The 273860-nt window shown below is 44.6% G+C and overlaps 2 protein-coding genes across 24 annotated transcripts; both read left to right on the top strand.

The window, feature by feature from the left end:
* Positions 1-97307: 97307 nt before the first annotated feature.
* PUM1 (pumilio RNA binding family member 1) lies at positions 97308-220310 on the top strand. 23 transcript variants are annotated; one of them, XM_080656135.1, is made up of 22 exons: positions 97308-97420; positions 101805-102178; positions 124577-124645; positions 147645-147750; positions 148710-148888; positions 158271-158437; positions 160400-160670; positions 170588-170681; positions 171873-171974; positions 176366-176517; positions 182567-182705; positions 184215-184358; positions 185478-185774; positions 186830-187066; positions 199080-199347; positions 200718-200847; positions 202876-203010; positions 207750-207887; positions 210572-210697; positions 211971-212092; positions 215798-215990; positions 219729-220310. In XM_080656135.1, the coding sequence occupies exons 2-22, from the start codon at positions 101816-101818 to the stop codon at positions 219858-219860; spliced, it is 3564 nt and encodes a 1187-aa protein (XP_080512261.1). In that variant the 5' UTR covers positions 97308-97420; positions 101805-101815; the 3' UTR covers positions 219861-220310. The 23 variants fall into 23 exon arrangements, with proteins under 23 accessions (XP_080512261.1, XP_080512253.1, XP_080512262.1 ...); XM_080656127.1 differs by having other exon boundaries at positions 171858-171974; XM_080656136.1 differs by having other exon boundaries at positions 147642-147750; positions 202876-203004.
* A 13114-nt stretch (positions 220311-233424) lies between these two features.
* On the top strand, positions 233425-269641 carry SDC3 (syndecan 3). Its single transcript, XM_080654226.1, has 5 exons — positions 233425-233696; positions 261597-261714; positions 262560-263176; positions 264615-264906; positions 265803-269641. The coding sequence occupies exons 1-5, from the start codon at positions 233556-233558 to the stop codon at positions 265967-265969; spliced, it is 1335 nt and encodes a 444-aa protein (XP_080510352.1). The 5' UTR covers positions 233425-233555; the 3' UTR covers positions 265970-269641.
* The last annotated feature ends 4219 nt before the right edge of the window (positions 269642-273860 follow it).

The raw sequence follows: 273860 nt of genomic DNA, 5'->3' as shown, positions 1-273860 counted from the left end.
TCTTAATACAAATGTATTATCTGACGGAAGTTCAACATGGATGTCACGGGACTAAAGTCAAGATTTCTTTCTGGAGGCTCTAGGGCAGAATCAATTTCCTTGCCTTTTGTAGATCTAGAGGCTGCTTCATTTTTATTTTCTGACATATATTTTTATTGATTTCAGAGAGGGAGAGAGAGATAGAAACATCAATGATGAGAGAATCATTGATCGGCTGCCTCCTGCACGCCCCCCACTGGGGATTGAGCCCCAAACCCAGGCATGTGCCCTGACCAGGAATTGAACCATGACCTCCTGGTTCATAGATCGACGTTCAACCACAGAACCACGCTGGCCTGGCGAGGCTGCCTCATTTCTTGGTTCTCGGCCACTCTTCCTCCATCCTCAAAGCCAGCAGTGTGGCATCTCTCTGACCCTTCTTCTTCTATCACCTCTAACCACAGCCAGGAAAGGCTCTCCACTTTTAAAAGTTTAAAAATAATAATTTTTTTTTATTGATATCAGAGAGGAAGGGAGTGAGAGAAAGAGATAGAAACATCAATGATGAGAGAGAATCATTGATTGGCTGCCTTCTGCATACCCCCTACTAGGGACCGAGCCTGAAACCCAGGCATGTGCCCTGACCTGGAATGGAACTGTGACCTCCTGGTTCATTAGGTTGCCACTCAACCATTAAGCTATACCGGCTGGGCAAAGCTCTCCACTTTCCAAGTCTTGAATCGTTACATTGGGCCCACCCACATAGTCCAGGAAAATCTCCCCTTCTCAAAGCCCTTAATCACACCTGCAAAAGTCCTTTTAAAAAAAAAAAAAGATTTTGATTGATTGTGTTTTTTTTTTGAGGGGGGGGGGCATCGATCTGCCACTCCACCCATTTATGTGTTCATTGGTTGATTCCTGTTTGTTCTCTGACTGGGGATTGAGCCTGCAACCTTGGTGCATCAGGACAATGCTCCAACCAACCAAGCCACCTGGCCAAGGCTGCAAAAATCCCTTTTGCCATGCAGCACATTCACAGGCTCCAGGGATTAGAATGTGGACAGCTTTGGGAACCATTATTCTGCCTTCCACAGGGAAGTTGTATCCAGGTTATAGCCCTGAGTGCCAAACCAGGTGCATCAGACATGGTGGCTTCTGCAGGATTTTGAAGGAAGCTACCAATTAGAGCTGTCCTGCAGAGAGAACCCGTGGGGCTGGAGAGGTGGGTTGGAGGAGAGCAGGAAGCAGTGTTCTTTTGGGAAGAGGCCTAGGGTTTCTCAGTTCCCTGTGTAAGTGTATCATTGGGGATATGTGTGTGACCATGAACTCTGTGTAACCTTGGGAGGCTAGTTCAAATGCAGAAGTCAGGCATACCTGGGTCCAAATGTATCACTCTGGCCCTGGCTGGTTTGTCTCAGTGGATACAGTGTCGGCCTGTGGACTGAAGGGCCCCGGGGTCGATTCCAGTTAAGGAAGGGCACATGGTCGGGTTTCGGGCTGGATCCCCAGTAGGGGGCGTGCAGAAGGCAGCCTATCAATGATTCGCATCATTGATTTTCTATCTCTCCCTCTCTGAAATCAATAAAAATATATATTTTTTTAAAAGTATGACTCTGGAAACCACCAAGCTGGTCTTCCCACCAAACCCAGTGAAACTCCCCGGCTCCTGCCACCCTGGGGCCATCTCCCAGCAACCTCTGCCTGTGAGAATAATCCAGATAAGACAGACCATCTTCAACAACTGCTCAGTCATAAAAGTGCCCAAGGCATTCTGTGAAGCAACCGAATATAAATTCTCAAAGGTGGATTTGACAAGCACAATAGTCTACTGAGATTTATAGACATACTAGTGTTTTCTTCAATATGTTGAAATTGGGTCTTGGAATTTCCAAAAGATTAGAAATGAGGGAGGGCCTGATGCCAAGGCCTCATTGCTTTACATGATTCATTATTGCCCAGGCTACTGGCCCAGGCAGTGTTTCTCAAACTTGCATATAAGAGTCCCTTAAAATCCAGATTTCTGAGCCTGATCCAAGACACTGAACCCAACCTCTGGGCAACAATAGGAATCTGGTTTGTTGGTTTGTTTTTGTCTTTACAAATGTCCCCAGGTGATGTAGGTTTGGGAAATCTCAGCCCAGGGAAAGAGGCATGCAAACATTTTTTAATCTTCCTTTAAGCCAGTGTCATGGAGGCCCCACCAAATTAAGCCTGTCAGCTCCTTCAGATCAGAGCTAGATTTCAGTTATTTCCCCGAAGCCCACTTTCAGTTATAATTTTTTTAATGGGTTAGGCATTTCAAAGGCTGTGATCAACTCTTGAACTTAAACATTGACATAACTTCACCATAAATTAGTGTGGGCAAAAGCAGGACCATGCTCTGCCTTTCCCTCTCGGCCTCAGTCACTTGGAGGAGGGGAGTGCAGCTCCAATTTGCCCCCAGGCCACCTGAGCTGGGGGCCACCCCCTGCCCCAAGCCTGGGTTCCAGTGACTCAGCAGTTCCCCTCTCAGCAGGCCCTGGAATCAGACTGGGCAGGCCCGGGCAGACCGGAGCTGCAGAACGCCCAGTGCTGGTTGTCCAATACCTGATTCTACTTCCTCTGCCCCTGCCACCCAGGACCTGGTTAACTCCTCCCACCTCTGGCCTTGGTGCCTTCAGTGGTGAAATCAGAGGGCTGAACTTTGCATGATGACTTCTTTCCGGCTGACATTTTGAGAAAAGGCCTCTCAACCCTAATGTACTTGGGGGTGTCTCTTTGAAATACAGATTCCTGAGCCACACTCACCAGGTTCTAATTCATTGGGACCAAGCACCTGAATTAATCCTTCAAATATTTATTAAGCACCTACTATGCACCAAGAATTGGGGATACAACAGTGAACAAGACAGAAAGTAATCCCTACTCTCAGGAGGATAGCTATTGGGAGGAAACAAATAAACCAGCAAAATCTATGATATATCAAGCTAAGTGTCAGAGAGCAAAACAGGGCAGGGAAGGGAGTGACGGATAAGGATTTATTCCAGTTTTCAATTGGACTTCAGGTCAGGAAGTTCTCATGGAGAAGAATTTTTGATAAAAGACCTAAAGAAGGTTAGGTAGAAAGCACATGAAACAGCAAGTGCACAGGCCCTGAGGTGGGCACGTGCCAGTGTGGAAAGGGCAGAGTGGTAGGAGGTAAAGTCAGAGATGGGGAGTGGGGAGGCATGTCAGACACTATTGGCCTTAAAGGACTTCATAAGGGCTTTAGCTTTTAATCTGAAAGACTAAAAGGAGGAATAGGACCCAGTGCTGGGGAAAATCCCTTTGGATACTGTGTGGAGAATAGACGTAGGAAGTCCAGGCTGACAGAGGGAGAGAGACCAGGTTGGATGCCACCAAGAAATCCAGATGAGAGATGCTGGTGGTTCAGGCAGGGTGGCAGCAGTGGAGGACGTGAGAAATAGCGAGATTCCAATCTATTTTATGGGTAGGGCCGACGGGGTTTTCTGGTAGATTGGATGTGGGATGTGAGTGAAAGAAAAGAACCAAAGAGAACACCCCCCACCCCCAAGCTTTTTGGCCTGAGATCATAGAAGGATGGAGCTGCCCGCAAAGTTGGGACGACAACCGTAGGAGCCACTAAAGCTGGGGAGAGGTTGTCATTTATCCAAAGCTACACAGCTGGTGAGCAACAGTCCGTGTTTCAACCCAGCCACTCTGACCCCGAGCTGGTTCTCCAGCCACTGGACACACTGCCTCCTGGAAATGTCTACGCCCAGCCAAGATTGAGAGCCACGGCTCCAGGACTTGGACAACTCTATTAGTTTTCTTGCCACATAACAAACGACCATAAAACTTAGCCTCTGAAACAAAATCAACAAATATCGTCTCCGTTTCTGTGGGTCAGACATTTGGGAACAGCTTAGCTGGGTGGTGCTGGCCGGGGTCTCTCAGGAGCTTGCCAGGGCTGCAGATAGATGGAGGCTTGGCTGGGCTGGAGATGCCACTTCCAAGGTTGCTTCAGCAAATGCTGCCGAAAGGAAGCCTGAGGTCCTTTTGGCAGAGATCTTCTCACTGGGGTGCTTGACTAGACTCATAACATGGTAGCCAGCCTGCCCCAGACCAAGTGATGAGAGAGAGGGAGGGAGAGGAAGACTAGAAAGACCGAGTCTCAGAAGCCACACACCTCACTTCCACCACGTTCTGTTCGTTAGGAGTGAGTCACTAAGTCCAATCCACGCCGAAAGGGTTAGCAGTTCATCTCTCACTATTAGAGGGAGGATTGTCAAAGAATTTGTGAACACACTTTATTTTATTTTATTGTTTTAATATGTTTTATTGATTTTTTACAGAGAGGAAGGGAGAGGGATAGAGAGCTAGAATCATTGATGAGAGAGAAACATCAATCAGCTGCCTCCTGCACACCCCCTACTGGAGATGTGCCCACAACCAAGGTACATGCCCTTGACCGGAATCGAACCTGGAACTTTTCAGTCCGCAGGCCGACACTCTAGCCACTGAGCCAAACCAGTTATGTCTGTGGACACACTTTAAAACCCCTATAGGGACTCTGATTGTTGTTCTAATACTCATGTTATTTTATTTATTTATTTATTTTAAATGCATTTTTATTGATTTTTAGAGAAAGAGAGGAAGGGTGAGGGAGAGATAGAAACATCGATAAGAGAGGAACATCATCGATCAGCTGCCTCCTGCACGCCCCCTACTGGGGATCAAGCTCGCAACTCCAGCATATGCCCTGACTGGGAATTGAACCAAGGACCTCTTGGTTTCTGGGTTAACGCTCAACTGCTGAGCCACACCAGCCGGGCAATACTCATGTTATTTTAAAGAAACCAAACAGGTTCTCAGAAGAAATGTCAGTTTCCTTCCCTCCACTCTTCCTTATGACCTTCTGGATTCAAAGGCTCAAAACTTGGAACGCTGGGGAAAGCAGATCTGATGCTGTTCATTGGAGAGTGCAGTGCCTGGGACATGGTAGACACTTGATAAACATTTGTGGAAGAAGCCTGCTGGAGGGCTTCATATAATCAGACCCAGAGTTCATTCCATGGATGTTTATTGCTGCTTCCACATGTCTGTGTTCTGGTGCTGGGGTGCAAATATAGATCTGACCCAGTGGGGCGGGGCGGTGGGGGGAGGACTCAGACTGCATAGGGAAGAAATTTAATACAAAAGTTTTTTTCTTAACGTATTTTTATTGATTTAAGGAAGGAAGGGAAAGAGAGATAGAAACATCGATGATGAGAGAGAATCTTTATTGGCTGCTTCCTGCACACCCCCCACTGGGGATCGAGCCTGTGACCCGGGCATGTGCTCTTGGCTGGAATCGAACCTGGGATCCTTCAGTCTGCAGGCCGACGCTCTATCCACTGAGCAAAACCAGCTAGGGCTAACACAAAAGTTTTTAATGATAGAATAGATACTATAATGGCAGTATGATCCCAGGATGAGGTGGAGAATCATGGTGGGCGCAGAAGAGGACAATCAAGGGAGGCTTCATAGAGGAGGGGGCACATGAACTGAGACTTGAAGAATAAAGAGGAGTTATTTGGAGACATGTGCAGAGAGAACAGCATTCTAAGCAAGAAAAAATAATAAAAACAACAACAGAAAGCAGCTTGTTCAAGAGCATGGAAGTATGACAGAGACTAACATGTTTGCGGGATTTCATGTTTAGAAGGAACCTTGCTATTATTTAATGGAAACTGCATTGCTGCTTGCATCGCCTAATAATAGTAATGGCCAACTTTCTCAGGATGCCTGCCACCTGCCAGGCACTGTGCTAAGCAATATAGGTGGATTGTCAGATTGTCCACTTGCACAAGTGACACTGAACATACCACCTCTCTGGCAAGAACAGAGCTGTGGGTTGTGTCACACACACTCCAGACCTGAAGGAGCCACCAGCCTAATTAAAGCAAGGCGTCAATAGAAAGATAGGCCCGACCTTGTGTTCCAAGCCAGCAAGCACTGAGTGAGTATCAATCCAATACCATTTGCCCAAACGGCTCTGGTTAGCGGCAGCACATCAGTGATCAGTAACCTGTTAGGACAGATGGTGGCTGTAGGGGCCACCAGAAGGAGCACCTCTCCCAGGTGGGGCCTCAGGGCAGGCCTCCTGGAGTGGCCCAGGGGGCAGGCATGGAGCTCTCTGGAACAGAGTTTCTCCAACAGCATGATTTCGTTTTGCATTAGATAATTCCTTGTGTGGGGGGCTGTCCTGTGCACTGCACGATGTTCAGCAGCATCCCTGGGCTCTACCCACAAGATGTGCCCCACCTCCAGGAGTGACAACCGAAAATGTCTCCAGCCCTGGCTGGTTTGGCTCAGTGGATAGAGTGTCAGCCTGCGGACTGAAGGGTCCCAGGTTCGATTCCGGTCAAGGGCATATGCCTGGGTTGTGGGCTCAATTCACAGTGGGGGTTGTGCAGGAGGCAGCCAATCAATGATGCTCTCTCATCATTGATGTTTCTATCATCTCTCTCCCTCTCACTCACTTCCTCTCTGAAATCCATAAAAATATTTTAAAAAAAGAAAATGTCTCCAGGCATTGCCAAATGTCCCTGAGGAGCAACATCAGCCCCAGTGAGAATCACTGTTCTACACAGAGGCAACTAAGTAAAGTCAGCCCTAACCGGTTTGGCTCGGTGGATAGAGCATCGGCCTGCGGACTCAAGGGTCCCAGGTTCGATTCCGGTCAAGGGCATGTACCATGGTTGCGGGCACATACCCAGTAGGGAGTGTGCAGGAGGCAGCTGATCGATGTTTCTCTCTCATCAATGTTTCTAACTCTCTATCCCTCTCCCTTCCTCTCTGTAAAAAATCAATAAAATATGTTTTAAAAAAATAAGTAAAGTCATCAAGGGGGATGAGGGAGACTATGGGTAAAGCATTTCTCATCTGTAAAATGGCACAACATTTCAAGGTGATCATTAATGAGAATTCTTGTAAAGCACCTGACACATAGGAGGCCCCAATGAATGTTAGTTCCTTTACGAAGAAATACAAGAATGACAGCCCCTGGCCCCAGTCTCACCAAACCACGGGCCACTTCTAAGACGGTGATCTTGTGGCTCCAAACTTGGGCCTCCGTGTCCTCTGCCCATCAAATGGCCTTGGGGTGAAGAGAGGAATCAAACTAGATCCGTGGCTCACAACTTTTAAGATTACCACCTCCATCCAGGTTCCATTTTAGAAAACAGAGCACTGATTAATTATTAATTTGTTTCCTATTTGCCAAGACAGCTGTCCCAGCTGCGTGGGGCAGGACTCGCCACGTGACCTTCTGGAGAGCTGGCAATCCCAGCCCAGAACAGAGACTCTTCTGTCAGCTTATGCAACCTCTCCCCTCTTACACATGGGATGGTCCTCTGGCTTTCAGAAATATCACAGCAGCACAAGGACCTCATTCTGCCATCAGAAACTCCCAAATATCAGATTAAGAATCACAAACAGCCCTAGCCAGTTTGGCTCAGTGGATAGAGTGTCGACCCGCAAACTGAAGGGTCCCAGGTTCGATTATGGTCAAGGGTATGTACCTTGGTTGCAGGTTCCCCGGCCCTGGTTGGGGTCTGTGCAGGAGGCAACCAATTGATGTGTCCCTCTCACATCGATGTTTCTCTCTGTCTCTCCCTCTCCCACTCTCTAAAAATCAATGGAAAAATACCTTTGGGTGAGGATTAACACACACACACACACAAAAGAACCACAAACTGCGGGTGATTTATGAGAAAGCAGGGACTCCCGAGCCCTCAACACCAGCACCACAAGTCCTGTGGCTAAGGTGCTAGGCATGGGCTAAGGGTTTCCCATAAGCCGCTGGCTCGTTCATGGGTATTGTCACTCTTTCATAGACAAGGAAACTGAGTTTCAAACAATGATGTCACCTTCCAAGAACGCTGACTTCCTGACTCTCTCAGGTGAACACCCCTGTATGCGTCTGTGTCCACCTTCTTGATATTCTGGCCTTATGCCCAGGGAGGGTCCTGGCTGTCACAGGGGCCTGGGGGGCCTGATGGGAAGTAAAGCCTGGGGGCCCAGCAGGACCAGTTGCTGCTGACAGGAGGAAAAGAATCAGCACTAAATATTCATGAGTCCTTACAACGTGGCAGACTTACATAACTCTCTTAATCCCCACAGTGACCCTGGAAAGCAGCCGCTGTGTTCCTATTTTATAGATGAGGAAACTGAGGCATAGAGAAATGAAGATTTCACAGGTGATACAGCGGGAAGACAAGGTCTGATTGTTGAGCACCTGGCTGGACCCTTTTCATCAGTGATATCGTTCATCCTCCCCACCATAGCTAGCAGAGATACAGCCACTGTTTTCCCATTGCTGTCCCTTCCTTGTTTTCACAATGTTAGTCTTGCTCTTGAGTATCTCACTCAACTCTTTCCATCAGAACACAGATAACGTGGCTGTCAGAGCGCCACCTGCTGGCTGGTGCAGCATCTGCGAGGCCTCCAGACATCTAGACTGGGAGACCACCCCACCCTGCCAGTCAGCCAGACTCCTTACCCAGGCAACCCTGAGTCCCTGTCCTCCTGAATGCTTGGCCATCCTGTTGCCCAGCCAGCGCCTTCCCTCTCCCTTTCCTTTCTTGGTCTCAGTCTCAGAGAGGTCCTGGGCTCTGGAGTTAGACAGGCCAGGGTTTGTGTCCTGCTCTACCACTTGGCCGAGACTTATAATTCTTCGGAAGCTCAGTAGCTTCATTTGTAGAACGCCTCATAAGGCAGGGTTCTGTGAGAATCACAGGTGGTAGTAAATGTAGAATGTGAAGTGTGAGTTCCTTTCCCCTAGCCTCCAGGTGTTGGTGTGAGGGAGTGGAAAGGGCTGGAGGAGGAGGAATATTTGGACATGGCACTGTGTCCTCTCTGCCTGACTAGCGCCAGAGTGTAATACAGAATGATTAGACTCCAAGCTCTGAACCTCCTTCTCCTTCCCTGGCACCTCACCAGCCGCGCCCTCTCCCCCCCCCCCAAAAAAAAAAAAAAAAAAAAAAGATAACAGCTCCTGAATCACCATGGATAGGGTTAGGGAGTTTCAGGGTCCCAAGAAGAGGGTAGATGGGGATCTGGGGTTGGGAGAAGTTCAATGGGGAGATGGGAGAAGGGGGGATGAGATAGAACAATGGGAGTGACCAGGAAGGTGTTTAATGAGTCATTTTAGGCTGTTAGCCTGCTGCTCCAAGCCTCAATATTCCAATCTGTAAAATGACCTTAATATTATGTGTATCTTTGGGCCATAGAGGTTAAGAGTAAGGGCTTTGGAAATTGTAAAAGCTGTACACAGGGGAAGAACTCATATTTTGCATAGCCTGAGGCCTCCTTGCCAGACCACACCCTGGAGCAGTCTGGAAGGACGTGAGCCTCAGCTCAGATCTCCAGAAGGGAACTATAGAGGCCTCCCTGGCCAGGGGCAGCTCTGGGAGCCACTTAGACTCTCCTGACAGCCCTGCCTCCTGCAGCCTCTGCCTGCCCCCCGGGATGGCAATGGGCAAAGGGCCTGTCTCACCGTCACAGCACTTGGCCCTGAGAACCATCCACCACCTCCTGCCTTCTCTCCACCCTACAACCCACCTCTCTGCAGCCTCTGCCCAGAGGTCCAGGAAGTCTCTCCAAGCACTCCCCATTGCCCAGAGGTGAAAACAGAGCCCCTGGAAAGGAAAGGAATTGTTCCAGGTCTGGGCATGATCATTTCCCTCTCCCCTGTGGCCTGCAAGGACTGACCAGGGGTCTGGACCTTATGGGCCACTACTGCCGGGGTGCACTCGCCCTGTTGGTGCTCCATATGTGTTTGCTGAGTAAGTGAATGAGTGAATGAATTGATGAAGGAGTGAAGACTAGCAGAGTAGGTACTTGGGGTCCTGAAACCTATTTTCATTGAGGATATTGAGGCATAATGAGGCAAAGCGCCCGTTCCCTCCCCAGGTCACATCAGTGACTGGACTCTAAAGTCCTTGTTCTCCCACCTGCAGAGATTCTGCTTCTTTAGCTTCTTTCCCTGGGTCCTGCAGCATTTCATGCCCTCCACGGGCATAGCAAGAACATTGACTAATTCCCTGGGTTTTAGGGGACCTGGACTCCCCATATCTTCCCAACCTCTTCTTCCTGGGAAAGGTATACAAGACCTCCTCCTGGCAGGGAAAACCTAAGTCCCTCCTCCAGGGCTAATCACAGGTGCTGGTGACCACCCACTCAGCCCCATAGGGTCACCACCACCATGACATCATCCAGGGCCTCTAAACCCTCTGACTTGGCCAGGCCACACTCCCATAGGTGAAGCTTTGTTTGCCTCAGGGGCAAATCACTTTCTCTCTCTAAGCCTCAGTTTTACCTATTTAACATGCAGACCCATTATCCATGTGTGTGTGGGGGTTGCACAGGGATTTTTAAAATATATTTTTATTGATTTCAGAGAGGAAGGGAGAGGGAGAGAGAGATAGAAACATCAATGATGAATCATTGATCAGCTGCCTCCTGCATGCTCCCCACTGGGGATCAAGCCCGCAACCTGGGCATGTGCCCTTGACCGAAATTGAACCTGGGACCCTTCAGTCCACAGGCCGACGCTCTATGCACTGAGCGGAAGCAGCCAGAGCTGCACAGGGATTTTAAAGAGCCATGTATCACTGAGCTCAGTTTTTGTGTGCCCTTTCTGCCCCAGGTCATCAGTGTGAGGTAAATCAACACCTTCTCTGTGAGGTCTATGCCATGGACCACCAATGGCCAGCCAGGAAGAGGTGGGACAGCCTGTCCCTCCAGCCACAGCCTTGCCAGGTGCAAATAAGGCTCTCACTGTTTTCCTTTTCCCACCAGAGTATCGCTCACTCGCCTGCCCTCCTGAGTCCTGGTGGTTGCCCAGCATCCTGAGTCTGGCTCCCCAAGGGACTTGTTCCCTCTGTTCCAGTTGTCTATTGCTGCAATAGATAACTTAGTAGGTTAAAGCATTTTAATACATCTCACAATTTTGTGGATCAGGATTTCAGGCAGGGCTCAGCTGGGGCGTTTTGCTCCATATGGGGTCAAGGGGGGGTCTCTTGGCACTGTTTAGTGGATGGCTAGTCTGAGGAAGAGTCCAAGACACCCATGCGGTTTCACTACCATGCCTGGTGCCTTGGTAGCATCAACAATAAGACTGAGCTCAGCTGGACCCCTGATTTCAGATTTAAGTGTTTCTGACACGTTCTAGCTTGTTAATAAAACATTCTACAAAAAGTCTTCTAGGCCTCAGTTTTCTCAGCTGTAACATGGGGTTGATAATATTACCTATTTCTGTGGGTTGTTTTGTGGAATAAACGGAAATGTGTGTATGAAGACAGTTCTTCCTAGCAAGTAGCAAGTACAAAATACATAAGGGCATGACAAGTCTTCCTCTTCATTTCCATTCTCTCAACCCCCTCCAACGACCCTGCGATTCAAGACCCGCCATCATCATTTCACAGAACAGGAAACAGGACCCGAGCGGGGGAAAGACTTGCTCCAGGACTGGCGGGGCCGGCAGGCGGGGCTGCGGAGCGAGCTGCTAACTGGAGCCGCCGGGAGCCAACCGGACACTCAAACTCTGCGACTCCGTCTCACGCCCCTCCCGCTGCACCTCTCCCGCTGCACCCCTCCCCCTCACTCCCCGCCTCGTTCTCCAACTTGGCCCCTCCAGCCTGTTTCCCCCAATAGAATTCCTCCCGAACCCGCCGCTCCCGCCCTTCTCTTCAGGAACTCAGGCCCGCCTTCACCCCCACCCCTTCCCGTTCTCTCCCCGGCTTCGGGGGGGACCCCTTCCCGGCCCCACTGTGTCCTAGGGATCGGGCTCCGCCCTTCACCACCTCTCGCCCCGCCCCCCTCGCGCTGGGCCCCGTCGCTCCCCTCCCCCTCTCCCGACCTGAGCCCCTCCCCGACACCCTCCCCACCCCCACCCCGATCGGACCCGCCCCCAACCCCGCGGACTCTTTGTTCTAGAGCCGACCTGCCGGCAACCTGGGAGCCGCTGAGTCAGCCCAGCGGAGCCAGACCTTGGCGCCCTCCCCCACCCCATTCTCTCTGGAGGCCGGGAAGCTGGCGTCTGGGGAGGTGGGAGGTGCGAGCTTGCCAGCCCAGCCCTTCTTTTGTTCCGAAACATTCCTTTGCTCCAGCCCTCCCACCCTGGAGGAACTGCGGGTACGGTTTCAGGTCTATGTGTCGGGAAAACTACACTACATATGTAGCCCTCTAACCTGGCTCCTGGCAGGTCCTAGTCGTTGGTCTTAAGCAAGTCCTCTGACCTCCCTGAATCTCCGTTTCCTCACTTGTAAAATGGGAGCCAAAATGCTGATATTGTGACACTAAATGCAAGAACACAAATAAAAGCTGCAGGGTGATGAACGTTAGTTCACCCTCCTCCATCATCCCATAAAGACCGAAACCTCACACTCTCCTTCCCTGATCTCTCCGCACACCCACACCCTGGTGAAGGTATCCCGTCGCACATTTACATAAGTATGCAGTCATTTTCCCTGTTCAAATACTTCTTTTAAAAAACTGAAGGTATAATTTTCATTCAACGAAATGCACAGACAGAACTTGAACGTGCAGTTCCATGAGTTTTGACAAATGAAAACACCCCTGTAACTCACACCTCTACCAAGACTTAGAACATTTCCAGAGGCACAGAAAGTTCACGGAGTTCCTTCTCAGCGAATCCCACTCCTATCCCTACCCCTACCCCCACCCCCAACCCCACCCCCACCCCGGGCAACCACTGTTTCCATTTGCCTGTTCTAGAAGTTAATATAAAGTAAAGCATACAATACTTTTATTTTTTAAATATATTTTTATTGATTTTTTTTTTACAGAGAGGAAGGGAGAGGGATAGAGAGTTAGAAACATCGATCAACTGCCTCCTGCACACCCCCCTCTGGGGATGTGCCGGCAACCAAGGTACATGCCCTTGACCGGAATCAAACCTGTGACCCTTCAGTCTGCAGGCCAACGCTCTATCCACTGAGCCAAACCAGTTAGGGCAATACTTTCATTTTTTAAGTCTGGCTTCTTTCATTCAGCATAATCATCTTGCGATTCATCCACATTGTTGTGTGTATTAGCAATTAAAAAAATTGAGTAGTATTTCATTATATAATTATACCGTAGCATGTTTATCCATTTTTCTGCTGATGGACATTTGGGTTGTTTTCAGTTTGGGGCTAGTATTAAGCTATGAACATCCTCACACAAAACATTTTGTGGACATGAGTTTTTATTTCTCTTGGGTAAAGGAGTGGAATTGCTGGGCCATAGGGTAGATCTTTGTTTAATCTATATATATAAAAGCCTAAGCAACCGTTAGACCGGTTGCTATGATGCGCACTGACCACAAGGGGGCAGACGCTCAACACAGGAGCTGCCCCCTGGTGGTCAGTGCACTCCCACAGCAGGAGCACCACTCAGCTGACCAATGGGCACCAGACGCCGGGCTCATGGCTGGCCAGCACAGTTGCAGCAGCACGAGGCTATCCTACAGACACTCCCCCTGCGCACCCCTCCCCGATCCAGACTGGGACCAGGATCGCGACTGGCATCAGAACAGACTGGGCGTGAGCCAGTGACCGCTTCTCGGTCATGGGTGCGCTGGTATCACCCTAGGACAGGCGTGGGAAACCACAGCGGAGTAGCAGCGAACTTACTGAGCGGCCGCCGGGATGAGCGGGAGCAGGGCCTGCCGCTTTGTGCACTACTACATACCTTGGGGGATGTAGGACTATGGGTTTCGGCCCGATCCTCGGAGGCCACGCCAAGGGACCCCACTGGTGCACGAATCCGTGCACCAGGCCTCTAGTTTTATAATAAACTGCCAAGCCCCAGCCAGTTTGGCTCAGTGGATAGAGCATTGGTCTGCGGACTGAGGGGTCCCAGGTTCGATTCCAGTTAGGGGCATATGCCCAGGTTGTGGGGCTCCATCCCCAGTAGGGGGCATGCAGGAGACAGCTGATCAGTGATTCTCTCTCATCATTGATGTTTCTATCTCTCTCTCCCTCTTCCTTCTTATCTGAAATCAATAAAAAATATATTTTTTTAAAAAAAAGGAAAGAAAAGAAACTGCCAAAGAGCTCTCTGAAGTGGTTATACCATTTTACATTCTCCCCAGCTATGTCTGAGAATTCCAGCAGTACCACAGCCTCCTGAGCATTGGGCACTGCCAATCTTTTTACATTAGCCATTCTAATGGGTGTAGTGCATCTCCATATGGCATCACTTTTAAAATAATGAATCAATATTTTTCAAAAAGTGATTACTACTGGAATAAGTACACAATTCTAAAGATACAAAAGATTATTCAATAAAGAAATGGCCCAGGCCACTCAATTTTTCTCCCTAGAAGGTATCAGCTTTTATGAATGGCTTGCATGTCCATATTCTCTTTTACTGTCATTTTTCTCCTAGAATATAAGCCCCAGGAGGAGAAGGACCACCTAGGTATTCACAGCTGTGGTAAGCTCCTCTCCAATGCTAATAAAAGCCCAATAAATATTGTTGCATGAATGCCAAGGCCTGTTCTAGACTCATCATATAACTTATTTATTACATTATTACATTTCAATTCAAGAAAGTAACAGGGTCCCTATGGACGGAGCCTGGAATTGAATGATATTAATAAAAAGTCATTAAATGAATGAATGTTGATAAAGGAGCCCCCCAGGGAGGTTCTTGCAGGCTATGCAAGCTGGGGTTGTTTTGTTTGTGTTGTTTTTTTTGTCCTCAAACACTTCTTATGTCAGGCACTGTCCAAACAGAAAATAGACATTGTCATTTTTGCTGCCCAGCATTACTTCACCCTCTGGGAAAGGATCTCAATGTTTCTCTGGGGAATTGATTTCCTCCACTCATTTGCTCCAGATGAGCACGTGACAAGAGCTTAACCTATCAGATCATCGCAGCCTCTTGGCAACAGTGATTGGTTCAGGGATGTACCCCAGAGCAATTTGGGGCAATGAAAGCCAGCCCTGGACTTGTGTCCAAACTCTTGGGCAAGAGAACTTTCTTTTTCCTACTGGACTTGGAATTGTGAGGATAGGAACCTGGGAGAGAGGAGATCAAGGGAACTGCGTTATAAATGAAGTTAGGGAGCAAACCACAGAGGTGAGTTCCTGGCAAAGGGACCTCCCTCCCCACCCCGAAAAAAGGGAAGAAGGCCAGTGCAGTAGAGTGGGAGAGGAAAGAAGCAGGAGATGAATTCAGGGGGTCAGGCAAAGGCCACTTTTGAGGGGGCCTGGTGGGCCATAGAGAGGGATTTAGATTTTACTCCAAGAAACTAGTGGAAGGTTTTGAACAGAAGAGGCATATGAGCTGATTCACAGTTTTAAAAGATCACTCTCTGTGAGATGATACTGGGAGTGAGGGGTAGAGGTGTAGAAAGAAGGGAACCAATTGGGAGGCTGTTACAGTCATTATGGTGGAAACGATGGTGCTTTGGACTATGGCAGTGGCTGTGGTGAAAAACAGTGATTTAACATGGCTTGTTCGGGAATAGAGCCAGAACAAAAAATAGGCAGAGTCTAGTGAGCTGCTTTTGGTGACATCATTTGAATCCCTAGATTCAGCTATACCTGAAGATATTTCTCCTGGACTTTTATAAATTTTATTTTATTTTTATTTTTATTGATTTCAGAGAGGAAGGGAGAGAGAATTGAGATAGAAACATCAATGATGAGAGGGAATCATTGATCGGCTGCCTCCTGCATCCCCACACTGGGGATCAAGCCCACAACCTAGGCATGTGCCCTTGACCGGAATCGAACCCAGGACCTTTCAGTCCGCATGCCAACGTTATATCCACTGAGCCAAATGGGCTGGGGCTCTCCTGGACTTTTAAGTTGTATGAATCAATTAATTCTTTTTAATTTTTTTAATCCTCACTTGAGGATATTTTTTTCATTGATTTCTAGAGAGATTAGAGGGGAAGAAGGAGGGGAAGAAAGAGAAACAAGACGTGAAAGAGACACATCGATTAGTTGCCTCCCGCACGCACCCCTACTGGGGCTGGGGAACCCGCAACTGAGGTAACAACTGAGGTACCTGCCCTTGACTGGCGGAATCAAACCCACGACCCTTCGGTCTTCTTGTGGACGCTCTAACCATTGAGCAAATTGTCCAGGGTCAATAAATTCTTTTTTATAATTGATTTGGGACTCTGTCGCTTGGAAATGAAATGAGTCTTGGCTTTTGTGCATTCTTTCATTAATTCTCAAAACCAATCAGTTACCACTATTATTAACCCAATTTTGCAGTTGAGAAAATAGGTTTAGAGAGGGAAAGTGAATTGCCCAGGGCCATACAGAGATTAAGTGATGGAAATGGGATACAGACCAAATCGCTCACTACCCCAAAGCCCGTGCGATTAATCCTACAGGGCGCCATGTGACGTTCACATCCAAGCACCACAGTGTTCAGCTAGAGTCCATACCATTCTGAGGAGAGATGCTCTTAGGAGAAAACATTTCCCAGAAGCCCCCGCAGAGCCCTCTCAGGTCCCATTGGACAGAATTGGGTCCTGTGACCATTCTTGAGCCATCAAGGTCAAGGGGATGGAACCGCCATGATTACCTAAATACAACACCTGGGTGTGGAATGGCTATGCGAGGTGGGGACTCACCGCACCACTGCAGACCAGTTAGGTAACAGATGCCAAGGGCCTAGTAGGTGCCCAACTACAAAGAGTTTCCTTCCTGCCCTGGCTGGTTTGGCTCAGTGGATAGAGCGTCGGCCTGCGGACTGAAGGGTCCTGGGTTTGATTCTGGTCAAGGGCACATGTTTGGGCTGCAGGCTCAGTCCCCAGTGTGGGGCATGCAGGAGGCAGCCAATCAATGATTCTCTCTCATCATTTATGTTTCTCTCTCTCTTCCTCTCTGAAACCAATAAAAATATATTAAAAAGAAAATAGTTTTCTTCCTTTTCTGTCTTGGACTGATACTATGGTTAGCTGATGTGTCTGAAGAAGTCAAAATCAGATATCAGTTCCTCCAGAGATACCAAGGTTTTTGATAGAGACCCGGTGAAGGCTCTTTGGTTGGGAAAAAAAACCTGAGCTCCATTCAACCTAGATCAGTGGTCGGCAAACTCATTAGTCAACAGAGCCAAATATCAACAGTACAACAATTGAAATTGCTTTTGAGAGCCAAATTTTTTAAACTTAAACGTCTTCTAATGCCACTTCTTCAAAATGGACTCACCCAGGCCGTGGTATTTTGTGGAAGAGCCACACTCAAGGGGCCAAAGAGCCGCATGTAACTCGCGAGCCTCAGTTTGCCGACCACGGACCTAGATCAAATAAAAGACGGTTGTGGAAAGATTTGAGGAAAGTGCAGGAAGGAGCCCATCTTCACAGGAATCGCTCTACTTCTCTTCAATCGCTGACATTGACCACCATGTTTTCTTCCCTAGACCACCCCAGTCACCGATGCCCACTCAGCCCAGCCCCGAGTGCTCTCTATGCGCACTCACCACACGGCAGCCACAGCGGTCTTATTTTTTTTTAAACAAACATGTTATTTCAGATGAATCGTCTTATACCTAAAATTGTTTTTTTTCCTTTTCATAAACTATAATCTGCATTTTAAAAAATAAGGTTTTGGGGGTTAATCCTCACCCAAAGATATTTTTTCCAGTGATTTTTAGAGATAGTGGAAGGGAGGAAGAAAGGGGAAATGACAGAGAGAGAGAAAAATGTGTGAGAGAAACATCAATTGGAGAGACACATAAATAAATAAATAAATAAATAAATAAATAAATAAATAAACAAACAAATAAATAAATTCTCTCCCTAAGGTGCAGTGTGCATGTGCCCCAACGTGGTCAGGGGTGGAACCTGCAAGCCAGGTACGTGCCCTTGATTGGGAATGGAATCCAAGACCCTCCAGTGCATGGGCCCACGCCTTAACCATTGAGCAACATGGGTCAGGACTATAATCTGCATTTTGTTCCAATGCCCAGGAAGATAAATGCACCAATTGAAGACTTCTATGGAAGGTGCCTTTATCTGAGTTAAATGAGTTGTCAACATTTTCATAATTTTTGGTAGGAGTCTAATTTAGTATCAGGCCTATGGAAGACAATTTGCTAATATCTATTTTTAAAATTTTACTGCATATAACCTTGGATCAAACAGTTCTACAGGGGAGGTGGGGGGGCAATGGGGTGTTAAGCACTCATATATAATACCTTAATCAATAAAGAAAAAAAAACAATTCTACAAATCTGATTTACACATATACTTGTACATGTACACGAGACATATGCAAAGAATGTGCATTGAAGTTTTGTTCATGTGCTGTAGTAAAGAGTAGATATAAAATCTAAAGGTCCCTCAATAAGGTCTCTTCAGCAGTCACTGAAAATAATGAGCATGTCTAAATGTATCGCCATGGTACCATCTCCAAGATGTGAAATAAGAAAAGCGAGAAATGATATGCTGCTATTTGTTTCATTTTCCCTTTTTTAAAAGGAGGTAGGAAACATATAGTCATGCTTGTACGTGCCCAGAAAATCTCTGGAAACAGTTCTAAGGCCAAGCAAAAACATGCAGGGACAGACTATACAATTTTGTCCTGAGTGTTTTCTTCGACCATGTGCAGGCATTACTTACTAAAATTTTTTGTTCGTTTGTTTTGTTAATCCTCACCCGAGGATATTCTCTCCGTTGACCTGTAGAGAGGATGGAAGGGAGGGGTTGAGGCAGAGAGAATCATTGATGTGAGAGAGACGCACCCCGCCCGGGTGTACTGGGTGACATCCCATGTCGTACTTTATAACACACTGTACAGAACACATTTTTTTTTAAATGTTGTAATGGATATTGTTGTTGCTCAATCCAGATTCTCTTGGACCCCTAGATCATTTTTGTGTGCCTTCTCCTGTTTCTGTGCTGGCGATTTAGCTTAGCAATGGCCCACCCTCCAGAGCCTCCTTCAGAAGGCTGCACGCCTCTGCTGGCACTGCTTTGCCCTCCAGAGAGCTGGAAGTACCTGGAATTTAAGTTCCAGCTCTTGCCCACACCCCACCCCCACCCTGTGGGCACGCTTTCGCCAGTGACTGGTCAGAATGGAATGGAAGCCCAGCTCCCTCGCCTCAGATGTCAGACAACTCAGTATTTCCACTCCGGAATTCAGGCAGTTGCTGCTCCCCTCTCAGCATTCTATCTGAAATCACATTCTTGTCTGCCCTTTCCTGTCCTTCCCCCACTCCCTCACCAGTGCCTCCTGCGAGCCTTCTTAATAAATCACCTGTACGCGAAGCTTCATCTTGAGGTCTGCTTCTGGAAAGACCAACCTATTTGTTTATTTGCTTTTTTTTTTTTATTGTTGACACAGATGTCCCCATTTTACCCAGTCTCCCCCACCCCCACTTCCCTCTGGTCATCACCACATTGTTGTCTGTGTCTATGGATATTTACTTTTATTGAAACAGGACTTATTTATTTATTTGTTTGTTTATTTGTTTATTTATTTATTTATTATTCTCACCCGAGGGTATTGTTTTCCATTGATTTAAAGAGAGAGTGGGAGGGAGGGGCGAGGGGAGAGAGAGAGAGAAACATAGACATGAGAGAGACACATTGATTGGTTGCTTCCTGCTGGTGCCCCAACTGGGGCCAGGGCTCAAACCTGCTATCAAGGTACGTGCCCTTGACCAGGAATTGAACCTGAGGCCCTTCAGTCTGTCAGCTGATGCTCCAACCACTGAGCCAAACTGGCCAGGGCTATTGATTTATTTGGTCATTTGTTTAATTAGGCAAGCAATACATTCACTTTCCTGTCACTGTAAAATTAAAACAAACGGAAACTGAGCACAAAGCCATGTTTAAATTCACCGATCCCGAGTCCACTGCTCCCTAAGAGGCCAAACTATGCTATTAATTATGTTGGGTCCTTTCAGACCTCCAACTGCGTGTTTTCACTCAGACTTGTGTTTTGTTTGCTTGTTTTCTCGTAACTGAGATAGCTCTGTGTTTCACTTGGCAACCTGCCTTTTTTCTTTAAGCTTCTGTCTTGAATGTTTTTCCATGTCAGCACATCCAGACCTGCCTCCAGGGTGACCTTCCTAAGCTGCCTGTGACATCATGCTGCTCCCCTGCTTAGGGCCCTTGCAGAAATGCTTCCCACTTGAAAAAATTCAAATAAAATCCAAGTCCCTTACTGCAGCTGCAGGCATGGCCTGACTTGGCCCCATCCCCACTTCTGTCTCATCTCACATTCATCTCTTGCACAGCACACTCCAGCCACACTAGACTCCCCTTAGTCACTTGAATGTACCATACTCTTAATTGCCTCAGGGCCTTGGCATAACCCATTTCTTCTTGTAGAATATTCTCCCCCCTCCCCCTCTTTGCCTAGCTAACTCCTACTTGCCTCTGAAGTCCCAGCAGAAAAGCCCTTCCGAGGCCCCAGGCTGGGTGATGTCATGTCATACTTCTTTAGAGCACACTGTATTTGGGGCACTTGTAAATAATGAATTTGTCTTGTGTAAGTATGCTTCTAATTAATAGATTAAGTACCCACGTGACTATCATTCCATGTCTCTCTCTCCCACTGGATTGCAAGCTCCACAAGAAAAGTTTCTCTTCTGTCTTGTTCATCCACATCCCTAGTGACTAGCACTGTCTGAACAAGGAAGAGGCTCAATAAATGGGAGAAACCAAGATGGCGGCATAGGTAAACACCTGAAATTGCTGCCTCGCACAACCACTTCAAAACTACAACTAAAAGACAAAACGGACATCATCCAGAACCACAGGAAGGCTGGCTGAGTGGAAATTCTACAACTAGAAGGAAAGAGAAAAGCACACTGAGACTCAGAGGAGCTGCGGAAGTAAAGGCAGAGGTACAGACACGTGCGCGCAGAGAGGGCTGGCAACTGAGTATGCGGCTGGCTTTTTCAAGCCGGAGGGAGACACAAGCTCCCGACTGCTCTGAACTCCAGTTCCGGGTGAGACCCTGGGACCCAGACTCATACGGGGAGAAACTGGACTGTCTGGCAGCGGGCAGAACTCGAGGGTGGCTTTTTCTCAGAGGTGCTTGCAGCGATTACCAAGGGACACTGAGACCCGGGGGCCTCTTAGGGCAGGTCTGACAGGAAGCCATTGCTGTTTGCTCTGCCCTGAGACTCCGCCCCATCCAAGCTGTGTGCAGAGGCTTTTGCATATGAATGGCCTGGTCCTTTGAAATCCAAACTTACCTAACAAACTGCAGCTGAGTCAGTGAGACCCAGAACATCCAAAAGAAGGCCCAAGGCCCCGCAGCAGCTTGCATTGCTTCACAGCTGGGCCTCATCTGGGCACCTCCAAAACCCAAACAAAGAAGAGGAATCTACAGATCCCTCTGTAGCTCCTGCTGGGTGGCCTCAGGCAGAGGCTAAATTAGCACCTCCTTGGAGATCCAAGAGCCAGTGTACCCAGGGGTCAGAGTAGGACCATCCAGATTACAACTCCTCAGATCCATAAGGGACACACTCAGGGGGCAGACTCAGTGAGCACCAAAGCCCCACTGAAGCAAGTCTTGTCCCATAAGGGTGTCTCCAGCACAGAAGTTCTCCCATCGTAGACACAGCTGATCCTCACAGCCAATTGGCCTGGAGGTCAATTCCTCCCAGTGATACCAACAACAATCAAGGCTTAACTACAACAAGACTGTGCACACAGCCCACAAAGAGGTGCACCAAGAGTGTCCACCTCAGGTAACTGGGGAGGCTGAGCCACTGGGCCCTATAGGACACCTAGCACACAAAGCCACTCTATCAACTCAGGGAAGCAGCCAAAATGCGGAGACAAAGAAACAGGTCACAAATGAAAGAAATGGAGGAAAGCAAATGACTGGATATAGAGCTCAAAACCACGGTTATAAGGTTTTTCAAGAATTTTCTAGAAAAGACTGATAAATTTAGTGAGACTCTCGAGGATATAAAAAAGAACCAACTAGAAATTAAGCATACACTGACTGAAATTAAAAATAATATACAGAGATCCAATAGTAGACTAGAGGATCGCAAGAATCAAGTCAAAGATTTGAAATACAAAGAAGCAAAAAACACCCAATGAGAAAAGCAAAAAGAAAAAAGAATCCAAAAATATGAAGATAGTGTAAGGAGCCTCTAGGACAACTTCAATTGTACCAACATCAGAATTATGGGAGTGCCAGAAGAAGAGAGAGAGGAAGATATTGAAAACCTACTTGAAGAAATAATGACAGAAAACTTCCCCTACCTGGTGAAAGAAATAGACTTACAAGTCCAGGAAGCACAGAGAACCCCAAACAAAAGGAATCCAAAGAGGACCACACCAAGACACATCGTGATTAAAATGCCAAGAGCAAAAGACAAAGAGAGAATATTAAAAGCAGCAAGAGAAAAACAGTTAGTTACCTACAAGGGAGCACCCATACGACTGTCAGCTGATTTCTCAACAGAAACTATGCAGGCCAGACGGGAGTGGCAAGAAATATTCAAAGTGATGAATAGCAAGAACCTACAACCAAGATTACTCTACCCAGCAAAGCTATCATTCAGAATTGAAGGGCAGATAAAGAGCTTCGCAGATAAGAAAACGCTAAAGGAGTTCATCACCGCCAAACCAGTATTATATGAAATGCTGAAAGGTATTCTTTAAGAAGAGGAAGAAGAACAAAAAGGTAAAGATAAAAACTATGAACAACAAATACATATCTATCAACAAGTGAATCTAAAAATCAAGTGAATAAAAAATCTGATGAACAGAATAATCTGGTGAATATAATAGAATCAGGGGCATAGAAAGGGAGTGGACTGACAATTCTCAGGGGGAAAGGAGTGTGGGGGAAGAGACTAGACAAAAATTGTACACCTATGGATGAGGACAGTGCGGGGGGGGTAAGGGTAGAGGGTGGGGTGGGAACCAGGTGGAGGGGAGCTATGGGGGGAGGGGGGGAAGGAGAAACAATTGTAATAATCTGGACAATAAAGATTTAATTAAAAAAAAAAAAAAAGGCTACTGTAGTATTCCAGGCACGAGTTTATGGTGGAGTTAGTAAGAGTCAGATTCTGGATTTCAGAGAAGAAGGGAGAAAGAAAGAGATAAAAACATCAATGATGAAAGAGAATCATTGATGGACTGCCTCCCACATGCCCCACACTGGGGATCGAGCCTGCAACCTGGGCATGTGCCCTGACCCGAAATCAAACCGTGACCTCCTGGTTCATAGGTTGATGCTCAACTACTGAGCCACACTGACCAGGCTATATTTTGAAGATAAAAGCAATAGAACTTACTGACAGATTGCAAAGAGGTGTAGAAGACAAGAGTCAAGAATGACTCCAGCCTTAGCTGATTTGGCTCAGTGGATAGAGCGTCAGCCTGCGGACCAAAGGGTCCCGGGTTCGATTCCGATCAAAGGTATGTACCTTCATTGCAGGATCCTCCCCGTGCAGGAGGCAACCAATGAATGTGGTTCTCTCACATCAATATTTCTCTGTCTTTCCCTCTCTCTAAAAATCAATGGAAAAATACCCTTGGGTGAGGATTAAAATAAATAAATAAATAATAAATAATAAATAAATAAATAAATAAATAAATAATAAAATGTATGAATTGCTGATTTAAAAAAAGAATGACTCATGCCCTAGCTGGTTTGGCTCAGTCGATAGAGCGTTGGCCTGAGGACTGAAAGGTCCTGAGTTTGATTCCTGTCAAGGGCACGTGCCCAGGTTGCGGGCTCGATCCCCAGTATGGGGCGTGCAAGAGGCAGCCAATCAATGATTCTCTTTCATCGTTGATGTTTCTATCTCTCCCCTCTCCCTTCCTCCCTGAAATTAATAAAAACATATTAAAAAGAATGACTCCAGCCTGGCCGGTGTGGTTCAGTGGTTGAGCGTCGATCTATGAACCAGGAGGTTGATTCCCCATCAGGGCACATGCCTGGGTTGCCAGCTCCATGAGGTGTGCAGGAGGCAGCCGATCAGTGATTCTCTCTCATCATTGATGTTTCTATCTCTCTCCCTCTCCCTTCCTCTCTGAAATTAATAAAAATATATAAAAAGAATGACTCCAAGAGTGACTAGCAGAGAAGACGTGCCCACCTAACTGCCAGAGGACAGAGGGGTGGCTTTGCTGGACTCCAGGTCCAGGCCTCCTGGCTGCATGTCTTGCCCTGGGAACTCATCACATGCACTTGTCCCTCTAATAGCGCCCTCACTCCTCTGCTTTCCGCTTAAGCCAGTTTGAATGGGTGTCTTTTAGGAGCGACTGAAAGACAGTCCCCTGCTGATCCCCTCTCCAGTTCTCATTCCAGTGTCCTGAAACCTCATAATTCTCTATATGCATGTCTGTCTCTACCACTGGACCATGAACTCCCTGAAGGCAGGGGCTTTGTTGTCCATATCTGCCTTCTCAGGAACTAGCACAAGGCCAGGCTGAGAAAAAGTACATTATTACTGCCATTTAATTGAGACAAATTGAGTCAAGTGAAACCTTGGTCTAGAGATTAATGGACTCAGAAATAGAAAACAACCCATGTGCAGAGCACCTCATTCCCACCCCAACCCAAGCAACTCCACTTTTTCTCTTTAATATATTGGACTTCCAAGTGGTTTCCCACTGGGGAGGGAAAAAAAGTTTCTCTGGTTTAAAGAGTTTGGAAAAAAATCACTTTTTATTTCTACTTAAATATGACAGAGTGTACTCCTGCTAAGTAAGTGTTCCTTCTCACTAAAATGAGAAGAAAGGTGATTGAGGGGATTCTAAAGCCCACCAGGTACAGATAATCCTGGCTGGGTATCTCAGTGCGTAGAGCTACACAGCAAGGTTGTGGGTTTGATTCCAGGTCAGGGCACATACAAGAATCAACCAATGAATGCACAAATAAGGGGAACAAGTCTCTCACTCGCTCTCTCCCTTCCTCTCAAAAACCCATCAAGAAATAAAAAAATGTCAATGTCAATGAATAAAACCTTCCTAAAAGACAAGAATAACCTTCAACAAGTCAGGAGAGTAAGAATTATTGATAAGCCTTATTTATTTAACAATAAACTTGTCCCTTGGAAGCTCATGTACTTTAATGTGAAATATCAGAAGTGGTATTCTTATTTTAAACAGAAGAGACTGTCACAGCTTGTAGTACTTAGAGTCATCATTTTTGATAATCTCACTTATGTGGAATTCAGATCCACAGGCAAACATCTACATGCTTTCATGGGGAAGCTTTTTGTACAGATAAGACAAGTATTTCCTGACTCTTCGGTTTCCTAGAAGGAATTCTTGACTCAGAGCTGCACACCTTCCTGTCTGGGCCCTCATCCTCAGACTTACACAATGTTTCCAAATGCCTCATGTGTTTCAAAGTATTCGCTAACACTTTAAATATTGCACCCCCAGTAGATTGTCTTGGAACTTCAGTTGTTTTTTTTGTTTGTTTATTTAAATATATTTTATTGATTTTTTACAGAGAGGAAGGGAGAGGGATAGAGAGTTAGAAACATTGATGAGAGAGAAACATCGATCAGCTGCCTCCTGCACACTCCCCACCAGGTATGTGCCCGCAACCAAGGTACATGCCCTTGACCGGAATCAAACCCGGGACCCTTGAGTCCGCAGGCCGACGCTCAATCCACTGAGCCAAACCAGTTAGGGCATCAGTTGTTGTTGCAGAGATTTCTCTTTGGGGATTCCGACTGATACTCAGGGCTGCAGGGTCATCGCTCTACAATAAAAGCTTTATCTATAATAATAAAAGGGTAATATGCTAATTAGACCAGACGTCACTCCGGACTTCCTTGTGGACGAAGCCGGGGCCGGAGGGAAGCAAGCCTGGGTCCCAGATGCCAGAGGGAAGCCGGTGCCGGCAGCCGGGGGAAGGAAGGCCTACTCTTGCACGAATTTCGTGCATCAGGCCTCTAGTTGTGTATAACAGTTTTCTAGATTGAAGCTAAATCACCTGACACGTCTTCCGATGGTACAGTGTTAGTCTAAGGTGGCACCTTTCCCATTTCCACTGCTTCCAAACGTGGTGCTTCTTTTGGTCCAAAATGCAGTGTTGAATAGCTCCATGTACCAAGCCAGTAATATCAGCACTTGGGCACTTGCGCAAAGGCGTGTTGGTTGTTTGTGTTTTTCGTATTTATTTGAGAGAGAGAGACATCAACTTGTCCCACTTATTTATGTATTCATTGGTTGCTTCTTGTATGTACCCTGACCGGGAATTGAACCCACAACCTTGGTGTATCGGGATGATGCTCTAACTAACTGAGCTACCCAGCAAGGGCCTTGGTTTTGGCTATTAATTATGTGGAGTTGAAAAGCAGCTTCTTGAGCTGGACCCGATACTGTGAAAACCAATCTCATAAAAAGAACTTTGTCCTTGATTTTGCACATGGGGATGCTTTAGGAAGTTCAGACCCTTTTTCTGTGTCAAATGATGTTTTACACACATATAAAACAGCTCGGGAAGTTAAAGTTACGATAATAGAACTTGGAACAGAAGAGTTGGATATAAAGTAATGGGAATGTCACAGAAAGTAGAGCAGAATGACAAAGAGATGGAAAACAGGAGAGAAATTATCAGAAAACTAGAGGGCCTGTCTAGGACCTGAGTTTCAGGAATTGCAGGAAGAACAGAGGAAACAGGAGAGGAAATCCTCAAGAGAAAAACAACAAAAAACTCTGAAGAACTTTTATTATCATCGTGAGGTCCACAAAGTCCCCAGAAAATTAAATGAAACTTGGTCCATGCCAAGTTACATAGGCAGGAAATTTCAGAACAATAGGGACAAAAAGATAAAGTTACAAGATTCCAAAGAGAAAAACAAGCTTTCCATAGTCACACACACACACACACACACACACACACACACACACACAGCCTGGTTGTGATGTTAAATCACAAAGAAAAACAAGCTTTCCATAGTCACACACACACACACACACACACACACACACACACACACACAGCCTGGTTGTGATGTTAAATGTTGAGAGACAAAAGAAATGGACTCTGTTACAATGCAAAAAGCACTATGTGCCAGAATGTACTTTTTTTGGGTGTTCTTTTGTTTTGTCTGCCAAGAACTATACCTCATCTCATTCTTCTGGGAGCAGGTTCTGTTCCTCTCTCCCCTTCATATACCATGTGTTTCAAATGGGTGCTCCCCAGTCTTACAGGCACCCACCTCCCTGGCGGTGTTGTATCTGTCAGAGCTTCCCCTGTGATTGTACAACTCAGGTTAGAGAGAACGACTGCCTTCCTGCTGGGTGGTAAAGATGGGAGATGCTATAGCTGTTGGCCACCATGTCTCTAATCAAGATTTGAAACGGTGGAGTTCAGACAGAGAAGTGGAGAGACTTGGCAATGTCTGAGTCTTTGGATGCAGCTGTCCCTGAGACCAGTGCAAGCTAGACCCTTGCACATTCCATGGTGATGTGAGTCCTCCAAAACAAACAAAAACACACTTGTCTGAGTTGGGGTTCCATCACTCGAAACAAACACTTGTGCCTAATACAGAAAAGTAAGAAGGCGACTATACTTACTTATGTAATCCTATATAATAAAAGCCTTATATGCAAATTGTCCCCTCGGTAGTTAGACCCACTGACCACCAGGGGGCAGCGCAGAACATGGCAGGCATGTGGTGCTGGCAGCAGGCAGCAGTGGAGGCGCTACCAGCCCTGACAAGAGCGGGACCGCAGGACCATGGCAGGATGATGGAGCACGTGAGCAGGCTGCCTAGGTCAAGGTGGATGCTCTGCAGACCTCTGTAGGGGGTGAGGGAGGCGGGCAGGGGGCCCAGCCCCGATCAATCGCCCCACAGGTGGGATGGTGGAGCAGGTGAGGGGGCGGTGCCAGGCCAAGGCGGGGTGCCAGGCAGGGAGACGGGGTTGCAGGGTTGCAGGGCTGCAAGTCTTTGGGCGCTAGCTGGGACCCGATCTCCGCAGGCCTCCCCAAGAGACCCCACCCATGCACAAATTCGTGCACCAGGCCTCTAGTAATTAATAATTATACCTGACACGTATGGAGACTTCCTATGTGCCCAGCAGTGTGCAAATGCTCTTAGTGTAGTACCTCATTCAATCCTTCCAATAGACCCTTGAGGTAGGTCCTATTCTCATCTTCATCAAACAGATGATACCTTGTTCATGCTTTGTCTTCTGCTGAATGCTCTTTCTCCCTAGCTCTGCCTGGCAAAACCCTATTCACCCTCAAGACCCACTCAAAAGTGTCCTGCCCTGCTCCATCATGAACCCCTCTTCCTCAAAGTGGTTTATCTTCTAGCTTCTTCTGTATCCTCATGGCATATGCAAAATATTATGAAATCAAGGGCACAGACTCTGTTAGGGTGAAGTTCAAATCCTAGCTCTGCCATTTACTTGTTTGGACAAGGGTCTGAACACATCTGGACTTCAGTTTCCTCACCTGTAAAGTGGGGTGAACTAGTACTGCCTTATAGGATTATTGTGAGTAATAAATGAGTTAATGCATGCACATAGCACGGTCATAGAATGCTGCCTGCTTTGTAGTGAGCATATAATAAGTATTAACTATTGTGATTTTTAAAAAATATATTTTTATTGATTTCAGAACTGAAGGGAGAGGGAAAGAGAGATAGAAACATCACTGATGAGAGAGAATCATTGATTGGCTGCCTCATGCACACCCTCTACTGGGGATCAAGCCTGAAACCCGGGCATGTGCCCTGAACGGAATCCAGCCTGGGACTTTTCAGTGCACAAGCCGATGCTCTATCCACTGAACCGAACAGGCTAGACAGCTATTGTGATAATTAACATACAATCTTATCCTCAAGCAAGTAGCTTACATTGTAGCCTTAGATTCTTCCTAAGGTGGAAATAACAAGAGCCAGCCTCACAGAGTTGTCATGAGAGTGAACCTGCTTGTTAAGCGCCTGACATGACCCTCAGCACACGGCCAGCAGGTGATGTCACCTGTTTTGAGAGTTTTCACATTGTACTTTCTGTGCTGTGCCCTCCTCTAGGCATTGGCACCTTGTGGGAAGACACCCTATGTAATGATCCAAGGGCTGCTCACTCAAGACTTCTCTCCTTGAGGCCCTGGCTGGGTAGCTCAGTTGGTTTGAGCGTTGTCCAATATGCCAAGGTTGCAGTTCAGTCCCCGTCCGGGCACATACAAGAATCAACCAAAAGCCCTAACCGGTTTGGCTCAGTGGATAGAGCGTCGGCCTGTGGGCTGGAGGGTCCCAGGTTCGATTCCGGTCAAGGGCATGTACCTTGGTTGCGGGCACATCCCCAGTGGCGGGTGTGCAGGAGACAGCTGATCGATGTTTCTCTCTCATCGATGTTTCTAACTCTCTATCCCTCTCCCTCTCTGTAAAAAATCAATAAAATATATTTTAAAAAAAGAATCAACCAATGAATGAATGCAGTAATAAGTGCAACAACAACTCATTGTTTTTCTCTCTCTTTCTCTATCAATCAATAGCTACTGGCTGCATATGAAATACACAGATCTAGTCTCCTTATAAAAAAATGCATGCATATAGCTAAGGCCAAAATCAAGCTGATGCCAACCCTTTCAGAGGCTCCCATGCTATCAGTTTGATGAGTTATTCTTACTGAAGCTTTCAGTGTGTGGGTCCTTTCAGTCTGAAGGCTCATGTCTTTTTCCTACTCTGGAAAAATCCTCACCCTTACTTCTTCAAGTATTACCTCATTGCCATTTGCTCCATTTCAACTCCTGGAATGCTTGTTAGATGCTCTCAGTCTGGCCTCCATTTCTCTTAATTTCTTTCTCTTCCCCTTCCTTTCTTTTCCTTCCTCTCTTTCCCTTCTGGATCAACTTCTTAGTATTATCTTTATTTCCCCCCCCTGAAACTCAATTGTGTTGTAATAGAGCAATAAAGAATGCTTGAGAGCCTACCGACAGTTCATATAACAGGGGTGGGCAAACTTTTTGATTCGAGGGCCACAATGGGTTCTTAAACTGGACCGGAGGGCCGAAACAAAAGCATGGGTGGAGTGTTTGTGTGAACTAATATAAATTCAAAGTAAAGGAGCGGAGGGGAGAGCAAGAGAACCCTCCGCTCTTTCGGCTCCGCGGGCCGGATAGAACAGCCGAACGGGCCGGATCCGGCCTGCGGGCCGTAGTTTGCCCACGGCTGGATACTTCACAACAATGTTGGGAAGCACATGATATTATGTAATATGAACATGTGACAATACAGAAGGTTTCATAAAGAAACAAATGTGAGCCCTGGCCAGTGGCTCAGTTAGTTGAGCATCATCCCATGCACTGAAAGGTCGCTGTTTCAATTCCTGGTCAGGGCACATGCCCAGGTTATGGGTTCAATCCCTGGTCATACGAGAGAGGCAACTGATCTCTCTCTCTCCCTCCCTCCCTCCCTCCCACTTCCTCTCTCTCTAAACATATTTTATTAAAAAGAAACAAATGTTAAAACTAAAATGTAGTTGTAATTCTTTTAAAAGTCTTCTCCAGCCCTGACCGGTTTGGCTCAGTGGATAGAGTGTTGGCCTGCGGACTGAAGGGTCCCAGGTTCGATTCCGGTCAAGGGCATGTACCTTGGTTGTGGGCACATCACCAGTGGGAGGTGTGCAAGAGGCAGCTGATCGATGTTTCTCTCCCATCGATGTTTCTAACTCTCTATCCCTCTCCCTTCCTCTCTGTGAAAAATCAATAAAATATATTTAAAAAATAATAAAATAAAAGTCTTCTCCATTTTGAAAGACCAACAGTGAATTAAAATTTAAAAAATATTGGAGCCCAGCCGGCAGTGGCTCAGTGGTTGAGTGTCGACCTATGAACCAGGAGCTCACAGTTCAATTCCCCATCAGGGCACATGCCCGGGGTTGTGGGCTCAATCCCCAGTGGGGAATGTGTAGGAGACTGCCAATCGATGATTCTCTCTCATCATTGATGTTTCTATCTCTTTCTCCCTCTCCCTTACTCTCTGAAATCAACAAAAGTATTTTTTAAAAATATATATGTGGGGAAATACTTTTCACTAAAAAATTATGAGAACTATTTGCTAGCATTCGTGTTCTAAGTGCCTCAAGTAAAATATTATGAGGTGGAACAATTTTTCAAAGGCAGGTAATAACACTCAGCTTGTGAATGTTAATTTGGTTCAGCCCAAAGTGAAGTAAGGGTGAAAGAGGCCATTTGGATACATAGCCAGTGACCCCTCCATCTCTAGGGCACTGATCCTCACTCCACCCTGCCCCAAGCCTGGCATAAAGGCCTAACCCCTTTGCCTCACTTAAGAATCCTGTACAATAATGACAACACGGCGGCTCAGATTACACTCAGTAGCCCTGAGATGGGAAGGCCCTGAAAGCCCGCCCGTACCAACTGCTTTCCCCAGGAACAAGGATCCTTCCGCAACAAACTAACTTTCTTTCCAAGACCTCCTTAACCTGTGCCACAAGCCATGTGAAACCTGTTTTTTTTTTTTTTTTTTAAATATATTTCTTTATTGATTTCAGAGAGGAAGGGAGAAGGAGAGAGATAGAAACATCAATGATGAGAGAGAATCATTGATCTGCTGCCTCCTGCACACCTCCTACTGGGGATCAGGCCTCAGCACAGGCATGTGCCCTTGGCCGGGATCGAACCCAGGACCCTTCAGTCCGCAGGCTGATGCTCTATCCACTGAGCCAAGCCGGCTAGGGCCCATGTGAAACCTTTTTATTGCTATTCCTGTTTACTAATTACGACTGTAATTTGTGTCAAGAATTTTTTCCCCATCATATGCTCAATGTGCTCCTATTTCCCAACCCCAAAGAATGCTGGCATTACCCAATGCCCTGGGTTACCTTTTGTTTCTTCGATTGTACTTTGGTTTTTTGGCCACCAAAATGCTTTGGGGCAGAAAGAAAAACTGGGAAGTGGGTTGCAACCCACACAGTTCCTTTCCCCCCCCCCCTCACCCCCCCCACTTCTTTTTTTTTTTTTAATATATTTTTTATTGATATTTCATAGAGAGGAAGGGAGAGGGATAGAGAGCCAGAAACATCGATGAGAGAGAAACATCGATCAGCTGCCCCCTGCACACCTCCCACTGGGGATGTGCCCGCAACCAAGGCACATGCCCTTGCCCGGAATCGAACCCGGGACCCTTCAGTCCACAGACCGACGCTCTATCCACTGAGCCAAACCGGTTTCAGCCCCACACACACTTCTTAAGCTGAGTAACTTCTGCTAACACTAGATCTAATTCAGCTCGCCCCTGGAGAAAATTCAAACAACTTGGTTCTTATTCAAGCATTCATATAATGGTGTCAATTTCTAGCATGCAACTCCCGACACACATGTGCTTTCAAAGGAAAAATAAAAGCAAGTAATTTAATTTTTTTTAAATATATTTTTATTGATTTCCAAGAGGAAGGGAATGGGAGAGAGAGATAGAAGCATCAATGATGAGAGGGAATAATCATTGATGGACTGTCTCCTGCATGTCCCACACTGAGGATCAAGCCCGCAACCCAAACATGTGCCCTGACCCAAAATTGAACTCTGACTTCCTACTTCATGGGTAGATGCTCAACCACCTCAGCTGGGCTAAAAGCAAGTCACTTAAAAATAATATTTTCGCCAAAACCGGTTTGGCTCAGTGGATAGAGCGTCGGCCTGCAGACTGGGGGGTCCCGGGTTCGATTCCGGTCAAGGGCGTGTGACTTGGTTGCGGGCACGTCCCCAGTGGGGGGTGTGCAGGAGGCAGCTGGTCGATGTTTCTCTCTCATCGATGTTTCTGACTATCTATCACTCTTCCTTCCTCTCTGTAAAAAATCAATAAAATATATTTAAAAAATAAAAATAAAAAAAAATAATATTTTCCTTCCTGGCTTGTTTGGCTCAGTGGATAGAGTGTCAGCCTGAGGACTGAAGGGTCCTGGGTTCAATTCCGGTCAACAGCACATGCCTGGGTTGCAGGATCAATCCCCAATGGGGGGTGTGCAGGAGGCAGCCAATCAATGATTCTCTCTCATCATTGATATTTCTATCATCTCTCTCTCCCTGTCCATTCCTCTCTGAAATAAATAAGAATATATTAAAAAAATAATAATATTTTCCAACAGACTCAGAGATAGAGAGCAGGCAGACCATTCTGGTTTGGGGTGGTGTTGGAGGGATTGAGCAAAAAAGAAAAAAACAGAGAAAAAACACCGATTAGGCGCCCCCCACCCCAATATTTCAAGCACCCACCATGAAATATTGGGAGAAACACTTTGTAAAGTATGATTGTCTAACAGCATGATGTACACCAGAAATGTAAACTATAATATTAAATGTAAACTGTAATTGAAAAAAATTTAAATACAGTAAAAATTAAAAATAATATTTTCCAATATGTCACTTGATGGATTTTTATAGCAGATTGACCACTGAAAATTCTATCTGGCCCTGGCCCAGTAGCTCAGTTAGAGCATCGTCCCAATAAGTCCATGTTGTAGGTTTGCTCCCTGGTCAGGGCACATATAAGAAGCAACCAATGAAAGTATAAATAAGTGGAACAATAAAGTGATGTCTCTCTCTCTCTCTCTCTCTCTCTCTCTCTCTCTCTCTCCCCCTCTCTCATCAGTTAAAAAAATTATTTAAAAATAAAGAAAATTTTAGCTGGGTTATTTTTGAAACAGATAAACTGAAAGTGTGTTCATCCACAAAATTAAATCAGTCTATGTGGCCAACTTGTTTACACGTTTCTTATTTTAGAGGCAGTAGTTAATTTATATTCTGAAGAATCCAATCTGCAAGGCAAGTAGTTTTTATTCAGAGTTGCGTTTTGTATACATAGAGCACCACACATTGTGTCCTGGAGTAAGAAATGTGTTTTTTTGGCATCAGTCCGTCCCAAAGTCCTGTTAAGATACTTTCCACAAATTAATGTTATGTGATTTTCAAATTACTTTCCCAGAAAAATAGGGAAACACTATAAACACATTATTCTTACAGATAAAAAGAGATAACATTCAATTACTCTTTTATTCTTTATTGTAAAACATTTTTTAAGTTCAGTATAATTAGATGTTTAGACATTTCTATATTACTGGAGGCCTGGTGCACAAAATTTGTGCACAGAGGGGGTTGTCCCTCAGCCCGGGCCTGCCCCCTTTTGCAATCTGGGACCCCTCGGGGGATGTCTGACTGCTGGTTTAGTGGGATTGGGCCTAAACCATCATTTGGACATCCCTCTCACAATCCAGGACCACTGGCTCCTAACTGCTCACCTGCCTGCCTGCCTGATTGCCCCTAACTGCTCCCCTGCCTGCCTGATCACCCCTAACCACCTATGCCTCGGCCCCTGCTGCCACGGCTTCGTCCAGAATGATGTCCGGAAAGTAGTTCAGCTGTCCAGTTTAATTAGCATATTAAGCTTTTATTATTATAGATTTGCTCACCCACAGGAGACAACTAAATGAAAACCGCATTAGAGTCTTTCAAAAGCTAAATCTTTTTTTTTTTTTTCCTTAGGGAGAGTAGGAGAGGAAAAGACAGAGAGAAACATCAATGTGAGCGAAATACATCAATTGGTTGCCTCCTACAGGACCCCCAACCAGGGCCTGTGCTGGGGAGGATCCTGCAACCGAGGTACGTGCCCTTGACCAGAATCGAACCCGGGATCCTTTGGTCCACAGGCCTACACAACACTATCCATTGAGCCAAACCAGCTAGGGCTCAAAAGCTAAATCTTAATATTGAACTCTGTTGCCCATCTTTTGGTATTCAGATTAAAATTCATAGAAATGAAATGGAAACACCACATACAAGAATTTATATCTGTTAGGGTCTTAGGCCAAGTATGACAGGAAAGGGAAGTTCTGCTCATCTTACTAATTACTCATATTCCACCTTGAAGTAACTGCTGCCTTTTCTCTCTTCTCGTTTATATGTGGCACATTTTGGGGGGTAGGAAAGGGTGTAAAAGAGGCCAGATCCTACTGCTTTCTGTTCGAGAGACCTTTTTGAACATTCTTTTTTTCTTCTGTTAATATTGCAGGACAGGTTTCCTTTAGGCTTCGTAAGCCTTTGGTATCTTGGCAACAGTTTCCAGTCAGATCACAGATGCCAATGGGTTGGAGAGGGTCAAATTCAGCATAGCACACAGGGCACTGGCTGAAGGAATCCAGGAAGCAGGAAGGCATTGCTTAATAGACTTCAAAGGCATGCTTGGGTTGATTTACCATGTCTGCTGGATAAACATGGTCCAACAGCCAGCTCTACAGGGTGAGATATTCCAGCGAGTCACATGGCCTGGTTTCAGTATCCCTTGCACAATGAAGGCCTGACTAAACCCTGACTTCCAGGTCTGGCTCCCCCAGCAGGTGGTCTTGGAGCCCTGGCCTGCTGGGAAGAAGTTCGGTGGTGTGTGATGATGCCTGACAACACAGCTCCCTTGCCTAAGCTCAGGACCCCTGTGGTCACTGTGATCAGCAGCTGCCTGGACACTTCCATGTTAGAGAGAGGAATCAGGCCACCTCCAGGCAAGGCCAGAAGGGGGGTTTAGCCTGGCCTGGTGAGCCTGCTCACCTAACATTTCTCTTATCCTCATATCCACTTGTTAATGTGTATGCTTTTCAGAGTCGCTTGTAATGTATAATCATGCTCCTTCCCCCACTTTTTTTTTTCATTTTTATTTTTATTTTTTATTTTTTTAAAATATATTTTACTGATTTTTTACAGAGAGGGAGAGGGAGAGAGAGCCAGAAACATCAATCAGAGAGAAACATCGATCAGCTGCCTCCTGCACACCTCCCACCAGGGAAGTGCCCGCAACCAAGGCACATGCCCTTGACTGGAATCGAACCTGGGACCCTTGAGTCCGCAGGCCGACGCTCTATCCACTGAGCAAAACCGGCCAGGGCTTTTTTTTTCATTTTTAATAGAGGCATCCACAGCTCTACAGATAGATGAGTTTTTGTGTTTTGTTGGTTTTTTTTTCCTGCAAAAAGTTTTATTGTTTCATTTGGTCCCATGCACGGGAGAGGGCTCCAGGGTGGTGAAAAGAATGGCTAATGGTTTCGGGAAGAGGCTCAGGCTTAAGCCAGACACCAGGGGAAGCAGAGGGGCCCCTCAAGGGCCTCTGGGCTCCAAAGGCTCCTAGTGGTGCTTGAGGGTGAGGCTTCCAGAAGAGACACTCGCCCAGCCCAGCCTGGGGGCCGCCGGCCTGCGGAGGTGAGTCAGGTGTTGTTTCACCTCCTCACCCCGGAAGTGGTTCTCTGGGAAGATGCTGAGATGGGGGTCTGCGGGCAGAACCCAGGGCGGCAGCTCCACAGGGCCTGGTTCAGGCTCCTCTCCAAGGCCAGGCGGCTGCCCTGGCGTCCTGAGTTTTGCCCACTCGTCTTGGGAGGCTTCAGCACGTCCTGGAGAATGCGGCCACCTCGCTGGTTTTCCATCTTTAAGCTGCTCAGCGCCCTCACACTTCTCTGCCAACTCGCAGAAGAAGCGGCCACGCCCTCCAGAGCCACATTTTCCCAGTTGATATAGAAGCCCAGAGAGAGGTAGGTGCAGGGGCCCGCAGATGCAGGCTGGCCAGGCGGTTGACGGCAGCCTCCACCTCCCTTGGTGAAGGAATTTGGGAGCTCCTGGTTGTTTGGCAATAAGAAGTTAAGTTTTTTAAAAAGACCACAAAAATGGTGTTGGCTGGTCTCGGAGGCTGCGGATGGCTGAGGTGGTTCCAAAAGTGGTGACTGGAAAAGACATTAGAGGGTAGTCAGAGGCAGATCCGGGCTCGGCTGGTGTGGCTCAGTGGTTGAGCGTGGACCTGTGAAGCAGGAGGTCATGGTTCAATTCCTAGTCAGGGCACATGCCCAGGTTGTGGGCTCAATCCTCAGTGTGGGGCATGCAGGAGGCAGCCAATCAATGATTCTCTCTCATCACTGATGTTTCTCTCTCTCTCTCCCTCTCACTTCCTCTCTGAAATCAATAAAAATATATTAAAAAAAAAAAAAAAAGATCCGGGACCTTTGATGGCATTCCAGTTAGATGAGTTTGTTTTTTAAAATATATTTTTAATGATTTCAGAGAGGAAGGGAGAGATAGAAACATCAATGATGAGAGAGAATCATTGATTGGCTGCCTCCTACATGCCCCCCACTGGGAATCGAGCCTACAACCCAGGTATATGCCCTTGACTGGAATCGAACCTGGGACCCTTTAGTCCACAGGCTGATGCTCTATCCACTGAGCCAAACCAGCTAGGGCAAGATGAGTTTTGACAAAGGCATACCCCCGTAACCATCTCACGGTAAAAAAATATTTACATCACCCTTGAAATGTCCCTCTTGCCCTTCTCTGTCAATCTCCCTGCCTCCATCACAGGCAACCAGTACCTCCCCGATAATAAATCATAGGAAGAGTTTGGTATCTGATTTTTGCACACAGTGTTATATCATAAGCAATTGCTCATGGTAATGTAGGGAAGAAAGTCATATCAACTGATTGGCAAGTACATGGACATTATCTTATTTCTCACAACCACCTTGTCAGGTATCAACATCCCCATTTTACAGGTGAGACCACTGAGGCCCAGATTGGTGAAGCAGCTGAATAGGTAAATTGGGTCATAAGTGGTGGGACTGCTACTGAGAACCAAGGCTATAAGTCTCCCAAGTTTCTGTCCCATTCTGCTCATGTTGCCTCAATAAAATTCCCTACTAGTGACATTTTTTTTTAAAAAAGTGCCAAGGTGTGACAGAGGCAAGAGTTGACCTACAAGGTGTCAGAACCCTGGTAGCATGTCCTCAGAAGGGGCCCAAGTTTACCCTGGGTGGTGGAGTCTGCTCACCTCTGCTCCTGACTGCACACTGTTCAATTTTCAGGTTGATGTTGAGTTGGAAATGAACTAGAAATCAGTCACAGTGAGAGTGTTCACACCAAGGAAATCAACAAATGCTACAAACCAGAGCTATCTGTTCACCCAGTAGCTGGTGGTTGGACAATGACCAGCACACCCCTGGTGACCTCCATCATGCTGAACTCCTCTTCTCTACACAGAATCATGCAGTCAGATAAGCCTGCTTAAACAGTCGAATGAAAAAGGCCCCGGAGATGAGTGTGTTATCTGCGTTTGGTAGTCCACTAGACGAGCGACCTTGAGCAATGAGCTCATTGCTCAGTCGCCGTAAATAAGGGGAGAGGCAAGCCAAAGCATATCAGGTTAGGGTCCTGAGAGCACCTCTAGCTGGGGCTTTCTGATGGTTCCAGGCTGTGTGCAGGGCCAGGCAGGTTTTAATAGTCTCTTCGCTGTTAATAATGTAGAAGGCTGCCTGGTGAGACAGAACTTAATTTTTGGTTTGGCGAGAGAAGCTGCTATTTTTAAATTGCTGATTGCTTCTCAGCCTAGACAGACACAGAAAGTCATTTAGGGGCAGAGCTGTCCAGGGAAGGATTCCTGGAGTGACACGTATTAGTTATGTAAATGTAAGGCTGGTTTGCCTGCTGTGTGTGTGTGTGTGTGTGTGTGTGTGTGTGTGTGTGTGTGTGTGTGATTGTACTCTTTGTGGAGACAGGAGGACGGAAGGAAATTTGCATTCTGGGAATGATCAGATTAGGATCCCAACCCCTTCCCTTCGAGGGTCAGTGTTATTAGACCTCTCTCCAGAGGTCTATTCTCTTTCTGAAATTCCTAGTAGTTAGCTGTTGTTCTTCTGAACTCATCTCTGTCTTTTTCTGCTGAGATTGGAAGTTAATTTAGAAAAATTAGAAAATACAGGCTCTCTTAAATTATCTTTTCTAATTACTTCTTGAGAGTACAAAGAAAAACAATTGGTTTTGTCCTATTTGTCTTGTAGCCATCTCCTTACCAAATTCTCTTGTTAGTCTGGTAGAGAATTGGTTCCCAGGGCTGCCATAACAAATGCCATGACACACTTGGTGGCTTAAAACAGAAATTTTCTCTCCCAGAGTTCTGGAGGCCAGAAGTCCAATAGACATATCTTAAAATATATCTCTATTGAACTCCACTGAACCACGACCCTGCTAGCGGTTCTCAACCTGTGGGTCGCGACCGCTGCTGTAGAGCCTAAGACCATCATAAAACACAGATATTTACATTACGATTCATTAACAGTAGCAAAATTACAGTTATGAAGTAGCAATGAAAATGATTTTGTGGTTGGGGGTCACCACAACATGAGGAACTGTACTAAAGGGTCGCGGTATTGGAAAGGTTGAGAACCGCTGCTGTAGAGGGTGGTCCATCCTGCCCCCTCCAGCTTCTGGTGGCTCCAGGTGTTCCTTGGCTTGGGCTGAATAACTCCAATCTCTGTGTCTTCACATGGCCTTTTCCTCTTCTCTGTCCATCTCTGCTCTGTGTGTCTCTTATAAGGACATTTGTCACTGGATTTAGGGCCTACCCAGATAATCCAGGACGATCTTATCTCAATAGCTTTAACTTAATTACATTTGCAAAGACTCTTTTCCCAAAGAAGCTCGAATTCCGGGCCCCAAGAAGTGGACATATCTTTTTCGGGAGCTACCATTCAACCTACTGCAGGAAGTTTGATGTGGGTTTTTTTTTTCTTCTACTAGAGTTATTGGGTTTTCCTAAGTAAACAAAAATATCATTCAGCATTCATTAATTCAACAGATATTTATTGAACAACTCCTACAGGCCAAGGACTGCTATGGGTGCTGGGAACACATTAATAAACAAAACATAGAAAAATCCTTGACCTTATAGAGCTTACCAGTACATTCTAGTGAGGAGATAGATAATCACAAGAAATAAATACAAAATATATCAGGGGACGATAACTTCTATAAGAAAAATAAAGCAAGCTGAGTGGTAGAGAGTAACTGAAAAGGCTATTTTAAGATATAGCTATTGATTTCAGAGAGAAAGGGAGAAGGAGAGAGAGATAGAAACATCAACGATGAGAGAATCATCAAATGGCTGCCTCCTGCACACCCCCTACTGGGTGTTCCACAACCCAGGCATGTGCCCTGACCGGGAATCGAACTGTGACCTCCTGGTTTATAGGTCAATGCTCAAACCACTGAACCACACCAGCTGGGCTAGAAGTGCTATTTTAGATTCATTGGTTGGGGAAGGCCACTGTGATCAGTTGACATTGAGAAATAATTTGATCATGTGACTCACCCGAAGGACATTCTTGGCAGAGGTAAAGGTCCCAACATGAGCTTGACGTGTTTTGGGGATAAAGAGTTAAGTAGAAAAGTGACAAGTTTTTAAAGTTTGCTCTGAATGCTGAGTGGAGAATAGACTATGGGGCAGGGCAAAGGTGGAAGCACTTGGAGCCAAATTAAATAATCCCGGAGAAAGATGATGGTGGCTTGCATTGATGTGGTGACTATGGGGGTGTAAGAAGTATCCAAAGTAGAGAGATATATAAATATATATTTTTTAGAGGTATGTTTTAAATGTTTTTATTGACCTTCAGAGAGAGAGGAAGTGAGAGGGATAGAGAGATAGAAACATCGATGGGAGAGAACCATTTTCGATAGGCTGCTTCCTGCATACCTCCCCACTGGGGATGGAGTCCACAACCCCAGCATGTACCCTGATGGGGAATCGAACCAGTGACCTCTTGGTTCATGGGTCGATGCTTAACCACTCAGCCACACTAGCTGGGTTAGAGATACATTTTGAAATTTTCTCTCCCAGAGAAAAGACAGAGCTGATAGCATTCTGATGGATTGGAGAATAGAGACACAGGAGGAGAGGAATCAAGATGAATACAATATTTTTGACCTGAACAACTAGATGAATGGAGCTGTCACTGATGAGATAAAGAAAATTGGGAGAGGAGCAGGCTTAGCAAGGAAAATCAAGATATCATTTTGATTAGGTTAAATTTGAGATGCCTATTTGAACTGCCAAGTGAAAAAGTTTGGCCAATAATGGAATTCCTTGTCTGGAGGTCAGGGAAGAGGTCAGAGCTGGTGATATAAATCTGTGGTTGTCAGCACAGAAATGGAATTTAAACCCATGGCTGGATGAAATCACCTAAGAAGAGACGGTAGCTAAGAAGGGGTCCAAGGACTGTGTCATGGGGACCTCCAACATTCAGAGGTTAGAAAAGAAGGGAGGCTTTGTCAAAGAGTACTAAGGAAGAGAAGCCAGAGAAGTAGAAGGACCAAGAGTATGGTGTCCCAGAAGCTAAATGAATAAAGGATGTCTGGGAGGAGGAAGTGATCAACTGGTTCATAGATCTACACTCAACCACTGAGCCACACCATCAGGGCTGTTGAAAATTATTTTTTATATATTTTTTATTGATTTTTTACAGAGAGGAAGGGAGAGGGATAGAGAGTTTGAAACATCAATGAGAGAGAAACATTGATCAGCTGCTTCCTGCACACCTCCTACTGGGGATGTGCCCACAACCAAGGTACATGCCCTTGACCGGAATCGAACCTGGGACCTTTCAGTCCACAGGCCGATGCTCTATTCACTGAGCCAAACCGGTTAGGGCTGAAAATTATTTTGATATAATCTTAGACTTACAGAAAAAATTTAAGAACAGTACAGTACAAGGTATTTCACATACAATTATTGTTTACATTTTGCCCTACATAATTATAATTCTCCCTTTTTCTCTGTCTCTCTCTCTCTAAGTCTTTCTTCACATTAAAACAAAAACACTCTCCTTTATAACCAGAGAACAATGATAAAAATCAGGAACTTTAATATTTGGGTATTATTATTACCTATATACAACCCATATTCAATTATCATTAATTATTGTAGTGATGCCACTTAAAAGTATCTCTTGCCTGCCCTTCTTCCCCTCCACCCCCCAGGTCCAGGATCTAACTCAAGATCATAAACTGCTTTTAATTGTCCTTTTAAAAACCTCCTTTAATCTGAAATGGTTCCTCAGCCTTAATTTGTTTTTCCAACCTTGGCATTTTGGAAGAGTCTAGGCTGTTATCTTGTAGAATGTTCCTCAGATGAACTTGCCTAATGTTTTGTTATGATTAAGCTCAGATTGGGCATTTTTAGCAGGAACATCACAGAAGCGAGCTGTGTCCTTCTCAATACTTAGTACTGCACCTTGATAAACTGTCAGCTATCCCAGTCATGGTGAGCTAACTTTGACTATTCAGTTAAGTTGGTGTCCTCCTAGTTTCTTCACTGCAAAGTTACCATTTTTAAAATTACCATTTTTTTAAATCGTCACTTGAGGACATTTAAAATATATATTTTTTTATTGATTTCAGAGAGGACGAGAGAGGGAGAAATAGAAACATCAATGATGAGAACCCCCCACTGGGGACTGAGCCCACCACCCAGGCATATGCCTTAACCAGGAATCAAACCCCAGGGTTGATGCTCAACCACTGAGCCACATCCCACTTGGCTGAAGACATTTTTTCCATTGATATTTTTAAAGAGAGTGGAGGGGAAGAAAAAGAGAGAAAAACATTGATGTGTGAGAGACACATCAATTGGTTGCCTCCAGCATGCGGCTTGACTAGGCTCAGGATTGAACCAGTAACTATGGTACATGCCCTTGGCCAGGAATCGAACCTGAGACCCTTGATCCTCGGACTGAGGCTCTAACCACTGAGCAACTGGCCAGGGTGACCATTTTTTCAATTTGTAATGAATAAATATTTGTGGGACATTATTTTGAGGCCACTTAAATATTCTGTTCCTCATAAAACAGCTGGCCTCATACTTTTAAAAAATTAATAGAGCTTTGCCTTGACTGGTGTAGCTCAGTGGGCTGAGCATCATCCTAAGTACCAGAAGGTCGCCAGTTCGATTACTGGTCAGGCTTCGGGCTCAATCCCTGGTGCAGGGCATGCAGAAAGCAGCCGATAAATGTTTCTCTTTCCCATCGATGTTTCTCTCTCTCTCTCTCTCTTTCTCTCTCTCTCTCTTTCTCTCTTTCTCTTTTTCTCTCTCTCTCTCTTTCTCTCTCTCTCTCTTTCTCTTCCTCTCCCTTCCTCTCTCTCAAAAAATCAATAAAAACGTATTTCATAATAGTAATAATAACAGAACTTTAAGCACTTTCCGACCTCTTTTTGATGACTGGGGATTCAAATTGTATAGTTATTTTTGGGTCAGGTCTCTGCCGGTCTTCTACATTCTGGGAAATTTTATCACCTTTTATTAAAATTCTCCAAATGCATTTTTAAAAAAGTAAGCAATCATTATAAATGCCAGTAAGTCTTTCTCTGTTCATTTTAACAAGCATGCTAGTGTTGTTTAATGGATTGCAATAACTTCAGATTTCTCTAAGGACACCAATGGGGTCCATTAAATTATCTTTTCACCTCCAAGGCCTTTTTTCTTTTTAATATATTTTATTGATTTTTTTACAGAGAGGAAGGGAGAGGGATAGAGAGCCAGAAACATCGACGAGAGAGAAACATCGATCAGCTGCCTCCTGCACACCTCCCTCTAGTAATGGGCCCACAACCAAGGCACATCCCCCTGACCGGAATCGAACCCGCGACCTTCAGTCCGCAAGCCGACACTCCATCCACAGAGCCAAACCGGTTTCGGCACCTCCAAGGCCTTTTTTTCCTCCTTGGATATCTTGGTCCTCTGCTTTTATGTGGCAGGCTTTCCTCAAATGCTTGGCAAGCCTTGCTGGGTGTGCATTTCTAAGAAGGCGGCAACGCAAAGGCTCTCGGGGACTTGCGAGAACTTGCTGGAGGTTTTCTGACTGGAGTGGGAGGGCCACACGGTGCCAGAGGAGCTCTGAGGAGAGATTTATGTCGGGCAGGAGCTTCCACCCTCACTGTGCTCACTGTCTCCACAGAGTTTGTTTAATTGCTTTAGGGAAGAGCGCTCACATCATAGCCTGCCCCTCTGTGTGATGGAAAGGCGTCTGGGAGGGACATTGAACCTACGTTTACAGCCCAATTCTGACTCCAGCCCTTTATCGCATTCTCACTTCCCTGTCAGGATCATATGAGAATTCTGTGAGAAAAATAGATTCTCTCTCTTCCTGCAGCCTCCTCCTCGCACATTCATATTTGCTGCTTTCTCCAATGTGCTTCATCAGTTAACTCTTTGCCAGCATTTTCCATCATCTTGAAATTTGTTGACTCTAGTTCACTGATAAATGAATCCCCACCCCTTTCTTTAGATGCTGATATATAATTTTTAATCCTCACCCGAGGATACATTTTTCATAGATTCTAGAGAGATAGGAAGGGAGAGAGAGAGAAAGAGTGAGAGAGAAACACCGATTGGCTGCCTACCACATGCACCACCACCAGGAATCGAACTGGCAACTCCTTGGTGCACTGACAATGCCCAATCAAATAAGCCATGCCAGCTAGGGCATTACTTTTCCATTTTATAGGTGAGGGTGTCTATGCAGCAAAAGTGACCCTTTTGAAACATAGCTCTGAAATCCTTAAATATTTTCATGACTTCCTGTTTGATAAAAATCAAAGTTAAGGGCCAAGAGACACGAAAACATGCTCAAAGTCACTAATCATCCCAGAGATGCAAATCAAAGCAACGAGGTGCCATCTCACACCGTCAGAATGGCTGTCATCAACCAATCAACAGAGGACAAGCGCTGGCGAGGAAGTGGGGAAAAAGGAACGCTCGTGCACTGCTGGTGGGAATGCAGACTGGTGCAGCCACTGTGGAAGATAGTTTGGAGTTTCCTCAAAAAGTTAAAAATGGAACTCCCATTTGACCCAGTAATCTCACTTCTAGGACTTTATCCCAAGAAACCAGAAACACCAATCAGAAAGGATATATGCTCCCCTATGTTCATAGCAGCATAATTTACCATAGCTAAGATTTGGAAACAACCTAAGTGCCCATCAGCAGATGAGTGGATTAAAAAACTGTGGTACATCCACACAATGGAATACTATGCTGCTATAAAAAAGAAGGAACTTTTACCATATTGCAACAGCATAGATGGAACTGGAGAGCATTATGCTAAGCCAGTGGTCGGCAAACTCACTAGTCAACAGAGCCAAATATCAACAGTACAACGATTGAAATTTCTTTTGAGAGCCAAATTTTTTAAACTTAAACTTATTCTAATGCCACTTCTTCAAAATAGACTCACCCAGGCCATGGTATTTTGTGGAAGAGCCACACTCAAGGTGCTAAAGAGCCGCATGTGGCTCGCGAGCCACAGTTTGCCGACCACTGTGCTAAGCGAAATAAGCCAGTGGGAGAAAGATAAATACCACATGATCTCACTCATATGTGGGATATAATGATCAACATAAAGTGATGAACAAAAATAGGTCCAGAGACAAGGTGGCACTGAGCAAACCATCCAACCTCTGGGAGAAGGCATGGGGAGGGGGAGGGGCGGTTAGAGATCAACCAAGTACTTGTATGCATGCATATTAGCAGGACAAATGGACACAGACACTGGAGCAGTCAGGGCTTGTCCTCGGGGGTGGAAGTGGCTGGAGGGAGGTTAATGGGGAGGGGGAGGGAGACATGTAACACTTTAAACAACAAAAAGAAAAAAAATCAAAGTTAAGATTCCTTAGCTTCATTTGGAAGACACTAAAATTTTTATTTGTTTGTTTATGAGAGAGAGAAAAACACATCCATCTGTCGTTCCACTTATTTATGCATTCATTGGTTGATTCTTGTATGTGTTCTAACCAGGGATCGAACCTGAAACCTTGGTGAATCGGGATGACTCTTTAAGCCACTGAGCTACTTAATAGCCAGGACTATTAAGACATTTTAACGCCCAGCTCCCTACACCTCTCTCACCTTGTCTTACATTCTTGGCTCCAGCAACACTGAAGTTTTCTCAGTCCCTTCAAACATAATAATTTTGTTCTTAATATTATATATTCTAAATAAAATTCTGGTTTCAAATGCAACTATAAGAGCATTTAACTCTTGGGCAGAATCACCCAATTTACACAATTTGTGTTTCATAGCTTGTACAAACATACATGTTTACTAGAACAATGGAAATGCTGTACCAGACTCAGCTGCTTTTATTTCTCTTCTTGATATGCACACATTCTATCAGCATGGCTTACTGATGAATAACGAAGGAAATGAAATAATAATTACTACTACTTATAATAATGTTAATCTTAATAATAACCACCACTGCTAATAATTCATCATATGAAATAATTACTGATGAATAAGGAATGAAATGAATTTTGAGTTGCCCTATCTCAGAACTAGTGTTTGGTTAATACAGGAAAGTAACATGAGTAAGAAGTGATATGAGAGGGTTCTCCAGCCACTTGTGTTTCTGAGAATGCTACTGTCCTCTTTCTGCTTTTCAAACAGGTTCTGGTTTGAATAGGAGCCATGACCCCTCGGGACTATCAGAGCTCACACTTACTCAGGGGTAGATGTAGCTCACTTTCTTTGCTCTTGCAGTGAGTCCACTAGAATTCTGTGCTCACAGCCTCCTGAACACTGTATGCAAATGAGGGTGGTAATGAATGGCAGTCTCATGGTGCTTATCTGCCCTGCTCATGCACAGGCTCCATCATCCTCTCAGATTTCTTATACAAAACACAAGTTCAAAGACAAAATTATTAAGAATTTCAAAGGGGCGACAGCAGAGCACTGAACCAAGCCTGGGGCCCTTCTGAGGATGGGGTCTCCTGAAACGGCAGAGTTCACACGCCTGAAGTTGCCCCTATCTGGAAGTTCTCCAATTATTGTGTTTTTTTTTAGAATTTGAGGCACTTAGCATCTATTTGTCCCATTTTGGGGTCAAATCTCCAAATCTGGTACACCAGGAATTTTCCAGGCAATTCCTGTTATACTTGTTTGGCAAAATCTGCTGATTGTCCCCTCTTCTCTGATAATAGAATTTCTAATATTCAACTGGGCATAAAGTCTCCTAAGAATAAAGACTACGTTTCCCAGACTTCCTTGCAACTAATGTGGTACATGATGCTCTGGCCAACGGGATGGAGGTGGAAGTATTCTATTCTTAAGAGACTCTTCATAAGAGTCTTAAGTGTCTTAAGTGTGAACTCTTCTTTAGAGACTCTGGGTATCCCTTTCACTTTTTCATTTTTTTCTTAGAGTGTAAAATTGGCTTCTTGCCCTAACCGGTTTGGCTCAGTGGATAGAGCAGCGGCCTGCGGACTGAAGGGTCCCAGGTTCGATTCCAGTCAAGGGCATGGACCTTGGTTGCGGGCACATCCCCAGTAGGGGGTGTGCAGGATGTAGCTGATGGATGTTTCTCTCTCATCGATGTTTCTAACTCTCTATCTCTCTCCCTCCTCTCTGTAAAAAATCAATAAAATATATATTTTTTAAAAACTGGCTTCTTGCATCTTGAGGTTAAGACCACGCACAGTGGGGTCAAAAACAGAGGAAACCTGCGTTCTTACAACAGAATCTGGACCACCGCCCTGACAAAATTGTTTTGGGCTTAGCTGCATTAGCAGCTAAACCTAACCCTAACAGACAACTTTTTTTGTAGTTGTCTTTCCCAATAGACTAAGCTCCATAAGGACAAGACCCTATCAGCCCTAACTGCCCTGTTCACCATTGTATTATAAACATCCAAGACAGTGTCCCACACACTGTGTTTAATAATCGAATAAATGAATAAATGAGGTGAGAAAATTGAGGGCCAGCGGCCACACTGGATACCTGGTAGGAGGCAATTTGATTCCAGGTCTACCTGCCCTCAAGAGTCATGCCCCTAATACTCTACTCCATTGACCAGGCTAACTCTCAGGGCAGCCCTCTTCCCATTTTTCTTGGGCCTGACACTGTTGAATGACTTGCAGTTCCCCCAAACACTTCTTGCTGTTTCATTTCTTTGGGTTTTTGCAAAACTGTTCCTTCTGCCTAGAATGCCTCACCCACCCCTCCCCACCTTGCCTTCTCAGCCTGGTGACCACCAGCACATCTTTCCAAACCCAGCTCATATGTCACCTGTACCTTCCAGGAAGACTTGACCTTTCCTTCCTCTTTGCTCCTACTATACTCTGTACAGATGTCTATCAACCTACAGATAATATTTTACTGTACTACAAATTACAACAGATATGCAGTGTTGTGCTCCAACTATAATCTCTCCATAGGCCAGAGATAGGCTTTATTTATCTCTGAATTCCAAGGACCAGGAACACAATAAGTGGTTGAAATATTTGTTGAATTGCTAGGATCCTGATATAAATTTATAGATAAGAAATTGATCTTAAGAAAATATTAGCCTGGCCTATGTGGCTCAGTGGTTGAGCATTGACCTATGAACCAGGAGGTCACCATTCCCCGTTAGGACACATGCCTGGGTTATGGGCTCGATCCCCAGTGTGGGGCATGCAGGAGGCAGCCAATCAATGATTCCCTCTCATCATTAATGTGTCTATCTCTCCCTCTCCTTCCCTCTCTGAAATCAATCAATCAATATCCTATATAATAAAAGTCCAATATGCTAAGTGTCCAACCAGTCATTCAACCGTTCGACCAGTTGCTATGACGCGCACTGACCACCAGGGAGCAGATGCTCCAATCGGTAGGTTAGCTTGCTACTGGGGTCCAGCGATCATCGGGACTGGGCGAGAAGGGCCGGACACGCCCTGGAGCCCTCCCGCAGTCCCTCCCCAGCCCTGATTGTAGTGCAACGGTGGGGTCCCTCAGCCTAGCGTGCGCCCTCTCACAATCCGGAACCCCTCAGGGGATGTCGGAACGTCAGTTTCGGACTGATCTCTGCAGGCCAGGCCAAGGGACCCCACCGGTGCATGAATCCATGCCCCAGGCCTCTAGTATAAATAAATAAATAATAATAATAATAATAATAAAATATATATATATAATTTTATATTTAAAATTTATATATATATATATATATATATATATATATATATATATATATAATTTTATTTTAAAGACAAGATTAAGGGCTGTTACACAGCCAAATCTAATTGGGGCAAGAATGCAGGTCTCCTGGCCTCAATTTGTGGATCTGTTTGCTAGCACTGCCATAACAAAGCACCACAAAACGGCTGTTTTAAATAACACAAATGCATCGTCTGAGAGTTTTGGAAGCCAGAAGTCTGAGATTACTGTGTCTATAGGGTTGGTTCCTTCTTAGGGCTACGAGGAAGGATTTGGTCTGTGCCTCTTCCCTGGCTCCTGGTGGTTGCAGGCAATCTTTAGGGATACTTGGCTTATGGAGTCAGCACCCCACTCTTTCCTTTGTCCTCGTATGGTGCTCTCCCTGAATGCACACCTGTCTCCAAATTTCCCTAGTGATCTGATTTTAACTTGATTACCTCTGTAAACACCCTAGGTCTAAAGAAGGTCACATTTTGAGGTACTGTGGGTTACATTTTCAACATATGAATTTTAGGAGGACACAATTTAGCCCATAACAGTTTCTTAACTGCAAAATGAAGACCTCTGCCTGGGTGGTTGTTAAGGTCACTTCTGCTTCCCTACGCAGGAAGAGGAAGTGGCTGGCCCAAGGCCACATAAATAGTGGCTGGAGCGGGGATTCCAAACCCTGAGCTTTTAATCCATACAGATTTACGATGCCCAGTTCACGGGAGGGAGCCTTCCTTCATGGGCTCCCTCTGTTCCGGGGTCAGCACTCGGCCATGTCTCTTGTCCTTGCAGCTGTTCTCGGCCTCCTCCCCCACTCATCCTCTGGCGGAGCTTTCTGTGCCATTCCGAGCTGCAGCAGTGAGGCCCTGGGCAGGAGCCCATCAGCTGCCTGTCTGTCCCACCCTCAGACCCAGCAGGGAAACAGTGAAGCCCAGAGCTTCTCCATAAATGCTTGTTTTATGAACGTATGCTGGGCGGGTGAGGCTGGGCTGCTGAAAGCCTCAGACGGAGGATTCCACGGAGAGAGCCACAGTGAAGGGAATTGGTGCCTCACCCCCTATGCCGAGGGCAGGAATCCTCTAGGCCTCTTCCCAACCAGGCACCTGAGCAGTGGACTGGTGAGGACTGAGGACTCATCTGTGTGGGTGGGCCCCTGGCACCCTCACAGACTCCCAAACATCCCAGAGCAATGCTGCCAGAATTATAGGTGTGACCAGGGTCACTACCCATCTCTCAACTTTAATTTTACCATCTGTAAAAATACAGACAAAAATACTTATCTCTTACCATTGTGATAAATAGTTCACAGTCCCTGGGCTCTTCCTAGGCGTCAGGAATTATACTAAACCTGGGGTTGGCAAACTTTTTCAGTGAAGGGCCAGATAGTAAAGATTTTAAGATTTGCAGGCAAAGAGCCAAAATTGAAGCTATCATGTAGGTACTTATATAACATCAGAGAAAGCAAATTTCCACTAATTTTTTAATGGGATTATAAATGTAAAAACTGTTTTCAGCTAATGAGCTGCATAAAAATCCACAGCAGGCCAGATTTGGCCTGTGGGCTGAAATTGGCTGACCCCTGTTCTAAACACATTAAGTGTAATGAATGGCTCAATTAATCTTATTATGAATAGGATGAAGTGTGTGCTATCCTTATCCTTGTTTTAGATGAGGAAACCGAATCCCAGAAAGGTTAAGTAAGTTGCCCCAATTCACACAATTTGAATTGGTGGAGCTAGAATTTGAACCCAGGCAGTTGTTTCTGGAATTTGTAAGCTTAACTCCTTGTTGTCCAACAAACCTAATGCACATGGAGGACTTGGCACTTACCATATATATGCTTATGTATATGATTTCTTCCCTTTCTCCTCTCAGTGGTGCCAGACTAGTAAAAAGATATTTCCAATGCAGGATAGTAAGTACAAATCGAGAGGAGACTTAGGGAGCAAGAGGTCCCCCCGCACTTCCAGTTTCATGCCCCTTACCTCCCCATAATGCTGCGACTCAGGGAGAGCAGATTTTATTATCCCTCTATTCTACAAACCCAAACTGAAAACTCAGAGCGGTGAGGTGACTTGCCCAAGGTCACACAGCAAGTGTATGGCACAGCCAGGATTAGGGCTCCAGTCTCCTGAACTTTGTCTAGGGTGCACCCCCCATCACAATGTCCTTCAGGCTCAGTCCAGGTCTGTGACCTCCTCTGCTGGTGAACACATTATCCAGGACCTGGCCCTGTAGACAACACCACGTGTGAGCCTGGGTTATGCATCAAATCCCCAAATGTTAGAACCTTGGAGAACCAAGAGAAACCATCAGGGGATCCTCCTACTTCCAATATTCCTCTGAGTTCCGGACATTGCTGGCTGCTCCCATTATTCCATTTAATTCCACAAAAGACTTCAAGACCTTTCACTTACTAATCTGTGGGTGTAACAGTAAGTCTCAGTGAAAGGAGCAAAGACTGCTCCTGTCAGTCCTGACTCAACCACTTACCAGCTCTATGACGCTGATCAAGTTGCTGCACCTTTCTGGGTCTTACTTTCCTTAACTGAAAAATGGGATAATAACACCTATCTTAACAACTGTTGGAAGAATCGAAAGTAATATTTGTTTGTTTGCTCTTTTAATCCTCACCCGAGGATATTTTTCCATTGATTTTTAGAGAGAGTGGAAGAGGGAGGGAAAGACAGAGAGAAATATCCATGTGAGAGAAACATCGATTGGTTGCCTCCTGCATGTGCCCTGACCAGGGCCCAGGCCGGGGAGGAGCCTGTAACCAAGGTACGTGCCCTTGACCGGTGCTCAGGCTGACACTCTATCCACTGAGCCAAACCAGCTAGGACCAAAATAATATGTGTATTGTCAAGTTGTTCTCAGTGGTTACCACTAAGGGACAGGATTATGGGGGACAGGAATGTTTTATAGACTCCTATAATTGTAAATCTATATTATAAAAGGCCAGTGGCCGGAACGCCAGAACGCCGGAACGACCGAACGACGGGTCACCAGGAGGTGCATGGAGCACCTCTCGGTCCCTACCCCCAGCCCACGAGCTGCTCGCGGCAGCAGGGTGGGGCTCGTGGCTCATGCAGCACAGCGGGATTCGCAGCTCACGGGGCGCGGCGGCAAGCTACTCACGCATGGCCAGTCTGGGGTCCCGCCAGCGCTGCGGATCTGGGTCTCGCGTGATTTTGCGCGCTGGGCCTCTAGTATTTTATAATAGTCATATATTACTTTGTAGGTAGGAAAGTATGTAGAGATGAATAGGCTAAGTGCATATATTAAGCACTCAATTTACTTGTTTGTTTATATATTTATTCAACAAACATGTAGGGAGCACCTCCTGTCTGCCAGGCTCTAGCTACAAAATGAGTACCTGGATGTGAGCCCTACAGAAGTTCCCAGTGTGACTCACTGGGTGAGGGGGGAATGAAGTGCTGTGTGCAGGTGGCAGGGCCAGTTGGGGAGTGTGAGCCTCTAATTGTCAGTTAAAGGTGATGGAGACATGGGGAAGCAGGCACCCAGAACAAAGAGCAGATTTTATGGATTAGTAGAGCTTGCCGGAGGGCAGACCAGGAAGGTAGTTTCCCACATCGAACTGATTTTTTTGCAGGATTAGAAGGAAAAGAGCTCTTTGTTTGAGGATGGCTCACTGTGTGTCAACCTCTCTAGCAGGAAAGTCAGGGCCATAATATTTAAGCCCCAGCAAGTCATCGTGCTTGGGAGGAACAACTCTCAGAGAGGCTGGACTGTGGCCCAGATGGAGTCCAGCTTCCTCCCAGATTTAAATGCTAAACCTAAAGCCATCAAAGTTCAAAAAGAAAATATGTGAATACGTTTATAATGTGGGTTCAGGAAAGTGTTCCTAACAAACACAAAACCAGAGCCATGATGTAAAAGATTGACTCATTTAATGAGAAAAAAATAAATAAATAAATGTATGTATTGCAAAAGTCCAAAACTAAGTTTTAAAAATGACATATTGGGCCCTAGCTGGTTTGGCTCAGTGCATAGAGCATTGGCCTACAGACTGAAGGGTCCCGGGTTCGATTCTGGTCAAGGGCACATGCCCGGGTTGTGGGCTCGATCCCCAGTAGGAGGCATGCAGAAGGCAGCCAATTAATGATTCTCTCTCATTATTGATGTTTCTCTCTCCCTCTCCCTTCCTCACTAAAATCAATAAAAATATATCTGTATTTAAAAAATGACATATTGGGAGTAACTATTTATAAAATATATGTGATATACACAGTGTAAGCACAGCTCACCTAAAAACAAATGACAATAAAAAATAAAGAAAACAAATAGGCAATGGCTGAAAACAAAAGAAATGGCTGAGAAGGGGGGAGGTCAATGGGAGGAAAAGGAGACATATGTAATACTATATGTAATACTTTAAACAATAAAAAATTAATTAATAACCTGTCAAAATGTTAATGGAAAAGGAATGACTTCATTTGTAAATCATTATTTACCAAAAAAAATTATTTGGATTTCAAAAGTGTTTTGAATAGATGTCTTATATTTGGTTTGTTTAAGAAACAGTGTGTTCCAGAAAGTCTGTGACTAATAAATGAAAAACTAAAACACACACACACAGCCCTAGCTGGTTTGGTTCCGTGGATAGAGCATCGGATTGGAGACTGGAAGGTCCCGGGTTCGATTCCAGTCAAGGGCACATGCTCGGGTTGCAGGCTCGATCCCAAGTAGGGGGCATGCAGGAGGCAGCCAATCAATGATTCTCATTATTGATGTTTCTATCTCTCTCTCTCTCTCTTCCTCTCTGAAATCAATAAAAATATATTTAAAAAAAAACAAAACAAAACACACACACACACACACACACAAAAGAAATGGCTGAGGACATAAAAAGATGTTTAGAACCCCTGCTGTGAAAAGTGGTGAAAAATCCAATGAAAGAATACATTTATTTATATACATTTAAATAAAAATTATATATTTTTAAATTATATATATTTAAGGTATACAATATGATGATTTGCTATACATATTCATAGTGAAGTGATTACTATAGTCAAGCCAATTAACATAATCTCCTCATGTAGTTACTGTTCTTTTTGTGTGTAATTCGTGTACTTGAAATCTACTCTCTTAGCATACATATCCTCACCCAAAGATATATTTTTTTAAATAAATCTTTATTCAGATTATTACAATTATTTCTTCTTTTTCCCCCCATAGCTCCCCTCCACCCAGTTCCCACCCCACCTTCTGCCCATACCCCCCCCACTGTCCTCATCCATAGGTGTATGATTTTTGTCTCTTCATGAACCCCTCATACCCCTTTCCCCCTAAGAATTATCAGTCCACTCCCTTTCTATGCCCCTGATTCTATTATATTCACCAGATTATTCTGTTCCTCAGGTTTTTAATTCACTTGATTTTTAGGTTCACTTGTTGATAGATATGTATTTGTTGTTCATAATTTTTCTCTTTACTTTTTTCTTCTTCCTCTTCTTTAAGAATACCTTTCAGCATTTCATATAATACTGGTTTGGTGGTGATGAACTCCTTCAGCTTTTTCTTATCTGTGAAGCTCTTTATCTGCCCTTCAATTCTGAATGATAGCTTTGCTGGGTAGAGTAATCTTGGTTGTAGGTTCTTGCTATTCATCACATTGAAAATTTCTTGCCACTCCCGTCTGGCCTGCATAGTTTCTGTTGAGAAGTCAGCTGACAGTCGTATGGGTGCTCCCTTGTAGGTAATTAACTGTTTTTCTCTTGCTGCTTTTAATATTCTCTCTTTGTCTTTTGCTCTTGGCATTTTAATTATGATGTGTCTTGGTGTGGTCCTCTTTGGATTCCTTTTGTTTGGGGTTCTGTGGGCTTCCTGGACTTGTAAGTCTATTTCTTTCACCAGGTGGGGGAAGTTTTCGGTCATTATTTCTTCAAATAGGTTTTCAGTATCTTGCTCTCTCTCTTCTTCTGGCACCCCCATAATTCTGATGTTGGTACGCTTGAAGTTGTCCCAGAGTCTTCTTACACTATCTTCGACTTTTTGGATTTTTTTTTTTTTTGCTTTTTGCTTTTTCGGTTGAGTGTTTTTTGCTTCTTTGTATTTCAATTCTTTGACTTGATTTTTGTGTTCCTCTTGTCTATTTTTGGGTCTCTGTATAATATTTTTTATTTCAGTCAGTGTATGTTTAATTTCTAGTTGGTCCTTTTTCATATCTTCGAGGGTCTCGTTATATTTATCGGCCTTTTCTAGGATATTCTTAAAAAGCCTTATAACCGTGGTTTTGAATTCTATATCCAGTCGTTTGTTTTCCTCCATTTCTTTCGTTTGTGATCTGATTCTTTGACGCCGCATTTTCACTGCTTCCCTGAGTTGGTAAGGTAGATTTGTGTGCTAGGTTTCCAATATGGCCCAGTGGGTCTGCCTCCCCAGTTAACCTGAGGTGGACACTCTTGGTGCACCCCTTTGTGGACTGTGTGCACATCCTTGTTGTAATTAAGTCTTTATTGTTGTTGGTATCACTGGGAAGAATTGACCTCCAGGCCAGTTGGCTGTAAGGATCAGCTGTGTCTATGCTGGGAGAAGTTCGGTGCTGGAGACAGCCTTATAGGATTAGACTTGCCAAATTGCAATAGCCTCTGTGCTCAGCTTGGATGGGGTGGAGCCTCAGTCTTGGCTTCCCGTCAGCCTTGACCTTGCGCGCAGGTGCGCGCCTTCAGACCTCTGCCTTCCTGGCTCCCGAGTCTCCGCCCGAGAGTCCAGACTCCCCCCACAAGAGTGTGGGTCTCCAGGGGCTCGCCTGGAACCAGGGTTCAGTGCAGTCAGAACTGGGGCCCAGTGCAGTCAGGAGCCTCCGACTCCCTTCCACTAGGGAAAGCCTGTGGCAACCTCCGCAGCCTTTGTGCGCACTGGCACGCGCGCACCTTCAGTCCTCCGCCTTTCCCAGCTCCCGAGTCTCCGCCCGAGAGTCCAGACTCCCCCCGTAAGAGCGTGGGTCCCCAGGGGCTCGCCCGGAACTGGGGTTCAGTGCAGTCAGAACTGGGGTTCAGTGCGGTCGGGGGCTTCCTTCCCCCTTCAGCCAGAGAAAGTCAGCCAGGCTCTCAGCCGCCCTTCCTCTCTGCGCGCACAAAGCCCCTTTGCCGTACCTGCAATTCTCTGTGAGCTTTTCTCTTTCCTTCTAATTGTAGAATTTTCACTCAGCCAGCTTTCCTGTGGTTCTGGATGGTGTCCGTTCTGTCTTTTAGTTGTAGTTTTGAAATTGTTGTGCGAGGCAGCAGTTTAGGTGTTTACCTATGCCGCCATCTTGGTTTCTCTCCACCCAAAGATATATTTTTTCCCCATTCATTTTTAGAGAGAGTGGAAGAGAGGGAAGGAGGGGGAGAGAGAGAAAAACATCCATGTGAGAGAGACACATTGATAGGTTGCCTCCCTGCACACCCCCAACCAGGGCAAGGATTCTGCAACCCAGGTACTCACCCTTGTCCGGGAGGTGAACCCTCAACCCCTTGGTCCTTGGGCTGACACTCTAACCACTGAGCAAACATTCCAGGGCTCTTAGCATATTTTAGTGATCGATACAGTATTATTTTTTTTTATATTTTATTGATTTTTTTTATTTTTATTTTTTTATTTTTTTACTGAGAGAAAGGGAGAGGGATAGAGAGTTAGAAACACTGATCAGCTGCCTCCTGCACACCCCCAGCTGGGGATGTGCCCACAATCAAGGTATCTGCCCTTGACTGGAATCGAACCTGGGACCCTTCAGTCCGAAGGCCGACACTCTATCCACTGAGCCAAACCAGTCAGGCCATACAGTATTATTATTAAGTATAGTCAGTCATTATGCCAGTACATTAGACCTCTAAACTTAATTCAATTAAAATCTCCCCGTAGAAGTGAGATCATGGTATTTGTCTTTCTCTGTCTGGCTTATTTCATTTAGCATATAGCATAATGTCCTCCGGAATCATCCATGTTGTCACAAATGGCAGGATTTCCTTCTTTCTCATAGCTGAAGAACATCCATTCATCTGTCAGCAGGTACTTGGGCTGTTTCCATATCTTGGCTATTGTGAATGATGCTCCAAAGAACATGGAGTGCAAATATCTCTGAGATTCTGATGTCATTTCCTCTGGATAAGTATTCAGAAGTGGGATTGCTGGATCATCTGGTAGTACTATTTTTTAATTTTTTGAGGAATCTTCATACTGTTTTCCATAATGATGGCGACATTATTTTTAATATATTTTTTATTGATTTTGGAGAGAGAGGAAGGAGAGGAAGAGAGAGGTAGAAACATCCATGATAAGAGAGAATCATGGATGTCCTAAACTGGGAATCGAGCCCACACCCTGGGCATGTGCCCTGACTGGGAATCAAACTATGACCTCCTGGTTCATACGTTGATGCTTCATCACTGAGCCACACCTGCCAGGCAATGGTGAGTTTGAAAATTTTGTTTGAAATATTTATGAGCACATATTAGAATTATAACTTTAAGAAGAATTTAAAAAGCATAAATGTTATCCTATATAATAAAAAGGTAATATGCAAATTGACCCCAATGGGAGAACGACTGGGGAACGACTGGTTGCTATGAAACGCACTGACCACCAGGGGCAGACGCTCAATGCAGGAGTTGCCCCCTGGTGGTCAGTGCACTCCCACAGGGGGAACTCTGCTCTGCCACAAGTGGGCCTGAAGGCTGTGAGCGCAGCGGTGGTGGCGGGAGCCTCTCCCACCTCCTCGGCAGCACTAAGGATGTCCAACTGTAGCTTAGGCCCGCTCCCCCCCCCCCGGGAGCAAGCATAAGCCGTCAGTTGGACATCCCCTGAGGGCTCCCGGGCTGCCAGAGGGATGTCTGACTGCCAGATTAGGCCTGATCTCCTGGGGAGTGGGCCTAAGCCAGCAGATGGACAGCTCCCGAGGGGTCCTGGACTGAGAGAAGGTGCAGGCCAGGGCTGAGGGACCCGCCTGAGTGCACGAATTTTCATGCACCGGGCATCTAGTTTTAAAATAAAAGCACTGAAGAGAAAATTTTAGCTGCTGCCCATATCACCAAGGTCTGCTTTCTATTTTTGTTTGTTTTTTCTCTTCTCCCTTCTTTTCTTTGTTTTTTCTATTCTTCTTCTTCTTGCTTTTAAATCCACTATTATTATTTTAAAATATATTTTTATTGATTTCCGAGAGGAAGGGACAGGGAGAGAGAGAGAAACATCAATGATGAGAGAGAATCATTCATCTGCTGCCTCCTGCACACCCCATACCGGGGATCGAGCTCACAACCTGAGCATGTGCCCTGACCAGGAATCGAACTGTGACCTCCTGGTTCATAGGTCGATGCTCAACCACTGAGCCACTATTATTTTTTTAATAATACTGGCCAGGCTCCACTATTATTTTTTTAAAACTTTTTTTAAGCTCATAAGGACTTTACCATGTTTGTGCAGTGAGGGGCCCTAGAACGTAATGGCGGCAAACTGCTTGGGTTCAAATCCCAACTCTGATTTGATTGATTGATTGATTGATTGATTGATTTAGTGGGAGAGGGCAAGAGAGAGAAAGAGAAGGAGAGATACATCCACTTGCTGTTCCACTTATTTATGCATTCATTGATTGCTTCTGGTATGTTTCTTGTATGTACCCTCACCCGGGATCAAACCCATAACCTTGGCACATCAGGACAATGCTCTAACCAACTGATCTACCCAACCAGAGACTCTAACCCTGCTATGCACTAGCTGTGTGACTTTAGTAGCTTTCTTAACTTTTTTCTCTGTAAAATGATAATAATAGCAACTCCCTTCTAAGGTTGTGGTCAGGATGAAATGAATTAATATGCATCAGGCCTGTAGGGCAGTGCTTGGCACAGTTTTATAAACGAGGAAATGAAGGTAAGCCATAGGGATCCAAGCCCAGGTCCATTGGCGTGGCTCCAGAGCCTGAGCACTCAAAGCCTGCCCTGCCCCCTCGCCACAGCCCTATTTTGGGAGTCCACCTTTGGCTTGGACTCTGGGGCAACCTGGGGAGGTGGAGCTGGGAGAAGTTCCCTTCATGGTCCTTCCTGTGTTTCTTCAGCTGTGAGCACAGCAGTGGTTTCCTTAATTAAGCAGAAGACAGTCTTAGGAAAACTAGAAGCAGATCCTCCGCACTCCAAAATCCTCAGAATTTTTATGCTGGTTGTAAAATTAACTTGTGCAAGACCTAGGAGAGTCTCGGGGTGGTGCGTTTTGTGGGGACTCATTTCCGTCTTGGTCTGAGGATCTGCGTGCAGCTCTTTCTGCTAAGATAGCAGCAAGGGGAGGCAGGCATGGCGGGGACCCCGCAGGTCAGGGCCTGGCCAGCCTCTCCACCCATTAACCGACCCTGCAGGATGGCCTGGCCCAGAGGCAAAGAAGTGAAAGAGAGCTCCCTTTGAAAAGTTGCTTTGAAAATCGTGTTTTTAAAATATTGTCATTGTTTTGCTTCAGAAACATGTTATTAGATGCTTATAGAAAAAGAGCAGATGGAAATTCATTTCTTTTTTTTTAAGTGCCGTCACAGAGGGAATGTGGCAAAGTCCAAGACTGTCTTTGTGCTGCCCCTACATGTGCTGCCCCACCCCCTCACTCCTCCACTCCTCCTTTCCCCACCCCCTCACCAGGTGTGCGGGAGCTCGGGGCCTGGGGGTAAGGCCTGCAGTGAGGTAAGAGGCTGCGGGCCACCTGGTTGAACTGGATCTGCTCCTATTCTTACCCAAAGGCCTTTTCACACCCGGACCTTTCCAGGACCCGGGCTCCTCCCCCACCAGCCTCTTCTTCCTTGTAATTTTGTATAATGATAATGATTTAATTCCTGGGGTTTGTATGTATGCAGAATCTGTGTGTGCATTGGGGGAAGGAGTCTGGCTTCTACTCCACTGAAAATAAAGAATAATAAGCCACAGTCCTTGCTGGTGCAACTCAGTTGGTTGGTTCAAGGGTTCAATTCCCAGTCAGGGCACATACCCAGGTTTCTGGTTTCTGGTTGATGCCTGGTGGATGGGCTTTGGGGAAGCAATTGATCCATGTCTCATCTCTCTCTCTCTCTCTCTCTCTCTCTCTCTCTCTTCCTCTCTCTGTAAAATTCCTATATAACAAAACCCTAATATGCAAATTGACTGAACAGTGGAATGACCAGTCGCTATGACACACACTGACCACCAGGGGGCAGATGCTCAATGCAGAAGCTGCCCCCTGGTTGTCAGTGCGCTCCCACAGGGGGAGCCCCGCTCAGCCAGAAACCAGGCTCACGGCTGACGAGCACCTCCGATGCAGGCAGTGAGGAGCCAGGGGTCCTGGACTGTGAGAGCCCCAGACTGTGAGAGGGATGTCTGACTGCTGGCTTAGGCCTGATCCCCCTAGCAATCGGGCCTAAGCTGGCAGGTAGACATCTCCCAAGGCATCCCAGACTGCAGGAGGACACAGGCCGGGCTGAGGGACCCCACCCCCACCAGTGCACAAATCCGTGCACCAGGCCTCTAGTGAAAATATATCCGCCAGTGAGGATCAAAAAATAAAAAAGACAACTTTGAAAGCAATATTTTATTCGGGTTTTGCTTTTGCTTCAAAAGGTAATACATGCTCTAAACAGCACGAAATGGAAAAAAAAAAAAAAAAAAAAAAAAAAAACAGAATGAAAATGTAACTACTCAGCACACCAGGAGCCAGCCAACCTTGTTGTGAACAGTCGGCTTCTTCTCTTTCAGTTACAGGACACCTGTGATGTTTATTTACCCCTTGGGCTGGGTAGACAGCCCACCTGTCATTGTCACTGCGCACTTGTGTAGTGAAGTGCCCCTCTCTACACCTCCCTCGCTCCAGGGTGGAGAGAGCCTTCGAGTTAATGTCAGGTATGGGAAGGTTCACCCCAGTGGCTGGAGCTAAGGACTGAGCCATGACCAGCGTCAGTTTGTGACTCTGCTAAAGGGAACAATAAGTTGACCAGATTTTATCTGGGCCCCTTGACTCAGTGGAAAGACTCCCAGAGGGCAGAGCAAAGACCCCCTTTTCCTTCAGCTCCCTTAAAATGCACTTATTCACCCACTTGTTAAACATTAATTGACGCCCACCCTGCCAGGTTCTGGGGCCTCTGAGGTGAGAAGCCACAGTCCAGGGCCTTCCAAAAGCTATCAGCTTGCTGGGGACAAGGGAAAAGTAAAAGACAATGTCCCTGGCCCATGTGGCTCAGTTGATTGGAGTGTAGTCCTGCACACCAAAAGGTGGTGGGTTCGATTCCCTGTCCAGGCACATACCCAGGTTGTAGATTCAGTCCCTGGTCAGTGATTAGGGTTAGGGTTTCTCTCTCTCTCTCTCCCTTTCTCTTTCTAAAAATCAATTAACATATATACATATCTCTGATATATATATATATATATATATATATATATATATATATATATATATATATATAAAAGCCTAAGCGACTGTTTGACCGGTTTCAATGATGTGCACTGACCACCAGGGGTCGACACTCAATGCAGGAGCTGCCCTTTGGTGGTCAGTGCACACCCACAGCAAAAGTGCTGCTCAGCTGACCGAGGGGCGCCAGACGCTGGGCTCATGGCTGGCGAGCGCAGCTGCAGAGGCGCAAGCCTTTCCCGCGGACACTGCCCCTGTGTGCCCCTCCCCCATCTGGATCAGGACCGGGATTGGGACTGACTGGGTGCGAGCCTGTGGCTGCTTCTGGATCATGGGCATGCAGGTATCGCCCTAGGACAGGTGCGCGGAGACCGCAACAGAGCGGCGGCAAGCCTATGGAGCTGCGGCGGCAGGCACAGTGGCGCTAGGATGAGCAGGAGTGGGCTCGGGCTCCTCCCCGGCTGCCTGCTGCTTCATGCACTACTACATCCCTCGGGGGATGTCGGACTGCTGGTTTCTGCCCGATCCCCGCAGGCCAGGCTGAGGGACCCCACCGGTGCACGAATTTGTGCACTGGGCCTATAGTATGGTCCTAAGAGACAATGAACGTCACTAAGGGGCACCCCAGGAATGTAGGGAGAGGGAGGTGGGGAAAAAAAGAGAAAGAAGGGCATGTAGCAGAAACCCAGAACGTGTTTGGACCATTTAAAAAATAATATTATAATACCATTTTCATTTGCAAAATACAAAACAAAAAAAAAAGTTATTTTTTAAATCAGACTATGGCAAGTAAAAGAGGAGGAAATCTGGTCTTGCCTTGCTGGCGTGGTTCAGTGGTTGAGTGTCAACCCAGGAACCAAAGGTCACTGGTTCAATTCCCTGTTAGTGCACAAGCCCAGGTTTCACGTTCCATCCCCGATCGATGCTCTCTCACATCAATGTTTTTTTTTTTTTCTCTCTCTCTCTCTCCCTTCTTTTCTCTCTAAAAAATCAATAAAATAAAATAAGAAAGAAATCTGGTCTTGGGGCCCTGGCTGAGTAGGTGAGTTGGTTAGAACATGGTGCATGATCCCTAACTGCTGTTTTTCTTTCACTTAAAAAAAAAAAATCAGTTAATAAAAAATTTGAAAAAATAAATCTGGTCTTGGGGCTATCACAAGTCTTTTCTTATCAGTGATCCCAAATCTGGTGAGGGTGAAAGGGCGCAAGACCTTGCCCCTTTCTAGAGGCCAATCAGGAATGGGTGGGTGTGACCTGTTTTGTTTGGTATTTGAAGGGTGGGGGAGGTCTTCCTGATGAAGAAGCAGAGAGATTCTAGGGGAGAGCTTGGCAACTCTCCCATTTGGCTGCCCCACAGTACATATTCTAGGCTTTGTGGGCCACATAGAGAGCTGGAGGGAGGAGATATTGAGAGGGGCGGTGGCAAGACATGAGGCTGGGAGATTGCCAGGGCTGGCACCTAGGACCCTGAGTCCTTCTGACCTGTGTCCCCAGGGCAATGGGAAGCCACAGAGAGTATTGGCTAGAGTTCCTGGGTTAAAGGCCACAAAATTTCATTCTAACTCTTAAGAAAAAGGACTCTCTCTTCTTTTTAAATATGGGTGTGTTTTTTTAATTTATTTTTTGTTTTTGTGTTAATCCTCACCCAAGGATATTTTTCCATCGATTTTTAGGGAGAGTGGAAGAGAGAGGGAAAGACAGAGAGAAACACTGATGTGAGAGAAACACATAGATTGGTTGCCTATTGCATGAGCCCAGACCAGGGCCTGGGCCAGGGAGGAACCCGCAACCAAGGTACATGCCCTGGACCGGAATCGAACCCGGGACCCTTTGGTCTGCAGGCTGACACTCTATTCACTGAGCAAATCGTCCAGGGCTTTATTGATTTTTTAGAGAGAGAGAGAGATAGAAACATCGATAAGAGAGAAACCTCTTCAATTGGCTGCCTCCTGCATGCCCCCCAGTGGGGATTGAGCCTGCAACCCCAGCATGTGCCCTATCAAGAATTGAACCAGCAACCTCAGTGCACAGGTTGATGTTCAATCACTGAGTCACACCAGTTCGGCAAAAGGCTCTCTTAAAGAGAGCTGAAGGACAAACAACCAGGCCCAGGGGAGAACGAGAGGGGTCACGGCTACAGGAATTTGTGGGCTAGCTCTCTAGGACTAAGGACAGCTTTCTTTATGGGCTCCCACCCTGCCAAGCTTTGCTCTGAGCCCTTCACAGGAATCAGCCTATTTAATCCTCAAGGGGTGAGGCCTTAGTAAGTGTGACCTGTCGTCTGATACCCATTGCACAGGTGAAGGCACCCAGGCCCAGCTATGTGACTTGCCCAAAGTCACACAGTTTAGTGAGTGGTGGAGCTGAAATTCAAATCTAAGCAGTAGGATTCCTGAGCTTACACCTGAAGCCCTACTCCATAAAGCTGAGACCCATAGCAATCGATTCAGCATTACTATGCATCTTCACTCAAGACTAAAATTCCCAGGAGAGAGCAGTGTGGGACTCATACTCACCTATTTGATTTTAGAAAATCACAAGATTTGGGAGTCTTTTTTTTCTTCTTTATTTTATTAAATTTATTGGGGTGACATTGGTTAATAAGATTATATAGGTTTCAAGTATACAATTTCTATGATTCATCATCTATATATTGCATTGTATGCACCACCCCCAAGTCTCATTCAGTCAAGATTTGGGAGTCTTAATACATTAATGTCCCATCAAAATCACTTCCCTCTATATATGAATGCTCCAAGGCTTAAGTTTGTTCTACTTTCTTCTCTATCTACATTAACTCTTTTCCTAATCTCATCCAATTGCATGATTTAAATATCATTTGCATGCCAGCAACATCTCATCTCAAATTTGTCATAAATTTTTTAAAATATGTTTTTATTGATTTCAGGGAGGAAGGTAGAGGGAGAGAGAGATAGAAACATCAATGATGAGAGAGAATCATTGATCGGTGGCCTCCTGCATGCCCCCTCCTGGGGTAGAGCCTGCGACCGAGGCATGTGCCCTTGACCGGAATCGAACCTGGGACCCTTCAGTGCGCAGGCTGATGCTCTATTCACTGAGCCAAACCGGCTAGGGCTCAATCATACATTTTTACAGAATTGTAGTATACCATATTTTTTATAATTCTTCAAATTAGATTTATTATCTGGATTAGAACACTTTAAAAAGGCCATATTCTTTCAGTATCATAAATCTTTTAAAGATGCTATTAGTGGGTCTAGTATAGCAAAATAAAGTAATTTTGAAATTTAGTTTGGGGTTTTGGAAATCACAATAAAATGATTCTTCCTCCTTTTTCTTAGCATTTTCTACATGAGCAATAGCATCAATTGAAATGTCGTTAGGCATCAATAACCTATTTTTCATAAATCTTGCTTCCTTTTTAAAACCAAGAACACCTTAAGGTTGTCATTGTCTTCAAGGGCATTATATATATACTAGAGGCCCAGCGCTCGACTGAAATTGTGCAAAGAGGTGCCCCGCCTCCCACCATGTGATGAGGCACCCCGTGGGGGGCTGGGACCAGTGCCTGACCCGCATAGCGCTGGCTGCCACATTGTGTCCACTGGGTTGGGGGCAGGTGCTCCTGTGTCTTGTGTCTCTGCTCCAGCCTGCCTCCAGCCCCAGCCTCCCCGCAGCTGCTGGGGCTGGGGGCAGCACGCAGTCCCCTCCCACCCATCTGCATGCGCAGCTCCTCCTGAGCGGTCATGATGCCCGACTAATTAGCATATTCCCTGTTTACATATATAGATTAAATTTTGGTTCCTATATGATTTCCTTATAAGATTTTACCTAAATACCATTTCATATTAACGATGAGCAAATACATTTAAAAGCTGAAATTTGCTAGAGTGTACTTGGCATTATAGAATCAATTTCTTTATTAATATAATTAAGAGTTCCTGAAAAGGGCTTTGCCTCTGCCTTTTGAGTTTTCAGTGACATTGCATCCACTTGACTTTCTCATTGTGAATTCAACATTTGAAAATTTGTGTTTAAAAATATATGTTCAAGCCCTGGATGGTTTTCTCAGTGGTTAGAGCATCAACCCTTGGACTGAGGGTTATGGATTCAATTCCGGTCAAGGGCTTGTAACTCGGTTGTAGGCTTGATCCCCACCCCAGTTAGGGCGGGTGCAGTAGGCAACCAATCAATGTGCCTCTCTCACATTGATGTTTCTCTCTGTCTCTCCTCCTCCCTTCTATTCTATCTCAAAATCAATGGGAAAAATATCCTGGGGTGAGGATTAACAACAACAACAATAAAATTGACTGAAATTTTGCTCTATAGTTCTGGAAAATATTTTAAATTCAATGATGTAAAAAAAACTTGTTACCACGAAACTCACTATCAAGTTTAAAGAATACAAAAAACAAAGAAGGAAGATTTCCCTAGAATTATTTGTCAAAGATCTTTTGTTACAACCCATTATAGTTTCCCATGCATTTTTGTTGCATTGTCATATTTCTGGCCCCTTGGGTTATTTTTGTCTAGATTTAGTTTCTGTAAGTAGTCTACTGAGAATGTAAAATCCTTCCCTAGTCGAGTCATCTGCTAAACAAATTGCCCCAAGATGTTCACATATAGATGTATTTGCATTTTGGAAATCAACAAATCTAAAAGAATTGCTATGTCTTCAACATAGCTTGCTCCTGGTGTTGTATTTAAAATAATTGAGTAATGTCTAACATTTCTTATTTTATTTAACAGGATCTTATTCATTGTATCTATAATTTTAATTATTTAATTTTGTCTTTTATTTCCTAAACAATGTGTAATATAATTTGGTGTCAGTGTTTATATTTTGCATAAATGTTCTGAAATAATGGTATCAAATTTTGCTAGGATTCCTGCCAAATAAAAAAACATTTCCCATTATCATACTCATTAACTTTCTTGGATGAGCTTAGCTAGTCCCTGACCAAAAACTAAATCATAAGTATCATATGTTCAAAAACAGCACCCAGTATTTTTTCTCATTTTCACATGGATATATTTTTGGAATTAGATTTCAATGTGGTTGGTGTACATGTCACTTTTTTTATGTTTATTAGAAATATGCAGTAAATGCTGCCAATCTTTGCTTTCATTCTCATTCTAGTGTTGATTTGATTTTTTTATATTTTTGTCTAGACATTACAATGAGACAAAATCTCCTTTGAGATAGAATAAAGTAACCGGGATTTAGTGATTTTTCTTCTCTCTTCAAGAACTATGAGTATTAAGTTTTCTGTCTTGTTATCTGGAAACTTAACATTTCTTCTTAAAAATTTATTTATCTTCCTTCCTTTCTTTCTTTCTTTCTTTTTTTTTTTTTTTTTGCTTTGTTTGTTCCTTGAAAACTTAATATTTCCTCCCTGAGACAGATCATTTTTACCTGAGTTGCCTGTTTAATATAGAAAGCTGTGTGGTCAGGTTTCTGATAGGCAGAAAGTACATTTGGTTTGATGGATTCTTTGTTTTGTTTGTTGTTGTTGCCTCTTCCAGTATTTCTTGAATTCCATCAGTTATGGAGCATCCAAGTCCAAGGTAAACTCAAACCCCGCCCATCAGCCCATCAACCATGTGTTAGTGCTTCGTTCTGCTAAAACTAGTGCCTCTGAAGTGCTTTCTTTTCTCCTGGCAGCCCATCTAATTTTCAAGAAAGTCGGTCATCTGGAGGAGTCTCCATTTGGATGGCCAGTGGAATCAAAATGCTTAAGACAGTGCCTAGATCATTGTAAGCAACTATATCACTCTATCATATTTAAAAAAATTTTTTTAACAGCTTTCTGATTTCTTTTTCCTGGACCTCATGATGTTTTAAACAATGTTTTTCCAAATACCTGGAGAGAAATAATGTCATGGTTTAGTATTTTATATTATTACAGCACTGAATTATTATCGATATTACATGCTAATAACCTGTAACAGTAGTTACTATTTTAAGTAATGAAATCTCCATAGCAACAAATAAATAAACAATTGCTATAATATAATTAGCAGATCATTATATAATAATCTTTAAGTTGTATCTGTGTAATTCCTCGTGGATTTTTTTTTTTAATTATAAGAGACAGTTAATTTAGAAAGTTACAGAGGTAGGAGAAGTGAGCCAGCTCAGCTGCGTAGCTCAGGAAACAAGTCACGGAAGCAAAAGAAGGGTCCTTGGAGCTTGGGAGAGAGAAAGGCAAAGGTAACCCACGTGGGAGAAGAAGGGTGTGGCTGACAGGAAAGGCTGGAGTATGCCCCTGAGAGGGAGAGGGAGCCTTTTGTAGATTTTTAATGGCAGATTCATGCTGGCTATTACACAGTAATTTATGTTATAATGAAAGTACTAGTAAATTTCGTTGGAAACTCAACAATAACCTCCTGGTACAGAAACAGCAGATGGTGTGAATTGTAAGATAAAGTATGTCACATTTGGCCAGGGCAATAATACCAATGGGATTCTTGTTTTTGTTTGTTTGTTTTTTAAGATTATTGCTGATCAATACTGTAATAAAAAAAGCAGCTGTTGTTTAAGTTATTTTCTTTTTTTTTTTTTATATTTTATTGATTTTTTACAGAGAGGAAGGGAGAGGGATAGAGAGTTAGAAACATCGATGAGAGAGAAACATCGATCAGCTGCCTCCTGCACACCCCCCACTGGGGACATGCCCGCAACCAAGGTACATGCCCTTGACCGGAATCGAACCTGGGACCCTTCAGTCCGCAGGCCGACGCTCTACCACTGAGCCAAACCGGTTTTGGCTCTTTTTTTCCTTTTGTGTATTTAAATTATCTTAGATGATATTAGAGTGACAAGGCTTTTTTATTATTGTTAAAGTGAAATGATATAGATTAACTTTGTTAGAGAAAGACACTATTATTATTATTTTAAATTTTGTTTATTGATTCTTCTCTTTTATTTGTTTCATTTGTTGATTTTTAGAGATAGAGGTTTGTTGTTCCACTTATTTATGCATTCATTGGTTAATTCTTATATGTGCCCTGACTGGAGATTGAACCCACAACCTTGGCGTATAGGGATGATGCTCTAAACAACTGAGCTACCTGGCCAGGGCTTAGAAAAGGATACTTTAATATATACTTAAACATTGTTGCAATACAAATAACTATGGAGTCAGGAAAATTATAATAAAATATTGTAAAATTGTTTAAATAGCAAAGATATTGCCCGACCGGTGTGGCTCAGTGGTTGAGCATTGACCTATGAACCAAGGAGTAAGGATTGGATTCCTGGTCAGGACACATGCCTGGGTAGTGCTGGATCCCCAGTGGGGGATGTGCAGGAGGCAGCTGATCAATGATGCTCATCATTGATGTTTTTATCTCTTTTTCCCCTCTTCTTTCCTCTCTGAAATCAATTAAAAAATATATTTTAAAATAGCAAAGATATCTACTATTTGAGTGACACTCCCTTAGAAAGGGTGGTGTTATATAGTGTTCAACCTTAACTACAATAGACAGAGGCTCTGCTATGCAGGTGATCAGATGGAGATGGTGATTAATACCCTGGGAGAGGACACCAATCCCAGATAAGAGGCATTATTTTACCCTAATCCAATGACAATTACTGCCAGGAAAGGTTGAGAGGAGAGATGAGAAGAGGGCTACAGATAGAGCCTCTCTACTCTCATTTTCTTGACATGAAAACTAAGCCCTTTAAGCAACCTGGTCTTTACTCAAGCTTACGCCTCCTGCCTTAGGTTTTTGAAATGCAGCAGCACCATCTTGGCTCATCTATTCTCTGTAAAAGCTTTGAAGATGCTTTTCTTCTACTTTCCTCAAGACCATAATCCAAAGGTATAATGATATATCTTTGGATTGCTTTTCTAGTCTTTCTCCCTATACTGTCTTGTCATTTGTTCATTCATTCATTCAATAAGCACACCAGGTGCTAGACTCTGGAGGTTTGAAGATGGACCAATTACAGTCCCTGGTCTCTGGGCCTAATGGAAGACTCAGGCAGGTGGATTTACAATATTTCGGACCAAGTTCTAAATACTTTACATAGGTTATCTCACTTAATACCTGCCACAAACTCAGTAGTGGATTGGAGGAAAGAATGTGGGTAAAGGAGGTACAATGACCTGAGGTTTCTGGACTGATTGGATGAATCAGAGAGAAGTCTAGTATACTTTTTCTTGGCAACTGGGTAAACAGTGGTGCCACTTACAGTGGTGCCACTTATGGGGATACACAGTAGGTTTGGGGAGGAGTGAGATGATAAGTAAAGGCCCATACAAAGTGGGTTTTCATTATCTTTGGGATATCCATGTGGAAGAGTCTAATAAGCATTTGGTGACTATGAGAGACATCTGTACTAAGCACTTAAATTTGAGCAGAATTAGCATATAAGTTATAGCTGCATAAATAGAATCACCCAAGGAAAGACTGATAAAGAAAAGAGAATCCAAGATTAAAAACATGAATAACAGCAACATAAAAAATCCAGGCTAAATATTCTAAGATTCTTTCAGTTGTAAATAATAGAAAACCAAAGGAAACTGACTTAAGCACAAACAAAACAGAAAGAATTTCTTAACTCAGGAGGAATGGCTTTGGGGAATGGCTAGAACCATGGCCTCTGTCCCCAGCTCACCATATCTTGGCTTCATTTTCCGGAAGACTCTTCCTGCAAGGCAGCAAAGATGACAATAAACAGAGCCAGACTTATATCCTAGCAGTCTAGCAAAGTCCATAGGAAAAACACAGACTTTCTCAACAGTTCCAGCTAAAGTCCTTGGCGTGGTGCTCAATGGTTCGTATTGGATCATTAGAATTTTCCTGAGCCATGACAGTTTGGCCAGGCCAGGGTCATAAGTATACTCCTGTGTTGGGAATGAGGTCTGTGTCATCTGAACCAAGGTGGGTGGAAGGATGGTTCCCACAGGAAAATGGAGCCTCTCTTAGCAACTGAAGGGGGAGTGGAGCTTGCATATGCAAAAGCCACCAATGCCCATTACACAGACAATAGATATACCAGGTAAGCCCAGGAAGGAGGTGAGGAAGGAGTGAGTCCAGGACTAGAAGGTGCACCCCTTGACTCAAGAGGTGGTATCACTGGAAGCAAAGTTTCAAGTAGGCCATAGTGATCAGCATCAAATGAGAGATCAGGGAGAATGAGGACTGAGCCATGTTTACTGGATTTAGCATTGAGAGATTTTTGGTTGGAATGATAAGAGCAAAGCAAGATTTCAATGCCTGAAAAATGAATAAAAGACAAAGATGGGCCCTGGCCAGGTAACTCAGTTGGAGCATCATACAAGAATCAACCAATTAATGCATAAATGAATGGAACAACAAGTCCATGTTTCTCTCTCTCTCTCTCTCTCTCTCTCTCTCTCTCTCTCTCTCATCAATAAAAATTTTTAAAAAATACAAACAAGTAGAATCTTTATGTAGATAACTGTTTCAAGTACTTTTCCTGTGAAGGGGAAAAGAGAGATAAGGCAGTAGCCCATAGGTACAGTCTTGAGCCTGTTGAAAATAAAGAGCTAGGAATAATATTATCATAGCTCTCATTTATTGAGCACTTGCTAAGTGCTGAACATTTTGCTCTATTTGAACATAAGGCTTTGGCCCATGTGTTTTGACTTCAGATGGAGATTTGTTAAAGAAATGGTCTGGAGACAACAGTAGTCTCAAAATCTGCACCCACATGCATGCTTCCCATAGCGACATAGATGAACTTTCTTTGTTCCTGTCTAGAGTCAATCTCTCCTCTGGACATTGCCCAAGGACATTGCTCCAGTGTTCTTCCTCTCTCTCCTGCATCATCAACTTGTGCTCAGTCCTGGATCATTCTCACCAGTTCACATCCTGCTATTTCTCCCATCTTAAGAGAAACTTTCCACCAGTTACAGCTTCTTCGAAGCCAGTCTCTTCCAAGGAGTTGTGTCTGTTCACTACCTCTAACTTCTCTCCTCTCATTCTGTTTTAATCCTACTCTAATCTGATTTTTGTCCCTGGCATTCCACTGAAACTGCTCTGGTGAAGGTCACCGATGACCTCAACTTGGTTAAATTTCGTGGTTACTTTTCGTTGTTCCTCTTGTTTGTCACATATGTCCACTCCTCCTTGATACACTTTCTTCTCTTGGTTTCCAGGATCCCACATCATCTACCTCCATTTTGTGGGTCCTTCCCTTCTCTCAGACCTCTTAATGTAGGAATGCTCCAAGGCTTAGGTTTGTTCTATTTTCTTCTCTATCTACATTTACTCCCTTCTTAATCTCATCCAATCACATAATTTAAATACCACTTGTATGCAAGCAACTTCCAAATTTATATTTCTAGCCCAGACCTCTTCCTTGAGCTCCAGACTTACTTCTCTGTCTAGTCACCGATACGCTTGAATCTGCTAGAATGATGAGTCAACATCTCAAATTTAAAATTCAAACTGAACTCCTAATCTCTCCTTCCCCCACCCCCCCACTTCCTCATCTATAACCTTCTGCAACAAAATGGGCACAACTTTCCAGTACTCAGGCCTCCAAACCCTCAAGTCATCTAAGTTGTAAATCAAGGTTGGGGGTGGAGGGTGGAACAGACAGTGGGAAGGGATAATAATATCTCTTCAGATATTATTAAAAATTGCTAGTGCAAATGATAATAAACAGCAGACCAGCATTAGTCCTTTTTATTATGACTTAAAAATTCTCTGCAGATAAGACGCATGATTTCTTACTCTTTATTGCCTAAACCCAAAGAGACATATCTTATTACCATGACCACCACCTTGGTCTCCTATCTTCTTTTATTCCTCCCTTTTCTCTCACTGCCTCCTACCCACCCCATTCCTTTATTTAGTAAATCCTATTAACTCCACCTTTAAAAAATATCCCAGAATCTAGCCAGGCTAGTGTGGCTCAGTGGTTGAGCACTGATCTATTAAGCAGGAGGTTGTGGTTTGATTCCCACTCCGGGTTTCAGGCTTGATCAGGGCCTGCAGGAGACAGCCAATCAATAATTCTCTCCCATTATTGATATTTCTATTTCTTTCTTCCTCTCTGAAATCAGTAAAACTATACTTTAAAAAAATCCAGAATCCAGCCTCTTCTTACCACCTTCATAGATGCCTCCTGATACTTTTGTCTGAGCCCCCATTTTCTATTTTTCAGGTATACTGTAAACAGCTGCCAGGGAGGTGACTATGCTTCTATCCTTGACCCACTCAATCTATTTCTGACACAATAGCCAGAGTGTTATTTTTTTTAAAATATTTTTATTGATTTCAGAGAGGAAGAGAAAGGAAGAGAGAGATAGAAACATCAATGATGAGAAGGAATCATTGATTGGCTGCCTCCTGCAGGTTGGACCAAGCCCACAACCCAGGCATGTGCCCTAACGGGGAATCAAACTGTGACTTCCTGGTTTATAGGTAGATGCTCAATCACTGAGCCATGCCGGCTAGGCCATATTGTATATTTGGAACCTATATAATTTTATGACCAATACTAGAGGCCTGATGCACGAAATTCATGCACGGGGGGGGGGGGGTGTAGGAGAGGGATGAGGGGGATGTCCCTCAGCCCGGCCTGCAACTTCTTCAATCCAGGACCCCTCGGGGGATGTCCGACTGCCGGTTTATGCCCAATCCCACAAGGATCAGGCATAAGCCGGCAGTCGGACATCCCCCTCGCAATCTGGGACCACTGGTTTCTAACTGCTCACCTGCCTGCCTGCCTGATCGCCCCTAACTGCCCTCCCCTGCTAGCCTGATCGCCCCTAATCACCTCTGCCTCAGCCCCTGCCACGGTGGCTTTGTCTGGAAGGTCATCCGGAAGGATGTCTGGAAGACGTCCAGTCTAATTAGCATATTACCTTTTTATTAGTATAGATAACCCCAATAAATTAAATAAAGGATAAATAAATAAAGAATAAATAAATAAATAAATAAATAAATAAATATCCATTCACAGTGCCTTGTGTACTGAAGCACAGCACTCCACTGAGTGCATCCACCCCATTTCATCTTTTCACTACCCCAGTGTTGGACACCTGGTGGCTAATGATCTCTGTAGCCACAGACAAAGCCATGATAAGCATCCTTCTATGATGTATGGACCCTTGTAAACAATTCTTTGGAATCTAAGATAGGAGTTTGAATTGCTGTATCATAGGATGGGCTTATCCTTAATCTGATCAAATTCAGATATGTTGATCCTTAAAATGGCTTAGGGCCTGAGGGATCCTATATGCCTCTCTCCTGGACAACATTCAAGTTCTTTGGCTTTTTACTTTTTGCTACTGTAGTAGTATGAAGTGGTATCTCATCATGGTTCTAATTTGCATTTTTTCAGATGACTAATATGCCTGAGCATCTCTTCATATGCTTGTTAGCCTTTTGCTTTTCCTTTTCTGTAAATTGCCTGCTTATATATCTGTTGCCAATGTTGATTGGCAGGAATTCTTTGTTTTTTTGAGTCATTATCAGTTCTAGTCATTTCCAGTCATTGTAAATATCTTCTTCCACTGTCTTCTGTCTTTTTATTTTTTATTTTTTTTTTATTGATGAGAGAGAGAGAGATTTGTATTCCACTTATTTATGCATTCGTTGGTTGAATCTTACTTGTGCCTTGACCAGAGATCAAACCCAAAACCTTGGCCAATTGGGAGGACACTCCAACCAACTGAGCTACAGGGCCAAGGCCAGTCTTCTGTCTTTTAACTTTGTCTATTGTATCATGCTTTGAATAGAATTCCTTCATTTTAATGTGATTAAAATAGTTTATGTTTCTAAAGTTTCACTTAAGAAATACTTAGCCCTGCTGGCGTATCCACAAACAATGGATTCAATTCCACATGCCTGGATTCAGTCCCCAGTGTGAGGTGTGCAGGAGGTAGTCAATCAATGATTCTTTCTCATTGATGTTTCCATCTCTCTCTCTCTGAAATCCATAATAATTTTTTTTTAAAAAAGAAATACTTACTCATGCCTAAGTCACAAATATATTCCCCTATTGACTTGAGACTTTTTGCCCTTCACATTTAGGTCTTTACTCCATTTGGGTCTTCTTTTGTATGTAGTGTTAAGTCATCATCATGTTACTGTGAGCCAGTTCTCCCACCTCCACCTACTAAATAAATCATTCATTCCACACTGATTGTGGTGCCACCTTTCTTGTATTTTAAGTTCTCATATGTACACGGATTTTTCTCTAAGCTTCCTATTTTATCCCATTGTGCTCTTTGTTTGTTCTTGAACCATGCTACAATGCATTTTATTCCTGTGGTTTTAGAGTGTGTCTTAACTAACAAGGCTAGTGCCCCGGGGTCTTTACTCAGTCTTTTCAAGGTAGACCTTTCTCTGTGGACCTCTAATTTGGAATTATTATTGAGGTCGCAATTAATTTGGAGACCACTGGGGAGAGTCGGCACCTATATAAATTTTGAGTTATTTCTTCTAAGGCATGTTTTTTCATTTTTTCAGATTATCATCTATCTCAAAAAACAAACAAAACACAGATTATCATTTATCTCCATTACCATGGTCTTAAAGTTTTCTCAGTAGATATCTGCATATTCTTGGTTAATTCTTAAATACATTAAGATTTTGTTGTCATTGTGACATGTTTCTTATTTTTTTTAATTATGCTTTCTAGTCGGTTATTGCTGGTAGAGACAAATTTCATTGATTTTGATAGGTTGCTATTCAGTAATATTGCTGAGCTCTCTAATAGATTCTAATAGTTTTTTTTAATTATTCTGTTGGCTTTTTTTTTTAATATATATTTTTTATTGATTTCAGAGAGGAAGGGAGAGGAAGGGAGAGATAGAAACATCAATGATGAGAGAGAATCATTGTTTGGCTGCCTCCTGCACGCCTCACACTGGGGATCGATCCTGCAACCCAGGCATGTGCTCTGACTGAGATTGAACCGTGACCTCCTGGTTCATGGGTCAACTCTCAGTCACTGAGCCGTACCTGCCAGGCCTGTTGGCTTTTTTAGACAGATGATTATGTTATATGCAGTAGTGATAATTTCATCTTTTTATTTGAATCCTCGCCCCTCTGAAGTCTTTTTTCTTTTCTACGGTATTGGCCAGACCTCCAGTAATATGGTAAACAATAGTGGTGGCCGGACGTCCTAGTTTTGTTCCCGTTCTAAAGGGAACACACTAAGAAGTCTCAATTAAGTGTAATATTTGTGGTTGATTTTTTTTTTTAAAGGTCTTGGGTTTTTTTGTTTTGTTTTTTTTTGTTTTTTGTTTATTTTTTTAATATATTTTCTTGATTGTCCACAGAGAGGAAGGGAGAGAGATAGAGAGCTAGAAACATCGATGAGAGAGAAACATCGATCAGCTGCCTCCTGCACACCCCCCACTGGGGATGTGCCTGCAATGAAGGTACATGCCCTTGACCGGAATCGAACCTGGGACCCTTCAGTCCGCAGGCCGACGCTCTATCCACTGAGCCAAACCAGTCAGGGCGTGGTTGATTTTTGGTATAAAATCTTTACCAAGGTAAGGATGCTCCCTTCTATTCTTAGTTTGCTGAGTTTCAAAAGTACTATAATAATAAGGTAAACTATCTGTTTTTCAACATCTGTTGAAATAATCTGTTATTTCCATCATTAATCTTTTAATACTTAGTATGTATCTATCACAGTTCTAAATATTTTATTATATCATTACATTTAATCTTCACAACAACTCTATGAAATAGGTACTATTATTATACCCACTTTTCAGATGGAGAAACTGAGGCACAGGGAGGTTACTGAAGGTCACTCAGGAAGTGATGGAACATGGGGTATAATAGGCAGCCTGGTTCCAGAGTTCACACTCCTTTTAAAAAAATGTTTTTTTGTTGATTTTTAGAGAGAGAGAAAGGGAGAGGGAAAGAGAGATGGAAATATCATTAGATGAGAGAGAAACACTGATTGGCTGCTTCCTGCACACCCGCTACTAGGGATCTCACCTGCAACATGGGCATGAGCCCTGACTGGGAATCGAACTGGTAACATCTTAGTGCATGGTTCACAATCAACCCTGAACCACACCAGCCCATCCAGAGTCCACACTCTTTACTTTTTAAAAATATTTTTATTGATTTTTTTAGAGAGAGAGGAAGGAAGAGGGAGAGATAGAAATATCAATGATGAGAGAGAATCATTGATTGGTTGCCTCCTGCACACCCCTTACTAGGGATTGAGCCTGCAACCTGGTCATGTGCATTTGACCAGAATCGAACCCTGGACCCTTCAATCTGCAGGCTGATGCTCTATCCACTGAGCCAAACCAGCTAGGGCAAATCCACACTCTTAATTATTACACTAAAGTTTGTGATTTTTTTATTTGGTTAGCTAATATTTATGTGCTTGTACTTCCATTTATAAGTGCAAGTAGTTTTTACTTTATTAGGTTACCTTAAACTTTTTAAAAAATTGAGATATAATTCACATACTGTAATATTCAACATTTTAAAGTACACATTTCAGTGGGTTTTAGTATAATCACAAATCTGTACAACCATCACCACTATCTAATTCCAGATTTTCACCGCCTCAAAGAGAAATCTTGAACCCATGAACAGTTACTCCCCATTCTCCTCTTTGTCCAGCCCCTGGCAACTACTTACCTACTTTCTGTTTCTACGCATTTCCTATTCAACATTTCATATATATGGAATTCTACAATATATGGCTTTCTGTGGCTTCTTCCACTTAGCATTATGTTTTCAAGGTCACCTACATTGAATTTACATTCATTTTTATGGTTAAATCATATTCCGTTTTATGGATATGCCACATTTTGTTTATTCATTAATCAAATGTTGAGCACTTGGGTTTTTTCCACTTTGCGGCTATTAATAATATCTCTATGAACATTTGTGTGTGAGTTTTTGTGTGGATATATGTTTTCAGTTCTCTTGGATATATGTGTACCTAGGGGTGGAATTGATGGTCACTTGGCATGCTATGTTTAATTTTCTGAAGGACTTACCTTTCGGGGGGAGGTCAATGCGGAAAATAAAGAGACATATGTACTACTATTTGTAATACTTTAAACAATTTAAAAAATAAATTAATTTAAAAAAAAGAACTTACCTTTATCCTAGTTTGGACTCAAGATTATACATGTGCTTTCAGTTTCTACTAAAATAGCAAAATGGTATGGGCTGCTGCTTCCTAAATCACCCCTACCCCCACCCCAAGAAACTCAAACTGAAACTGATACAGAAGATAAGGAACCAAAACAACAGGGAGAAAACCCTGGGAAAACTCTTTTTAATTGGTTAGTGCACACACACACACTCATACACACACACACACTCATACACACACATACACACACACACACACTCACATGCAGCTGGAGACAAAGGGTAGCCTGCAGGGCTATGAAAGGATACATTCCTAAGAAGCAGTTTAAATTCTGCCCTTGTACCCCTCCACCATCACCTTGGTTTAGCTGTTCCCTGGCCACTTGCTGCAAAAATCTGGGGTCATGACCCAGACCTGTGACAGTGATCAAATCAAGATAGTGGGGGTGGGGGAGATAGTGGGAAACAGATGGTGCCTAAGTTGCCTTGGGCAATTGACTTATTCACTCCCACTCGTTCCAGTTCTTTTCAGCTTGTTTCTTGGAGGTTTGAAGGTAAAGCCAAAAGGATTTTGTGATGTTCTTTGGTACTAAGACTGGAGCTGACCTTTCTCTCTTCCCCCTTTCCCAAGAAGCATTTCCAGGCACAGGAGTCAATAACCCCAGCAGAATCTGAGCTGACAGGCCAAATTAAGAAGATGTCATACAACTAGAACTACCTCAAAAGAAAACCAACAAATCGATTGCCCATATTGTCAGAAACAGACGTCTTAAAAACAAAAAGCACAAAGATTTAACATAGAAAAATAAATATACTAAAGAGATAAAAAAAAGTATTAACAATATGAAAAATAAACAAGAAATGAAAAAAAAAAGAGCGAAATAAAAATATTAGCCAGGAAAAATATAATAGATGAAATAAAGGACATTATAGATGGGATAAATGGTTGTTAGATATAGCCGAAGGATGAATGATTGGACTTAAGATCAGATTTCAAGAAACCCCCAAGAAGGAAGAAAGGAAGGATAAAGTAAAGAAAAATAGAAAGATATTATGAGACATGGAGGAAGTAGAAGTGCCAACATTTGTAGTTTAGGAATATTAGAGAACAAAATATTTTTAAAGAAAGGACTTTTCAGCATTAAAGGAAAATGAAAGACATCAGTTTGAAAGTGTTCATGAAGTGCCAAAAAGAAAAGATAAAAATAATTCTAGCCCTAGCTTGTTTGGCTCAGTGGATACAGCGTCGGCCTGCAGACTGAAGGGTCCCAGGTTCGATTCCAGTCAAGGGCAAGTGCTTGGGTTGCGGGCTCAATCTTCAGTAGGGGTCATGTAGGAGGCAACTGATCAATGATTCTCTCTCATCATTGATGTTTCTGACTCTCTCTCTCCCTTTCTCTCTGAAATCAATAAAATAATAATAATAATTCTAAATACATTTCAGTAAAATTTAAGAATATCAACCCAAATGAGGAAATTATAAAAGCTTTTAATCAGGAAAACACACACACACACACACACACACACACACAGAATTTCCAAAGGGATAAGAAATAGGATTGAAATTGGACTTTTTGCCCTGGCCAGGTAGTTCAGTTGGTTAGAGCGTCATCCCAATACACTATGGTTGCAGATTTGATCCCTGGTCAGGACACATACAAGAATCAATCAATGCATAAATAAGTGGAACAAAAAATCTCTCTCTCTCTCTCAAATCAATAAATAAAAATTACAAAAAGAAATTGGACTTTTCAAAACTACAATAGAGTTATGCTATATAGTAGTATGGTGGATAAATAGATACAAGGCGACAATGGAATAAATAAGAGTTCAAAGGAAAATATTTTTGAACTATTTAAATTATCACTCAAATGTGAATGTGGAATAATAAAAATAGTTTCAGGCATGCAAAGTATTGCCACGCAAAGACGCACATAGGAAATGTTGTTCTTGGAGAGAATTCAAGGAGAAAAACAAATCCAGGAGATGCTGTAAGAGATAAGAAGTAAAGTTAATAAAAAATGTTGGAAAGGCTTGCTGTAGTCTTAAAACAACAGAACAAAAACAAAACATCTTCTTTTTCCAAAAAAGGAAGAAGAATTATTTTCATAACAACCCAGAATTAAATTTTCAGACAATATCTTTATGATGAGTGTAGTGAGGAGATATCAAGGAACATGAAAACATGCTAAAGTTCTCATCTTATCAGAGGAACAATACAGCTATCAGGTTTAAAAAGAAATAAGGGCCTGGCCAGGTGGCTCAGTGGTTGATCATCGACCTATGAACCAGAAGGTCACGGTTCGATTCCTGGTCGGGGCACATGACCCGGTTGCAGGCTAGATCCCGAGTATGGGGTCTGTAGGAGGCAGCCAATCAATGATTCTCTCTCATTATTGATATTTCTCTCTCTCTCTTTCTCCCCCTTCCTCTCTGAAATCAATACAAATATATTTTTAAAAAAGGTATTTTTAAAAAAAGTGCTCCCTTTAGCAACACGTATACTAAAATTGGAATAATACAGAGAAAATTAGCATTACACCTACGCACGATGACATACAAATTCCTGAAGCATTCCATATTTTATTTATTATTTTTAATATATATATATATTTTTTTAAATATATATTTTATTGCTTTTTTACAGAGAGGAAGGGAGAGGGATAGAGAGTTAGAAATATCAATGAGAGAGAAACATCGATCAGCTGCCTCCTGCACACCTCCCACTGGGGATGTGCCCACAACCAAGGTACATGCCCTTGACTGGAATCGAACCTGGGACCTTTCAGTCCACAGGACGATGCTCTATCCACTGAGCCAAACCAGTTAGGGCTTAATATATATTTTTATTGATTTCAAGAAGGAAGGGAGAGGGAGAGAGAGATAGAAACATCAATGATGATAAACATTGATTGGCTGCCTCCTGCATGCTCCCTACTGGGGATTGAGCCTGCAACTGGGCATGTGCCCTTGACCGGAATTGAACCCGGGACCCTTCAGTCCACAGGCCAACATTCTATCCACTGAGCCAATCCAGCTAGGGTAAGCATTCCATATTTTAAAATAAAATTAATTTAAAAAAGACTTTCAGGTAAATTTTAAATATATTGATATTTTACAGAGAGAGGAAGGGAGAGGGATAGAGAGCCAGAAACATCGATGAGAGAGAAACATCGATCAGCTGCCTCCTGCACACCTCCCACTGGGGATGTGCCCGCAACCAAGGTACATGCCCCTGACCGGAACCGAACCTGGGACCCTCCAGTCCACAGGCTGACGCTCTATCCACTGAGCCAAACCGGTTTCGGCGACTTTCAGGTAAATTTTAACCAAAAGTAAAATTAAATAAAATGTATAGTTATATTTACTAGTATATCAGAAGGAAAATAGACTTTAAGACAAAAAACATTATTGTGGATAATAAGAAATCACTATATAAGAGTAAACATTTCAGTTCACCAAGAAGATATAAAAATCCTAAACATATATGCTCCTAATAAAATAGCTTAAACAAAACCAACATTAATAGAACTGTATGGAGAAGTTGCTAAATCCACTTTCATAAGAGTATTTCATCTTTCCCAAAAAACAAACAAACCCCACATCAGCAAAGTTTAAGATTTGAACAATATGATTAACCAACTCTTCCTAGTGGACTTATGTAGAATTATCAATTCCATCATTAGAGGATTCATGGATTCTTCTCAAGTTCTTTGAACATTTACAAAAATCATATAAGTATTGACGAGGATATGGAGAAATATGAAGTCTCATACACCACTGATGGGAATGTAAAATAATTCACTTTGAAAAATAGTGTGGCGAGCCAAAACCGGTTTGGCTCAGTGGATAGAGCGTCGGCCTGCGGACTCAAGGGTCCCAGGTTCGATTCCGGTCGGGGGCATGTACCTTGGTTGTGGGCACATCCCCAGTGGGGGGCGTGCAGGAGGCAGCTGATCGATGTTTCTCTCTCATCGATGTTTCTAGCTCTCTATCCCTCCTCTCCCTTCCGCTCTGTAAAAAATCAATAAAATATATTAAAAAAAAAAAAAAAAGAAAAATAGTGTGGCGAGAAACCAAGATGGCGGCATAGGTAAACACCTAAACTGCTGCCTCGCACAACAATTTCAAAACTACAACTAAAAGACAGAACGGACACCATCCAGAACCACAGGAAAGCTGGCTGAGTGAAAATTCTACAACTAGAAGGAAAGAGAAAAGCTCACAGAGAATTGGAGGTACGGCAAAGGGGCTTTGTGCACGCAGAGAGGAAGGGCGGCTGAGAGCCTGGCTGACTTTCTCTGGCGGAAGGGGGAAGGAAGCCTCCGACCGCACTGAACCCCAGTTCTGACTGCACTGAACCCCAGTTCCGGGCGAACCCCTGGGGACCCATGCTCTTACGGGGGGAGTCTGGACTCTCGGGCGGAGACTCGAGCTGGGAAAGGCAGAAGTCTGAAGGCGCACGCGGGCCAGTGCGCACAAAGGCTGCGGAGGTTGCCACAGGCTTTCCCTAGTGGAAGGGAGTCAGAGGCTCCTGACGGCACTGAGCCCCAGTTCTGACTTCAGTGAACCCCAGTTCCAGGCGAGCCCCTGGGGACCCACGCTCTTGTGGGGGGAGTCTGGACTCTCAGGCGGAGACTCGAGCTGGGGAAGGCGGAGGACTGAAAGCGCACATGCGCGCAAGGGCAAGGCTGACAGGAAGCCAAGACTGAGACTCCACCCCATCCAAGCTGAGCACAGAGGCTATTGCAATTTGGCAAGTCTAATCCTATAAGGCTGTCTCCAGCACCGAACTTCTCCCAGCATAGACACAGCTGATCCTTACAGCCAACTGGCCCGGAGGTCAATTCTTCCCAGTGATACCAACAACAATAAAGACTTAATTACAACAAGGCTGTACACACAGTCCACAAAGGGGTGCACCAAGAGTGTCCACCTCAGGTTAACTGGGGAGGCAGACCCACTGGGCCACATTGGAAACCTAGCACAAATATCTACCTTACCAACTCAGGGAATCAGTGAAAATGCAGGGTCAAAGAATCAGATCACAAACGAAAGAAATGGAGGAAAACAAACGACTGGATATAGAATTCAAAACCACGGTTATAAGACTTTTTAAGAATATCCTAGAAAAGGCCGATAAATATAACAAGACCCTCGAAGATATGAAAAAGGACCAACTAGAAATTAAACATACACTGACTGAAATAAAAAATATTATACAGAGACCCAGAAACAGAATAGAGGAACACAAGAATCAAGTCAAAGAATTGAAATACAAAGAAGCAAAAAACACTCAACCGAAAAAGCAAAAAGCAAAAAAAAAATCCAAAAAGTTGAAGATAATGTAAGAAGACTCTGGGACAACTTCAAGCGTACCAACATCAGAATTATGGGGGTGCCAGAAGAAGAGAGAGAGCAAGATACTGAAAACCTATTTGAAGAAATAATGACAGAAAACTTCCCCCACCTGGTGAAAGAAATAGACTTACAAGTCCAGGAAGCGCACAGAACCCCAAACAAAAGGAATCCAAAGAGGACCACACCAAGTCACATCATAATTAAAATGCCAAGAGCAAAAGACAAAGAGAGAATCTTAAAAGCAGCAAGAGAAAAACAGTTAATTACCTACAAGGGAGCACCCATATGACTGTCAGCTGACTTCTCAACAGAAACTATGCAGGCCAGACGGGAGTGGCAAGAAATTTTCAATGTGATGAATAGCAAGAACCTACAACCAAGATTACTCTACCCAGCAAAGCTATCATTCAGAATGGAAGGGAAGATAAAGAGCTTCACAGATAAGAAAAAGCTGAAGGAGTTCATCACCACCAAACCAGTATTATATGAAATGCTGAAAGGTATTCTTAAAGAAGAGGAAGAAGAAAAAAGTAAAGATAAAAATTATGCACAACAAATACATATCTATCAACAAGCGAACCTAAAAATCAAGTGAATTAAAAACCTGAGGAACAGAATAATCTGGTGAATATAATAGAATCAGGGGCATAGAAAGGGAGTGGACTGATAATTCTCAGGGGGAAAGGGGTATGGGGGGTTCATGAAGAGAATGGACAAAAATCATACACCTATGGATGAGGACAGTGGGGGGGAGGTAAGGGCGGAAGGTGGGGTGGGAAATGGGTGGAGGGGAGCTATGGGGGGAAAAAGGAGAAATAATTGTAATAATCTGAATAAAGATTTATTTAAAAAAAAAAAAAGTGGGAATCTGCCCAGCCGGTGTGGCTCAGTGGTTGAACATTGACCCATGAACCAAGAGGTCCCTGGTTTGATTCCCAATAAGGGCACATGCCCAGGTTGCAGGCTCCACCCCTGGTAGGGGGCGTGCAGAAGGCCACTGATATATATATATATATATATATATCTTTCATTGATATTTCTATCTCTCCATCCTTCTTCCTTCCTCTCTCTCTGAAATCAATAAAAAATATTTTAAAAATAAGTGGGAACCCATTGCTAGCAATGACAGAGCTAAGGCATGCTTGAATTAGGAGGTAATCTCAGGAAATCAGAGGGATCAGACAGTGGAGCTACTTTGGTTCTTCACAGTATCAGACTCGGTTGGCACCTATATCTCCTCTTGACATCGGAGAGATAAAGCAAACCCATTTGGGCTGAGATTTGGAAGAGTTAAGAGAAGCAGGGACTAGAGAAAGTTCAGGCAGGTAGGAAAAAAAAAGAAAAAAAAATAGTGTGGCAGTTCCCCAAACAAGGAACATAAACCGAGTCACCATATGACTAACCAATGCCATTCCTAGGTATATACTCAGGAGTAATGAAAACATATGTCCTGTGTATAGCAGCACTATTCATATTAACCAAAAGGTGGAAACACGCAAATATCTATGAACAGATCGACAGATGAACAAAATACAATGAAAGAATATTATTTGGCCATAAGAAGGAATAAACTGATACATACTACAATTTGGATAAACCTTTAAAATAATATGCTAAATGAAAGAAGCCAGTCACAAAAGACCACATATTATATGATTCCTATAATATAAAAGTTCTGAATAGAGAAATCTAAAGAGAATAAAGTAGATTAGTGGTTGCTTAGGATTGGGGATGTGGGAAATGGGAGGTTAGGAGGATAACAGCTAAAGGGTACAAGGTTTCTTTGTCAGATGATGAAAACACTATAATTGCTAGTGTTTGCAGATATCTGTAAAGACACTAAAAAGCATTACATTGTACACTTTACATGGGTGAATTATATGTATATGAATTATATCTCAATAGGTAAGTCTCCACATATTTTAAAAATAACTATCATAAGTACACATCACAAAACTATTAAGTTAGAAGTTATTAGTAAAAAAATAAAATAGTTGTATATTTAGAAATTTAAAGAAAAACTTTTAAGTAAGTCATGAGTCAAAGAAGAGATCACATTGAAAATAAACATACATAGAATTTAATTATTTTAAAGATACTACATTTAACATTTGTAGATGCAGAGAAAGTAGAGTCTTAAGGGAAATGTATGGCTTTAAATATTAATATTTAAAAAAAGCTGAAAAATGTTTTTCTTTTTAAAATAAATCTTTATTGTTCAGATTATTACAATTGTTCCTCTCTTTTCCCCCCATAACTCCCCTCCACCCAGTTCCCACCCACCCTCTGCCCTTACCCCCTCCCCCACTGTCCTCATCCATAGGTGTACGATTTTTGTCCAGTCTCTTCCCGCACCCTCCACACCCCTTTCCCCCCGAGAATTGTCAGTCCATTCCCTTTCTATGCCCCTGATTCTATTATATTTACCAGATTATTCTGTTCATCAGATTTTTTATTCACTTGATTTTTAGATTCACTTGTTGATACATATGTATTTGTTGTTCATAATTTTTATCTTTACCTTTTTCTTCTTCTTCCTCTTCTTAAAGAATACCTTTCAGCATTTCATATAATACTGGTTTGGTGGAGATGAACTCCTTTAGCTTTTTCTTATCTGCGAAGGTCTTTATCTGCTCTTCAATTCTGAATGATAGCTTTGCTGGGTAGAGTAATCTTGGTTGTAGGTTCTTGCTATTCATCACTTTGAATATTTCTTGCCACTCCCGTCTGGCCTGCATAGTTTCTGTTGAGAAATCAGCTGACAGTCGTATGGGTGCTCCCTTGTAGGTAACTACTGTTTTTCTCTTGCTGCTTTTATTTTTTATTTTTTTAAATATATTTTATTGATTTTTACAGAGAGGAAGGGAGAGGGATAGAACGTTAGAAACATCGATGAGAGAGAAACATCAACCAGCTGCCTCCTGCACACCCCCCAGTGGGGTTGTGCCCGCAACCAAGGTACATGCCCTTGACTGGAATCGAACCTGGGACCCTTCAGTCCGCAGGCCAACGCTCTATCCACTGAGCCAAATCGGTTAGGGCTCTCTTGCTGCTTTTAATATTCTCTCTTTGTCTTTTGCTCTTGGCATTTTAATTATGATGTGTCTTGGTGTGGTCCTCTTTGGATTCCTTTTGTTTGGGGTTCTGTGCGCTTCCTGGACTTGTAAGTCTATTTCTTTCACCAGGCAGGGGAAGTTTTCTGTCATTATTTCTTTAAATAGGTTTTCAATATCTTGCTCTCTCTCTTCTTCTGGCACCCCCATAATTCGGATGTTGGTACAATTGAAGTTGTCCCAGAGGCTCCTTACACTATCTTCATATTTTTGGATACTTTTTTCTTTTTGCTTTTCTAGTTGGGTGTTTTTTGCTTCTTTGTATTTCACATCTTTGACTTGATTCTTGCGATCCTCTAGCCTGCTGTTGGATCTCTGTATATTATTTTTAATTTCAGTCAGTGTATGCTTAATTTCTAGTTGGTCCTTTTTCATATCCTCGAGGGTCTCACTAAATTTATCAGGCTTTTCTAGGATATTCTTGAAAAACCTTATAACCGTGGTTTTGAACTCTATATCCAGTCGTTTGCTTTCCTCCATTTCTTTCATTTGTGACCTGTTTCTTTGTCTTCGCATTTTGGTTGCTTCCCTGAGTTGATGGAGTGGCTTTGTGTGCTAGGTGTCCTATAGGGCCCAGTGGCTCAGCCTCCCCAGTTACCTGAGGTGGACACTCTTGGTGCACCTCTTTGTGGGCTGTGTGCACAGTCTTTTTTTTTTTTTATATTTTATTGATTTTTTACAGAGAGAAAGGGAGAGGGATAGAGAGCTAGAAACATCGATGAGAGAGAAACATCGATCAGCTGCCTCCTGCACACCTCCCACTGGGGATGTGCCCGCAACCAAGGTACATGCCCTTGACTGGAATCGAACCCGGGACCCTTCAGTCCGCAGGCCGACGCTCTATCCACTGAGCCAAACCGGTTTCGGCTCTGTGTGCACAGTCTTGTTGTAGTTAAGCCTTGATTGTTGTTGGTATCACTGGGAGGAATTGACCTCCAGGCCAATTGGCTGTGAGGATCAGCTGTGTCTATGATGGGAGAACTTCTGTGCTGGAGACACCCTTATGGGACAAGACTTGCTTCAGTGGGGCTTTGGTGCTCACTGAGTCTGCCCCCTGAGTGTGTCCCTTATGGATCTGAGGAGTTGTAATGTGGATGGTCCTACTCTGACCCCTGGGTACACTGGCTCTTGGATCTCCAAGGAGGTGCTAATTTAGCCTCTGCCTGAGGCCACCCAGCAGGAGCTAAGGAGAGATCTGCAGGTTCCTCATCTTTGTTTGGGGTTTGGAGGTGCCCAGATGAGACCCAGCTGTGAAGCAATGTAAGCTGCTGCGGGGCCTTGGGCCTTCTTTTGGATGTTCTGGGTCTCTCTGGCTTAGCTGCAGTTTGTTAGGTAAGTTTAGATTTCAAAGGACCAGGCCATTCATATGCAAAAGCCGGGTCTCAGTGTCCCTTGGTAATCGCTGCAAGCACCCCTGAGAGAAAGCTGCCCTCGAGTTCCACCCGCTGCCAGACAGTCCAGTTTCTCCCCGTATGAGTCTGGGTCCCCAGAGCCTAGCCTGGAACTGGAGTTCAGAGCAGTCGGGAGCTTGTGTCTCCCTGCGGATTGAAAAAACCAGCCACGTACTCAGTTGCCAGCCGTCTCCGCGCGTGAGCCTCTGTACCTCTGCCTTTTACTTCCACAGCTCCTCTGAGTCTCAGTGTGCTTTTCTCTTCCCTTCTAGTTGTAGAATTTCCACTTAGCCAGCCTTCCTGTGGTTCTGGATGATGTCCGTTTTGTCTTTTAGTTGTAGTTTTGAAGTGGTTGTGCGAGGCAGCAAGTTCAGGTGTTTACCTCTGCTGCCATCTTGGTTTCTCCGAAAAGCTGAAAATTAAGGAGCTAAATGTAAAAGAACAAATCAACAGATAAACCCAGAAACACAGACGTAAGAATATAATAACGAAAAAAAAGAATATAATAATCAAAATAATTAAGGGTAGAAATCAATTAAATAGAACCAAAGTCAAAAATTGTGTGCTGCCCTGGCCAGAGTGGCTCAGTTGGTTGAGTGTCATCCGTGCACAGAAAGGTCACTGGTTATATTCCTGATCAGGGCACATGCCCAGGGTTCAGGTGCTGTCCCCAGTCAGGGCTTCTGTTGGAGGCAACTGATTGATATTTATCTCTCACAGCAATGATTCTCTCTCTCTCTTCCCTCCTCTCCCTTCCTCTTTCTCTAAAAAGCAATAAAAACTTATTTTTTAAAAATTGTTTTCTTTTTTATTTTTTCAACCTGAAAGCAATTACTGTTTACTAAATGACCAGGATACAAAAATGATCATGGTAGATACCTTAGTTCATCCTTCTAATAAGACTGTTGATCTGGTCTTTCCTGTTGCCAGCACCTCCCCCTCCTACAAAATAGGTTGTCTTTCTCTTCATTCCACCTGTTGGAGAAAATAACTTGAAGAGTCACAGGAAGTTTCTTCTTTGAAGCATTTTCTAACAGCATAGAGCACATGGATCAGATCCACCATGCAGATGATGCATGAGGGATGATGATCAATGTTTTATGTCAGGGCAATTCGCTTCTTGTTGATTTAGCCATAATTATGCTTGTAGATCAATTCATTAACCTACTTCAAGTTCTGGTACCCCTTCCAAAATATGTTAATTGTTGAGCTTAACAAAGGTGCAATTGAAGATCTGACAGAATAGACACATACTTAATAGGTTTAATGAGAATAAAAAGAGAAGCACAGATAAATATTATATATAAAAAGGGAAACATAGATTTAAAAAATAAAACTATCATAAACTTTATGCCAATTAATTCCAAATTTGTATGAAGTGAACAAATTCCTAGAAAATATAACAACTAAAATTGACTCAAGAAAAAAAAAAGGCAAATAATCTTATAATGATTAAAATTGTACTCTTGAGCATTTATCTCAGAGAAATAAAAATTACATTCACAAAACAAAACACTATACATGATGGTTTGTGGCAGCTCTACTTGTAATTGCCAAAAACTGAAAACAGCTAAAATGTCCTCAATGGTTGAACCTATGGTACATCCATACCACTGAATACTACTTATTCAGCAATGGAAAGGAACAAACTATCCTATCTAATAAAGAGGGAATATGTAAATTGACCGTCACGCCATCACAAAGATGGCAGCGCCCATAGCCACAGATGGTAGCGCCCAGTTCCCTCAGCCCCGCCGGAGTCCCCCAGTCCTTTCAGCCCCGCTGGGGGGGTGGGAAAGGCACGCAGTGTGGCCAGACCCACCCTTAGCCCCCCAGCTGCCCAGGGCTGGCCCAAGGCACAGGCAAGCCTCGGATGTCAGCTGCCCAGCTGATGCCCGAGGCGCAGGCAAGCCTAGAATGTTGGCTGCCCAGCCGCCCAGGGCCGCTCGAGGCTCAAGTAACCCGGGCTGGCTGAGGCTTGTGCTGCCGGCAGTGGCAGCAGCAGAGGTGCCGGCAGTGGCAGCAGCAGAGGTGCCGGCAGTGGCAGCAGCAGAGGTGTGATGGAGGTTACCTTCCACTGATCTCTGGGTTGCCTCCCGCCCCTGAGGGCTCCCGGACTGTGAGAGGGGGCAGGCCGGGCTGAGGAACGCCCCCCTTTTGTGCATGAGTTTTCATGCACCAGGCCTCTAGTCCTTTATAATAAAAGGGTAATATGCAAATAGACCGACCGGCAGAACAACCAAACAACCAATCAAAGCATAATATGCTAATGATATGCTAATGATATGCTAAGGCTGCTCAACCACTTGCTATGATGTGCACTGACCACCAGGGGGCAGATGCTCCAACCATTAGGTTAGCTTGCTGCTGGGGTCCCGGCTGATCAGGACTGAGTGAGATGGGCTGGACATGCCCTAGAGCCCTTCCACAGTCCCTCCTGGGCCCAGTTGTGCACCGGTGGGGTAACTCAGCCTGGCCTGCACCTGCTCACAACCCGGGACCCCTCGGGGGATGCCGGAGAGCCGGTTTCAGCCCAATCCCACAGGCCACTCCCCTTAGGCTCATGGCTGGTGAGCATTGCTGTGGCAACCTGAGCCTCTCCTGATCGGGACTGACCAGGGGGAGTCCACTGCAGGCACAGTGTGGCCGGGATGAGCGGGAGCGGCAGGTAGGAGCTGCAGGTGGCGTTGGACTGTGGGTTTCGGCTCGATCCCTGCAGGCCACCCAGAGGGACCCCACCCATGCACGAATTCGTGCACTGGGCCTCTAGTTGATACATAAAATAGTTGAATGAAAAAACAAAAAACAAAAACTAATCTTGAAAGGTGGCATACTGTATGATTCCATTTCTATAACATCCTTGAGTTAACAAAATTACAGAACGAATTAATGATTGCCAGATATTAGAAATGGGGAGGTAGTTATGGCTATCAAGGGTAGTAGGAGGGAGCCTTGTGGTGATGGAACAGTCCTGTATCTTGATTGTGGTAATGATTACACAAATCTACACATGTGATAAAGCTGCATCAAAGTGTACACACATCTACCCACAAATGTGTGCATGCAAAACTAGTGAAATCTGAATAGCCATGTGGTTTGTTCAAGGCCAGATTTCTGGTTTTGATATTGTACTATGGTTAAGCAAGATGTTACCATTGGGAAAAACTGGGTGAAAGGTACATAGGATCTTCCAGTACATGTTTTTGCAACTTTCTGTGAATCTATAATTATTTCATAATAAAAAGGTTTTAAACATGGAAGCAGTAAACAATTTCCAACAAAGAGAACACCAGGCCCTAGTAGTTTTAGAGGCAAATTCTATCAACTTTCAAGGCACAGATCATTCTAATCTTATACAACCTTCCCAGAGTATGGAAAAGGAGGGCGGTTCTCAGGTGATGCACCCAGGAACCAGGCTCCCTTCTCTCTGGTTCCAGGTACATCACCCAAGAACTGCAGCTTGGCAGTTCCTGCGTTGAGCATCTGTCCCCTGGTGGTCAGTGTGTGTCATAGATACCGGACGGCTGGTCGAATGGCTGGCTGGCTGACCACTTAGGCTTTTATATATATAGATATATTCATATTTAGCTGGTATTTATTTTTATGTGTGTTTCATAATTTCATTCAAATCACAGAGTTCTCATCTTTTATTGGTAAGTTTAACCTTTTTATATTTATTGGAATTACTCTTAAGACTTTTTAAAAAAAAAAAAAAGACTTTTTTCCTACTATATTAGTTTCTATTTTCTATTTACTATACTTTTTTCTTTTTATTCACTCTAAAATCTACCCATACCTGTATGGATACCTATATCCCCTAACAAGCCAGTACTTCTGCATCTTTCTCATGTGCCATTGGATTCTTCTGCCATGAGGTCATATATGGTCATATTAGAGGCCTGGTGCACGAAATTCATGCACTTGGGGGGTGTCCCTCAGCCTGGCCTGTGCCCTCTCGCAGTCCGGGAGCCCTGGGGGGATGTTTGACTAATGGCTTAGTGGGCCAAAGCCGTCAGTCGGACATCCTTAGCATTGCCATGGAGGTAGGAGAGGCTCCCACCACTGCCGCTGTGTTCACCAGCCGTGAGCCCGGTTTCTGCCTGAGTGGTGCTCCCTCTGTGGGAGCACACTGACCACCAGGGGGCAGCTCCTGCATTGAGTGTCTGCTTCCTGGTGGTCAGCATGCATCATAGTGACCGGCCATTCCACCATTTGGTCATTTGCATATTAGCCTTTTATTATGTAGGATTGTCTAGAATTTTAGTTGTGGGATTTTATTCATAAACTTTCTAATTCTCTTTTCCTTTGATGTTAGCTTTTCTCCTTCCTTCCTTCCTTCCTTCCTTCCTTCCTTCCTTCCTTCCTTCCTTCCTTCCTCCAACACTATACTTCCTCTATTTCTTGCCATATGTTGAATTTGCTTCAGCTTTGTTTTCATTGAGGCTTTTGCCATGCCCTGAATTGACCTCATGTCTCTTGAGGGTGGTGAAGAGACAGTCACCACCTCCTCCACCCTCACCTACATACCAGCCTTAATTTTCCTCAGGTTTTATAATTCATAGTTTTTCTTGAATTTGTGTGTTTATTTTTTTCATTAGTTTTGGTAAGTTAGCCTTTTCATGCCAAATATTGCTTCTATCCCAGTCTTTCCTTCCTGCCCTTCTAGTTTTCCAGTTTTATGCAGTAGTTAAACTGTGTCATTCTCTCCTCTGTGACTCTTACCTTTTCTCTTCTTTTGCCTTTTGATGTTTCATTCATTTATATTTACTCCCAGCCTCTAAGTTTACTAATCCTCTCTTCAACAGCATTTACTCTGCTGTTAAACCGAATCCACTGGGTTATTTATGTTTATTATTATGTTTTTTCAGTTATGGAATTTTCACTTAGTTGTTTTGTATACTTTTTACTTTTCTGCCAAAATTATCAATCTATTCAGCTTCTTGAATATAATAAACAATGTAATGACTATAATATCTGGGGTTCTTTTGGGTCCTTTTTAATTGTCCTTCCTTGCTGTTGGTTTTTGTTCATGTTAGATTGTCTTCAGTATGTGTGATAATTTTTGCTTGTTGACTGAATATTGTATTTGCATAATTGTTCGTAGAAACAATGAGGCCTAGGATGATGATATCTTTAACCAGAGCAGATTCACTTTGTTTTCTGCCATGATCCTGGAGGCCATAACGTTCTGAGGTCACCTTAATACAATTTCAGGCTTTGAGATAGTTCAAAGCTGAGTTTCAATCTCTGTAAGAGCTAGTCTACGCTATTCACCTTTGCTTTTAGAGTGCAGTCGCTTGGGATCCTAATCCAAAGTAATAGTAATTTACTAGGTGCTCTCTCTCTTAGCAGGGTCTGGACTCTACTTTGTTTTCCCATAACTACCAAGGCTGTTAAAAGCACTACTCAGTTGCCGAAACCGGTTTGGCTCAGTGGTAGAGCATCGGCCTGCGGACTGGAGGGTCCCAGGTTTGATTCCGGTCGGGGGGGGGGGGGGGGGGGGGGCATGTGCCTTGGTTGCAGGCATGTCCCCAGTGGGGGGTGTGTAGGAGGCAGCTGATCGACGTTTCTCTCTCATCGATGTTTCTAGCTCTCTATCCCTCTCCCTTCCTCCCTTTTATATTCATTATTTGAATATATTCAGTTAAATTCAATAATAAATATAAAAAATCAATAAAATATATTTTTTTAAAAAAAGCACTATTCAGTCTCTTAACTACCTCCCTGGAAATTCCCCACCTGGAAAAGTAGTCCTAAATGTGGGGCTTAAATTCCAATTTCCCTCTTTTTCATTTCATTTCAGAATGAAATCATGGAACACGGCACCTGGTAAGATTCTGGAAATTTTGTAATTTTCTCATATCTGCTATGGTTCCTCCTCTTACATATTTTCCCATTATAGCTACTCCGCACTTTCCAGTGTCCTTACTCCACGGGGTTAAATGCTTTATCTGCTTTATTTCATTTAGTACTAATTTGTTAACTTTCTAACGATTTCAAGAAGAGTTTAGGTTTTTCTAGTTTTACCAGTTTTCCTCAGTGGGAGAGTGGTCAGAACTATCTAGTCACCAACACTGGAGGCCCAAATCTCCCTCACTATGAAAAACACATTCTAATAACCAAGATTTTCCAAGAAACCAAAAGACAATGGGAATGCTAACAGTGTAACCGTTTCCAAGAAACAAAACAACTGTGGGAAAGTGCCACCCAAGAGAGTTTCTACAAATACCCAAAAACACAATTGTAACATAGTTGCAAGAGCAACTGAAACCAACATTGATAACAAAGTATCTTTTCAGATAAGTGGGAGTATTTCAGCTTTGTTTGAGAATATTTTATATTTAGTTTGCCACATGGTAACTTTTATAGCCAATAGCAGTTGGTTGTAAGAGAGAAAGTAAGACTGTGGAATTGAATAGTATTTGTCCATTCTGGGATTTGTTCTCAGCTGTCAGTATGGCCAGGTTGGTGGACTCACCAGTGAGCCTCAGATCATATAGTTTGACAATCACCAGTGAAGGAAGTGGTAAACATTTGAAATTCTTATTTTATTTTTTATTTTGTTTTATTTTTCCACCACCGTTTATCCCCTCTATGCCCTCTTCCACCTCTCCCTCCCTCTGCCCCCCAACATTTGAAATTCTTGAACCAAGGCTTTCTTAAATGGTCTTCACTAAATTTTTCTGTCTTGAGATCTCCTTCTTTCTCTGATTAGGATACAATGGGATGGATTGGGTTTCTACTGATTAGAGTTAAAATACCCTTCTCAAATCCATCCTAATCCTCATTGCATCTTGATAAGATTTTATGAGTTTAACCAGAAGAATTGTGAAAATTCCTAAGCTTTAGGGATGATTTCAACATCCTCTAGATCAGACAATTCTCAGCAAATAGTCTTAGATAACATTTTTGGTTAAATGCTAATCTTGTTCCTTAACTTCCTTAAGCTTCAGTTTCTCATTTTTGAAAACGGGAATAAAAAGGGGGGATAAATGGTGATGGAAAGAGACTTGACTTGGAGTGGTGAACACACAATACAATATTCAAATGGTGTATTATAGGATTGTACCCCTGAAACCAATATAATTTTATTTACCAATGTCACCCCCAATAAATTCAGTTAAAAAGTAAAATGGGAATAATAATAATGTCCAGGTCATAGGTATTTGGGGAGTTTTATATGAAATAATGAATATAAAAGCCCTAGCACAGTGCATGGCACACAGGTAAGCATTTGCTAGATAATAGGATGTCTCATGAATTTGTTGGAGGTGATGCTCTGATAGGGTTATTTTGGGGTTGGGCATGGTCCTTTAGAGCCACAGGTCCTTTAGAACCACAGGTCCTTTAGAGCAATTCCTTAAGGGAGAAGAAGAGATGGGTTAATTAGCATACTGTTGGGATTATAGCATTTGACTGGGGAGGGGCCTGAACTGGGAGTGGTACCACATGGCTGTGACTAAACTGATATTAGAATTTCTACACTCGATTAATGAAAGTTAAAGCTTAAAACTAAAGAGTTAGTCATGGATCTCAGAATGAAATCATGGAGCACAGCACCTGGTAAGATTCTGGAAACTTTGCAATTTTCTCATGTCTGCTGTTTCCTCCTCTTACATATTTTCCCATTATAGCTACTCCGCACTTTCCAGTGTACTTACCCCACCGTGCTTTTTCTGCTTTATTTCATTTAGTACTGTTAAATTATTAATCTCATGTTCCATGGGGGGAAAATGAGCTTAGAGAGGTTATTTCTGGTCTGGCTTAAGAGCTGGAGCTATGAATATAACCTAGTGTATTATTTGTAGGGTTGCTGAATTTGAGAGTTGACACTAAATGGCTGTTGAATTCATTCATTTAACAAACATTTAATGAGCAATGACCATATGCCCTGCACTATGTTGGTCTCTGGGGATTCAGAGATGAATATTAAGACTGCAATTACAAAAAACCAGTTATTTATTGAGTGCTAATTCTGTGTCTGGCACTTGGTGTCTGGTAGTTCATTTAACCATTGTAACCACCCTGTGAGAGAAGTATTGATATCCTCATTATGCAGATGAGGGACCTGAGACTCTGGGACTCGCCCAAGGTCACACAGCCAGGACATAGCCGAGCTCAGGATCTCTAAATTCCAAGCCTTCCCCCTGCAAGTCTTCCCCCACCCCCCAGAAATAAAAATCGCAGTATTTTATTTTAAAAATAAAAATAACATTATTTTCACTCTAACCGGTTTGGCTCAGTGGATAGAGCATCGGTCTGCAGACTGAAGAGTCCCAGGTTCCATTCCGGTCAAGGGCATGTACCTTGGTTGTGGGCACATTCCCAATAGGGGGTGTGCAGGAGGCAGCTGATCGATGTTTCTCTCTCATCGATGTTTCTAACTCTGTATCCCTCTCCCTTCCTCTCTGTAAAAAATCAATAAAATATATTAAAAAAAATAACATTATTTTCCACACTGGCCAAGGTGGCTCAGTTGGTTGGAGCATTGTCCTGTGCACTGAAAGGTCTCGGACTTGCTTGATTCCCAGTCAGGTCACAGCCCTGGTTGGTATGAGCTTCATCTAGTGCTCCAATAGGTTGCCAGTTTGATTCCAGGTCAGAGCACATGCTAGGTTGCAGGCTCCATCAGTGGGTGAGTCCTGGAGGCAGCCTATCATCAATGTTTTAATCTTTCTCCCCCTCTCCCTTCCTCTCTCTCACTCTAACATCAATAAAACATGTTTTTGGGTGAGAACTCTCACTCTAACATCAATAAAACATGTTTTATATTAAAATAAAAATAATATATATGCAAACAATTTAATCAATGAGTGCTAATTTTCTCACAAAACATGTTTTTTACACAAAACTTGCTAAAACAGGGTGTTAATCATTTACATTTTTACCAGTGTATTTAACCGATGAAAATACTATATTTCAAAGTTGCATTTATTATGATTGCATTTCTCACTTTTTACAGGTTTATGAGATCTATTCGCACATACCATAAACTTCATTCATCTAAAGTGCACAGTTCAGTGGTTTTTAGTGTATTCTCAGAGTTGTAGCAAACATTACAATCTAATTTCAAGACCTTTCAACACCCCCAAAGAAACCTTTACTCACTGGCAGTCCCTCTCCATTCTCCTCCCTCCACCTCTCAGCCCCAGGTTAGTTATCTCTTATGTTTTCTTGGCCATTATATGTCTGCCTCTTTTGGATTGCTCTTTTTTGATTGCTCAGAGAGGTTCTGTATTGATCATGAAGATGAACTTTATCCACCATGTGTCTGGAAATAATTTTAAAGCTATTTTCTCATTTGTTCTTTTTTGTTGCTGGCATCTCTTACTGTAAAGATGTTTAATTTCTTTTAATTTTTAAAATGATTTATTGGTTTTGATTCATTATAAACACTTCCCTCCTTCCATTATAAAGCTTTCCCCCATATATCTTTTTTTTTTTTTCTAGTGTCTTAGAGTACTGTAGTTTGCCTAAGTTTCCAATCCATTTTGGGTTTAGTTTAAGACAGAATAACTGTATCTTATCAAATACTACTGATTGGAAAAAAAATCACTTTTATCAGATTTCTATTCATTTTCGAAAACGGACAGAATGACAACAGCTAACACCGATGGAGCCTTTACATGTCGGGTCAGCCTCATGTTTATGGTTTCATGTTCGGCTATCGTCTTGAAATTCTTAATAATTGGGGACAAGGGACCCCGCACTTTCCCTTTGCGCCAGACCCGGCACGTTATGGACCGAGAGGCTCTGCTTACAAGTCGCAGACACTGCACTAAGCCCTTTACACATGTTATTTCGCTTAACCCCCTCGGCAATTTCGGGTAGCCCTTTTCCTTTCCCTCTTCATTTTGCAAACGGGGCCATGGAGCTGGGAAGATGAAATAAGTCTCAGCACCAAAACGCTGCAGCAAAGGTTTTGATCCCAGCACCTGTCACGCCCGAGCCTGGGGAGTAAGCGTCCGGGAGCCAGGCAGCCTGTTACAATCGGGGTGAAGTCGGGTTGGCGCGGGGGCAGGAGGTGCGGGCTGTAAACTCCCAAGGCCACTCTGTGGAGCGCCCCTGCCTCGACCCCGCGTGCCCAGCTCCGTGTCGCGCGCTCCGGGGCGGGCCCGCGGGACCACGCCGTCTGCCCGCGGCCGCGCGCGCTCGCCCAGCAGGCGGGCACTCACGCGCGCCGCGGTCGGGCCGCCTGCGAGTTCCCCAAGTTCACACAGGCCTCGGGTTGGCATGGCAACCAGGCAACCTGTTCCAGAGCCGCCTGCCTTCTCCGCGCACGCCGCGGCCACAGCCAGAGCCGGGGCCAGAGCCTATCCCATGATGCACCGCGCCAGCCCCGTCCCCAGTGGGCCGCCATGTTGTCGGAGTGAAAGGTAAGGGGGAGCGAGAGCGCCGGAGAGAGAAGAACGGGGGGCTGAAATCCATCTTCATCCTACCGCTCCGCCCGTGAGTATCCGCACCCCGCCTGCCCTAAACGCTGCTCCGGACCCCCAGCGAGCAGATTGTCCCATTGTATTGGTGTTTGAAAGCGACTGGGGGGGTGAGAAGGGCTTTGGAAAAGCCGCCGGGGCCCTGGCTCAGGCTCCTCGCTCGATGTTCCTCGTACATGTTTTGGAGTCAGCAGCAAGGCCCCTATTGTTATCAAAGGAGGGAGGGGGTGGGGAGCGGGGTCGAAGCGAGGAAAATGCTGGAGGTCTGGGCCTTGGCCCAGGGCATAGACGTCCCTCCACATTTCTGTTCGGCCCCTTTGGAACCCCCGAAGATTGATGTTGCCATTTGGGTTGCTTTTTTGATGGGTTTGCGAAGCCCCGAGTCTTCTGTGTGGCCATGAAGTGTGATTTCGTGCCACTCTGGATTTCTTCGACTTCTTGGGCTTCCGCGGCAGCGCCGAAGCAGGAGGAACAATAAATAAATCGCTTAAGCAGCAGCCATGGCCCTTGTCTACCGGCGAGACCCACCGTGGGGGAACTTTGCGAGCCTGAATGTGGAGAAGTAGCGATCAGGAAGTTTCAGATCGGTTTTTAGGCTGCTGGGTGCTTGTGGCCTTTTGTTTCCGTGAGAGCTGGTGCTTTTGGTGTGTTCTTCCTCTTTGATCCTCCCTGTGCTGTTGCGTGTGTGTCTGAACTCAAAGGGGCTCACCCCTCGGTAGTAGGAAGACAGATACACGATACGAGATAGTTGTAGTCCTCACACACGTTCTTGGTAAACAGAGATCATTTATTCCACTTGTCGGTACCACTCCCACGTCCAGGGACGAACCCACTCTTGTAACTTTTTTCTCCTCCGTGGCCTCCCCCCTCCCCCCGAGCACGCTCGCACAACATTATCAGGGAAGGTTGTCTCCTCCCCGTAACTTGACGGGTTGTTACTTTTCATTGTTCAATTAAAGAAGACACTGTTTTCAGTTGTCGATACAATTCGTTCACTTCATACTCTCTTTAAGAGTGATAGTTTATGAGGCTTCTTTGGGTTCTGTTCTAAAGTCATTTACGTTTGAAGCAATAGGTTTGTACATTTACCTTTTTGTCTATTTTATGAAAAACAAAACAAAACCCATAAAAACTCACCAAGACAAGCCCTCCGCCAGGATATGTAGTTCTTGATGCAGTTTTAGTAAGCAAAATACTAACATTTGATCCATTGCGAATTTTATCTTTATAAAATACTCTTGTTTATCTGGATCTTTGGGGACATACTCACGGGATTCTGATCTTTGAGTTAGTATTTCGCCTTCATTGAATTCAGTTTGTCTGAGGCCACAGTTTTTTTCAAGTTGGGTTTGAAGTTTAATTTGGGTTTGAGATGAACTGTTTTAAAATAAATGGATGACCATAAACTTTTTTCCCCCAGGGTGGTGAAAAATAAACACCTTTCAGAACACTAAGCATTTTTGTAGGAAAAAAATATGGGCCATGGAGATAGATTAAATCGTGTTCCTTTGTTTGAAATCTGTGTGTTATTAAAAAAAAAAAAAAAACCCAACCCGTGATGTAAACAGTTTGAAAACTGGAGGAGTAATTAGAATCAGCCCTTATTTCTAGTTGCTTAAAATATTAATTTTTATCATGTGTCATTTGTAAAAAAGGCACATTTGAAATGCTACACACAACTTTTTAGTGGACTTCGAGAGTTCTCTAAAAGGCATCGGCAGTTTGAATGTTTTCTAATATTTAAGTGACCGATTTAAAAATTTTTGTGCTGTAGTTGCCAAGATATTACAAAATTACCCAAGACATGTTAATTTGCTCACTTTCAAACTGTCCCTTCTGCCAGGTTTTCTCTTGTTTGAGAAAACTGCCTTGCCTCATTAGGGTAAAGCAGGAAGTCTCAGGGCAGATAGCTTTACAAAAGCCAATTGTTTTGTTTGAACATTTTTATAGGAATCTCCCCCCCACCCCCATCCTTTGTTGGAATGAAGTTGTGTTCAATGTGTCTCAGAGGTAAAACACCCTTTCCATATGGAAATTCTTTGCTAGATAAGTATTATGGCAAATCTTTTATTTCAGAAAAGATTGCTTTGGCTATTTTAGGAATCTTCTCAGGGACTGAAGTGCCATAATGGCCTTCACTGATGGTAACTGAATTCCTGGGGTCTGGTCTCAGCATAGTGACTTTATGTTTACAAAAAACTTTTACATCTATTTTATTTTGATTCAAAATCAAACTTGTGAAGCATAAAGGATTTTTATCATTTTCTAGATGAGGAAACAGCCTCAAAGAAGCTGTTTAATGGTAAAACTTGGGGTTTGGGATTCTTGGCTTGCCTTCTGAAACAAAGACTTAGATTGATACTACCTTGTAGAAGAAAATGGAACTGGCTACTACTGTTGGTAATAAGAGGACAATAAGTTCTTTTGAAAATCAAACCGGAAGGCATTTGGCTGGTTAGCACTTTGCAAAGATCGATGTAAACACAGTAATGACTCTCTGATTTTGGTACTTAACCAGGGACACAATTCAATACATGAAAGCAGAAACTGAACTCTAGAAAGCTAAACTAACTCAGTACGCTAGTAAGGTTCTTTCTGATGCATTGGAATTGTTAACTGAGACTAGGCATTTCCAAATTAGGCTTTGAACAAATGACAAATTCCGCTGTGCCTTTTTTACGTCTGGCTTCAGAACATGAATTAGTTGTGAGAAGCAAATGCTTCTTTAGAGAATGTTTAATTATCTATAAAGAAAGAAGAGATTTCTCATAACTCTTGTGGGTCAGTTTTTGAAATGTTACAGTTGGGTTAGGCAGAGATAAGGCATTTGTAGCAGTTAAGTTTATAGCCTTGAAATCAGTTTCTATGGACAGATGTGTTCTAATTGGTCACAGATTAATTATTTTGTAGCATTTTTTTAGCACCTACAGGGTGACAAATGTTATAGCTTATGTACAAATGTAGTACAAATGTAGTTTTTTATTTTTAAGAAACTTAAATAGTAATGTTTCACAATAACAATTTGGAGGTTCTTTGTTGAGCCTTCCAGAGAAGAAAGAGTAGCAGATGTGGGTGAGAGAAATAGTATCTGTGTTGATGAACTGGGGTGTAGCAAGGGTTGATAGAAAGAACTAGGTTTGGATGCAAAACAGACTTACCTTTGAATCCCTTATCCACACTCACTAGCTGAATGGCTTTGGGCATATCATATAACTTTTCTGTCCCTTAATGTTTTCATCTGTAAAATGGGAATGATTAAATAAAGTCTGCAGTATGTTTGCCATACAATTACTGTGTTGAGGCATCTGATTTATTATCTATCTATCGAGAGGGGAAAGGAGAAGGGAGATACATCAATGTGAGAGGAAAACAATTCAGTTGCCTTCAGTACACACCCTGACCAGTGATCAAATCCACAACCTGGGTATATGCCCTGACTGAGTATTGAACCTGAGACCCTTCTGTGTATGGGAGGATGCTCCAACCAACTGAGTCATACCAGTCGGGGCATGTTTATGTTTTTTTTTTTTTTTTTTTTTGGGTGGTGGTTGTTTTTACAGTGAGGCTTTCTACTCTAGCATTCGGTTTGGTCTCATCCTGTTTTTAGGAGTCAAAGTACTAATGGAATAATGTGATTGCGATCGTAATTGTAAATGATTGGTAAAAATGTTGTCCCTCCCTCCCAACCCCCCCATCAACAGCAGCTGAGGACAAGTTTCAGGCTAAGAACATTCTGTTGCTCTTCTGGGTCAGGGGGCCTTATTGTTTCTTCAAGGAGCATCCTATGAATTTGTTGTACATTTTAAAGGGTCCTGTCAAGTTTTAGACAATCTGAGTCATTGCTAATTATATATGGGGTTTGGATTTTTGTTTGGTTTATTGCCTTATATCTGCTTCAGCATTAAAATATCTAAAGTGATATTTAATACAGCTCTTGCTTATTTAAAAAGTATCGCACAGTTGGCTTAAGGTGTAAATAAGTTGAAGTTTAATTCTGTATTGTTACCTTTGGTAACAGAATAAGTTTCCCTGAAGTTGCCATATTGAGTCCTGATCTGCATACCTTGTCTGAGTACCTGCCACCAACCACATTTATTCACACACACACACTCTCAGCATCTTAAAAGTGGAGGTTTCAGTTTAGAAAATTGTGTTATTTATTTTAAAATATATAGCTGCTTGGTATGAACTAGTTGTAGATGATATATGGCAAAAGACATGGAGCTCACTTTTATCTTGGTGTATATCAAGTAATGTTTTAAAAGTGCAAATTTTAGGGGTCAGGAGCAGGGTGGAGGGAGTCAATGGGGGAAAAAGGGGGCATCTGTAATACTTTCAACAATAAAAGATAAATTTAAAAAAGTGCAAATTTTAACTATTTGTAACTTATTTGTCCTTAGGTGTTGGTGGAATGAGCGTTGCATGTGTCTTGAAGAGAAAAGCAGTGCTTTGGCAGGACTCTTTCAGCCCCCACCTGAAACATCACCCTCAAGAACCAGCTAATCCCAACATGCCTGTTGTTTTGACATCTGGAACAGGGTCGCAAGCGCAGCCACAACCAGCTGCAAATCAAGCTCTTGCAGCTGGGACACACTCCAGCCCTGTCCCAGGATCCATAGGAGTTGCAGGCCGTTCCCAGGACGACGCTATGGTGGACTACTTCTTTCAGAGGCAGCATGGTGAGCAGCTTGGGGGAGGAGGAAGTGGTGGAGGCGGCTATAATAATAGCAAACATCGATGGCCTACTGGGGATAACATTCATGCAGAACATCAGGTAAAAAAAGTTCACTATTTCAGCTTTGAAACTCTTTTGTAATCAATCTGCTTTTAGTGAATGTCTTCAAAAGCCTAAGTTGCTAATTTCATGTGGTCTAAATTAGTCAGTTGTTTTAAAGGATGGTTGTTTTAATGTCACTGGGTCATATCAATCTGGTGCTAAATAATAGTAAATGACCAATTCATTAAAAAAAAAGACTTAAGATTGTTATAATGTGCACATTGTATTTGTAGGTATGTTTAATAAGAAGACTTTTTTTCCTCTTGATATAGTCTTTTAAGAACTCTTTGGGCCTTGACCTGTTTGGCTCGGTGGCTAGAGCGTCGGCCTGCGGACTGAAGGGTCCTGGGTTCGATTCCGGTCAAGAGCATGTGCCTTGGTTGCGGGCACATCCCCAGTGGGGGGTGTGCAGGAGGCAGCTGATCGATGTTTCTCTCTCATCGATGTTTCTGACTCTCTATCTCTCTCCCTTCCTCTCTGTAAAAAATCAATAAAATATATTAAAAAAAAAAAAAGAACTCTTTGGGCTGTTTATAGACCATATACATATTTTAGAGCCTTTCCTGTTGGGTGAGGGTGACTTTTGTTTTTTACGATGTTATAGTTGAAATTAGTAGGAAGTTGATAACAAATCAACTGCTCAAGTGAAATATATTTGATGTGAAATTGATATATATCAAATGTTTTGTGTCAGAGAGGAGTGGTTGTGGCTTTTAGATTTTAACCATCTTCATTCTCTTGTTCTAAGACTTGTTTCACTTGGTTAATTTTAAGATGCTTACCTTTGCTAATCCAGAAACATACCTGGGATCACAGCATATTTTACTGAGAAGAGTATCTTGATCTGTATTTCCTAACTTCCTGATGTGATGAAAGGATTAGGATGTTTTAATCAGGCTATTCTTTGAAATTGTACACAGGTTGAATTTGCAAAGGTTCATTTTATATTGCTACTATGTGAGTACTGACTAGCAAAAAGAACTGACATCTGTTACTAGGCCTCTAGTGCTTCTGTTCTGCTTCAGAAACAAATTAGGTACAAACATATTTGCAAATCTGAAGTCTCAGTTGTGCTTCCCCTGTCCCTTCAAAAAAGTAGCCTATGTACCATAGTAGAAATCAAGAGGGGGAATTTATCCTCTTATTCCACAGGAACGTATAGAGCACATTGATCAGTGGTCTTTGGTTTACTCAATCAATCTTCAGTATCAGTGCTGCTTCATAAACACCTACTATGTGTAGGTGAAGGATACTTAGAAGTATGAGTATACGGGGCTTCTTGTGAAACTTTTGAGGCACTATATTTGTTTTCTATTTTCTTGCAGTAGTTGAGGGGGTCAAATTTTATTCATGTCAATATCCCAGTTCCTAGAATTTGGCATATAATAGAGTTTCAGAAATTTATTGAATGTAATGGTACCTAATCCTTTGGCCTTAAAATAAAGTTGGGGAAAAGGACATTGTCATAAAGATAGGCCTTGAGTGCCAGGCTAAAATTTAATTAAGTAGGCAGCAGGTTTTTTTTTTTTTTTTTTTTAATGTATTTTTATTGATTTCAGAGGAAAGGATAGGGAGAGAGAGAAACATCAATGATGACAGAGAACCATTGATCAGCTGCCTCTTGCACGCCCCCCACTGGGGATGGAGCCTGCAACCCGAGGATGTGCCCTGACTGGGAATCAAACCATTCATACATAGATTGACGCTCAACCACTGAGCCACACCGGACGTGCTGGTGTGGCTTTTAGTAGTGTTTTTGGAAAGATTGAGTCAGCATTAAGAGGTTGGAGTGGGTAAGGCAGGGGTCCTCAAACTTTTTAAACAGGGGGCCAGTTCACTGTCTCTCAGACCGTTGGAGGGCCGGACTATAGTTTAAAAAAAAAAACTATGAACAAATTCCTATGCGCACTGCGGGCCCGGGACCCGCGGGCCGCAGTTTGAGGACCCCTGGTAAGAGGTGATACTAGTTGGATAACAACTTTAACAGTTCTGGTATGAGCAATGGAAAAAGAAGGTATGGATGACACTGAGAAATACACTGAATTTGGTGATTGAATTAGAAATCTTAGGTCTTAGGGAAGATGAAGTAATACAGGAAAAGGAATACAAAAGGGGATATGGTTTGGGGACAAGGTAATTGAATTTAGTAGTATACATGTTGAGTAAGATTTAGGCAGCTGTACATGTAGAGATAGAGAGAGAAACCAAGGTAGGGAGGTGTTGAATTGGACTCATCATAACCGTTCTGTTGGGCTGGACATAAGATATAATCAACAGCATTTAGGGAATTGAGGGTAGTTGCTGTGCTGCAGATGTTGGTCACCCACAAATTACTTCTGCAGTCATTCCAGTGTACTATAATCTATTGGTTTTGGTGTTGATCTCACGTCTTGGACTGAACTATGCTGGGGCAGAGGCTATTGTATTTGTCATGTCCCTTTCCCAGGTGGTGCCTGAAATTTTTGTATTGATTGAATGAAGGAGAAACCACTAAGTTCTTCAGATTTGCACCAGGTAAAGTAGTGGAACTTAGAGCTCAGATATCCTGTTGGGAAATATGTGGCAATAGGTAAAGGCCACTTAGACAAGCAGCAGCGGTGAATGTAATGTAGTTAAAGAGTTGAGGGGCATATCTCTAGGTCAGTGGTCGGCAAACCGCGGCTTGCGAGCCACATGCGGCTCTTTGGACCCTTGAATGTGGCTCTTACACAAAATACCACGTGCGGGTGCGCATGTACAGTGCGATTGAAGGAGTACCCTAATTAAGTTAATAACAATGTACCTGCCTATATAGTTTAAGTTTAAAAAATTTGGCTCTCAAAAGAAATTTCAGTCGTTGTACTGTTGATATTTGGCTCTGTTGACTAATGAGTTTGCCGACCACTGCTCTAGGTGAATCACTGCCCTCAGTAGCCACTGTTAAAATTGGAATAAGGTGTCTCTGTCAGGTGGGAGTACAAAAGAGATTGAGAAGCACTGATAATGATAAATAGATTTACTAAGCACTTATGTTCTAGGTACTGGCTATATATTTCCTGTATTTAATCCTCAGAAAAGTCCCATGAGGGAAGTAATATCCTTTTCTGAGAGATGAGAAAATGAAGTGTAGTTACCAGGTTGAACCTGGTTTTTAAATTAGGTCTCTGATTCCACTGCCCATGCTCTCTTTATATTTCTGTCTCCTTAAACATATTTCTAGCCTTAAAAATTAAACCAAACCAAACTATTGCCACAAAGTAACGCATCCTAAATAATTATTTTGCTTTAATTTTAGAAATGATAAACTTGACAATAAGGAGATGGATACGATTGTTGACTTTTCTCCTGTAATTGCAAGAGCTCTCCCTTTTTCCCCACAGGAGCATTAATGCTAAAATTTTTCCAGTTTTGTTTTTATTACGTGTGTATTCTTTTTATAAAATTTATCTTTATTGTTGAAAGTATTATATCCCTTTGTTTTCTTCCCATTGACCTCCCCCCTTCCACCCTGCATGTTTATTCTAAGTAGTAATTGTGGGAAACTTTTCTCTATTGAGACAGAATGACTCAGTATAAAGTGATACTAGTGCCAGCACATTCTGCAATACCAAGAGTTTATTTGAGCCAAATTGATTATGTGCTGGGAGGAAAGATCTCAAATGCTTCTGGTCTACTCCTTTTTGGTGGGCCTGTTGCCTTTGGCGTGCGCCCCTCCCCCCTTTTCATTTTGAAAGTATGTTTATTAGAGCTGGGGACAGTGAAACAGGAAAGGCTTAGGATAGAAGAAGCAACAGGAGAGAGCCGAAGTGGGGCTGCTTTGGCTCACTAGTAGTGTTACAGGAAAGAAATGAGCCTAGGTGGGGCTGTTTTGGCTCACTGAGAAGACAGAGAAAAAGGGGGCATTGGAGACAGGTTAGCCTGGGCCGACATTGCTCCCCTGGTTGCAAGTCTTGAGGGATCCCTTAGAGCAGTGGTTGGCAAACTCATTAGTCAACAGAGCGGCAAATCGCGAGCCGCAGTTTGCCGACCACTGCTTAGATTTTAGGAGATGCATACCTGTGGGGGAAGGACTAGGGGAAAGGAAAGGCCCTCAGGAGAGCACACCTTCTATGCCTTTTTATAAAGGACTTTTGGCATAATGGAACAAAATTTAAGATCAGATTGTCAGAATGCTTTTACCAATGAGCTGGCGAAGTAAATATCACAGGGTGTGATGACAACAGCAGTGTTGGCGGGAAGGGAACTATTTATAGTGCCAGGTACTTTACATTCATTTCTCTCATTATTACTCCCATTTATGAGCAATCACTTTTTTATACTAGTACTAAAACATTTTTTTTAACCTGATGTAGAAATTCTCTTAATGTCTGAATTTGCCCCCCTTTTAATAGTGAACTCTTTAAGCTGTGCCAAAATATATATGTGACTGACTTTTTTAATACTTAAGTTTTTCCCTCATAACCCTCCCCTTTCAATATTTAATTTTTTAAGTATGAAACTTGACAGATAATTAGCATGAGGACTTTTAAATGAATGTAAAACATAAACAGCTTGAGAACATGTACTGAGGTAATAATATGCAGTACTTTAAAGTTGTAGCATTTGCAGACTATGGTATTTCTGTATTTTTTTCTACATTATGATTAAAAATATTAAATATCACTTGAAGTACATAAAATTATTGTAGCTAGTATTCTCAGAAACTTAAAAGCCTCCATTTTTGGGCCAAATTGAGGTTTTTGGAGAGGAATGAGGGAAAGAAGTCCCATTGAATAAGATTTATTTATTTTTGTCTGTTAGTTTACCCATTGCAAACAAGACAGTGGATGTGGATCAAGATATAGAACACTAGAAAACACACCTTCTTAAGTGAATAACATTTTAAATGTTATGTACAAAAAATGTACATATTTAACAGTAATTTTTATAACAGTGATTTTTTTTTTCTGAATAGTATTAAAAGTTTCATTGTGCAAAGCCCAAGGTCAGTCTTTGACTTGTTGTGATAGATTTATTCTCTTATTGCGAAATCTGTTTTCTCTGTAAAGTTCTGTGAGATAAAGTGGGTGATGAAATAGGGAAACATTTTAAGGTCCTCAGAGTAGTTGAACTATGGTCTCTACTGGATTTTAAGGGCAGAGATAGGTGTAAAAGAAAATTTAGAGGACAACTCCACAGAGCTTTCTCACTTTTTTTTTTCACTTAAGAATTTTTGTCTTTATTCTTACAACATACAACCTACAAGGCTGCTGCTTTCACTTTTTTTTTTTTAAATACATTTTATTGATTTTAGAGAGGAAGTGAGAGGGAGAGAGAGATAGAAATATCAATGATGAGAGAGAATCATTGATTGGCTGCCTCCTGCACACCCCCTACTGGGAATCGAGCCCGCAACCCAGGCATGTGCCCTTGGCTGGAATCGAACCTGGGACCCTTCAGTCCGCAGGCCGATGCTCTATCCATTGAGCCAAACCAGCTAGGACGAGCTTTCTCACTTTTGCTTGTAGTCTCTTACAGGATGTCTACTGTAAATTGACAGCTTTTTAGAGATAATTCTATATACCCAGGCAAAATTTCGTTGGTGAATCTTTTTGGCTCTATTTGTACCCCCTTTTTCTTCCACGTGGTGTTGCCATCTTCTAGTGGTATTCTGACACCACCTTTGACATGTCTCTCCTTACCCTACAGTGACTGTGAGATAATCCTTACACTTGTAATTAATAAGAACTGTGTTAAACTGGAAGGGAGCTCAAGTATTCTCCACACTGGAAGTTTTGACATTCCCTGGAGATCCTTTTCTGTTTTCCCTGCCAAATGACTTGAGACTATGAGTCTCTTATCTTTCTGGGAAGATTGTTAAAGGGCCCCAGCATTTGGGACAGTGGCATTTAGTTAACATCATGTAATAAAGCTGAGTAATTCATGCTTCCATGTTTTTTTTCCCCACACCTGTACTCTTAGAGCCTTTAAAATTTTTTTAAAATTGATTTTTATTTTTAGAGAGAAGAAGAGAGAAAGAGAGAGAAAAACAAATATCGATGTGAGAGAAAAACATTGATTGGTTGCCTCTTGTACTCGCCCTGATCAGATCTGACCTGCACCTGACCAAGAATCAAACCTGCTAGCTCTCGGTGTACAGGACAATGCTTCTACTAGCTGAGCCGCACCCACCAGGACACTCTTAGAGCCTTTAAAAAAATTGTATTTGGTGTTAACAAAGTCTTAATGTTATACTCCTGGTCCTGGTCACAATGACCATTAGTAGGCCTTCTTTGACTAAGATTTTCCAATTTTAGCCCTGGCCGGGTGGCACAGTTTGTTAGAACATCGCCCAGATACGCCAAGGTTTCAGTGACTGTGAGATAATCCTTACACTTGTAATTAATAAGAACTATGGTTTGATTCCCAGTTAGGACTCATTAAAGAAGTAACCAGTGAATGCATAAATGGGAGGAACAACAAGTTGATGTTTCTTTCTCCCCCCACTCACTCTCTCTAAAATCTATACTAATAAAAGGATAATATGCTAATTAGATCAGGAGACCTTCTGGGAGACCTTCCGGACAAAACCACGGTGGCAGGGCCGAGGCAGAGGCAGTTAGGGGCGATCAGGCCAGGAGGGGAGGGCAGTTGGGGGTGATCAGGCCGGCTGGGGGCAGTTGGGACGAGCAGGCCAGTGGGGGGGCAGTTGGGGGCAAGCAGGCTGCCAGTGGGGGGCAGTTGGGGGCAAGCAGGCCGGCAGGGAGGGCCAGTTGGAGGTGATCAGGCATGCAGGCAGGTGAGCGGTTAGGAGCCAGTGGTCCCGGATTGCGGGAGCAATGTCCCAGATTGGAGAGGGTGCAGGGCTGAGGGACACCACCCCCCCCCCCCCCCCCGCAACCCCCGTGCACGAATGTTGTGCACCGGGCCACTATTAAATAAATAAAAATTAAACTAAGAAAGAGTTTCCAATTTTAAGAACTAGGTTCCAGTGTTTAAAAAAAAGTATTCACTCAGATGCTGTTTTGTTTTAAAGGTTTTTGGTGTGGAATTAGGAAAAAAATGGATTGGTGGCACTGAGATGTAACAGTGGGAAAATAAGAGTATTTCAGGAAATGAAGGGGGTATATTTAGAATTTAGAAATATGTACCAGTGGTGGATTACAGAATTTGCTTTGGGTGCCCAGTGGCCAAGAAAAGAGGGAAGTGGGATGAATCATGAGATTTTTAGCAAGAGAAAAACAGAGTAGTTAGGAAGAACTGTGTTTCAGATTTCAGTTATGGATATGGTTGAAGTGCATTGTAAGCTGTAAAGTAACATACTGTTTTTCATCACATCTCTCTGTACTTGCAGAAGAGACACACATCTTTTGTGCATGTGTCCATTTTCTCAGGCAACAGCATTTACTGAATACTTTTCTACAGGCTGAGACTGAGAACAGAATACTTAAACAAAAAGTTGAGAATCTATCTGTTCACTCATGAGAAATGGCTTAACACCCTCAGAATAACATAGACTGAAAACACAATGCCAAGAGAGTAATAAGTGCTGGAGATAGGGTAAGAGTTTTTTGTTGTTGAGGGATTTCTTATCCAACCTTCTCAACTTTTATATTCAGTTTCCTTATCTTCTGGGTTTCAGCTCAGTGGACTGCTCTGGCATTTTGCTTCCTACTGTGAATATTGTAAGAAGTGATTGGCAGTAGGTTGGGGAAGTTTAACATTTGGGAATTTGATTTAAGAACTTGAGCTTGAAGGATGTACTAGTACATGACATTGGTGATAAAACCTGCAGTTGAAGAGTTATTAGACCTTTTCCAGGGAAGTGTTCTTATTTTTTTCATGTAATACTTTTTGAGAACTGTTAAAGTACCTTGTTAATCGTTCCTGAAGATTTAGCAGACATAGAAATGTCTGTTTATAGCCTTTAATAAGTACTCTTTTATGGTTAAAGTATCTTTCTTAATGTCTTTACAAATCTCATCACGAAAACTTTTTTAAGTTGTGGAAATTAAGGGCCCTAAAGATTTTTTAAAGAACTGCTTTGTTGATATATAATCCACCCATTTAAAATATATAATTCAATGGTTTTTAGTATATTAGAGAGTTGTGCAGTCATCACCACAATCAATTTTAGAACATTTTCATCATCCCCAAAATCCTGTACATAGTAGCAGTTGCTCTCTTGTCCTAGACCAGAGACTTCTTTCTCTGTCTTGGATTTGTCTATTTTGGACATTGTATACAAATGGAATTTACAGTATTAACAAATTTTTAAAAAACATATTTTTATTGGTTTTAGAGAGAGAGGAAAGGAGAGTGAGGGAAGGAGGGAATATAGGAGGGAAAGAGAGAGAAAGGGAGAGAGGAATAGCTATGAGAGAGAGAGAGGGAGAGAGAGAGAGAGAGAGAGAGAGAGAGAGAGAGAGGTGTCTATTGGTTATCTCCCGCATGTCCATTGGTTATCTCTCGCATGCACCCAGACTGGGGATTGAACCTGCGACCTAGATATGTGCCCTGAGCAGGAGCTGAACCCACAACCTTTTCGTGCCTGTGACAATGCTCAACCAAATGAGCCACACTGGCCAGGCCAAATGGAATTATACAATGCACTAGAGGCCCGATGCACGAAGATTTGTGCAAGAATGGGCCTTCCCCTGGCTGCTGGCACCGCCTTTCCGCCTTCCCACGCTGCCCAGAGGCCCAGAGCGGCTGGGGAGGTGCGGAATGCCCCGGGCCTTGGAGCCTGCATATGCAAATTAACCTGTCATCGTTGTTGGGTTAATTTGCATACTCACTCCTGATTGGCTGGTGGGTGTTGTGAAGGTATGGTCAATTTGCATCTTATTTTATTAGTGTAAAATCTACACTAATAATCTACACTGTAGATGGTCCTTTGTGACTGGCTCTTTCACTTAGCATGTTTTAAACATTTATCCATGTTGTAGCATGTATCAGTGCCTCATTTCTTTTTATTGCTGAATAATAGTACATTATATAGATATATACCACATTTTATTTATACATTTAACAGTTGATGAACCTTTTTTTTTTGTACTTTTTTGGCTGTTATGAGTAATACTATAAACATTTGTGTACAAGTTTTTGTTTAGACATAACAATTTTTAAAGGTGCCTATGTGTCTAATGTACAGATACAAAAACAAACAGGGATATTATTAGTGGTGCCAAGTGTTTTTTATAAATAGAGGTAGGGAGGATTAGTTTATCTACTTTATACCATGGATTTGGAATTTTTTCAAGTGACAAGTTTTCCTGGGGCTAATGGTAACTTTCTGAAGAAAAGTTTATTTATTTTTTTTAGGTTGACAGTATAAATAACTTGTTTATAACCCTGGAAAGAGGAATGTTTAAGTTATGTAGAGAACAGGTGTTTTCAGGGGAGCTCTGTGTTTAGATACCATGAATATATAGTCAATTGATCTGTTAATGACAAGTATTTTTCTCTATTGAAGAAAGTTCCCTAAGGACTTTACCAGTTCATTAACCCAATTCTAGTTATTTTATGTATTTAAAAACACCATATCTGATGTTACTAAAAAAAATGTTCTTTAATTTGATAAGAATTTATTGATTCAAGTTGTTCTTTCCTCCCCAATTGTCCAAATTAGGAAGACACTACTTATATCTGTCAGAAGCCTATCAAAATGCAAAATGATGAAATTAATATATTCTGTCTCTGAAGAAACTTAGTTTCATAAGGGAGGAATAAATTATAAAGAAAGTTGTTTTAAAATGAGAATTTCAGGGAGTGTCTATATTGAAATGGATGCTGAGATGAGCTATGGAATGAGGAATTTTATGTTACAGTTCATTTATTATCTAGAAAATGGCTTTAAGCTCTATGTATTTTTTAAAAATATATTTTTATTGTTTACAAAGAGGAAGGGAGAGGGAGAGAGAGATAGGAACATCAGTGATGAGAGAGAATCATTGATTGGTTGCCTCCTGAACACCCCACACTGGGGATCAAGCTCACAACCCGGGTATGTGCCCTTGGCCGGAATCGAACCTGGGACCCTTCAGTCGCAGGCCGACACTGTATCCACTGAGCTAAACCAACTAGGGCTTCAGTTGCTTTTAGATAACTTACAAGCTCCTCAGCATAGCATAATGTAGGCCCTTTTGTGTTTTGAACCAGTTTCCCTCTCCAGTCTTTACTGGTACACCACTTCAGCTGTACTGAAGTATTTGTAACTTTCTGAACACACTTGTTATTTTTATAATTTGGGCAATTACTCAACATAGTAGCTGTGCTGTTTTTATGTATGTAGTTTCTCTGCTTGGAATTCCCTTCCCCTCCTTTTCCCCCTAGCCACTCCCTCATCTTTCAAACTTCAACTAAAGTATCTCCATCTCTGGTAAACCTTCCCCTTTACCTCCCTCTTTTCGTAAAGGTTGGTGCCTCTTCTGGTGCCACCATCATATTTGGTACACATTTAATTGAAGTGAAGCGTTCAGCTCTGTGTGTGGAGTTGAATACTTACTTTTTCCTTCACCAATTAGTGCTAGGAAGTTGCAGTAAAGAGATTCTTAGGCTGAAGTCCAGACTTACTGAATCAAAATCTCCAGTGATGAGATACAGTTCATGTATTTTTTAAAAAGCACTCCCTGGTGATTCTGTGCACCTTGGTTAAGATCCACCTCTTGAAGAATCTTTCAGCCTTGTGTCTTCAGCACCTGGCAAATAATATGTATCTCATAAATGATGAATGCATACATTATGTCATCAGGGCATATTGAAGAGACTTATTGAGTGAAGTGTTTTATTTTGAAGACTATTAATGTCATTTAGAATTGAAGGGTATAAGATAGAACAGAATGTAGGGTCTTGAATACTGAGAGGCTTTTAGGCCTGAAGGTAAGGAGAAGTCAGTCAGCATTTCTTTGAAGGGCTACATTTAAAAAAAAAAAATTTTTTTTTTATTCTCACCCAAGAATATTTTTCCATTGATTTTTAGAGAGTGGAAGAGAGAGGGAAAGACAGAGAGAAATAATTGATGTGAGAGAAACACATTGATTGGTTGCCTCCTGCACATGCCCCGTCCAGGGCCCGGACCCAAGAGGAGCCTGCAACTGAGGTACATGCCCTTGACTGGAATGGTACCTGGGACCTTTTGGTCTGCAGGCTGACGCTCTATTCACTGAGCTAAACTGGCTAGGGCTAAATTTTGAAAGTAATTGCTATCAGCTCTTATTACGGACTAAAGGCCCAGTGCACAAAAATTGTGCACTGGTAGGGTCCCTAGCGGCTGCCGGGTACTCCCTTCCTCTGGCTGGCCCCGCCCCCTGGTCGAACTCCCGGACAACTCCCGGTTGAAGGAACAATTTGCATACTACCCTTTTATTATATAGGATTTTATGTTCTTTTTGGTTTGCCTTTTTTTAAAAAAAATCATATTAGAGGTAGCCACACAAGGGGCTGTAGGAACAAGATTTACTTTCCTGAATTTGTAAAACATTGAAACTTTCTGTTCCCAGTCACATCACATATTGGGAAACAGTGCCATATCCATTTCAACTTTTTAAGGTTCATTCCTATTCTCAGAAGTGATTTTTAAAAAGTTGAATTTTAAAAAGTTGGAGTGACATCTATAATAATAAAAGCGTAATATGCTAATTAGAGCAGACATCCTTCCTTCCGGACAAAGCTGCAGTGAGCGGGAGGGAGCCATGGTAGAGGTCCCTGGCAGTGATGGGTGGGGGCAGGGGCCAAGGCCGTTGCACGAATTTCATGCATCGGGCCTCTAGTTGGTTAATAAAATTACATAGGTTTCAGGTGTACAATTCTATAATACATCATCTGTATATTGTATTGTGTGTTCACCATGCCAAGTCCAGTCTTCCATCACCATTTATTCCCCCTGTTACCCTTCTGCTACCTCCTCCTACCCAGAAGTGAATTTTATCATCTAGGATAGTTCAAGAAGATAGCATCCTTATGAAGATAGAATGAAGGTTGTCATTTATCTGTATAATGTCAATCTTTAACTGCTCTTCAGACTAGTGGCTTATTTTCCTCATTAGAAGCTTTTTAAGAGATGCAGTTTGGGTTTAAAGTTTCTATTGGGACATAATATAAAGTATAGACAGTGTATCTGTTAAAATGCAAAATGTGTTCTGTATTATGGTTGTGGATTTTGTTATAAAGCGAAATTTTAAAAACAACTTTATTGAGATATAATTCACATGCTGTACAATTCACCCATTTAAAATGTATCTGGAATCTAACTGGCAACCAACTGAGCCACACCGACCAGACAATTAAATGGGTTCTTATACTCTGCTAGTAAGATTGTTCCTGATTCCAGTGATGGCAGATACATTAGTTTCATTTCATTTTTTGAAAACAGCCTGATACTTCTAGATTTAAGAGCTTTTGGGTGTAGAAAAAAAGAAGACCAAAACTACAAAAGAACTTTTGGGTGAACATTTTTTATTTTTATTTTTGCCTTTTCTTTCTTTCTTTTTTTTTTTTTTTAAATATATTTTTATTGACCTCAGAGAGGAAGGGAGAGGGAGAGAGAGAGATAGTAACATTCATGATGAGAGAGAATCATTTTTTTTTTTTTTTTTTTTAAATATATTTTATTGATTTTTTACAGAGAGGAAGGGAGAGGGATAGAGAGTTAGAAACATCGATGAGAGAGAGACATCGATCAGCTGCCTCCTGCACGCCCCCTACTGGGGATGTGCTCGCAACCCAGGTACATGCCCTTGACCGGAATCGAACCTGGGACCCTTCAGTCCGCAGGCCGACGCTCTATCCACTGAGCCAAACCAGTTAGGGCGAGAGAGAATCATTAATCGGCTGCCTCCTTCACGCTCCACACTGGGGTTCGAGCCTACAACCCAGGCATGTGCCCTTGGCCAGAATGGAACCAGAACCCGCAGGCCGTCGCTCTATCCACTGAGCCAAACCAGCTAGGGCTATTTTTGCCTTTTCTATCTGTCATCTTTTGAGACCGGTATTTCAGAATGAAACTTTTTATTGCTAATGAATATGCTTTGATGTCTTCTTCTCCATGTGCAAATACCATTATTTAAATATAAATAGGATCTTCTGTATAGTTGTATATGAGTCTCTTTCATGTTTTTGGAATTAGTTCCTTTGCAAGTCAGAAATATGCCATGCAGGCTCAGCCCACGTGTTTGAGTGTTGATTTGTGAACCAGGAGGTGATGGTTTGATTCCTAGTCGGAACATGCCCGGGTTGTGGGCTTGATCCCCTGGAGCAGTGGTCGGCAAACTGCGGCTTGCGAGCTGTGGTTTGCCGCTCTGTTGACTAATGAGTTTGCTGACCACTGGGATAGGGCTTAATCACAAGGAACAACAGCCTGTAATTATTGGAATCGAGAGTCTAGGTCAGTGGTCGGCAAAATCATTAGTCAACAGAGTGGCAAACCGTGGCTCGTGCCGACCACTGTCCTGGAGGGAGCGTGCAGGAGGCACCTGATCAGTGAATCTCTCATTGATATTTCTATCTCTCTCTCCCTCTCCCTTCCTCTCTGAAATAAATAATAATAATAAAAAAAGCCATTCAGCTAGATGGCTATAGGTAGTAGTTTCTAGATAAGCAGAGATAAGACTATCTAAAGTTTTAAACTTTTTATTAGGTTCTTTGTTAGCAAAACAGTTTCTCTCTGATTAAAATGGCCTTGCCCTCATTATTGATTTCAGTTTGATCATGATTGGTGAAATTAGAAGAAAAAGACTGGCAGAACTAGCAATGGTGAGGTTTTTGTATTTAAAGGTCACTAGTATCTTAGGTTCACTAACTTATTTTGAAAATAAATTTATTATTTCTACTTTCTAAATTGTCTCTTTTATGTCTCAGAAGTGCTGACATTTTTACATGAGGTGTACATATTCTGGTAATCTGGCAGCAAAATTAAGTTTTGATAACTTAATTATAGTTTATCACTTAGGTCTGTTAGCCATCCTAGCAGAATGCCATTCAACACATTAGATAATCTGTAACTTTTCATAGTATTTAATTGCTAAAGGCAGTAGCAATTTTAATGACATGAAAAATTGAAAGTGCAGCCTAATCCTGGCTGCTGTGGTGACTTTAATCTCCGCCCCCTTTATATCCTATCCCTACCCCATCATGAAATAAATTATAAAAATAGTATAGTGATCTGGAACAGCAGCTGGGTAACCCAGGTGTGGTGGAATTTTTATGCTTGCCTGTGAGAGAACAGAGAAGTAGTAAAGGGTATATAGGCCTGAATTTGAATTGCACTTCTGATCTTTATCACCTATATGATTTTGCAAAAATTACTTCTTTGAACCTTGGTTTTCCCATATATAAAATGGAATAATGTCTGTTTTGTAGGACAGTGCCTTCAAACTCAGCAAATGCTGGTATTTAGTGTTGTTATTGACAGTGAATGGGAAATTCATAAATATGATAATGTAGTAGGGTTTGTGGCCACTTGAGCCAAAAGAGAAGCTTTTTGTTTTTTCCCCTCCAGTAATCAAGAAACTGAGCATTGTAATAACTTCTTGCTTTTTTTACAAAATAGAGTAAGAGTGCCTGCAGTTTTAGATCTTTAAGACTATTAAGGAGATCATGATAAGGCATATCAAGAATTTGTAGGACTGGACCTGGCATGAAGTCTCAGTGAACATTGTTGTTATTGTGTATAATATATAGTGTGCTGTGGTATAGACTTACTAGGATCCCCCCTCCTCCCAATGATTGAATTCAAATTAGGTTAATTCTCATATTTTATTTCATTTTCTCATTGCTCAAGTTTCTCCTGCTTTTTTTCACTGCTATCTCCTTCCTGTAATGGTTCTTGGCACTAGCTCTTTTGCTTATATTGTTCTGGATCTATGTTTGTGAAATAGAGCCATCATGATCTAGGCTTGCCTGTGCAAAAAATCCTCCAGAAGAGCAAAGAAAAGTAGGTGTGGAGGAGAAAAGTGCCTGACAATTTAGACGCAGTAATTGAGGAAATAAATATTTCAGTAAAGGCAGTTTTAGTCTCAGGGTATAGAACTCTATTCTAGTTAGCAAAAACTCAGGGCATTAAATTAAAGATCAGGGATTCTTTCTGAACCCCAGAGCAGGAAATCTATATGTGGGTCTCTTGGGCACTGGGAGGCTTTCTATTTCCTTAGGGGTTCCATTGTCTCTTGTCTGCTTTTTTTCAGTGCATCCTTTCTCTTCTCTGTGTTGATTGTCTTCTGCTTATTCACCAGGTTATACTTGACTAAAAGTGACAGCCACAACTGCCAAGTCTTCAGGGAATTTCAGTTTATTTCTATAGCTATAAGAATTGCTAAGAGAAGAATCTGATTTGGTCAGTTTATCATCTTTTTTAACCAGGTACTAGGGGAATACTTTTGGTATAGTTGTTTGTGGCCAGAGGCTGTGGGAATCACAAAGTTTATTCCCTTTCTAGACAGGAGTCCTGAAACATGTCTCTTATAGAAAATAATAGAAAAGTGCTGATTTTTTGAATTTTATTTTTCCAAGTATAGTATATAGCTCTAAATTATTTATTTTATTGATTTCAGAGAGAAGAAGGGAGAGGAGAGATAGAAACATCAATGATGGGAGAGAATCATTGATTGGCTGCCTCCTGCATACCTCCCTCCCCCCACACTGGGGATTGAGCCCTCAACCTGGACATGTGCCCTTGACCGGAATTGAACCTGGGACCCTTCAGTCCACAGGCCGAGGCTCTATCCACTGAGCCAAACCGACGAGGGCTACTCTTTTTTAATATATAAACTTGCAGTGTTAATAAATACTAATTCAGTGATAGCCTTTAGTCTGAGTTTGGTTCTTGTGTACAAGCAACAGCGAACTGGTTTAACTGGCTCAAGTAAAGGGACATTCATTGTAAAGACACAGTGAGCAGTTATGGGACAGTAATCCAAGGATAGGAATGCTAGCAAAGTAAGGCCAAGGAAGAACTGAACCAGAATGCTATCAAACTTTTAGCCCTTGCTGGTATGACTTGGTTGAATGTGGTCTCTGGTTTGATTCCTCGTCAGGGCACATCCATGTTTTGTGTTTGATAGCCGGTCAGGTGCATGCGGGATCCCACTGATCAGTGTTTCTCTTATACATCAGTGTTACGCTCTCTTCCTCTCCCTTCCTCTATCTCTTAAAAAAAAAAAAGGCTGAGAATTACAGTATATATATATATATATATATATATATATACACACACACATATATAATATATATTATATATATATATATTTTTGTTAACCCTCACCGAAGGATATTTTTCCACTGATTTTTAGAGAGAGTAGAGGGGGAGAGACAGAGAGAGAGAAACATCAATGTGAGAGAGGCACATTGACTGGTTGCCTCCTACATGGAGATTGAGCCTGCAACTGAGGTACATTTCTTTGACTGGAATTGAACCCAGGACCCTTCAGTCTCCGGGTGGATGCTCTGTCCACTGAGCCAAACTGGCTAGGGAAGTATTTTAAAAAAACTTAGTCTCTTTTAGATCTTTGATTTTGGATATTGCACCATGTACCATGTATCTGCTTTATTTTGTTCTTTGTGGTTTAATAATCAATAATATTTGCTTGAAAAACTAATAAATTATAATTCATAATGTTTTTGTGTCATTAACTTCTTACATTAGGATTCCTTTGTGCCTAAGTTTAAGTTTCAATTGTTTTTTCTTTGATAGCAATGTTGGCTGGCAAAAAGAGAGATAAAATCTAAATAGAGAGGTAGAAGGAAAATCAGGAGACATAGTGGTATGTACTAGTAAGTCAAGGAATGAAGGAATTTTAGATGGTGACTTTACTGAGATTCTTTTTTTTAAAAATATATATTTTATTGATTTTTTTACAGAGAGGAAGGGAGAGGGATAGAGAGTCAGAAACATCGATGAGAGAGAAACATCGATCAGCTGCCTCCTGCACACTCCCTACTGGGTATGTGCCTGCAAACAAGGTATATGCCCTTGACCAGAATTGAACCTGGGACCCTTGAGTCTGCAGGCCGACGCTCTAGCCACTGAGCCAAACCGGTTAGGGCTACTGAGATTCTTTTTCACAAAATGAGAACTGAAAGAACATGCTATGTTTTTTGTTTTTTTTTTAAAGTTTCGGAATGGATGAAAATGGAGAATGGAAGTTTCCCCGGATTATTTAGCTGGGAATTGAGAAGAGAGAAAAATGAAAGTACTTTTGAAATGCTAAGTTTTAGAAAATAAGTTAGGCCCGGCTGGTGTGGTGCTCAGTGGTTGAGCACCGACCCAGGAACCAGGGTTCGATTCCTGATAAGCGCATATGCCCAGGTTGTAGGCTCAATCACCAGTAGGAGGTGTGCAGGAGGCAGCCATTTGATGTTTCTCTCCTTCTCCTTTCCTCTCTCTAAAAATTAATAAAGACATACTAAAAAAAAAAAAAAAAAAAAGAAAAACAATAAGTTAGATGTTCACATGATCTAGGTACTTCTAATGTATTGATTATGGAAATGCCAGAATAGAACCTCCTGCCACCCTTGCGCCCCTCCCTCCTTTTCCCCAAGAAATGAGTAAAGCTTGCCCTGTACTAACTGAGGGTAGGGAAAGAAGGGATGAATCTGTGGAGGAGGCATTTTAGTCTCTTAAAGAGAATGATCTGTGAAGTGGGTCCAGTTGAATAAGTGCCTACTAAGTTGGACATTTTACCTCACTTAATCATTATAACAAACTTGTAAAATAGCCCATTATCTCAGTTTTACATATGAGGAAACAGTGAAGTGTGTAACATTCATTGGTTATTCTGATAAGTGTATATGGGACATTGGGTATGGTAAGTAGGGCTTCTCAAGGGGTGATGGATAGGGCAGGCACTTTAGAATATGATTTTTAAAATAAAGATTTGTGATGTTTTTGCTTAATTTATTTTTCAGTTATTTTTCTTGGCTTTAGAACCTTTTAATTTATTTTTTAAAATATATTTTTATTGATTTCAGAGAGGAAGGGAGAGGGAAAGAGATGGAAACATCAATGATAAGAGAGAATCATTGATTGGCTGCCTCCTGCACACCCTCTACTGGGGGTTGAGCCTGCAGCCCAGGCATGTGCCTTTGACCAGAATTGAACCTGGGACCCTTCAGTCCGGAGGCCAACGCTCTATCCACTGAGCCAAACCAGCTAGGGCTAGTTTTTTATTTTCCATACCAGAGGCCTGGTCGCACGAATTCGTGCACGGGTGGGATCCCTCAGCCTGGCCGGCGATCCGGGCCATCTTGCCTAGTCCCAATTGGGGCTGGCCAGGGAGGGACCAAGGGAGGGCTCCAGGGCATGTCGGCTGGACCCCAGCAGCAAGCTAACCTACCGGTTGGAGCATCTGCCCCCTGGTGGTCAGTGTGCATCATAGTGACTGGTCAAGCGGTTGGACACTTAGCATATTACGCTTTTATTATATAGGATGTGCAGAATAGGCAGATTCATAGAGACAAAGCAGAGCGGTGGTTGCCAGGGCATGAGGGAGGGGCATAGGGAAGGGGAGGATGGGGAGTGGCTGCTTTGGGGACAGGGTCTCCTTTAGGGTGATGTGATGTATAGTTCTGAGTATATCTGTTTTGATTTTATAACTTCCTGAGTGATTAAGCACACACTTAATGTTCTTAAATCAGTGGTTGGCAAACTGTGGCTCCCGAGCCACGGTTTGCCGCTCTGTTGACTAATGAGTTTGCCGACCACTGTGCTAAATTATTGTTCTAATTAGGACGGAATCCTTGTTAGAAGAAGGCAGATGTTGAGGCTTACAAAATAAAGTTCTGGGATCTGGAAATGGAAGGGAAACTCAGAAGCATAAGTCATGTATCATTGGGTGGGATGAAGAGAGGAATATAGAGGTAGGTCAGGCACAATGAAGTGGCCTCTTGCTTTGACTCTTTAATAAAGGGAGTGGGAGATGCCTTTATGGGGAGGGGTAGCAGTAGAGAAAGTCCTGCATGGACATGAGAAAGTTATATTACTGGCAAGTAGCCCTAAGAGAAAAATAGAAAATAATTTTGTGAAATCAAAGGAGATAGATAAGATCAGTTAGTGGAGTCTTAGAAACATTTAGCAAAAGTGAAAGAATTTTAGTAAGTAATACTGGAAATTAACATTGGCCACTCAAATTGAATTCTAGAGGAAGAAGAGTTTGAGTACAAGAACTTGAAAAGATTATTCTGTCTTCATGAGAGCATTTACTCTGATAATAATTACAGCCAGCCTTTCTCCTTTATGATAGAAAAGGCTTTTTGTTATCTGCTTATAATATTATTTATATTTCTCTGTCTTCATTCTTTGATTTATCTTAATTCCTGAGTATCTGATTTCTGATCATTAGTTATGTTTTCTAGGAAAAATTTTGGCTGCAGAGTCTGCCTGGTGTTGATGACCATACCAGGTGTAGCTCCCATTTTAAACAATAAGTTCCTTACTAATTAAAAACAGTTTTGTGAGAATGATTTGGTCTTTCTGGTGTAGACACCTATGGACAAATGGTTTTAAAATGGAGGTTCTGGACTAGCAAAGAAAACTTCACAAAGTGAGGCTGCTTTCTAAACAGTCCTCTGTAGGAGGTAGGAAGGCAGTACTCAGGGGTAGGTGAGGCAGATGGAGACACCCCGAAAGAGGGAGGACTGGAGGTGAAGAGAGAGCTAAAGTGAGTGAGAGAGGAGACCTTGAGAGGGTGAGCCAGTGAACAAATAAGTGGTGAGAGAGAATGAGTGGAAAGATAGAATAGAAAGGAGTGGAAATTGCTGCAAGGGGAGGGTGGGCATATTTTGAAGTTAGGGCGAGGAGAAGTGGAAAGCAAAGACAAGAAAGACCATGAAAGCATAATTATCAAAACCAACAGCAGAAGCAGAAGGCAGTTTTATCTAGGGGTGGAAACTTCTGTGGCTGCTATGAAGGCAGCTTGGTGATGTAGAAAGAAAGGACCTTGCTCTTTAAATTGGAAGACCTGGATTTAGAGCCTAGCAATGCCATTTAAGTCCTCTTCCCTACTTAACAATGGTTGGGGAAGTCATTTCTCTGATGCTCTGTTTTTTAAAAAAATATATTTTATTGATATTTTACAGAGAAGAAGGGGGAGGGATAGAGAGTTAGAAACATCGATGAGAGAGAAACATTGATCAGCTGCCTCCTGCACCTCCCACTGGGGATGTGCCCGCAACCAAGGTACATGCCCTTGACCAGAATCGAACCTGGGATCTTCCAGTCCGCAGGCCGACGCTCTATCCACTGAGCCAAACCAGTTAGGGCTGATGCTCTGGTTTTTAATATATTTTAAAAAGTATATGTTTATTGAATTCAGAGAGGAAGGGAGAGGGAGAGAGAGATAGAAACATCAATGATGAGGGAGAATTATTGATTGGTTGCCTCCTGCACACCCCACACTGGGGATCCAAACCAGCAACCTGGGCATGTGCCCTGACCGTGGATCGAACTGTGACCTCCTGGTTCATAGGTTGATGCTCAACCACTGAGCCATGTCAGCTGGGCTATTTTTTAATCTCTTAAATGGGAATAATCTGTGAGAATGTTGTGATGATTACATAAATATGCATATTGCATGTTATGTCTTTGCTTAGTCCTACAATTTCCTTGGGAAATAATAGAATTGTCAGTGTTCTTGGTTAAAACTATTTGTAGATTTTTGGATTTTAAGAAATGTCTAGCTCTAATTGAATGTATGATCAGATTCCTCAGAAAGCTAGATACAGAGCTTTGTGCATTTGATTTACATGCTTTGTAAATGTTAACTTTGACCTTAAAACTCAAAATGATTTCATTTAACATGTAGAGTTTCCAGCTAACATCTTGTCCTCATTCTCCCCTATTCCTTTATTTTTACTGCATAGTGTTTAGAGCTTATTCAGTGTGCTTACTTAAATAAACACTTTACAGTGTAGTCACACTGTCTGTTTCAAGGCCTTTTCAAACTGTTTCACAATAACAAGGTTTGTCTTTGTTCTCTTGGCTGAATTTTAGCTTCATTTTTAAAATTAAAAATTTTATTTTTATTATTAAATTGATTTTTAGAGAGAGAGGAAGGGAGAAAGAGAAACATCAATGTGAGAGTGAAACATGGATGAGTTGCTTCCCGCACGCCCCCTATCAGAATCAAGCCCACAACCCAGGCATGTGCCCTGACCAGGAATGGAACCTGCAACCTTTTAGTGCACAGGACAATGCCCAGGCAACTGAGGCACACTGGCCAAGGCCATTTTAAATTTTATAAATTTATATTTTTAGCAAGCATCTCAAAGCTGTTACATCTTAGTGACACAAGGTGCCATTTGTAGCATAGTATCAGTTCTGAGTTTTGAAAAGAATGTGATTTAAAACAATGCAACTGTATTTTTATGTGGTGTCAGTTTAGTTATATTAAGATTATTGGTGATATATACTAGTAGGCAGCATGTTAATAAATCCTTAAGTTGGTTCCCTGAGCTGTGTTCTGGTTCCTCTTCTCTGTATTTTTCCCTCTCCCTGCCTGGCCCAAGCTTGACCTCCTTTGCATTTACTGATTGCGGAACCTCACTGGCTGGGCGAGGATATGTTTTTACAGAAAGAGAGAGAGAGAGAAACATCGATTGGTTGCCTCTGGTACACACCCCGACTGGGGATTGAGCTCTTAACCTAGGATGTGTCCTGACGGGGAATTGAACTTACAACCTTTTGGTGTATGGGATGACACTCCCAACAAACTGAGCCAGGGCTAATTTTGAATGTTTTGAATCTATTTCATGCTTCATCCTTGATCTTAACATTACCTGGTAGTAATGACAGGAATGAGTTAATGGAAGCCCCCAGAAAGATTATGTAGGTAGTACATTTACTTACAGGTAAAGTTTGAAGGAATTCTTGTGATATGTTATTTTTTCCCCTCTGAATTTGAGATTCTAGGAGCCTTCCCGAGATCTTCCAGTATGGAGAAATGTTGGGGCACTCTGTTATAGTTGGCACCCCTCTCCCTGTGTTTTATGAAAGAAATACTGGGTTGGATCAAATGAGTTCCCTAATTTATATGCTCCTGTTTGGGGACAAGGGGACAAGTACTTGGTCTTTGATTTAGCAACCAGGTTTAGGTTACATAATCATCTTCATGTGTAATTGCTCTTCAGTATGTTGGTCTTTAATAATTAAATTAAAATGTATGAAAAATAGCTAACATAATTCTCATGCTGTAATTTGCTTTTTCTTTGTTTGGATTATATGTTTTTCATGTTTTGAAAACAAAAGGGAATGGGAGGGGAGAAAGGAGGGGTCATTGCTGAACCCTGATGGCTAAAGGTAAGTGAGTGTTTAATCTCAATCACTTGAAAATTGTTACTGTTTATCAATATCTGAAAGTCAACAAAAGCTTTTCAGTTGTGTTTAATGTGTATGTAAAATTCAAGATGCTAACTTGAAACTTTTCCCTCCTCTATTCTGAACAATAGGTACGATCTATGGATGAACTGAATCATGATTTTCAAGCACTTGCTCTGGAGGGAAGAGCGATGGGAGAGGTAAGTGAATTGGAGTGTCAGAAAAGTGGGCCTGTTTTTAAGGGAAGGTTGGAACTGTCTTTCTTCAGATGTGTTAGAATCTAGTCTCCAGAAGTATGTGCTTGCTTTTCCTTGTTGCCATTCTCATGATAGTAATGGAATATTGCAGAATGTTGCCAAAAGGATCTCATAAGAATGTTAACCTTAGCCTAATGTCCTAAAAACAAGATAAAGCAATCAAAATATGAGCACAAATTATTTGGTATTAACTAGTGAGTTGTAAATTGAGGTGTTAAAATTTTACAAAATAATTTAATTTTATATGCATCCAACGTCCTTACCTTTGCTTCATTTTTCATTTGCTAGAGGAAGGGAGATTTAGATTGGTTGTTAATCAAAATACGTTGATAACCTATTTTTAGAGTAGTGCCATTTTTGAGGAAGTTGTTTAGAGCTCTATTGTGAAAAGGAAGGTGTTAGGTTTCTGGCAAAATAATTCCAGAAGTAGAGGCCTGAGCCAGTCATTCCTTGTGTACGTAGAATTCAGAAACAAGAATTTTGGTTTGTTGGTAATGTTTAAAATTTGCAAAAACAAAACTTACTATCATCCGTTATATTGGCAGGGAAGATTGCCATAATTCTAAAAGAAAGGGGATAATAGATGAAGTACAGTTGATTTCTAGTGATTCTAGTTGTTTACAATACGAATGTATTGGTGATAAGGTAGAACATACAGTTTGCTTTGCTAAAGATGTTACAGGTTCATAAATTGGGGGCTCTGGCTTGTGATTTTTTTGTTCTAGAGCAGTGGTTCTCAACCTTTCTAATGCCGTGACCCTTTAATACAGTTCCTCATGTTGTGGTGACCCCCAACCATAAAATTACTTTCGTTGCTACTTCATAACTGTAATTTTGCTACTCACGACCCACAGGTTGAGAACCGCTGCTGTAGAGCAACGAAAATAATTTTATGGTTGGGGGTCACCACAACATGAGGAACTGTATTAAAGGGTCGCGGCATTAGAAAGGTTGAGAACCACTGTTCTAGAGAGTTACCTTAATTTTTTTCCTTCTGTTTTATTTTTTGTGTATCAGATATTTAAAATTTTCCACATCTATTTTAATGTTTTAAATAAAGGGATAATAGCTATATTCTGAATTCTTTTTTGATACCATTCATTAAATACATTTGTTCTTTGACTTAGCCAGTATTCTTTGATCCAGGCACTGTGCTAGGTTCTTAGGATTCAAAATGAAGATAATTCCTATCCTGATTTATAGCAAATATTTGTAGACTGCCCTTATGGATAGATATTAAATAGTTAAACTCTTGGTTTTTTTTGTCCTGAGATTCTTGCTTCCTTTGTTAAAAGATTTTGTTTCCAACGTTTCTGAATCCTCTTATGTTCAGAGTCCAGTGTCCTATCATTTCAGGTTCATGGGTTTTTGGTCTGTTCTTGTTCTTTTCCCCTAGAGCTTTAAGAGGATATTGGTAGGTGTCATTTTGTTTCCTGTGCCTGTCTAATATCATTGAAACAGTGCATACCAACAAACCATATTGGTTATTGGGTAATAGATTTTCTAAATTAACTACTGGAGCAAAGTTTGAGCAGAAAGTTAACAGATGTGTCTGATATTAAGTATAGATGGGAAAACCACATTTATCTTCTCCACTCAAGTGATTCCAATCTGGTCCACTCCACCAAAAATCTAATCCCAGGTTTTAAAAATTAATTACACAAGCCGAAACCGGTTTGGCTCAGTGGCTAGAGCGTCGGCCTGCGGACTGAAGGGTCCCGGGTTCAATTCCGGTCAAGGGCATGTACCTGGGTTGCGGGCACATCCCCAGTGGGAGGTGTGCAGGAGGCAACTGATCGGTGTTTTTCTCTCATCGATGTTTCTAGCTCTCTATCCCTCTCCCTTCCTCTCTGTGAAATATCAATAAAATATATTAAAAAAAATTAATTACATAAAGTCAAAATAATGTCCTGTTGCTGTTTGCAAGCAAGTCTTTGTAATCTCTAAAGATGAATTCTAATTGAAGAATAGTGAACAGAATTGAATAGAAAGTGAATTTTATTTAAATGGCACTTAAAAGAAATATTTTAAAATCTTTCTTTTTTGGTCCAAAAATGCTTCTTTTAAAAGATCTTCAAACCTCATCCTCCTTATTTTTCCTAGAAATGCTATTTTTGGATATATATATATATATATATATATATATATCCAAAAATATGTGTATATATATATATATGTGTGTGTGTGTGTGTGTGTGTGTATATATATATATATATATATATATATATATATATACACACACACACACATACATACATACACACACTAGTGAGTGGCCTGGTGCATGAAATTCATGCACATTAAAAGGGGATTAGAGGAAACATTTTAATATTGCTATTTGCCCTTTCTCTGTAATAGAAGTGTCAGAGATGAAAGAAAATTAGTAAAATGTATATGAAAATCTTCCTCCTGTCAGAGACTGGGGTGCACTGCAGGACCCAGAGTCAAGTCTCCGCCCACCCACGGCACCTCAAAATCGTGCGAGACCCAGACCCAGACCCAGCTGGCCTCACCCCCATTGAGCGAGATCCAGATCCGGCCAGCCCCACCCTTGGCAAGCCCCGCTGGGCGGGGGTGCAGCCTCAGGTCCCCTGGGCTGGTGCCAGTTGGGGGGGGCTCAGCCTCAGGTCCTCCGTCAAGTCCCGCAGGGTGGGGGGTGCAGCCTCAGGTCCCCCCGGCACACGCTGGGTGGGGGGGGCACAGCCTCAGTTTTCTCAGCGCACCCTCAGGTTTCCCTGGCGCCGGGGTGGGGGTGTGTGGCTTGAGGTCCCCTGGCCCAGCACTGGGGTGGGGGGCGCGGCCTGAGGTCCCCCAGCCCGCTTTGGGGTGGAGGGTGCACCTTGAGGTCCCCTGTCAAGCCCTGCCAGGTGGGAGACACAGCATGAGGTCCCCCGTCAAGCCCCGCTGGGCGGAGGGGCGCGGACTGAGATCCCCCATCAAGCCCTGCTGGGCGGGGGGTGCAGCCTCAGGTCCTCCGTCAAGCCCCGCTGGGAGGGGGTGGGCGCAGCCTCAGGTCCCCCATCAAGACCCGCCAGGTGGGGGGCTCAGCCTCAGGTCCCCTGGTGCCGGGGTGGGGGTGTGGCTTGAGGTCCCCTGGCCCAGCACCAGGGCGGGGGTGCACCTTGAGGTCCCCCATCAAGCCCCACCGGGCGGGGAGGCGGGGCCTGAGGTCCTCTGTCAAGCCCCACCGGGCGGGGGGCGCAGCCTCAGGTCCCCTGCCCCGGCCCAGCACCACGCAGCCTCAGGTCTCTGCTGATTGCTCGTTAAGGCTCCTTACGGGAACTTGGCCTCCGCTTTGGGTGCATCCATCTTGTGTTATGAAACCCCGCCTCTGCTGTGTGCCCTGCCATATTTGTGATGGTGTGATGGTCAATTTGCATATTCCTTATTAGGATAATTCCTCAGATCTGTACATAAACATCCTCCTATATAATAAAGAGGTAGTATGCAAATTAACCCTCATGCTCTCACAAGATGGCTGCCTATGACCAGGCCAGCAGGGGGGTTAGTGAGGGACTACCAAATGACCTACCAAACGACTGAACAAGCAGGCTGCGTGGGGTGACCAGGCCAGCAGGGGGGTTAGTGAGGGATGACCAAACGACTGAACAAGCAGGCTGCGTGGGGCGACCAGGTTGGCAGGGGACAGTTGGGGGCAACCAGGCCGGCAGGTGGGGGGGCAGTTAGGGGTGACCAGGCTGGCAGAGGGGGGCAGTTGGGGGCGACCAGGCTGGTGGGGAGGGGGGGCAGTAAGAGTTGACCAGGCGGACGGGGGGGGCAGTTAGGGGCGACCAGGCTGGCGGGGAGGGGGGGCAGTAAGAGTTGACCAGGCGGACGGGGGGGAAGTTAGGGGCGACCAGGGCGGCAGAGGGGGGCAGTTGGGGGTGACCTGGCTGGCAGCGGGGGCAGTTAGGGGTGATCAGGCTGGCATGCAGAGGCAGTGAGGGGTGATCAGGCTGGGGGGGGGGGCAGTTAGAGGTGACCAGGCAGGCAGACTGGTGAGCGATTAGGAGCCACAGTGGTCCAGGATTGTGAGAGGGATGTCCTCCTGCCAGTTTAGACCCGATCCCAGGGATGGGGCCTAAACCGGCAGTTGGACATCCCCCGAGGGGTCCCGGATTGGACAGGGTGCAGGCTGGTCTGAGGGGATCCCCCTCTCCCCGTGCACAAATTTTGTGCACCAGTCCTCTAGTAATAAATAAACATGAATGCATTATCTCATCAGTAACTCTATCAGGTTGGTGCTATTACGCAGATAAGGAAAAAGGCCAATAAAAATGAATTAACTTGCCCAGGATCACACATCTATTAAGTGGTGGAGCTGTGATTCTGACATGGCTTCCTCTCTAAAGCATGTGCCCTTAGAATAAGAAAGCCAGTACTTGTAAAATGATTGACATTTTAATAAACTTCATAAAAATTGATTTTTGGGAGTATTCAAAAAATGCTTAATATACTTCCCTCTGAAAATACAAATACCTACTGAAGTTATTTTTTGGAAGCATTACCATTGTCAAGGCACAAAGGGGACAAACTAAGTATGGAGTAGTTTCTGTACACAAGGAACTTTCTTTAACTAGTTGAGGAAGCAGTGAATATATAGGACAACAGAAAAGTGCATGTTTTTTCTATGTATTTTTCTGAGTTTAGAAAAGGGAGTGATTGGGCTCTGGCTAGTGTGGCTCAGTTGGTTGGAGTGTTGGGTTTGTTCCATTTCCAGTCAAGGCACATACTTAGGTTGGGGGTTTGATACTTCGAAACCAATCTCTCTCTCTCTCTCTCTCCCCCTTTCCCCTCTCTAAAATTCAGTGAACATGTCCTCAGTGAGGATTAAAAAATAAGGTGGGGGGAGGGAAGTGATCAGTATTGGCAGGACTAATTTATGATTACATGGATGGAGGGAGAAATAAAACTTGGGAAACATCTAGTTAGGATTTGCATAGGTGCAAGTTGGGAGTGATAAAAGGGAGATTGGCATATAAGAGAAATGAAGATTTGTTTATAATAAAAATTTTAAAAAGCACAGCTTCTAGTTTAACTTTATTGAATTTTCTTCCCTTTAAGCAATAAAACATCTCTCTGGGAGGGGATGGGTATAAATAAAGCCTTTACCCATATAAACTCTAAAATTTCAAGTACATTGCATGAACTTTTAAGCTAGGCATGGTATATTTTTGCTGCAGTTATTTTATGTGTATTTGTATGGAGTCGGGGGAGGAGAAAAAGAGAAGGAAGGGGACACTTCATTAGAGTAAATACTTATGTCCAAGAATGTAGGAATCTTTAGAATTCAAAGAGAATTGGCTATATTAAAAGTAATTGAAAGTAACGTTGAGACTACTTGGCTCTTGTTATATTTTTTTCATCAAATCCACTAGTAGACTCTTGGTGTCATTTTGCAAGATTTGGAACCTATCTTAGAAATCTTGCTAAAGAAGTGGCTTAAAACATCTCCTTCAAACCTTGCTGGTTGTCTGAATTACAGCTCTTAGCTGAAAGACTCAGAACAAGTGCTTTAATTGCCCCCTATTCTAGAATAGCGGTCGCCAATCTTTCAGACTTCACGGACCACCGGTGGTCCGCTGTTCTAGAATGTCAACATAAAAAGGAAGATAGGGAAATATTTTAGGCTTAAGGCAATAAATTATTTTCAAATATTTCATCCACTGCTTGCTTAGCCCCTTTCATTCAACATAAAGTCAAAGTGCTGAAAAGTTTAAAGGCACATATTTGAGCCAATTCTTTATTTACATATGAAAGGATTAGTCAGTAGTTGAGTGTTTTAAGAGATTATCTTTGGTAGTACCCAGGAAGGTGCACTAATCTTTGGGTTTTGGAGCTCTGCTTCTACATTGGTTTGGTTTATGATCTTGCATGACCTATTTGCTCCACCTGTAGGAGGGCAGCATTATTACTGTTCACGTCCTAAAAAGAGATGGATTTGTAAAGAGGAGAACAGTTCTAATTGGAAAGTACTTTGAGAGCCTTTGACAGAAAAGGCATTTTATTCTGTGTAATTGGTTTTCTAACTTAAAAACTAAGGACTTTTTTTCTTTTTAATATTACTTAATGTCTTATATGTGGTAAACTTGACAGCTTTCAAGTTAAGATAGTAGTGATTATTTCTGGGGGAAACAGAATGTATTTAGATGTGGCCCTTCATCTTTGTTTTAGAATACTGAAGCATAGAAAAACTTACCCTAGGTAATAGACAAATTTGACACCTGAGAAAGGAAATCTGGGAAGTGTGCCTGTATATAATGAATACTGAATACTGACACGTTCCCTGAAAGTAGAATAAAGTGAGATATCCTATATAATAAAGAGCTAATACGCAAATGGTCCTCATGCCATCATGTAGTAACAGCTCAGGCACTCAACACTGGGGAGAGAGGAATGGGGACCAGCCAGGCTGCGGCCCAGGATACTTACAAGCCACCTGCCCCACGGTCCCGGGCACCAGCGGCTGGGGCTGTGGCCTGGGAGAGGGACAAGCCGCCTGCCCCGCGGTCCTGGGCATCTGCGGCTGTGGCCCTGGTGAAGCTGCCCGCCCACGGTCCCCTGTGGCTGCGGCTGGCCCGGGCGAAGCCAGCCTGGGTCCTGGGTGCATGCAACCGCCTGGAGGAGGGAATCCTGGGTGCAGGGTGAGGCAGAGGTAGTTAGGGGTGATCAGGCCAGCAGGGGAGCAGTTAGGGGTGATCAGGCTGGTAGGGGAGCAATTAGGGATGATCAGGCAGGCAGAGGTGGTTAGGGGCGATCAGGCAGGCAGGCAGGCAGGCAGGCAGGCAGGCGAGCGGTTAGGAGCCAGTGGTCCCAGATGGCCAGAGGCAGTTGGACATCCCTGGAGGGGTCCTGGTTGGAGAGGGTGCAGGCTGGGCTGAGGGACCGTGTCCCCCCCCCCCCCCCCCGCACGAATTTTGTACACCGGGCTTCTAGTCTGTAATAAAAGTATAATATGCTAATTAGACCAGACGTCCTTCTGGATGACCTTCCGGACGAAGCCGGGTCTGTGAGGGAAGCCCGGGTCCCGGCTGCCAGAGGGAAGCCAGTGCCGGCAGCTGGGGAAGGAAGGCCTACCTACTCTTGCATGAATTTCGTGCATCAGGCTTCTAGTATTTAAAATATAGCTTCAGATTCTAATCAGACATTCCATGGGGATTCTATCCATTAGTGTGAGACAGCAGAATGACTTGTAGAGGGAGGAATGTGATAGTGATTTGGAGAGCTGGTAACCCAAAGAAAGGCATAACTTAGTGGGACTAGATCAGGTGTGGGCAAACTTTTTGATTCCAGGGCCACAATGGGTTCTTAAACTGGACCGGAGGGCCGGAACAAAAGCATGGATGGAGTGTTTGTGTGAACTAATATAAATTCAAAGTAAAGGAGCAGAGGGGAGAGCAAGAGAACTGGATAGAACAGCCAGATCCGGCCCGCGGGCCGTAGTTTGCCCATGGCTGGACTAGATAGTGTCCCAGGATCCTTTCAAATCTAAGATTCTTGAATTTTGCCCATAAGTCTGTTTTTAAAAATATACAAAACAACACACACCTGAAACCTGTATGTTCATGTTGACCAATGTCACCCCAGTAAGTTTAATAAATAATAAAAAATACAGAACAGTTTATTTCTGGGCTCTCTATTCTGTTTCATTGACCTATATGCCTATTTTTATGTCAGGACCATGCTGTTTTGATTACTATGGCCTTGTAGTAGATATTAGATAGCATGATACTTCCAATTTTATTCTTTTTTTCTCAAGGTTGCTGAGGTTATTTGGGGTCTTTTGTGGTTCCATATAAATTTTTGAAATATTTTTCTAGTTCTGCAAGATAATACTATTGTATTTTAATAGGAATTTTGTTGAATCTATAGATTGCTTTTGGTATGGGTATTTTAATGATGTTAATTCTTCCTATCCATGAACATGGTATACGCTTCCACTTATTTGTGTTTTCTTTAATTTCTTGAGTATCCGATAATTTTCCGAGTAAAGGTCTTCATGGTTAATTAATATTTGACAAAGGCGGCAAGAACATACAATGAGGTAGAGACAGTCAAGTTAATAAATGGTGTTGAGAATATTGGACAGATATATGCAAAAAAATTGAAACTAGACCACCTTCTTATCCTATACACAAGAATAAACTCAAAATGTATTAAAGACTTAAATGTAGGTCATGAAACCGTAAAGATCCTAGAAGAAAACATAGACAATAAAACCTTTGACATTTCTTATAGCAATATATATATTTTTTGTAAATCGCCTTGGACAAGGAAAACAAAAGACAAAATAAACAAATGGGACCACATAAAACAAAAGCTTTTGCACAGCAAAGGAAACCAACAAAATGAAAAGACAACCCACTGAATGGGAGAACATATTTGCCAGTGATGTATCTGAGAGGGGGTTAATATCCAAAATTTATGAAGAACTTGTACAGCCCTAGCTGGTTTGGCTCAGTGGGTAGAGCGTCGGCCTGCAGACTGAAGGGTCCTGGGTTTGATTCTGGTCAGCGGCACATGCCCAAGTTGTGGGCTCGATCCCCATTAAGGGGTGTGCAGGAGGCAGCCGATCAATGATTCTGTCTCATCATTGATGTTCCTATCTCTCTCCCTTTTCCTCTCTGAAATCAATACATTAAAAAATAAAAAACTTGTACAACTCAACACAGAGAAAACAGTCCAATTAAAAAACAGCAAATGACTTAAATAGACACGTCTCCGAAGAGGACATACAGATGGCCAATAAATGTATGAAAAGATGCTCAATGTAACTAATCATCAGAGAAATGCAAATTAAAACCACAGTGAGGTAATATCTCACTCCTGTCAGGATATCTATCAATAAATCAGTAAACAAGTGTTGGTGAGGATGTGGAAAATAGGGAACTGTTGGGCACTTGGTGGGAATGTAGATTGGTGTATCTATTGTGGAAAACAGTATGGAGTTACCTCAGAAAATTAAAAATGGAGCTGACTTATGACTCAGAGATTCCACTTCTGGGGATATATCTGATGAAACCTGAAACACTAATTTGGAAGACTATATCACCCCTGGGTTCATTGCAGCATTATTTACAATAGCCAAGATTGGAAGCAGCCCAAGTGCCCATCAGTAGGTAAGTGGATAAAAAAGCTGTGGCATATTTACACAACAGAATACTACTCTGCTGTAAAAAATGAAGGAAATCTTATGTTTTGCGATAGCATGGACGGACCTAGAGGGTATTATGCTAAGTAAAATAAGCCAGGAGAGAAAGACAAATACCATATGATTTCACTTATTTGTGGAATCCAGTGAACAAAATAAATAAAATAGAAATAGACTTATAAATACATAAAACAGTCTGACAGCTCTTTCTCAGGGGGCTGGGTGAAAAAGATGAAGGGACCAAAACCACCCCCCCCCAAAAAAAAACACACAAAAAAAAACCACCCCAAACGACACAGTATGGTGATTATCAAAAGGGGATAAATGGTGGCGGAAAGAGACTTGACTTTGGGTGGTGAGCCTACAATGTGCTGTAGAGTTGTACACTTGAAACCTGTACACTTGAAACCAGTGCCACCCCAATAAATTCAATAAAGAAAACAAATCAAAAACAGAAATAGTTCTCCTTTTTCTAGAATATTCCATAGGGCAGTGGTTGGCAAACTGCGGCTCACGAGCCACATGCGGCTTGCCGCTCTGTTGACTAATGAGTTTGCAGATAACTGACCTAGACTCTCAGTTCCAATAATTACAGGCTGTTGTTGTTCCTTGTGATTAAGCCCCTATCCCAGTGGTTGGCAAACTCATTAGTCAGCAGAGCCGCAATTTGCCGACCACTGCCATAGGGCATCTAAAAGATGCCTTTTTAGAGTGACTTTGCCATTGTGGTGTAGAGGTTTTGTAACTTTTCATTGTATTCTCTAAGATGCATTCACCAGCCTGCAGCTGCCTAAGACATTGGCTGTCCATTAGGGCTTGTGGCTTGGTAATTCTGAAATCAAGACAAGGGAGAGCCTAATGTGGATACCAAGTCTGTTAAATTTTTTTCCCATATCTTTCCATCATGGCAAACAGAATGGCTCATAGAATTTGAGGCTTTTGGGTAGCCAAAAGTACTTCCCAGATCTATAGCCCTGCTTCACACTGGCAATTCCTTGCAGAGTATCAAGGGTAACTAAGGTGACTCCATAATGGAGTATCTCAGGATTGAATTTTGGAAAGGAGAGATATTGTCCGCCAGCAAGATCATACAACCTTTCTTGCAGAAGGGAGGAAAAAGTAATAGTGCCTTGTCATGTATTAATATAAAAATATCTGACCAAGCAGTGTAACAAATCCGTTTCCCCCCAAAATGTAGCTTTTGAGTACAGATAGTAATGCTAAAAGCTGCTTTACTTCCATAACTTTGTATTAATACTGTGAGAATGCTGACCTGTTTGAATTCAAATAACAGACTTGGAGACAGACGTATGGCAAAAACGAGACATTTAATACATACTCGAGAGCGGGTGTCCGTCAGGGTGTACAGGCACACCTGGGGCAGCGAACACAGCCTATTTATTCAATCCCTCTTCCAGTTCCTCATTGGCTGAGTACTATGGGGTCACCTGTTTCCTCATATGTCTCCCATTGGGCCATTTAAAAAAAATTGGGGTTAGGCCTTTTCAAGTTGCCTCCACCTCCCTGTCTAGCTGAGGCAGGCACCTGGTTTAGGGTGGGAGGGAGGGGGGTTTCCACCATGCTGCTGGCACATGCCCACAGTTCTTTGTTCCTATATCCTCTTCCCTCCTCCCTACATTCAGTTTTTCCTGGGAAAATTCAGCAGCTGTTTAGAGGTCCATTTCCTACAATACCATTTAGTTGTTGGGGCATTTTTGACATCGTGCTATTAAAATGAAATGTTTAGAGAAAACATAGTTAGCCAGGCCAAGTAAACTGGAGGAATGCAATTTTACTTAACTTTTCTGTATTAGATTAATGACTGTGTTAGAGGTGAAGTGACCTCTTCACGAGTCTTATTTGGAAAAGTTCCTGGGATATTCTAATAGTTTGGGGATTGGACATTTTGAGGAGTTGGATAAGAAGGTGTTTTCTAACCCTGAGAATGTGGGTACAAGTGACATTTGGAACCTGTTTCCCAGTTCTGTCCTGTCACTTTGAGACCTGTGTGGAACCCCACTCACTCCAATATCTGTCTTCTATCCTGCACTGGGCAGTCTGGACACACCAGGCAGACTTATCACCGTGTATTTTGAGCTGTCTTGGAATGTTTGCGGCAAAACATGCTCCTTTGAAGCAGAATATAACTGATCCACATACTGCGTAATCTGTCTTCATTTAATTTCTCCCCTTTGGTCCCCCTTTGGCTAAAATGTTTTCATTCACATAAAGTATACTTTATATGAGTAGAGGTAATCCAACTAAATAACTAAAATAAAACATTAACACTTTTGAGACACCTTGCTATTGATTTCATTTACCTATGTCAGTCTCCCAACAGGTTTTTGTGAGATGTCAGTACCATTTTTTTCACATGAGGAAAATTAGTCTTAAGGTCAAGTGATTCTAGCTAAGGTCATAAGTGTCAAGATGTTGGATTGACTAAGTTTTATTTCATTAGGCTCAGAAATAATAGCTGCAATATATTATATTGAGCATATATGATTTTCCGGGTACTGTGCTAATCACTTCATATACATTACTATCTTCACTGTGGTCCTTCAATATTATGATGCCTTGTTATAGACCGGGCAAAAAGTGGTTAGAGGTTAACGTGATCATAAGGCAGTTGTTTGAACGCAGATTTCAATCCAAAACCCAAATTTTTCTGTTCATTTCTGCATGTCCAATGTCTACCCTTTATTCAAAATCCAGCCTTAATTATCAGTTCCTCTGTAAAAGTTGTCTTTTATTATTAATTAATTTTTTTATTATTTTAAATTTATCTTTATTGTTGAAAGTATTACAGATGTACCCTTAAATTTTTTTTAAAATTGATTTCAGAGAGGAAGGGAGAAGTAAAGAGAGAGAAATATCAATGATGAGAGAAAATCATTGATAGACTGCCTCCTGCATGCCTCACATGGGACCAAGCCCACAACTTGGCCATGTGCCCTGACTGGGAATCGAACCATGACCTCCTGGTTCATAGTTCAACGCTCAACCACTGAGCCATGCCAGCTGGGCCAGCTTTACCCTTTTTAATAAAAGCTTTCTTGCTCTCACCAACCAGAAGCTATGGAAATGAATTCAAATAGCAAGTTATTTGTATAATTCTTATGGCTCTAGTTTATTTTATACATAATGATTTGTGTAAATGTTTTCTATCTGATAGTACTTAAGTTTGTTGAGGGCAGGGGCTTTAGCTAATAATGTACTTTGTAAATAATGGATGCCTAATATATTGTTTTGAGTGAACCTTATACCAGTAAATACCTTTTTCTAAGCATGAATTCCTCTTTATTTTCTCTTTATTTCAGAAGTTGGTATTGCCCTCTCCTCAAGGGACCATAGTCCAATTCTGAAAGTATTTGTATGCTCTGTTCAGAATACTTTTTTACCCTCAGGGATAAGGGGTATTTGAAAGGGAAGGATGAGGAACAGATATTACTGAAAAAATATTTATTCAACCTTCTCTGCAAATTTTTATATTTTTGAACTATTAGATAATTATTTTTGTTTAATACAGATCAATAGGACACTTTCTCTGGGCCATTTGCTGGGGTATGGAAATATCCTTATTACATATACACTACCAGACATAAGGGTATTTAAAAAACTGAAATTATTTTTGTTATATTTCTTGTTTAAGCATGTGTTAGACTGTGTTGTGTATAATTCTCATATATTGTTATTTTATTGATGAGGAACCAGAGCACCAAAGTTTAATTCATTGTCTCTTGGTTAATTAATGCATTCTGTGATTCTCATAACAAAGCACGTAGAAGTTTATTTTTTGTATTGGTCTTCCTAATACATATATAGTAGCCATATCTATGAAATATTCATCTCCTGGAATGCATGAAAAGGGAGCTTGTCCATATATGGCATACTGAGATCCTTGCCAATTGAATAATAAAAAAATACTCTGAGGCTGACTGGATATGAGTTGGGTAGATCATGAAACAATCTAGATGTTTTCATGGTTTTATTTGTGAGCTTTACAGGTTTCTTAAGTAATCTGGAAGCTTATCTTTTGTGCACTGGGCTCTCAGGTACTGTAACAAAAATCATTTATATAACTATTAAAGTCTAGATGTAGTATGACATGAATGTAGTTATGTTATAGATCAAACCATATGCTTATTCATACATGAAAACAAATGGCCTTATTTATAGGTAAATAGCAGAGGTGACATAGTCCTCTGTTTACTTACATGCTTTTCCTGTACTCTGCAGAAAAAGCCTGGGTCACTGGGCATTTCTTCATATTTTGAACATAGTTTGCTGTCTGTCAAGTTTTATGAAGAAGTTTCTTTTGGCTGTGTTCCAATAACTTGAACTAGGAAGGTCTAAAAAAATTTTTATTTTCAGTGGATTTAGCAGTTTAGAAAGGATTACTGTGGAGTTTGCCCTAGGTTAATTTATCACAAAATAACATGGAGATTGAGATGCTAACAGTAACTGAATTTTTTTGAAGAGCATGTTTTATGAAAGTACAGCCAATGTCATTTTTGTGTTTCTTTTCAAGGATAAATTTGTTAACAATGAATGTGTTCTCTGTGTGGTAAAGAACACTGGGAAACCCCTGTGCTCCTTTGAGTAGAATGCATTCTCACAATAATCATCAATCAATTGAAGAACTATTTGCAATTTTATCTAATTTGTGGTTGTTCTAAAATTGAAGAGCTACTAAATTTTTCTTATTTAATTGCTTTTTTTACTCCAGCAACCCACAGTGGACCTTCAGGACAACCTTAAAACTTTACCATTGGACTTGTAAACTGAAACTTGCAACACCATCTTCTTACATATTTCTATCTTGTTTTTCATCTAGCCTTTGCACTCAGTTGATTCTACAGAATCAATTGCTGATTAAAAGAACTTCAGTGATAGACTGGCTTATGTATACTTAGTAACTTTATTCTTAATTATCATAATGGGCTGTGAGTCTTCACTTTTGAAATCACATAGCTTTATTTTTTAACCAGAGGCCCGGTGCACGAATTCGTGTACCAGTGGGGTCCCTCAGCCTGGCCTGCAGGATTGGGATGAAACTGGCTGGCTCTCCAACATCCCTGAGGGGTCCCAGATTGCGAGAGGGCGCAGGCCAGGCCGTGCACAATTGGGGCCGGGGAGGGACCGTGAGAGGGCTCCAGGGCATGTCCATCCTGTCTCACTCAGTCCCAATTGGCCGGACCCCAGCAGCAAGCTAACCTACCAGTTGGAGCATCTACCCCGTGGTGGTCAGTGCACCTCATAGCGACCGGTCGACTCTCTGCCCCTTGGTGGTCAGTGCACGTCATAGCGAGCAGTTGAACAGCCTTAGCATATCATTAGCATATTACGCTTTGATTGGTTGAACGGATGACTGGACACAGCATATTAGGCTTTTAGTATATAGGATAGGATGCTTTGAAAACAGAGAGGCATCTAAGCAGCGGTTCGTACCTTCCTTGCCCCCATTTCTATAGTTCTCTAACTATTTTTGCCTAGATTACTGTAGTGAACTCTTGACTTAGCCTCCCAGCATACAAATGCTTTCCCATACCCCGTTATATGGAGAAATGTCAGATTAATCTTTTAAAATTAGTTCTTATGATGTTATTCCCTAATGGATTAGAGCCCAACTTGTCGGTGTTCCATAAAGACTCACTGGCGACTAGACTAGTTGTGCTTTTCCACCTCCTTACTTACTCCTGTCCTGTGTCAATACCAGCCTTTTTTATTGGTGGACACCTGCCCCAATTGCTTTCATTTCTAGCTTTTCTCTTTGTGGAAAGCCCTTTTCACTATCTTCTCACTCTCAATCTCCCCTCCATCCCCCAACCCCTTTAAGGCATTCCTTGACCAGTCCTATCTCAGGTTATTGTTCCTTTCTTCATCTGCAGTGGATTGTAAAGTTTAACATTCTGTACCATACTATTAGTGTGTTTACTCTAAAATGCTCTGTAACTCTATCAGTTTGACTCTTGGTAGGTTTTTATTTTTAATCATTTCTTTCAGGGCAAAGAAGTCTTTTATTACTTTCATTATTCCAGTAGTGGCTAATGCAGGCTGTTCAAGTAATAGTTTTTACATCAGTAAGTACTTGAGATGCTGAAACTTTTAAATTTTTTCAATAGCTGGAAAAGTAGTATTGGTCTTCAGATGTAGGAGAGAACAAATTACATCATATTGTCCAAGCCTAAGTAATGTCATCCTTATTGGAAGGACATTAGATACAACTATTAACAGTGCTTATGAAAAGTACTTAATAACTTGGCAAAATATTTTTAAAAAATTTGTTAATTTTGCCCTGGCCTGTTTGGCTCAGTGGATAGAGCGTCGGCCTGTGGACTGAAGGGTCCCAGGTTCGATTCCGGTCAAGGGCACATGCCCAGGTTGTGGGCTCTGTCCTCAGTAGGGGGTGTGCAGGAGGCAGCCGATCAATGATTCTCATCATTGATATTTCTCTCTCCCCCCCTTCCTTCCTCTCTGAAATCAATAAAAATATAAAAAAATAATTTAAAAATAAAATAAAATAATTCCCCCTTTAAAAAAATAAGAAAATTGTTAATTTTATGTACGGCGTAATTGTAATTATGAAAAAGAAATTTTCTGTTTCATAATTGTAATTATGAAAAAATAAAATAAACTGTTCTTTTTTTTTTTTTTTTTTAGAGGACTCTAATAGATTTTAACCAAAAAAGATATTTAGTTAGGAGCCTATAAGTATGGACATTTGTTTTCAGTAGTAATTATCTTGCCACATAAGCTAAAAAATTTTTTTTTTAAACAAATGGATTAGTGACATTTTTAAAAATTGATTTTTTTTTTAGAGAGAGGAAGGGAGAAGGAGAGAGAGAGAGAAACATTGATGTGAGAGTGAAACTGATTGGCTACCTCTTGCACATTCCCATATTGGGAATCTAGCCCACAACCCTTTTTTTTAAAAACATTTTTATTGATTTCAGAGAGGAAGGGAGAGGGAGAGAGAGATAGAAACATCAGTGATGAGAATCATTGATCGGCTGCCTCCTGCACACCCCCTACTGGGGATCGAGCCTGCAACCCAGGCATGTGCCCTTGATCAGAATCAAACTTGGGACCCTTTAGTCCGCAGGCTGATGCTCTATCCACTGAGTCAAACCAGCTAGGGCTCCATATCATTATCATGGCTATTTTGGGTGAGCTTACATAGTACTTAGCAGCTGTCTATTGAACATTTACTTTGCTCCCAGATTTTTTGCTCTTATATGTTGAATGTAGAGTTTTTTTCTTTTTTTTTTTTTGTCATTGAGATAAATTCTCAGGAATGAGCATGATTCTTGATGTATATATTTTCTGATATAAAAAGAATTGTGACATTGAATGGATATACCTTTTCTTTAAGCCTTGTAAATTATACTTTAAAAAATGTTTTTATTGATTTTAGAAAGAGGAAGGGTAAGAGATAGCTACAAACATAGATTGGCTGCCTCTTGCACGCCCCCTACTGGGTATCGAGCCCTCAACCTGGGCATGTGCCCTGACCAGGAATCAATCCTGTGACCTCTTCGTTTATGGGTTGATGCTCAACCGCTGAGCCACACCGGCCAGGCTAAATTATACTTTTATATTTAAACTGGTTTTGGTTAAAGCTTTAGTAGTTATTTGAGTGTAGTTCATAATATTTGTGAAAGCACTTTGTACACTATCTTACTTCATAACAACCCTCTTTGGTATGGAGGGCTAGGTAAATCCCCTAAGGACATTAAGATTTTGAGAAGGGATTTCTGAAAATTTTCACACATCAGAGCTCTGACTAGAACATGTGATTGTCAGCACAAACCAGTAAAACTATTTCAGTCAGTTCTGAGCTCTCCTTTTTATGAGTTAATATCAAATTCTTTTAATGTAATGAGATATTTACTAAGAAATTAAAAATGGGGGGGGGGGTTCTGTATCTTACCAGCTAGTTAAAATATCAGGTATTTGACTTGATGATTGGCTACATTCCAATGAAAGGAAGTTTGTGTTGGAAGTTTGCATTGCCATAACATGATCAGACCTGAGCATGCCTGCAGGGCTGTAGCATTCCTGTGAATAGTATTCCTTAAGAAGCCACATTTCTGCTGAGGGATAGCTCTATGCAATCTATGTTGAGTCTATAAGCGGTGACCTAATATTTTATGCCTCTTGAGCAGAGTACTTGTTGGAATGTGCATTTAGTGTTGAGACCATCTGAAAATTTCATTGATACTTCCCTATGCAAATATTAGTGATGGTATGGTCAAAGCACCCAGTCTTTAATAATCATCCTGCCTCTTAGTTTCTGCAAAGCTTTAGTCATGGTTCTTCTTGTAGTGTTTTGTGAGGGCTCTCAATTTTATGGGATTTGCACTGAAGTGGGTGGGTGATGCTGTGCTGGGCACATGGGAGCATTTCATTGGCCAGTCAGTAGTTTTATTTTATTAAAGAACAAAGTACTAGTTTGTTTTTTAAATAATAATAGCAGCTAATTTTTTGAATGGTTACTCTGCGTTTAGCATTATACATTATACACTATCTCATTTAATGTTCATAACAGTTCATTTTATAGATGAGAAAACTGAGGCATAGAGGGGTTAAATTCACACAGTTGGGATTTAAAACGGTTTAAAAAATGATTTTAGAGCACATGTGTGCTTTACCACTATATTAGGGTTAAAATAAGAAGCCTAGAGGTTTTTGACATTCTCAGCTCTTGCCTCTACCTCTGTCTAAAGGGCTCTTAGTAGGGGTTAATGTGTAACTGTGGCTTTGTGTATTGTCTTTTTGTTACATGATAAAATAAAAAAGGTGTTTCTAATAAAATTTTAGAGGTTTTCCAAGCAGATAGCAGTATTTGTAAACCAATGCTTGATTTCTGACTTGTTCTCCAGAAGCCTCATGACTAAGCTTGCTTGATATCTTTTTTAAGTCTTTTCTTTTACAAACCTATAGTTCAAGCTGGGATAATAGTGTATGTATGTTTCTCCCAAAGATTTGAAAACAGAGGGGTAATTAGGAGTCCCATTTAATGGGATAATACAAAGAAGAGTACAAGGTCCTTGTGTTGCTGGGGTGATGTAGGCTCTCCCAAGTCTTGGTTCTTAGCTGGTCTTGAAAGGGCTTTAGATCCCCAAATCATAGATGATTGGATTATGAAATTAACCCACGCTAAGCAGAACTACAAGAGACTAATGTGAAAAACCATAATGTAGTTTACTAACTTATAAGGAGAAGTAATAACTCTCAAGTGGACAGGAGGATTGCATCCAGTGATCAGCATGCTTGGCTACAGGAGGAAACCAAATTCTTAAAAAAAGTTTGCTTGGTAAGCGGATTTTGAGCCAGGGAACTTACTTGGATGTTTTTAGTAGCTGCTGTAGTAAAGCTACTATCTAGCCTGTTGCATTAATTGCTTTTTATAAGGATAGAATTGTTTGTGCATCATATGTATAAACATGCCAACTGGATAATAATGCCTATATCTGACTCCCTGGGTCTCCTTTGCTTTTGTTGGACCAATTCCTAATTCCCATTATCTTCCTTTAGAATTGTCAAATCTTTTAATCCTCTTATTACCCAATATTTTTTTTAAAGTGAAGTTTGTAAACCTCTGCTGTGATCTTTTTTGTTCTGTCAAAGAGCAGTATTTATTTCCAAGTTCTTGATGGGGTAAGCAGTGACTCTCTTTTCATCCACTAGTTGCACTTCAGTTTTTGGTGATTGAATTGAGGTGTGGTTTAAGTGAAGGTTTGGCAGCTCCTGGCATTTATGCCAGTGGGTTGGTGAATCCTAGGATGTTTTAGCCAGTGCTGTGGATGGCATAACCTCCAGAAAGTTGCTGCTGAATTTGAAATAACAGCTGGATACTCAACATCACTTTGCTGTATAATTCAGTAGATTATGGTATAGCTCCTTTTACTATGATCAGATTTGAGCAGTAATGTATTTTAGTTGACTCTTGAATATGTGATTGCTACTAATTCTCAGTGAGCTTAACGTCTCTGAGTTGATTTGATTTAGGAGAAATTAAAAAAGCCATTCATTTTTAAAATAAGGGCTAGTAGGGAGAACATGAAATGGAATGGATATAATTTTTTCCAAATTCAAAAGTACTTGAATTTTGGATATTAGAAGTAGAACAAGAAGTGCTTCTTGAAGCCAAACTCTTAAAGAAGTATTTTGAATATAAGAAAACACTATATATTGACAACCGTATCTGTTACCTATTGCTACATGACAAATTACCCCAAAATTTAGTGGCTTAAAACAACACAGTGTAAGCCTCATAGTTTCTGGAGGTCAAGAACCCAGTCATCACTTTGCAAGAACCTCTATTTTAGAGTCCCTTGTGAGCTGCAGCCATCTTAGTCAATTGGGGAAAAGTCTGCCTTCAAGCTCACTCACATAGTTGATGTCAGGATTAAGTTCCTCACAAGTTGTTGGACTGAGGGCCTCAATTCATAATGAATTGATGTCCAGTGACCTCTTGTGGTTCCAGAAGCTAGCTTCATCAAAGGGAGCATGCAAGATAGATGTAAGAGGGTAAGAGAGAGAAGTAGAAGCAAGACTGATCAGTTTTTTATAACTGAGACAACCCATCACTTTTGCCTTATGTTATTCCTTAGAAGCAAAGTCACAAGGTCTAGCCCACAGTAAAGGGAAGGAGATTACCAGAGGAATCATTTCAAATGCTGCTAACCACACACCTGAGGAGTGGGGATGGGTATGTTTTGGAGAAAATAAGTAAATATTAGGTTCTATGTAAGATCCAGAGACTCTGAAGAAGTTTGCTTCTGTTTTTGCTCAAGTACTTTGGTGCAGTACTTTTCCTTTCCTTTCCACTTGCAGGGGACTCTTGCACCCCATAATTTCTACCTTTTTTTCTCCCAGAATCAGCATGCTGCCATCCTCTCTCCCACCTCCTTTTTCTTTATCTCTTACAGACTTGCCTTTTCAGTGCCTGCTGTTTTCATTGATAATAGTAATTGGATCTTCTTGTTGCCACTCTGCCAAAGAATAAGGAGTTCTAGTACTTTGGGGGCTGTTCCTAGCATCTACTTAGGATTTATATTTATACCAGTTGTTAATAGTGGGAGATATGGCCTCTTGGTATCTGACTAGGGTCATGAGTTTTGATGTGTGTTCCTATGAGATTTGTTGCATTTATCCCTACTTTGAAATACAATCTTCACTTTTTTAGTACCTTTCTATGTTGTACTCTAGTATAGTTGTTTCCTTTGAGAGAATTTCATCTGGAAACAGCCTTGTTTTTATGTTCACCTGCTTTTGTAGCTTTGTGTTTTGACAGCCTGGCAAGCTACAGTGAAAGATGACAGGATTTCAGAAGCCATTTTTGAAGTCTTGAGTTCAAGGATTGCTACTCTCAGTAAGCAATTTGACCAACTATGGACAGATTATATTATTTTGCACATGGAGTTTGGTACTTACAGAATCTTTTCCTTGAGCTTTGAATAAAGATTTTCCAATTTGTGTAGAGAGGGATGAGCACTATAATGAATATTTTTGATCACTTTTGCTCTCTTTCCACAAATAAACCAACTAGTGAGGTGTCCCTTATGCTGACATTCTTCTGGTACAGAGAAGTTGATGGGGACTTCTGTTTGCTCACACTCCCTACAAAATGGAGGAGAAAAATCAAAATGTTAGTTGGAAAGGGACAACCAATAGGGAAGTAAATTCTGTTTGTAATCTTCTGAGAGGGCATTTTTGAGACTAAAAGAAGAAGTTGTTTAAAAACAAGAATTCTTGAATTGTGCTTGAGTAGTTCTCATTAATTTTCAGTGTCCCTTCTGTGATTTACAACTTATTTTGCCTTGATGTAATGCCATTGAATACATTTATCGAGAACCTACTATGTGACAGGCATTGTGCTAGGCACTCATCAACAAAACTTCTAATCATCCCAACAACTTGGAAAATATTTCCTTTATCAGTACAAAGAGAATGAGGCACCCAGGATAGTTCAGTGATTTGTCCTAGGACACACATCAAAGTTATCTGGTCTAAGTCTTCCTTATTTCACTACTTAGCTATGGTCTGGGCTCTTTCTCTTGTTTGTTCCTCCCCTGCTTCCCAAATCTCAAGTTAACAGACCAGCTCTCTCCTTGTTTCCCCCTAAACATGAACCCAAGGGGCTCACTAGGAATTGACTACTTATAACTGCTTATCTTCAAGCAAATCTATGCTTCTGTGTATTAAAATGCCAGACCCAAATCTGTATTCTGTCATGATCTTGTTGGCTTAGAAATAAATTAGGACCTGAAGAGAAAAGTGTGGGAAACTGCTTTGGTCTAGGTCCGTGGTCGGCAAACTGCGGCTCGAGAGCCACATGTGGCTCTTTGGCCCCTTGAGTGTGGCTCTTCCACAAAATACCACGGCCTGGGCGAGTCTATTTTGAAGAAGTGGCGTTAGAAGAGGTTTAAGTTTAAAAAATTTGGCTCTCAAAAAAAATTTCAATCGTTGTACTTTTGATATTTGGCTCTGTTGACTAATGAGTTTGCCGACCACTGGTCTAGGTAGTAGCTCATGTCTATCAGATTTATAGAGCTAGATTAACTAGATTTAAATTATGCTGAGAAACGTAGAATTTCTGTTTGGAAAGTTGAGATTTATTTTAGTGAGGGCAAAGTTGAGTTATTCCTCCATTATCATTGGGTTATGGGTTTTAAATCGGAAAGATAGACATTTATTATCGAGGAGAGCAAACGTTTTGTGCTTCCTGGTTTTTAACTGTCTACCTCTGAGACATTCAACTCTCCAGGTGTGCTCATTTATGCTCAAAAGCAGTGATTAAGTACTGTCTCAAACACCTGAGTTTCTTGTCTGACTAGTAGGAGCTGAAATAAAAACATAATTAGAGGAAATAAAGAGGGACATTTTAGTAAGTAAAGCTGATGACCAGAATGAAGAATGATGGAATTCTAGTGGAATTTTATTTTGTAACTCTGATCACGAATGCTTTGCTCTTGTGTAAAAATGTACTGTGTTTTGCTTGAAGGCTACTTTGCATTTCTTTGGTTGAAGCTAGTTTAAAGTTCTCACATGTAAGTTTATGGCCAGTGATGCCTGCATTTCTACGAAGTATAGAATGTTTTGTGAAGTCACTTTAATGGCATTACTAAGTATTGTTAAAATTAATTGAGGTTAGGAGATTTTATTTCTCTTCCAGTAATGGGGAAAGACAGCTGTTCTGTCTTTCCAAAATTTTGGAATAGGTTAATGATGTGGTTGGGAAGTTTTTTTGTTTGTGTTTTTTCTTTCTGGTGATGAAAGTTTTTTAGTTAACAGAATCTCTTTGTATAAAGGAGGTGGATTTTGCCTGTAGCATTCTGAGTAACTTTGTATGGTCAATTAGCACACATGTAGGCAAAAGTGTTTTAGTAGTTAGTTGTAGGTATTTTTCTTTTTTCAGTAAGAAACTTCTTAGCAAGCAGTTAGCTAATAGGTCTAATATGAGTCCCCTTTCCCCCCTTTAAAAAATCTTGGCATAGGTTAAGTGAAAAATTGTAGATATTTAAGCTGAGCCTTTATTGTGATGGCCTGATCTGTGCAGGGCCCTCCCCAACCTGCCACCCTTGCCATAGACCTCTCTGTGACTTTTGCCAAATGTACAATAGTGTTCTGACCACATTCTGTGTAGCCAGAACACTGTGATTAAAAACTTTCAGGGCACGTGAGCATCTTCAGTACCCTTGTCTAAAAAAGAAAGTGTTGACTGCTGTACTTTCATCCTTTATGAATTCTTTAAAAGCGTCTATTATTTTTAATTTGCAGCAGCTCTTGCCAGGTAAAAAGTTTTGGGAAACAGATGAATCCAGCAAAGATGGACCAAAAGGAATATTCCTGGGTGATCAATGGCGAGACAGTGCCTGGGGAACATCAGGTAATCTAGATCTAGCATCTGTACTGTGATTTATGCCTGTCTTAGAGCTCCTTTCCTCAGCAATTGGCAAGTCATAAATTGTACATCAATGACATAAGCATGTCAAGCAGTGTCCTGTCCTGTAATATAATTACCATGAAGGAGCTTATGTGATATAATTTATTAAAACATAATTAAGCAAAATCAAATCTTCAGTATTTTATTGAAGTGTTAGCCACAGGGGAATGGTCTTATTTGAAATGACCATAATTTCAGCTATAACTTCTTGTTCTGTACTGCTGTCAGCATACTTAGAATTAGAAAATCCATGTCATTTGAAGTCACGCTTCTTTTTCCCCTCCTCCCCCCCCCTGCATAACGTGTATGGGATGATCTATCTGTGAATGTGGATGAGGCCAAATCAAGTCACTGGGCACAGATGCTCTTCTGACAGATTACCCTTGAAGAGGGATGGGAGAACTTTTAGAGGCAGACACACTGACAGCAGAAAGAAATGATAGATCACAGGGAGGAAGGAGACAGAAAATCCAAAAGCTGATGTGCTGTTATAGCACAGTATAAGAATGGAACCTCAGATTAACAGCAAGTCATCAGAAGAATCAAATTATGTTTAAAAAGGGCAGTAAAACCATATTTTGTTTTAGTAATATCACCAATAAAATGCATTAAAAAGAATTCTACCACTTGAAAGGAGCAAACATTAATTTATTCACTTAGCTAGGAAAACCAGTTATGTGAACTGCTGTATTGCTCTGCTATCCTGGATATATGAGGGGTGTGTTCCGTTTTCTTAGTTATTTAGTATATTATACTCAGGGAAAAACACAATAGGAGGTTTTGGCTCAACTGACCACAGCAGGTTTCCTGATTCCCAGTCATTGGTTTATCCTTGAGACATCACTCATAATTTGTTTGAGCCTCTGGCTGCACTGTATCATGCTTGTGTATCTTTTTTGTAGATCATTCAGTTTCCCAGCCAATCATGGTGCAGAGAAGACCTGGTCAGAGTTTCCATGTGAACAGTGAGGTCAATTCTGTACTGTCCCCACGGTCGGAGAGTGGGGGACTAGGCGTTAGCATGGTGGAGTATGTGTTGAGCTCATCCCCGGGAGATTCCTGTCTAAGAAAAGGAGGATTTGTAAGTTGGCTTGAGGAACTTGTTCCTATATCTCTCTTTTTTTAACCCCCGAAACAAAAGATGCCTGTTTAGTTTCCTTAGATATTCACAGCACTAATTGGAGGGTATTATAAAAACACTTATTAAAATTAGTAGGGGATGCAAACCAAACTATTAAACATAGAGAAATGATATTTTTTTGGGGACACATTGATAGTAATATGAGGTAGGAACTGAAATCTAGATTTCAGTTCATTGGTCTACCAGAAAATACCATTTTTAGTTTAAAACAACAAAAGTACACAAGAGTAGGAACTTGAAAAAAGAAAGCTGAAACTGGTGTCAGTACTGAATAGATAGGAGAGCAGTGATTTGTCAGCACCCAAGAACCCTTAAAATGGATCAGCTATGTAGGATCATTCTTGTTTTGCTAGCTAGGTTTTAATTATAGAATGATCTTTTACCTTCTTTGAACAGCTATACTTCTCACACCCAGCCTGTCAGGAATTAAAAAAATTAAAAATTCTGTTAATTCTATATCTGTAATTTTTGTGTGTCCATCACCATTGACCACTTTGATGCCATTTTAGTCAAAGCAGCTTGCCTGTTTACAGCCTCTTCCCTTTTAAGTCTAAGCAATCCTCCTCAGGCATCCTTGATAGCCTTTCTCAAAACTAGCCCTTTCTATGGCATCGACTTTCTAGATTTAGAAATCTTAAGATGGAAACATTTGAGTCTTCCTCAGCTGTGACTTCCTCATCTGTGATAGGAAGGCCATGAGAGGCCCCATGACTCTGTTTCCCCTCCTTTTTTCCCAGGTCAGTTTGTTTTGTACATTTTTAAAGCTCTTTCTCCCTGAAGTCTTTTTGGTCTAATGGTACTTGTTGGCAATAATTTAAGAAATATTTTTTCCTTTAAATCATATTAATTTTTCCTCCATAACTATCTTTCTTTATCATATAGCATTTGTTGTCAATATTTTTTTGGCATATATCTGTTGCTGTGTGTCAGAGGCTTGGTCCTATTTTCCCCATTCCACTCGAAACTTCTTTAGAGTAACAGTAGTTCGTTTTTGGTGCAGCTTCCTCAAGTGTCAAGTACAATTCTTTAATATGTTAGTGATACTAAATGAATGATTGTTGACTTGGTTGGCATGAAGAGAACCAGGTACACACAGAGTTAGCTTTATTCTAGGCACATCTAAGGTGTTGCTTCAACTGACATTGACATGACCTAGAGCTTGTAATTCGTAGAAAAACCAGAAAAAAATGAAATGAACTTCTTTAAGAGACTGATTTGGTTTTCTCTCAGCTCCACACTTAGAAGTTTGGTGTGAGGAATTTAGCCAGAAGAGGATCTTTTATAACAACTCTTAGGAAGATCAAGGAACTAAACTGGGGCTTTTGTCTTAGTCTTGAGAACTAGCCATTCCAAAACTGACATGATTGTTTTTTCAGTCTTTTGACGCTGTAAAGACGAGGTCAGATTTAGTGGCTTGTGGATCAGATAGGAAAAGACTTTTAATTTGAACCTTCCCAAGAGGCTGCTTGGGAAGAATAGGATCTACCCTTTGGATGTGGGAATGGATCAGGCAAAAATGATCATTTGCCTATTGTGCCATGGGAAGAATGGTGTTAACTACTTCTCTTCTTTCACCTTATCCCTAGCTTACCTCTTTTTTTTTTTTGGTCCTCATACATTTTTATCTCATGAACCCAGATTTCTCATAGGAAGTGCTGTCTATTCCTGCCTATAACTTTTAGTTATTTACTGTAGAAGAAAAGTTAGTCTTGTGTGTAGGTAAGTTGTTACTGTGGTAAACTGGAACCTGTGTTATGTGTGTGATCAGTTTTTAATTCTTGTGCATTATCCAAGGTGGCATGTGTCTGGGTTACTGTGAGGTTTGCAGGAGGTAGAAAAATAATTGAAATAAAGAGAAAGCTAAAGCTCTGGGATTGAATTAATATTTTTGTCTGTTTTTCTCTTTTTGAACAATTGTTTCATTATTCTATGACAAAGCTTTATCTTTTGAATTGTGTCTTGCATTTGTATTTATGAAGGCAACTGTCATCCTTTGTTGTCTTGGCTGATGATTTTTAGCTCTTAAAATATTATCACCAGAAGTTAAGACCTCAGGACAGAGGTTGGAAAATTGTACTCAAACAGTCAGATAATCTACTCAGTTTAGGTTCTGAGGTTTGCATTAGGATAAATGAAAATTCTGTACATCTGTGTTCTAGCTTCTTCTCAGAGGAAGGTCGTGGGTAATGAAATATTATTCCATATTTTGATGTGGGTGCCATCTAAAGCAGCAGTCGCCAACCAGTGGTCCGTGGACTGGGACCATTGGTGGTCCATGAGGTCCAAAAGGTTGGTGACCGCTGATCTAAAGGATGATATAGGATCAGTGACATCAAGCTACAACATTGGCATATTCAATAGTGGATGGATGCTTGAGGATGAGTGAATTACTTTTTCGCTTTGTGGTTGTATCCTGCTGGTCTTATACCTAACCTGGCTTTTGCTCTGCCTCTTGGTTAGGATGACATCTGACCAAAGTTCTGGTCATGGATACCTTAGTCACTTTTTGGTTGTCATGATATACATGCATCTTCTTGGAAAAGTTGAACTTTAAAAAAAAAAAAAAATCTAACTTGTCCTTCAAAGTGTTGAGTTTAGAGGCCAAAAAGAATATCTGCTGCTTATAGCTAATTGTACTAAAGGGTGGGTAATGAGTGGTTTATGGGTCAGAGCACTCAGGTGTTTTTACTTTTTGGGTGGCTGTACCAGCATTACCTCCATAAGCCACGGAGAAGCCTCATTTGAGTCTCCTTAGAGCTGAAAACATTTCTGATGACTGAATGAATGTAGATAGACCTCAAAACAAGTACTAAGTGGTCATTCTCAGATACTGACAACAGATAATCCAGGCTCTGATTAGTTTTTCAGTTAAAGGAGGTTTAGAACCAAAGTAATCTACTCATTTTACAGTGGTTTTCCATTTTCAGTGAGGTTGTTTACTGATTGCAACTTGAATGAAGGTATTTAACTCTTGTCAAGCCTTTTAAGGTTCATTTGATTGTGCAAATGGATTCAGTTTAGTACTTACGGCTTCCGTGATAAGAGTACTTTCAGCTGACAATAAGAATTTGATAGCAGTATTTTGTTCTTAATACTGTAAATTTTTGGTGGTATTGCACATAGGAACCGGGGACTTCAGGATAGCGGTTTTCAGAATAGGAAACCTCAGAAGACCAGTTAAGCCAGGGTCAAGTTATTTATTTATTTATTTAATATATTTTTATTGATTTCAGAGAGGAAGGGAGAGGGAGATAGAAACATCATTGATGAGAGAGATTCATTGATTGGCTGTCTCCTGCATACCCCCCACTGGGGACCGAGCCCACCACTCGGGCTTGTTCCCTGATTGGGAATCAAACCAGCAATCTTTTGGTGTATAGGATAAGACTCAACCAATTGAGCTACACTGGCCAGGGCTATCCTTCATAATTTCTGTCTTTCTGGTTTATGGGGCCCAGGGAAATAAGAAAGACCACTATAAACTTGGATTAGGATGAAGACCACCCTAACCTTGGAAGAAAGATTTTTAGAAAAAACATTTTGGGAAGTCCTTTCTGCCTTCTGACCTGGAGGATGCATGCACACTCATAGCAATTCATTTGGGTCATAAAACTTGATGACTTGCTTTTCTAGACTCGACTGCATTTATTTTAGGTAACCAGTGCTACTTTAAAAACTTTGTGCAGTGTAATGCAGGTAGTAGTCAGGGGTTTAAGTCTCAACTGGATCTTATTCTCATCTGCAAAATGTGGATAATTAAAACACCAAAAGTCTAATTCATATGGCTAGGTGATATATTTTAAAAAATGCTTTGTAAACTTTATAAAATCTTGCTCCTCAAAGTCCATGGGCCAATAGCATCATCATTACCTGGGAATAAAAATGTAGCATCTCAGACTCTACCCCAGACCTATTGAATCAGAATCTGCATTTTGACAAGTCCCTCAGGTGATTTTGTATGTATATTAAAGTCTGAAAAATACTGCTATCAGACATAATTTTCTTGGAAGTTTAAATTACCAGGAAGCTATGGATCAAATTGAGAAACTTTTATTTGCAGGGTGGGGGTCCTTCAGATTTGAGCTTCCCTTGAACAAGAAATGTACATGTTGTACTTTGCAGTGTCAAGCTTTTAGACATTGACTAGATAAAAAGTTAAAAAAAAAACACCTTTTTGAAAACCAGTTTTTGTTTTTCATTTTTCTAATAATAAATAGCATTCTACATATGTAAGATATATTTTCTTTTTCTCTTGGATCTGGTGGTATCACAGCAGAGGGGCACACTCTTTTTTTCCTTTCTGCACACCAGGAATTTGGTGATCATATAAGCAGAGCCTTGGTATAGTTTGTGTTTCACTCTTTCTAAAGTGCACACCTCTTTCCTTATTTTGTTCATTTTGAAGTTGGGATGCATCTTTCAAATGTTAGTATGTCATAGTTTAATTGTCAGTTTTCCTTTTTAGCAGCACAAATTGATGGTGTCCAATTTGATGAAATGTAGTTGGTGGTGGCTTGATTCTGTAAGTTTCTTTGGGAGGGGGGAAGAACAAGGGGACATGAGCTGTCTAGCAATTTTGAAGCTTTGGGAAAGTAGAGATGAGGGTGGATTTGTTTGAAAAAGGCAGTGGCAAAAAATGAAAATTGGGTAAAGTTCTGCTAAGGTTTTTTTTTTTTTTTTTTTTTAAAGAATTGCACTTTCATGAATTGCCTTATTTTTAATCCTTGAAACAACCCTTTGAGGTAACCTTTGGCCCTGAATTTATAGATGAGAAAAATAAAGCTTTGAAGGGAAGTGATGGTGCCTGGATTCAAACTTTATTCTAATTTCAGTTCTTTACAATACTGTTTTCTATTATGCCATACTGGTTAGTCAAGTTCCTCACAATAGGTAATATGCCAATTTAAAAGAGTAGTTCACATGGCTAGTAATTCCAAGCTTTTACTAATTTTTTAATATTTAATTTTTTCAAATTAATGATGGAGCTATAAACTGTTGAACTTTAAAGGAAATTAACATTTCAGGTTTTTTTTGCATTTTGTAAAAAACAAATGACCCTGACCGGTGTTGCTTAGTGTTTAGAGCGTTGGCCTATGAAGGAGGAGAGAGAGAGAGAGAGAGAGAGAGAGAGAGGTATGTGTGTGTGAGAGAGAGAGTGAGTTTGATTCCTGGTCAAGGACATGTATCTAGGTTGGAAGTTTGATCCATGCCTCTGGTCCAGGCTGGTGCAAGAGGCAACCAACCCATGTGTATCTCTCACATCGATGTTTCTGTTTCTCTCTCCTCTCTCTTTCTCTCTTTTCCACCCTCCTCCTTTCCACTGTCTCCCTAAAAATCAATGGGAAAAAATATCCTCAAGGAAGATTTGGAAAAAAATACACCCCAAACCAGGCAAATGTATACAGGAGAAACCATCTTTTTAGTTAATGTTATTATTCCTGGACTCGGTGTGTACTATGATTTCTACAATATACAGTTCTTCGCTCAGTCTGTTCTTATCTCAGTTCTTTAATGTCTAGCAATGGAACATATTCTTCCCTCTGCCTCTTAAGATCTGGGTCTCACAGACCCCTTCTTGGCCCCACTCTTGAGATTTTGATTGGGTTTGGCCACTTGCATTTTGAGCACTCACTGAAGCCTGTGTTTGAATACTACAGGTTTGGGTTAACATTGAAACGCATAATTAAAAGATGCTATTAATCCCTTTTGTTTTTTCTTTCATTTACTGAATAGACTTTCCAGTACTGTTATGTACTAGGTAATATGTGACAAAAAAGCAAAGCATAAACTCTGTATGTATGATATTTATGTTGGACTTAATTACAGTGGTTCTTAATTGTGACTGCTTATCGGAGTTACTGGAGAGCTGTTTATAACATTTGTGGGAGCCGGTGTAGACCAATTAAGTCAGAAACTCTGGGAGTGAGCCCAGACACTTGTAAATTTTAAAAAGAATGTGATACCCAACACTAATCATAGAGCCATTGCATTGTGGAAAATGACAGTGTCCTGGTAGGGTCAGATTGACTATATACTTATTTAGTTAAACCACTTAATTGGGGCATTTAAGATTTTAATCTTGGTATCATAGATAATGATACATAAATACATCCTAGTGCATAGCTTTTACTAATATATTACCTTTGTATAACATGATTATACTTTATAAAACTTTTACACTTGTATTATTTCACTGATGTTTGTCACTACTCTGTTTTAAACAAAATTATCCCTGTTTTAAGGTTCAAGTTTAATAACCTTCCAAAGCCTTGTGACCAGTAAGTGTTAGCAGCTGAGATAGAATATAGATTCTGTGCTATCTGGGTTAATACTTTCTTAAATACCATGTAGTAACAGGCACCTTAAATATTAAAAGAAAAAATTTAAATCCCATAAAATGTACCAGCTCATTTATACTCTTTTCCTCTTTTTACAGCCATCACATTTCTGAGACCATTTTTATGATCCTGAACCCTGTGTTCTCTTATTTAGAAATCAGACTTCATGTCAATAATTTTTATTTAAAGTTGTTGATTTGCTGAACTTTTTTCTCCTAAGAAAACTTAGAATTGAAATATGACTTATGGCCCTAGCAGGTTTGGCTCAGTGGATAGAGCGCTGGCCTGAGGACTGAAGGGTCTTGGGTTCGATTCTGGTCAAGGGCACATGCCTGGGTTGCAGGCTCTATCCCTAGTAGGGGGCGTGCAGGAGGCAGCCAGTCAATGATTCTCTCTCATCATTGATGTTTCTATCTCTCTCACCCTCTCCCTTCCTCTCTGAAATCAATAAAAATATATTTAAAAAAGAGAAATATGACTTGTGTATCAGAAAGTGTGTAAGTTATAAATGTTTATCGTTAAGAATTTCCACAAAATGAATATACCCTTGCATCCATATCAAGAAATGGAAGACTCCCTTGGAGCCCCCACCTTCAAATAACAGGAACCTACTATTCTTCTGAGGCATTTCTACTCAGAGTAGAAAACCAGACAACTATATTTTAGTTGAATGGACTGTATAATGTTGGTGAAAAACAGCCTACCCCAGGGTTACGTTTGAAAAACCTACCTTTGGCAGTAATTGGGAATGTAAGTTATCAGAGGCCACATTTTCAGGCCAGAGCAGTTAGCTTCCAGATCAGCTGAGCAGCTTCTCAGCAAGCCCTTGTAAAGGGTCACTGAGGAAAGTTAACACACAGCATTCCTTGATTTGGTGGGTGTCGCTTTCACCCAATTTCTTGTTAGCAAAACTTCCAACTACTTCTTTATCCCATTATCGTCCCATTTTCTCACACAGACCTTTTGAATTTATGAGGAATTGGAGCTGAACTGCTCCTTCGAAGCCAGTGACTTGTAGATTTGTGGAAGATGATTGATTTAGGTGTGTTAGTTGGGTAATTCTTCTAATACTCGTTTATTATTGACATCAATGGTGTCTAATTTATGTAGAGCTGTTTGTTATCTAGACCATATCTCCACCTATGGGATTCTTATCTGACAATGGAAGGATCCTTCTTTTAGCAGTTCAGTTTTGTAGGAATTTTGTGGTCATTCAGTTTTCTTTGTCATAGTTTCTAAAGTTCTGCCAGGCACTGTATTTAGTGTTGGGGATATGAAAATGAATACACAGCTTCTGTCAGTTTTACCTTTGTAGTAGGAGGGAGCTATTGTCTCTGGACATCTTGAAACATCTTTCTGTCTCCAGAATCCTGTCATATTTTCATTTCTGCTTAGGAATTTCATTGTGGTGCTTAACTGGCTGTCACTCACTCCTTTTGAACCTCTGACAGTCTTATACTTTGAAGATTCTGCTGTGAAAGTTACATCTCAATGATTGCTAAAACTGCAGTTTATCATCTTGATGCCACATGAAACGAGTGGCATATCCTTCTTGTATATGTTCCTTTGTTCATATTAGCAATGCCATCTTTATTTTTCTGTGTTGCATTTGAACAGAGCATGATTTTGAAAGCACAATGGGCTCTGAACTGGCAGTTGAAAGATCTAAGCATGTCAAGGTATGAGCCCCCCTTTCTGGGCTAGAGATCTTTAAGAACTACTCTGAGAGCATTTGTTTATTTTGCATTTGTAGGCCTACCCATTCACAACTTTGTACTTGCTGTACCGGCCCCCATTATTGAGTTCTCCCCAATGAAATTTGTGATGACTGGAAATGCTGTGCAGCAGCTCTCATCTTTTTCTGATTGGATTTTGCCTTTTACCAGGAGCTTTAATTGGTCTAGGTGTGTTTGTTCCTCCTTAAACCAGAAGTCAGTGGTGGGGACAAGTGAGGTTGCTTCTCTCTACTTTTACCAAAACAGTAGTTACTTATTATTACTCTTTGGTAAGATTGTGCCAAGCTCTCTGTACTACATCAAGTCACTGTACCGAATCTTCTTTTCCTTTTGGAAATCAAGGCACATTTGCTTTATATGTCCAGGTCTTAAGTTAGGGTGTTGGTAAGAGGAGACATTTAATTTCCTTCCGACACAGGATGGACATCAATGTACTTGGCATCACAATTCTTTTGGGTTCAGTCTTTCATTAGTCACAGTTTGAAACACTTTAAAGATAACTTCTTTTGCATCAGCGATTCAGTATAAATAAGGTAGTCTCAAAATAATCTGGTATGGGGCAGGTCAATAGAAGAAGACAACACTTATTGGTGAAAGAATTTCGTAGCTGGATTTAACATGTTTTGAAGGATTAAAAATGTTATACTTAAGGTGATTGGTGAATTATTGATGCAATGAACTGTGAGACAGGGTGGAACTGGGGTGGTGGTGATAGTACAAATTCGCAGGGCTTATATACCAAGATAAGAGTAATTGAATGGAATGATGTCAGACCACACTTAGCTCAATATTCGGAAGTAAGTGGGGAATTTACATAGGCAATGTGGAGTAGGAGATTTTTTTTTTTGGAGACTTAACACTTTTTCAACTATACTACTAGCTGCCATACCTGGATCTTCTTAGTCATGCTATTACATAGAATTAGATTTGAGAGTAGAAAAGTGAGACCAAGAGACACAGTTTTGGCTGGGCTTTGTGTAGAAAGAAAAAAAAAAATGGGATGGTGGGATACTGGGCATGGTAAGACTGTCCTTAACTGTAACATAACTGTATGTCTGTCTCCCCCATTTGGCAAGACTTTCTGCAGTGTTCCTGCCTTTTTGTTGTCTGTTAATTAGGTTGTAATGTCTTAAAAAGGACATAGACACTATCCTGTCCTAATTAGCATCTAGTGTAGTCTGGTGTCCGTAGTGGTTGCCCACTATCATTAGTTGATGATTAGTGAAGCTGAAGCTATTTTTTAAACAGGGCCCAAGGGATGCAGACAGTGATGAAAACGACAAAAATGAAAAGAAGAACAAGGGTACGTTTGATGGAGATAAGCTAGGAGATTTGAAGGAGGAGGGTGATGTGATGGACAAGACCAATGGTTTACCAGTGCAGAATGGGATTGATGCAGACGTCAAAGATTTTAGGTTTGTATGTTTTACACTTCTGATTTTTGAATGGGGGCTATGGGTTTTTGTTTTGATTAAGTTTTTTTTTTTTTTACTTTAGTTTTCTTTTTTCCTCCTTGTGTGTCCTTTTTAAGAATTGGGTCTAGTGTAGGCCATACTACAAAGATTATAAATTGGTTGGTAAGGTGGAATTTTCTAAGACTTCTCAATGCCTGGTGCTTTGCTAAAACAACAGATTTTGCATTTGTATAGGACTATAATTTGCAGATTAATTCCATAAAGAACATTTCATGATTCTCAAATATCAAAATCACCTGGAATGGGTGCCTTGGGACTTTCCTCAAGTTTCTCCCAAATCACTATCTTGGGAGAAACCATGGTTACTAATGTGAGTTTGACATATCTCTCTGGCATGCTAGAGTAGATGGAAAAACATTTGAGAACTTATTTGAAACTGATAAGCTCCCTTTGAGGTAGTTGCGTCAGGTATCATTTTCCTCATTTTGAAGAATCAGAGATGCAAATTAAATGGCTTTTCTTAAACATACCCTTCCCTAGATGGCCTCTCATTCCATCTCTGGTCATGATTGATTTGCAGGTTTTAACCTATAACTCAATTTATGCAGTATTAAAATGATATTGTATATTTATCTTCCACATTTGGCAAGTTCTTCATTTATGTAGATAACCTTTAGTGATGGTATATAATTTTAAAAATCTAAAACTCCTCGGTCAGTAATGTACAGATAGAGAATTTAATTTTGACTAGTTTTAAGTTAATCTAAAGTCTTACCCTAATATCTATCAAAGTCAAAATTAAAATATATTTTGGGTCATTGTTTGTAGAAAAATGTTCAATTGTTTAATATTTCTAATCTAGTTTTTGTGTCTTGTTAATGTAAAGAATTACAGTCTTTTGAAGAAATTTGAGGCACAGAGTTACAGAGTTACCTAAGGTCTTTCAGATGAGTTTTGGTGGCCTCTCCATCTTGAATCTCAGGCAGCCTGCAGCAGTGTTTTCTGGTATTTGACTTCGGGGCAGGAGGTGGTTGCAGGGCTTGAGTATGTCAAGGAACACAACAATAGCTTTAATTTGTACCAGCTTTAGGATTTCTTTTAGACATGAAATGTACGGAATATAGTCACAGGTTATACTCCTCTATATTATAATATTATTCTATATTAGTCTGATTTGGAATCATATTGTCCTACAATCCTTTTGGATAGGGTGATCATGTGCCCTGGGTTTCCCAGGAGAGTACTTTATACCTGTTTCCCAGGATATTTATTAATAGTGCACTTTTTTTTTTTGCTTTTAGGAGTGTCCTGGTTTGGATGATAAATTATATCTTCATATTATTTTTAATTCTTAGACTTATCTCCTTAGCAGGTGCATATCCTAAATAAATAATTTATTTTGTACTATTTTGTAATGGTCTGATTCTTCTAGTTTCTTAGAAGGGGAGGAGACAGTTTTAGCATTGGCCAATATATTCACATAATACAGAAAAAGAATTTCCACTTATATGAAAATTATTTTTTTAAGTAGACTCATTCTCACATGTGGAACTTCCCCCTTAGAAACTACTCTTCCATTACTTCTATGTTTAAGATGTTGATTTTGGCGGGCATATTTTACTGTCTGCATTTTGGGATCTCTGTTTTCATGGATGCCACAGTTAGTGATTTTTCCAGTTTATCCAGTGTTCTCAAATCTGAGTCTCTTGGTTGAAGGGATTGTAAATTAATAGCAGTAAATGCAAATTTAAGGGGTGGGCTGTGGTGGGAAGGCAAGCAATAAAAAAGTCATTTTGTGGTATAACATGGAAACACCATAAATGGTCTTGGTTGTTTTGTAGGAATAGTTTTAAGTACTATTGATAATAAGTTATATCGTGGACGTTGTCCTTAAACTTGGGTTGCTTTAGTGTCCCTTCCTGCTCAAAATAAGGTTTAATGCCCTTTACTTTCTCTGTTTAGCCGTACCCCTGGTAATTGCCAGAACTCTGCTAATGAAGTGGATCTTCTGGGTCCAAACCAGAATGGTTCTGAGGGCTTAGCCCAGCTGACCAGCACCAATGGTGCCAAGCCTGTGGAGGATTTCTCCAACATGGAGTCCCAGAGTGTCCCCTTGGACCCCATGGAACATGTGGGCATGGAGCCTCTTCAGTTTGATTATTCAGGCACGCAGGTACCTGTGGACTCAGCAGCAGCAACTGTGGGACTTTTTGACTACAATTCTCAACAACAGGTATTGTGTGTGTCTCTGTCACTCTCTTTACTCTCCCTCTAGCCAACACGTTATCAAGTAATAAGAATGGGGGGATGGGAGGAGGGTGGCTTTATTTTAGGCTATTGATAGCCAGACTTTATTAGCCCAATGGTGATGTGGGTTTACAAAGCCTCTGTATCTTCCCCTCAAGAAGCTGATTCCCATTGCTGAGGTTATTGGCAAGAAACCACTTTCTTCTATAAGTACGTAGGCTCCTCTCTTGCCCCAGGGCTTGGAGAGTGGTGAGGTGGTATTATCTTTTATAACAGTCCTCTTGGATGCTATGCTAATCTATCTCTCTGAAGAGTAATGTGATTGTAATGCTTTGTTTTTGAAATAGTCCAAACTCTGTTATTAGTTATTCCTTTTAATTAAGTCACTGCACTTTGAAAGTTAGTACCTTACAGTGAAATTACTTGGCTCTTTTATTCGTAAACCCCTGGAAAATATTGCATGTGTGCCTTCTGATTTTGAAGGCATAATATGACTAACCTCTAGGGCAGTGGTCGGCAAACCGCGTCTCTTTGGCCATTTGAGTGTGGCTCTTCCACAAAATACCATGGCCTGGGCGAGTCTATTTTGAAGAAGTGGCATTAGGAGAAGTTTAAGTTTAAAAAATTTGGCTCTCAAAAGAAATTTCAATCGTACTGTTGATATTTGGCTCTGTTGACTAATGAGTTTGCCGACCACTGCTCTAGGGTTTTTTGGTCCTTCCTTTAAATTTTTTTTAAAGTAAAATTAGTTGTCTGAATTATTAAAAGGGGGCCTGGTAGCTTTCCTATCTTGTTAAGTACCGTAAGTTCTGTCTGATGGCTGGAAGCCATTTGATGGGCCATGAATTTCTGATACATCTTAATTTTGGACTGGAACATAAATATAAATTTCTAGGTGTGAAAGGTTAACATCTCATTTTGACGTTTAGAAATTCTTGATATGTGGGGAAATTGGCTTATGATTTTTGGAGACCATACTGTTCCGTAAGTTGTCATAAATAGCTGATTTTATTTTATTTTTTAAATATATTTTATTGATTTTAGAGAGGAAGGGAGAGGAAGAGAGAGATAGAAACATCAATGATGAGAGTGAATCACTGATTGGCTGCCTCCTGCATGCCCCCTACTGGGGACCGAGCCCGCAACCCAGGCATGTGGCCTTGGCCAGAATCAAACCTGGGACCCTTTAGTCCGCAGGCTGGTGCTCTATCCATTGAGCCAAACCAACCAGGGCTAAATAGCTGATTTTAAGTGAGTTTTGAATGATAGACAACTGGATAATAAGGTTAACCATATGAAGTTTACAAAGTGAAATCCCTTTAAGGCCGTGGTCGGCAAACTGCGGCTCGAGAGCCACATGCGGCTCTTTGGCCCCTTGAGTGTGGCTCTTCCACAAAATACCACGGCCTGGGTGAGTCTATTTGAAGAAGTGGCGTTAGAAGAAGTTTAAGTTTAAAAAATTTGGCTCTCAAAAGAAATTTCAATCGTTGTACTGTTGATATTTGGCTCTGTTGCCTAATGAGTTTGCCGACCACTGCTTTAAGGGATTTTCTTTTTAAAAATAGGCATTTTTATTGATTTTTTTACAGAGAGGAAGGGCGAGGGATAGAGAGTTAGAAACATCGATGAGAGAGAAACATCTATCAGCTGCCTCCTGCACACCCGCCACTGGGGATGTGCCCACAACCAAGGTACATGCCCTTGACTGGAACCGAACCTGGGACCCTTCAGTCCCCAGGCCGATGCTCTATCCACTGAGACAAACTGGTTAGGGCGGGATTTTCTTTTTCTTTTTGTTAATCCTCACCCAAGGATACATTTTTTTTCCATTGCTTTTCAGAGATAGTGGAAAGAAGAGGAGGGTGGAGACAGAGAGAGAGCGCGAGAGCGAGAGAGAGAGAGAGAGAGAGAGAGAGAGAGGGAGAGGGGGGGAGAGAAAGACAAACATTTATGTGAGAGAGACGCATAGATTGGTTGCCTCTGGGCTCCTGAAGCCATCCGACCAACCAACCTGGGCTGGGTATTGGGGCTGGGGATCAAACCTGCAAACCTGTGACCCTTCGGTGCATGTACCAATGCTCTGTCCACTGACCTACATCGGCCAGGGCAAGGGATTTTCTTTTTTAAAATATTTTTTTTTATTGATTTCAGCGAGGAAGGGAGAGGGGGAGAGAGAGAAACATCAGTGATGAGAGAGAGTCATTGATTAGCTTTCTCCTACACGCCCCACACTGGGGATCGAGCCCGAAACTAGGGCATGTGCCCTTGACTGGAATTGAACCTGGGACCTTTCAGCCCACAGGCTGATGCTCTATCCATTGAGCCAAACCGGCTGGGGCGCAAGGGATTTTCTGATGTACATATGCTCTGTGCGCCTATCAGATGGATGTTAGTAATAATTCCAAACTTTTTTTAGAGAGAGTAAACTGAATGTGTACATTATTTTCCCTGTAGTTTCTAATAGATTTGCCCACTTTTCCATAAGAATTGACTTGCAGTGGTTTTTATCATCTTTATAAGAAATAATCTTCTTTCACGGTTTTGCCCTTTTACAGAATAAATCCTCAAGGCCAGCTGGCATGGCTCAGTGGTTGAGTGTTGACCTATGAACCAAGAGATCACTGTTCGATTCACATGCCTGGGTTGTGGGCTCAGTCCTCAGTGTGGGGCATGTGTGAGGCAGCCGATCAATGATTCTCTCTCATCATTGATGTTTCTATCACTCTCTCCTCCCTTCCTCTCTGAAATCAATAAAAAAAGAATAAATCCTCAAGACAGAAGTTTTGCATGAAGCCAGAAATTACTTCCAGTGCTGAAGATATACTAGACTTCAAAATATTTTGTGTCACACCAAATATAGGGACATGATATTATTGTATAGACTTTAACTTGTCCAGCTTAGAAAATTAATTTGCAATTTCTTTATCTAAATTGAGGTTCATGAGTGTAGGCTATTCCTAATCAGATCCTTTAACCTAGTTAATACCAAAAAGTTTTATCTGAATTATTTACTCTGTCTTTTTGGTCTGAAATTCTCTAGCCACCCTTAGTGCTGAGGCCATTTTTGATTCTTGGCTTCCATTCCCAATCTAACCTTTAGCTTATTATTTAAGAAATATTTGTGTCCAACCTCTTACAAATGAAATCTGATTCTCTTTTATTTAGTTGTTCTTTACTTCATAATCAGAGTTGGGATTCTCTTTAATTTATTGATCTCTGTCTTTAAAATTTTTACCAATTTTTTGGGAGGCTGGATAATTATTAGAACTTAAACCACAGAAATGAACTTTTGCACATCCACATGTAGTTTAGCATGATTATATCAAACAACACCTATTCAAATTTATAAAACCCAGGGTGCCTTCACCATGATTCCCAATTCAGCAGTTTTTGAAAGTGAACATTATTATTTTGAAAGTTAAACTGTTGTTGGGTTCTGGCTTCCGATACATGTCTTGGTTGTTGTAACATAGGGCATTGTTACACAGAGATTCTACCATCATATGATAGGATCATTGTTGTTTATCCCATTGCGTTTCTGAGTAGAATGCTGTCAGACCAGGGGAGGGCTTGATGAAGACCAAGTTTGCATAGATATAACTTGAAAGACGGTTACTCAGTCTGGGTCACAGAAGCCTTGAGAGCCAAGCCTGGGTCCCAGACAATATTAGCGATTGTGAGCATTGAACTAGATGTGTAGTGTGGCACATATTTTTTTGTACGTTCTTTTATCTTCACTATCTTAAATGGGCATTTAAGGCTAAGGCTATCTGTTTTTAGTTTTTAGTTGTTTGCTACAATTGGTAGGGTAACTTTATTTGTGATTTTATGAGGGGATCTGGCTTGCAGATTGACAAAGTAATTTCTTCTTTTGTCTTATTTCCTTCAAATCAGGTTTGATTTGGTATAGTAAGTTGGTTTCATATCAGTTTATATTGAGATATGTAATATAGAGCAGCCTTGAAATATAGAAAAGGTAACTTTCATTTAGCTCATTGCAAACTTGCTACTTGTCTAGTCATTGATAATCATAAACTTATTAATCTTTCTAAATTGATTTAGATCAGGGATTTCTTTTTTGTGGGCAATGAATCCCTTAGAAGTTACGTGAGATCTGTGGACTGAATTCTCAGAATGTTTTAAAATGCAGAGTGTAAGTAGGATTACAAAAGAATCCAATTATATAAAAATATCATTTGAAGCACGAAAAAGAGTTAGGACTAGGTGTACTAGCTATCTTAATGAGCATAAACAAGATTTTGAGATGTGCAACAATTGCAAAGTAACATGAAAATACATGTGATTTCTGTTGGTGATTAAGTCACAGATGTTAATGTGGTTGATTGCTTTATAATGATGACTGAAAGACATGCTAAATTTTGTGAAAATAAAGATAATTTTACCTATCCCAAATACAAAGATCTGGGTTTAAAAAGCCCTAATTCAGGGTAGTTTGAAATGCTTATTGATATTTCTGGACTATTCTCCCCTTTTCTTCACACTTTCCCCTTACTGTCGTCTCCTCAATCCTGGAAAACACAGTAGACAGTTCATATATAGTGTTAGATACCATTTTGTGTTACGATGCTTGAGCAATATTTTTTACTTTAATAAAGAGCTATACAACTATCATATTTCCATAAGTATATTTTAGAAAATTAATACAGGTTTCATTAAATTACATTCCTAGATAGCAGAAACAAAGCCAGGGTTATGTCATTATAGATTAACCAGATTAATTGTTGATACTCTTTATTTAGAATTCAGTTAATCTAAAAATAGCCTAATGTAGCATGTTTTACAAAATTGTATACTGATGTACCAAAACTCTCACCCTGTTAAGCATGAATTTTAACAAAGAGAAAATAACTTTGAAAGTCATAATTGAAATACTGTATTTATTCCTTCACAGCCCTAGTCAGATAGGAGAGGAAATGGCATGCATTGCTTTTAACAGTATGGTAGTGATTAAATGTCATTCTTATGACGACAAGTTTGTGCATAGTTTTAATATAGGAATTTACTATTCTTGGCTTGCCTTTCAGTTTACAATTGAGAAGATTATTCTATTAGTGTTGTGTATAATCACTGTTAAATACTTATATTAGATAGCAATTTGGCCAATTGAAGCTTATCTTTATTGTTATTTGACATTGAAATTTTATGATGTGATTTTCTTAGATATTAAGTTACTTGGAGGAAGGATATGTTTTATTTTTTTGTACCTTATTTAGGAATCATTTATTATGGAATGAGATTCTTCATCTTTTAAAGATATGTAAAGAAGTTTCTTTTTTAAAATACCCTGCAGCATGGTTTGTGTGTACCTGGTAAACCAGAAATCATTAGTTGGTCTTTTAACCTGGTGAAGTGTTAATCAGTTGTTCAAATAACCTGGTAAAAAAATGGGCTTTGACCTGGAAGCTTTAAACAATAGCAAACTTTTACAAATGTCATGTACTGAGGACTGGCTCCAAGATAATACCTTTAAATTAAAAATTTATAGTTCCACCATTGATGTAATACTTCAGTGTTTCAGAGGGCTTTTCTCTACGAATCTTGACAACAGCCCCCTGAGGTAGGGCAGCTATTATGTTTTTACAGATAAGAAAATAGAAGCTAAAAGACTTACTGAAAGGTTATATTCTGTAAGCTGTGCAAACATCTAAGTTTTGGTTTCTCACTCCAGGCTGTTTCTTTTGGACCTAGTACTAGAATACAAAGCCTTTTGATATGTGGAGTTGTTTCACCTTCAAATTCAACTGCATTCATAGTTGTTGTTTTTTTCTGCATGGAGATATTTTAAAAAGTACCCATCAACAATAACAAAAAATATCTGGTTCTCCATTATCTTTGTGAACTGCTGAGAGAAGGTGCTCATGAAACTGTGGAGTTTTGTTTTAACATTGACTCTGAAGTTTTACCTTCTGTTTTCCCCCTCCTGGGCTGCCCTGTTGGGAGAGGAGCTATAAAAGGTGACTCACAGAAGCCATGTGTCTGTGTGGGGGCGCTCTTCCCATTTCGTCAATGAGAACATCACACATAAAAGATTATTGAGTGCTATACATGTATTAATTTTATTACAACAACTTTATGAGTTAGACATACCTTTATTTTCTCTATTAAGAGGGGAGGAGAGAGAGGCACGAGAGATTATCTTGCCCAAAGTCACATAGAAAGTCAGTGGTGGAGCTGAGATATGAATCCAGGCTTTCTGGCCCCAGTGTCTGTTCTTATTCTTTATCCACTATGTATATAGCCTTAGACTGGTAAAAAGCCAGGCTGGCAGTATATTTTATTTTGGGGAGAGGGAGGGATGGTTTTTTTACATTTGCTAACTCCATATTTAGATATTACTTCTTCATATTCTGAAAACTCAACAACGTTTTTATGCCAACAATTATTGATAACAACAGTAATAGTGTAGCTATATTTCATAAGATGCCACCTATATGTCAGTCACACAGTTTTTGACTGCCCAGCTTTTTTTTTTTTTTGGAACAAAAACCCTCCACAAGGATCTCTCTTGTAGGGCTATATAGTGGTAGAGAAGGGAGTCAAACCAATCTCCTTGCGTAGTTTCCAAATTTTGAAATAGTTGATATATTTTTCTCTGTATTCTGTCTCTTAAACAATTTATGCATTCTACCCAAGTAAATTTTAATCAGTAGTGGTACATTTATCATTATACCAACCTTAAAATAAGCATTTTCTTCAAATCTCACAGTATTGTGTTTCTCAGTTGTGATTAGCTTGCTTTGTGAAAATCATGAAAATATTTACAGAGCTCAGTGCTTTGCCCAGCAGATGGCATTTGTATGAGTTTTTCAGGATCATTTGGAATCCATCACTTGCCAATTACCCAATTTTGTTTTCAATACCCTGTATTTCCAGTTAATATTGGAACATTTACATAAAAAGAATTACCAGAATTACTGTAATCTATAATCAGATCTGCCTGCTGTAGATAAGTAATTTACTTTTGTTAATTGTTTACTGCAAAATGCACTCAAAAAATAATTCCTTCTCTAGTCACCATAATCATTGAGATGTTAATCAACTCTCAAATATAGGATATGTTCTCAAAGAGTGATAACATGGTAGTTAGAACCATAAATTCATGTGGAATTATTACTTTTATGGTATTTACACACTATTTATATTTATAAGATACAGTATACATACATATAATTTACATGTAATGTTAAAAACATGAAGCAAAGAGAAGTCATGGAATGGCATTGGAATACTATTTTTGATTAATTAAGAAAACATCAAGATTTAGATTTTGAATGGACCATCTTTATTTCCTATGTCACAGCGTCTAGCTAATAATGTGCTAAAAATGTTTGTTGAATGAAGTGAATTATTTTGTTTATAACAGGGTGGAGAGAAGAAGTTTGGCATTTCTGAGATGTTAAATAATTCAGAATGTTTTAGGCTAGAAAAATTTTGGAGAGCCATTGAAGAGATAGTAGTGGAACTATGAGGTATTTTTATTATTTTATTTTATTTTTTAAAAATATATTTTATTGATTTCTTACAGAGAGGAAAGGGAGAAGATAGATAGTTAGAAACATCGATGAGCTGCCTCCTGCACACCTCCTACTGGGGATGTGCCTGCAACCCAGGTACATGCCCTTGACCGGAATCGAACCTGGGACCTTTCAGTCCGCAGGCTGACGCTCTATCCACTGAGCCAAACCGGTTAGGGCTATTTTATTGATTTTTTACAAAGAGGAAGGAAGAGGGATAGAGAGTTAGAAACATCGATGAGAGAGAAACATCGATCAGCTGCCTCTTGCATACCTCCTACTGGGGATGTGCCCGCAACCAAGTTATGTGCCCTTGACCGGAATCGAACCTGGGACCTTTCAGTCCGCAGGCTGACGCTCTATCCACTGAGCCAAACCGGTTTTGGCAATGAGGTATTTTTATAATCTTCAAAAAATCAACTTCTCACAATTTTACTTGTTTTTTGCCTCCTGGCTGCCCCTCTTGTGTGGACTTTGAAATCTCTTCATGGTTATTTTTGACATTGTAAAAGCAAAGACTAAGTTCTATTCTGGTTTTTAGAAAGATAAATATATAGAAAAGAGGTAAAAAAGTGAAGTTGGTGAGTATGTTCAAAATTTTCACTTTTTGTTTTCTTTTTATTTAAAATCATTCTACTCATATATATTTGAGGCATAGAAGTAGTCATATCATAGGATAGTCTTTCTATTAAAACTTCAGTGGTGACGAAAATTAAGCTGAGTTGGTGGAATGCCATTATCTCCCAGTGTCTGAAATAATCGGCTCTCTTTATGAGGACATCTGTAATTCAAGATCCATGGTGTCTGTTTTATATCATCCAGTGATGTCAGCAGAGCTGTTGACATGTGCTTTAGAAAGAGCAGGTAGGTTGAAGGTCCTTTCTAGGGAGGTCCTTTCAGTAAGTGCTCTCCGTCTGATACCAGCAAATACAGAAGTCTTCAGTATAACTGCTGTGAAGGAGGCTTGTCAGAGCAATCTAAAATCAGGTTACTGGCTTTCCCTTTCTTTGTACCAATACTATTCATACTAAAATGTATGAACATTTTACTTATTGTTATACTAGAGGCCTGGTGCATGAATTGGTGAACGGGTGGGGTCCCTCTGGGTGGCCTGCAGGGATTGAGCCGAAGCCCCGCCTGGCACCCCACCATGGCCTGGCACCACCCCCTCACCTGCTCCACCATCCCACCTGTGGACCGATTGATCAGGGCTGGGCCCCCGCCTGGCTCCCTCAGCACCTTGGAGCTGGGCAGCAGCGCCCCTCCGCCCCACCACCTCTGCTAATTGCCATCTGCAGGGCGATTGGTGGGGCAGTCAAGCCTCTGATTGCACCCACCTTGGCCTGGCACCACCCACTCACCTGCTCCACCATCCTGCTGCAGTCCAGCTCTCGTCGGGGCCCATTGGGGCCAGCAGTGTCTCCACTGCCGCCTACTACCAGCGCCCCATCTCTGACTCCCGCCATGTTCCACGCCGCCCCCTGGTGGTCAGCACACGTCATAGTGATCAGCCGAACTCCTGGTCTCTCGGTCGAACTCCCAGTGGAGCTACCGCCCCAGGGGACAATTTAGGCTTTTAAATAAAAGCATATTAGGCTTTTATTTATATAGGATCCTTAGTTCCTTGCACAGTGCCTAGTAGGTATTACTTGTTTCATAAATATTTTTAGAGTAAGTGAGTGAATGGCTGACTTTGTATTAAGTTGCTTTGAACTTCTTTTTTTGGGAACTAAGAAGTGTGCTAGGTCTGAGTTCATAATCCAGGTTTTGTTAGTAGCAGCTGTACTTCTCTAGAAACTCAAGAGTCCCCAAAAGTTAGGCAGTTGTCCATTTTACTCATGATAAGCCACTAGTTGAGGAAGGTATTCAATATCATTTCCTCTGGAAGAGGCAGCCAGAGGACAAGATGAATGCTTTTCATTTTCCTTTCCAGAATGTGAGTAGGTAAGGATTAATTCCAAGTTTTTGTGGGGTTCTGTAAAGAGTGATAGGGAGATAACAGCACTAGGAGCAATGTGGTAAATCATTTTGTTGTACCTTAGTTTAATTTTTGTGTGTCTTGGATTAGGCAGTTCCCTCAGACCTGTTGACAACCACTGTGGCATTTGTATGTATGTGTGTGGTTCAGGGACATATAATCTGTGAAATAGTCAGCACGTGGGAGCTGGATACACCAAACTGAGGTAAAGAAAAAGGGAAAGCAGAACTATGAAGCATTGTGATACTACATGAATGGGTAGAGCATGAGAACATTTTTGTTTAAAGTATCATGCCTCAATGGGGCGTGTAGAAATTTTTATTCATAGAGATTTTAAAATTATTCTTGAGACAGTTTCTCTAACCTCACCATATCTTTTTCTTACCTCAGCTCTTCCAAAGACCTAATGCGCTTGCTGTCCAGCAGTTGACAGCTGCCCAGCAGCAGCAGTATGCACTAGCAGCTGCTCATCAACCTCATATTGGTAAGTCCTTAAGCCTATGCCCCCTTTATTATTACCAGTGTGGCCATCATTTTGGGATACTGGCTGCTGTGAAATCCAGTAGACTGATTATAAAAGTCCAGGCAAAAATCCCTCAAAGTAAATCCCTTTTTCCTTTTGTTCAGTTGTCTCTAGCTACATTCTTTATTTTTGATACACCTTCTATACCTCAACTCATTTCTTAGTATTCAGTTACTATTGCCCTACCTCAGCTCTTTCAAGATTTAAAAGTAGTTACTGCAGTGGTGACTAGCATCAATTCTGTTGGTAAGATTGGATGAAATCGATTAAATAATAATTTTGTCCATGTTGGGCTTTTATTGAATGTGAATATATCAACTTCTCTTATTAAAGTTACAAGAAGTACCTATAAATCCATTTTCCTAGCAGCATGTATTTTTTAAAGTCTTCTTATCTAATTACTGGTTTTTAAAGTAGCTTTGTCCTTCTGTAGCAATTCATTTGACCTGCATATTTTCATCTTACTGCCTAGACCAGTGGTCGGCAAACTCATTAGTCAACAGAGCGGCAAACCGTGGCTCACCACTGGCCTAGACGACCCCCCATCCTGACCTTTTTAAGGTCTCTGAAGAACACACAATGTTATATGTGTAAACAAGTAGAAGTATTTTTTAATGTGTTTAAATGACATGATTGAATAGGAAGGAGACTGCCAATCATGGATTGTGGTATGCTGTGGAAGAAAAGACTAGTTTCCACCTAGATAGATGAAGGCCAGGCACAGAGGCCTTTGCCTGGGTCTAGTATTTTATACTTGAAGATAGTTGTCTTTATAAATACCCATACGTTTTCTTTGAGGTAAACTGGAAAATGGTTATAAATGGAAATAAATCCTTCCCTCCATCCCATTAGAACGTCTTTTCAATTGCTTTAATTTTAATATTTTAGAAATTGTGTGAATTTAAAGCTGCCTAATATTTTAAATGTAATTTTTAGCAAAGGTAGAAAAAAAAAAGACAAAAGATAAATGTCACCATAATTTTTAGTATAGGGATTGTTTATTTTAAAAATTTTTTATTTAGTCTCAACCTATCCTATATTGTCTCCCCCCTCTTACCTACAGCCTGGAATGAATACCTAAACTATGTAGGTATTTGGTAGGACTGCAGTTTTAGTCAAGTTTGTTTTTACTGACAGGTATGTTTTCAGCAGGTTTAGCTCCCGCTGCGTTTGTCCCCAATCCATACATCATCAGCGCTGGTCACCCAGGGACGGACCCCTACACAGCTGGATTGGCTGCAGCAGCAACACTAGGTGAGACATTCTGCTGCACGAGGGATTTTTCTCACCTGCTGAAAGTCATTTGAATTGGGCATGTGTCCTTTATACTCTTTCACAAATCCATGTCTCCAGTGAGGATTTCTCTCCTGACTTCCAGTGCATCTACATGCTAGCTGTGTAGCTCTGCTTAGTTGTAACCTCAGACTGGAACCTGTCCAAAGGCAAACTAGTTAGTCACCTCCTGTACAGGTATTTTTGATCAATGAAGCCACCAGTTGCTAAATATATTTTGGGAATTTCTTTCCTTACCCAGGTCTTCCTACTACCTCTAGTCTCTCACAGCCCAGGTTCTTATTTGCTTCACCTAAACTTTTGCAGCTGTTCTCTCACATATTCCTAGATCCCTTGCTTCTTCCCCTTCTTCTGCCTCCCAAAAATTGCTCAAGAAAACTGTATAAAACACAAATCTTATCCTTCGTTCTTGTGCTTAAACTGTTCATTGCTTTCTGTATTATCGACCCTAGTGTAGCAAATGTTGGTTATTACCAAACACAGCTGATCATTAAAATCTACTTGGGTGGTGACAGTGGTGTCTTGTTCTTTGGAATCAGTATTTTTAATGAGGTGCCATGGCATTCAGAGGATTAAGGAGGATTGGGACCCATTATGTATAGGTACCTCTCCATGATCTGTACATTGATCTCTTGCATGCGAGCCGCTTTCTCCCCTTCAAATTGGCTACCATTGGCTCATGCTGTTCATTCTAGCAATGTTAACCTGATTTTAGCTTGTTGTAAATAATATGGTGGTTTAGGTCTCAGTATCTTTGGACCCTGTGGTCTCCTGAGTAAATTTTTTGCCTGAAAAGCTCCTTAACTGGCATTGCCACCTCTAGAACAGCGGTCGCCAACCTTTCGGACCTCACGGACCACCAGTGGTCTGCAGACTACCGGTTGGCGACCGCTGCTCTAGAAAGCCTTCCTTTGCTAACCCTTCCCTATTACTTATTATTGTTTTGTATTTATTTGCTTGTGGTTTTATATATACATGAGTGTGTTTTTTCCCTTGAGACTGAACTCTTCCAAAAGTAGGCACTTTTGTTATTTGACTCTGGCATAGTTGCTGTCTCCATAGACATTAATGTGTGGTAAATTGAATTCAATGTTAGGAAAAACCAAATGTTTTCCAAAAGTAAATATTTTGGGGGGACAGAACCCTCCAAGTCATATTAATCATGACCAAATGTTATTGTTAAATTTCACTTATGTAATTTGTAATTATGAACTCAAATGCAGTATAGACATTCATGTTTTCTTTAGAATTGTTCACATTTTGGCATGGAGGGAATATGTAGTATAGTTCGGCTCCCCTTTGGCCTTTGGGGGAGAAATAGAAAGCTCTTCCTAGAAGAATCATCTTTGCTAAATACCATTCATATTTGTTGTGCCCTTATTAACTATTTGCCAGCCATTAAGCTGAATGCTATATGATGATTTTACAGGTTAGGAATTTGGGGCTCAGAAAGCTGTCTCGTTTGTGATCACATTTTAAATGTGGAGTTGGGGTTTGAACCAGGTCCAACTCAAAGCACTTCACAATACTATATAATCTCTATCTTTAAAAACTTTTATTATTTATTTATTGATTTTTGAGAGAGAAATTGTTGTTTCACTTATTGATTCATTCATTGGTTGCTTCTTGTATGTGCCCTGATGGGAGATCAAACCTGCAACCTTGGCATATTGGAATGATGCTCTGGCCAACTGAGCTACCCGGCCAGGGCTCTATGTTATCTTAAATTGTTTTGTTCTTTTTCTTTTTTAAAAAAAATATATTTATTGATTTCAGAGAGGAAGGGAGAGGAAGAGAGAGATAGAAACATCAGTGATAAGAGAGAATCATTGATTGGCTGCCTCCTGCAAGTCCCCTACTGGGGATCGAACCCGCAACCTGGGCATGTGCCCTTGGCCCAAATCGAACCTGGGACCCTTCAGTCCCCAGGCCAACGCTCTATCCACTGAGCCAAACCGGCTAGGGCAAATTGTTTTTTTCTGTACTTTTCTTTCCTCTACTAACTAACTAATGCTCAAGACGACTCTACTAACTTACTGTATGTTATTTGAAACAGGGAACTTGTCTAAGTTCTCCCTGACATGCTTGTCTTCACTGTGATCACAGTTTGATGATGAGAATCTTGTTTTTTGTACTCATCAGCTGAGCCAGACTGAAAATGACTTAAGTGCTTTCACACAAAACTGGAAATGTTAACTGCCCAAACTATGAAACTACAAATTCTTATGGAGTGTTAGCCACCCAGAAATGGAAACAGGTACCCAGATGAGTCAATCTCAAATAGTGATGCACTCTAGGTTATTTTTCTAAACTCAGGCCACAAGACTAGGGAAAGTAGTAGAAATGCCAGCTAAAGAAAATTTAAAAGATAGTGTAAATGTTTATGATAACAAAACTCTGTGCCCAGTAGGAGTTTGCTTTGTTGGCTTTTGGGGGAACCTTAGGAATATCATTGCAGGTTGCAACCTAACCTTTCAAGGTAGATGTGGCAACACCCTAACATCTATTACACTGTTTTCCATGTGAGAAAACTAAGGCACAGATAGGGTCTTTTGTTGTGTTTTCTCTTTCATTCTTTTCTTTAAATTCCCAAGACAACTCCTCTTTCAAACACTAGCAAGATGAGTTAGGGGGCCAACTTTAACTTGGAGGTATGGTTTTTAGATTACTTAGGTTCTGATAAAAAATTTTAAACCCATTTGCTTATTATAATAAAGCTCAATTGTAACATAGCTTTTTTAGGCAGTTTCACAGTGGGCACCCTTATAAACAGTGCTTTTTTTAAAAAAAAAATTGTTTTATTGATTTCAGAGAGGAAGGGAGGAGGGGAGAGAGATAGAAACATGAATGATGAGAGAGAATCATTGATTGGCTGCCTCCCGCCCTCCCAACACTGGGGATTGAGCCCACAACCCTGGGCATGTGCCCTGACCGGGAATTGAACCATGACCTCCTGGTTCATAGGTCCACGGTCGATGCTCAACCACTGAGCCACACCATCCGGGCAACAATGCTTCTTGATCTTGGCTAAGCCCACAGGTACAGAAAATGCCAAATTATAAATGTCAGAGTGACAATGGGCAGTAATTGACTTACTTGTGTTTTAGAAACTAAAAATGTAGAAAGTTTTAATTGGAGGTGCATTACAGCAGATTTGAAGAGCTGGCTTTGAGCCTTTCTTGGTTGGAAAGTAGGCAACCTTGATGTTTCTTGCTACCAGCTTCAGAAAATTCTATGTTTTAGATTTCTGCCACATCCAGGTTGCTGTCTGTATACTCTATTACTTTTGCAGTGTGGCAAAAACTTCAGCTGTAACTTGTGAACGAAGGTGAACAGATACTTTAGTGTGAAGCAGAAAGCGTAATTGTGTTTAGGAAACTGAATAGGTCTGTAATAAGTAATTTTTTGTTTTTATTTGTTTTCAGTGTGACAAATTAAAATTTCAGATATCATTGTCTGAATGTAGTTGTATTGAATGACTTTTGTGACTTAAAAAAAATAGAAGTAGGAAAAGTAAGCCTTTTAGAAATTAAGCAGTGGAGATTCAGTGGGGTGTCTGGGTTTTGCTGATGGGTTTTCATGCTCTTGGAGTTAATGAAGCACCAGGATCTCTGGTCCTATTAATCAGCTCAGGTGCCATCCTTACCACTGAGAGCAGAGTACAATTTAACTTTTTTTGTTCTTTTCTATCACTTTAAGCACGCAAACTCTCCAATTATTTCTCTTCTAACAACAAACTTTGTCTATATCTTTCTTTTTAAAAATATATTTTTATTGATTTCAGAGAGAGGAAGGGAGAGGGAGAGAAATTGAAACATCAATGACGAGAGAGAATCATTGATCAGCTGCCTCCTGTATGCCTCCTACTGGGGATCCAGCCCGCAACCCAGGCATGTGCCTTGACCGGAATCAAACCCGGGACCCTTCAGTCTGCAGGCTGACTCTCTATCCATTGAGCCAAACTGGATAGGGCTGTCTATATCTTTCATATGACCTTTCTTTCTTGTGGACAAGCATGCCTTTCCCTTCTTCCTGACCAAGGCCAAATTCTCCATGTATTCTTAAACCGACCCCTTCCTACTTCTATCAGTTATGTTCCCTATTACCTCCAATGTTTCATCCTTCATTAGCTTCTTCCTCTAGGGCTGGTTTATTACTTACTTTAGAAGACTTTGGTGTGGGGATCATGCAAAAAATTTTCTATTTTAAAAAATAGAAGTAATGATTGGGTAGAACAAATCAATATATTCTTAAATTAATATTTTGCATTAGGATCTGCTGAGTCAGATGTAGTCTTTGGAAACTCTGAAATTAGTCTTAACTTTTCTTACCTTTCTCTTGGCTGTTTTTAGGCCCAGCTGTGGTCCCTCACCAGTATTATGGAGTTACTCCCTGGGGCGTCTACCCTGCCAGTCTTTTCCAGCAGCAAGCTGCTGCTGCTGCTGCAGCAACAAATTCTGCTAATCAGCAGACCACCCCCCAGGCTCAGCAAGGGCAGCAGCAGGTAAATGTTAACAAAATTTATGCTGTATAAGTGTGAATTTTAGTTATTTATTAATTAAAAGGTAACGTTACATACATACACACATATATAATGTGAGAAGAAACCAATATTAATGTATTAATGGTTGGTATCATTTTAGCATTATTAAATGAATTTTTAAAATAAAATTGGGATTATTCTGTTCATTTGGTTTTGCCTACTGCTTTTACAGTTTTCCATGTTATTTAATGTTAATTTTAATAACATTTACTAGCTATATTTAAATCCATCAAAGAATATCCCATACTTTATTTTGACAAGTCCATTATTATTTCATATTTAACTTAGTAATATTTTGGTGTTATAAATAAGACTGATAGCCCTGGCCAGTGTGGCACAGTTGGTTGGGCATCATCCCCCTGCACTGGAAGGTTGCTCTTTGATTCTCCGTCAAGGCACATGCTGGGGTTGCAGGCTCGATCCCCAATTGCGGGTGTGCGGGCAGCAGCAGACCCATGGTTCTCTCTCATTGATGTTCATCTCTCTCCCTCTTCTTCCCCTCCTCTCTAAAATCAATAAAAACATATTAAAAAAATAAGACTGATAAATATCATTTGCATAAGTCCTTTGCATTATTTCAATGGACTAAATTCCTAGAAGTAGAATTTTTTTCAAGCAATAAAATGAGCATTAGGCTTTTCATATTCATTGTCTAATTAAAGCTGTCTTTTGAAACATACCGTGTTCATGTGTGTTTATATGATATAATAAGAATCCTCTCTGCTTTTATTAGTCTCACTAAGAGAGCATGTTTATTTTCTTAGATTCCACAAAATTATAGGAAAAACACGTGTTTTGAAATTCTAGTTAGTTTATCTTGGTCCAGTATTTTTACAGTATGATCATTTTGGGGAAGCTAATGCATGATTTTCTTTGCAATAGATACAATTCTAGTACCAAGTATGTAAGGGAATTTGTTGACAGAATGGGTGATCCCTATTAATGAATTTGTTAATAGCTCCTCTTTGTAGGTAGTCTGTGTTTATTTCTGAGATGATCTTTGTGTTCAAATGGCTGCCAAATACTTGTGGATTTGAAAGACTGAAGTAATTACCATTTTAAATTGAGCTCTAATAAAGTGAACAACAAAGATAGTAATAAGTTCTTCCTATTGAAAGCTTTCTTTTTAAAGCTAAGTGCTCTACTTCTTTTTTTCTTTTTTTTACTTATCCTACTTTTATAGATTATATGACTTCCCATCATAAGATTGAAGAAATAGAATTCATGTGCCTAGGGTCACACAAATATGAAGTTGCTAAGATTACAGAAGTCTGTTATTTCACAATTTTTGCTGTTTTCTGACTATATTGTGATATTTGGAGTTATGTATAACCTGTAATCTGGTCTTTGTTCTGCCACTAACTGGTTGTACGTACCTAGGGCAAGTTGTGTAACTTCTCTGAAGATAGGTAGTAAACTTAACTCCTTTGATAGTGTTTTACAAATAGATTTTCAGACTTTATGATTTTATTAGATGTTAAAATGTTACTTGTTAAATTTTATATATTTGTTTCCATAAAACCCAGATTTGACACCAATTGATAAAATTAAAATACGTGAATATTGGCAGCTGACTTAAGAACTATGTTTTTTCATCAAGGTACTACATAGATTTCTAAAGAGTGTACCAAAAGGAAACATGTTGCTCTCATAAATACAGGATTCAGTAGTCAGGACTACCTCTTTTTTTCAGACACCATGTCCATTTACCTGTCCCCTGACCTTTCCTACAATTCCTAACCAAACATAAGCCATGTTTATCATGCATAACAAAAATGATGCTTGCACGATGTTTAATTAGTTCTCTAGTAGTTTTGAACTATGAGTATTTACCGTATCTCTGTGCATGCTGTTTACTTTTTCTAGAGTGAGGCTCTTCTGGGCTATTGGTTGGTATCTTCCAAGTCTTGCCCAAACACTCGCCTGTGCAACCTCTTCTATATATGTAGATTGAAGTATTCCTTCTCCTATAAAGTTGGGTAGATTGTTTAGGTCACAGCAGAAATAAATTGCCTAATATTTTGATAGTAATTAGCTATTGGTTACTGATTAGCTCCTGGGTAATACATTAACTCTCATACTTTCAACAAATCTGCAAGAGAAGCTGTTATTCTCAATATTTTTACAGATATGGAAATAATGGACTTAGGGTAATCTAAATGTCTTCTTTTCAATATGGACAATATTGTTCACCTTATGGTTATTTAATAAATACTTAATTGATTGCTAGTGGTGTTTCTCTTAAATATTTTACCAAATGGTACCAAGAATAATCTGTACCCAAGCTCTTGACCACATGTCTAACTGTTAAAAACAGCAGAGTGATAGTGATCTAAGAACTTAGCCTTTGAAAACATTGCAAAATGTATTGTTTTTAAACTTTGGTAATTTTAGCTTTTATCTGTGGGTTTTGCATTTTTACTTGCTATAGTTTATAGATCTAGAGCAGTGGTCGGCAAACCAATGCCGCGGTTTGCCGCTCTGTTGACTAATGAGTTTGCTGACCACTGGGATAGGGGCTTAATCACAAGGAACAACAACAGCCTGTAATTATTGGAATTGAGAGTCTAGGTCAGTGGTCGGCAAACTCATTAGTCAAAAGAGCAGCAAACCCCGGCTTGTGGCTCGCGAGCCACAGTTTGCCGACCACTGATCTAGAGTAATAGATTCTTCAGAGTTATTCAGAGTAAGAATGATTACCAGCATCTTGACACCTATGTTTCATTAATAAAAAAATAGATCCAGGGTGGGACGGGGGCAGGGGTTAAGAGATTAACCAAAGGACTTGTATGAATGCATATAAGCATAACCAATGGACACAGACAGTAGGAGGGTGAGGGCATGTGCTGGGGGGTGGGAGCAGCCGGGGAGAGGTCAATGGGGGAAAAAGGAGACATATGTAATACTTTAAACAATAAAGATTTTAAATTTAAAAATAAAAAATAGAAAAAGTAGATCCTTTATTACAGTGGCAGAACTGGTATTCTGCACCGAAAGGACAGTGTTCTTGACTAATGTTCATCTCCATTTAGATTGTTGTATGTTTGTGTAATTTATGAGAGGAGAAATAGAAATGATCAGGTCAGAAGCCTCTTAAACCTGGTGACCTCATTTGGATGTTTTAACTTAATTTGTTCATTTTTATCTAGATCTCTCACCCACTACATCAGTGGTTCTCAACCTTTCTAATGCCATGACCCTTTAATACAGTTCCTCATGTTGTGGTGACCACCAACCATAAAATTATTTTCATTGCTACTTCATAAATGTAATTTTGCTACTGTTAATGAATCATAATGTAAATATCTGTGTTTTCCAATGGTCTTAGACTCTACAGCAGCAGTCCTCAGACACACAGGTTGAGAACCGCTAGCAGGGTTGCCTAAGATAAGATGCCTGTCAGTTAACTAGTTAAACATATTTATTGTAGGGTCAACCTGAGAACTGCTGCTGTAGAGCCTAAGACCATCGGAAAACACAGATATTTACATTACGATTCATAACAGTAGCAAAATTACAGTTATGAAGTAGCAACGAAAATAATTTTATGGTTGGTGGTCACCACAACATGAGGAACTGTATTAAAGGGTAGCGGCATTAGAAAGGTTGAGAACCACTGCACTACATCATATTCTTTTCCTCTTCACTCACTTTTTGTCAGCTGGTGACACTTTATTACAGAGTTACTGTTTACTTTATTCACAGAGTAAAAACTCCAAGAGGGCAGAGGGTTTTTTTTTGTTTGTTTGTTTTGTTTTTAAATATATTTTATTGATTTTTTTACAGAGAGGAAGGGAGAGGGATAGAGTTAGAAACATCGATGAGAGAGAGACATGGATCAGCTGCCTCCTGCACACCCCCTCCTGGGGATGTGCCCGCAACCAAGGTACATGCCCTTGACCGGAATCGAACCTGGGACCCTTCAGTCCTCAGGCCGACGCTCTATCCACTGAGCCAAACCGGTTAGGGCAGTTTTGTTTGTTTTATTCTTTGCTTTATTCCTGGTACATGCCAGGTGGTAGGCATTAAAAGTATTTGATTAGTTATTGAATCATCACTTTATTGGTTTTGGCTGCTTTGTAAAGATAATAAATATGTTTAACTAGTTAACTGACACGCATACAAACGCCATGATATTTTGAATTTAATTTAAAAAATCAATTTGCAATTAATATTATAAAAATAAATATATTACAATTCAGGTGTTCTTGAATATTTTCAGCTGAAAATTCTTACGAAAAATGATATGAAATTTGGTCAGGGCTGCCACTTAGGGAAAACATTTTTTTTTTTTTTTTTTATAGACGTGCAAGTTCTTAGACCCATCACAGACAACAGTATGGTGGTTACCAGAGAGAAGGGGAGAGGGGATAGTAAAGGGTAAAGGGAGTCAAATATATGGTCACTTTGGGTGGTGGGCATTACAAATGATATATCATAGAATTAAACACTTGAAACCTATATAACTTTATTAAACAACTAGAGGCCCGATACACAAATTTGTGCATGGGTGGGGTCCAGCCAGACTGCCCCAATCGCTCAGGGTTGGGGAGAGGGGGAGGAAAGGGGCCTCGGGAGGTTGGCCAGCCGGCCCCGCCCTCTGGTCAAACTCCTGATAGAGGGGAAAATTTGCATCTTAGCCTTTTATTATATAGGACTAGAGGCCCGGTGCATGTAATTCGTGCACGGGGGAGGGGGGTGTCCCTCAGCCCAGCCTGCACCCTCTCCAATCTGGGACCCCTTGAGGGATGTCCAACTGCTCGTTTAAGCCCGATCCCAGTGGGATCGGGCCTAAACGGGCAGTCAGACATCCCTCTCACAATCCAGGACTGCTGGCCCCCAACTGTTCGCCTGCCTGCCCTCCTGATTGCCCCTAACCGCTTCTGCCTGCCAGCCTGATCACCCCCTAACCACTCCCCTGCCAGCCTGATGGATGCCTAACTGCTCCCCTGCCAGCCTGGTCACCCCTAACTGTCCTCCCCTCCAGGCTTGGGCCCCCCCCCCCAACTGCCCTCACTGCAGGCCTGGTCACCCCTAACTGCCCTCCCCTGCAGGCTTGATCGCCCCCAACTGCCCTCCCTTGCAGGCCTGGTCCCTCCCAACTGCCCTCCCCTGCTGGCCATCTTGTGGTGGCCATCTTGTGTCCACATGGGGGCAGGATCTTTGACCACGTGGGGGCAGCCATCTTGTGTGTTGGAGTGATGGTCAATCTGCATATTACTCTTTTATTAGATAGGATAGAGGCCTGGTGCACGGGTGGGGGCCAGCTGGTTTGCCCTGAAGGGTGTCCCGGATCAGGGTGGGGGTTCCCTTGGGGCGTGGGGTGGCCTGGGTGAGGGGCCTGTGGAGGTTTGCAGGCCGGCCACGCCCCCTGGCGACCCAAGCGGAGGCCCTGGTACCTGGGGTTTATTTATCTTCTACAATTGAAACTTTGTAGCCTGGAGCGGAGCCAAGCCTTCTGCTTGCTCTGTGGTGGCAGCCATTTTTTTGGGGATTTATGTATCTTCTATAATTGAAACTTTGTAGCCTTAAGTGAGGCCTGGGCCCGCCAGGGTGTGCAGAAAGCTTGGCTTCCTCCATCGCCGGGGGCAACCCTAGCCTCCTGCTCTTTCCAACTCCATGGCTGCCGCCATTTCTGTTTGGGTTTATGTATCTTTTATCATTGAAACTTGGTAGCCTTGAGTGGAGGCCTAGGCCGGCAAGGGCAGGTGGAAAGCTTGGCTTCCTCCATTGCCGGGGAAACCCAAGCCTCCCTCCTGCTCTCTGTGGCTGTAGCCATCTTGGTTGGGTTTATTTGCATATTCGCTCCTGATTGGCTGGTGGGTGTGGCTGGTGGGCGTGGCTTGTGGGTGTAGCGGAGTGATGGTTAATTTGCATATTACTCCTTTATTATATAGGATATCATCCCAAGAAATTTAATTTTTTAAAAAATATATACCCAACTTAAGCATGTGGTGGGTCTTAGATATACCGAATGAGAAAAAGTGGTTGATTTATTTCTGTCTCTCAGGTTCTCCGTGGAGGAGCCAGCCAGCGTCCTTTGACTCCAAATCAGAATCAACAGGGACAGCAAACAGATCCACTAGTGGCAGCTGCAGCAGTGAATTCTGCCCTTGCTTTTGGACAAGGACTGGCTGCAGGCATGCCAGGTGAGACTGCATTTTGTTCCTAATACTTTGAGGAAAAATAAAGTTTGCTTGTTGGGAGAGTTTCAGAGAATAAGCAGTGCTTTTAGCTTGCTTAGGTTTGTCATAATTTGGTGACTGGCAAGGATGACATATACTTGCCCTCACTTAGACCACAGTTCATTGATGAGAGCACCTAATTGGTCTGAGCCAGTCTTAATCTCAGTTGGTGGAAACATGCACATCTCCACACATTGCCTATGCTGTTTTCACTGGTGTTGATCTATTTTCCCTCTCAGGATTAGGTATAGAAGGAGTGCCCTGGCCACTTTAACATTATTCCAAGGCTGTAGTCGTTAATGATGATGTTTTGTTTTTTTAAAATATGTTTTTATTTCAGAGAGGAAGGGAGAGGGAGAGAGAGATAGAAACATCAATGATGAGAAAGAATCATTGATCAGCTGCTTGCTGCATGCCTCCCACTGGGGACTGAACCCGCAATCCAGAATTCCTTGATCGGAATCAAACTAGGGACCCTTCAGTCCGCAGGCTGATGCTCTATCCACTGAGCCAAACTGGCTAGGGTTATGATGATATTTTTGAACAGCATTATTAGGAAGAAATTCATGGTATTTCTTGTTTGTCTCTAGGATTTCTTCTGAACCAGTATAAAGATGATTTGTAGCTGCCAACCTATGATATATATATTGAATATATTTCATTTTTGGCTCACTGTCACCTGGTTCTATTCTTTGCATGGGTTGGATGTAGTTTGAGGTTCTTCCTTTGAAATAGGTTCTTACGAAATCTCAGCATAATTTTATGGATCCTTACTGAGCATGGAGTGTAGCCAAATTAAACTAATTCATTTATTATTTAGTGAGTAAATTTGACTTGTATTATTTTGTTAGTTACTAAGCATTTATGTATTAAGAAATCACCTATAATTTCTTAATATACCTTAATAGGATTTGGAGATTCCATCTCATGGCATGAAAAGATCCTATTAATTGAAGCCTATCTAGGTTTTTCATGCTAACTTGCAGCATATTTGTGCTTAGATTATTAAGTGGTATGGAAATACTATGATTGTTGTAATCATTTGTTCCCTCTGTTATTTGTGTAGTCAGGAAAACATTAAAAAATTGTCAGTGAATGCTGGTTGGTGATAACCTTGGTTAGCACTTTGTAGAGTGTAGATACTCTGTTGCTCCAAATTCTCTTTCTAGCACCTAGTGGATGAAAAATAATGCTACTCTTATTGTGCTAGATAGTATGCTAGATCTTTTACATTCAACTTTAGCTTAATCTTCACAAGAACTTTATAAAGAAAGGTATTATCCTCATTTTACAAATGAGGAAATGGATAGTCAGAGATTCAAGCTCATACAACTATCTAAGTGTTAATGCCAGCCTATACACCTAAGTCTGTCTGTCCCCAGAGCTGAGTTTGTGACTGTTTACAATATGCTGGTGCCCAGGAGGCATTGTTAGTTTATATGTGCTTACAGTATGTTGCCTTTCTATTCCTAGGTTATCCGGTATTGGCTCCTGCTGCTTACTATGACCAAACCGGTGCCCTTGTGGTGAATGCAGGAGCGAGAAATGGTCTTGGAGCTCCTGTACGACTTGTAGCTCCTGCCCCCGTCATCATTAGTTCCTCAGCTGCACAAGCAGGTGAGCTTATATCCAGGGTAAAAGGGTGATGAATGACATTCTTAAAATATGTTGAGCTGCACTTTATTTGACAGTTCTCAATATAGCATTTCTACCCTGTGGTATTTGAAAGAGAATCAGAAGCAAAAAATGATATTGATAGATTTTGATTTTGTGGCATGTACCAGTTAGTGAAGAGCAAGGACTCATTCCACTGCAAACATAGGAAGTTAAATTAGTCATATAAAATGGCACCATTGGCAGAAGTCCAAGGCTAATTTAATTTCACAGAAATCCATGTCATTATCTTCAAATAATGTACACCCCCCCCCCCCCCCCCGGGAGGGGACAAGGATAGAGAATGTGGGAGATGAGTAGAGAGACATGACAATAATAGGTTTTGGTAGGGGGGGGGAGATAAGTTTTTATTTTAAGGTATATACATTTAATTAGGAATAATAGTGAGAAAATGTAGAAGAGAAGCAACATGCCTAAATGTCTTAGGAATTTGAGGGACTTTAGCATATGGATGACTTTAATTCTAGAAATATGGGTGGTTTTTTTTTTTAAATCCTCACCCGAGGATATTTTTCCCATTGACTTTTAGAGAGAATGGAAGGGAGAGGGAGAGACAGAGAGAGACACATCGATTGGTTGCTTCCCTCATCCTCCTTACCAGGGCCCATGCCCCTGACCAGGTCAAGGATCCTGCAGCTGAGGTACGTGCCCTTGACTGTAATCGAACCTGGGACCCTTCTTTTCGCAAGCTGACACTCTATTCACTGAGCCAAACCGGCTAGGGCTAGAAAAATGTTTTTACCATATATATTTGTGAAATAAACTTTTGGGAACTAGATATATTTAAAATGGATATATTTGATATTGTACCTATTTTAAACTACAGACTCTTTAAAGCCACAACATACTGAACTTGCTCCGGTGCTATTTTGAAAGTAGAAATAGAAAATAAGAACTTCAAATGAGGGGATCAAAGACAGATCTGTATAGCTTTTTACAAGGTTTGTGTCTACTTTGAATAGATAGAGTAGAATTAAAAGATTTTCAAAAAAGGATAACAATGTAGTTTGGAAATGTGGCCAATCCCTTTTATAGCTAGATGATTTGCTTTCTTCTTTACAGCTGTTGCAGCGGCCGCAGCTTCAGCAAATGGAGCAGCCGGTGGTCTTGCTGGAACAACAAATGGACCATTTCGCCCTTTAGGAACCCAGCAGCCTCAGCCCCAGCCCCAGCAGCAGCCCAATAACAGCTTGGCATCCAGCTCTTTCTATGGCAACAACTCTCTGAGCAGCAATTCCCAGAGCACCTCCCTCTTCTCCCAGGGCTCTGCCCAGCCTGCCAACACATCCTTGGGATTTGGAAGTAGCAATTCTCTCGGCGCCACCCTGGGATCAGCCCTTGGAGGGTTTGGAACAGCAGGTAGAAATCAGACTGATGTGCTTTAAAGCTTATAATTACTTTTACAATCTTTATGGAACACTGACGATGCATGGAAACCTGGACAGATTCCACAGGCAGATCTGGACTGAGCCCCGTGGGATCCAGCCATCCCACATGTCTTTGAGATGATGGACTATTAAAATCAAGATATAAGTTGGGGCCTATTGCAGGTTTTTGCTTGTGTTGCTACTTATTTATATTTCATAGTCGGTTTGTTATAGGAATTAGGAAAGCAGGGGAGATTTTTACTGGCATTGGGGAGAGCGTGGAGGGAAGCATAGAAATGTGGATGTAAAAAACAGGGAGGACGACTTACCAAAGATCACAGGGTAGTGGACTGTACAATCTGCAAGCCTTAAGGACTCATGAGTTTTCTGCAGTCTTTTGAGAAGGGAAAAATGGAAGGAAATTAGATCAGTATATTTTTAACGCTTTATGGGAGAAAAAAATCAGGAAAGTAGTAAGGTAAACAATGGGATAAATACAGTGTTTGTAAAACAATGTGATGTGGAAACAGAAGGGCACATTTGCAAGAAGGTATCTTAAATTGGAATTGGAGTGTAGTAATAACTCTTGATTGAACGAACCCATTGAGAAAACAGGCTTTCATTTATAAATCTCGTGTATGGGACAATGTCCCATTTACAAATATGTTTTCTGTACTCCATTTTTTCTACTAGAACCTTTGGATTGATGAAAGGCATTCTTTTTAGCCCATTTTCTTTCACCTTTCCCAAAGCTTACGTGGCCGTCCATCAGAGCTTTTTAACCCACCCCACCCCATAATTTATGACACAAAAGGAAGGTAAATTTAGTATATGTGTGATGGTTTGAACAAAAGTTTCATGTTACTAAGCCATGTCCTCTTTATTACCTTACCTGCCCCTAGAACTGCCACATGAACAGTTAGGCTGTCTCTGCTGACAAATTTGCGGTGGTAGGGAGTCTGGATCAAAGTGTTAGGAACAGGTCACTGGGCTTGTTCTTCAAGGAACAGGCCTGTTCTTATCTGCATTGTTTTAATTCCATTTTAGTTGCAAACTCCAACACTGGCAGTGGCTCCCGCCGTGACTCCCTGACTGGCAGCAGTGACCTTTATAAGAGGACATCGAGCAGCTTGACCCCCATTGGACACAGTTTTTATAACGGCCTTAGCTTTTCCTCCTCTCCTGGACCCGTGGGCATGCCTCTCCCTAGTCAGGGACCAGGACATTCACAGACACCACCTCCTTCCCTCTCTTCACATGGATCCTCTTCAAGCTTAAACCTGGGTAAGAACCATTACTCTAACACAACCTTGAACTCGAGAAATCTCTTGCCACCGATGCCATTAGAAGTACTTTGCATAAGCAAAGCACAATCCCTTTAATCCTGGAAGTGTCCTGGGTGTTCTGTTCCTTCCTTGAGTACCTCATGTTATTTAGGCTGTACCTAGATGGCATAGCAGTTTTGGATTTATTAAAGTTCGGGTGTATCTCCTATATTTTCACTTTAGTACAAACATCTTGTTCTCTGGCTGCATGTGAGAATCTTTCATTATAAACACAGTCCAGATTCATTTTAAATAAAACTGGAAAACAAAGATAGAGAAAAAGAATGTATTCACCTAGTGTTACCACTTAAATATCACCATGATTATTATTTTGCCTTATTTTTCACACTCTCTCCACCCCCCATGTATACATTTAATATCTTTTGCACATAAAGCGTTTTATTTTAAAAAGTTTCCCACATTTTTTTTTAAGGCATTTTCTTTTTTCTTTTTTATTGATTTCAGAGAGGAAGGGAGAGGGAGATAGAGATAGAAACATCAATTATGAGAATCATTGCGGCTGCTTCCTGCACGCCCCCTACTGGGGATCAAGTCCACAACTTGGGGCATGTGCCCTTGACTGGAATCAAACCCGGGACCCTTCGGTCCCCAGGCCAGTGCTCTACCCACTGAGCAAAACTGGCTAGAGCTGCCAATATATTTGTATATATTTTCTTAAACTATATAGCATGCTAATGAGTATAGATGTATATTTCCCAATTCTATGTTTTGGTGGTTAAATGTATGGGATTTTTAAATGTTACTATCTAGTTCCTAGAAAATGAGTAGGATAAAGAGGCTCCTTAATCAGCAAGCTTTAAGAATGTAGAGGCACTTTTATTATCACGTTAGAGGACAAATTTCTAAGTCTTTGAAGAGATAGGAAATGGTTTACACTCCCTTCTCCCAGTTATTTGTCAGGTTTGGATTTTGAAGTACCGATTTATTTCTTAGATGGAGAAAGTTGAGGCATAGACGTGGAGTAACCATGTAATTTATTATGTAGCCCAGGACACTTTTGACACTGAATTGGGGGTTCTGTTAATTATTATTCTGTGAAGACGTGCCTAAATATGGACTGTCCCTATTCTCCTATATAATAAAACCCTAATATGCAAATTGACTGAGTGGCGGAATGACCGGTTGCTAGGGCACGCATTGACCACAGGGGGCAGACGCTCAATGCAGGAGCTGCCCCCTGGTGGTCAGTTTGCTCCCACAGGGGAGCACTGCTCAGCCAGAAGCTGGGCTCACAGCTGGCAAGTGCAGCGGCGGTGGTGGGAGCCTCTGGTGGGAGCCTCTCCCGCCTCTGCTGCAGGCAGGTGGTAAGGAGTGAGGGGTCCCAGACTGCCAGAGCCCGGGACTGTGAAAGGGATGTCTGACTGCTGGCTTAGGCCTGATCCCGGACTGTGAGAGGGCGCAGGCCAGGCTGAGGGGTACACACACACCCCCCTCTCCCTGCCAAAGTGCACAAATTTTATGCACCAGGCTTCTAGTTTAAAATAAATAAAAGAGAAACTCATCCAGTTTACATGGACTTTTTAAAAAAAACTATGTTCTTATTGATTTCAGGGAGAGGAAGGGAAAGGGAGAGAAGGACAGAAATATCAATGATGAGAAAGAATCATCATTTGGCTGCTTTCTGCAGGCGAGCCCACACCTGGGCATGTGCCCTGACCAGGAATCGAACTGTGGTCTCCTGGCTCATGGGTCGACGCTCAACCACTAAGCCACACCAGCAGGGCTTTTTTCACTTTTTAACTGGCAAGATTAAAAATGGCTTTATGGACTCAGAAATGATACAGGCTATAAACGAATAGTATGCTTTCATTTGGAAAGACATACTTGGAAATGATTTATAAAAATATAAAAGTAAGACTTGAAGAAGGGGTTAAGATAATAGTTATTATTCTAGAACTAATGCTATTTCTGAGTTTGAGAGATGAGTTTTGAGGCAACATTATCTATCTATATAAGTACATATACATTTGTGCACGTGTGTGTGTGTCCTAAAATTTCATAAGTTATGAACTATGTGGTTATAGAACTCATTGTTTCAGGTTATATTAGGAAAGTTGTAGGGACATTCCAGGTTGCTAAATCCATAGTGGATAATAGCTAATGGATGTGGGTTTATTGTATAACAGTGTTTTCTAGTGACAGAATGCCTGGCTTTAAAGACTCAGGATTAATGCAGAAATATAAGGGATAGATGAAAGTGTCAGTTTAGTGTGTAGATGGAAGGAACTAACATTTATTGAGTAGTTATTACCTGACACTACTAATGGTTTTAGCTGCTGTACATATAACTCTGGAAGGTATTATGCCTATGATATAGAAGTCAGGAAATTGACCTAAATATCATGCGTAGATCTCATATCTGAACAGATTTAGTGTCAAACTTTTTGATTCCAAAGCAGCGATTATCAGTGTATATCCTATCACATGATGTGCCCAGGATATATTTTAAACCAGTGCATTATCAGATGCAGTCATCTTACCTTTTAATTTCTTGGTTTAAACATTTGAACTGTGTCAGCTCTTATTGAGTACTAAACAAACTAAATCTGTGAGGTCAGATGGTCTGTAGTGAATATTCAACTCTGCTGTTGAAAATAAAACTTTATTTACAAAAATAGGTAGCAGGCCAGATTTGTCCTGTGGGCTGAAGCTTGTCAACCCCTGAACTAAATGCTGTGGCTCTTGAGTATTTGAAAATGGAACTGGAAATAATACTTGCATGCATGGTACCTTTTCTCTTTCCAATATATTAGCAGTTTAATGAAATATTGCCTTAGTCTTAATTCATGTTCCTCTTGTGAAGTAGGAAATAATTACTGGGCAAGTTATTTCTTAATGACTTGCTTTCTGCCCAGATTTATTTTTAACATATCGTCTCCTTAAAAAAGTGTACCTTGTTTAAGCAATTTGGTTGTATGTATTTGCATTGGACTCGAATTGCTGCATGTACTACAAAATTATACACATCGTTCTTGAGGAACTTAGCATCTTGATTGGCTAGAGCTTTGCCTTAACTCAGTCTCCTTTAGAAAAGGGTTCTTGTATGCTTTAGTCTTACTATATGAGATGTGGTACTTGGTTTCTAGCAGTACCTGTACAAAGACCCTAAAGACATCTTGGTGCAAGAAACTTAGCATTTCTTTACCATATATACACCGAGTGGCCAGATTATTATGATCTCTGAATGCATAATAATCTGGCCACTCAGTGTATATCCTATATAATAAAAGGCTAATATGCAAATTGTCCCCTCAACCAGGAGTTCGACAAGCAGGCAGGCCAGCCAACCACCCATGTCCCCTCCCCCTGGCCAGGCTGGCCGGACCCCACCCATGCACGAATTCATGCACCGGGCCTCTAATATATATATACTGAGTGGCCAGATTATTATGCATTCAGAGATCATAATAATCTGGCCACTTAGTGTATATTGTGTCACACCTCATATAGCTTCTACTATTAATACTACTTCACTGCTGCCACCAGCCATCAATTCTTCGATCACTTAACAACTATCCTAAAAATTTATTCATTGTGTTCATTCAGTGTATTAAATACTCAAAAGACTATTCTACAGAGGGAAACTTAAACTCAGCATAGTTTCATGACTTTCATAAAACCACACAGCTAGTAAATGTTTGAATGCACATCTCAGCCTATATTTTTGTTATCCCAGGGTGGGTCTGTTAGCTGTGATACCGTTTTCACACTTCTTCCCAGTGGTCAGACATAAGCTAGGATACTCAGAAAAATCAGTGCCCTGCTTAAGTTATTTTTCTCTCATTATTGATTAAGCAATCACTTGTTGACTGCCTATTTAAGACTCTTCAATACTACTTTTCCCATTACCCATTACTTAAAGGACCATACTTTTTAAAAATAACTTAGAGTTTTATCTCACCATAAAATTATGTCATAAAGCTCACTCATTTCAACTGTATAATCCATTGATTTTTAGTAACTTTCTGAATTGTGCAACCATCATCAAAAAATGGTTTTAGACTATCTTCATTACCTCAGTAAGATTCCTCATGACATGTTACAGTTAATCCCTGTCCATACCAGTGATCTACGTTCTGTTTTTAAATTTGCCTTTTCTGGACATTTCATATAAATAGAAGCATACAATATGTGATCTCGTTTGTTTGGCTTCTGTACCTTCTCATGTTCTTGAGATGTCATCCTTGATATAATGTGTATCAGTAGTTTGTTACATTTTGTTGCTGACTCCTCTTCAGTTTTATGCTATACCATCTTTTGTCTTACCACTCACAATTGAAGGATGTTTGTTGGTTATGGTTTTTGGTTATTATAAATTATGCTGCTATGCCCGATTGGCATGGTTCCCGGTCAGGGCACATGTCTGGGTTGCGGGCTCAATCCCCATTGGTGGGGAGGGGCATGCAGGAAGTAGCCGATCAGTGATTCTCATCATTGATGTTTCTTTCTCTCCCTCTCCCTCTCCCTTCCTCTCTAAAATCAATAAAAAATAGCTTATGGTGCTATGAACATTTGTATACAAGTCTTTCTGTGAACGCTTGCTTTCATTTTCTGTGAGTAGAATTGCTGATATGCATGTTGTTTTTTTAAGTTAAACTTTTAAAGAAACTGCCAACATGTTTTCCAAGTTAGTACACCGTTTTACATTCCCACCAGCAATGTGTGAGGATTTCATTTTCTCTGTACCGTCACCAACATTTGTTCTTATTTGTCTTATTTAATATAGCTGTTCTAGTGATCATGAAATGGTATATCATTGTAGTTTTAATTTCCATTTCCCTAATGACTAATAATGCTGAGCATCTTTTCATGTGCTTATTAACAACTCATGTATCTTTGGTGAAATGTCTGCTCATATTTTTTGCCCATTTTTTGATTCAGGTTGTTTGTCTTATTGAGTTGTAAGCATTTTTTATATATTCTGGATACAAGTTCTTCACCAGGTATATGTTTTGCATATGAAGTCTTTTGGTCTTTTGCTTGTCCTTTCATTTTTTAAATGGTGTCTTTGGAAGTGCAATAATTTAATTTTGATGAGGGCCAATTTATCATGCTTTCTGGTATAGAAATCTTTGGCCAGCTCAATTTCTTAAAGATTTTCTTATATGTTTTGTTCTAAAAGTTTTAGTATTTTAGTTCTTATAAATAAGTATATGATCCATTTTGAGTTACATTATGTGAGGTGATGATTCATTGTTTTGCATACGTCATTTTCCTCAGCAAAGTTTTGAAATGTTTGGTATACAGGTCTAACAAGTCTTTCTTTTCATTAAATTCATTCCTACATATCTTATTTTTTTGCTATCGTGAGTGAAATTGTATTCTAGTTTTATTTTTAGATTTTTTTCAGCTTGTTAATAGAAATACAATTGATTTTTGTATATTGATCTTGTATTCAACAAATTTGCTGTACTTATTTATTCTAATAGTTTTGGGTGGTTTCCTGAGGATTTTCTATATATATAGGTTCATGTCACCTGTGAATAAAGACAGATTTTCAATCTTGATGCCTTTTATTTCTTTTTCTTGCCTGATTTCACTAGCTAGAACCTCAGTACTATGTTAAAGAGGGTAGATGAGAACACACATCCTTGCCTTGTTCTTGATCTTGGGACAAAGTGTTCCTCTTTTACTTTTAAGTATGAGCATTGTGGTTTTTTTCATAGATGCCTTTAATTAGGTTCAGTTCCCTTCTGTTTAAGAGTTTTTTCATGAATGGGTTTTGGATTTTGTTAATTACTTTTTCTGGGTTTATTAATAATCATTTACTTTAAATCTATATGTGTATTTTGAAGGTAGGTGGAATGTGTTTTGTGATCACATTAACAATCTTTTTTTCAGTTGGTGCATTTATACCATTGACATTAAAATAATTGGTATAGTTGGATTAATGTCAACCATATTTGTTACTGTTTTCTATTTGTTGTCTTTGTTCTTTGTCCCTATATTTGTCTTTCACACTTTTTCTGTCTTTTGTGGTTTGACTTGGGCTTTTATATGATTCTATTTTCTTTCTTAACATTATCAGTTATACTTTATTTTTAAAAACTTAAAAACATTTCTTATTTATTGATTGATTTTTAGGGAGAGAGGAATCGTGGAGGGGAGAGAATGAGAAACATTGATTTATTGTTCCACTCTTTCGTGCATCCATTACTTGCTTCCTGTATGTGTCCTGACTATTAGGGATTTAACCTGCAACTTTGGCACATTGGGATGCCACTCCAACAAAATGAGCTACCCAGCCAGGGCTTAAAACTTTTTTTTAGTGGTTGCCCTAGAGTTTGCGTTATACATTTACAACTAATCCAGGTTCAAATAAGACTATACCACTTCACAAGTAGTGCAAAAACCTTATAATAAGAAAACAATCCTAGTTCCTCCATCCATTGCTATCATTCATTTCACATAGATAAGCACATAAATGTGATATAAACATAGCATACATAATTGAACACATTGTCGCTATTATTTTGAACAAACTTGTCAGATCAATTCAGAATACATTAAAGTTTTTATTTTTATGTCATTAAGTTTCATTGATGCTCTTTTTTTTAATATAGATTGGAGTTTCTGACCTGTATTATTTTCCTTCTCTCTTAAGAACTTCTTTTGGCATTTTTTGCAAGGCAGGTCTCGTGGCAACACATTTCTTCAATATCTGTTTGTCTGAAAAAGCATTTCTTCACCTTTGAAGGATAATTTTGCAGGATACAGAAATCTAGGTTGGTAGTATTTTTCACTCTCAATACTTTATTTTTTATTTTTTTATTGATTTTGTGAAAGACAGACATTGATTTGTTGTTCTACTTATTTATGCATTCATTGGCTGATTCTTGTATGTGCTCTGACCAGGAATCAAAATTGCAACCTTTCTGTATCAGGGGCCCCAGGGCTCTCAACACTTTAAATATTTGATTCCTCTCTGTTCTTGCTTGCATTTTTTTTTTCCCGAGGAGAAGTGAGATGTAATTTATTGTTTTCCTCCCCTCTGCCTTCTTTCAGGATTTTTCTTTGTCTTTTCTATTTTCTATATTTTGAAGATGATATGCCTAGCTGTAATTTTTCTGGCATTTATGCTGCTCAATGTTCCCTGAGCTTCCTGGTTTAGTATCTGATATTTACTTGGAGAGATTCTTAGTTGTTATTGTTTTAGATACTTCTGTTCCTTTTTTCTTTCTTGTCCTTCTGATATTCCCATAATGTATGTTCTAACTTTTGTAGTTGTCTTACAGTCTGTGGATATTCTGTACTTTTTAAAATTTTTTTTTAGTGTTTTTTTTCTTTCCTTTTTGGTTTTTGAGGATTTTATTGATAATAACTTCCAACTCAGAGATTCTTTCCTTATCTGTGTCCTGTCTGATAATAAGCCCATCAAAGGCATTCTTCGTTTTGTTTTTTATCTCTAGCATTTCTTTTTGATTTTTTTTCTTAATCCCTCTTTCTCCTAACATTGCCTACTTGTTCAATGCATACTATCTACTTTAGCTATTAGAGTCTTTCGCATATTAATTATAGTTGTTTTAAATTCCAGGTTTGGTAACTCCAATATCCTTGCCATGCATATTTCTGATTATTCTTTATCTTCAAATTGTGTTTTTTTTGTTTTTTTGTTTTTGTTTGTTTGTTTGTTTGTTTTTGCCTTTTGGTATGATGCTTACTTTTCTTTTCTTCTTCCTTCTTTTTTTTAATAGCCAGGCTTGTTATACTGGATAAAAGGAATGGCTTTAAATTGGCTTTAGTAATGAGGTGTCAGGGGAGTCCTATGATCCATATCTCATTCATTTAGTGAACCTATGCCTCTGGACTATCAACTTCACAAGTGTTTCTTTTTTTAAAATATATTTTTATTGATTCAGAGAGGAAGGGACAAGGATAGAAAGAAACATCAATGATGAGAGAGTGTCATTGATTGGCTGCCTCCTGCACGCCCCCTACTGGGGATCAAGCCCACAACCAGGCATATGCCCTTGACTGGAATAGAACCTGGAACCCTTCAGTCCGCAGGCCGATGCTTTATCCACTGAGCCAAACCAGCTAGCGTTTCTTAGCGGCACTCCCCCTAACCCCATGGGGCAGGATGGTTTGTGTAGGCTGGAGTTACATGTTTCCCTTCCCCAGGTCAGTTAATCTCTGATCATAAAACCCTGAAGGTTAGGCTCCGGTTTACTAGTTTCTCCAGAGGACAGGCTTTGTTAATTAAGGTTATAGTTTTCTGGCATATTTCAAAATTGTTTCTTTTCCCTTTAGTCTGCTGGAAGCCTGAGGAAAATTCTCTCTGATATTTATTGTGCACTTGTGCTCCTCATTCCCTATATGACTGGGTCCCCCTGGAGTTAAAACTCTCAGAGTTGTCCACACTCACTGAACCTCTAGCAATTCGTCAGTTGCAATGCAGGTGTTCCTATTCAATACTGGCTCTGGTGGTGGTTTTGTTTGAGTTCCTGTTCTGGTAAGCTGTGATATGACCTGTATTCGCCTGTCTTTCCAGTCTTGGGGGCAGTGGTTTGCTCTTGTCTTTCCTTCTCTTATGGATCCAAGAAGAACTCCTGATTTTTCGGTCTGTTTAGCCTTATACTTGTTGTTAGGGTGGAGTGGTGACTTCAAGCTCCTTACATGTGGAACTGGAAACCTGCATATACTAATTTAAACAAAGCATTTAAGCCCTTAATGTCTGTGGAATGTCAGAATACTGGGAAAACTTGATGAGATCACTAAGAGGCTCCTTTGGAGGCCCTGTGTGAAATGTTTATTTTAAAATGGATCACAAATTCAAACACTTTTAGGAGCCACCTCCAGGTGTATAGTAGTTTGGTTACAAGAATATGTAGATGTGTAAATCATGGTGCCCTGCATATTCCCCATCTAAAGGAGATACTTACTGATGGCCTACTATTTTCCAGTTACCTTTACATAAACAATCAGGAAACTACGATTTTAAACAAAAACCTACATTGGTTGAATATTTACAGAAAAATTAGTTGGCTCAAGCAAATATGCCTGTGACTGTGTCAGTTTGCTGATTATAATGTAGTACCTGGGAGCATTTCTCTTCTTTTTTAGATTTGTTTACTTACTTTCTCAGTAACAAAAGTTGTATGTAGCCGTAGTCGGTTTGGCTTGGTGGATAGAGCATCGTCCTGCGCACTGAAGGGTCCCGGTTTTGATTCCAGTCAAGGGCACATACCTCGGTTGCAGGCTCAATCCCTGGCCCTGGTCTGGGCACGTGCGGGAGGCAACCAATCACTCACATCGATGTTTCTCTGTTTTTCCCCCTCCCTTCCACTCTTTCTAAAAATCAATGGAAAAATAGCCAGGGATGAGGATTAACAATAACAAAAAAAGCTGTATGTATGTACGTATGTTATGTGTGTCTGTGGCTCTGTGTACGCTACCTGGCATCCAATGAGACCAGAACTCAAAATCAAAACCTCAGAACAAATTTATAAAACTTTGCTTTAGACTTTACACGTGATGTACTCCAGTGAATCCAGTGTTAGGCATTAGTCAGTATGCTTTTTGGCCACAGTAACAGAAAATATAATTGTGGCTGAAACACTAAGTGTATCTGTTGGCTCATATCAGTGTAGAAATAGGGCAGAGTTCAGGTTTGGTTCCTGTCATTCAATCTTGTCACAAAGGATCTTGTTATAAGGATGTGTGTTGGGCCTTTTAGGAATTCGGTTCTTTTCTCTGTTGATTTGTTACTTTTCCCTAAGTGCTTTTGTTAGTGATCAGATTCTTAAAAATACCTTGAAATTATTTTCAAAACGTGTGTTCATGCCACTTTCTTTTCCTTAAGCATGTTACTTGCTATTATCACACTCGCCTAGTGCCTGTGACCTACTTGATTGCCATCTCTTTGCCCATTTTCCCCCAATCTCAAGTCAGGGAAGAAAGTATTGCTTCTGAAACAGAATAAAGAATACCAATATGGCCACTGTTCTCTTTTCTTATAAACCCTTCTCTTTCATTTCTTAAAGAAATGTTTTTTATTTGGATTAAGAAATATTGTGGAGCCCTAACCGGTTTGGCTCAGTGGATAGAACGTCGGCCTGCAGACTGAAAGGTCCCAGGTTCGATTCTGGTCAAGGGCATGTACCTTGGTTGTGGGCACATCCCCAGTAGGAGGTGTGCAGGAGGCAGCTGATCGATGTTTCTCTCTCATCGATGTTTCTAACTTTCTATCCCTCTCCCTTCCTCTCTGTAAAAAAATTAATAAAATACATATTTAAAAAAAGAAATATTGTGGAATTTGACAAGAATAACAGTGTCCTTTAGAATAAGCAAACTTGATATAGCTGAGTCTGAAAATGGGACCTGTCTAGTTGCAAGGGCACTGACTCTGAAATCAAGAGTCCTGTGACAATTCTGTCCATGATTGTTTGTGTCTTTGGGTGAGCATTGCACCTCTTTGGGCCTTAATGTTCTGTTATATACATGGGAATTTAAAATCTTTCTAAAAATTTTCCTGAAGTGCTTCTATAAGATGCTTTATCAATGGAGCCTGGCTTAGGACAAATGCTCAATAAAAATGTTTTACAAATTTTAGCACTGAGCCTTTTCTGGTTGGTCTCACCACTTTCATTGAGACTCAGAACTTTGAAGATGAGCCCTAGAATTCTGTGGAGAAATCCAAGCTGGGTATATTTTTGTAGCTACCATTAATCTCCAGACCAGGCATTCATTAAAACTCATGAAGAAGTTCACCTTAAGTGACTTTCTCTTGGATCCTGAATTGTTACTCATCTACATACTCTTTTTGGTTTATGTGTATTTCTTATCTACTTTGCTTTTTTGTTTAAAAGGAGTTGGGGGGGGGGTGGCAAAAAAAAGGCTTCACATTCATTTTATAAAAGGCTTTACATTCTTTTTATATAATGTAAAAAATATGCCAATAAATATAATTTATTACTCTGCTTTACATAGTTGTTTTAAAGATTAGTTTTTAAATTGATTTTTGGAAAGCGGAAGGGAGCCGGGGTGGGGGGCAGAGAAAAATAGATCATTTGCCTCCTGCACACCCCTTATAAGGAATCGAACCTGCAACCCGAGCATGTGTCCTGACCAGGAATCAAATCAGCAACATTTTGGTGCATGGGGTGACGCCCATCCAACAGCCACACCAGCCAGGGCTGCTTTACATTTTGATAAGCCTTTTGGTCTTATCTCTATTTTACTAGTTTAGGAATTCACAATTATTGTTCCCTGGTCATCAGTCACAGCAGCAATATCAGTGGCATGAAAGTTGTTGCTACTGTATCATTTCAGACTGTGTCTCAACAGAAGGTGTTAAGAGCTGCCATTCCTGATGAAGAACTTGAAAACCTCCTATTTCAAAGCATATGTCCTTTTTTTCTACCCCTGATGTGTAATCCTTGGCCTAAGGTGCCTTAATAATTTTCAGACTTCTATTTAGCACCAGAATCATTTCTTCAGTGATTTTTTTTTTTTTTTTTTTTTTTTTTTTTTTTTTGGTGGCTCTTTTTATAAGACAGGCAAATCTGGGAACCTCAGTTTTTTTAAGGGGTGGGTTTCAGATGGGAGATTGGGGATTATTCCCTAAGGGTAAGAATCTCCACAGAGCACAGAGTGGAAAGCCACTGAAGTCTCCATGCATTTTGTGTTTTCTGATTCTTGGTGCTCAGGTTCTGGTTCACACGGCAGGAATTTTAATGGCTTCACTAACTGTTCCTCCGTTTTTGCTAGCAGCATCCTATCAGTGGTTAAAAGCATTCCCCAGATAATGTTTGTGCTAAAGTTTCTTTTCAGCTTGCTGAATTGCCCTTGTGGAAGTCATGGCACTAATAGAATTTAATCTTACTACAAAAGCAACAGAATTGAAAAGGAGTTAGAGATGATGTAGGCTTTCATGTATGGGATGCTTTTTCCACTCTTTAACAAAGCTCCTTAAGAATGAGTCTTGAGTTCTCCTGTTCTGTAACCAACAGGAGGACTCACAAATGGCAGTGGAAGATACATCTCTGCTGCTCCAGGCGCGGAAGCCAAGTACCGTAGTGCGAGCAGTGCCTCCAGCCTCTTCAGCCCTAGCAGCACCCTTTTTTCTTCCTCCCGTTTGCGATATGGAATGTCTGATGTCATGCCCTCTGGCAGGAGCAGGCTTTTGGAAGATTTTCGAAATAACCGGTACCCCAATTTACAACTGCGAGAAATTGCTGGGCATATAATGGAATTTTCCCAAGACCAACATGGGTCCAGGTGAGGACTTGGCTTTGGCACTTAAGGTAACTGAAATTTTAATGCCTTAAATTCCATTCCTCAAATATATATACACTAAGTAAATTGCTATAAAATAATTGAAGCAGTTGCTTCTTAGTGTACTTTCCATTATTTCAGAGAAACTTGGGATTATGAAGGTCACCAGATACACAAGCGATTGAAAAGAGCCATTTAGAAATTTAAGTGGGGATCACATGCATAATTAAAATAAACTTTCTTTTTCAAACAAGCCTTTTTACCTTTCTGAAAGAGTAGCCTGATGTTTCTAATTCACGAGAACCTCACAGAATGGCTACAATTTAAGAAACAGAAACACTACCACAAAGACATATATCCGCACATGTTTGCTAATTGAATCCCTATTAAGAGCTACTCAGATATAAGTTTGGACCTCTGCTGCTCAGGATTAAGACAACTCCATCACTTTTTTGTTGTTGTTTTATTCTGTAGAAGTGAGAGTCTGCATAGAGGTGAGAGAAGCAGCTCTTAGAAAACAGAATTTAGCTTGGGTTACTCCCGCCTGTTTGACTATTCAGTGGGCTTCACAGAAAGGGACTCTGGTCCTGGGGAGAAAGCATATTTATGATGTTGCCCATCCTTTCCTATTTGTCTCCATTTCTCTTTCTCTCTGACTGTGCCCACTGAAACAGCTTCTAAAAAACCTACTTTCTCTCTAAGTTCTGCCAGCTTGCTACTGGGCAAGGATTTCTCATATTTGGATCCTGTAGACCAGATTGAGAGATGACATGATTTTTCTGATAATCACCTGAATTGTTATTTAGATTGGCAGATTGAGTAGCTACTACTTAAGAACACCCTGCAGAACACACATATATTTATAACAACTCTTCCACATCCTTAATGAGTATTGCTTCATATGAATATGAGGTAAATAATATAGCAAGGACCATAAACTTTGATCCTCTTAATGTGGGACTGGTTTCTAAAGGAAAAAGTTCTCCTTGTGTTATGCCCATCTTCACCCTCTCCTCTCTTTTCCTATTTCTCCCTTTTGTCTCTTTCTCTCAAACCCACATATAAATACAATTTTGTACATATGTCCTACTGTAATGAAATATGCTCACACTTAAATCTACATTTAAAAGCTCAGCTAAGTTAGGGTATACTTCACACTATAAACATTTTTTCCTTTTTAGGAATTCTTCAATTAAGTGAGCTCAATGGATTCATTTAAATAGCAGTTGTATTTGTGCACCCACGTGCACCTGCACCTGTGTAAATGTACACACATATATTTTCAGAAATGATTCATTATACAAATTGAGCTAATTATTTATTTCCAAGTCTTTCTAAAATGCTGTGATTGCCCTTTTTACTTTGCACTTCAGATTCATTCAGCTGAAACTAGAGCGGGCCACACCAGCTGAGCGCCAGCTTGTCTTCAATGAAATCCTCCAGGCCGCTTACCAGCTAATGGTGGATGTATTTGGAAATTACGTCATTCAGAAGTTCTTTGAAGTAAGCCTTTGTACTTTCTATCCTTTGACTTTAGAGAATCTCCAGGGCATTTTGATTTTCATTAGCTGTTTTTAGAATTGCCATCCCATTCCAGTCCTCAAAATGAAATGTGTGTGGGCTTTAAAATAATTTTTAAATGTTTTCCAATTCATTTGCAGCAGATGATGCCAGTCTAATTTAGAAATGTGTATGGAGAATCATTGTCCCCATTTAGGATCTCTAGTATGTTATTTCTGATGGTTACAATAGTTTCACTAAAATGTAATTTTTTGAGGAAATAATTCTTATAAGATAATTTTAGCAAGTCCACAATAAAGTGTTCTAAAAAATGAAATTTTTTTTTAGGATTCCTAGAGAATTATCTTTGAACACCAACTCTACTGTTTTTCATCATAAACTATAGTCTGAAGATTGTTAAACACTTACTGGGTCATCCTTCGACCTTGGTTTTTTAGTTTTCCTCCATGAATGTGAATAATGTCCACCTCTGTTATCATTGTCTTTGGAAAGGATTAATGAGATTGTTGGATTAGGTCTGTTCCCTAACTAAACTCTCAGAAAGGCGGGGATTCTTGGCTTACCATGATAGCCCTGGTGCACTGGGATCAACAACTCCAAGCTATAAATCCAGAAAGGAATGAAACATTGAGGTGAAAAAATGAGTACAAGGGGAAAGTACTGGAATTGTACAGTGTTTGCCACAGAACAAAAGTAGTTTTTTAACTTCTTATGTATGTCTTATTTTGTTTGATTTATGTGAAGATTTAAAAAGTGGCTCACTCATAGCCTATATCTTCCTAACTTGTCTTTTAAAGACTTAAGTTCTTTGACAATTAATTCTCCAGCTGTGGACTAAGAGACCAACCTAAACATGACTTGTAATTTTGATTTAGAATATCTTTTCACTGTGATTTTTGTCATAGGTAGAAAAATACAGGGGTCTCCAGGTCCAGATCTCTGCAGCTAGTGGTGGCTGAATGAACAGTGGATTACAGCCATGTGATTTGGGACAAGCTAGAAAAAGGTCCCTGACTTAGAGAAAGTGGACATTAGTTACCTTGTATAGAAAATGAGTGGGTTGGGCATAAAGTCTCTTCAGTCTGATGATTATACTATTCAAACAAAACTAAAAAGCCAGGATGGAAAATCATTCTAGGAAGAGTTTTAATATTATGCAGCCTTACCTTTTGATTTTCTTTTTCCCCCTGACTCAGTTTCTTTGTATAGTAGATAATACATATCAGTTCTTGGAATGATAGTGAACACTAATTCAAAACAGAGTGCCCATATGTGCTAAATTTCATATAGATGAAAGAACTTTTCAGTCCCTGGACCTCAGCTACCTAAAGTGCTGTTGATTTTCTGTAAGAAGTCTTTGAATCTTCCCCAGACATTGTGTAAAGCCCTAATGAACACTGTCTACCACATGTATTATTATTTTAGAGTAAACATAAATTCTTTTATAATTAATCAAGTATAGATATATTTAATAGAACTAATGAATTAATGGCAGCTTTGATGAATTACATATTTTTGTTTGGCAGATATTAATAGTGAAACCACTACTATTGATAGCTGAGAAATTTTTTAAAATTAAAAACAGTTCCTCATAATCAGGGACTGAAAACTATTGTCTTGAAGAAACAAATGCTTTATACACACACACACACACACACACACAGACACATATGTTAATTTCAGAAAGGGAGAGAGAGAAACATCAGTGATGAGAGAATCATTGATCGGCTGTCTCCTGCACACCCCCTACTGGGGATTGAGCCGGAAATCTGGGCATGTGCCTTTGACTGGAATTGTACCCGGGACCCTTCAGTCCGTAGGCTGACACTCTATCCACTGAGCCAAACTGGCTAGGGCAAAAACATAGACTTTTTAAACAAAAGGTTTTAATCATAGGTGACCAGGCTAAAAGATGTATACCAATGGTTTTATACAGTAACGAATGCTTTGCTTTCTCTGGTTTCTTTCCTTCTACCTAAGTAATGGTGTTCACCCAAACATTATGTCTAGTTTGGCAGCCTTGAACAGAAGCTGGCTTTGGCAGAACGGATTCGAGGTCATGTCCTGTCATTGGCACTGCAAATGTATGGCTGTCGTGTTATCCAGAAAGCTCTTGAATTTATTCCCTCAGACCAGCAGGTAATTGTAAGTTTCCCATTTAACTTTTCTCTTGGTGTTTGATGTTTCTCCATGGCACATATAGTGAACCCTCTAAACTTGCCAGCTTTTAGTTTTCTTTTATAGTTTTTCTTTGGTGCTTGTGGCTGCTGTTCTGTGCATGGCAAGCATGAACTGTGCAATTTGTAAATTTACAGTAGATCAAGTGTCTTGTGTTAAAACCAGTGGTTTCAAACACTCTTCAACAGTCTTTAGTAGGTGCAATTTTACAGGTGGGTTTTTGTTTGGCAAGAGTTGAAGGCTGTAAAATACTAGTAACTTGTCATTTTCTTCAGCCTGAACTGACATTTTAACAAATCAAACTTTATTCCAAACCACCTTCCATTTTCCTTCATTTGCTCTCTCTTATTCATCCATCACACCACCATTTACCCAGTGAGTGTCTGCCCAGCGCAGTGGCTGGCCTGGCACATTGACCTGATGCCCACTTTGTGCCCGACACAGTGGGGAAGAGTGATGGGAAGCAGTGGTGAGAGCACGTGCCCCGAGTCTTTGAAGGAAGGCTTAAAAAAAAACCTCTCACCAGAGGATATTTTTTTCCATTGTTTTTTTTTTTTTAAATATTTTTATTGCTTTCAGAGAGGAAGGGAGAGAGAGAGATAGAAACATCAATGATGAGAGAGAATTATCGGCTGCCTCCCGCACGTCCCACACTCGGGAGCAAGCCCCACACTGGGGATCGAGCCCGCAACCCGGGCATGTGCCCTTGACCGGAATTGAACCCGGGACCTTTCATTCTGTAGGCCGATGCTCTAGCCACTGAGCCAAACTGGCTAGGAGTTCCTTTAAATTTTAGAGAGAATGGAAGGGAGGGAGGGGAGCGAGACAGAGAGAGAAACATTGATGTGAGAGAGGTATATTGCTTGGTTACCTCCCGCATGCACCCTGATGGACTGGGGGATCGAACCTGCGATTCTTTGGTGCTTATGCCAACGCTCTAACCACTGAGCAACATTGGCCAAGGCTGAAGAATGCTTTGCATGAGGAGAAGTCTACTCTAAAGAGGAGTCAGACAGGAGAAAACAGGCACAGAAATCTAAAGTGTTGGGTACTGTGAGTGGGAGCTGACCGAGAAAGCACCTGCAGAGGCCAGTGATTCAGGAATAGTCACAGAGCAGGTCCATCCAGCTCCACAGGGCCCAGGCAGCCAAATTAACCCCCAGGTAGGTGTGCTACAGCTGTGCTTGTGCTGGGAGCCTTGGGGTGCCTCTGATCTAGACCCTCAGCCTTTGGACTCTGAACTCACTCAGCCCTTCTCAGTGGAAGGGGTGCTTTGGTCTGGCAATGATGAGCCACTTGCCCTCACTGAGAACAAAGTTCAGTGATGAGAATCTTTGTTATGGACTCGAGTTCTGAGTCAGGCGAAGCGCCCACCACCTCCAGTTCAAAGCAGAACAAAACAAAACACCGCATTAGTATTGGTGATGGCAATTGAAGGCTGGGGAGTCCAAAGTCCTTATGCTGTGAGGTTCCTAGAAATGTGGGCCACAAGGCTGGTGAAGGCAGAGGGAATGTTGGAGATGCACAGCCGCTTGGAGTTTGTTCATTCAGTGCTCAGTATTGGAGATGCTACAGTGATACGGTGTGGTGTGTGTAAGTAAATAGAAGTAGGGTGAGGCTACTACTATTTTCTTCTAATGTTCAGATTATTACAGTTTTAATTTTACCTGGGATTTTCAGGGATGAAAATTTCATGGTCAAATATCTCTTCAGTTTTCTGGGTTTTTTGAACATGGAAGTTTCTTTCTGTTATATATATTTTTTAACAACCTTAAAGCCCGTTTACTGAAAGATATCAGAAATATTATAGTTTCTTGGCTATTTTTTCCATCTTTGCCCTCTCCCATGATTGTGATAACTTGTTGATTTGGACTCCCAACTTTTCAGGTTTTATTGTTTTCTGATTGGATCCCAACATTATAGTAGTTTTCTACCTCCCTTCCCATTCCCCCCAGCTGTTGTTCTTTCTATCCTACATTTCTGTATATCTTTTCCTGGTCTGTTTCTCTATGATAACTTGTTCTGGGTCTGAATTCCTCCTCCTGCTATGGATAACTTTTTGTTTTCCAGATACAAGTTTATTATTTTGTGTGAAATGATTTAATCTCTAGTGGTTTTTTTGGGCTCAAGAAAATATTTAGGAAAGCCACCTCCCCTTCATTTCCATGATAAGTCTTTGCCTTTATATAGACATCATTCTCTAATTATTCCCATAATTGCATTTCCAGGATAAAGTTGGGTTTGTTTTTTTTTGTGTGTGTGTGTTTTTTTTTTTTACATTTGATTGCTTTAGGAAACTTTCCCAATTTTATTGCCTTTTGCTTGTCTTTGGCATTGTAACCTTGATTTTTTTTTTTTTAATATATTTTATTGCTTTTTTACAGAGAGGAAGGAAGAGGGATAGAGAGTTAGAAACATCGATGAGAGAGAAACATCGATCAGCTGCCTCCTGCACACCCCTCGCTGGGGATGTGCCCGCAACCAAGGTACATGCCCTTGACCGGAATCGAACCTGGGACCCTTCAGTCCGCAGGCAGATGCTCCATCCACTGAGCCAAACCAGTTAGGGCTTGATTTTTTTTTTAATTAGAAAAATCTCTTAGATGCCTTGACATATTCAACATCTCTGGAATTTAAGACATTGCATTCATAAATGTCTCCATTTTAAACTGGCTTGTAGCCTTCCACCATAAATATGGAGTCATTATAGTGGAGCTAATGTATAGAGAGAGATTGGGTATAGCAAAGAAATTGGATAGCAAGTACCAGGTTCCAGCCATGCGTGGTGCAGGTATTCAGTTTCAAGATAAATGAGACCTGAGGCAGCAAGTTTGGGGGAAGGTGTCTAGTCAAAATCTCATCATTCCGTTTTCTGTACTCTTGTCATCTCCACTCATAACCTCCTCACACAAACCCCTCAATGCCTGTCCTGCTCCTGTATTCCCTGACTTTGGACACTTTTCATCCATTAATTGAGAGCACTGTTCCTGCTGACATTGCAGTCACTGTGGCCTGGTGGAAGTGTGTGGCGTCACAGACCTGGGCTATAATTCTGATTTAGTCACTATCTATAGTTTTAAATACCTTGCTTAACCCTTTGAGATTTAATTTCTTTTTTTAAAAATTAAGTAATTTCTTAATCCTCACCTGAGGACCTTTTCCCATTGATTTTTAGAGAGAGGGAAAGATAGAAATATCGATGTTGAGAGAAACACATCGATTGGTTGCCTCCTGCACGGTGCGTAACCAGTGGAGAAGCCTGCAACTGAGGTACATGCCCTTTGACTGGAATCGAACCTGGGAGCCTTCAGTCCCCAGGCCAATGCTCAAGCCACTGAGCCAAACTGGCTAGAGCGAGATTTAATTTCTTTATATTTAGGTTGCAAGGGGGTCTGGAGGATAATATATAACTGACACACACTGTTTTGTCACACACAGGAACCATATTGCTTGGGTTTGAATCTTGGCAGTTTAGGTCTGTGATTTTTTTTTTTTAATATATTTTATTGATTTTTTACAGAGAGGAAGGGAGAGGGATAGAGAGTTAGAAACATCGATGAGAGAGAAACATCGATCAGCTGCCTCCTGCACACCTCCTACTGGGGATGTGCCCGCAACCAAGGTACATGCCCTTGACCGGAATCGAACCTGGGACCTTTCAGTCCGCAGGCTGACGCTCTATCCACTGAGCCAAACCGGTTTCGGCTAGGTCTGTGATTTTAACAAGTCATTTAATTTGTCTGTCTTGGGTTTTTTCTTTCTTTCTTTAAAAAGTATGTTTTTATTGATTTAAAGGGAGACAGAGAGAAACATTAGTGATGAGAGAGAATCATCGATAGGCTGCCTCCTGCATGCAAGTCCCCACTAAGCACCATCCCCCCCCCCAAAAAAAAAAAAAAATCAGGGATTGAACCTGAAACCCGGGCATGCATCCCACCCGGGAATTGAACCATGACCTCCTGGTTCATGGGTCGATGCTCAACCACTGAGCAACAATGGTGGGCTGTCTTGGTTTTCTTATCTATATTAGTGTCTAGTCCATAGGATTATTATGAGGTTCATTGAGTCAAAGGATGTTAAGCACTTAGAGGTATGCCTAGCCTATAGTGAGCTATAGATTAACAATTATCATTATTAATATTACATATCTCACAGAGCTGTCATAATAGAAACATGTTGAATTGCTTGTGAAATTCATTCTATTTGAAGATGTCTACATTTAAAAAAAATATTTTTATTGATCTCAGAGAGGAAGGGAGAGGGAGAGAGAAATAGAAACATCAATGATGAGAGCGAATCATTGATCAGCTGCCTCCTGCACGTCCCCCTACTGGGGATCGAGCCCGCAACCCGGGCATGTGCCCTTGACTGAAATCGAACCCGGGACTCTTCAGTCTGCAGGCTGATGCTCTATCCACTGAGCAAGACCAGCTAGGCCAAGATGCCTATCTACTTTTTAATCTCCCAGGGTTTTTTGCAAGTTAGAATAGTTTTTTAGACTGGTTACTGTTACAGGAGGTTTGCTAACGTGGAAAAGCACTATTCATCATTTATTGCCATAGTGTGCCATACCTGAGTTGTCCCACTTTCATTATCATGGATTCTTTCCCTCTTCAGTGCTTTTGTGTTTGGTAAGGAGAACATTGATTGTCCAGCTGTTTGCTCGCTGTGATTCTGGTGGTGCTTTCTTTCCTTGTCTTCAATAGAATGAGATGGTTCGGGAACTAGATGGCCACGTCCTGAAGTGTGTGAAAGACCAGAATGGCAATCACGTGGTTCAGAAATGCATTGAATGTGTGCAGCCTCAGTCTTTGCAGTTTATTATTGATGCATTTAAGGGACAGGTAAGTGACTTGGGAAAGAAATAAGGGAACAAATTGATGTGGTATTTCCACTGTGAGTTGAGAACAAGATAGGGTTTTTGGAGTGTTCTCAAGTGCTGCAGTAAATTGCAGCTCTGTTCAGTTGTGTCACGTGCCTAGCTCTGTGTACCCAAGTCTCCTTCTTCCTTTAAGTGTCAGTGGATCTTCTGTCATTACTGCAGATGTCTGTTCATGTTGGGATGAGTTGGTAAAGGTAAATCTCATATTAGAAGATAGATTTTTTCCTTTGGTTAAGTACTATTTATGTTGATATTTAAAAGTTTTGATCACGTTTTAAAAAACAAGGTGTTTCCTGCTTAATTTTTGGGGGGATGGGATGGTGATCAGGTTTATTTGAACTGTATTAAGTGACAATACAAATAGAGATAGCTTCAAATTTTTCTGATTTAGCTGTATGTCATAAGAGCCTATATGTGCTTTTTTTTTTTTTTTTTTTTTTAATGCAGTGGACAGTTTAAAAAAAATACTTTTAATTGATTTTAGAGATGGGGGTGAAGGGAGGAAGAGAGAGAGACAAGACGGGGGAGAGAAACATTGATTGGCTTCCTCCTGCACACCCCTTATTGAGGATTAAGCCCGAAACCCAGGCATGTGCCCTGACCAGGAATGGAACTAGTGACCCTTAAAAAACCCCACAAACCCTTTTGTACTTACTCAACATTATACTGTATAACTAGAGTAAACTGTAGAAGTCCACAGTATTATAAGAAAATATTTAAAACATAATGTTGAGTGAAATAAGTTGTTTCAGACTGTTCGTGTTTATCATATTTATAACGTTATAATTGTCAGATCCATACAGTATACCATTAAAGTATTTAGTTTTGCACATGAAGCTACATACATAAGATCATATATAAAGCACTTAGTGCAATGACTGATGGTAAACATTTAATAAGTGTTAGCTGTTGTTACTGTTCTTAAAATTATTGTCATTATTCTTTTTCTTAAAAAATATTTTTATTGATTTCAGAAAGGAAGGGAAAGGGAGAGAGAGAAATATCAATGTGAGAGAATCCATTGATTAGCTGCCTCCTGCCCGCTCCCTACTGGGGATTGAGCCCGCAACCCAGGCATGCGCCCTTGACTGGAATCAAACCAGGGACCCTTCAGTTCTCAGGCTGACGCTCTTATCCACTGAGCCAAACTAGCTCAGGCTCATTATTCTTTTTATATTTTCTATTTTTATTGATTTCAGAGGGGAAGGGAAAGGGAGAGAGACAGAAACATCAATGATGCAAATCATTGATTGGCTTTCTCCTGTACACCACCTCATGGGGTGGGAGCCTGCAACCTGGGCATGTGCCCTGAACAGGAATTGAACTGTGACTAACTGGTTCATAGGTCGACACTCAACCACTGAGCCACACTAGCCAGGCAATACTTGTTTTTAAAATCCTCACAATGAGGATATTTTTTCCATTGATCTTTAGAGAGTATGGGGGAGGGGTATGTGAGGGGGTGGGGGGAGAGAGAGAGAGATTGGTTGCCACTCGCATTCGCCCCAACTAGGGCCAGTGATCGAATCTGCAACCCAGGTTTGTGCCCTAGACCAGGAATCGAACTGCGACCCTTTGGTTCACTGGCCAACACTCTTAACCACTAAGCCACATTGCTAGGACAATTGCCCTTATACTTGACTAGAGGCCCGGTGCACGAAATTGGTGCACTGGGGGGGGGGGTGGTCCCTCAGCCCTGTACCCTTTCACAGTCTGGAAGCCCTTGAGGGATATCCAACTGATGGCTTAGGCCCACTCCCCCTGGGCCTAAGCCGGCAGTCGGACATTCTTAGCACTGCTGTGGAGGCAGGAGAGACTACTGCCACAGCTGCTGTGCTCACCAGCTGTGAGCCTGGCTTCTGGCTGAGCGGTGTTCCCCCTGTGGGAGTGCACTGACCACCAGGGGGCAGCCCCTGCATTGAGCGTCTGCCCCCTGGTGGTCAGTGCCTGTCATAGTGACTGGTCGTTCCGCTGTTTGGTTGATTTGCATATTAGCCTTTTATTATATAGGATAACAGATCTGAGGTGCAAGTTTGGCTAGGAAGGGCAGAATTGAGATAGGACACCTGAAGCCTGTGTCTTATCTTGCACCAGACCCAATAAAAGAGTTCCTCTACACCCCAGGTCAATTCAGAAAATTACTTTGTCATTATGTGGAAGCACTTAGGATTTGATCACAGACCTTTTTCTGTTTGTTGTTGTTGTTGTGTTTTTTTTATTTATTTGTCTTTTACCTCTGTCCTTTGACACAGTGAACTCTTTAACTGTTTTTCATGATCTTGACTAATTCTGCTCTTTTCTAGGCTTCTTGGAAAAGTATTTTTCATCTTTGAATTTATGTATGTGTGACTTCCTAGAGTAGTTAAGAAATGGACTTACATACACCTTATTTGTAGAAAGAACTTAATGTAATATTTACAATTTGGGCTTTTGACTAGGACACCATATCCTGGCTCTATCATTTACTATCTGTATGACTGCACATCATGTAGACTTATAGGATCTTCAGTTTTCTCATCTGTATGCAGAGAATACCATGATTGTCTCTCAAGGTCATTGAGAAGATTAGTGGGGTTATGTATATTAATATGAAGCATTAAGAGAAGCAGGTGTCAATTTTGGCTTTCTTATGTTTGTCTGCCCTAGGTATTTGCTTTGTCCACGCATCCTTATGGCTGCCGAGTGATCCAACGGATCCTGGAGCACTGCCTCCCTGACCAGACACTGCCTATCTTAGAGGAGCTGCACCAGCACACCGAGCAACTTGTGCAGGTAGTGGAGTTGCCAGTAGAGTAACTGCAAACACCTGGGGGCTCGTGCAGGCCCAGAGCTTGTGTGTTTTCTCAGCACAGGTATCCGTTCCAGTAAAGGTTAATGTTAATGTGTTTAACATGCCCACTGAAGCTTTTGGGCAAGTTTTCATTTATACCAGCCTGCTTATTTTTTGTGTGAATATGGGTAGTGAATAGAGCCTGGTCTTGGAGCAAAGAGGATGTGCCTGCCAGAGCTCTGCTTTGGACTCACTAGCTATGTCATCATGGGCAGGTCATTTAATTTGCCTGGGTCTGTTTCATCGTTTAAAATGAACTAAGTGGATTAATTGATTTTTTTCTAGCTTTGATACTTTGTCTTGCATCTACCACTAAAAATTTCTTCCACATCATACTAACCATTTGTCCATTTTCTACATGTAGAATGTTATACTGAAGAAATTTTTTTTTTAAAGTCAGAATTTGTTTCTATTTAAAATTTCAAGAGACTTTAAAAAGGCTCAAAGGCCCGAAGATGTCCTGGAGCAGTTTGTTTTGTAGGTGTTGTTTGTTTTGGTGAGAAGTATGATATTGTAAATTATTCAATAGTCCTTGTAGAAGAATTTGAAAGTGCAGAAAGCAGCAACAAAACAAAAGAAATGATCCATAATCCTACCATCCAGAAGCAAACACATTTGGCATTGGCCAGTAAAAAAAATACTACTTGTATGTTCTTAATTTTTTACATCTTAAAAATAAATATTTTTGCCTCTAGAATTGCTTGTTCACATTTATTCTCTCAAAGATCTGCCACTTTAGATGAATGAGTAAATCCATTATGTATTTGTAATATTATTTAATCAGGCATTGTCTGTTTTGTTGGACATAAGCTTTGTTTCCAGTGTTTCTTTGTTGTACATAGGTACAGCGAAATTTGTACTTTCTGTTTGAGAAAAGTATCTCTTTATCCCTCCCTCCCTCCCCTTCCCCCCTTTTTTTTCTCCAAATTCGAGGAGGCTTACTTTTTTGTAGATAATATTTTATGAAGAACCCAACTAGATCTTTTGGGCATAAATATATTAGAAATATTCTATTGTGTAATAGTGATGTATTCCTATTTTGTGATCATAGGAAAATTGTCATTACCTATTTAAAAATTCTTATGTGCTCATTAGTATTCAGGTAAGCCATCATAGTGCTACAGGAAAATAGGTGTTGTTTAGACGTAAGGATTTTGGTAATCCACTGAACTCATTTCTATATGAATTTTATTTCTTTTGTTGTTTCTCAAACAGGATCAATATGGAAATTATGTAATCCAACATGTATTGGAGCATGGTCGTCCTGAGGATAAAAGTAAAATTGTAGCAGAAATTCGAGGCAATGTACTCGTATTGAGTCAGCACAAATTTGCAAGGTACGGGCTTTGAATTATAATAGACAGTTTTTTAGAAGAGAGGATTAAATAGTCTTGTAGGTCTAGAGAGAAAAATAGTTTTTATTCTTTTAAAATAATGTTTATTTTTCTTAAAGTATACATAGTTTAATTAAAACATTAGGTTGTTCTATCATAAACTATAAAACACAAGAAGTCATATATATATATATATAGTGGGCTCCTCATTTCCTTAGAGTCAGCCCAGAACATAAGTTTTGTTCTTTGGTAAACTGAACTTTCATTAACTTACTTGTTCAGAATTGTGACATGTTCTTTACTCAGTTTCCTCTTCCGCACCTGAATTACGAGGCAGTATATCATATCTGTGTATAGGCCTTTGTAGTCTTAGAATCTCTTTCTCAGTCTTCATATTGCCAGCTCAAGAATAAAATGCACTAGTTATTCCCAGGTTGTGAAAGATGTCTAGATAACTTATAAGTAGCAGAGGCTGGAGAAGAAATTGATGGCTTTCCAATGGCTTAGTGGTATGGTCTTTTAAATAGAATCTGCATAAGCTGCTATACACATAACATAGTAGTCCATATTTTTGGAATATTTTCTTCTCTGGTTTTTAGGATAAATTTCAAGGCTTCAAGGCATGTGTGACATAATCTTGATGTTTTCAAATGGCTTATTTTTAGTTTGTAAAAATCTTATACCATTATAGCATGGAAAATACAGAAAAGAAATAGAAAGAGTCATTGTCTCAATAGCCTAACCATATCAGGGACATCTCTTAGATCTTGTGTTATCCCCCCACCCCCCACCCCCAATGAACAGAGAAATTAGGGATCAGAATCTCTTAGATCTCTTCTTTGGGTCACTGTCCTATTTACTTTTTTGTTCATTGTATTTAATATCACCCTTGGATATAGCATAGTGTTAATATTACAATAGACTTGGGTTCAGATAAAGACCGAGCAGCTATTGTGGGCCCTGTTGTCCCACAGATAACAATTATAAATTATGAACAAAATGCCAAAAAAAAACCTATGAAGGTATTAGAGAATAAACAAGAGCAGGTAGTTTGGCGGGTGGGACTGTTGATACTTGGAAGCAGGTAATTGCGCTGAGGAAATTGACCTTCCCCATTTAAAATATTTTTATTAAGATAAAATTGACATATAACAATGTGCAACTTTGAGGTGTACAATGTGTCGGTTTGATACATTTATATATTGCACTATAACTACAGTTGCATTAGCTAGCACCTTAATGTCACGTTAAGACATTATGTTGAGAACCGTTATGATCTAGTCTCTTAGCAGCTTTGAAGTTTATAATATAGTATTATTGACTATAATCAGGAAATTTCTTGTTTTTATTGGCCTTTAGCCCAGTGGTCGGCAAACTGGCTCACAAGCCACATGCGGCTCTTTGGCCCCTTGAGTGTGGCTCTTCCACGGCCTGGACGAGTCTATTTTGAAGAAGTGGCGTTAGAAGAAGTTTAAGTTTAAAAAATTTGGCTCTCAAAAGAAATTTCAATCGTTGTACTGTTGATATTTGGCTCTGTTGACTAATGAGTTTGCCGACCACTGCTTTAGCCTATAGGCCCTTCCAAGTCTGCTCCATGCTGGGCTCCTAAATTGGGATAGAAAATCTCTAGTATTCCCAGAAGGCAGAGTTTGGCGGCAGTCATGGCAATAGAACTGACAAAATGACAGGGAAGAAATCTGGAAAGGAAGAGAACCATGGAGGAGGTGGGAGGCCTGTATTTAAATTTCCTAAGTATCTGGTTGACTCCTAAATCACATTTGCACGGGATACACTCTAGGCAGCCCAACTAAGGCTAGAAGAAATAAACTGAGAGTTCACCTGCTGCCTACTGTATGGAAGAAGTTCGCAGTTTGAGTTTAGTCAACTTAACTCCACTAAAAAAAAAGGAGTTGGAGGAGTAATATTCTTTGGAGGAACATAAAAGAACTCAGTTTCTACAGTATATCATCTTCTATGTCTAGATAATAGGAAAATGTGACCTGTACTCAACAAAAGCGAAAAAATGTAATACTAGAAAAGAGAGCAAAACAACACACCACCACCCAGATGTTGGAGTTAGCAGAGGCGGATTATAAAGTAGCTAGTATACTTGCCCTCAAGGATGTGAAGGAAAATATGCTGGTAATGAATTAAAATATAAGAAATGTTAGTAGGGAATTGGAAGCTTTATTATAAAAGGAACAAAGTTCTAGAATAGAAAAATATGTAATCCGAAATAAAATTCACTATTTAGCCTTAAGAGCAAATTAGAGATACCGGAAGAAAGAGCCATTAAAATGGAAAACAGATCAATAGGAATACACCAAAAAATAGGTTAGTGGCTTTCTTACATTTTTGGTGGTGACTCAGAGTACAAAGTAAATTTTTCATTGACTTTGCATGCACAGGCACACACACACGTAACTAAAGCTGTATTGTCTGTGGTTGATTCTGATACTTACTACTCTGTTTTCATTTTTAAAAATAAAGCTGTTCACAAATCACTAAGTTGATTTTAGCCCTACAAATGGTCTGGAAACCACAGTTTCAGAAATACTAGAATAAACTTTAAAGACTGAAACTATATCTCTTGTGTATTAAGGTGGAAGCCAAATGGGATCCCATAGTGGTAGCTGATTACCTGCTTGCTTTCCAGCCAGAATGACTGTCCTGTCCCCAACCCATTTAGCAGAAGGTCTTGTTCTGTTCCTCACCACTTTGTAGGGGAAGTGGGTCTGGGGTGGATGAAGATACACCCAGCCAAGCAGTCATGAAAAATGTTGAGTTCTTTGTCTGAACAATTGAACATTATGGCTGGCTTTGTGCTCTCTGAACCAGCCTGGTAATATTTTAACTCCCTTTTCTACTAAGGGAGAAGCCAGTAGCTATTAGGTGATTCATATCCACATTGCCATGCCTTCAGCCTATGATAGAATTGCATAGTACTGTAGAAGGAAGGTGGGGAAAAAGTTTTTCTATGTTGCTGTATCAGATGGGAGAGGCTATTGTCTTAATTAGACTTGATAGGTTAATTCGCCATATATGATAATGTTTCTTCACTCAATATGTCTGTAGAGCCTCTCTTAACACATTGCTGACGGAGCACGAGAATTCTCGCTTCATATTACACAGTGTTTTACAAAGTATCATACTTTAAAAATATATTAGCTTGTAAGAACATGTAATAAATAACTTCAAAATGCAATGGGTATTTAATTTTAAAGCGTGCCTTTAACATTTATGTAAAACGCTTTTTGTACTCTTTCAATAGAAACTTAATCTGGCCACTGGGTAAAGCTAGCAATAAAACTACTGGTCTGCAATGTGTGACGTACCAAGCAGAGCTTGGCACTAGGTATATAGACTTGTTTCTGGCTTCGTAAGCCCACAGAGGTGAAGACAGATTTTTATTCATGTTGAAATTACGCTCATTAACTGGTTCAGCTATTAACCAGCCTTGTGAACCTTGTGTTCAAGTTCCTTCACTTACCTGGGCTTGTTACCCTCCTCTGTTAGAGGTTGGTCTCAGCCATGGTTCACATTGGAAGCCACAGATGGCAAAGGTGGAGAATCTCAGAGCCAAACAGTTGAGAATTCATCTACTAAAAATGTTAAGCTCTTTTGCTGCTTATTCTGAGGTCACGGCAGAGGCCAGACAAGCACTAGGTCCCTTTCCTAAGTGATGGTCCTGGATTTGTCTCATTACAGCAATGTTGTGGAAAAGTGTGTCACCCATGCCTCCCGTACGGAGCGTGCCGTGCTCATCGATGAGGTCTGCACCATGAATGACGGTCCCCACAGTGCCTTATACACCATGATGAAGGACCAGTATGCCAACTACGTGGTCCAGAAGATGATCGATGTGGCAGAGCCAGCCCAGCGGAAGATAGTCATGCATAAGGTAGGCCAGGCTGGGCAGATCGCAGTCAGAGAGGAAATGCGTAAGGCCTTGGGTTCTTCATATTTCTGAAATGCAGAGGAGGGTGGACATCTTGCTTCTCTTTGCAGACTTTGTCACTAAGCTATGTCTCATGCTGTGCTCCTTTTTCCTTTTCTCTGAAGCGGCCATTGTCCCATTGTTCCTTTTATCAGTAACTCACTGTTGGGAAAGAGTCTTAAACTCAGTCCTGAGAAGGATTTCCCTTCCTGATTTTAGGCCATGCTTTTATCCATTTGCTCCTGGGAGACCGGCTTCTCAGTCCAACAAGTCAGCCTGCCTGCCTCATTTCCTTTCTCCCTCCTTTCTTATTCATTCACCCACCACCATTTACCGACCGAGGGCCTGCCCAGTGCAGTGGCTGGCCTGGCCCCTCTGACCTATGCCCACTTTGTGGCAGACACCAACACAGAGATGACCAAGATGATCCCTGCCCTCAGAGCACAGTTTGGGAAGAGCGATGGAAAGCAGTGGTGAGAGCATGTGCCCCAAGTCTTTGAAGGAAGGCTTTTTTTTTTTTAAATTCTTAACCGAGGATATTTTTTTTAAAATTGATTTTTAGAGAGAGTGGAAGGGGATGAGGGGAGAGCGAGAGAGAGGGAGAGAGAAACAATGATGTGAGAGAGCTGGGGCTGGGGATTGAACCTGCAACCCAAGGATGTGCCCTAGGCTGGGGATCGAACCCACAATTCTTTGGTATATAGGCTCTAACCACTGAGAAACACTGGCCAGGGCTGAAGGAAGGCTTTGCATGAGGAGAAGTTCATGCTAAAGTAGAGTCAGTCAGGAGAAGAGAAAAGGGACAGAAATCTAAAGTGTTGGGTACTGTGAGTGGGAGCTGACCGAGAAAGCACCTGCAGAGGCCAGTGATTCAGGAACAGTCACAGAGCAGGTCCATCCAGCCCCACAGAGATCACAGGGCCCAGGCAGCCAAATTAACCCCCAGGTAGGTGTGCTACAGCTGTGCTTGTGCTGGGAGCCTTGGGGTGCCTCTGATCTAGACCCTCAGCCTTTGGACTCTGAACTCACTCAGCCCTTCTCAGTGGAAGGGGTGCTTTGGTCTGGCAATGATGAGCCACTTGCCCTCACTGAGAACAAAGTTCAGTGATGAGAATCTTTGTTATGGACTCGAGTTCTGAGTCAGGCGAAGCGCCCACCACCTCCAGTTCAAAGCAGAACAAAACAAAACACCCATTGATGTTGGTGACGGCAATTGAAGGCTGGGGAGTCCAAAGTCCTTATGCTGTGAGGTTCCTAGAAATTAGGGGTAAGAGGCTGGTGAAGGCGGAATATAGGAAATATGCAGAAATTTAAAACATGTCCATTCACCCAACAGACTCATGAAGCACATACTCCATAGCAAGCCTTCCTTACAACAGGGCTGCTCTCTTGGTGAGAACGACAGTGTTACGCTCACGTGGTACTTACTGCTGGGAATTTGGGGAGGGTTGTGTGACAATGCTGAAAGGGGCCTCTTCTAACGTGGGGCACAGAGATGGTTCCCCAAGAGAGTGACATTTGAATAATGTCGCTCTCGAGGCTGAGAGAACCTGGGTTGTGAAGGTTTGGAAGCAGGAGACAGGACAGTATATTTCACATAGTCAAGCAAGTTCATTAGGGCAGGACTGTGGTGCCAAAGTCACGTTTACATTTCAAATCATTGTCCTGGCTGGTGAGTAACATGGAGCATAAGAAGCTGAGGAGGCAGTGAGGAGACTGGATGGGAGGCTGTTAAAATAGTTAAGCTAAGAGCCAATCAAACCTATGTCTCCCAAACTAACAGGTAGAAAGTTTTCTGGACATCTGAGCTTCCCCAGAGTTTCCAAAGTCCTAACTCAAGCCCCCTGGTAGGGGCCGTCGGGAACACAGTGGAAGCTGAGTTCGGGGTGAACATTCTAAGTGATTAGTGGTGTATGTAGTAGGCCAACACTTGCACATTGGAAGCAGTTCAGAATACATAAAAGGCAAACAGCAAAAGCCACCAGGGAAATGATCTGAGCCATATATCCACAGTCTAGAAGAGATTAGTTAACAAAGCCAAATAAAAACGGAATTTTATAAAAAACGAAAAACACAAAAAAAGTTAAGCCAAGAGGGGGTGGTGGCTTTGGGATTGAAGAGAAGTGGATAGGATGCGGTTTAGCAGTTAAGTTGGTTGAGAAGTTGAGAGAGGAAGAAGAGTCCCAAGAATCTAAAAATCTAAGAGGTTTGAGCTCTTTCACTGCTAAGCCCTATCCTTTGTAGAAGAGGAAGCATGGGGAATGGAGCAGGTGATTAGTTACTCCTCACCTCCCATTAAATCAAGTGAAAAATGGGTTCCATAATACTATACATGAGCGTGCGTACACATGGGTGGTTAGTGTTTTTGTCCTGATAGGGAGAGGTGTAAAGGTTAAGTGGCTGAACTCATTAGTCATCCAATCCCAGGGAGCGCTAGGGGGTTGAATTTCAAATACTAATGACAAAAGCATTAGCACGCGCACAGTCCTCACTACAACCCAAATGAAAGTGAAGCATTATAGGTTGTTTTTTTTCACAGATGAGTTTAGGGATATTAGGTAGATGTCTGGGTTGCACAGCTCAGGATTCAAGCCAAGGACTATTATGAGTAAGTTTTCCTCGTAGGCTTCTCGGTGAGAATGCCATAGCTGCTACAGGTCTGTCTCCTTTGTGGGCTGTAGAAGTGATTTCTAGAGCTACTTGACCCTTCCTTGCTTTTGAGGACACAGATAAAGAGACAAACCATTGTCCTCGTGGGACTCTCAATCTAGAAAGCTTGTCCAGGGTGTTTGAGAATGCAAGTGTGAGTATGGAATGCAGATGCGTGTGCGAGGATGGATGGTCCAGCAAGTGGTTGTGAACACTGTGACATGCTGTAACCGACGTATGTAGAAAACTCCATGAGCTCACAGAAGAGGAAAGGTGGTTCCAGAGAGGCGGCATCTGTCTGGTTGTCTGGGATGCACAGTAATTCTCCATGTGGATCTGCTCAGGGCGGGGAGAACAGTGGAGAATGCTGAGAGAGCTGAGCCCCACTGGGCTTGCAGGGTGAAGGTCGAGACTGGTGCAGCAGGCAGTGCCATGAGAGCACAGTGCGGAGAAACATAGTTTCTGAAGGAGCCAGATAGTTGGGCTCAAATACCTGTGCCATCCGTTTGACTTCGGATGAGTGACTTCACCACTAGGCCTTCATCTTTCTTGTCGATAAAATGGAGTTAATCATACCTCCCTTAGGAGGCTTACATGAACCAGCCTGGCTCATGTGAGTCATTTTTATTGTCAATAGTAGCTTTCTGTGATCCTCTGTGAACTGGAGGACAGGTTTAGGCGGTGAGCTTAGGACGCATGGTGCCCTGAAAGTCGCCCTCTCAGAAGGGCTGAGAGCGTGCCTTGGGAAGGCTCAGTGCAGGGGGGTGGGGGCAGTGGGCAGTGTGATTGTCAGTGAGAATGTCCTTTCTCCACATACTGTCCTGGGAGTGGTCCGTGGCTGTTCAGTCTCCAAAGCCCTCACGTCCTGCATCAGCCTCAGGATACGTGCTGACTCTCCTCTGATGCTCAGTAGGGCCCTAGAATTCGGTGCTTTGGCTGACCAGTGAGAGGTATTGCTGTGGTCTGGCATTTGCGGTGCCCGGAAGTATTGCTGGGAGCACGCCCTACTCTGCTTTCAGGCCAGAGTGACATGAACTGTGCTTCCTTCCCCAGATCCGGCCCCACATCGCGACTCTTCGCAAGTACACCTATGGCAAGCACATCCTGGCCAAGCTGGAGAAGTACTACATGAAGAATGGTGTTGACTTAGGGCCCATCTGTGGCCCCCCTAATGGTATTATCTGAGGCAGTGTCAACCCTGTCCCCTCATTCCCACTGACCTCACTGGCCCACTGGCGAATCTAGCCAGCAACCAGAGATGTTCTAATGTAGAATCTGGAATGGTAAATGGTTGCGCCAGGCTTACCCTCCAAAAAAAGGAATCAAATCCACAAGTGGAAACGCCTTTGTAAATTTGTTTAATTTTATTACACATAACATGTACTAATTATTTTTTTTAATTGACTAATTGCCCTGTTGTTTTACTGGTGTATAGGATACTTGTACATAGGTAACCAATGTACATGGGAGGCCACATATTTTGTTCAATGTTGTATCTATATTCCACATGTGGAAACTTTCAGGGTGGTTGGTTTAACAAAAAAAGTTTAAAAAAAAAAACACAGAAAAAAGGTTTTTAACTCATTTGCCTTGCTGGCAAGTTTTGCAAATAACTCTTCCCCACCTCATTTTAGTAAAAAACAAAAACAAACAAAAAAAACCTGGGAAGTTTGAATTTTAGTTAAATGAGCCCAAACTGGCATTTAACACTGTTTATAAAATATATATATATATATAATGAAAATTGTTTCAGAGTTGCTAAAGCTTCATTTTATGACATTAAGTTTATGAAACGTCTAAAATTGCCTTTTTTGGAGACTATTATGCTGAAGAAGATGGTGTAGTCTGTTTTGTGATGAGGAGACATGAACTCCCAGAATGTCTTTCAAGGCCGGGCGGGTGTAATTGTTTACTGCCTGTTGGATTTTTCTTTTAACATTGAAAGGCAAAATCTTGATTATTTAGCATGAGAAAAAAATCCAACTCTGCTTTTGGTCTTGCTTCTATAAATATATAGTGTATACTTGGTGTAGACTTTGCATATATACAAATTTGTAGTATTTTCTTGTTTTGATGTCTAATCTGTATCTATAATGTACCCTAGTAGTCGAACATACTTTTGATTGTACAATTGTACATTTGTATACCTGTAATGTAAATGTGGAGAAGTTTGAATCAACATAAACACGTTTTTTGGTAAGAAAAGAGAATTAGCCAGCCCTGTGCATTCAGTGTATATTCACACCTTTTATGGTCGTAGCATATAGTGTTGTATATTGTAAATTGTAATTTCAACCAGAAGTAAATTTTTTTCTTTTGAAGGAATAAATGTTCTTTATACAGCCTAGTTACATGTTTAAAAAGAAAAAAAATAGCTTGGTTTTATTTGTCACCTAGTCAGACTGTAGCGAGATCCTTTCTAAATGTTACTTAAGATGATTCAGTTCACAGTAGTGTTTTTTTTAATCCTAAAAAGTAATGTTTTGCTTATTTTGTGACAGTCAAAAGGACGTGCAAAGTTCGGCCCTGCCCCAGCTTTCCTTACAATCAGAGCCCTCTCACCTTGTAAAGTGTGAACTGCCCTTCCTTTTTGTACAGAAGATGAACTGTATTTTGCATTTTGTCTACTTGTAAGTGAATGTAACATACTGTCCAATTTCCTTGTTTGAATATAGAATTGTAACACTACACGGTGTACATTTCCAGAGCCTTGTGTATATTTCCAATGAACTTTTTTGCAAGCACACTTGTAACCATATGTGTATAATTAACAAACCTGTGTATGCTTATGCCTGGGCAACTATTTTTTGTAACTCTTGTGTAGATTGTCTCTAAACAATGTGTGATCTTTATTTTGAAAAATACAGAACTTTGGAATCTGAGTTTGTGCTTAACTTTTTTCTCTAATATAGTGCCCCAGGACAGCCCTTTCGTTGTTTGTGCCTTTCTTCCTGCTTGTTTTGTGAGGGAACAGGAGTGGGAGGGGAAGAGAGTTGAAATAGGGACAGAATGTCAAACTGGTTCTTGAGCCCAGTTTGACGCAAAGATGTTGGGTTTAGCCTGCTGAGTGCTTTCAAAATCAAGACACTCCACATTAATCCAGATTTCCAACTTCTACTGAGCACTCAGAATATTCGCCTCCCTGGGCTGGAGTCTGCACACCAGTCACCGGAAGCATTGTCACCGTGTGCCCTGTTCCCTCTGGTGATCATCACTGCTTCTTCCTGGCCCGGCAGCATTTGTGAGCCCAGGGTCTAGATTAAGATGCAGTCAATTACAGGTGTCACACAACCGAGTTAAGTGTTGGGGCACCCGCTTTGCTGAGGCAGGCCTGTAGGTGAGGCATCTGGATGGCTGTCCAGGCCTCCTCTCCCTGAGCCCCTTCCCCCTCTGGGCTGCTCCTGTCCTCACCCTGCCCACCACGCCCACATGCTTAGGCCGGCCCAGGATGGCCTAGTATCCTAGCTTGCTCATCTTATCCTCCAATTGGGGACCTTTTCCAGCTCTTAGTACAGGAGGCTCTGGGTCACTAAGGTGACTGTCACCTGTGCCTAAAGGTGCCCACCTTCCCTTGACTGCCACGTGGCTTTGGCAAAAACTGCCACTGAGACGATGGTCTGTGTTGGCAATTACAGGATCAGGGAGGCCCGGTGGGAGCCACATGGCCTCATGTCTGGAAGTGGAGCCTCAGGGTGGTAGCTGAAGATCACTGTGTGGTCCCCTCCCAAGGGTAAGGAAGGGTCACTAACAGGCCGTGAGGTGCCAGGAATAAATGGAGGCTAAAGGAAGCTGAGGTCTTTCCCCAGCCTTCTGCTGAGGTGGTAGTGGGCCCACTGGAGAGCATGCTGGGGCATTTCCTCTTAAGACAGCAGTGATGCCTCCCAGCGCTGTGGTGGGACAGAGCTGTTAGCAAACGCAAACTGCCTGGTGCGCAGTAGGCACTCCCGGGCTTGTTTTCTTTCCCACCTGGACTGTTTATACATAACATGGGTGTTTGTTTTGTTTTTTTAAATCTCCTTGATACTCTAGCATTTAATGAAATGATTCATTTCTGTGGGATTTTCTAGTGGTAACAAAGCAAGATACGCACTTAGAAATAGGATCATCCCCTTAGCCCCTCTTATTGGCAGCCTGTGTCTTGGAAGCCTGGGGAGGCTTTTCAGTCGGATAAATACAGGGTGTGATTTCAACCGCCTTTTATTACCTGGATCATCTTTCTGAGGCCGTTTCCTTCTCGGCAAAATGAGGGAAGTAAATCATAGTACCAATGTCAAAGTTTGGTTGTAAGAATGAAATCATGGCCAGCACAGGGCCTGCACACGTGTAATAAATGAATGCATTTATCGTCTTCCACCGTCAGCACCAGGTTTTGGTGAGCAACACAATCCTTGTCCATGATGTAAAGAAGTTACCATAAAGTCACTTGTCCTGAACCAACTCTGCCAGGCACCTAAAGAGATGGTTTACACATATTTTTAAAAAACTAGATTTGATTTTTCCCATCAACATTAATCCCCCCTATACCCTCTTCTACCTCCCCCCACCCCTCTCTCCTCCCTCCTGTTGTCTGTGTTCATGAGTTCTCTTTTTTGCTACTCTCCCCGCCCCCATACATAATCTTTTATTCACAACAGTCCTGCAAGGAATGTGGTTATTTCCCCCCCATTTCATAGATATGCAAGCCGGTTCTGGGTTCTGATGGATCAGACCAACTCGGCCTGAGGCTTTCCCCACTGGGGTACACCCCTCCCTCTGCAGGATTGAGTTTTGCGGAGCAGGCTGAACTCAGCTCAGCATCCACTTTCTCATTTGACTGGTCACCACTGTCCACTGCTACCAAGTCTGCTCAAGGACGTGGGTACCGGGCTGCCACCAACTGATGCCTGGATTCTTGGTCTCCCTTGCAGAGTCCCCCCCAAGATAGATTCCCCACACAGTTTATATAACAATCCTTTACCTGGTCAGTGCTTTACAGAGCACATGCACGTTTGTGAGTCATCCACGAAAGCCTGGCAGAGCAAGGTAGCATGAGGTTATCAGTCCATCACACAGGTGAGGAGTTTGAGACCCGAGCCACACGAGTCACTGACCAAGTAAGGATTTTATCTGAGGGATCCTGCCTCCAAGGCCAGTGCTCCATCCAAGTCATCGTGCTCATGCCCCCTCCATCAGCCCCAGGAATAACAGTCTCTCTTTGGGTGTTGGGTTTCAGGTGTGTGTGTGAAGCACTGGAGAGTGAAGCATTTGGGGGCAGGAAACCTGTGGCTTCATGTAGTTACCAGCTATGGCCACAGGAGGGTGCTGCTGCCTAAAGAAAGCTTTATACACAGCGACCTAAGGGCTCAAGGTGCCAGGTCAGGGCTGAGATGGCTTTCCCAGAGACCAGAGGTCTGGCATCTGCCCTAAGACTAAGCTTCCACCCCCCCCCACCCGCACCCCCTTGCCCTCCCCAGCTGCTCCTGGGAGTAGGGCTAGTCCCTCACTCTGGCTTGGGATGGCAGGGTATGGTCACGGATCTGGATCAGACCCTAACTTTGCCTTTGACTTACTTTGTCACCTCTGGCAAATCACTGACTTCTCCGTTTCCCCAACTGCTACCCACTCCAGGTAGCCCAGCCCTCCCACTGTCTCAGGGCTGGTATAAGGCCAGACGGTTGGGGCTCTGTTAATGTGACCTGAGTCCTGCTGACTTTTGCTGGGGCCCGATCTTATGCACCAAGCTTGCAACCAGCTAAAACCACCAAGTCTTTTTAGCATGGATAGCTGCCTAGCTTCAAATCCCAGCTCCACAGGCTCCAGGTGACCTTTGCCCTCTCATTTTCCTCATCTGGAAAATAGGAACAACAACAGTTCTACTTCAAAGGGAGCATTGGAAGCACTAGGCACAGGGCTGGGCGCATAGGGAGCCAAAAATAGGAGTTGTTTTTATTATTATTAATTATTATTATTACCTCCCATGTCCCCCTGCTATGTTGGGAACATTAGAATTTATACTAGTGTGAGCATTTCATTTATCCTGCAAACTGGGATACTTTTAAGCATGAAAGCGGATGCACTAAATCATTACCACATGTGGTATGCGCCCTCCAAGGGGCCCCGCCTCCTGGTGTTCTCACCCTCATGGGGCTGCATGGAAACAATATTGTGAACAGGGTGGAGCGTGACTTCCGAGGCTCGGCCACACAAGACACTGTGGCTCCAGCGTGCTCTCTCTAGGATCGCTGGATCCCTTTCCAGGACGCAGGGTGGCGAGGGCCACGTGGGAGGAGCTGAGGCCTCCTGATGTTCGCCAGTGTCCACTGGCCAATCCTACTGGCCTCTGGGAAGCAGAGATCTTCCCACTCCCCCTGCAGGGGCCGCCTCAGGAGAGACACTCCCCCTCCACTCCACAACCAGAACCACCCAGCTCAGCTGCTCCCGAACTCCTGACCCACAGAAGCTGGGTGAAGTATTTAGAGTTTATTGTGGTTTTAAGCCGCTGTGTTGGGGGTAATTTGTTATGGATCAAGAGATAACAAATACACAGCACAAAACCTCAGATAACCCAGGCCGGTCCTGGGCAAATCGGAAGGCCCGTTTCTCATTTCTTCTTTGAGGCATATGCCGCCCTGCCCTGTGCTGACCTGACTCACCCACCTCCGGCCTGGAGTGTCCCAAGCAGGGAATGACTTGGAATAATGGCCATTTGCGTTGTGACTGTGGGTCTTGTTCTGAGCTGGGTGCCACCTTGTGTTATCTTGTTCACCTCCCTCAGATCCGGGGGTGGGGGCGACCGTCACTCACTCTAACTTCAGTGGGAGGAAAGAGGCCCCAGGTCACTGGCAGGAAGTGGCAGACCACAAGATTTGACCCCAGACCCCCCTAGGCCTCTCCTGAGAGCCCATGCCAGCCAGTCCCTCCCTGCCGCTCCCCTCGGCCAGGCCCCGCCCCAGGGCCTCTGCAGGGGAATTCCAGTTGGCCTCCTGTTTACAGGGGAGGAGACGGAGGCCCAGGGTGAGGGAAGTGACCTGCTCAGGGCCACCAGATGAGGGACCGAGGACGGACTGGTCCCACGTGAATGGGGTTATCTCCTGCCCTGGAATGCCAGCTCCCTGGGCGCCTAGGTCTGTACAGCCTGGACCTTAACAGGGCTCAGCCACTACAGGGTGGGGCTGGAATGCCGGGCTCTATAAATTGCAAAAAGCCGAGACACCCACATGACACATTAAATCTCGCGATGACAGCTGTGCTCCCTCGGATTCCCTGGCCCAGGGGGACAGGGGACCTCCCCACCTCGCACCGGCCACTCTCCTGCGCCCCTTCTTTGCTTGGCACCAGCTGGGCTGCTCTAGCCCCAGGATGAGATGAGAAAGGAAAAATATTTTTAGAGGCAATTTTTTCTTCCAGGAAAATGATTCCAAATGTCCAATTTATTCCCAGGAATAAGGGAATGGGGTATGTTAGTGGAATGGCTTCTGCTACGGCAGTGCTCTCTGCCCTTCTCTCTCTCTCTCTCACTCTCTCTCTCCCCCCCCCCCGCCTCTCTCCCTCCCTCCCCATCCTGCCTTCCCTCCCTCTCTCACCATCCTGCCTTCCCTCCCTCCATCCCCATCCTGCCTTCCCTCCCTCCCTCCCCATCCTGCCTTCCCTCCCTCCCTCTCCATCCTGCCTTCTCTCCCTCCTTCCCTCCCCATCCTGCCTTCCCTCCCTCCCTCACCATCCTGCCTTCTCTCCCCCCTTCCCTCACCATCCTGCCTTCCCTCCCTCCCTCCCTCCCCATCCTGCCTTCCCTCCTTCCCTCACCATCCTGCCTTCCCTCCCTCCCTCACCATCCTGCCTTCTCTCCCCCCTTCCCTCACCATCCTGCCTTCCCTCCCTCCCTCCCTCCCCATCCTGCCTTCCCTCCTTCCCTCACCATCCTGCCTTCCCTCCCTCCCTCCTCATCCTGCCTTCCCTCCCTCCCCATCCTGCCTTCCCTCCCTCCCTCCCTCCCTCCCTCCCCATCCTGCCTTCCCTCCCTCCCTCCCTCCCTCCCCATCCTGCCTTCCCTCCCTCCCTCCCCATCCTGCCTTCCCTCCCTCCCTCCCCATCCTGCCTTCCCTCCCTCCTCCCCTCACCATCCTGCCTTCCCTCCCTCCCTCCCCATCCTGCCTTCCCTCCTTCCCTCACCATCCTGCCTTCCCTCCATCCCTCCCTCCCTCCCCATCCTGCCTTCCCTCCCTCCCTCCCCATCCTGCCTTCCCTCCCTCACCATCCTGCCTTCTCTCCCCCCTTCCCTCACCATCCTGCCTTCCCTCCCTCCCTCCCTCCCCATCCTGCCTTCCCTCCTTCCCTCACCATCCTGCCTTCCCTCCCTCCCTCCCTCCCTCACCATCCTGCCTTCCCTCCCTCCCTCACCATCCTGCCTTCCCTCCCTCCCTCCCTCACCATCCTGCCTTCCCTCCTTCCCTCACCATCCTGCCTTCCCTCCCTCCCTCCCTCCCCATCCTGCCTTCCCTCCTTCCCTCACCATCCTGCCTTCCCTCCCTCCCTCCCTCCCTCACCATCCTGCCTTCCCTCCCTCCCTCACCATCCTGCCTTCCCTCCCTCCCTCCCTCACCATCCTGCCTTCCCTCCCTCCCTCACCATCCTGCCTTCCCTCCCTCCCTCCTCATCCTGCCTTCCCTCCCTCCCCATCCTGCCTTCCCTCCCTCCCTCCCTCCCTCCCTCCCTCCCCATCCTGCCTTCCCTCCCTCCCTCCCCATCCTGCCTTCCCTCCCTCCCTCCCCATCCTGCCTTCCCTCCCTCCTTCCCTCACCATCCTGCATTCCCTCCCTCCCTCCCCATCCTGCCTTCCCTCCTTCCCTCACCATCCTGCCTTCCCTCCCTCCCTCACCATCCTGCCTTCCCTCCTTCCCTCACCATCCTGCCTTCCCTCCCTCCCTCCCTCCCTCACCATCCTGCCTTCCCTCCCTCCCTCACCATCCTGCCTTCCCTCCCTCCCTCCCTCACCATCCTGCCTTCCCTCCTTCCCTCACCATCCTGCCTTCCCTCCCTCCCTCCCCATCCTGCCTTCCCTCCCTCCCTCCCCATCCTGCCTTCCCTCCTTCCCTCACCATCCTGCCTTCCCTCCTTCCCTCACCATCCTGCCTTCCCTCCCTCCCTCACCATCCTGCCTTCCCTCCTTCCCTCACCATCCTGCCTTCCCACCTTCCCTCACCATCCTGCCTTCCCTCCCTCCCTCACCATCCTGCCTTCCCTCCCTCCCTCACCATCCTGCCCTCCCTCCTTCCCTCACCATCCTGCCTTCCCTCCCTCCCTCACCATCCTGCCTTCCCTTCCTCTCTTCCTCCACATCCCCGCTGCCCCTCCCCCCCTCACAGGGAAGAGGCAGGTGTGAACACCCACTCCTGGGTCAGGGTTCCCCCCACCCCCCACACAACCATTTCCTAGCCCTGTGACCAGAAGAAGGGCTTGAACGAGGGCCTTGGTTGTGGGGCAGGACCTACCCTGAGTTTTCCCAAATAATAGGGCAATTGGTCTAGAAGGAGGGGGTGGGGTGGGGAAAGCCCCCAGGGAGGATGGAGCAGCCCATGCTCTGCCATATACTGTGTGACCCTGGGACAGTCTCTTCCCCTTTGGGGCCTCAGTTTTCTCACCTGTGAAATGGGCAGGTGGAGTGGGTGGAGTGTCCACATGTCTGACCTCGGAGGCCTCCTCCCAGGTGGGACTCAGCCTCAGTGTGAGCCCTTTAGAGCCCCTGCTCTCCGAGGCCTGCCTGCCACGGCTTAGTGAAGATGTCACCACACCCTGAGTCTTGCTAGATTCTCTCTGCAACATCCCAACCCTCGTAGTGGTGTTAACCCCACCCTGCCCAGTCCTCCCCCCTTCCTCCCTCCCCTTCACCCCCCACCCCAGGACTCTTCTGGTCTAATATGATGGTCTAATGGGCTGGGCTGTGGGCTTCCATTTAGAGGCAAATTACAGTGAAATGAATGAAGCTTGAGCTTCAGGGCCCCTTGCCTGCATAGCACCCCCATCCAAGGCTTTGCTCCTAGTTGTGAGCCCCTCAAATTGTACAACTTCAGGGCCCCACGGAGTTGGGACCCACTCCTATTTTCATCCATACCTACTTGAGGTGCCGGAGTCCCTCCCCCGCCCCCCACCCCCCACCTGGCCTGGCACCTGGGCCAGATCTGACCTGGGCAAAGCTTCAGCATCTCTATAGCCTCTAATCTCCTCCTTCAAGGCCAGCCCAGCCTTGCTCTGTGCCCACAGGTCCCTCAGCTCAAACAAAATCTGACTCCCTCCTGTCTCACCCACATCTGCCCTGGGGGCCTCCAGGGAAAGCTCTGGGCTCCACAGTTTGCAAACCTCCAGCTCACAAACCTAAGAGGCCTGGCTTCAAATTCTGACCCCATGCCTGGCAGCTCTGTGCCCAGGGGACATCACCCAATCTCATTTTGAAAGGACTTGCTAGCACACAGCTGGAGGCCTGTCCTGTGAGACCCCCACCATCAGGATGGGCAGGGGGCTCCCACTGATGGAGGCCCCACAGATGGAGGCCAAGCCCTGGTGCTCTGCAGGCCCTGGGCTGGCTCCCAGCAGCCCATCGGCTCAGCCCCACTTGGGGCGGCCCTTTTGCCAGAATCCTGTTTCAGTTCCTGATTTTGGGGTCACTGACCTCAGGGCAGCCTTCACTCAGACTTTCTCAGAAGCACACCCGGCTCTGGCCTCCTTCCTGAGTCTTGGGCAAGACTGGAAGTTGTGATGGAGATGGTGGGTGGGAGCAAGCAGGTGGAGGTGGGGTGCCCTGGGGAGACAGGGACTTGTTGCCAAGGCGTGTGATTGCCAGTTAGGATCACCCAGTTCCCTGGTGCTAACAGGGTGGCCCAGCGAGGCCATGTAACCTGGGGCAAGTCACCCAGCTCCTCAGAGCCCCAGTGGACCGACTCTAAAACAGGATGAAGTGAAGCGCGGACGTGTGCGCGCTCCCCGTGGGCCAGGCTCTGCTCAAAAGGTGCTCATTTGGTCCTCAAGGCAACAGCCCTGGGAGGCAAGAGCGTTTGTCGTCCCCAAGTCGCAGGATGGTGAGGATGAACCAGCGCGGTTCTGGCAAGAGCCAGACAGCGCCTGGCGGAGGGGAAGCCCTCAGTCGACCCTGGCTCTCATCATTGCCCGAGTTCAATGAGCCAGTCTGTTTGGCCAAACCTGTGGGGGCAGGCAGGAATTACTGAGCACCTACTGTGTGCCAGGCCTGGAGATGCGGCTCTGCGTGAGGGTCTCAGACATGGAGCTCAGAGACCTCCCCTCCCCTTTGCTGCCTTGTCAGAGCCAGAAGGCTCCACGGGGCGGGGGAGGAGGGATTAGTGGGGGGGGCGCGTGAAAGGTCTGACGGGATGGGGGGCAGGAGGGGAGGCATGGCTGCCAGGCATGCCTACCCTGTTATCTGGGTTCCAGGCTCATCTGAGTATGCCTGTGGGTTGGCTGTGTCCATGTGACAGTGTGACCCCCTACACCGTGGTCGGCAAACTGCGGCTCGTGAGCCACATGCGGCTCTTTGGCCCCTTGAGTGTGGCTCTTCCACAAAATACCACGGCCTGGCGAGTCTATTTTGAAGTGGCGTTAGAAGAAGTTGTTTAAAAAATTTGGTTCTCAAAAGCAATTTCAATCGTTGTACTGTTGATATTTGTCTCTGTTGACTAATGAGTTTGCCGACCACTGCCCTACACCAAGCCCAATTCACTTATCAAATGCTTCGGGACCTGGTGTCAGTGTAACTGCTGAGTTTGGTCAGGACCTCACTCTCACGCGCCAGCTGTGTGAGCCTGGGCAGTCCCCTAAAACGTCTCTGTGCCTCGGTTTGCCACTTTTAGACTGGGGATCGTTCAGTGTGCACTTCGTAGAGCAGTGTCGTACAGTCAGCTCTGCCGGAGTCCTGCGGTTATCGCCCACTGGGGACACTGAGGTGCGCCCACTTCCGGGGAGACAGCAGAGACTAAAAACAGCTACATGGGGAGCACACGGATGGGGCTTGTCTAGGGTGCTGGGCGGGGTGGCACCAGCCCTGCCTGATGGGAGTCAGGAAAGCCCCCCAGAGGCCCCAAGTAGTCCAGGGGCTGGGGGAATGCCTGGAAGCGGGGGCATGCCTGCATGGGTGGTGATGGCAGGAGAAGGGAGACCTGAGATGCTGGCATGTGGCTTGATGCACAGGTAACCATGGGGGAGGGGGAGGGGAGGGTGTGAATGCACTGTGTGCTGGAGTGCAGGTGGATGTGTACACCTGTGAACCCCAAGGAGCGCTGGAGCAGGGGATTGAGGGGCAGAATGAGACTCCCCAGACCTGCCTTGCTTCTGGCTGTGACCAGTGTCTTTGAGGAACAGCAGGTGGCGCTCCTGCCCAGCCCAAAGCGTCCACACCCCACTCTCCTCAGGATGTCAGGGGAGAGTCTCAGGACAGGCAGGGACCTGAGAAGACAGGCAATGCTCACTGCTCACCTCGGGCATGAGCCTGTCCTGACGGCCTCCCTGAGCGCTAGCTCGCTGAGCCCTGCACAGCTCCCCGGACAGTGGTCACTGCCTCAGAGTAGCCACTGCCGTGTGACCAGCGCCAACTATCCCGCAGTCCTTCCTGACCCCGAGCCGACACTGCCCTTTGGGAGCGCCTCAGAACCAGTCTGTTCCTGGGGCCTGGGGCAGCCCCTCTGGGAGGTGACTGTTCCTACACCCGGGCCCCTTCCGTTCTTATAAGCATCATCCCAGCCACCTACACTGAACCCCCAGGACAATGGCGGGGAGGAGCTCATTTAAACTTCACAGCCTGGCTCCCGGCCCAGGTCTGGCACACACAGGCACTCAGTTGATATTTGGAGAGTGAATGAATGAATCCCTTGTGGTCATTAGTCTCACATTACAGTTGGGAAACGGAGGCTCAGAGAGCTAAAGTTATTCACCCACTGTCACACAGCACATAACTGGCCGAGCTGGGGTTTGAACCCAGGCGTTCGCCCAACCCCGAGTCAGAGCTCTTCAGCACCAAGCTGTGCTGTCTCAACCAGATCCCCACATACCGGGCCTCTCTCGGCCCATCTCCCCAAGGTGCCCACGGGACAGAATTCCTAAAGGTACCTGGGAATGGGAGTTCCAGAGACTGAGACCTCAGAATTCCTGGAGAATTTTAAATCTGAGTTGGAAGGTTTCCCGCCCTTCCTCTCCAGGATCTCTCTGCCAAAGGGCAGTTGGCTTGGCCTTACATAGCCTTTAGGGATGTGGCTCTCACTCCCGCTCAGGGAACACCTCCTAACTCAGCTCCGTTTGTCTTCTGGTCCTCCTCCAAGGGCCTCATAGGACAAATCCGGATCCCCTGGCACCCCCATATCTTGGCTGGCACCCCAGAGTCTGTTCCTCTCGGCCCACCCTAGCACACTCCGCTCCTGGCTCCATTCGTCCTGGTTTCAGTTCCCTTTCCCTCAGGGGAATTGTTCCAGATTCAGCTCAGTCCAGTTCCTACTTCCTTCAGGCAGGCCCTGCGCTGGGTACCCGGACACAGGGGCCGAGGGCAGAGACCTCCAGCCTTAGCGAACAACCGCCCCCTCGGGGCCTCAGTTTCCCATCAAGGAGGTGGAGATACCCACGTCACCTATTTCATGGGGTTGCTGAAAGAATTAGATAACCCACCTAAGGCCTTTGGGGCCACGCCTGGCACATGGTTAGGGCTTAAAAAATACACCTGCCTTCTCCTCCCAAAACACCTGGGTGGGGGGAGCTCAGATGAATGGGAAACACATTCATTGATTCAACAAATTTGTGTTGAGCACCCACTATGTGCCAGCCTCTGAGCTGGTATTGGGGACACAGCAGCAAACAAGGTGACCTCAACCCCTGCCCTCCTGGAGTTAGGTACCAGTTAGTGGTGGGAGACTAGCGAGTAAGTCAAGTGCATAGTAGACCAGATAAGTAGGGGATAAGGTCTAGAGACAAGTGCGTGATGACCACGCCACGCAGGGACATATTCTTACACCACCTGCACTGGAGGGTGGGGTCTCCATTCTACCCCAGGAATTTGAGGCTCAGAGAAGGGGCGGGGGGCGGGCTTCCCGAGGTCTGCCCAGCGTTTCCTCTGCAGTCCCAGGGAGGCCCAGATAACCGCACCTCACGGTGCAGAGGGGAGACGGAGGCCCAGAGAGGGTTGCCCCAGACCTGAGCTCACCCAGCGCATCCGCGTCTTGGAGACACCAATGTCCGGGGGCTTGGGTGGCCGGCTTTGGGGTGGGCGATTGTCCTGGAAGAGCTATGCGAAGGGAGCCCTTAGGGAAGGATAGTGATGATCACGCAAGTGCCACCCATCTCCTCAGACCCTCCAAGGTGGCAGGCCCGTCGTTCTCCCGCCCCGCACCCCCACGCGGGATCCTTCCCTTCCCTCACGACCGCCCGAGGAGGCGCCTTCTGAGGGACCCTGTTCTCCAGGCCGAGCTCAGCGAGACGGGGTCCTCGTCCCAGGCCCCCGGTCGCACGGCAGCCGGCTGAGCGCCGCCGTCCCGCTGGCCCACTGCGGCGGGACGGCCTGTGCAGGGCGCGGGGTGCGGGGGACCCTGCGCGCGGGCTCCGGGCGGGGAGCTGGGCGCTGGGCCGGGGTGCGGAGGGGGCAGGGGCGTGGGGGCGGGGATCCCTGGGCTGGGGGCGCTCGGCCCCGCCCCGCCCTCCTCCCGCCCCGCCCGCGCTGGGGGCGGCCCGGCGGCGGCGCACGCTTCCTGCGGGCGCGGCGGCTGTGGGCGCGGAGCCGCGAGGCGGAGCCGGGCCGCCGAGCCAGGAGCCCCGAGCGAGCCGCGCGTCGGTCCAGCCGCCGGGCCGCGCCGCCGCCGAGCAGCCGCCCCGCGCGCCGCGCCTCGGGAACAAAGGCGCCCGCTGCCTGCTGCCGCCGCCATGAAGCCGGGGCCACCGCGCCGCGCCGGGGCCGCCCACGGGGCAGGCGCTGGGACCCGGGCTGCGGCCGGGCCCGGGGCCCTCGGGCTGCTGCCGCCGCTGCTGCTGCTGCTGCTGCTGCTGGCCGGGCGCGCCGCGGGGGTGAGTGACGCGCGCCTGGACGACCCGGGACCCCCTCGCCGTCCCCAGGCCCCTTCCCCCACTGCGGCCCGCGCCCGTCCCGGTGAGCGTCCCCCGGGGTGGCATCGGTGGGGGAAGGCCACCCCCGCGCCGGTCGCCTTAAGGGGGCTCGTTCCCCTTCCTTATGGGACCCTCCGCAGAGGGAGGCCCGGCGGGAGCCCGCGCTGCTGCCCTCCCCAGTGGCTCCGGGAACCCGCCTTCCCGGCTGAGCCGAGTGCCTGCTCTGGGTGAGGGGCGCAGGGAGGGCCTGACGGCGGGCCGGGGGCGCCGGGCGCGTGGCCAGGGCTGGGTGTGTCTCGGGTCTGGAGTAAACGTGGATTTTGCTCGTGGGTGTGTCCAGACCGCGGCCACTTTTAGGGCATGGGGTCTGTTCCCCATCCCGGGGGAGGGGTGCATTTGGTTCCTCCCAGGGTAGCTTTGATGAGGGCTATGGGGGCCCAGAGAAGAGGAGGGGTGGACGGTGACTTGTGTGAAGGTGACCTGAGGGGGTGAGTGAGGGTGTGTCCCCACTTCAGTGAAGGGTGCTGGGACCTGTGGTGTGTGTGGGTGAAAGGGATGGGGAGTGCCATCATGTCCTACCTGTGTGTGTGGAGGTGTGAGGGTGACCCGTTCTGCATGGCGGGTACAGTGACGGGGCTGGTGACTGCTGGCTATGGCTGTGTGTGCTGCAGGGGTGAGTGCGGGGAGACCTCTGTGGTGGGTGTGTGCTTGCACCCATGGGAGTGTGTGCATATGTGCATGCAGGTGCTGGGTGGCTGCGCCTGGGGCATGCACACCTGAGGGGGGCAGTGTGTGCAGGTAAAGGTGAGTGCGAATGTAGGAGGTGACTCCTGAGTGTCCCTTTGAGTGACCAAGCAGCCGCAGCAGCTGTGATGGGTCGAGCTCTGTCCCAGCTCCAACAGGGGGAGCAGGAGGAGGAGAGAATAGGGAGCAAGGGCCTCCTCCCTCTTTTGAGGAACTCAGGTTCCAAGTGAGTCCCCCGTGGGCACATGTCCGAAGCCTGGCTGGGAATGAGCTGGGGGTTTTAGGCCCATTCTCTTTGGTTCCGCCAGGAACTTGGCCGTCCCCCTCAGGCTGAAATGGACCCAGACCTCTCAGGGTCCACGTCAGGGCACCCACTTACCCCTGCAAGTCTCCTGGAGCCTCCGCCAGCCAGCCTATAAACTGCGAGGCGGACAGGCAGGGCTCAGAGGTTGCTTCTTGGGCAGATGGACTGCTCACCAGCCGTCCCCATCTGGGGGCTTCGAGCCCGGGGGAGGGGAGTGTTCACTGCCAGGGGAAGTACCTGCGTGCTGGCTGGATGCTTCAGCCCCAGGGCTCCCCCGGGTGGGGTGTGGAGAGGAGGTCCCTGGGAGGGACAGAAACCCAGCCCAGCCTAGCAGCAGGGTCACTTTCTTAGCTACACTTTTGGAAGGCCACACAACCTTGGGTTCAGCCTGATCACTCCAATGTGACCCATCTCCTCCTGCGACTGCCCCTGGCTCATGATCTGACCTTTGACCAATCATCTCACCTCTCAGAATCATACTGGCCTCTCTTTTCCCCTCTGTGAAATGGGGCTAATAACACCCTCCTCGAAGGTTAAATGAGAGGATGTGTGTTTTCATACTCAGAAGGAGAAATGCTTGGTGTACAGTTGAGTGAAAGGGGGCTCAGGACAAAATGCTTTAGACTTGGGGGCCCAGCAGGAGTCTCAAGCTGTGTGACCCTGGGCAAGCCAATCCCTCGCTGAACAACTGTTCCTTGTTCATAAACTAAAGCCAAGAATCCATTCCCAGGAGGTGGTGGGAGGAATTGGTCTGAGAGTGTGCCAGGTGGCAGGCCCCAGCGTAGTGCGGGCTCAGTGAGGCAGGGGCCCCTGGGTCTGAGGGTGAGGTAGCGGGGGTGGTTCAGACACAGTGCTGGGTGGCAGAGAAAGCAAAGCCTTGGGACTCTGGGTCTGGAGGCCCATATGGCTGGGCTTGACCTGAAGGAGAGGAGAGGTGAGGCTCCAGAAGAAGGGGGAGGCGAGCTTCTCCCCAGGCCTCACACCTTCCCTGGGGTCCGGTTGTGGAGGAGGGGTATCACCTCATCTGCCTGGGAGGCAAAGGGTTAATGGGTGGTGCCCAGTTGCCAGGGATGCCTGCAGGAGGAGGGGCTGAGTTAGACCAGCAGAGCCCCAACTGGGATGGCTCCAGGAGAGGCCTCCATGGCGGGGTCCTCTAAGGAGATCATTGGGGTGGGAAGTGGCTGACTCAGAGGGACAAGATGGCCCCTAGGTCTGCCCACCAGCTTGAAAGTGGGTGTGTGTGTGTGTGTGTGTGTGTGTGTGTGTGTGTGTAGCTTCCAGAGTGACCTCAGTGGGAATAGCAGATCTCATTCATGCTGCAGATGGTGATGAGTTGACGGGTGTGTGTGTGTGTGTGTGTGTGTGTGTGTGTGTGTGTGTGTCCTGGCATCTGCTTTGGGGAGTTTTCTCTTCTGAGAGACCATGTGACTATAACTCTGAGGGACATCTGCCTTCAGGGCCACCTCAGCTGCTGTACTTAAGTCACCACCCAGAAAGGCATGGAGTGTGGGGATCCTGGAAATGTGAGCTTTTAGAAGCTCAGGGCTGGCAGGGGTTTTAGGGGCCCCTGAGTCTTGTTTGAATACTCCCAGTGATGGAGTTCACTACTTTGTGGCTGTGTGACCCTGTGAAAGTTCCTTAACCTCTCTGTGCCTTCGTTTCCACCTCTGTAAAATGGGGAGAACACGAGAATGAAAGGAGTTCATATGTGAAGCTCGTAACACAATGCCTGGCACATACCGAACACTCAGCCAGTGCTGGTTTCTTGTTCTTCACAAGGTTGCCATTCGTGGTTGGGAATGTGGTAGGGCTGGGGAGTGAGGGACCATGAGGATGGGAATTCAATCGGGCCTGGGTCAGTCATCCAGGAGCTCCCCACCCATTTCCCCTCCAGCTACTCCAGTGGACTCTGAACGCTGGGTTCCTCGGGTAAGCTTGTTCTCACTGTAAGAATGGAAAGTTAGGGACCCCTGTGCCAGGGCCCGACAAGGCACACCACAAGGTCTGCTGCCCTTAGCTCCCAGTTGGCAGGGACTCTGGGGACAGACACCTGCTGTGCGATTTTGGGTCAGTGCTTTCTGTTTCAACTTCCTCGTGTGTAAAATGGGGACAGTGACAGTGCCAGCCGCGCAGAGATGTGAAGAGAGTGTGAGCGCCTTGAGTGACTGAGCACACCTGCACGCGGTGAGCTCTCAGGAGATGGGGCTTTTCCAGGAAGGAGCCTGGGGGTCAGGGAGGGCGTCCGGAGAAGGGGGGGGGAGGAGGGGGGAGAGGGAGGGGGAGGGGGAAGAGAGGGGGAGGGGGAGGGGGAAGAGAGGGGAGGGGGAGGGGAGCTGAGCCACACACGTGCTCACCGTGTGGCATGAGCAAGCCGTAGCGCGCCCTGACCCTTGGCTTTCTTACCTGTCAACTGGGGACAAATACTTGACTTACAGGACTGAACTGGGGTTACTACAGCCTCACGGTGTAGCTGGGGTTCGAACCTGCCTCCGGCTGCGAATCCAGCTTGTTTCTGGTTCCTTGTGTTGGGGTTCGGTGGGGGCTGAGCCCTGCTGGAGAAGAGAGTTTGGCCGTTTGAAAACAAAAGGCTCCTTCCACCTCACGGACTGGGGCACGGGGTCCTTGGGGGCCCGGGCAGCACTGGGGCAGGGCAGCTCCGGCTTGGGCTCTGGAAGATGCTAGAGCAGCCGTGGGGTGGGTGAGGGCATCCTGAAGGGTGAAGAAGGGTAAGACTGAGCTTCCCCCAGAAGCCGGGTCGGGCACAGGCCTCCCCCCGTCCCTCCCATTGGAGCTGGGACCTCCCTCCAGAGCTGCTGGGGGAGAGGGATGGGTCCTTCCAGAAGGGGCTGCAGAGTATTCCTGAAGGCTGGGGACCGGACGTGGGGAAGTCTCCCTCTCCCCAGCCTGGCGGGGGCTGAGGGTTTGATTTGGGAGGCGGTCTCCTCTCCTCTGAGGGCTGAATAATAGAACCTGCATTTATTTAATCCTCATGATAGTCTTTGGAGGTAGGGGTTATTAGAACCCCCATTTTATAGAGGAGGAAACGGAGGCATAGAGTTTGACTGCTTCAAGGTCACACAGCGGAAAGTGGCAGAGCTGGGTTGAGCTCGGGCCTGGCGAGCTGGTAGAACCGGGCTGCCTCTCCTCTTGATGTGTGATCTTGGGCAAGTTACTTCACCTCTGGGGCCTTCCACCCCCCAAATCATGACCATGTTTCTACTGTTTCATAACTGGCTGCTTTTTGCCAGGCTCTGAGCCAGGTGTGTCCATATATTTTCTTATTTAATTCTCACCTTAGCCTTGGAGGGGGTGATGCTCAGTGGGGGAAAGGGCTTGCCCAGGGCCCCCGCCCCCTCACAGGGCTCTGTCATCTGTTAAATGGGCTACTGTGAGCATCACTGTGGGGTGGACCCAGCAGAGCTCTTTGTGAATTGTGCAGGCTGTCCACAAAGTGGGGGCTCATGTCTGGGCCATGTGATCATGGCACAGGCGACAGGAATATTTAAAACAGAGGATGAGCGGGCTCTGAAACGCCACCATTCCCCCTGGACACACCGTGGTGCCCCAGGGATGGGGCTCACTCTGCCTCGTGGCCAGGCCTGCCTTTAATCCCCTCTGGTCCTTAGAACGTTGTGTGGAGCTCACCTTTACATCCCTGCTGCCCCATCCTTGAGTCCTGGCCCCACTGCACCTAAGGTTCTCTCTGGCCTGAGTGATGGAGGCTCAGAGAGGAGGAGTGACTTGGTGGAAGTCACACAGCCAGTCAGAATGCTTTCTTGATAGACCATGAGCTCCCAGGGGCAGCCACTGTGGCTGCCTTGTTCTTTGCTGAACCCCCAAGGCCAGCTTTGTGTCCCGCCCGGAAATCAGTGGTGTGAATGAATGAAAGAGTGAATGAGTGAAGGCAGGCAGGAAGCCAGGAGGATGAGCTTTGGAGCCCGGGCTGGGGCTTTGTGCTCTCTCCTGTGGAGGTGGGCTGGGGGGCAGATCGAGGCTGGCCGAATCCTGCTGGGTCCAAGGCGTGTACCTGTGGGCTGGGAGGTGCCAGGGTCCGCACGGGGCGAGTCTGTGATCTGAGTGCCCAGACTCGCTCACCACATCTGGGTGGGACGGAGGCACTGTGGCTCTGGGCTCCAGCCCAGCTGCTTGGAGCCTAGTGATTTTGTGTCTGGGGAGGGGGCAGGGTGGCCAGAGGCAGGAGCTCTCCCAAGTCCCACCCCCTTGTTCCCACTCATTCCAACTCTCACCCCTGTAGGAAGCAGGGTCTGGGCTGGTCCTGGACCACCTGGCTTGGCTGGCTGTTCCCTCTAATGGTCCCCCACATCCTGGGAACATCGGGCCAGTGCCGGGTAAATATTTGTTGACTGACACCCCTCCTTGGCTCCCAGCCTCCCAAGATTTCAGGGGGCCGGGTAGCCTTCACTTCCGGCCCTCTCACTCCAGAGCAGGCCCTGGCCAGAGGGATGGCCGCTCCCCTCCCCCACGGACCAGGCCTATTCTCAGCGCCAAACAGGAAGCTGTGATTACAGGGGAGTCTGAGCGGCAGTGGCTGAGGGCCCAGCTGGGGGATGGGGGTGGGGGTGGCCCTGGACAAATGCTCTGGCCCCTTCTCTACCTGGCTGCTGAGCGTGGAGGGCACAGCTGGCCTTTCATACCAGCTGGAGAGGGTCCACAACATCCGTGCCCCAGCAGGCTGAGGTCTGCCTTCCCGCCACCGGGCCCCTCCCCAGGCCTCGGTGCCGTCTGTTTTGGGTGCTCCAAGCCTGAGGTAGTAGAAGGGGCAGGCACCCTAGAGCCGGCTGGACTAGGGTTGAACTCCAACTCCAGTTCTGCCAGTTCCTTGCTGTGTGACGTTGGTGAGCTCCCTTAACCCCCCTGAGCCTCCGTCTCCTCTTTTTAAAATGCCCCACTTGTTTGGGAACGAGCCACGTGAAGTAATGAAGTGCCCATTTCTCCCACTTACCGGCTTCCGTTTTGCTCTTTTCCTGTCCCTCTCGGTCTCACCTGAGGAATTGCTTTTGGGGGTGGGGATGAGGTTTTCCTTTGGAGAGTGGGAACCAAGTCTGAAAGATCACGACGACGCAGAGCAGCACCCTGGGGCTGGGGGCCGCCGACGAGGGAGGACTTGGGCCAGGACTTCCAGGTGGAGCCGGCAGGGTTGGGGCCAGGTTAGCGGCGGCACTTTGCAGGCCCTCGCGGGGCTGAGTTCAGGGGGCCAGGGCTTCTCCTGGGCTGATGGCAGCCTGCAGTCCAGTCTGGAGGCAAAGGATTGGGCTGGACCACCCCTTAGGTTCTTCCAGCCTGGACCCCAGAGAGACCGTGCTGTTTGCAGCATTAGCCCAGGACCTGGAGACGCCAGGCTCCTTCTTTTTCCTGCCCTGCTGGGAGCATCTGGGCTGTGCTCCATTCACCACACCTGCCCTGCTCCGAGCAGGTGACTGGTGATATTTGCATAGGAGCTCAGAGGTGGGAGACAGCCAGCCGCACAGCCTGCCCTCTCACAGAGGGAGTCCTGAAGCCCGAGATGGCCTGGGTCTTGCCCAAGGACTGGCCTGGTCCGCCAGCCTTAGGTGATCGCACTGAGAGCTTTCCAGCCACTCGGGCGCTGGTGGCGTTCCCCTCACTTTGAAGGCTTGGAGATGTGCCACCACCTGCCAGAGCTCGCGTGACCAGGTACTGGTGGAGCGGGGGCTCAATTGCCCCTTCACCTAATCTGGACTCTGTCCCATTGCTGACCTTGTCATCACACCCCCTTTGTAAGATTGGAGTCGCTCAAGGAATTGGGCAGAGCAGCGAGCAGGCAGGAGGGAAGTTAATTAGAGAGACGGGGGACTGGAGCCCACCGAGGAAGGTTAGGACTCAGCCTCCGCTGTCCTGGGGGTTGAACTTCATGCGCCCAAACTGCTAGGGGCAGAGGCTGAGGGATGTAGGTGTTCTAGTCTGGTTAGATGGAGTTCCTTGTCCTTCAGCCCGGTTAGTGCTGGCCTGAGGCTGCGGGCTTGGCCTGCTGTCTGGCCTTCGCCCTCGGACGACTGCCTCCTGGTGTGCCGGATGGGGTGACCGCAGGCTGTTCCACGGAACGAGGCTAGGGGCCACCTTCTCGTCTGGGAGGGGTCCGCCTGAGCCAAATGCCCTCTGCTGGCTTGTCACCCTCCAGGGCTGGCGTTTTCTAAGATGGGGGCGGGGCAAGGGCGATATGCTGATTAGGGCCTTCGTCCTACTGTCCTGCTGCTGGGATGGGCCGTGGATTTGCTTTCCATGGGGTCAGCCTCAGCCCAAGGCCTCCTAGAGCTCTCTGTACCCCCTGCATTGCCAATCAGGCCCCCAGTCCCACGCCCCCCCTCCCAGCCCTGGTCACCAGCCCAGACTTTAATAAGGGTAATTTAGAATCAGTCACCAGCGGGATCTGGGAAATCTAATTGCATCAAACTGATTGCCAGTTTGACTGTGGGGCACCAGGGTGGCTGTTAGGCCAGTCGCCCTCCCTGGGCTGGGGTCTGGGGAGCTGTGTGGGGGCTGAGCAGGCAAGGCTTCTGCAGGGCTGAGGGCTGCTACAGGGGGAGCCGGGGAAAGATAGTCTTGCTTCACGGGGTGTCTGGCAGGACCCATAAACGGCCACCCTCCCCAGGGCCCATGCCTGGGGTGTGGGTAACTGTGTCTATCTCTACCCTTCACCCCTTCCCCCCCCCCTCCCAGGTTTGCTGCCACCTCCTCAGGGCCAGGCTGTGTTTGACGGCGGGGTGGGAAGTTCTGCAGCTGAATTCTACCTGGTTTCTACCCTCAAGAGACTCTCTGTGTTGGGGAAATAGGCACAGAAGGTGGCACCATTGACAGTGATGATGCCAGTACTCGGTGCATGCTCCGTACCAGGCAGTTCTAAGTGCTTAACCTGTGCTCTCTCAGTTCTCACCATGACCCCTGAGGTCGGCATTGCCACCCCATTTTACAGATGGGGACCCAGAGGCCCGACAGGTTGAGTAACATGCCCAGGGTGAGGTAGTTAGCGAGCAGCCGTCTGCCCTTCCCGAGGTGCCAGGTTGTTTGGGGGCCCGTCTTTTGCTTGACGGATTCATCCATTCTGCAAACACTTATTGGGCACCAGCTGTATGCCGGGCCCGGTGCTGGCGGCTGTGGGTGTGCAGCTTATTGCGTGCGTGTCCTGCGTCTTGTCAGTGAGCCTTGCTTGAGGGGTGTGTGAGGCTTCAGGGGGAGGATTGAAGAGCAGCCGGGAGAGAAGGCCTGCCTCCCGCTCCGAGACAGATTCGAATCCCAGCTCTGCAGAGTGAACTTGGGCAGCGACTCCTTGCACAGCCTCAGTCTCCCTCTTCCCCGCGGGGCAGTCAGGCCTCACTCACCGGGCTGAGCTGAGGGGTGGTGTGGGGGAGGTGCAGCTGGGTCACTAGGTGGCAGCTAGTTGACAGGGAGCTGCTGTTGGATAAGTCACTTTTATTTCCTTATTTTCTTTGTTCTACTTTCCCTAAGATTTGACGTCTCAGAGGTGAGTCTGCTCCTGGCTTGCCCAGTGACCGTGGACAGCCTTCCCCCCGCTGAGCCTCTACTTCTGCGTTTGTAAAGTGGGGAGATCGGACTGGGTGACCCAGGGACCCTTCCAGTGTTTGCATTTGAGGAACTACCAGAAACCCCCGAGGCCAGAGAGGGCAGGGCCCGAGTGGAGGTGGCCCCGTGTGGAGGGAGAGCAGGCTGCGGGGCAGGGGGAGGATGGGAGGCCTGTCTGTGGTTCCTCCTGGGCCAGGGTGGGGGTTCCCTCTCCTTGCCCATCACGCCGAGCACCACTTCTCTTCCCAGCCTCTGAGACATGATCAGTCAAATTCAGGCCGACCGGGCTGGGCGTGAGTCTGGTTTCCTGGGCAGAGGGGGAGCACTGGGGAGGGAGTCCAGGACCCAGGGCCTTATCCCTACTCTGCTGCTGACCTGCAGCCACTTTAGCCACTGTTTGCTGATGCCCCTCGACACCTGGCCGGGGCTGAGCACTGGGAACCTGGTACCCGGCCTTTGGAAGCTCCCAGTGAGGTGAGGGAGCCCGCACACAAGAGGGGCTGAGGACATGCGTGGGGGGACTGAGAGGTTGGGTTTGGCTCTGGAAAATCAGGGAGGGTTCCATGGAGGAGGCGTCTTTTGTACCAGGCCTTGAAGAATGGCAGCACATTGATGGGCAGAGGGGCCAGGGTGGACAAAGGCTCAGGTGGGAAAGGTGATGCTATATTAGGGAAATAGTGTGGTTAAAAGTAGCAATCCCCAACCTGGAGGTGGGCCATAAATGAAGGTGGGAACATATCTCCCTTTGGGGTGAAGGGGCTGTTGCTGTAGGGGGCACATTTTGAGTGAGCGTGTGTTGTTTCTATGTTTAACAGACACTCACTGGACACCTGGCACTGTGCCATGGGGTGTTCTGGGCCTAAACCCCACAGGGCCTCCGCATGAAAGACCCCGGTGGCTCACAAGATGGGCTTTCGAGTCCAAACCAAGGCTTTGGGTTCCATCCTGCAGGTAGAGGATGCTAGTCTATAAAATGGGCGCGGCCCTGCTGCCCTGAGGGGCTGGTATGGGATGCCAACAAGAGCATGGATACTGTAATATTAATATTGAATTGTGCCTGTTGAGTGCCTGCCACATGCAAGATACTCTGCCAAATGTCTTACATATAAAAACGCAGTCCTTACCGCAGCCTTGGGAAGGAGGCACCGTTGTCTTGATTTTCCTAAAAAAGACATTGGAGCACAGAGAGGTTAAGTAACTGGTCCAAGGTCACAGAGCTAGTAAGAGGCACGCGCTCTAGGATTTGAACCCAAGCAGTTTGCCTTGGAGTCTAACCTGGCGCACAAGCACTGCTCCAGGCTGCCTCGCATATTGCAAACTGTGAAGTGTGGGTCTTAGGAGGATGGGTTTCAGGCCGGTCAGGTCTTGCTTGGTACCGGAACCGAGCAAGGAAAGCCCTGCCTGGGAATGCAGGAGGGGGAGGCAGGAGAGCAGGGGTGTTAGGATCTGTGCTAAGCCTGAACTCCACGTGTCTGGCTCCCCACAGGGTTGCATCCTTATCTCCTTGGAGCCCTCCCTTGGATATATTGTTGCAGCAGCTACTCCCCCAATTACATCATCTCCCATTTCAGCCCTCACACATGTTATTTTGCTTCATTTCCCCACATTCTGACATTGCTTCGTTATATCCTTTTTTTTTTGCACGCTTTTGCACATCCTCAATCTTCTTGACTTCGAGTTCTCCCCTGTTGTCACTCCTTGTCCTTCTCCCCTCCCCCAGCTCCTGTGATCCCCAAGCTTGTGGAAGAGGAAGGAGCTTGGAGGGGGCTGCAGGGAGCCATGGGCTCGAGGGGTGCTGGCAGCCTTCCTGCCTCCTTCAGTGGAGGGTGGACTGGGCCCTTCTGGATTCCACCTTTTAGAAGGTGGACACCCCTTCTAAAGATTGTGGAGGCGCAGGCTTGGTTACAGACCTTCCCCTCTGCCCGCAAGCCACCTCCTTCCCCACTTCAAACCTACCCACCTCCTCCTCCTCTGTCTGCTCCCTGCGCCCCCACTTCTCACCCCCTTCTTCTTCCTCCTGCCCTGGTCCCCAGAGGCTTCTGCCTCCCTCCCTCCCTGGCTGGCTGGAACCTCTCCTCTCCCTGCAGGCCGCTCAGTGGGGCCAGGCCCTGAGGAGTCCTGGGGACCTGGGGCGTAGAGGGCTTGAGGGGGTGGTGGGTCAGGGCTGGAGAACCTCTCATTCCCTTCACCCCTTTCGCCCGCTCCAGAAGTGTAGTTACGAGGACTCCAAGCCACAGGAAATCGGCCCCTCACCTTGCTGTTCACATGAAGACACTGAGCCCAAGGGCGGAGCTGGCTGTTCAGGGTCCCCCAGGGTGAGAGGAGAGCGGCTCCCCCACAGCTGTGGTCCCAGGTGCCTCTGGGAGCTGAGCCCTGGCTTGGCTGAATCCTGTTCTCATGTGAGGTAGTGGGGCTGGGAGGCTTTTGGGGATGATCTCAGATCCCGAAGAAGGAGTTCCACGAGTCCTCAAAATTGCTGTCTCTGCTTTCTCAGCTGTAGGGGGCTTGACCCCAGCAGGTAGGTGGCCAGGGGTATTTGCATCTCCTGGGAGGGTAGTGGAGGAAGTTGTGAGACACTCCCCTACCTCATGGGAGTTGAGGCACACGTAGAAGTGTGCACCCCTGAAGACCATTTGTGTACGTGAAGTAACACGCTGTCCTGAGCACACACCCTGTCCTGTGCACATGTGTGGAGACACAGACCTGCACACATACCTGAACACAGAGACAGGGAAATACACTCCCCCCCCCCCCCCCTCGCCGTGCACACATACCTCTCACAGAGATGGAGCCAGCACACTCACCTGCACGCACCCAGGCCCACCCCGTGCACACGTACCTCTCACAGAGATGGAGCCCGCGCACTCACCTGCACACACCCAGGCCCACCCCGTGCACACGTACCTGTCACAGAGATGGAGCCCGCGTACTCACCTGCACGCACCCAGGCCCACCCCGTGCACACATATCTCTCACAGAGATGGAGCCCGTGCACTCACCTGCACGCACCCAGGCCCACCCCGTGCACACATATCTCTCACAGAGATGGAGCCCGTGCACTCACCTGCACGCACCCAGGCCCACCCCGTGCACACATATCTCTCACAGAGATGGAGCCCGCGCACTCACCTGCACGCACCCAGGCCCACCCCATGCACACGTACCTGTCACAGAGATGGAGCCCGCGTACTCACCTGCACGCACCCAGGCCCACCCCGTGTACACATATCTCTCACAGAGATGGAGCCCGTGCACTCACCTGCACGCACCCAGGCCCACCCCGTGCACACGTACCTGTCACAGAGATGGAGCCCGCGCACTCACCTGCACGCACCCAGGCCCACCCCGTGCACACGTACCTCTCACAGAGATGGAGCCCGCGCACTCACCTGCACACACCCAGGCCCACCCCGTGCACACGTACCTCTCACAGAGATGGAGCCCGCGCACTCACCTGCATGCACCCAGGCCCACACAGGCATCTGAGCCACCTGACAACCCGCAGGGGTACACACACAGATGTATCTACACGCATGCCCAGAAACACCCTGGATGTGCTTGCACGGGTGTACCTGCGTGTGCACACACACCCCCTCCCCCCCGCACACACACATCTGGGACTCTAAGCTACCAGGAATGTGTCCGTCCTTAATCCCAGCCCTTAATCCTTGAATCTAGAGAGCCCAGGCCAGAGGGGCAGCTGATCATCTGCCTCCTCAGCAGTGATTAAGGGGGAGGGGGGGCGGGTGCAGAGGGCCTCAGGGCTTTGTCTTCTGCCTGACCTCCAGGCACACTGCAACTTTCACCCCTGGGGGTGCAGATGTGCTGGGGAGCAGGAGGGGATGTGGTGTGTCCCTGAGGAAAGTGACAGCAGGGTCAGAGAGGCCAGGGGAGGCGGCCCCTTCATTGAACCACCTGCCTGATGCACCCCCCGAGTCAATCTTAAGCACACTGCATCCTGTAGACTCTGATCTCTGGGAACCCTGCTTTTGGCCAGATCATTTCTGGACCAAGTGGGAGGATGAGACCCACTGGATGCTGTCTTTGGGGCCTTGAGCAGGGAGGGGGCATCACTGGGACAAGGTTGGGATGGGAAGCTTCCCGGAGGCAGTGAGGCCTGAGCTGGGTATTGGAGGCGTCCGCGCCTGGGCCTCGGGAAATAGACAGGCACCGTCCGTGTGTCTATAAGGAGTGGCTGTGAGGGACGGCGCAGAGAGGGTGGTCTGGGCATCAGCCCCACTGGGGCTCTGACTGCCACCTCCGCTGTCCACTGGGTGGCCTTGGGCAGCTCACCGCACTCGTGTCCCCTCTGTAAAGCTGAATGGTGACCATTTTACTGCGGGGTCATTGCAAGCATCAGGGCTCACTTGGCCCAGGGTCCAGCATGGTGCAGTGCCCAGAGCTGGTGCCCAGTGCTGGTAAGAATGGGGGCAGTGGAAATGAGAGGCTGTGACTCCACAGAGGTGACCGTCACCACCCTGTCCTTGTCCTGGGGTTTGGGGGAGACGACTGGACTCCAGGAACAGCCCCTTGCTGATGTCCAGCTTTGAGGCCGGCTTCTCCAATCCAGTGTTCGTCTCCCCTCAGGCACTGGGCTGGACCGTTTAGGGCTCCTGCATCTAGGCTCCCTGGGGCCCTGCTCTGGATGAGGCTGGCCGTGATAGAGTTTGCCGCAGGGAGCGAGGCAAGCTGGTGTGATTGGGGCTCTGATGGTAGGAGCCCAGGGCTGCGGCCTCTGACCTCTGACCCTGCTTGTCGAGGGTCAGGTGATGTGTGAGCTGAGACCTGAAGGAGGCTTTGGTCAGGGAGGCCACGTTTGAGTGCCATGTGACCTGGTCGCTGGGTTGCAGGGCATATGGGGCCAGACACTCAGGGTCCTTAATTCCTTATGGGCATTTGGACTCCTCTGTCTGATCTCAGTGGGAGGGGCTCTGCAGAAAGACAATGGGCTAAGCATGGGCTGGCTGGATAGAGGGATGTGCTGGACTCAAAGGAGGCTGGCGGTGATGTCAGGGGAGAGGACATGGGGCTCTGGGGTTTTCTGTGTCTCCCTCCACCCCAGCGCTGTGACTGGGGGGCTCGAGGGACCTTGTGGAATTCTCAGCTTCCCTCCTCAAGACCCTTTGTGGCCTCACCCTGAAGTCTGCTCTATAAGGCTGTGAGGTCACCTCTTCCCCTCGTTTTAATAAAATCCTCACCCAAGGATATGTTTATTGATTTGAGAGAGAGAGGGAGAGAGAGGGGGGGTGGAAGAGAGAGAGAGAGAAACATTGATGTGAGAGAAACATCAATCAGTTGCCTCCTGCATGCACCCTGACCAGTAATCGAACCCACAACCTTTTGATATATGAAACTAGAGGCCTGGTGCACGAAATTTGTGCATGGGTAGGGTCCCTAGGCCTGGCCGGTGATCAGGGCCTATCAGGTTCCCCCCTCCCAACCTCCCTGCCTCATCCTTCCCTCGCTCTCTCAGTGCCCCCACCGCTGCTGCTGGTCGCCTGCCATGTTCCATGCTGCCCCCTGGTGGTCAGTGCACATCATAGCGAGTGATTGAATTCCCTGTCTCCCATTCGAACTCCCAAGGGGGCAATTTGCATATTAGCCTTTTATTATATAGGAGGACACTCCAACCAACTGAGCCACCTGGTTAGGGCCACCTCTTCCCCTCTTAGTGACTAGACAGGGACCAGAGCCAGAGCCAGGATGGGAAGGCCACTGAGGTAGTGGGCTGGATGCAGGGGACTGAGGGGCACAGGCTTCTTACCTGAGTTTGTCCTGGTTGGGGTTTGTGGGGACTGAACACCTGCCAGACAGAGGCTGGCCCAGCCGTCAGGACAGACGGGCCTCTGAGCAGAGAATTGGAAGCGGAAACCAGCCGGGGGCTCGGTGGCTGCCAGCTGGGCTGGGCGGAGGCCGGTGCCCGGGAGCCAAGTGGCGGCAGGACAGGGAATGAGGGGTGAGCCCCAGAGACGTGTCTGTCCTCACGGCCGCCCTAGACAGCCACAGGGGCGGGGGACAGGTAGACTTGTCGTCAAATTCAGATGTGCTTCACTGCTGGGCCCTGCTACCATCCTGTCCCCTTCCCTGGCAGGGACGTATCCTCATGCTTCTTCCTAAGGGAGCCAGGGGCCAGCCCCAGGGACAGAGGGCCAGGGTGGGGGCATTTGAGGACCTCTGAGAGCTGGAGCAGGGACACTGGGTGTAGGAGTGGAGATGGCAGCTGGCCTGAGTTTAGAGTGGCCGCCCTTCGCTTGGGTTATTCCGGGCCAAGCCTGCCCTCTTCCTGTGGTCCCACCTGACAAAGTGGCCTTTGACAAACACAGAGGAGGGTGCTGTGCTGGCCGCTCCCACCTGTGGTCTGCAGAGTCAGTGTTTGCCCTTGGACGTGGGAGCTGGGGAGGCTTCCCCTGGGCCTTGGATGGTGGAGACTCAGATGGGAGAGGAGGTGAGCAGGGATAAGGTTCACCTCCGCTCCCAGATGAATATTTGAGTCCAAGCTCTGCTGTGTGACCCTGGGCAACTTTCTTGCCCTCTCTGAACCTGAATCTCACATTCATTCTTATTTTTTCTAAACAAAAGCTTTATTGAGATTTAACTCACATACCTTGCAATTCACCCATCTAACGCATATAATTTAGCCTATTTATAGAGTTGTACAAACCACCATCAATTAAAAAAAATATTTTTATTGATTTCAGAGAGGAAAGGAGAGGGAAAGAGAGAGAGAAATATCAGTGATGAGAGAGAATCATTGCTTGGCTGCCTCCTGCATGCCCCCTACTGGGGATGGAGCCTGCAACCTGGGCATGTGTCCTGACTGGGAATCGAACCGTGACCTCCTAGTTTCATAGGTGGATGCTCAACCACTGAGCCATGCCAGCCAGGTCACCATCAATTTGATATATTTTTATCACCCCCCAAAAAGACCCCCCCAAATCCTACACCTATTAGCAGTCACTCCCCACTTCTCCCCAATGCCCCAGCCCTAGGCAGTTGCTAATTTACTTTCTCTATGGCTTTGCCTACCTTGGACATTGCACATAAATGGGAATATATAATATGTGGTCCTTTTGTGACTGACTTCTTTCACTGAACAGAATGTGCTCAAGTTTCCCCCATCTGGCAGCACTTGGTTCCTTTTAAAAAATATTCCATTGCATGGGCATCCCACCTTTTGTTTACCCCTCAGTTGATGAGCATGGGGGTTGTTTGCACGTGTGGGCCGTCATGAATAATGCTGCTATTTTAAAAAATGTGTGGACATATGTTTCCAGTTCCCTTGGAGAGATAGGTACCTTAGGAGTGGGATTGCTGGATCGTACGGTGACTGTGTTTAGGCTTTTGAGGAACTGCCAGACTGTTTTCCAACGCGACTGCACCATTTTCTGTCCCCACTGCGGTGGATGAGGGCTCCGATTTCTCCACAGCCTTGCCAGCACTTCTGACTTTCTGTGTATTCGTACTTGCTTCCATTCATCCTTCAGGAGGTATTTATAGGGCATCTATATTTGACAAGGCCCTGCCTGGCTCCCAGGATTCAAAGGACCAGGGTGAGGGATTGGGCCTCAGTCCGTCCCCTCCCTTTCCTGACCCAAGCTGTGCCTCACAGAGTGTCATCTTGGGCGGGAGGTGGCCCTGGAGACAAGTGTGGCCCCAGGCAGGTCTGTGGGGGCGATACCAGTTTCCTCCAGGTTTTTTTTTTGTCCGATTCCATGCTCTGCGTCTCAGTTTCCCATTTGGGCAATGGTGGTGATGGTCCTGGAGGCCCATGGCTTGTTTGCGCTGAGTCTTGAAGTGGAGCAGCTCAGAAGCCAGTGGGACAGCCCCTGGTCGGGGGTGGGGAGTCACATCTCCACCCTGTGTTAGTTCGTGCTGGTTATAAATAACATAACAACCGGGAAGGTGTGGGGGACCACAGCCCCGCTGCTCAGGAGCTGGACTCACACGCGCAGATGGGAATGTTGTAGGAGTGTGTGTGCGTATTGTGTGACCTCAGGGTGAGGCTGGCATGTGCCTGGGAGGCTTTGGGGAGGATGTCAGAGCCACGTGGTGTCCAGCACGGCTGGAAGGGCTGGGCGTGGCTTGGGCAGGCTCCAGCAGGGCTGTTCAATTTCCTGGAGGTGAGCTGGGGTCAGCTTAGTGGAACCCCAGGGCTGGTGAGGTTCCTGGAGCCCCCTCACCTGGCTCCAGATAGCCTCCAGGATCCTTCTGCCCTTTGGGCTGGTCTTCCCTCAGGTCCTGTGGGCATGGGAGCCAGACACATGGCCTGGGGCTTCTATCTGCTCTCTTAGCCTCTTCCCCACCACAGGCCCCACTCCCACCGGCCTTGCCCCCCATCACCCCCATCCTGATTCTCAAGCTCGTTTCTCTGTGACCTTCAACAAGCTGCACGGCCTCTCTAAGTCTATGGAGGCCCATTTCACCTGGCTCCATCAGTAAGGGGCCTGGCGCTTAGTAGGACTGAGTAAATACTACTTTCTACCCAGCCCAAGCCTGTTTGTAAAGTGGTCAGAATTGTAGGTTCTACTGGGAGCCTGCTAATCTGCATGTTTTGCATATAATTTGCATAGTTGTTTCATGAAAAAGTATGTTGGCATCGGGTCTCAATTTCTCTTTCCTCCCCCCAGCTCCGTTGGAGTACTCCTGTTGGATTCTGGAGGCACCAGAGAGAACCTTTGCCCAAAGCCCCTGGTTTTACACATGGGGAGCCGGACCAGAGGACAGGGCGCTGCCCAGAACTGCAGTGACTGGGGCAGGAAGTGGGTCATGGGGGTCTGTAGGGGGTCATCCCACTCAGTATTCATTGAACAAATATCGATGGGGGTCGACTATATCCCAGAAATATTCTGGGTGCTCAGGGCATCGTCGTGGCCTCGGCAGGCCCAGCCTCTACTCCCAGGAGCCCTTGCGGGGGAGACAGACGTTAGACAGTAAACAAGCTAATTTCAGGCGGTGGTGAGCTCTGAGGCAGCCCTGGTGTTGACAGGGACAGGGTGTGTGGTCATTTGGGTGGATTTGGAGGTCAGGCAGGAAGGTGAGCTCTGAGTAGCAGCACTGTGACATGTCCTAGCACCTACTAAGTGCAGTACCTGTTCCGCACCTCACAGCTGGCACCTCCACGTGCTGGGAGTTATTGTCCCCATTTTGTCAGAGGGCACACTGAGGCCCCGCCCAGCGAGCTGAGGGACTTCCCCCAGCTCTCTGGAGCGAGGAGAGGGAGGGAATATCTAACCCCACACTGGGGTGTTCCTTGGAGGCTTATGGGCCCCCGGAATGGGTGGGCCCTTGCCCATTTGTTGGCAGGAGTGGTTTGCAGAGCCTGGAGGCTCAATCCTAGTCACCTGCTGGTTGGTCATGGGGTGCTGGGTGGGGCTGCTCACCTGAGCCAGGCCACCTGTCGTGGGAGTGGGGGGTGTCCTCCCCGTCTGCTCATTCCCAGACATTCAGTCAGTCTGTCTGTGTGTCTCTGTGCAGGGCCCTGGTGCAGGGAGAGGACACTTACCTCGCTCTTGGGGAGCTTGCCTCGCCCTTGGGGAGCTTTCTGGAGGGGAATATTGGTGAGGGCTGAGAGTGTGTGTGCACTGCAGTACAGAGAGTATGGTCTTTAGGGTACAACGGATCCAGGGTTCAAATATGGCCCCGTTGCTGTGTGGCTTTGGGCCAGTTGCTTTACCTCTCTGAACTTTGGTTTGCCCATCTGGGAAATGGGGCTAGCGGTCCCTCGTGGTGAGAGAAATGAGGCAATGCACGTATGAAGAGCCTGGCATGCAGTGAATGCTCTTGTGTGCTGGCTGTGACTGTTGTTCATGGTAAGGGATGGAATGGCCCAGGCCTCCTCCGGCAAAAAGCCCCGTGAAATGAGGGTTGTATCACAACCTGGGAGCCTGCACGCATTCTCAGGGGTTTGGGAATTTACTGAGCACAGGACCGGGTGTCAGTGAGGCCAGGGTTCAGATCCTGCTGCCGCCCCACTGCAGATGGGGACAGTACTCACTTTCCAGGGAGTGGAGTGGGTTCAGTGAGACTCGGTGGAAGGGGCCCACGTGCATGACTGGAGCATGGTTGGTGGCTCCTCTTCCCCCAGCAAATGACAACACAGTGGTGGTAGAGTCCCCAAAAAGGGACCCCTAACTCAGCCTGGGCAGGTGGTTGGTGTGGGGAGGCCTAGCAGAGGAGGTGCTGTTGGAGCTGACTGAGCACATTCCTGTCTTGCTGACTGTGGGACCCCGAGTGCCCAGAATAGTGCCTGACACAGAGTAGGTGCTTATAAATACTGCTTGCACTGAGTAGGTGCTGGCGGCAGAGATGGGGAAGCGTGTTCCAGGAAGCAGGACCAGCACGTGGGAAGCCTGAAAGTGCCTGCGTTCCCAGAACCATAAAGGGTTTCGTGTGGGAGGAGCCTGGGGGTGGGCAGCGCGGGAGGAGGCTGCTGAGTCTGGACTGGGCCTCAGTGGGTGGTCCTGTGCTCCGGCATGAGCTTGGGGACAGGAACAAACGGGCAGTGTGAATCAGGGTGGCCAAGCGGGGGACGCTCGAGGGCAGGTGGCTGGGAAATGATGGAGCACTGAGGGGGAGGAGTCCCCGCCCTGGGCTGAGGAGGGGGCTGGTTTTCCCAGGGTTTCGTTGTCATCCTCCGGCTAGCCATAGGTGACAGTGTGAGCTCTGGGTGGCCAGCCAGCACCCTGACCGGGACTGGCGGGGATGGCAGGGCCAGGAACTGGGCTGACGGGAGGAGCCGGCGGGCGGGTGAGGCGTCTAGTGCTGCGGGCCAACGTCGCCGCCCGCCACGTCGATGCCAGGGAGGGGGGAGCTAGGCCCTGCCAAGCAGCCCGTCTGCGGTGAGGCACAGCGCTCAGCCCGGGCCGCCGGGCCTGCCAGCCCCTCACAGGCTCCCGTGTTGTTTCCTTTCTGCCGGTTCCTCTGTTTGCTCCTAGGTTTCCTCAGGAACAGTCCCAACAGGGTCTCGGCAGAAGGAAGGGGCCAGGGAGCTTCGCAGGCCGGAGGGTGGCAGAGGTGGGCGCTCGGAAAGGCAGGGCTCTTCCTAGTAATCACAGCACTCGGAGCTCATGGTGGAAAATTTGGCAAGTACACAGGTCCTGAGAAAAAAATGAAAAACGGCCTGCAGTTCCGCTGCCCGGAGAGAGCCTCGAGCCGTTGGCAGAATTCAGCGTTGAGCCATGCACGTTGGTAGTGAGTTCATTAAAGCAGGATCAGGTCAGGATCAAGTTCTTTCTATATTTGTTGTAACTTACTTTTCAAAACTTGATGATAACAGTATTAATAGCCAGCGTTGACTGTGCAGTTCATTAACGTGTGGGCACCTGGGGTCTTTTGCCTTGAACCCCACGAGGTGGTGGTTGTTACCTTTGTTTCCTGGGCAAACCCAGCTGAGAGGTAAGGGCCTGCCCAGGCCACCAGGTGTGGAGAGACACAGCATCCGCACGACACTCCGACAGCCCGGCTGGGCTGCCTCCTGACAACCGGGCATGCAGATCTGCGTCCTGAATTGTCTTTTGAAATGAGTAAAAAATAAAAGCCTCCGTTATGCACATATGCCTTTGAAAGACCCGATTCAATAGTATGGGTTTGTGAAAACCCCGTTATTGATAGCTGCATAATATTCCGGGGCAGGGTTGGCCCTAACTGATTTAACTAGGCCCCTCTTGTTGGGAATGTAGGTTTTTTCCACTGAGGGCTGACTTTTTATTTATTTATTGTGAAAAAATATTTTTATTGATTTCAGAGAAGAAGGGAGAGGGATAGAGAGGTAGAAACATCAATGATGAGCGAGAATCATTGATTGGCTGCCTCCCTCAGTCGCCACACTGGGATCGAGCCCACAACCCAGGCATGTGCTCTGACCGGGAATTGAACTGTGACCTCCTGGTTTATAGGTCGACGCTCAACCACTGAGCCACACCGGCCCAGCAGGGTTGACTTTTTAGATGTCCAGAGTGTCAGGATCAGAAAGGCCCTTAGAGCATCCAGCACGACTGTTCATTTTACAGATGGGGCAAGGGGAGTGCTGAGAGGGGGGAAGGGGACTTGTCGGGCCCCAGAGGCTGTGGCCTCCTGAGCTGGGACATTACCTGCTCTCCTGTCTGGCCCAGGGTGGGCATGGATGAGGGCAGTGCCCGTGGGGAAAGGGAGTTCTGGGAGGGTGGTGAGGCCACGGGGTGGCAGTGGAGAGAGTGGTGGAGGAGGTGGGCTGGAGCTGATGGTGGAGTTGGGGCGTGGGGTGGGGAGGCCTCCGTTGCCAGGAGGTCCAGGATGTCCTCTGCAGAGCAGTTGGCTGAGATGAGATGGGCCCAAAGGGGTGTTTCCTGTCCTCAGAGCTGCCCTGTGGAAGATTGGGGGGGCGGGGCAGGGAGGGTTGGGAATCAGTGGTGGGAGGGTGTGTCAGTGACAATGTGTGCCTGAGCTTTTAAAAGAAGACAGATAGATAGATAGATAGATAGATAGTTGGAGGGAGAGGGAGAGGGAGTGAAACATCGATGTGAGAGGGAAACATAGATCAGCTGCCTCCTGCATGTCCACCACCGGGAATCCAGCCCGCAACCTGGGTGTGTGTCCTGCCCGGGAATCAAACCGGCAACCTTTCGGTGCATGGGAAGGTGCCAAACCAATGGAGCCACACTGGCCAGGGCTGATCTTTTTCGGGCGGGATGGTCTGTCAAGTTCAGGCTGGGTCTTCTCTGCAACCCCTCCCCCTCGTCCCCTAAGCCCTCTGCTCTCTGGGTCCTGGGTTCTGTGGCCCCTTCCCCAGCAGGTGCAGTCTTCCCGGCCCTCACTCCCTCCAGCAGCAAGTGAATGGGGTGGAAGCTGGTTCCCAGCCAGGGCAGCTGTGGCCGGGCTGGGGGTGGAGACCAAGGCTTCCCCTTCCCGGGCCCGGCTCTCCATTGTGTAGCACCCTTGGCTGTCCCGCTGCCCAGAGCCTGGCCGGGGCCCACATTCCTGCGGTGACGCTCTGGGTCTCCGGGTTGGAACTGCTGAGCGTGAGGGGCACTGGGTTCTCACAGCACGGAGGGTTTTTTGGGGACGGGGACTGGCGGGGAGGAAGCCTATAGGGACCCACAGGTCTCTGCACAGACCGCCTGCTTCCAGGAGCTGGTGGTTAAGTCACGTGTGTCTTTGGACAGATCACTTTACCTCTCTGAGTGCTGCTTTGTGTGGTAATTCCCCACCCTGCCCCTCTTTCCCCTCTTGGGGCCTCAGTTTCCCCATCTGTGAGATGGGAGAGTTACACTCAGTGATCACTCAGGCCTTATGGTTTAGCTGTAAGGTGAGCCCTGAGGTGGGAAGTGTGCGGTGGAAATACCAACGGATGGCCAGCTTATTATCTGGTGCATTATCTCACTTGACTCTCACAGCTGCTCTGTGGAGTATGAGTTATTATTGTTCCCATTTAACCAAATAGAAGCCCAGAGAAGTTAAGTAACTTGCTCAGAGTCACCCAGCAAACAAGTAGAGTTGAACGGGAACCCAAGACTGAATCTAAAGCTGGGATCCCAATCCCTGCTCACACTCTAGTCACCGGAAGAGTAGTGCCTGCGTCTGGCTAACGCGGGGAGGGACGCTCGCGCAGACTTAATCACACGCGGTTTCATTCCCAGCGTTTGCAGCATGATTGACGCTGCACAGGGTGCTGGCTCCTGGCGGCCTGCCAGCTGACCTAATTTGTGCGTCCGTGTCTGTGTCTGTAACTCACCCGTTCTCCTCATCCAACCTCTCCTTTTCTCTCTCTGCACTCTCCCCTGCTGGGTGGCCGCGGCAATGCCTCTTAACCTCTCTGGGCGTTTATACCCTCATCCGTAGGGCAGTCATCCTGATTCTGTTCCCCTCATGAGGACGGTGAGGCCTAACTGAGGTCAAGTCTTCAGAAATAGTAATGATAGAAATATTAACATCTATCTAACAATAATCACAACTACACTTACTGGCTCAGTTCCAGGTGTTGGGTACAGTGCTCAGCTCATTACCTGCATGATCTTATTTGATTCTCCTGGCAAGTCTGTGAGCTGCATCCTATTATTACCCCCATTTTACAGATGAGAAAACTGAGATTGCAGAGATTCAGTGGCTTGCCTGCTTTCCTGCGAGTAGTAAGGGGGGGCGCTGACCCATTCTGGCTTCACCTCTGTGCTGTCCTGTTTCTCTGGGGGTGGGGGTTGGGCATGAGAGACCCCAGACCTCTGGTCTTGGCAGAAGGCTGAGGGCAGAGGGAGGTGCCCGGCTTTCTCCCTGCCTGTGTCCACCACCCTCAGCGAGTGGCTGTGAAGCAAGGAGGTTTACCTGACACCCAGCTGCTTTGGGCACCTCACTTGAAACTCTATGGGGAGGATGCTGTAGGGGTGAGTGGTACGTGAGGGGGGCCCTCTGATTGCTATGGGGGCCTGAGGTGCCTCTAGGGTGAGGCTGTGTGAGTCAGCTCAAGAGGAATGGTGGTGAGGGGACGGTGAGGAAAGAGGACAGGGCCATGTCAGTCCATTGGGAAGGGTGCCACCATGTCCCCCTGGCATTGTATGTGCTCGAATGTGCCTGGTGTTATACATGGTGCACATGTGTGGAGGGGGCTGGGGTGCAGGTGTCCGGGGCTTGTTGGGGGGCATCAGAGAGGGGTCGTGCATATGATGGGGTGGGTGCCTATTCGGGAACGTGTGGGTAGGATGGTGTGTGAGAGCATGTGGTGTGTTTGTTGTGTGTTAGAGTGTGTGCACAGTGAGCATAGGCATTGCATGTGTGTGGATGGCTCTGGGTAGCTCTGAGCTGAGGTCATGCAGGGGTGAGGGGGATGTGGGTCATGGGTGCAGGAGCCCTGGGTGAGCAGCGGGTTGGGGACAGCCCTGGGCAACGATTCCAGAGACTGAGAACCTGTTGGTGTCTCCAGCCCCAGTGTCTGCATCTGTGCAATGGGGATAATTGAACTTTGGGAGGCTGTGAGGGTTGAAGGAGGCAGGCAGCACCGGCAGTGTGGCCCTCGTCTGCGGTGGGCAGAGCCGCGGTGGTGGCTCCACTGGGGGTCTCAGACCTTCACTGGCTGCCCAGGGAGCCTCCGGTTGGGTGACTGCTCCTGGGACTGGCGATGTGGGAAGCAGAGGTCAGGCTTCTGCCGTGGGCACCCTCTCCTGCCTACGCCCGAGTCTGTGCGTGAGGGTGTGGGGATGCAAACAGGAGACATGGTGTTTCCAAGTCGGGGGCTCGGTGTCAGAGCCCGAAGGTGTCCCTCCGTGGGGATGTGTGCGGTGCTGTGCTCGGACAGGAGGGGTCGGTGCGTGCCCTGGGTGAGGTGATGAGATTGTGCTGAAGTTTTGTGGGGCATTCGTGGCTGTGTTAGGTGTGGGCAGGGTGCATTTGTGTGTCTGTGTGTGTGCACATGTAGCAGGGGTGTAGTAAGTGGGTGGTCATGGGATGGTCACCCACTTACTACATGGCTCTATTGTCTGTGCGCTAAGATAGGCACACAGGTTGGGGTCAGTAAGTAATTATGTGTGTGTACGCCGGAGTGTGAGTGCATAGCTGTGTGTTTTATAGGGCGTGGCTGTGTGTGCTGGGATGTGTGTGTGGTGTGTGCATGAGGATGTCCCTGGATTGTCTGTTAGCTGCAGTGTGTGTGTGTGTGTGTGTGTGTGTGTGTGTGTTGTGTGTATCAGGCATAGGAGGGTGTGAGTTTACCTGGAGGGGTGCAGTGAGGGTCATGGGGAGGCCAAAGGGTCCTGGGTATTCTGAATCAGTTCTCCTTTAAGGGAATGGAATGGTTATTATGCTAATTATGCATGGTTATGCAAATGAGAGGTCATTTGGGGGTCAAAGGCTGTTTGTCGCCGCCCTCCTCTGGCATTTTGTGACTTTTGAGGCTTTCCCTGCTGCCTCCCAGGCTGTTCTCCGCCCCCATCTTTTCCCTCTGCCCTTTCGTCCCCCTGGGCACTACAGCCACCAGCAACACCCTGGGCGGGCCCAGGGACGGGTAGAGCTGGCACTCAGTCACCTTGTGGGGAGGTGCTGGGCAAGATGGCATTCTGCGTTCCACCTCCCACCCCTGCAGGGGCTCCCAGCATCTAGCTTCCCAGGGCAAGTTCAGGGGTGACTGGGCTTATTGGCCACCCTCCCCTCCACCCCATCGAGGGGCTGCTTATTTTCTGGAAAGAATGATCTCTTGGATGCAGGTTTGGAAAATCACCGAGGTGGCCCCTTCCCCAGCTTTGTCTGATGAGTGTGAGTCTAAATTAAGATGTGAGAGAATTCTCTCCCTCCACCTCCCACTCTTGCCTTCTCTTTCTCTCACACAGCGAGTCCTCCCTCCACTCCCCCCCCCACCACCTCGGACTCCTGACCCCTGGCCTTCCACTGTCCCTGCCTCTTCGTCCCATGTCTCTGTCCTCCCCCCTCCCTGTCATCCTCTCTGTTCCTCTGTGATCTCTCCCTCTCCTGCTCCCCCCACCCCTCTGTGGGGAGCTGGAGCTCCTGGTCCTTAGCATGGAGGAGATGGTCGTCATGGTAACGGTTGTCATGTCAATGGCTACTGATCTGGGGATGAATGGTATCTAGGTGAGAGCTACCTGAGTGGAGGCTGATGGGTTCACAGGAGGCTCCATGCTTGTCTCTGAGCCTCAGAGCTACACAGCATGCACCCCTACCCAGTGCCCGCCCCCCATGCATGTGCCTGTTTGTACCCAAAGACATGCCAACACACGCTACCTCTCTGTGGCTGCCTTTAGGTGAGTGTGTGTCTAGGTGTGTCTGTATATGTTTTCTCTGTGTTTCTCTGTGTTTCTGTGTTTCATTTCAAGGGTCTATGTGGCTTTGGGGTAGGGGGGTCTCTGGATTTTTCTGCCTTTCTGGGGTCAGGGTTTCAGGGGCTGCTGTGTAGCACTTGTCACTGAGGCATCATAGGCTGCCCCATTTTGGTCCTTACATTTACCCCACTTTGGAAGTCCCTAGGGACCACAGACTTCTTAGAATATCTCCTCCCAGCTAAAGATCTCCCTGGCCTGCCTGGAAAGATGGGAGGACAGTGAGGATGGCCCCACCCAGGAGTGGAGCTTGAGCCCTGGTCCTGCTCAGTCCCCATCCCGCTGGGTGGCCCTGGGCAGGAGCTGCAGTCTCTGGTCCTGCTCAGTCCCCATCCCGCTGGGTGGCCCTGGGCGGAGCTGCAGTCTCTGGCTTCAGGTAATTTGCCTAAGAACTGAGCAGAGTCTCCAAGGGACTCCAGCTTAGCTGGCCCAGGTTTGGAGGCCGGCAGTGTGGGGAGCCTTCCTTCTAGCTTTGTCACCCCAAGGCCCGGGGGTTGTTCTTCTGGGCTGCGGGGGGTGGGGGGGGGTGGAGACGGGAGCTGGGGAAAGTTGGACGATGGTGGATGGGTGCGCTGAGCTCCTGGAATGTCTAAGTGGAGGAAGCCCAGCAATTAGTCACGGGAGCAATTACACTAATTGTTCCACTCCATGACTCACTGGTAGCAAGTAAATACTGATTAATTCATTACTTTGAGACTGTGTGTGTGTGTGTGTGTGTGTGTGTGTGTGTGTGTGTGTGTAACAGGGGGTGGGCGGGGGGAGGGGGATCTCCTGGCCCCCTGCCCTGGCCTCCTGCCCTGCCTGGGTAGGGCTTTGGAGCAGGTGGTCGAGGCGGGGCAGGGAACTGGGATTGGGATCCTCTCTCTAGCTCTGTGCGAATTCCATTAGGGGGCCTGTCAGGGCAGGGTGAGAGGCTGAGCCAGCCCCTCTCCTGCTCACATACCCGCCATGGCTTCCATGCCAGTCAGACAGTGCGGGTGTCCAGCCTGCACTCAGAGAAAGTCATCACGTGGCCACTGAAGGCCCTCTGTAGTGGGCTTTCCCAGCCTCAGCCCTGCCCTGTCTCACTCTTGCCACAGCTCAAAGCAGTGACAGATGTTAATTCAGCAGCAGGAGATGCTCTGAAAGATAAAGCAGGAGGGCTTCTCGAAAGAAGGGGCAGGAGTTCGTGGCACAAAGATGGAGAAGGAAGAGTATTCTAGGTGGAGGGAACGGCATGAGCAAAAGAGGCAGGAGAGACCAGGCCTGTTCCAGAAACAGAGGGGCCAGGGCTGCTGGAACCAGTGATGGGAGGTGCAGAGGGCCCTGGATGAGGCTGGAGGCGGGCAGGACCAGCTCCAAAGCACAGGCTGCCCCCCACTCCTCCCCTGGAGCCTCTGTGTGTTCTGTTAAGATTCAGGTGCTAACCTTCAGCTCTGAGCAGCAGGAGTCAATCTCGCCTTCCTCTGGAAAGCCCTCAGGGGCGGGGACTGTCTGGAATCAGGGTCAAGGTGTGGCCGGAGGGGAGGCCAAGCCTGCTCCTCCCAGGGGGTTGCAGGCCTGTCTTGGATGTTCTTAGTGCTGGCTCTCAGCCCAGGGCTGCAGGAGGGACCCAGGAGCCCCAGTTCCCCGTCTTCCCAGGTTCTGATTGTAGGGGAGTCTGGGGCCTGGGAGGAGCCCTTCTCTGCTCTCCTGACCCCAGAGACCTTGGGGCAGCGTTAGGCCCTGAGCTGACTCTGCCTTTGAGATCCTTTGTAGGGAGGTGAGAGGAGCTGACTTCTAGTTTTGGGGAGGCCCTAGGGCTGGAGCCTGCACTCCTCGCCCTGCCCCCCACCTTTATCCATGGAAATTCCCTCCCAGAGCCCCAGATCTCAACAACACCATGCCTGTCTGTTGGGACTAATTGTCCTGTCTGGAATTTCAAGGTGTGAGACTTTGGGTCCCAAGCCAAGTCTGACTGTCACATCTCGGACAACTGGTGCCCTGGGCAACTGGGCCTCAGTTCTGTCCTCTGTGGAAGAGGGTCCACGTGGAGGGTAACACTAGCTTGTGCTGAGCACCTGCTGATTATGAGGCGCTCAGCTCTGCACACCCCTTAGCACGTTATCCGATAGGGCAGATGCTGTTTGCTATGAGTAATGACTAAACTGAGGCACAGAGAGACTAAGTAACTCGCCCCACGTCCGTCACAGATTTAGTAAGCGGTGGAGCCAGGACTCAAATCCAGCATTCTGGCTCTAAACTGCTCCTGCCACCCAGCGGTTCTGATCAGGGGGCAGGGCAGTGACGGGTCCTCAGGGGTGGCCGTCAGCAAGACGGGCTGCTTCCCTGGCCCCTGGGTGGGCAGGAAGTGGTAATCAGGCCCACCCCACTCTGCCCACCTGGAGGCCACCCTGATGCCGCCCCTCCATTGTCACTCTGTCCCTCTGGATGTGTCCGGGCTGCTGGCCTCAGTGCTGAGCCCAGGGCCTGTGTCTGCCTCCCCAGACTCAGCGCTGGCGCAGTGAGAACTTTGAGAGGCCCGTGGACCTGGAGGGCTCCGGGGACGATGACTCCTTCCCCGATGACGAGCTGGACGACCTGTACTCGGGGTCCGGCTCGGGCTGTAAGTACCTCCCCTTCCTTTTCCTTGCGTGCATGTCGTGCTGGCCACATCAGTCTGCCTCTGGTACCCCACGCAAGGCTGATCTCAGGCCACAGGACCCCCTGCAGGCTCACTGAAGTGGTGGTGTGCGGGAGGGGAGGCCAGGCTGGGGTACCCCATGGACCTCAAGCACAAGAAGGGCCAGTTATCCTGGGGATGGAACCAGGGCCTTATGGCCTCCACGCCCAGGACTCCCAGCTCCCCATGGTTCTGCTCTGTGTCCTCGCCTCCACTCCCAAACCTTCCTGGCTCCTCCTCGCTTCTCCTGTGCCTGGTTCAGGCCCCGTAGGAGCTGCATGCAGCTTCTCTTTCTCTCCTCATTTCCACCCAAGTCCCTTTCACTTGACGTGGTTTGAGTCCTCCAGATCGCTCAAGCATTCCCTTGTAGGAAGGACTCGTTCTACCCCTGCCCTCTGCCTGTGCCTTAGGGAGTCCTTAAGGTACCCCCTGCCTCTTCCCAGAATGCCCTTCCCCTGCTGCCCCAACCTCTAGTGAGATTTGCGGCCAGTAGGCCCTACCACTGCCTGGATTCAGCCTGTTAGAAGCTCCAGGTTAGGTGGCTGGGTTAGTCAGAGAAGGCTTCCTGGAAGAGATGGTCCCCTCGAGGAACTTTCAGCTAGGCAGAGAGGAGTAGGGGAACAGCCACCTGGTAACCTTTGGCCAGACTGTGCCTTCCTCCTCTCCCTCCTCTTGTCTTGGGAAAACTGTGCAAGGAGTGAGGGTTGGGAGCCCCTCATCTGATGGCCATTGCTTCCCTGGGATCCTCATGCCCAGATCCCTAGCTCTGTCCTCTCCCTACCCCTCAGACTTCGAGCAGGAGTCAGGCATTGAGACGGCCATGCGGTTCAGCCCAGACATGGCCCTGGCAGTGTCCACCACACCTGCTGTGCTGCCTACCGTGGATGTCCAGCCCGTGGGCACCCCGTTTGAAGAGCTCCCCTCTGAGCGTCCCACACCAGAGCCAGCCACTAGCCTCCCAATGGTGACAGAGGTCCCAGAAGATCCCAGCCAGAGAGCCACCACCATCTCTACTCCCATGGCTACCACTGCTGCCACAACCACAGGGGCCCCAACCGTGGCCTTGGTGCCTGCCACAGTGGCCACCGCCGCTCCCAGCATCCCTGCGGCACCCCCTCCTATGGCCACCACCTCTGTCATAAGGACCACCGGCGTACGGAGGCTGCTTCCTCTTCCCCTGACCACGGCGGCCACGGCCCGGGCCACCACCCCAGAGTCGCCCTCACCTCCCACCACGGTGGCTGTCTTGGACACTGAGGCCCCAACACCCAGGCTGGTCAGTACAGCTACCTCCAGGCCAAGGGCCCTTCCCTCCAGGCCAGCTACCACCCAGGAGCCTGACACCCCAGAGAAGAGCACCCTGCCCCTGGGGACCACTGCCCCCGGACCAACCGAGGTGGCTCAGGTAAGCAGGGGAGAGGACAGGGAGTGAGAGCAGAGGAGAGGGCCAGGGTATGGGGAGGGAGGATGGAGCTGGGCAGAGGTGAGGATGGGAAGGTTCTGGAGATGAGCCAGACTGGATGGGGAGGGCAAGAGAGGGATGTGGCTGGAGTGCCCCTGCTGGGTGTGAGTCACAGGATAAGCATGGAGGGTGAGATGGATGGGGATAGAAGAGAGATCAGGCTGGTTGTAGAATATTAGGAAGGAGTAGGGTGATGTGTGTGTTGGTGGGGGGGGGTGTGATGTGTGTCCAGGGCCTGTGTGTTCTGTTAACAGCGCAGGCTCGGGACCCAGGCAGCCGAGGTCAGAATTCCTCTGCCACTTTTTAGCCACGGGACTTCAGGAAGCCATCAAACCTTTCTATACTTTCTATACCTCTGTTTCTTTAAAAAAAAATTTTTTTTTATTGATTTCAGAGAGGAAGGGAGAGAGAGAGAGAGATAGAAACATCAATGATGAGAGAGAATTATTGATCGGCTGCCTCCTGCACTCGCCCTACTGGGGATCAAGCCTGCAACCCAGGCATGTGCCCTTGACTGGAATCGAACCTGGGACCCTTCAGATCCAATGAGCCAAACCAGCTAGGACTATACTTCTGGTTCTTTATTTGTGAAAGGAGAAAATAAGAATGTAAATCATAGTGTTGAGAGAATTAAGTTCCCTTACATATCCACAGTGCTGAGGACAATTCCTGGCCGTGGTAAACAAACCACGTGTTTTTGTATTATTATCATAGTCATTGGTGGTGTTGTTAGTCTGAAGGTGACTGAGTGAGCACCCTGCCCCTGGGGACCCCTTGTAGCTGGGTTGAAGCTCAGTGCTGTGCACTTTACCTGTGCCATCTCCTCTCTCACACGGGCTACTCCCTGGACACCTGGCCAAGGGGCATCATACTCTGCAGTTGTGCTCTCGGACTGACCTCTAGACTAAGTGACTCACCTCCACCTCAGGCATGTGGACTGGGGACCTGGCCCAAGTGTGTAACAGCTGCACCCAGAAGTCCCGGAATAGAAACTCAACAGGAATCCCCCAAGGCAGCGGGAGGGGGAAGTGACGGAGATGGGATGGGGACAGTATGTGGCCAGGAGAGAAGAGAGACAGTGTAGTAAATGGTTAGAAACACAGATGCTGGCATTGGATAGATCTGCATTTTAGTTCTGCTGCTTCCACTTACTAGCTGTGGAAGAAGCTATCTTTCTGAGCCTATTTCCTGTTCTGTAAATTGGGCTTCACAATACTTCCTTCATGGAGAGGTTGTGAGGGTAAATGCTCATAATGTGTTTGGCATAGTGCCTGGCACATAGGGTGCTTGGTAAGTGTTAGTCCACTGTGTGTGTGTGCGTGTGTGTGGCTGCCCTGTGGCAGGGGGTGCTGAGGCCTGGGCTCATGCCATCTCTCTACAGACCCCAACTCCAGAGTCCCTGCTGACCACAATCCGGGATGAGCCAGAATTACCAGTGAGTGGGGGGCCCAGCGGGGACTTTGAGCTGCCAGAGGAAGAGACCACGCAGCCAGACACAGCCAATGAGGTGGTGGCCGTGGGTGGGGCTGTGGCTAAGCCATCGCCTCCACCTGGGACGCTGCCCAAGGGTGCCCGCCCCGGCCCTGGCCTCCTGGACAATGCCATCGACTCGGGCAGTTCGGCAGCTCAGCTGCCGCAGAAGAGCATCCTGGAGAGGAAGGAGGTGCTTGTAGGTGAGACGTGGGCTCAGGAGGAGCTCAGGGTGGGGCAGCTGGCTGGGCCTCAGTTTGCCCTCCAGGAATCCTGGAGGATGGTCAGGGTGTGAGTTTCCTAGGAGCCTCGTTACCCAGGACCTGCCCTCTGGTTCCCCCCTTGATCTTCACCCATCCCAGGAACTGACTCTTCATGTTACCTCTAGCACCTTCCTCAGGACCCTCTGTCCCCTGTTCAGACTTTGCCCTTGACCCCTGCTTTTTGGGCCATGCTGGTTGACCCTCCCGGACCTCCCTCCTTGGGTCCTGATTTCTGAGCCCATTCGTTAGCTTGATCTGCCCCTAGCCTTGACCCCAGTCACTGAGGACCTGCCCTGGCTGAGGCTCCTGAAGAGTCTGGACTCAAGGTCCAATCCCCACTCCCCACTAAGGAGGAGCAGTATGGCCTCGGGCAGGTCCTTCCCCTCCCAAGGCTCTCCTTTCATCATCTGTAGAATGGAGATCATCATTTTGCACTTAATTCTTAGTGCACATCTGCTCATATGTTAACTCCTCTGGTTGGGATGGGTCGTAGTTTAGTTGGCAGAATTGTTATTTCCTAATGGTATATGAAATACTGGAGCATCTTTCCACTGACGTTGCCTTACATTGCATGGAGACCATAGCCCCAACCTTGAGCTTTGTGAGGCTTCGATGGGTAGTGTGTGTTAGGCAACTAGACCTGGCCAGGCTGCAGTGAGGGCTACAAATGGCAGCAACTCCAGTCTCAGATTCCAGTCTCCCAGCCCTCTCCCCACTCTTGCCCCTTTCCCTCAGGGCATTGCCCCTCTCCCCAGGTACTCCCCTCGCCTCCAAGCCATACCCCCCCCAACCCAACCCCCTCCTCTGGACATGACCTCTGCTCTCTTCCTCCACAGCTGTGATTGTGGGTGGGGTGGTGGGCGCCCTCTTTGCCGCCTTCCTGGTCACCCTGCTCATCTACCGCATGAAGAAGAAAGACGAGGGCAGCTACACTCTGGAGGAGCCCAAGCAGGCGAGCGTCACATACCAGAAGCCTGACAAGCAGGAGGAGTTCTACGCCTAGTGGAGCCACAGTGCCTCCCCAGAGCCTCAGCGTCGCCCCTCTGCCCAGTCCCCGGCCTGTTCTACCAGCCCTGGCCTAGGACGGGGCCTGGGAGAAAGCCTGGCCCCAGTTCATCTTTGCCCACCCTCTCAAGGTCTGCCCAGACTGTTAGCCTCACACAGATCTTCCCCAAGGCTCAGGGGGCACTGCCCTCTGCCCTAGACTGTGCCCTTACGAGCTCATCTCTTGTCTTCCACTAGCCTGGGGCTTCAGGACCTCGTGTCAGATGGGTAGCAGGAAAGAAGCTCCTGATTGGTTGGTGGAAGAAAGGGTGGGGCTTGAGTTGGGCTTGAACTCCAACCTGGCCCCACAGGGCTTGCTGAGATCTTCTTTTAAGGGCAGAGAGGGACTCAGGCTAGTTTCCAGAACAAGCATTAATAAGCTCAGCCCTTGAAATGGAGACACTGCCACCTCTTGCTTCTTCCCAGGGCCCTTTTATACCCGGGTAAGAGTGTGCCCCTTGTTGCAGTGTGTTTTGTCTTGGCCTGCCCCAGTTGTGGGTTCACTCTACCCTCACTGCACCCACTGCACATGCATCCGAAGGTTTCACCTCTTTCCCAGTCTGTCCCTGAGGAATTAGCTTCCCAAGAGTGTCCTGGCAGTCACTGGTGAGGAGGGCTGGGCTCTGACCTCCCTCTTGCAAGTGGACTCTGCACAGACACCATCTCCCACAAGGTCACACATATTGTCACATCCAAAGACAGAAGCACGAAATGACAAAACCATACGCAATCTTGACCACCTCGCCAGTCCAGATATGTCACAGACACGAACATCCTCCGAAAGATGTTTCTTCTCATGTGTTTCTCATGCACCCCCAAATGCTTACGACAATGCAAGTCACAGTCGTTGTCACCTGCTGGTGACGGTGTGGCCTGCTTCCCTCACTGTGTCTCTTTACACATGCACATACAATCTGGTACCATGCACGCTGTCCTCTAGCTTTCAGGCTCACTGAGAGGGTGGAACCAAGCCGAACAGTCAGCCCATATTGGGTCCCCTGAGTTGCCCTGTCAGACTCAGTCCCTCACCATAGCGCCCCCACCAACCACTTGCCACCAACCCCGGTGTGTCAGACACAATCCCACGTGGATGCAGTCTCATCCCACACAGCCTGCTCTCACACCGGAGGAAGACAGGTGGGCACTGGCCTTTCCCATAAAGTGTGTGGGAGGAGCTGCCACAAGGCCCCTCAGGGCATTGCACACCCCAGCCTGCTTCCCTCCTCTCTGAAGCCTGCAAAGGGGTTGGTTTGGGGCCAGTTCCCCACTAGCCGGGAGCCTTGCTTAGGAAGGCAGGCTGGTTCCTGGAATTCTAGGGCTGGGGAGGGGGCATGGATCTCCTAGGACCAAAGGCCCCGGGTGGGGAGGGAGCAGGTGGTCTGGCCCCTGGCCTCCCTGCATCCCTCTCCTGCTCTGAGCTAGGGGCTGACTGCCTCCCAGGACACAAGTCTCCAAAGTGCCTGTGAGGGTGGGCCCTGTTGCCCGGGCCCTCTGCACCCTCTCCCCTCGGCCTCTCCAGGCCCCCCTCAGCCCTACCCAGGGTCCTCCCTGGGCCTCCCCCATTGACACCTTGTCTGCTTGTTTGGCCAAACAACTTGGCAGTTCTGGCTGCAGCTGGATGGACCTGCAGCTGGAAGCAGCCCGTCCAGACGCCCTGCCCCAGGCTGAGGGCTGAGAGCAGGTGGGGACGGGTGTCACGGCTCCCAGCCCACCTCCCCCTTCTTTACCCTTGCAAGTGGGGCCACTTCTGTGGCTATTTTAAATGTGGGATCACAAATCTCCTTTGGGGAGGGTGCGCGCAGTGGGGGCTCTTGGAGCCTGGGATGTGGTCTGCTCGGTAGCTGGCTGGTGCTCACACCCCCACCCCTCACCTGCAACCCAGGTGAAAGCCAGGACCCCAGGTTTTATTTCTGTTCCCTTTTCAAGATGCACTGGCAGCAGACTTCTGCTGGGTGAGGGTGGGGGTGCCTGCAGCGGTGAGGGCGAGGCTCGGGGCTTCCACAGCCTGTCTGCTCACCCTCCTCCTTCCAGGCTGGGGCTCCCTCTTGCAGACCCCAAACCCATCTCAGTAGGGCTGGGGAGCTTGTGAGGAACCCAGCTGGTCCCAGCCTTGGAGGGTATGTAATGGGGAGAGGCATCCGGGCCCACAAACTGTTGACGGTGACCTGGCCTCAATCACCCCTGGAGAGGAAGGGCTGGGGCACGGATGGATGGCACCAAGGCCCCAGCCTCCTTCTCCCCTGATCCCTGGCGGGTTGCTGTCTTGGGACAGCAGCTCTGGTGAGAAGGCCTGGGCAGGCCAAGGCTGGGAAACCAGAGACCTGTGGTGGGATGGCGGCGGGTCCAGCATAGGATGTGTGACTCAGGCTCGGACTGGCTGGAGGGGCCTTGGGTGGCCTGCATGGGTCACTTCGGGGCCTGACTTCTAAGTCGGGGCTTTACCTTCTGGCACCGGCCTCTTCTCTGTGCCCTTAGCGTTTGAGAGGAGAGACTGAGGGCCTCGTTCACTGAGCCCTGGGCAAATGTTCAGGCTTTATCCTTATGAAATTCAACCGTCTTGCCAGCCCAGATCCACTCTGGCCAGCCCGAGACGGGTAAGGCGATCCACGAGGTCGGTTCAAAGGATGAGCTGGCGCTCTCCTAGGTGCAATGTGGGGGCAGGGCCTGCCCAGATCCCCAGACACCCCAGTGCTCCCGGGGAGGGTGTCTGGTGGGCCCTGGCCTTTCCTGGAAGCATGGCCAATGCCAAAGGAGGGGGACTGTTATGGGTTGAGGACCTCCCTGGGGCCCAGCTGCAGGGAGCACAAGGCAGGCTGGGAACTGAAGGTTGGGCCCACCCCCCGTTGTGTCTGGAGCCAGGCTCTGTCTTCCCAGGGGCCACAGGGAGCACCTCCCCTGAAAGCCTGGGCCCGGCAGGTCTGCGGGTGGTGGCCTGGGGTGCTCAGCGCTGGACCCCCCTGGGGCTGGCACAGTCATTTGTCCAAGCTTCCAGCTGGGGCGCTGGACACAGGGAGCAAACACGTCTGTCTCCCGGGCAGGAGTGGCCGCCGCCGCCTCAGCTCTCTGAATTTCTTCTGACAGCCACCACCCTGGACTTGCTTCCCAGGCCTCCCGCCTGTAAATAGAAGCTCATAAACTGTACAGATTTACAGAGATGCTGAGACCGGGCCTGGAGTCACTGCCTAAGGGCTAATGGCCCCAGCATCCCTCGGTGCCCACCTGGCAGCGCAGTGCACCGGGCCCAGCGTGGCGAATGCATGTAAATATTTTTTGTAGGCAGCGTGGCTCCAGGGAGCCCCCTGAAGACAGTGTCCCTCCCTTGCGTCCTTCCTCCTGTACAGAGCCCTCCAAGAACCTGTCCTGGGGTGGGTGGGAGTTTGTCCTTCCCCGCCCCAGGCCTTCCCTGTCCTCTCTCCCTCCATAACCTGTTTATTAACCACACCTATCCTGAGTTCATGGCCAAAACTTTAAGAAGTCGAGGAAGAAGACTGGAAAACGACCAAGGCGCCTGCCCCCGTGGGTGCTCACCTGTCCCAGGCTTGTGAAGGAACCGTTTGGGTTTTTTGTTTGTTTTTTAACACTCCCTGTGCTGTGCCCATTTATAAGAGGAAATAAAATTAAGCTGAAATGATGTGCTGTGGCCAGAGTGTGAGATAAACATAGAGGTCATTTGGGGGGGGGTGGGGCAGCCCACAGCCCCTCTTGGACCACAGCCACCTTCTACTTTAAAAGAACCTGAGAACCCAGCAGGGGGAATTGACCAGCAACCCCTTGTGGGGATCATTATGGTAAAAGCTGCTGTTGGCTGAGTGTTCGGAAACCACGGAGCTGACTGTGGCGAGGCTGTGGTTGGGTGAGGGCCAGGCTGTGGTGGGGGGCCCTGTGGTCCACCCCCAGAGGAAGAACTGTGGTTTCGGGCCACAAAGATCGAATCTTGGGACCAGAGGATACTGGAATCGGTCTGGCGAGGTGGGATGGCTTTGGGATCTGGCGGGCCTGGTTTCGGGCCCTGGTGGCATGTGCTAGCTCTGACTCTGGAGGAGTGACCTGGCCTCTCTGAGCCTCAACTTTCTCGCCTGTGCAGTGGGACCACAACGAACAACGTCCCCGAGATGGAATGTGGCCGGGATTGAATGAGCGGGACACTTAGCACAGTGCCTGGCACAGTCAGCCTCAGGCACAGGGTCCCGGGTGATGGTGTCAGAACAGCGGAGCCCAGGACAGGAGTCCGTGGCCTGGAAGCACAGACGGCTTCTGTGATCACAGCACGGAGAGCCGGGGCCTTCCGAGCAGCCCGGGGCCCGTGGTGTCAGTCCCCTCAGGGCTGCAGTGGCATTGTCCCTGCCCTGCTTGCACACCCAGGCGTGGTGCACCCTGGGCCAGTGGGTCACTCCCTGACGGGACGGCTGTCCTTTTCAGCCAGTCTGCCTCTCTGGCTTTCCCGCCTTCCGTCCTCGTTCTCTGGGGCACGCTGGGCTCTGCCCCCTTGCCAAGGGCTAGCCCCTGGCAGGAGGGTCCCGGTCACAAGCTTCCCTTCTCCAAGGGAGACCTCTCATGTCCCGCAAATATTTTCTCTATAAGTTATTCCTCTGGAAAGGTGATACTCACACAGGGTCCTGATGGTCCTGGGGTGGGTTGGAATCTAAGGCCCTGGATTTGGTCCAAGATCCTATCCCTCCCTCCATTGCTGCCTCCCCCCACCCCCCTGCCTCCTTCCATCTTTTCTCTCTCTCTCATTCCCTCCCTTCACTAAAGTTTCTTGAGTGCCCACCCTGTGCTCGACGCTGTGCTTAGAACTGAATGACGAGAGGTCACCGAGACAGACCAGCCCTGCCCTCTGAGCACTGAGGCTGTTGGGGAGACAGACAGTAGCCAGTCTCATGCCTGTAATGAACTGGGCAGCCACCATCTCCAAGCCCCTCACTGCCAGACGCTTCAGGGCTGAGCGCCGAGGTCTGGGCCTCACTGTGGGCCTTCAGACAACCTGTCCCCTGGGACGCTCAGTCTGCACAGCTCTAAACCAGCGAAGGGCCAGCCCTGCCACCTGGAGGTCTTGACAGTGGACTGAGCCCCAGCAGGAGTCTGCTGTGAGGTGAGGGGTGGGTTTGCCACCATTCAAGGCCCAGCTCTGCACACGACCCCTCGTCCAGGAAGCTTTTGGGAAACAGCTCTCCCCCCTGAGTTCCTGCAGCCCGTTGTTCTCTCCCTCCTGCAGGGCCCGCCACCTTCTCATCCGCATGCCAGTGCTGAGCATCCATGTTCTCAGCTTGGAAAGAGCTTGATCTCGGAATCAAGTGGATGCAGCTGTGTGCACGTAGGCACAACATCAGCCTCTCTGAGCCTCAGTTTCCTCACATGCAAATGTCGACAAGTAAGGCTGATATTCAGAAGCTGTTGTAGGGACTAAAGGAGATAATAAATTGAGGCAACTAGCCCGAAGCTTGGCATACGCAGCAGCTGACGGCTGGACTTAAATCCCTCCCTGTCATGTCTGTCTCTTTGCAGGTAGACCTTTAGTCAAACCCCAGCTCTGCCGCTCACGGGCCATGTGACTGTGGGTGAGTTATTCAAACTCTCAGTCTCAGTTTCCTCGCCTGTAAAATGGGAACAATCATAGTACCTGCCTAATCTACACAGTGCTTAGAGCTGTGCCTGGCACAGAGTAGGCGCTATGTAAGTTTGGGCTGTCATTCTTGTTACCATTGTTTGCAGGGCCCCTAGCTACTGAGTGAGTGACATGGAGGCTGAGTAGACAAAGCAATGCTGGTGTCAGCTCTGGTCTGAACTCTGGCTTAGGCTTGTTAGAGCTGAGGCCGATGCCTGGAAACCATGCATCTGGGCTGCAGGGTGGGCTGGGCACTGCTGGGAGTCGGAGCACTTCCCACTGGACTCCTGGGCCCAAGGGATGAGCAGCAAAACAGAGGGGGAAGGAGGAAGAATAGCTGATTGTTTCCCGAAGCCCAGAGGCCACAAGCTGCCCTGAGAACAGAGCGTGCTCAGCTTCTGAGGGCCGCCCACCCGTCTGCCGGCCTGTGGGGGGTGGGGGGGTGGGGGGGAGGGGCGCGCTGGGCAGCCACCGGAGGGTCCAGGTGGATCACCGCCATAGCCCTGAGTGAGGATGGAGGCTGGGCTGCAAACGTGATGAGGCGAGGCACTGACTGTGCCAGGCACCCCATAGGGGCTCTTCTCACATTAGCATCTCATTTTAGCCTCATGCGGTTCCCGCCTGCTGGCTGTTTTTTTCTCAAATGAAGAAACGGAAGCGCAAAGAGCAGAGACCTGAGGCTATGAAAGAGGGGCAGTGGGATTCGAACCTGGGTCTCTGCCTGACGTCAAAGTTTCAGTTCTATCATGCCAATTCCTGCCTCTATTACCAGCAGCTGAGCGAGCATGGCAGGTAACTCAGCTTCTCTGACCCTCAGCTCTATCGTCAACAAGCAGCGGCCACAGGCTATTGGAAGGCCCAAAATATCTATTAACGTGTGACATTGATGGGGTGCCTTCCAGTGGTCAGCGCCCATTCACAGATGCTGTCTCAGTTAATTCTCCGAGAGAATGATTACCCCTGTTTTACAGACAAACACATTGACCCTATGAGCAAAATCCACACGGTGTAAGCAAGAAAAAAAGAGAAACGCAAAGGGAATTTATAGGTAAACTTAAAAGACATGTCAACTAATCAATGCAGAACTTGATTTGAATCCTGGTTCACACAAATTCTAAAAAAAAGGCTAATTATGAGACAAGTGGAAATTTGAATGTTGAGTGAATACTTTTAACAAAGGAACCATTGTCAATGTTTTTTAGCTGTCATCATGGTCCCGCAGTTACGGTTTTTAAAAAGGGTCCTTATCGCCCAGCCGGCATGGCTCAGTGGTTGAGCATTGACCTATGAACTAGGAGGTCACGGTTCGATTCCTGATCAGGACATATGCCCAGGGCTGCGGGCTCCATCCCTAGTAGGGATCGTGCAGGAGGCAGCTGATCAATGATTCTCTCTCATCATTGATGTTTCTATCTCTCTCTCCCTCTCCCTTCCTCTCTGAAATCATAACAAAATATATATTTTTAAAAGTCTTTATCTTTATAGCAACTGAAATCTGGGATTGGCTCACAGAGGATGCCAGGGCAGGCGGGGGGGGGGGGGGCGGGGGAGGGTGGCAGGAAATAAGGCAGGGCTGGAGGTCATATTTGGGCACATAAGGGATCATTATATTATTTTATCCACTCTAAGTTAATTTTTAGAGTCTCCATATTAAAATGTTAAAAAAGAGGGGGGATTGATTCCCAGAGGGGCACCGGGAAGTGCCAGGGGTGGCACCTCCAGTCGATGCAGAGCCGGGTTTCTGAGTCCCGCCCGGGCATATGCCCCTGCCCCTCACACCGCCCCTCCCGTGGACGCCTGTGGTGTCAGCTCTCCCCTGGTTTTATGTCGTCCACGTCCAGATGGCCAGCACCTCCATGGGGCCTGCGCCCTCCCCTTTACAAACACTGACTGAGAAGGGCTCTGACGAAAGAGTGCGTGTGCGAGTGTGAGAGTGCCCTCCCCCCAGCGTTTGTCTTCTTCAGGAGAGAACAACAGAAATGGCCCGTCCCCACGGGCAGCGGGCAGCGTGTCGGGGCTCACAGAGCCCGTTCCAGGGCCTCCACGGTCTTGTTTACTGTTCACGTAATCCGTGGGCTGCTTGGGGATTACTCCTCCGACGTTGAAGGACATTGGATTTGGTCATTCCCACCCCCACTCCCCACCCCCACTCTCCGCCCCCATTTTCAAGCCTCCGGCCAAGTCCAGACCATTATCATGTCTTCCCAGAAATACCTACATAGACGTCCAGCCTCCAGAACTGTGA

This window comes from Plecotus auritus (genome assembly GCF_963455305.1).
Source record: "Plecotus auritus genome assembly, chromosome: 2".
Lineage (NCBI taxonomy): Eukaryota > Metazoa > Chordata > Mammalia > Chiroptera > Vespertilionidae > Plecotus > Plecotus auritus.
Note: the sequence above shows the minus strand (reverse complement) of the source record. Positions and strands in the feature narration are given on the sequence as shown.

What these genes read in the sequence shown, in the direction of transcription:
- SDC3 (XM_080654226.1), top strand. Translation starts at nt 233,556, where the DNA reads ATGAAGCCGGGGCCACCGCGCCGCGCCGGGGCCGCCCACGGGGCAGGC. An exon ending in CTCGGGGTCCGGCTCGGGCT is followed by an intron (nt 261,715 to 262,559) that starts GTAAGTACCTCC and finishes CCTACCCCTCAG; the next exon opens with ACTTCGAGCAGGAGTCAGGC. An exon ending in GACCAACCGAGGTGGCTCAG is followed by an intron (nt 263,177 to 264,614) that starts GTAAGCAGGGGA and finishes ATCTCTCTACAG; the next exon opens with ACCCCAACTCCAGAGTCCCT.
- PUM1 (XM_080656116.1), top strand. Translation starts at nt 101,816, where the DNA reads ATGAGCGTTGCATGTGTCTTGAAGAGAAAAGCAGTGCTTTGGCAGGAC. An exon ending in CTCAGCAAGGGCAGCAGCAG is followed by an intron (nt 176,518 to 182,566) that starts GTAAATGTTAAC and finishes TCTGTCTCTCAG; the next exon opens with GTTCTCCGTGGAGGAGCCAG. An exon ending in TCATTCAGAAGTTCTTTGAA is followed by an intron (nt 200,848 to 202,875) that starts GTAAGCCTTTGT and finishes CATTATGTCTAG; the next exon opens with TTTGGCAGCCTTGAACAGAA.